Consider the following 207300-nt stretch of genomic DNA (forward strand, 5'->3'; position numbering starts at 1 on the left):
TCCCATGGCGACCCGGCCCCCATGGCGACCCGGCCCCCATGGCGACCCGGCCCCCATGGCGACCCGGCCCCCATGGCGACCCGGCCCCCATGGCGACCGGGCCTCCGGCCCCCATTGCGACCCTGTACCCTGAAACCACAAACACCCTCTGCCCACCGCTCATGCAATCCCTTCCCTGACTTCCACCTCCCCTGACCGACCCCTACCCCAACCCTTGCCCCGACCTCTGCCCCTGCCCCCATCCTCCACCTTCCCTCATCGCTGAACCCTCTCTTCTCCAACCACTGTCTATGCAGGAAGGAGCCAACATTAATAAGTCGCTGACCACGTTGGGGAAGGTCATCTCAGCCCTGGCCGAGGTGGTGAGGTTCCCTCTCTTCCTCTTTGCCCCTCTCCTCCTCGTTCCTTCTCCCCAGCTTCACCCCACCCCACCAACTCCCCCTCTATCCCCCCTCCCCCTCTATCCCCCCTCCCCCTCTATCCCCCCTCCCCTCTATCCCCCCTCCCCCTCTATCCCCCCTCCCCCTCTATCCCCCTCCCCCCTCTATCCCCCCTCCCCCTCTATCCCCCCTCCCCCTCTATCCCCCCTCCCCCTCTATCCCCCCTCCCCCTCTATCCCCCCTCCCCCTCTATCCCCCCTCCCCCTCTATCCCCCCTCCCCCTCTATCCCCCCTCCCCCTCTATCCCCCCTCCCCCTCTATCCCCCCTCCCCCTCTATCCCCCCTCCCCCTCTATCCCCCTCCCCCTCTATCCCCCTCCCCCTCTATCCCCCTCCCCCTCTATCCCCCTCCCCCTCTATCCCCCTCCCCCTCTATCCCCCCTCCCCCTCTATCCCCCCTCCCCCTCTATCCCCCCTCCCCCTCTATCCCCCCTCCCCCTCTATCCCCCCTCCCCCTCTATCCCCCCTCCCCCTCTATCCCCCCTCCCCCTCTATCCCCCCTCCCCCTCTATCCCCCCCTCCCCCACTATCCCCCCCTCCCCCTCTATCCCCCTCCCCCTCTATCCCCCCTCCCCCTCTATCCCCCCTCCCCCTCTATCCCCCCTCCCCCTCTATCCCCCCTCCCCCTCTATCCCCCCTCCCCCTCTATCCCCCCTCCCCCTCTATCCCCCTCCCCCTCTATCCCCCTCCCCTCTATCCCCCTCCCCCTCTATCCCCCCTCCCCCTCTATCCCCCCTCCCCCTCTATCCCCCCTCCCCCTCTATCCCCCCTCCCCCTCTATCCCCCCTCCCCCTCTATCCCCCCTCCCCCTCTATCCCCCTCCCCCTCTATCCCCCCTCCCCCTCTATCCCCCCTCCCCCTCTATCCCCCCCCCCTCTATTCCCCCCTCTATTCCCCCCTCTATCCCCCCTCTATCCCCCCCTCTATCCCCCTCCCCTTCTATCCCCCCTCCCCCTCCTCCCCTCCCCCCTCCTCCCCTCCCCCCTCCTCCCCTCCCCCTTTCTCCCCATCTACTGCTCCCCCTCTCCCCATCACACCCCCCACCTCATGCTCCCCCATCTCACTGCCATTTTCCCTTTGTTTGTCATAGGGCAAGAAGAAGAAATCTGACTTCATTCCATACCGGGACTCCGTGCTCACCTGGCTTCTGAGGAAAAACCTGGGTACAGCCCCCCACTACAGTTTCCCCGTCCCTGTCCCCTGCACCCCATCCACTGCCCATCTCTGTCCACCCGTCCGTCAACCCCCCACGCCCCCGTCCCCCACGCCCTCGTCCCCCCACGCCCTCGTCCCCCCGTCCCCCCCCGCCCCCGTCCCCCCCCGCCCCCGTCCGCCCCCGTCCCCCCCGCCCCCCGTCCGCCCCCGTCCCCCCCGCCCCCGTCCCCCCCCCGCCCCCGGGCTAGTACATCCTCCCCCCCGACCCCCCTGTTAACTCTCCCCGCCTCCTCTTCTCTCTCAGGCGGCAACTCGCGAACGGCTATGATCGCCGCCCTCAGTCCGGCTGATGTGAACTACGAGGAACGCTCAGCACCCTCAGGTTGAGGCAGAACTGGGCGTGGTGGATGGGTACCAGGCCAGGGGAGGGGCTGGGTCCCAGGATAGGAGAGGGGTCAGGGGCCCATCCCTGCTCTTGTGGATAATCCTGTGTTTTTGGAAGTTCCTTTGGTGGCAGACACTATGTTTGGGGACGGACCCCATGTTTAGGATGTGGACTCCATTTGGGGTGGGCATTGCGTTGGTGGGTGGTCCCCACGTTTGTGGACGAGCACTGCATTTGGGGGTGGGTCCTGTGTTTGGGGGCCATTCCAGTGTTTGGGGGAAGTTCTTGTGTTTGAGGTTGGACCTGCGTTTGGGGACAGACCTACATTTGGTTGGACCTGCGTTTGAGGTTGAACCTGTGTTTGGGGGCGAGCACTGTGTATGGAGGCAGGCCCAGAGTTTTTGGGTGGGTCAGATATTACGCAGGCACTGGTTCCCGCTGCAGGTATGCGGATCGAGCCAAGCAGATCCGGTGTAACGCGGTGGTGAACGAGGACCCGAACGCTCGGCTGATCCGCGAACTGAAGGAGGAGTGGCACGACTGAGGCAGCTGCTCAGCACCCAGGGGCTGGGACTCTGCGAGGGTGAGGCCAGGCTGGGGGGGGTGGGTGGGAGTCAGGGTCAGGGTGGGGGTTGGAGGGAGTGAGGATCAGGGTGAGGGTGTCCTGGACCACATGGAAGTGGCACAGGGGTCACCACTTGGCTATGGGTCTCACCAGCAACTTTCTCTCCACTACCCCCTCTTCTCCACCCTTCCCCCTTCCTCCTCCTCCCCCTCCCCGCTCTCCTCAGCAGGTACAGAGTTCATGAAGCCCGACTCCGTCCAGCCTGCAGGAGGGCTGGTCTTCAACGGGGCAGGGAGTGAGTACGTCCCCCTGACTGCCAGCGAAGTGGAGGCTCCTAGCCCATGGGCTGATGCCGATGGTGAGACCAGGCCCCAGGATGCAGGCCCTCAGGACACGACCCAGAGCTCAGCTGTGCCCAGGACAGAGCTGACCAGCCAGGAGGCCCTGGATCGTCTGCAGGTGAATTCATCTTGCCTGTCTGTTCCCTTCGACCGCCCAACCCCTCCCTCACCCCCCCAACCTCCTCTCCACCTCTCACCTTCCCCCCCTCTTATTCTCTTCTTCCAGCCTTTACCCTCTCTCCCCCAGCCTCTCCCCCAGCCTCTCCCCCAGCCTCTCCCCAGCCTCTCCCCAGCCTCTCCCCCAGCCTCTCCCCCAGCCTCTCCCCCAGCCTCTCCCCCAGCCTCTCCCCCAGCCTCTCCCCCAGCCTCTCCCCCAGCCTCTCCCCCAGCCTCCCCCAGCCTCTCCCCCAGCCTCTCCCCCAGCTCTCCCCCAGCCTCTCCCCAGGCCTCTCCCCCAGCCTCTCCCCCAGCCTCTCCCCCAGCCTCTCCCCCAGCCTCTCCCCAGCCTCTCCCCCAGCCTCTCCCCCAGCCTCTCCCCCCAGCCTCTCCCCCAGCCTCTCCCCCAGCCTCTCCCCAGCCTCTCCCCCAGCCTCTCCCCCAGCCTCTCCCCAGCCTCTCCCCCAGCCTCTCCCCCAGCCTCTCCCCCAGCCTCTCCCCCAGCCTCTCCCCCAGCCTCTCCCCCAGCCTCTCCCCCAGCCTCTCCCCCAGCCTCTCCCCCAGCCTCTCCCCCAGCCTCTCCCCCAGCCTCTCCCCCAGCCTCTCCCCCAGCCTCTCCCCCAGCCTCTCCCCAGCCTCTCCCCCAGCCTCTCCCCCAGCCTCTCCCCCAGCCTCTCCCCCAGCCTCTCCCCAGCCTCTCCCCCAGCCTCTCCCCCAGCCTCTCCCCCAGCCTCTCCCCCAGCCTCTCCCCAGCCTCTCCCCCAGCCTCTCCCCCAGCCTCTCCCCCAGCCTCTCCCCCAGCCTCTCCCCCAGCCTCTCCCCCAGCCTCTCCCCCAGCCTCTCCCCAGCCTCTCCCCCAGCCTCTCCCCCAGCCTCTCCCCCAGCCTCTCCCCCAGCCTCTCCCCCAGCCTCTCCCCCAGCCTCTCCCCCAGCCTCTCCCCCAGCCTCTCCCCCAGCCTCTCCCCCAGCCTCTCCCCCAGCCTCTCCCCCAGCCTCTCCCCAGCCTCTCCCCCAGCCTCTCCCCCAGCCTCTCCCCCAGCCTCTCCCCCAGCCTCTCCCCCAGCCTCTCCCCCAGCCTCTCCCCCAGCCTCTCCCCAGCCTCTCCCCCAGCCTCTCCCCCAGCCTCTCCCCCAGCCTCTCCCCCAGCCTCTCCCCCAGCCTCTCCCCCAGCCTCTCCCCCAGCCTCTCCCCCAGCCTCTCCCCCAGCCTCTCCCCCAGCCTCTCCCCCAGCCTCTCCCCCAGCCTCTCCCCCAGCCTCTCCCCCAGCCTCTCCCCCAGCCTCTCCCCCAGCCTCTCCCCCAGCCTCTCCCCCAGCCTCTCCCCCAGCCTCTCCCCCAGCCTCTCCCCCAGCCTCTCCCCAGCCTCTCCCCCAGCCTCTCCCCCAGCCTCTCCCCCAGCCTCTCCCCCAGCCTCTCCCCCAGCCTCTCCCCCAGCCTCTCCCCCAGCCTCTCCCCCAGCCTCTCCCCCAGCCTCTCCCCCAGCCTCTCCCCCAGCCTCTCCCCAGCCTCTCCCCAGCCTCTCCCCCAGCCTCTCCCCCAGCCTCTCCCCCAGCCTCTCCCCCAGCCTCTCCCCCAGCCTCTCCCCCAGCCTCTCCCCAGCCTCTCCCCAGCCTCTCCCCCAGCCTCTCCCCCAGCCTCTCCCCCAGCCTCTCCCCAGCCTCTCCCCCAGCCTCTCCCCCAGCCTCTCCCCCAGCCTCTCCCCCAGCCTCTCCCCAGCCTCTCCCCCAGCCTCTCCCCCAGCCTCTCCCCCAGCCTCTCCCCCAGCCTCTCCCCCAGCCTCTCCCCCAGCCTCTCCCCCAGCCTCTCCCCCAGCCTCTCCCCCAGCCTCTCCCCCCAGCCTCTCCCCCAGCCTCTCCCCCAGCCTCTCCCCCAGCCTCTCCCCCAGCCTCTCCCCCAGCCTCTCCCCCAGCCTCTCCCCCAGCCTCTCCCCAGCCTCTCCCCCAGCCTCTCCCCCAGCCTCTCCCCCAGCCTCTCCCCCAGCCTCTCCCCCAGCCTCTCCCCAGCCTCTCCCCAGCCTCTCCCCCAGCCTCTCCCCCAGCCTCTCCCCCAGCCTCTCCCCAGCCTCTCCCCCAGCCTCTCCCCCAGCCTCTCCCCCAGCCTCTCCCCCAGCCTCTCCCCCAGCCTCTCCCCAGCCTCTCCCCCAGCCTCTCCCCCAGCCTCTCCCCCAGCCTCTCCCCAGCCTCTCCCCCAGCCTCTCCCCCAGCCTCTCCCCCAGCCTCTCCCCCAGGCCTCTCCCCCAGCCTCTCCCCCAGCCTCTCCCCCAGCCTCTCCCCCAGCCTCTCCCCCAGCCTCTCCCCCAGCCTCTCCCCCAGCCTCTCCCCCAGCCTCTCCCCCAGCCTCTCCCCCCAGCCTCTCCCCCAGCCTCTCCCCCAGCCTCTCCCCCAGCCTCTCCCCCAGCCTCTCCCCCAGCCTCTCCCCCAGCCTCTCCCCCAGCCTCTCCCCCAGCCTCTCCCCCAGCCTCTCCCCCAGCCTCTCCCCCAGCCTCTCCCCCAGCCTCTCCCCCAGCCTCTCCCCCAGCCTCTCCCCCAGCCTCTCCCCAGCCTCTCCCCCAGCCTCTCCCCAGCCTCTCCCCCAGCCTCTCCCCCAGCCTCTCCCCCAGCCCTCTCCCCAGCCTCTCCCCAGCCTCTCCCCAGCCTCTCCCCCAGCCTCTCCCCAGCCTCTCCCCCAGCCTCTCCCCCAGCCTCTCCCCCAGCCTCTCCCCCAGCCTCTCCCCAGCCTCTCCCCAGCCTCTCCCCCAGCCTCTCCCCCAGCCTCTCCCCCAGCCTCTCCCCCAGCCTCTCCCCCAGCCTCTCCCCCAGCCTCTCCCCAGCCTCTCCCCCAGCTCTCCCCCAGCCTCTCCCCCAGCCTCTCCCCCAGCCTCTCCCCCAGCCTCTCCCCCAGCCTCTCCCCCAGCCTCTCCCCCAGCCTCTCCCCCAGCCTCTCCCCCAGCCTCTCCCCAGCCTCTCCCCCAGCCTCTCCCCCAGCCTCTCCCCAGCCTCTCCCCCAGCCTCTCCCCCAGCCTCTCCCCCAGCCTCTCCCCCAGCCTCTCCCCAGCCTCTCCCCCAGCCTCTCCCCCAGCCTCTCCCCCAGCCTCTCCCCCAGCCTCTCCCCCAGCCTCTCCCCCAGCCTCTCCCCCAGCCTCTCCCCCAGCCTCTCCCCAGCCTCTCCCCCAGCCTCTCCCCCAGCCTCTCCCCCAGCCTCTCCCCCAGCCTCTCCCCAGCCTCTCCCCCAAGCCTCTCCCCAGCCTCTCCCCCAGCCTCTCCCCCAGCCTCTCCCCCAGCCTCTCCCCCAGCCTCTCCCCCAGCCTCTCCCCCAGCCTCTCCCCCAGCCTTCTCCCCAGCCTCTCCCCCAGCCTCTCCCCCAGCCTCTCCCCCAGCCTCTCCCCCAGCCTCTCCCCCAGCCTCTCCCCCAGCCTCTCCCCAGCCTCTCCCCCAGCCTCTCCCCCAGCCTCTCCCCCCAGCCTCTCCCCCAGCCTCTCCCCCAGCCTCTCCCCCAGCCTCTCCCCAGCCTCTCCCCCAGCCTCTCCCCCAGCCTCTCCCCCAGCCTCTCCCCCAGCCTCTCCCCCAGCCTCTCCCCCAGCCTCTCCCCCAGCCTCTCCCCCAGCCTCTCCCCCAGCCTCTCCCCCAGCCTCTCCCCCAGCCTCTCCCCCAGCCTCTCCCCCAGCCTCTCCCCAGCCTCTCCCCCCCAGCCTCTCCCCCAGCCTCTCCCCCAGGCCTCTCCCCAGCCTCTCCCCCAGCCTCTCCCCCAGCCTCTCCCCCAGCCTCTCCCCCAGCCTCTCCCCCAGCCTCTCCCCCAGCCTCTCCCCCAGCCTCTCCCCCAGCCTCTCCCCCAGCCTCTCCCCCAGCCTCTCCCCAGCCTCTCCCCCAGCCTCTCCCCAGCCTCTCCCCCAGCCTCGCCTCTCCACCGCTCTGGTCTCCCCAGTCTTACCCTTTTCTCTCCACCTCTCCTCCCCCACGTCTCCCCTTCCATCCTCTCCCTACACATCTGCCTCTCCTGCCCCACAGCTTTCTCCCTCCCCTCCTGCCCTATCACCACACACCCTCCTCTATCTCTCACACCACCCGCTACCCCCATCTCCCTTTGTTGTGGATAGACAAGGGACTGACCTGACCTCCTCACACTCTGACCTCCCCTCCTCCTATTTCCCCACCGTCCTATTCTTCACCTTCTTTCCCCCACCCTCCCTCCTCTATCCCTCACCCTCCCTCTCTCCTCACCATTCCATTCTTCACCCTTTCTCACCCACCCTCCTTCTCTCCCCACTCTCTTTCCCCAAGCTATGGATGGAAACAGGATTGACTCCTGACCTCTACCCTCTCTCCCCCAATCCCCTATCTCTCCCCCCGAGATGTGGGTGGACTCGGGACTGACACCTGGCTTCTCGGTGTTACCAGGAGACGGAGAAGATCATCGAGGAGCTGAATGAGAGCTGGGAGGAGAAGTTGAGAAAAACTGAGCGAATCCGCATCGAGAGGTGGGAGACACGGGGTAGGGGGATGGGCGGAAACTCGAGGGGAGGGGAAGATGGGGTGGATAGAGGGACAGCAACTCGAGGGGAGGGGAGGGTGTGGGGGAATGGTCAGCAACTCTAGGGAAGGAGAGACGTTGTGGAGGCAGGGGAGGGGAGGGGGAGGTGGTGGGGGCAGGGGCGGCAACTCAAGGGGGCCAAAAGATTATGAGTAGAAAAAGCCCATTCAGGCCATCGAGTCTATCCTACCATTTAATCATGAGCTGATCCATTTCCCCACTCAGCCCCACTGCCTGGCCTCCCCCAAAACCTTTGATGCCCCTGGCATACAAGAAACTGTCGATCTCTGCCTTAAATACCCCCAATGACTGTGCCTCCACAACTATTGCTAATCCCACAGGTTCACCACCCTCTGGCTGAAGAAATCCCTCCATAGCCCTTCAATCCTGAAGTTGTGCCCTCTTGTCCCTGGACTCTCCCACCGTGGGGTCGGGAGGGGAGATGTGGATGGAGAGTGGGGATGGGGCTGATAGGATTGGGTGCCCGTTCCAGGGAGGCGCTCCTGGCCGAGATGGGGGTGGCGACCCGGGAAGATGGAGGAACTGTTGGCGTCTTCTCTCCTAAGAAGGTGAGTGGCAGCTGCAGCGCCCCCACCACCGCATCCCCAACCACCCACCCTCCTCTCCACCCATAGCCACTCCCCACACCCTCCCCACCCCCCTCTCTCCCCACCGACCCCCCTCTCTCCCCACCCACCCCCCTCTCTCCCCACCCCTACACCTATCCCAACCCTACCCCATTACCCCACACCTGTTCCCCCACAACCACCTCTGACCTGGTTTCTGATGCAGTCCCCACACCTGGTGAATCTGAACGAGGACCCACTGATGTCGGAGTGTCTGCTGTACTACATCAAGGATGGGGTCACCAGGTAGGTCCGTGGGTATGGGGACAGGGAATGAGGAGAAGGGGGCATGTGGTGATGGGTGGAGAGAAATGGAGAAGCTGGATGGGGGCATGGGTAGAGAAGGAGGAGAGGGGTGGGGGCGTGGGGAGAGGAGGAGGAGGAGGAGAGGGGTGGGGGTATGGGGAGAGGAGGAGGGGTGGGGGTGTGGAGAGAGGAGGAGAGGGGTGGGGGCTTGGGGAGAGGAGGAGGAGGAGGAGAAGAAGGGTGGGGCGAGGGGAGAGAAGAAAGAAGTGGTTGGGGGCATGGGGAGAGGGAGGAGAGGGGAGAGTGAGGGATGGCATCCTTATGGTGGAAGGGGAGTGAGTGCATCGTGGTACCATAGGTGAGGTTTGAGGAAGGGTCGGCGGGCATGGGCACTGATTACTCCACTTTGATCCCAGGGTGGGACAGGTGACGTGGACATTAAGCTGAGTGGCCATTTCATCAAGGATGTTCACTGTGTGTTCCGCAGCCAGACCGGGGACAGCGGTGATGGTGAGGGTGGAATCAGGGGTCTGAAATCGGGCAGGGGGATGGGTAATGGGACTCTCCGATATGGGATGGGCAATGGGGGTCTGATGAGGGTGTGGAGGGACAATGAGTGAACCAGGACAGGGAGATGGGCCTCATTGTTGCCCAGTCTGCCCTGTGCTAGCTGAAGGGGTGTCTGGCCCTCAGTCACTGAATTGTGTGTGCGTGAGTATAGGTGCATGTGTAGGAGTGTGTTTGTGTCTCTGGTGTGTGTGCGTGTATAAGTGTAGGTGTGTCTGTGTGTGTGTACATGTGGGTTTGTGTGAGACTGTGCATGCATGTTAAGGGAGGTTGTGGAAGGGAGGGAGGCCGATCCTGTGCCTGGAGCTGAGGTTGCTAGTGCCCAGGGCCAATCCCTGGGTGGGTCCGTCCCAGGATGGGGCTGTCTCTGGGTGGGTCCCAGTTTGGAGCTATCCCAGGGTGGGACTGCCCCAGGGTGGATCCCAGGGTGGGACTGCCCCAGGGTGGATCCCAGGGTGGGACTGCCCCAGGGTGGAGCCGTCTGGGTTGAGCGGTCCACAGGTAGGTCCCCGGGTGGGTCTGTCCCCAGGGACAGGGTGACTGTGTCCTCTCCCCACAGTGGTCGTGACCCTGGAGCCGTGCGAGGGGGCTGACACCTATGTCAATGGGAAGCAACTCACTGGGCCCATGGTTCTGCGCCAAGGTAGGTGAGCCTGGGTGGTAGGCACGCGGCAGGGAGGTAGGGGGAGGCCTCACCCCTTCCCACCCCATCCCCACCTGCAGGCCTCATCCTCTCCTCCATCTCCAACTGCAGGCCTCACCCTGTTCCCCAACCCCACCCCAACCTGTAGGCCTCACCCTCAGGGTGGTCGTGCTTCTCTCTGGTCACACCACCCCGGTCAATGGATGGGTCTGATTGCATCTGGGGCACTGTGGAGGGTGCTGGTGTCTGTAACGGCGGGGGGAGTGGGGTCTCTGATGGGGTGGTCTATGACACGGTGGGGGGGGGGTCTGTGATGGGTGTCTGATGTGTTGGGGAGGGTCTGTGATGGGGTGGGGGGGGGGCTGTGATGATGGGGTCTGGACGATTTGCCGAGGAAACAGTTTTGTGACATTCGGACGGCAGGGCAGTCGTGTAGTTGGGTAGGGGGGCCAGCATGGAGTTGGCTGAAGGGCCTGTCTGACACCAGCGTTTGTGCCAGGTAACCGTGTGGTGATGGGCAAGAGCCACGTGTTCCGCTTCAACCACCCCGAGCAGGCACGGCGCCAACGGCCTCCCAGCCTCGGACCCCCCGGCAGAGACAGCGGACTGGAGCTTCGCACAGAGGGAGCTGCTGGAGCAGGAGGGCATCGACATCCGGCTGGAGATGGAGCGCAGGTGGGGCAGAGGGTGGTGGGTAGGGGGTGGGGGAGTTCCGTGCGATGGAGTGGAGCTGCAGTGGGTTGGGGGGGAGGGGGCGACTGAGAGGGGAGAGAGAGGTTCCAGGTGAGATGGGACTGGTGGGGGAGGAGAGGGCCAGCAGGGAGAGAGGGGACCCGGGGAAGGGGGGGTCACCTGGTGGGGGTGTGAGGTGGAAGGAGGAAGATACGGAGTAGGGGAGGGGGGTGGATAGGCTACGCGGGGGAAGGGTGGTTGGCACTGCTCACTCTGATTGGCTGCTGCTCTGTGCCGGCAGGTTGCAGGACGTGGAGAACCAATATCGTCACGAGAAGGAGGAGGCGGACCTGCAACTGGAGCAGTCCCGGCTGGTACTGTCACCCCTGACGCTGACCCCATCATCTCTCAAACTCGGACAATATGCCCCTTCACCCCGACCGTCTGGCGCTGATGCTCCCACTTCCCTCCCTCCCCTCCCCCTCCCCTCCCCCCTCCCCCTCCCCTCCCCCTCCCCTCCCCCTCCCCTCCCCCTCCCCTCCCCCCCCCCCCTCCCCCTTCCCCTCCCCCCCCTCCCCTCCCCCTCCCCCCTCCCCCCTCCCCCCTCCCCTCCCTCCCCCCTCCCCCCTCTCCCCTCCCCCCCTCCCCCTCCCCCCCTCCCCCTCTCCCCCTCTCCCCCTCTCCCCTCCCCCCTCCCCCTCTCCCCCTCCCCCCTCTCCCCCTCCCCCTCTCCCCTCCCCCTCCCCCCTCCCCCCCTCCCCCCCCCTCCACCCTCCCCCCTCTCCCCCCCTCTCCCCCCTCTCCCCCCCTCTCCCCCCTCTCCCCCCCTCTCCCCCCCCTCTCCCCCCCCTCTCCCCCCTCTCCCCCCCCTCTCCCCCCCCCTCTCCCCCCCCTCTCCCCCCCCCCTCCCCCTCTCTCTCCCCCCCTCGGGCAGTCTGAACCCCCATACTGATGCTGCCCCTCCCCCCCCACAGTACGCAGACTCTGACAGCGGCGATGATTCAGACAAGCGTTTCGTGCGAAGAGAGCTGGCGCCTTATCACTTCACTGCGTGACCAGCTCCCAGCCAGCAAGGTGCAGAGCATCGTGCGGCGCTGCGGCCTGCCCAGCAGTGGCAAGAAGCGCGAGCCGCAGCAGGTCTACCAGATCCCGCAGCGCCGGCGCATCAGCAAGGATCCCAAATGGGTTACGCTGGCTGACCTCAAGATGCAGGCGGTCAAGGAGATCTGTTACGAGGTGGCGCTCAATGACTTCAAGCACTCGCGGCACGAGATGGAGGCGCTGGCGGCAGTGAAGATGAAGGAGCTGGGGCGTATGTACAGCAGGAAGGAGGCCAGTGAGAGGGAGGCGTGGCAGGCCGTGGCCCGTGACGTGTGGGACACGGTGGGGGCAGGCGAGGATGCAGAGCTCCGTGGTCCGGGCGATGTGGACGATCTGCGAGCCCACATCGACAAACTGACCGGCATCCTGCAGGAGGTGAAGCTCCAGAACAACATGAAGGATGAGGAGATCAGGGCACTGAGGGACCGGATGCTGAAGATGGAGCAGGTCGTACCTGCGGTCACCCAGGTAAAGCGGAAACAGGCCCACGGCCCCGGTAACACAACAACAAGCCCACAATCCCGATTACGCAGCAGCAGATCTACCAATGTGGTTACACAGCACTAGGCCCAGGGACCTAGTAACGTGGCAATAGACCCACTGGCCCGGTAACGTGACAACAGGCCCACGGCCCCGGTAATGCGACAACTGGCCCATGGCCCCGGTAATGCGACAACTGGCCCACGGCCCGGTAATGCGACAACTGGCCCACGGCCCCAGTAACGCGACAACAGGCCCATGGCCCCGGTAAAACAGCCACAGATCCACCAATGTGGTTCCACGGCAATAGGCTCACATACCCAGTAATGTGGCAACAGGCCCACAGCCCTGGTAACATGACAACAGGCCCACAGCCCCGGTAACATGACAACAGGCCCACAGCCCCAGTAACACGCCACATGCCAACCACCATGGTAATGCAGCAACAGGCCCACTGCCCCAGTAATGTAGCAACAAATCCATCAATGCAGTAACACGACAACAGGCCCACGGCCCCAGTAACAGGACAACAGGCCCACTGCCCCGGATATATCGGTGGGTCCTGGTGGGGCCCCAATTTAGTGCTGGATAGGTCCTGGTGGGGCCCCAGTTTCCCGGTCGGGTGCTGGTCTGATGCTGAATGTCTTGCAGGAGGATGGTGCTTCGGTGGATGGACCGGTGCAGTTGCCGGGTGCCGGTGGCGAGATGAGTAAAGCAGTGCGGATTGACCGTCTGATGGAAGAGGACCCGGCCTTCCGGCAGGGACGGCTACGGTGGCTGGCGCAGGAGCAGCAGCAGCTAGGTCGCCGTCTGCGTCGGCGCCCGGGAACCGGGCGGTTTGTGCCGCCGTTGGAGCGCAAGCTGCGCTTCCCCTTTAAAAGTAACCCTCAGCATAGGGGCTGCTGGAGCAGTGAGGTGGCAGGGCCGCCGGAGCAGGACGACGAGAGGCCGGTACGCCGCTCCCCGAGGCCCCGGCTCCCCTCCCCACCCACCGGCACCCAGCACGCCCGCCGCAACTCCTTCGATAATAGCACCGCGTCGTGCCAGCAGCCTCCGGAGGCTGGCAAGCACCGCGGGCCACGGTCAGATAAGCACAGTGGGACCCCAAATCTGGACACCAGCTCAGGGCAGGTGTCCGTGCCGCAGGCGTGGCAGTACCGGCGGCCGTATTCACCACCCCCACGTATGAGGCGCCAACACTCAGCCCCCAACCTCCAGGGCGGCGGGATGGAGGTGTAGGGGGTGTGGGATGGATGGGGGTGTAGGGAGGTGGGAAGGCAAGGGAAGGGAGGGGAGGGATGGATGGGGATGTAGGGTGTAGGAGGATGAGCAGAGGTAGGGGCGGAATGTACAGGGGGTATGGGTCGGGATGGACAGGGGTGTATGGTGGTGGGAGTGCGAGGGAAGGGAGGGGCGGAATGGATGGGGATGTAGGGGGTGGGAGAGCGATGGAAGGGGTTGGGAGAGAATGGAGACTGCAGAGCTGGAGGGTAGAGGGTCTGACCACACGATGTGCTGGGGCAGCCGGGCACTGTTGGGTGGGTCTGACTTCCCTTAGCTGCCCCGTCCGTGGAGCGTGTCTGGGAGACCCCATGTCCCTGCGACCCCCCCCATGACCCTGCGACCCCCCCATGACCCTGCGACCCCCCCATGACCCTGCAACCCCCCCATGACCCTGCAACCCCCCCATGACCCTGCAACCCCCCCATGACCCTGCAACCCCCCCATGACCCTGCAACCCCCCCATGACCCTGCAACCCCCCATGACCCTGCAACCCCCCCATGACCCTGCAACCCCCCCATGACCCTGCAACCCCCCCATGACCCTGCAACCCCCCCATGACCCTGCAACCCCCCCATGACCCTGCGACCCCCCCATGACCCTGCGACCCCCCCATGACCCTGCGACCCCCCCATGACCCTGCGACCCCCCCATGACCCTGCGACCCCCCCATGACCCTGCAACCCCCCATGACCCTGCGACCCCCCCATGACCCTGCGACCCCCCCATGACCCTGCGACCCCCCCATGACCCTGCGACCCCCCCATGACCCTGCGACCCCCCCATGACCCTGCGACCCCCCCATGACCCTGCGACCCCCACCCCCCCCCCCATGACCCCCCTGCGACCCCCCCATGACCCTGCGACCCCCCCATGACCCTGCGACCCCCCCATGACCCTGCGACCCCCCCATGACCCTGCGACCCCCCCATGACCCTGCGACCCCCCATGACCCTGCGACCCCCCCATGACCCTGCGACCCCCCCATGACCCTGCGACCCCCCCATGACCCTGCGACCCCCCATGACCCTGCGACCCCCCATGACCCTGCGACCCCCCATGACCTGCGACCCCCCATGACCCTGCGACCCCCCATGACCCTGCGACCCCCCCATGACCCTGCGACCCCCCCATGACCCTGCGACCCCCCCATGACCCTGCGACCCCCCCATGACCCTGCGACCCCCCCATGACCCTGCGACCCCCCATGACCCTGCGACCCCCCATGACCCTGCGACCCCCCATGACCCTGCGACCCCCCATGACCCTGCGACCCCCCATGACCCTGCGACCCCCCATGACCCTGCGACCCCCCATGACCCTGCGACCCCCCCATGACCCTGCGACCCCCCCATGACCCTGCGACCCCCCCATGACCCTGCGACCCCCCCATGACCCTGCGACCCCCCCATGACCCTGCGACCCCCCCATGACCCTGCGACCCCCCCATGACCCTGCGACCCCCCCATGACCCTGCGACCCCCCCATGACCCTGCGACCCCCCCATGACCCTGCGACCCCCCCATGACCCTGCGACCCCCCCATGACCCTGCGACCCCCCCATGACCCTGCGACCCCCCCATGACCCTGCGACCCCCCCATGACCCTGCGACCCCCCCATGACCCTGCGACCCCCCATGACCCTGCGACCCCTCCATGACCCTGCGACCCCTTGATCCCCACGAACCTTGAACCCGCAATCCCTCTATTCCCCTGCATCTTGGTGCCCCGTGACCCTGAACCCCCATTACCCGCTCTCCCCGTGACCCTCCCATGTCCCGCTCTCCCCGTGACCCTCCCATGTCCCGCTCTCCCCGTGACCCTCCCATGTCCCGCTGTCCCCGTGACCCTCCCATGTCCCGCTGTCCCCGTGACCCTCCCATGTCCCGCTGTCCCCGTGACCCTCCCATGTCCCGCTGTCCCCGTGACCCTCCCATGTCCCGCTGTCCCCGTGACCCTCCCATGTCCCGCTGTCCCCGTGACCCTCCCATGTCCCGCTGTCCCCGTGACCCTCCCATGTCCCGCTCTCTCCGTGACCCTTTACCCCCACGTCCCTGCTCCCTGTGACCCTCCAATATCTCGCCCTCCTCGTGTCCCCACTGACCCCGCGTTACAGTAGTGTTACACGAGACCGACAGCGTGCGGGGTTCCACAGCACCGACTGTCCTGCCAGGAGGGTGCAGGTTGTTCGGTGGGGCCCTGATCACTGCTCCGTGTTTTTTTAGTTGGGGAAGGGGGAGCGAGGGTCTTGGGTATCTGACGTGGGATGAGCCGAGGAGAGTCTGTGTTACCCGCGTCGAACTTGTGGAGGACACTGGCTGGTTTTAATGGACGGCACCTGGGTGGTCACAGTGTGGAGTCCTTTTTCCTGATCAGGCGCCTGAACTTCCAGGCATGACCGCTGCTGTGTCTGCAGGCACTGTCCGACCTCCCGAGTGTTGTGTTCTCATCACTGCCCCAAACCCAGTGCAAAGTGTTCTAGCCACTGTCAGGGTTCAACACTGAGGTTCCCTTGTCATGTCAGCCACGACGGCCAGGGATATTTGCACAGATTTACATTTTAGAGTTCATATATTTTAGATTTGTTTTCTTGTTTTAGTTTTGTGGAATGTTTTAAATTGACAGAATGCTGCTTTCAGCTCTGCACCCCTGTTCACAGACAACAGGCCTGTATGCCAGTGGGGGTTAGCGTTTGGGGTCCATCCCCCAGCGAGGGTCAGTGTGTGTGGGACCCGTCCCCCAGCGCGGGTCAGTGTGTGTGGGACCCGTCCCCCAGCGCGGGTCAGTGTGTGTGGGACCCGTCCCCCAGCGCAGGTCAGTGTGTGTGGGACCCGTCCCCCAGCGCGGGTCAGTGTGGGTGGGTCCCGTCACCTCAGTGGTCAGTGTGGGTGGGACCCGTCCACTAGTGAGAGTCCATGTGGGTGGGACCAGACCCCAGTGAAGGTCCATGTGTGTGAGACCTGTCCCCCAGTGAGGGTCAGTGTGTGGAGGAAAGAGGGGATGAGGGAGGGGAGACATGAGAGTGGAGGGTGGGGGTGAGGGAGGAGAAAAAGGGTGAGAGTGGAATGAGGGAGGAGAGGATGAAGGAGGGGGGTGAGGGTGGAAAGAGCAAGTGGAGGGAGGAGAGGGAGTGAAGGTGTAGAGAGGGGGCGAGGAAGGAGGGGGTGAGACCAGTGGCAGGGTCTGTCCCCACAGGGAGAGTAGTGGGTGTGGAGGGTCCATCCCCACAGGGAGTGTAGTGGGTGTGGAGGGTCCATCCCCACAGGGAGTGTAGTGGGTGTGGAGGGTCCATCCCCACAGGGAGTGTAGTGGGTGTGGAGGGTCCATCCCCACAGGGAGTGTAGTGGGTGTGGAGGGTCCATCCCCACAGGGAGTGTAGTGGGTGTGGAGGGTCCATCCCCACAGGGAGTGTAGTGGGTGTGGAGGGTCCATCCCCACAGGGAGTGTAGTGGGTGTGTAGGGTCCATCCCCCCCAGGGAGTGTAGTGGGTGTGCAGGGTCCATCCCCCCAGGGAGTGTAGTGGGTGTGGAGGGTCCATCCCCCCAGGGAGTGTAGTGGGTGTGGAGGGTCCATCCCCCCAGGGAGTGTAGTGGGTGTGGAGGGTCCATCCCCCCAGGGAGTGTAGTGGGTCTGGAGGGTCCATCCCCCCAGGGAGTGTAGTGGGTCTGGAGGGTCCATCCCCCCAGGGAGTGTAGTGGGTGTGGAGGGTCCATCCCCCCAGGGAGTGTAGTGGGTGTGGAGGGTCCATCCCCCCAGGGAGTGTAGTGGGTGTGGAGGGTCCATCCCCCCAGGGAGTGTAGTGGGTGTGCAGGGTCCATCCCCCCAGGGAGTGTAGTGGGTGTGGAGGGTCCGTCGCAGTGATGCTGGACTGCTCTATGTGTTGAATGTAGGGGCGAGTCGTGGGGTGGGGGTCAGGGCCTGAACCCTGCTCCCTCTGTGATGTGCATGAGGTTTAGTGAGGAAGGCAGGGTGTAGAGCCCTGGTGTGTGTGGGGACAAAGAGTTGCCCCCTGTGTGACTCAGTGCCTGGGTCAGTTTTCAGGTACAAGGGGGTGGGCTGCTGGAGGGAGGGGGTGTCAGGGACAGTCCCCAATAAAGATGATGTGAAGCACAGACCGTGTCTGGCTCTTCTTTCTCTAGTGTCCGGTTCCCCCTCCATCCTCACCCCCACCCCTCCTTACCTTCACCCCACGAACACCCAGTTGCTTCACCTGTGGACCCCCAGCAACTTCCTTTCAGACCTCTCAGAGCACTTTCACCCTGTGGACCCCAGCACCTTCCCCCGTGGATCCCCACCCACTCCTCACTGCTCCTCGGGCATCCCCCACCCTGCTCTCCCAGCTTTCTTGTCTCATTGCCCCCCACCTTTCCCAACCCCAACTCCACTCATCCTCATTGTCCCCTCCACCTCTTCCACCCACTCCCCATTCCACTAACCCCATCCCACCCTTCCTCCTCTCACGTAGACACCCTCTCCGCTCCTTCCCCAACCTTCCCACAGTGCCTTCTCCAGAGATCCTATATTGGACATCAGACTTGCCTCCACACCTGACTTGGGTCTGTGGCCCGAGGTGAGTCGAGAGGGTGGAATGGGGAAGATTCTAATCTATGTCCCCATGTAGAGGGAAGACCCCAGCCTGTGTCCCTGTGTAGGGGGAAGACCCCAGCCTGTGTCCCCATGTAGGGGGAAGACCCTAGACTGTGTTCCGGTGCAGGGTGTGGACCCCAGCCTGTATCCCTGTATAGGGGGAAGACCCCAGCCTGTGTCCCCATGTAGGGGGAAGACCCCAGCCTGTGTCCCCATGTAGGGGGAAGACCCCAGCCTGTGTTCCGGTGCAGGGTGTAGACCCCAGCCTGTGTTCCGATGCAGGGTGTAGACCCCAGCCTGTGTTCCGATGCAGGGTGTAGACCCCAGCCTGTGTTCCGATGCAGGGTGTAGACCCCAGCCTGTATCCCTGTATAGGGGGAAGACCCCAGCCTGTGTCCCCATGTAGGGGGAAGACCCCAGCCTGTGTTCCGGTGCAGGGTGTAGACCCCAGCCTGTGTTCCGATGCAGGGTGTAGACCCCAGCCTGTGTTCCGGTGCAGGGTGTAGACCCCAGCCTGTGTTCCGGTGCAGGGTGTAGACCCCAGCCTGTGTTCCGGTGCAGGGTGTAGACCCCAGCCTGTGTTCCGGTGCAGGGTGTAGACCCCAGCCTGTGTTCCGGTGCAGGGTGTAGACCCCAGCCTGTGTTCCGGTGCAGGGTGTAGACCCCAGCCTGTGTTCCGGTGCAGGGTGTCGACCCCAGCCTGTGTTCCGGTGCAGGGTGTCGACCCCAGCCTGTGTTCCGGTGCAGGGTGTAGACCCCAGCTTGTGTTCCTGTGTAGGGGCAAGACCCCAGCTTGTGTTCCGGTGCAGGGTGTAGACCCCAGCCTGTGTCCCTGTGTAGGGGGAAGATCCCAGCCTGTGTTCCGGTGCAGGGTGTAGCCCCCGGCCTGTGTCCCCGTGTAGGGGAAAGACCCTGGCCTGTGTCCACTTCCGTCCAATTTTGCACCCACTTCCTTCTGATGTCCAGCCTCATCCCTCTTCCCACCCAACAGCCTTTTTCTCCTGTCCACCTCCTGCTGGTTTGAGTTTTTTGTACCATTACCTGCCTGATTGTCCACACTGCTTTAACGAGGGGTTCGAGGACTGAAACACATCCTGCCTCCTCGGGAGACTGCCTGACCTGCTGTGTTTCTCCGGAACTGTTGTGTCGTCTCCTCACCTCTGCATCTGTTCACCTGATCAAACCAGATGTTCCCGCTGTGGTCTCTGTAGCGGGGAGACTGGACACAGACTGGGAGATCGCTCCACTCAGTACCTTGGCTCTGTCTGCCGCAATGGCGTGAACCTCCCTGTGGCCCCATCCCATCCCCTCGCTGAAGTGTCTGTCCATGCCCTCGTGCCCTGCCAGACCAAGACCACCTGCAAATTGGAGAAACAGCACCTAACTGGGCCCCTCTGACCAAATGGTAAAGACATCAACCTCTCTGGGTTTCCACCTCCCTCACCTCATCCCCAGCTGCTTCCTCCCAGTTTGGCCTTTCCTTTTCCTGTCACCTCACCCAGTCATGATCAATTCTCACCCCTCCCCCTTTTTGTTGGTCTGGGCCCCTCCCCCAGTCGGTAATGCCTCCACCCTGAGATTTCCTGCTTCTGGCGGATTCTGCTCATCTGACGGAGGGCTGTCCTGAAACGTTGGCAATTCATCTTTGTCTGCCATGGACTCTGCAAGACCAGCTGAGACATTTCCAGAACCAGCACAGAAAACAGGCCACTTGGCCCTTCTAATCTGTGCCAAAGCATCATTCCGTTTGTCCCACTGACCTGGTCCCATTTCATAACCCTCCAAGCCTCTCCCATCCAATTTATTCTTAACATCGATCCCGCATTCACCACGTTAGATGGCAGCTCATTCCACACTCCCAACACCTGTTAAGAACTTCCCCCTAAACCTTTCACCCTAAACCCATGTCCTCTCGTTTATATCTCTCCTAATCTCAGTGGAAAGAGCCGACTCACATCCACTCTCTTTCTACCTCTCATAATTTTGTAAACCACCATCAAATCTCCCCAAGGAATTTAATCTTTCCCTGTAACTCAACTCCTGATGACCTGGTAACATCCTAGTAAATCTTTGCCCTCTTTCAAACTTATTGGTATTCTTCCTGTAGTTTGGTGACCAGAAATGCACACAATATTCCAAATTTGGCCTCCCCAATGTCTTAAATAATCTCACCATAACATCCCAACTCCTGTACTCAATAATTTGATTTATGAAGGAGAAGATGCCAAAACCTCTCTGTACAACCCTGTCCACCTTTGACACCGTTTTCAGGGAGTTATGTATCTGTATGCCCAGATCCCTCTGTTCTACTGCACTCCTTAGTGCCCGACCATTCACTGTGTGTGCCCTTTCTTGGTTTGTCCTTCCAAACTGCAACACCTTACACTGGTCTGCATTAAATTCCATCTGCCACTTTCTGGCCTAGTTTTCTAGCTGGTCCAGATTCCTGTGCAAGCTTTGAAAACCTTCCTCGCTGTCCCCAACACCTCCAATCTTAGTGTCATCTGCAAACCTTTTAATCCAATTTCCCACATTATCATCCAGATCATTGATATAAACAACAAATGACAATGGTCTCAGCACCCATCCCTGAGGCCCACCACTAATCACAGGTCTCCAGTCTGAGAAGCAACCATCCACTACCACTCTGTCTTCTCCCACTCAACCAATTTCAAATCCAGTTTACGACCTCTTCATGGATACCCAGTGTCTGAAGCTCCTGAACTAACCTCCCGTGTGGGACCTTGTCAAAGGCCTGACTAAAGTCCATGTGGACAGCATCTACTTTCTTGGTAATTTTCTTGTTAAACAGCCTTCACACACAAAACTATGCTGACATTAACTCATCCCACTGATCTCTCCAGGAACAACTTTTAATTTCCAGCACTTTCCTCGGGGGGTGGGGGGCCTGTATCCCCTGCCAAAGGTCACGAAATTGGAAACATTGAGTCAGAGCAGAGCGAGGGGCCGTGCTGCAGGGGCTGAGATTCAATGAACAGAGCAGCTTGATAGTATTGAGCAGAGGGGTGAATTGGCCATTCTCATTCCTGGCTCATCGACAGGAAGCACTGACGGCAAATCCAAAGACTCTGGAGCTGCTCCCTTAGAATCTGGACGTGTTCCAGGCGTGAGGTTCACAGCAAGAATTGGAAATTCTTCAATCTCTTGTTTCTGCAAATAACTTCACAAAATGCAAGATTCCAGGCACAGAGTGAAGCTCCCTCCACATCGTGCCCTCACACACTCCCGGGGTCAGACACAGAGTGAAGCTCCCTCCTCACCGTCCCCTCACACACTCCCGGGGTCAGACACAGATTGAAGCTCCATCCACACCGTCCCATCATACATTCCCAGAGTCAGACACTGAAGCTCCCTCCGCACCGACCCCTCACACACTCCCGGGGTCAGACCCAGAGTGAAGCTCCCTCCACACTGTCCCATCACACATTCCTGGGGTCAGACACTGAAGCTCCCTCCCCACCATCCCATCACACATTCCCGTGTGTAGCTCCCTTGATGGAGTTTGTAGTCAGAGTTCTTCTCCAGAGCAGAGTGTTAAAGTGAGGGAGGGTGGAGTTTAAAGGAGGAAGTATTTTATGACCCAGAGTGGTCGATGCCCGGAATGGGAGGGGAGGGGGTGGGAAGTGGGTGAATGGTGGGTGTGGAAGGGATGGGTATGAAGGGGTTTAGTGAGGAGGATGGGGAGGTGTGGGGGATGGGTGAGGAGGACGGGGAGGAGTGGGGGTGGATGGGGTGAGGATGACGGGGAAAGGTGGGTGGGTGGATGGAGTGAGGAGGCTCATTGACTCTGTGCTGATGGTGATGGGACCACCGGCAGTGTGGGTGGGGGGGAGAGGGTAGGTTTCGACCCCTCCACCGACCCCTTTCATAGGGAGGCAATCAACTCTGTGGTGCCTGTAGTGTAATGTCGATTTTAATTAAAATTAAACAATCTCACAAGAAATCTGAGCAGAGTTAGGTGGGAGGAGGAGGATTGGGATGGAAGGGTGGGGATGGGGGGAGGGGGTGATGGGGTGGGGAGGGGTGAGGGTGGGACTCAGCACTGCCTCTTGGTGAGCTTGGTTAGCACGTGGTGCTGCTGCGGTTTGTAGACCAGGAAGAAGCTGGTGGGGAGGATGCGTCCACGGCCCTGGGCGTCCACCGAGCCCATCAGGGTGTATTGGGAGCCTGTTGGGAGAAGTGGGGGGGGTGGGTCAGTGACCCTTCTGAACCGTGTCTGTGGTTATGCTGACCGAGAGGATGGGGTCTGAAGGGACAATCTGAGGGTCAATATCTGAGGAGTTGGTCAGTGTCTGAGGGGACGGTCAGTGTCTGAGGGGATGGACAGTGTCTGAGGAGTCAGTCAGTGTCTGAGGCTGTTGGTCAGTGTTCAAGGGGTCGGTCAGTATCTGAGGGGTCATTCAATGTCTGAGGGGATGGTCAGTGTCCGAGGAATTGGTCAGTGTCCGAGGGGTCAGTCAGTGTCCAAGGGGAGGGTCAGTGTCTGAGGGATCAGTTAGTGTCCAAGGGGATGGTCAGTGTCTGAAGGGTCGGTCAGTGTCTGAGGGGATGGGGTCTGAGGGGACGGTCAATGTCAGAGGGGACGAGGTCTGAGGGGACAGTCAATGTCTGGTGGTTGGGTGCGTGCTTTCCTACCTTTCCGCAGATTGGGGCAGCGCCTGCAGAGAAGGAACATCCTGGCGACAGTCTCGCCTCGGATCTCCCGTGTGGCCAGTCTGCCCATCTTGTAGGTGTTGATGATGGAGATGGTGACCTGGAGGTTTTGGCCCTGGGGACTCAGCTTCAGCACCTTGCCTGTCACCACTGTGGCAGAGCACAAACACTGGAGTTAGCAATGGGAGGCATGGCCTCACTGGATCACCACTCACAGGCAGATAGGGCCCCATTGGATCACCACACAGGTAGGCAGGGTCCCACTGCATCTCCCCACACAGGCAGGCAGGGTCCCACTGGAACACCCCATACAGGCAGGCAGGCCCCCACTGCATCACCCCACACAGCAGGAAAGGCCCCATTGCATCATCCCACACTGGCAGGCAGGGCTCCACTGGATCACCATACACAGGCAGGGCCCCACTGGATCACTGGACAGGCTGAAAGGGCCCTACTGGATCACCGCATTGGCAGAAAGGGCCCCACTGAATCACCGCACAGGCAGACAAGGCCCCACTGGATCACTACACACACACACACACAACACAGGCAGGGCCCACTGGATCACTGCTCACAGGCAGACAGGGCCCCACTGGATCACCAAACACAGGCAGGGCCTCACTAGATCACCACGCACAGGCAGGGCCCCCAATGGATCACTGCTCACAGGAAGACAGGGCCTCACTGGATCACCACACACAGGCAGGGCCCCACTGGATCAATTCACATGGCCAGACACCTCCAATGGACCACCACACACTGGCACACATACCCCACTGAATCCCCACACCCAGGTAGGCAGATCCCGCACTGTATCACCACCCACTGGCAGCTGGAGTCCCACTGGAGCATCACACTGGCAGACAGAACCCACTCACCGAAGTCACTGGCACAGAAGTTGCTCTGCAGTGTTCCCTTACGGCGACACTTGGTCCTGCAGGCGGACAGGACAGGTCGGCCTGAGGGAAGAGGTCACAGCAGTTAGTTCCAGGGTTCACAGAGCAGAGGGTGTGGGGGAGAGTGGGCAGGGAAGAGAGGTGGGAGGGGGAGAGGGTGAAAGATGGGTGGGGAAGGAGATACGGGGAAGCAAGAGTGGGGGGGGGAAGTGTGGAGAGGGTACGCAGAAAGAGGGAGAGAGGGGGGAGGGGAGAGAGCAGGGAGAGGGAGAGGGGCAGGGTAATGAGGAGGTGGGAGAGGGAAGAGAGAGGAGGGTGGAGAGAGAGAGAGAAGAGGCAAAAATGGGTTTAGAGAGGTGGGGGAAGGGGAAGAGGATCGATGGGAGAGAGGCAGGGAGAGTGGAGAGCATCAGGGTGGAGAGGATGGAGGAGAGGGAAAGGAGAACGGGGGTGGGGGGAGAGAACAAGGAGGTGTGTGGGAGAGAGGGTAAGGGTGGGGTACGTGAGGTGGAGGGAGAAAGAGGTGAGTGACAGGGGGAGCAGTGGGGAGAGAGAGGTGGGTGACAGGGGCAGTGGGGGAGGGGGAAGAGAGGTGGTAAAAGGGGTGAGAGGGGTGGGATGAGATGAGGGAAGTGCGGAGGGGGGAGAGGAGCAAGGAGGGGAGAGGTCAGTTCTGGGACAACCACGTTGGGGAGTTCAGGGACACATGGAGAGTAAGGGTGTTGGGGTGTGCAGCGGGGAGTGGTGCAGGGTGAGGGTACCTGGCTTGCGGGGCCTGGTGGTGGTTGTGGTTGTGGTGGGGGAGACAGTTGTAGTCGTGACAGTTGGTTTTGTTTCAACAGGTGACCCATCCTTATTCTTCATGATGTATTTTGCCAAAAACCCATCAGTGGTAACACTCAGATCTGACACAAACTGCACCAGCAACTCGTTGCTCGATGACACGATGCGACTGTAATTGGAAACAGGCAACATCACACACGGATATGGTCACAGACATTCCCCGTCCACCCGGATATGGTCACAGACCCTCTCCGTCCACCCAGATACAGACATGCACCCTCCCTGTCCATCCAGACATGGACATGCAAACTCCTCATCCACCTAGATATGGACACACGGCCTCCCTGTCCACCCGGATATGGACACGCACCCTCCCTGCCCACCGAGATACAGACATACACACTCCCTGCCCACCCGGATATGGACACGCACCCTCCTCGTTCACCCGGATATGGACACGCACCCTCCTCGCCCACCTGGATAGACACAGACTCTCCCTGTCCACCCGGACATGGACACACACACTCCCCGTTCACTTGGATACAGTTATGCATCCTCCCCGTCCACCCGGATATGAAAGCGCGCCAACTCCGTCTACCTGGATACGGATGCGCGCCCTTCCCGTCCACCCAGATATGGATGCACAGCGTCCCCATCCACCCAGATACAGACACTCACCCTCTCCGTCCACCTGGATACGGAAGCATGCCCTCCCCGTCCACCCGGATATGGTCACACACCCTCCCTGTACACCTGGTTGCGGAAGGAGGAGTTTACCCAGGCAAGGAATCACCGCAGAATTTGCCGACTCGCTGCCCCTCATTTTTGCTGCTCCCATTGAAGATGGAAACGTAATCGTAACGGCAGTAGTTGTCTTTTTCAACGCTGAACTTCTCAAACTTCAACTCAATGTGCTGCAAGGGAAGGGCAGAGCTGAGTGGGGACCATGGAGTGGGGCCCGGTGGGGAGAGGAGGCGTTGGGGATGGTGGCGGGGAGGGTGACAGTTTGGGTCATGGTGGGGGAGACATTGAGGGTGTAGGTCACGATGGGGGGGAGAGGGTGGGTCACAGGGAGTGGATGGGTCATGGGGGAGTGAAGAGTGTGGGTGACAGTTGGGGGAGTGGGAGGGTGTGGGTCACAGTGGGTATGTGATTGGGAGAGGATGGGTCACAGGTGGGAGGGGGAGAGGGTGGGTCCTGGTGCGGGTGGAGGGAGAGGTGAGGAGATGAGAAGGGGTGACAGGGAGGGGGAAGGGGACAGGGATGGGGAGGAGAATGGGGGGGAGATGGATGGGGAAGGGGACTGGGGCAGGTTGGGGTGACAGGGAGGGGTCGGGGAGGGGAGTCAGATGGGGTGACAGGAACAGGGACGGGGATGAGAGATGGGAAGGGGAGCTGGGGAGGAGTGACAGAGGGGTGTTGGGGAGGGGTGGTGGGGACAGGGACAGGTAGGTGAGATGAGGAGTGGTGATGGGGAGGGGTGGCAGGCAGGGGAGTCTGGAAGGGGTGATGGGGAGGGGTGATGGGGTGGGGTGGCGGGGAGGGGTCTGGATGAACAGCAGCCACACTCACCTCGTGAGGCCGGCTGACAATGTGCCAGGTACAGCTGATGCCGGGTGGGTAGGCTTTCTCTGGCCAGTTGGGGGTTTTTATGGTGCCCTGGGGTTTGACGAGCTTCCCCCCACAGAACTGCTTCTCTGTGGAAATAAACCACCCTGTTACAGTCGTTGTCGAACTGTTCCCCCACCCCATCCACCATTGGTCTGATTGTTCCCCCACCCCATGATTCTGGGTTTTATATGAAGGGCGTTTGCTGGGTCTTGCCCTGTACAAGTTGGAATTTTAGAGAATGAGGGGGGATCTCATTGAAACATTTTGTTGAAAGGCATGGACAGAATTGATGTAGAAAGGTTGTTTCCCACGGTGGGAGAGTCCAGGACAAGAGGGTACATCTTCAGGATTGAAGGGTGTCCACTTAGAACAGAGATGCCGAGGAATTTCTTCAGCCAGAGGGTGATGAATCTATGGAATTTGTTGCCATAGGTGATTGTGGAGGCCGGATCACTGGGTGGATTTAAGGTTCTTGATTAACCAGGGCATCAAGGTTACGGGGAGAAGCCCGGGCAGTGGGGCTGTGGGGAAATGGATCAGATCGGGATTAAATGGCGGGGCAGATTTGATGGACCAAATGGCCTATTTCTGCCATTGTGTCTTCTGTTCTTATGATACACTCTGTTAGTCTGTCGCCCCCACCCCCATCCCCACCATCTCCTGTGCACTTTGTAGTCTGACTCCCACCCCATATGTCCAGTCGGAGTGGCCAGACCTGTTGCGGGTGGTAGACCAGCTGTATAAAGGGCGAGGAAGCCTTTCCCATTGGAATCGTCATCAGAGGCCATCTCGATGAACAGGGTGTTGCTGGTGGAGATGATGGCTCCAGGGCGGATGGTGCCACAGAACCGGCCAAGCCTTTCGGCCGATGGCGAGTCCCCATTGTAGACGCTGACGTGGTCGTACCGGCAGATGGGATCCGACTCCAGGTCCAGATGTCGGAACGATAAGATCACTACACGGCCACGTGATACCTGGAACAGGAAGGGAGAGGGTCACATCACCCATCTCCCGACACCCAGAAATCCAGCTCTCACTACTCCGACCCGTTCCCCACTGGGATACTCAACCCCCCGCCATGATCCCTCCCCATCCCCACACAGTCCCAACTCCCCACCCCGATCACTCCCCATCCCCACCCAGACCCAACCCCCATCCCGATCCCTCCCCGTCCCCACCCAGTCCCAACGCCCATCCCGATCCCTCCCCGTCCCCACCCAGACCCAACGCCCATCCCGATTCTTCCTCGTCCCCACCCAGACCCAACCCCCAGCCCGATCCCTCCCTGTCTCCACCCAGACCCAACCCCCACCCTGATCCCTCCCCGTTCCAACCCCAGGGGAGACTCTCCTGGTGGCCCGCTGTCGGTCCTCACTCTGATCCCACCACCTTGCTATCCCCCGACAGCCCGTCACCAGCCCCCACACTGATCCTATCACTCCACTACTTCCCGGGAGAGAGCGGGACAGCGGGACCAGTGCGGGGACCGACAGCGGCGTTTGTTTTTATAAAATGTTTTCTGCTATAGTTCAGCTGCTTTTATTCTCTCTCGTAAATTCCAGCAGTGTTTTCCTGTCATCCTCATTGCATGTTTTGTCCAAGTTTTTCTCTTTTATATCGTCGCTACGTATTTCACTAACATTAAACGCTTACCTATAAATGCACTAAGGAAAATGGGGGTCCTTATATACCATTAAATACGGTAATTCTTTCCGCAGGCTGAGATTTTCCTGTAATTGAGTAAATTATCCCAAAATGTTTATACGATGAATGTTTTTTAATTTATATCCATCTGTCAATATGATTAAATGTTAAATTTTTAAAAATTTAGACCTACAGCGCAGTAACAGGCCATTTCGGTCCACAAGTCTGTGCCGCCCAATTGACATTGACCTACACCCCCTGGTACATTTTGAACGGTGGGAGGACACTGTAGCACCACCCCCCAGCGGAAACCCACACAGACATGGGTAGAACGTACAAACTCCTTACAGACAGCACGAGATTTGAACCCCAGTCCAAACCGCTGGCACCGTAAAGGCATTGGGCTGACCATCCCGCCCCCCTCTGCTCCACCCAGTCACCTCTCTCCCTCCGTTCATCCAATCTTTCCCTGCCCACACTTGTCGTTAAGTAGATTTCGGATTTTTCCTTTGAGTCGAGGCCATCTCCTGCCTCCTCTCGAACCCCACCACCCCACCCCGGATCTTATCTTGATTTGCAAAACATTCCTCAGCCTTTCCAGGACCATGAACTGGGAGAGGTGGGGTGTATCTGAACCCCCCAATAGGGCCGGATGGCACGATTAGCGCCACGATGTCATTGTGTCAGCGACTGGGGTTTGAATCCCTGTAAGGCCTTGGTACGTTCTGCCCGGGGCTCTGTGGGTTTTCCCCGGGGGCCTCCAGTTTCCTTCCACCAAAATGCACCAGGGATGGGACAGAGTAGGTCAATGGCGCATAATGTGCTGGCATGGGCTCGTGGGCTGGAAGGGCCTGTGACAGAGCTGGGTGTCTAAATCACCGCTGTTCTTCACAATCATTTTGTTCCTGATCCAGGGCTCCCATATTTATTACCGTTACTCCCACCCCCACCCCCAGGACCTGAACTCGAACCCTCAAATCTGATTCACGCCCTCTAACCCAGCCATTCTCAACCCAATGCCCCCTCCCACCCTGAGGGCCAGATTAAAATACAGTAAAACCCTTGGTATCTGGAACCTATGGGGAATGGTAGATGCCAGATAAGTTAATTTTCCGGTTACCTGAGATTGCTTGTCACATTTCACCTCATGTAGGAAAAATGTTTTTAATGTCATTGTTAGTGGAGAAGGATGGCAGAAGCCAACTCGACTGCTTCACAGGGAAGGGGGCCTGTAATCTCTGAGCATTCCAAATGGAAAACCAGTTGAGAATGGCTGTGCTGACAGCAGCCCAACCATCCAATGGTGGTTATGCTTGATGTGGAAAAAGCCTTTGATAGAATTGAATGGGATTTTTTATTTAAAATATTGGAGGTTTAAATTTGGCCCTTTTTTATTGGTTGGGTTAAAGCTTTATATACGAACCCGATTGCTAGGGTGGTGACAAATGGTCAAGTTTCATCATTGTTTAAATTGACGCGTTCAACTCGACAAGGTTGTCCATTGTCACCAGCCCTGTTTGCATTGGCTATTGAACCACTAGCTCAAACAATAAGACAGAATGAACAGATAAGAGGGATGAGAGTTATGGATGAAGAGTATAAGATTAATTTATTTGCAGATGATTTTTTAATATATTTACCAAACCCAGAACAATCATTGCCACATTTGCGGGAATGTTTATTACAATATGGAACATTATCTGGATATGAAGTTAATTGGGACAAGAGTGAAATTTTGCCAGTCAGAGAAGGAGACTATTCAGAGTATAAAAACATTATAAAACTGAAATGGTCTGATAAAATTAAATATTTAGGAATAATTGTAAATACTGAGTATCAATCTTTATATAAGTTAAATTATGTCCCTTTATTAAAAAAGATTAAAGCAGATTTAATTAAGTGGAAATATCTTACGTTAACTTTAATTGGTTGAGTTAATTGTATTAAGATGAATATTTTTCCTCATATTCAAATTTATTTCAATCAATACTATGTTCTCTTTCAAAGGGATTTTTTCAGGATTTAAATAAAGTCAGGAGAGAATTTTTATGGAAAGGTAAATTATCATGGGTAGCATTATATAAACTTACTTGGAAGTATGCATTAGGTGGGCTTCAATTACCCCATTTTCAATATTATTATGAAGCAGCTCAGTTGAAATTTATTAGTAGACTGATGGATTTGGACCAATCTCCGAGTTGGGCTAAAGTTGAGATAGCTTGTATTTCTGAAGTTAAGGTGTATCAATTTATATTTCGATGGAATGTAAATTTGTTGAGGGAATATAAGATGTGATATTAAAACATCTATTAAAGCTGTAGACTAAAAAAAATAAGATTTTAGGATCAAAAGGTAAATTGTCAATTTTAACTCCACCATATAACAATCAGCTTATTTCTTTTTCAATGTTTAATAGTCATTTAAAGAGCTGTGATTCTAAGGGTATAAAAACATTACAGGATTGTTTTGTAGAAGGATAGTTTCTTTTAATCAATTGAAAGAGCATTTTGATATTGCTGAAAATTCTTTATTTGTTTATTATCATCTTCGAGCTTTGGTGAAAAATGTGTACGGTAGAGAAATGATTTTACCTGTATTGATGGAATTCGAGTCTTTGATTTCTTTTATACCAAAAAGGGGTTATATTTCTGTTATGTACCAAGTATTACAAGACAATATGGATAAACTGGAATAGGAGTTGTCTGAGCTGAAATGGGAAAATGATTTAGATTTTGTTTTTCCTGAAGACTACTGGGCAGATATGTGACATGATAGTGTTACTAAATTGATGAATGTGTGGTATGGAATGGTTAATTATAATTTTTTACATCAGTTGTATTTAACACCAGAGAAATTGAAAAAATATGGTTTTAGTAATTCGAAATCTTGTTTTAGATGTGGTGTATGTACTGGAACTTTTTTTATATGCTGTTTGATCTTGTGTGCATGTACAACCATTCTGGGAAGAAATTAAGTTAATTTTGGAAAAATTATATAACTTCAAGTTACCATTAGATCCATCTATTTTTTAATGGGTTATATGATTCCTTTAAAGGGATTAAGGTTGGATAAATTTCAAATTGCATTTGTGTATTTAGCATTGTCTGTAGCTCAAATATGTGTAGCAAATTCATGGAAAGATAATATAGTGATTAATATAATGCGATGGCAAAATGAATTGAAAGCTTGTATTGTTATGGAAAATATTACATATAATCTGCATGACAATTATTATATTTTTGTTAATAAGTGATCACCATATTTGGAATATACGCATTTAGATATATTTTGATTTATTATATATTCTTAGTTTCTGTTTATATATTTTTGGGTCTCCTTAAGAGAGCTGGCTGGGATGTAAGGGGTGGGAGGGTGGGTGGGGATTTGATTTAATTTTTTGTTTATTTTTATTATTTTTTTTCATTCTATTTTTTAAATTGTTTTTTCTATATATATATTCATATAAAAATTTATTTATGGAATGTATTCTGTATTACTACTAATGATCCTTCAAATAAATAAAGTTTTAAAAAAAAGAGAATGACTGTGCTAACCCTTGCACCCTGACACCACCTGAGCCACGACCTCACTGGACCCAGGTCCAGATTACTCACCCTGATTGTCCAAGAGCATTTTGTGTTGGGTAGGTAAGGTGCAGGGAATCCTTCACTTGCAACATGGCCCTGGTCAGCTGTTAACAGCCCCCCACAGGGGAAGTGTGGCCTGAAATGGAACAAAGAGCGCATGGTGTAATGGGGAACTGAACACCCCACAAAATGTCCAAACTCACCGTGATCCCTGTCCAAACTCACTGTGATCCCCATCCAAACTCACCATGATCCCTGTCCAAACTAACCATGATCCCCGTCCAAAGTCATCATGACTCCCATCCAAGTTCACTGTAATCCTGGACCAAACTCACTGTGACCCCATCCAAACTCATCATGACCCCATCCAAACTCACTGTGACCCCATCCAAAGTCATCGTGATCCCCGTCCAAACTCACCATAATCCCCAACCAAACTCACCATGATCCCAGTCCAAATTCACCGTGATCCTGGTTCAAACTCACCGTGATCCCTATCCAAACTGACAATGATCCCTGCCCAACCTCACAGTTACCCCATCCAACCTCACCATGATCCCCGTCCAAACTCATGATGATCTCCGTCCAAGCTCACCACTACCCCATCTGAACTCACCATGATCCCTGTCCAAACACACCGTGATCCTCTTCCAAACCCACCATGATCCCCATCCAAACTCACCGTGATCCCTGTCCAAACTCACCGTGCCTCTGTCCAAACTCACCGTGATCCCCATCCCAACTCACCATGACCCCATCCAAATTCACCGCGATCCCAATCCAAACTCATCGTGATGCCCATCCAAACTCATAGTGATCCCTGTCCAAATTCACCATGATCTCTGTCCAAAACCACCATTACCCCATCTTAAATCACCATGATCCCTGTCCAAACTCACCGTAACCCCATCCAAACTCACCGTGACCCTGTCCAAACTCACCGTGACCCCGTCCAAATTCTCCATGATCCCTGTACAAACTCACCGTGATCCCCATCCAAACTCACCGTGATCTCCATCTCAGTTCACCATGATCCCCATCCAAACTCACCATGACCCCATCCAAACTCACTGTGACACCATCGAAATTCACCGTGTCCAAATTCACCGTGATCCCTGTCCAACCTCACTGTGACTCTGTCCAAATTCAACGTGATCCCTGTCCAAACTCAACGTGAACCCATCCTAATTCACCATAATCTCCATCCAAATTCACTGTGATCCCCATCAAAACTCACTGTGATCCCCATCCAAACACCGTGACCCCATCCAAACATCATGACCCCGTCCAAACTCACCATGATCCCTGTCTCAACTCACCACGATCCCTGTCCAAACTCACCGTGATCCCTGTATGAACTCACCGTGATTCCTGTGCTAAATCTGCCCCAAACCTTGATTCAGCTTCTAGCCTCAGATTCCCTCCCCCATCCACCCCTCCTCCCATTTACAGAATCCTTCATCTCCTCTACCAACCCCCTCTTCCAACCTCAACCTTCCCCACCATCCATCCTCTTCTCGCACCATCCTCTCACTGCTCCTCCCCTCTATCCTCCTCTCCTCCTCTCCCCTTCTCCTACCCCTACCCCATTCCCCCTCTTACCCTCAATGCTCCCCTCCTCCTCTTCTCCTCCCTCCTCCCTGACCCCATTCTCCCCTACCTCTCCCCTCCTGCTATCCCCACACCCCCAGTCCTCCTCCTCCTACCCCATCCCCTGTTCCTACACTCTACCGTCTTGCTCCTCACCCCCATCCTCCCCTTCCCATTTTCTTACCCCCATTCTCCCCCTCCTCCTCTCCCCTACCTCATCCCTTTATCCCTCCCCTCCCCTCCTACCCCCATGAACCCCTCCTCCTGCCCTCCTGCTCCTCCTCCAGCTGCTCTCCTTCCCCCTCCCTTCACCCTACCCTCTCCACCTCCTTCAGCCCCCCCTCCCCCTCTCCACCTTCAGCTCCTCTGCCCTCTCCTGCCTCCCCCCCTCACCCCCGACTTGATCCATGGATCTGACCCCCCCACCTTGTGATGTTGACGGATGCCTGTCCGTAGGTGAGGGCCGGTAGGAGGACACAGAACAAGATCATTCTGACCGCCATGGCTCCGTGCTCCGACTGAGAGTGGGGGGTGGTCTCCGTCTGGACAGGTCCCAGCTCCCGCCTCCGCAGCCGGATAATTCTTACCAGATGTTGTGGTTTGCCTTGCTGCAGCGCAAGTTTGTCAGGAATGCTGGAATTTTTCCTGTGTATGCATGCAGACAGCAGTTCCAGCCTGTCGAACCTCGGGTGAATTTCCCCCTCTCTCACTATCAACAACAACCTTGCACTAAATGTCACCCAAACCAAGGAGCTGATTGTTGACTTCAGGAAAGGAAAGCTGGAGGGGTTCAATCCAGCGATCACTGGGGGATCAGAGGTGGAGAGGGGGAGAAAATTTAGGTTCTTGGGAGTCAGTATCTCAAAGGATCTTTCCTGGACCCAACACGCCACTGGCATCGTGAAGAAAGCACGTCAGCAGTTGGCGGAGGTTTGTTGTGGACACCAGAAACCCTAGCACATTTCTACAGAGGTGTGGGACAGGCTGCATCACGGTCTGGTCTGGGGAGACCAATAACCCTGGATGTAAAACCCTGCAAAAGGTAGTGGACACAGCCCCGGAGGCAAAACCCTCCCTACCATTGAGAACATCTACAGGGAGTGCTGCTGTCAGAGGGCAGCAGGGTCCCCCACCTCCTGGCACACGCTCTGTTCTCGCTGCTGCCATCAGGAAAGAGGTGTAGGTGCCACAAGACACATGGTGCCAGGTTCAGGAACAGCCTCTTACCCTCCACCCTCAGACTCCTCAACCACTCTCAATCAGGGTTCATTTAAGGAATCGCACTTTTGCACTTTGCTGATTTTTTCTTTCCGTTTACGTTTCTTTATTTGTTTACCTGTGTCCAACTTATTTTTTTGCATGGCCAATTAGTGGTAATTCTGCCTGGCCTACAGGGAAAAAGAATCTCAGGGTTTTATGTGATGTCATGTGTGGACTCCACCCGCGCGGCCCCCTCTGCCCTGACCATTCAGGTTATCGGCCTGCTTGACGGTGAGCATCGTCCTCCTCTCAGCGCCACTGCACCATCTTTGGCCCCTTCCACTGGAGGAGAGTGGAGCTGCTTGTCGACCGTGCCGAATCCTGGCCTCCTGACTAGGGACCGCAACCCAATCCCTCCCCCACCACCCATCACCTCCATCCAGGGCCTCAGACGCACCTTCCAGAGCTCTAACTGCATACTGCCCAACCTGATTGACACTGTGTTCAGCGCGCCTCATGTGGCCTCGACATCGGTGACAGCGAACGCAGATTTTGGCCCGCTTCTCCAAACACCTCCTCTCTGTGGCCTGACCTTCTCTTGCTCACTATTCCTCTCTCCCCCAGCCCCCTCCGTCTCTCTCCCTAAACCTATCCCTCTCTCCTCCAGCTCCCCTCCATCTATCCCTCTCTCCTCCAGCTCCCCCTCGTCTTTCTCTCTAACCCTATCCCTCTCTCCTTCCTCCAGCCCCCTCTGTCCCTCTCTCTAACCCTCCCTCTCTCCTTCCTCCAGCTCCCCATCGTCCCTCTCCCTCTAACCCTATCCATCTCTCCTTCCTCCAGCTCCCCCTCTGTCCTTCTCTCTAACCCTATCCCTCTCTTCTTCCTCCAGCCCCGTTCCTCTCTCTAACCCTATCCCCCTCTCCTTCCTCCAGCTCCCCCCTCCAACCCTCTTTCTAACCCTATCCCTCTCCATCCTCCAGCCCCTCCATCCCTCTCTCTAACCCTATCCCTCTCTCCTTCCTCCAGCTCCCCATCCGTCCCTCTCTCTCTCTATCCCTCTTTCCTCCAGCTCCCCCCTCCATCCCTCTCTCTCTAACCCTATCCCTCTCTCCTTCCTCCAGCTCCCCCCTCTGTCCCTCTCTCCTTCCTCCAGCTTCCTCCTCCATTCCTCTCTCTCTAACCCAATCCCTTTCCTTCCTCCAGCTCCCCCCTCCATCCCTCTCTTTCTAACCCTATCCCTCTCTCCTTCCTCCAGCCCCCTCCGTCCCTCTCTCTAACCCAATCCCTCTCTCCTTCCTCCAGCTCCACCCTCTGTCCCCCTCTCTCTAACCCTATCCCTCTCCCTCCAGCTCCCCATCTCTCTCTAACCCTATCCCTCTCCCTCCAGCTCCCCATCTCTCTCTAACCCTATCCCTCTCTCCTTCCTCCAGCTCCCCCTGTCCCCCTCTATCTAACCCTATCTCCTTCCTCCAGCCTCCTCCATCCCTCTCTCTAACCCTAGCCCACTCTCCTTCCTCCAGCAGCCCCCTCCATCCCTCTCTTTCTAACCCTATCCCTCTTGGGCTTAAGCCTGAGATGCCAGTTTTGTATCTTTCTCTTTGCTGTATAAAGTACACTGTTTGATCTGCTGGGTTTCTCCAACGTTGTATTTTTACTTCAGTCACGGTGTCTGTGGACGTTCATGTTTTCCTTGCAGATTGAGGAATGTGTTCAGGATACTTGACTTCACAAACCATGACATGGGGCGGGAGGATTTAAGGGTCCAGTACCAGTTTATTGTTGTGAGATGACCACCAGCCGACTGCAGGGGACGATCTCTGTACCTCCAGGAAGACCACCTCAGGTGCTGACTCCACCTGGCTGGCTGTCAATCAGCAGACCTGAATATAGACCTGTGCCGGCCCTCCTGAGCCAGTCGCACAGGTGCCACCGAAGCATGAACTGGTGTTCAGACTTTTAACTGAATAAAGCCTGTTGTATAGTCTTTCGAGTTTTGTGCTTGCTGCTACCTCAGTGCACCACATTTATAAAACATCAGTCAGGCCACAGTCACATCACTACCCTGCACCACCTTACCAGAGAGGGTGTTGCCTGAGGCAGGGTGTTCAGTTACAGGTGGAGACTGGAGAGGGTGGTACCTGGGGCAGAGTGTTCTATTGCAGGTGGAGACTGGAGAGGGTGTTGCCTGGGATGGGTTGTTCAGTTACAGGCAGAGACTGAAGAGGGTGGTACTTGGGGCAGGGTGTTTATTTACAGATGGAGACTGGAGAGGGTGTTGCCTGGGACGGGGTGTTCAGTTACAGGTGGAGACTGGAGAGGGTGGTACCTGGGGCAGGGTGTTCTATTGCAGGTGGAGACTGGAGAGAGTGTTGCCTGGGATGGGGTGTTCAGTCACAGGCGGAGACTGGAGAAGGTGGGCTTGTTTCTGTGGAGGGAAGTGGGTGAGATGAATTGTGGTGTAAAGAATTCTGTGGGGCATAGATGCGGAGATAATTGGAAACTGTTGTGGGGAGAAAGATGTCCAACGCCAGAGGCCATGGGTATCATGGAAAGGGATCTGAGGTGGTGGGGTGGAGGGTGTTGGGCCACCTTGTCTGAGAAGGTGGGGGAGGCTGAGACAAGCAGCCCTTTGTATGTGGATGAGGACACGAATGGTCAAACCGGGAAGGCTGCGGACCGAATGGCATCAGCGTCAAGGGTGGGTGGAAACCAGAGCCCCCCGGGCAAAACCCACGCAGATCACGGAGAGAACATACCAACGCCTTACGGGAATGGAACCCCATTCTTGACCGCTGGCATTCTAACAACGTTGTGCTAACTGCTTCGCCAACTGTGGCAATGCGCGTGCTCTGCTTGGAACACCTTCTCCCACGTGTTGGGTATCAGACATTAAAGGTCTTTATTGACGCTTCTCTGTACAAGGCAGTGATGTTGGGACGTTACTTCCTGCGGCGAAGGTTGCTCCGTCTCTTATCCCTCTTCCTGCGAGTCATGTCCAGGACGTCCACGGGGGGTGCGGCCAGGGGCACGACGGGTGGTGTCGGGGGGCAGGGAGGTTGTAGCCGACTTGTCACTGGGTTCACTTTGTAGACTAAGTGGAAGATATAGGAGTTGCAATACCTGCACCAGAGAGGGAGGTGGAGGAGAGGGATGAGAGAGGCCCTGACAGCAGATACAACCTTGGTGTAATCAGCCTCTAACCCAGGTGAGTAGGGTGTGCGATGGGACGGTGCGGAGGGAGCTTCACTCTGTGTCTGACCTCGGGAGTATATACTGTGCTGAAATGTTCTATAGAACATAGAACATAAAATACCACAGCACAGTACAGGCTCTTCGGCCTTTGATGTTGTGCTGGCCCATATATTCTTTCCTAAAAAAAGTACTAAACCCTCCCTACCTCATAACCCTCTATTTTACTTCCATTCATGTGCCTGTCTGAGAGTCTCTTAAATGCTCCTAGTGTTCCAGCCTCCACCCCCACCGCTGGCAAGGCATTCCCGGCACCCACAACTCTTACCCCTGACGTCTCCCCTAAACTTCTCTCCCTTCACTCTGTACAGACATCCCCTGGTGTTTGCTGATCATGCCCTGGGAAACAGGCGCTGGCCGTCCTCCCTATCTCTGCCTCTCAGAACCTTGTCAGCCTCCCTCATTCTTCTTTGCTCCAAAGAGAAAAGTCCCAGCCCTGTGAACCTTGCCTCACTAGAACTTGTTTCCCAATCCAGGCGATATCCTGGTGAATCTCCTCTGCCCCCTCTCCACAGCTTCCACATCCTTCCTGTAACATTGTTCTATCTTATTTTGAGGCCTTTTCTCCACTGTGCTGTTCTGATTCTTCCTTTGCCCTGCTCGCGACCCTGAACCTTTCCAGTCCCCCTCGCACCACCTTGGATCCCAACTCTCTGCCAGACTCTTTTCCAACCTCATGGCTTTAAGTCAAATTACACATGCACGCTACTGCAGGCCAACCACAGGTCTAACCTCTGGGGTCAAGGATGGGCGTACCTTGCCCCGACCTTCCCACTATGCCTGAGCTGCCCACTCCAGCTACCCAACCCCTCGGATCTGGCAGGAAGCAGAGAGTCAGAATACATTTGCTAGGGGTGTTCCACAGGGGCTAGTGAGGGGGCCGCTTCTTTTGACGCGGTCAGTTAATGATCTGGATGGGAAACGAAAGGCTTTGTGGCCAGGTTTGTGGACGATTCGAAGGTAGGTGGAGGAGCAGGTGGTGTAGAGGAAACAAGGAGGCCGCAGACGGACTTAGACCAGGAAAATGGGCAGGGAAGTGGCAAATGAAACACAAGGTTGGAAAGTGCACTTTGGCTGAAGGCCAACATGCAGGTTGAGTTGGGGGTGAAGAAGGTGAATGCGATGCTGGCGTTCAGTCAAGGGGAATAGGATCTAAGAGCAGGGATGGGATGTTGAGGCTTTATAACGAGGATTGTGAGTAGTTTTGGGCTTCTCCTTTAGGAAAGGATGTACTGACGTTGGAGAGGGTCCAGAGGGGGTTCATAAGGATGATTCCGGCAATGAAAGGGTTATCACATGAGGAGTGTTTGATGGGACTCACCAGGGGAGGTTGTTGTCAATGCTGATGATGCGGAAGGGAGAGCGGAAGGGGTTGAGGAGGGGCTTGCTGATGGAGCCTCCGGCCGCCGTGCTCATGGTCTGGTTGTCGATGAGACAGCTGTACTCACAGCACTCGGTGAAGTAGGCTGGCACTCTGAGGGACTGCAAGGGGAAAGGGGGGAAACATCATGTCAATTAGACTGCCCTTTGGCCCATCTCATCCATGCTGCCCAAGCTGGAGTCCCTCGGAACTTCTCTAAACCCTATGTCTGTCCACACAGAACAACAGAACAGAAAAACAGGCCCTTCGGCCCTTCAAGTTTGCACTGAACCCATTGACCTGCACCCGCCCCTCCCATCCATGTACCAGTCCAAATTCTTCTTAAATTTTAAAATTGAGCCTGCATTCACCCCTTCAGCTCATTCCACCCCCCCCCCACTGCATCAAAATGTTCCCCCAAAACCTTTCCCCTTTCACCCTTAACCTCTGGTTTGTATCTCACCCTCCCTACATCTACTCTGTCCAGGCCCCTCATAATTTTAAACACCTTGATCAAATCTCCCCTCATTCTTCTATGCTTTGGGGAATAAAGACCACACCTGGTTTTGAATAGCACCCACCCACCCCCCTCCACACCCATACCACCTCTTTCACAGAGGATAGGGGGCTCTGTGTCACCCAAGGGGGACAGAGTTCAGCGGGTATTGTGCTGCCCTACAGAGTATGGATCTCCTGTCTTAGTGAGGGTGGGTGAGGGGAGGTGAAGGGTGGGAGGGGGTGAGTGGAGGTGAAGGATGGGAAGGGGTGAGTGAGGGGAGAAGGGGTTGGAGGGGTGGGAGGGGTTGGGGGGGTGAGGGTCCATGATGAGTGAGAAGGGCTGAGGGGTGGGAAGGGGTGGGGGTGAAGGGAGGGGTAAGGAGTTGAGTGAAAGGAGGTGAAGGGTAGGAGGGGTTGAGGGCCAGGAGGGGGTGATGAGGTGAAGGGAGGGATGAGGGGTGGAGTGAAGGGAGGTGAAGGGTGGGAGGGGGTTAGGGGTGTGGGGAGGTGAGGGGTGAGTGAGGGTGGATGTTGGTGGGGGAGTCTAACCTGACCTGCAGCCGTGGCAGGGACCGTAGCCACGTCTCACTGAGGCCGAACCCAGCGTTGAAACCTGCAAAACAGAGACTGTGTTGGCTCCTGCCCAGTGGGGAGATGGTGGGTGCGGCAGGGAAAGGGGCAGGGGCTTTGGCATGGCTGGGTGAGGAGGGTGAGAGGAGGCAGGGCTGGGGGTGTTTCATCGAGGAGGTGGGAGGTTGGGTGAGAGTGCGGGTGTCAAGGGGAGAGAGGGTTGATAGAGGGGGGTGGTGGTGAGAGAGTGTTGTGTGTGGAGAAAATGTGGCCTCCCTGTCTGTCTGGAATGTGTGCATTGTAGGCAGTCACATGTCCTTCTCCATCTGAAACTTACTTAGAAGTCACATCACCCGCCAGTCAAGGTTGGACTCCATCCATCCATTAGTGCATACCTTGCCTTTGGCTAATTTAAATCACCTCAGGTCAATACTGGCTAGAAGCACAGATTAACACTGTATATAACACCAACACACAGCACATTCTCTCTCCCTGCCTCGTGGTCCAAGCCCCTGACATCGCTCGATGCCAGCTCACTACTGTGGATGTCACTGGAAGGGTCGCGGGTGAGGTGTACACCACACTGAAGCTGATCTGTGATACTGTGATAGATCAATACTTGCAGAGAGCAGCACCCCCGTTAGTCAGGGGACCGGGTGCAGGAGTCCTTGTTTGGATTGTGTGTGAGTGTGTTGAATGGAGGTTCACTATTGTTGGAGTCTATCCAAGGGCCGAGGTGAACGTCTGTATCATCACTTCTGTGAAATAGTGATCAAGAACCATTTCACGTTCTCCCCCGCTTGTTTCCCGTGTGTTCATAAAGTTACGTGTGATTGTGATATTTGTGTCTAGACTTGTCTCTGTGTGAACCCACTGAACCTGATACTCTTCTCAACACCACAGGGGAGTGAGGGGGTGGTGTGGGACTGCAGGTGTCGAGGGGCAGTGTGGGGGGGTGGGTGGTGAGGGGGTGGAGACAGGCATGGGGCATCGAGAGGCAGTATGGGGGGGCTGGTGTGGGACTGGGTGTCGAGGGGCAGTGTGGGGGGGATGAGGGAGTTGTGTGGAGGATGGGGGTGTTGAGAGGCAGTGTGGGGGGGTGAGGGGGTGGTGTGGGACTGTGGGTGTTGAGGGGCAGTGTGGGGACGGTGTTGGGGGTGAGGGGTCAGTGTGGGAGTGTGGGTATTGAGGGGTGGTGGGGTGAGGATGAGGGGGTGGTGAGGGTGTGCTGTGGGGGGCTGAGGAGGTGTTGGAGTACAGGTGTTGAGGGGTGGTGGGGTAGTGGGGGATGAGGGGGTGGTGTGGGGGGATGGTGGGAGTGCGGGTGTCGAGGGGGATTGAGGAGGGGTGGGGATGTTGCATGTGAGGGGGTGGGGAAGGGTTATGGGGGCATGTTGGTAGTCGGGGGTCAGAACAATGATCAGATTGTCCTTGGCTCACTGTGATATGGTGAGGGTTGAGGGAGAGGGGGGCTCAGGGGGGGGGGGATGGAATGAGGGGGATGTCTAGGTGTGCCAGGGGCTCAGGGCCCACTCACCGACGACCAGGTCAGCCTTGGCTCCCTGCTTCATGTGGTACGGTTTGGCACACACCTTGATGCGGATGTTGGGCCGAGCAATCTTCTCACCCCCGTAGGTGCGGGTCCCCACACTCACCTGGCTGGTCTGGGGAGGGGAGGGGGTGGGAGGGGATAGAAGGAAGGGGGTGGGGATGGGGGTGAGTAATGGGGAGGAAAAAGGAGAGGGAAGGTGGAGGGGAGAGGGGATAGGGAAGGGAGGGAGGGGAAGGGGATGTGAGGGAGGGGGTGGAGAGGGGAGGGGAGAGGGTGAGGAAGGTGATGGAAGGGAAGTGAGAGAGGGAGGAGGAGTGGAGGGAAGGAGGGGAGAGGGGAGAGGGAAAGTGGAGGGAGAGGGGATAAAGGGAGGTGAAGGATGGAGGGGAGGGGAAGGGAAGGGATGGGATGGGGATGGGGATCATGTGGGGAGGGGATGAGGGAAGAGGGGAGAGGGGAGGGAGTAGGGGAGGGGGGTGTGGAGAGGAGGGCAGGGCAGGAGTGGGGGATAGAGAAAAGCAGTGAGATCTGGCCACCCAGGCATGGGGAGGGTCGTGCTTCCATCAGTGACTCCCCTCCCCTCCCCCAAAATTAACCACTCCCACCTGCAATCACCTCCTCATCTGCATCCTGGAAGCCTGGCCACCCTGCCCTGCACACCCGCCCTTTCCTCTAATCCTCCCTGAACCCCCCCCCCCACCGTCCTGCTCCCTTCCCCCTCCACACCTTCTCCCCCATTTCTACCCCTCACCTGCCGAATCCCTACCCCCCTCCTTCCCGACCATCACCCCTCCCTCCTGACTCCCCTCACGCCCAGCTCCCAAGGACCGTCACCATGTGCCCACCACCTGCCCCAGCAGGGTTCCTGAGCCCAGCGCCCCTTAATCTCAGCCCCTCCTAGCTCGGGGCTTCTCGGAAGCTGTCCCCTCACCGCTAGCCTCCCACCTTCCACTGCAGGTTGAACTGCTGTTCATCGATTTCCAACGGCAGACCGTCTCCAACAAAGTGGATCTCGAAGGTGATGTGCGGGAGGAGGACAGCGAGCTCCTGTGGTGAAAATCCTGGCAATTAATTCAAGGCAGCATGTCCCCTCACCGACACACCAACTCACACTTGCCTGCCCACACCTCCATATGGAATCCAAACAGAAATTCTCTCCAGTCCAATTGGGTGGTGTGGAGGGAGCTTTACTCTGTGTCTGACCCCGGGAGTGTGTGATGGGATGGTGCAGAGGGAGCTTCACTCTGTGTCTGACCCCAGGAGTGTGTGATGGGTTGGTGTGGAGGGAGCTTCACTCTGTGTCTGACCCAGGCAGTGTGTCTGGAATCGTAGAAAGGGAGTTTTACTCTGTTTAACGTTGGGATGTGTGTTTATAGGATGATGTGGAGGAGATATGTCTGTGTCCGTTGGAGGGTGTATGATGGGGTGAAGTATAAAGCACTCAGTGACTCACCCAGAAAACCAGACGTAGATCAAATTGCTTCTTGGCTTCAAGGATGTGGATTTTCAGTGACTGTTTGTTGAGGATATTCAGTTCAGGAACTGTGGAGATTAAGATGTGAAGAAAATGCCCATCGATTTCTTAAAGATGGAGTGTCCGAATCAAAATCTAACCCCAACGTTACGGTGTTACACAGTGACAGACCCGGCCCCACCAGTACTGTACCCCGGTGTTATACAGAGACAGACCTGGCCCCACCAGTTCTGTACCCCAGTGTTATACAGAGACAGATCTGGCCCCACCAGTTCTGTACCCCAATGTTATATAGTGACAGACCCATCCCCACCAGTACTGTACCCCAGTGTTATACAGAGACAGACCTGGCCTCACCAGTTCTGTACCCCAGTGTTATACAGAGACAGACCTGGCCCCACCAGTTCTGTACCCCAGTGTTATACAGAGACAGACCTGGCCTCACCAGTAATACTTTATGTTGCAGTACAGGATTGGCATGGGCTCCCGATGTGGGAGGGAGGGTTACTTACAGTGCTGTGGCACCAGCCGGGTGATGATGTGGTAGATGGTGAGGGAGTAGGTGAGCAGCACTGCCACTGGGGAGTCGAGGCTGAGTCCACGCCACTTGTAGTACGACTTCCATGTCACTGGAAATGGAGAATTTATAGTGGTGTTGTTTCACAGAGAACCAGGTCACAGTGGGAATGGTGTCGAGGGAAGGGCTGTATACTCTGAGGGAGGGGGTTGTGCTGATTATGTGCAACACCACTAGGGGGCCCATGTCGGGGTGGTGTGATGCAGTGGGAGTGTCTATGGAGTGGGAGTGTCTGGGCCCAGGGAGTGTCGAGGGTGAGTGTGTGTCTGTGTGCAGGTTAGTGTGTATCTGTGTGTCGCTGAGTGTGTACTGGTGTGTCATTGAGTGTGCCCTGGTTTGTGGGTTTGGTGATATGCAATTACACCATTAGGCCACCAGGGGTCATCTCGGTGACCTTGTTTATAAAGCAGTCCAGAGCAACAGTCTAGCCTTCTAGGTTCGTCTTGCAGAGAGACAAGACCGCGAAATGTACATATTAGTTTATTAAAGCTGTCTTATACCCACATTGCTGGTGTGGTTATTATTAGTACAATGGGTGAGTGTGTCCTGGTGTGTGGGTGAGTGTATGGGTGAGTGTGTACTGGTGTGTAGGTGATTGTGCCCCGGTGTGTCAGTGGTGAATGTGCCCCAGTGTGTCAGTGAGTGTGTTCTGGTGTGTCAGTGAGTGTGCCCCGTAGTGTCGGTGAGTGTGTACCAGTGTGTGGGTGAGCGTGTACCGGTGTGTCAGTGAATGTGCCCCGGTTTGTCAGTGAGTGTGTTCCGGTGTGTTGGTGAGTGTGTCCCGGAGTGTCAGTGAGTGTGCCCTGATGTGTTAGTGAGTGTGCCCTGATGTGTGGGTGAGTGTGTACCGGTGTGTGGATGAGTGTGTATTGGTGTGTCAGTGAGTGTGCCCTGATGTGTGGGTGAGTGTGCCCTGATGTGTCGGTGAGTGTGTGGCCGTGGGTACTCACCGAACGGGTTCTTCATACTGCTCGGCTCAGCGGGCAGCTCCTGGACAAGGAGGGCTCCTTCCTTCAGCGGGTAGTAGGGGTTGGTCCCATCTATAACACAGGACAGTGTCAGCATTGGTGGCCAGGGGGCCAGAGATTCAGGTCTGATGGGGGTCTGTGGGGTGGGGGATCTGGGGGTTCGTGGGGGCGGGGGTCTTGAAGTCCAGGGGGACTTCAAGAAGCAGCAGTTTTGTGATGATTCATAGAGGCTGCCAGGCACTGAGGGTGACCAGGAGGCCAATGTGCAGGGTGTAACCGGGGATGGGTGTGAAGGAATGTGTGAGGGTCAGTGGGAGGGAGTGGTGGTTGGTGGGAGTGATTGGGGGCCTGGTGGGAGGGAGTGGGGATCCGGTGGGAGCGAGTGGGGGGGCCAGTGGGAAGGATTCGGGGCCAGTGCGGGGGGAAGTGGAGGGCTGGTTGGAGCGTGGGGATGCTGGTGGGAAGGATTGGGGGCTGGAGGAGCAAATGGGGGGCCGGTGGGAGGGATTCGGGGGCCGTTGGGAGCGAGTGGGGGGCCATTAGGAGGGAGTCGGGACCAGTGTGGGGGGGGAGTGGGACAGTGTGTGAGACCGCAGTGGATAGGGCGAGGACCTGTGGTCAGTTGTGCCGCTTCTACAGAGATGCAAGGGTCGAGGCCCTGAGGCCAGGGGAGATGCTCCTGGGCTGGTGAGCGGGCACATTGTGTGGCCGGTGGAGACAGTTGGTTAGGAAATCCCGTCAGCATAGTGCATCAACACGAGGCTCGCCCCGAAAGGAGAGGCCAGTCTCAGCTGAAGGTCAGGCAGGAAGGAGCGTACCTGTGAGGAAGGCGAGAACTCGGTCCACCACCCAGGTGTTTTGGCTGTACAGCCTGGATGCCGACATCAGCATGCTCTCACACAGCCAGTACACCGAGCAGAGGCGATTACGAATCAGGAATATCTCCCTGTCAAAGGTCGGGCTCGTCACCTCTAGCAGACGGAGAGTCAAAGTGAGTGTTGCTTATTGAAGGAGAGGGCAGGAGGCTGGGGGAGGAGAGAAACCCCCCCCCCCTTCACCCTTCACGGACCCTTGCCACAGCCCCCACCCTGCTCACACTGTATCCCCACTTCCCTGATCAACGACCCAATCACAGCTTTGACTGACCACGGCTCGGTCACCAACCGTGGGGGTCTCCCCAGGACTCGGGCACTGACTGTGGGGGTATCCCTGGGGCTTAGTCACTGACTGTGGGGGTCTACCCGGGGCTCAGGCACTGACTGTTGGGGTTCTAGCCAGAGTTTGGGACACTGACCACGGGGGTCTACCCAGGTCTTGGACATGAATAACGTGTTGATTCAGGCCGTTCATGGCTGACCACACAACTTCGTCCCATCCAGTCCTACCTGCTGTATAGGTGAAGGGGAAGTCAGCTAGCTGCTTCTCATGACTCATGATCTCCTTCAGTGTCGGGCACCAGTATCTGTGGCTGCTGTCCTCGGGGGTTTTCGACCAGTCCAGCCGCTGACAGGCCACAGAGCAGTACAGCACTGCCTGGCATTTGTCACTGTGGAGTGAATGGATGTGGTCAGTTCTGGATGGAGGGGTGAGGGACATGGTCTGTCCAGATAGAGGGGTGAGGGGGACGTGGTCAGTCCTGGATGGAGGTGTGGGGGGATGTGGTCAGTCCTGGAAGGAGGGGTGGGGGTGAATGTGGTCAGTCCCTGCCAGGACAAGTGGGGGGATGTGGTCGGTCCTGAATGAAGGGGTGGGGGGATTTGGTCAGCCCTGGATGGAGGAGTGGGGGACATGGTCAGTCCCAGATAGAGGGGTGAGGGGGACGTGGTCAGTCCTGGACAGAGGGGTGGGGGAATGTGGTCAGTCCTGGATGGAGGGGTGGAGGACATGGTCAGTCCCAGATAGAAGAGTGAGGGGGTCCATGGTCAGTCCTGGATGGAGGGGTGGGTGGGTGTGGTCAGTCCTGGAAGGAGGGGTGGATGTGGTCAGTCCCAGCCAGGACAAGTCTGGGGGGGGGACATGGTCAGTCCTTGATGGAGGTGTGCGGATGTGGTCAGTCCAGGATGGAGGGGTGGGGGAGAATGTGGTCAGTCCCTCTCAGGACAAGTGGGGGGATGTGGTCAGTCCTGAACGAAGGGGTGGGGGGATGTGGTCAGCCCTGGATGGAGGGGTAGGGGGACGTGGTCAGCCCTGGATGGAGGGGTAGGGGACGTGGTCAGCCCTGGATGGAGGGATGTGGTCAGCCCTGGATGGAGGGGTGGAGGGATGTGGTCAGCCCTGGATGGAGGGGTGGGGGGATATGGTCAGTCCCAGATAGAGGGGTGAGGGGGACGTGGTCAGTCCTGGACAGAGGGGTGGGGATGTGGTCAGTCCTGGATAGAGGGGTGGAGGACATGGTTAGTCCCTGATAGAGGAGTGAGGGGGACATGGTCAGTCATGGATGGAGGGGTGGATGGATGTGGTCAGTCCTGGAAGGAGGGTGTGGGGGAGAATTTGGTCAGTTCCTGCCAGGACTTTGGGGGGTGGTGTCGCCAGTCCTGGATGGAGGGGTGGGGGGATGTGATCAGTCCTGGATGGAGGGGGTGGGGGTGAATGTGGTCAGTCCCAGCCAGGACAAGTCTGGGGGGGGGGACGTGGTCAGTCCTTGATGGATGTGTGGGGGGATGTGGTCAGTCCTGGAAGGAGGGGTGGGGGGATGTGGTCAGTCCTAGATGGAGGGGTGGATGTGGGTCAGTCCCAGCCAGGACAAGTCTGGGGGGGGGGGGACATGGTCTGTCCTTGATGGAGGTGTGCAGATGTGGTCAGTCCTGGATGGATGGGTGGGGGAGAATGTGGTCAGTCCCTCTCAGGACAAGTGGGGGGATGTGGTCAGTCCTGAATGAAGGGGTGGGGGGATGTGGTCAGCCCTGGATGGAGGGGTAGGGGGACGTGGTCAGCCCTGGATGGAGGGGTGGGGGGATGTGGTCAGCCCTGGATGGAGGGGTGGAGGGATGTGGTCAGCCCTGGATGGAGGGGTGGGGGATATGGTCATGGTCAGTCCCAGATAGAGGTGTGAGGGGGACGTGGTCAGTCCTGGATAGAGGGGTGGAGGACATGGTTAGTCCCTGATAGAGGAGTGAGGGGGACAAGGTCAGTCATGGATGGAGGGGTGGATGGATGTGGTCAGTCCTGGAAGGAGGGGTGGGGGAGAATTTGGTCAGTTCCTGCCAGGACTTTGGGGGTGGTGTCGCCAGTCCTGGATGGAGGGGTGGGGGATGTGATCAGTCCTGGATGGAGGGGTGGGGGTGAATGTGGTCAGTCCCAGCCAGGACAAGTCTGGGGGGGAGGATGTGGTCAGTCCTGGATGGAGGGGTGGGGGTGAATGTGGTCAGTCCCTGCCAGGACAAATGGAGGGGATGTGGTCAGTCCTGGATGGAGGGGTGGGGCAATATGGAGCTGTTTGGGTTGGGGAGCTACAGACGTGGTCCGTTCCTGCAGCTGAGCGGGGTCTCATTGTAACTCTCGCAGAACCCCACACCCCTCCCTGGCCAGGCCATCCCCACTCCTCCAGTCATCTCCCTGCCCCAGTCCCGCGGCCTCACCATGCCCGGAGGGTTGTCTCAAAGCTATGCTTCTTGCAGACGTGACAAGCCTTGACCGTGATTGAGCGGAAAGCCACTTTGCTTGGATCTGGGCACTGAGAGCTCTCCACTCCACTTTTCACTCCCAGATTCAAAATCAGCGGTTCCACAATCCTGCCCAGAGAGAAAACAAATCAGAGAAAAACTGGTGCAGCTGTACCAGGCCCGTCTGTTTCTGACCACGGGAGTGTGTGATGGGACAGTGTAGAGGAGTTTCATTCTGTGTCTGTCCCCGGGAGTGTGTGATGGGACGGTATGGATGGAGCTTCACTCTGTGTCTGACTCTGGGTGTGTGTGATGGGACGGGAGGCATAGAGCGTCCCATCCTACCCTGTGAAGGGTGTGCGGGTGGCTTCTGACACCCACCTCTGCAAGGCCTCATCTCTGACGTGGAGGTACTGGGGTCTCTGTGCTTTGCAGCCGCACATGGGGAAGACGATGCTCTGCAGCAGCAGGTCATATGCCTTCATGGCCAGCTGGCTGGTGGTGAGGGACGGTCCGTGGCTCAGCGTGAAGTCCAGGCCTAGGGAGCAGCCCCCTGCATCGATGAGGAAGAGGAGGCAGTCCACGTGGATGAAGTGGTCCCGCTGGAGAGCTGCTGGGTGACAGGAGTCAGTCAGACGGCTCGCAGTGCAGGAACTGAGGACAGTGACGCCATCCGATCGGTGGCCACCGGGTGACGTTATCAGCTGCGGCCAATGAGACGGCGGGCCGTCTGATCACAGGTAGATTGGGCTGTTGTAAATTTTTAATTATTTTAATGATTTAGATCTAGTACATGGTAATGAGCCATTTGGTCCACCAGCCCAGTTGATCAGTGAGAAACACGAAACAGTTCCTTCAAAGTGAAACTGTGGAATCATCTCCAGTATCCAGTGGTCTCCTCTACATCAGGGAGACTGGACTGGGTGGTCTCCATCCACCGCAATAGCATGGATCCTCCAGCAGCCACCCATTCCCTCGCTGACATGTCCGTCCTTGGTTGCGTGCTCTGCCAGACTGAGTCCACCCGCCAAGTGAAGGAACAACAAGCGGCGGCATGATTATTCCAACGGCTTTACAGAACCAGCGATCGGGACCGGGATTCGAATCCCCACGCTGCCTTTAAGGAGTTGGTACGTTCTCCCTGTGTCTTTGTGGGTTTCCCAGGTGGGGGGCTCTGGTTTCCTACCACCATTCGAAACATACCTGGGGTGTAGGTTAATGGGTGTAAATTGGGCGGCATGGGCTCGTGGGCCAATAGGGCCAGCTACCATGCTGTGTCTATCTAAAAACCTTGTCTTCCATCTGGGCACCCTCCAATCGGACGGCATTAATACTGACTTCTCTGGCTTTCGTTAACCCCCAACTCCTTCCCCCCCCCCCCCCCCCCACCAGCTCGGCTCTTCCCTTCCTGTCACCTCACATAGACATGATCAATTCTCATCTCTCCCCTTATCATATCCAATGAGCCCCTTTTTGTTGGTCTGGGCCCCTCCCCCCCAGCTGGCGCTGCTGTTTCTACCCTAGATTTCCTGCTTCTGGCACATTCTGCTCATCCCCTGACAAAGGGCTCAGGCCCGAAACATCGACAATTCATCTTTGTCTACCGTGGAAGCCGTGAGACCGGCTGAGATCCTCCGGCATTTCAGCACGTTTTTGCAACCAATTGACCTACAATCTACATCGGAGAGACTGGATGCAGACTGGGAGATCGCTTTGTCTCAATGCTTGAAGGCAAAAAGAAGACACGAGGTTACTTTGGCAGACAGTGTTAAGGGTCAACCTGAAGGGTTTTGACAGCTATGTTAAGAGTAAAAGAATAGTAAAGGGACAGAATTGGTCCCCCAAGAGGATCAGTCTTAATCAGTTCTTTTGCATCAGGAAACTGACATAGTGTTATAAGGAAGGGAGGAAACCAAGCAGAAGAGGGCAGGAACATAGAGATTAAAGAAGAGTTTGCCTTACAGCAAATAAAGGTAGATAAATCCCCCGGGTCTCAGACCATGCTGGAGACGAGTGTAGAAATTGCAGGGGCCTTGGCAGAAATATTTAAAATGTCCTTAGTCACAGGTGAGGTGCCGGAGGATCAGAGGGTAGCTGACGTTGTTCTGTTGTTTAAAAAGGGCTCCAAAAGTAAACCAGGAAATTACAGGCCTGTGAGCCCAACATCAGTTATTGGAAATTATTGGAAGGTGTTCAAAGAGATCGGATATATAAGTATTTGGACAGTCAAGGGCTGATTAAGGACAGTCAGCATGGCTTGGTAGGTCGTGTTTAACCAATCTTAGTTTTTCGAGGAGGTTACCAAGAAGGTAGATGAAGGAAAGGCTGTGGATGTTGCTTACATGGACTTTAGTAAGGCCTTTGATAAGGTTCCACATGGTTCAGGAGGTTCAGACACTGGGTATCCATAGAGAGGTCGTAAACTATATTTGAAATTGGCTGGACAGGAGAAGCCAGAGTGTAATGGTGGATGGTTGCTTCTCAGACTAGAGGTCTGTGACTAGTGGTGGGCCTCAGGGATCGGTGCTGAGACCATTGTTATCTATATCAATAATCTGGATGATAACATGGGAAATTGGATCAGCAAGTTTGCTGGGGGCGTTGTGGACAATGAGGAAGATTTTCAAAGCTTACAGAGGGATGTGGACCAGCTGGAAAAATGGGGTGAAAATGGCCGATGGAATTTAATGCGGTGTTGCATTTTGGAAGGACAAACCAAGGTAGGACACGTACAGTAAATGGTCGGGCACTGAGGAGTGCGGAGGAACAAAGGGTTCTGGGAATTCAGATACATAATTCCCTGAAAATTGTGTCACAGGTGGATAGGGTTGTAAAGCTTTCAGCATCTTGGCTTCATAAATCAAAGTATTGAGTACAGGAGTTGGGATGTTATGGTGAGGTTGTATAAGACATTAATGAGGTCAAATTTGCTGTATTGTGTGCAGTTCTGGTCACCGAACTACAGGAAAGATATCAGAAAGACTGAAAGAGTGCAGAGAAGATTTACCAGGATGTTACCAGGTTGTCAGGAGTTGAGTGAAAGGGAAAGATTAAACAGGTTGGGACTTTATTCCTTGGAGTGAAGAAGAATGAGGGAAGAGTCGATGGAGGTTTACAAAATGATGAGGGGTAGAGACAGAGTTGATGAGAGGAGGCTCTTTCCACTTAGACTGGGAGAGATAAATACAAGAGGACGTGGGTTTAGGATGAAAGGGGAAAGATTTAGGGGGAACATTAGGGGAAAGTTCTTCACTCAGAAGGTGGTGGGAGTGTGGAACGAGCTGCCATCTGATGTGAATGTAGGCTCGCTCTTGAGTTTTAAGAATAAATTGGATAGATGGGAGGGGTCTTTGGGGGGACATTAAATGGGGCCAGGTCAGTGGGAGTAGCTGAATGATGTTTTGACACAGACTAGAAGGGCCAAATGTCCTATGGCTCTAATCCCCGGTACATGTTGATTGGTGGGAGGAAACCAGAGCCCCCGAAGGAAACCCACGCAGACATGGGGAGAACGTACAAACACCTTACAGGCAACACGGGATTCGAACCCCAGTCTCGATTGCTGGCGCCATAACAGTGTCATGACAACCGTGCTGGCCCAGAGGGAGCTTTTGGCATATACAGGAGTTGGGATGTTAAGGTGAAATTGTATAAGACATTGGTGAGGCCAAATTTGGAGCAGTGAGTGCAGTTCTGGTCACCAAACTACAGGAAGGATATCAATAAGATTGAAAGAGTGCAGAGATTTACTAAGATGTTACCAGGTCATCAGGAGTTGAGTTATAGGGAAAGATTAAACAGGTTGGGACTTTATTCATTGGAGCGAAGAAGAATGAGGGGAGATTCGATGGAGGTGTTTAAAATTATGAGGGAGAGAGACAGAGTGAATGTAGGTCGGCTTTTCCCATTGAGGGTATGTGAGATACAGACCAGAGGACATGGGTTAAGGTTGAAAGGGAAAAGGTTTAGGGGGAACGTCTTCACCCAGAGAGCGGTGGGGGTGGAACAAGGTGAATGCAGGCTCAATTTTAACTCTGAAGAAAAATTTGGACAGGTCCACGGATGGGAGGGGTGTGGGGCCTATGGACTGAGGGAGTAGGCAGAATGATAGTTCGGCACAGACTCGAAGGGCTGAAGGGCCTGTTTCTGTGCTGTGAGGTTCTGAGGTTTCTACATACCGAGTTCCTCCTCCTCCTCCAGGTTGATGAAGCTGACGTACTTGGCGAGATCGCCCGTTGACAGCGTGTCATCATTGTAGAAACGGTCGTGCATCTGCTGGGCGGGGTTCTCCACTGTCAGCGCAGTGCGCGTGTTCTGGATCACATGCAGGCTCCAGATGGAGGAGCTGGCCGGCTGGCTCTGGGCCGCAGCCTCCAGCCGCTGGCGCCATGCATCTGGCGCATCCCCGCTCTCGCCGCTGGCTGCCCGGTCCGTCACCATCTTCCGGTACCAGTGGAACAGCAGCTCAGAGAAGTCGATCAGCTGATCGCGGTACCCACTCACGAACTCCATCCACGCTGCTGGCAAGACGGGTGGGTTGAGGCGGTAGGATGTCAAGGTGCCACCAAGTTCCCGACACCCGGCTCCTACCCCCGTCCCCCTCTCTCAATTCCTCCCATCCACCCCAGGACACAACTCCACAATGGTGGGGGGGTGCGAGTAGGGGGAGCAGTGGTGAGGGAGCTCCTCACCCTGAGGAGGGTAGTGAGGGAGCTCCTCACTGTGGGGAAGATGATAGTGAGGGAGCTCCTCACCGTGCAAGGACTAATGAGGGAGTTCCTTACTGGGGGAATGGTAGTGAGGGAGCTCCTCACCATGGGTGGAGGTAGTGCAGGAACTCACCAAGGGGGTGGACAGTAGTGAGGGAGCTCCTTACTGGGGTGAATGGTAGTGAGGGAGCTCCTCACTTTGGGTTATGGGTAGTGAGGGAGCTTCTCACCATTGGACAGTAGTGAGGGAGCTCCTCACTGTGGGGGGAAGGTAGTGAGGGAGCTCCTCACCATTGGGGTATAGGTAGTGAGGGAGCTCCTCACTGTAGTTGGTGGCCTCAGCCCCACACACAGTTACTTTGCTCTGTTGCCTCAGGGTGCCGCAGATCGGCGAGCAAGGGGTCACCCTGACCCCTGGCCAATGAGCACAGGCAGTGGGAACAAGGAGCAGTGCAAACCTCACCTCTGCCCGATCCCCCTCGATCTGACTGCAACTTCAGAAATAAACACTTCCAAGTTCCACCACCACATTCCAAGCGGGTTCCAGAACCTTCCTCCCTGTTGAAAACTAATACTTTGATTTGGTTTTGGGACATTCCGATTCAACGAGGTCACAGTTGGATCTGGGAGCCATGTTCCAAAAATGGCAGTGGTCAGGATTAAGCCAGTCCACAGGACATAGGAGCAGAAATAGGCCATTCAGCTCATCGAGACTGCCCAACATTTCATCATGAGCTGAACCATTCCCCACTGAGCCCCACTGTCTGGCCTTCTCCCCATAACCTTTGACACCCTGGCTAATCAAGAACCTATCAATCTCTGCCTTAAATCCACCCAATGACCTGGCCTCCACAACCACCTGTGGCAACAAATTCCACAGATTCACTGCCCTCTGGCTGAAGAAATCCTCTGCATCTCTGTTCTAAGCAGACGCCCTCAATCCTGAAGTTGTGCCCTTTTGTCCGCCACTCTCCCATTGTTGGAAACAACCTTTTTACATCTACTCTGTCCACGCTTTTCAACATTCAAAATGTTTCAATGATATTCTCCTAAATTCCATTGAGTCCAGGCCAAGAGCTGTAAAAAGTTCCTCATATGATAACCCTTTCATTGCCGGAATCATTCTAGTATTTCAGACTTTCTCTGCACAGTTTAAAGTTAATTTTAAACCTAATCACTTAACTGTAGTGGGCACAGCCCAAGATGTCACAGGCAAAACCCTCCCCGCTATCGAGAACCTCTACAGGGAACGCAGCCATTGCAGGGCGGCAGCGATCGTCAGGATCCCACCTCACCCCAGCGCACACTCTGTTCTCGCTGTGGCCATCAGGAAAGAGGTCTCGGGGCCACAAGTTTCGCTCCCAACAGGTTCAGGAACAGCTGTTCCCCCTCCACCATCAGACTCAACGACAAACTCAATCTCGGACTTGTTTAAAGACTTGCACTTGAGCACTTTATTGTGTTTCTTTTTTCCTCTCTGTATTGCACAGTCAGTTCTTTATATTTGTTTATTTGTTTACATGTGTACAATTTTTTTTCCAATAAGTTATAATTCTAAGTAAATCAGGAACATCTGCAGACACCACAGTTGAATTAAAAACACATAACGCTGGAGAAACTCAGCAGATAAAGCAATGTCCTCTATACAGCAAAGGTAAAAATACAGAAACAACGTTTTGGGCTTGAGCCCTTCATCTAGGTGATGGAAAAATGTCAGTTCTGAGTAAAAGAGTAATTCTGCCTGGTCCGCAGGAAGAAAAGAATCTCGGGGTTGTATGTGATGTCATGCATGTACTCTGACAATAAATCTGAAAATAAAATCTGTTCCCCAGACCCCTTCATTCCCCGATTATTCCAAAAACATGGCGCATAAATACATTCAGACTCGCACTGCTTCCTTGAGCACACTCCCCTGAATCTTGAGGTCTTTGATCTCATCTCACCTGCAAGTGGAAATAGGCCCCCTATATCTATCTCACCGCAAAGAGGACCTGCCCTAGGCCACTCACTTTCTCCTCCATCACTTCCAGAATCAACCTAGCGACTCTTGTCTCCCCTGCCCTCCAACGTCACTGTATCCGTTCTCCAGTCAGGAGTTTGTGCGTCCTTCCCCGTGTCTGAGTGGGTTTCCTCTGGGCACTCCGGTTCCCTCCCACCCTTCAAAAATGGACGTGGGTTGAAGGGTTAATGGGGTAGCACAGGCTCGTGGGCCAGAAGGGCCTGTAACCGTGGGGTGTCTATCAAAATTTAACATCGCCTTCTTGGTTAGCTGAGGCACCTGCAAACTATCTTGTGACTCGTGCACTCCCGGGTCTCTCTGGATTACAGCACGCTGAGAAATTTCACTAAGATTTCAGTTATGAACTTTCCTTCCAAGCTGGGTGACCTACCAACTCCATCTGCTGGACACTTGGCCACTCAGCCCATCGGTATCTTAGTGCCATCAGAAAACTTGTCCCTTCATTATTGAGCATTGTGAACAGTTGCGGGCCCTGCGGGCACTTCACCCAACCAGAAGAATCCCCCTTTTGTCCCAACCAAGGCTATCTACGCTTATACATTATCCCTCAACTCCACGTACCTCATCTAAAGCAGGTCTTTTCAATTTACAGCTTGGAGTCTGTGCCGCCCAATTTACACCCCATTGACCTACAGACCTCAGTACGTTTTGTATAGTGGGAGGAAACCGGAGCTCCTCTGGGGAAAACCCACACAGACATGGGGGAAACCCACGCAGACACGGGGGAAACCCACGCAGACACGGGGGAGAATGTATCAACTCCCTACACCTACCCTGGTTCCGGTTGCTGGCATTGTAACGGCATTGCGCTGACCTGTGGCAGGTTTTGTGTGGCACATTCTCAAACGTCTTCTGAAAATCTAAGTACACCACATCCCCTTTTGGCCACGTTATAATCAGTAGATTAATTTTAAAATCAGTTCCGTGGGTATCTGTTTTGGAACCCCGGCTCTTAGCGATTTTTATAAGGGGCCTGACGAAGAAGTGGAAGGATGGTTCAATAAGTTTGCAGATGACATGAAGGTTGAAGGCCTCGTGGATAGTGTGGAAGGTTGTAACAGGATGCAGAGTTGGATGGAGAAGTGGCAGATGGAGTTCAATCTGGAGAAGTGTGAGGTGATGCACTTTGGAAGGTCAAACTTGAAGGTGGAGTACAGGGTTAATGGCAGGATTCTTAACCGTGCGGAAGAACAGAGGGACATTGGGGTCCAAATGCACAGATCCCTCAAGATCGCCGCATAGGTTGATAGGGTAGTTAAGAAGGCCCAGGGGACACTGGGCTTTGTTAGTTAGAGGATTGTGTTCAAGAGTCGAGAGGTCATGTTGCAACTCTGGTCAGACCACTCTGGGAATAGTGTGTTCAGTTCAGATCACCTCATTACCAGGAATGATGTGGAGAGGGCGCAGAGATTTACCAGGAAGTTGCCTGGATTGGAGAACATGTCTGATGAGGCCAGGTTAGCAGAGTTAGGGCTTTTCTGTTTGGAGTGAAGAAGGATGAGAGGAGACTTAATAGAGGTCCACAAGATTCTGAGAGGCGTAGATGGTCTGCACCTGTTTCCCAGGGCGGGAGTAGCAAACACCAGAGGACATGTGTCCAAAGTGAAGGGAGGGAAGTTTGGGGGAGAGGTCAGGGCTGGTTTGTTACACAGTGCACTGGGTGCCTGGGACACCTTGCCTGGGGCGGTGGTGGAGGCTGGAACAATGGGGCATTTAGACATGGATGCAAGCGAAATAGTGATGAGGTAGGGAGGGTTTACATTGTTGAGTAGGTTTTTCCAGATTGGCACAACATTGTGAGCTGAGGATCCTGTTCTGTGCAGGTAGGATCTATGCTTAAACATGACCTGTTTCTCCTGCATTCGTGTTCCGTCTCCCTGATCGAGGCAGCCCGGTTGGTGTAACGGTTGGCCTTTACAGTGCCAGTGACCGGGGTTTGAAAGCAGCGCGCCTTCTGTAAGGAGTTTGTATATATTCCCCGTGTCTGCGCGGGTTTTTCTCGGGGGCTCCAGTTTCCTATCACCATTCAAAAAAAAGTAGGCTGTAGGTTAATGGGGTGTAAATTGGATGGCATGGGCTCATGGGCCGAAATGGCCGGTTACCACGCTGCAGGTCTAAATTTAATTTAAAATTCGATGCCTATCATTCAACTCCCAGTGAGGGAGGGGGGAGAAAGTGGTACCATTCCAATTGAGGGTGAGGTCTGGGTGCTGACTGTGGGGAGGAGGGTGGTTACTGCCATGGCAGTCGGCTTGTTCAGAACGGAAGTGGGGGAGTCAGCCGTCACAGTCCGTATCAACCACACGCACGCTAACCGGAGACAAACCCAGTCACCTGATGTCCCTTTAATTCGTACATTTTATTGGCATTAAAAAACCCCACAAATTTAAAGTCCTGATTTGTCAGTAAAGATTCTACTTCTCCCCACGTTGGTGAGTGGCAGTGTTGCTGTGGACCCTGCCTTCTCCGCACCCCACCCACCCTCCAACCCCCAACCACCCTCCCCAGGGTGCAGGGTGACCGAGCACCATCCCCACTCCCTGCTAGGGTTGCTGACCCACCGTCGATCGCTGGAGGGTGCTGATGGCTTCCTGCAGGAAGTCCTTCTGGTAGCCGGCCAGCCCCAGCTGGCCCACAATGTCCTTCATCTTTTCCATCTGCTGGCCCAGGCTGCTGCAGTTCTCCAACTGGCTCAGGTAGCGGGCGCACATGCGTGAGCCTTCCACCTCCGACTCAGCTCCCTGGCTTCGCGCCTTGGTGCAGGGTAGCTCGCGGAACTCCAGCACCTCGCTGATGTCGTAGCAGGTCAGCATGTAGAGGCACTCGCGTGTAGAGCACAGCTTCTTGGTGCAGTGAGGGACCTGGGACGGGAAGAAAGTCAGGGAAAACCCATGGCCATCCTGCCCACCCATACCCACACCATGTGCCCACTCATACTCACACCATGTGCCCATCATTACCCACACCATATGTCCACCCATACCCACCCCATGTGCCCATCGATACCTTCCCCATGTGGCCATCAATACCCTCCCCATGTGCTCATTGATAGCCTCCCCGTGCCCATCAATACCCACCCTATATGCCCATCCATAACCATGCCATGTTCCCATTGATACCTACCCCAGGTACCCATCTCTACCCACCACTGTGCTCATCGATACCCACCCCATGTGCCCATCACCCACCCCATATGTCCATCCATAACCATCCCATGTACCCATTGATACCTACCCCAGGTACCCATCTCTACCCACCCTTGTATCCATTGATACCCACCCCATGTGCCCATCCATAACCATGTCATGTACCCCAGGTACCCATCTCTACCCACCCCTAAGCCTAACGATACCCACCCCATGCCACAGAACCATAGAACATTACAGCTCAGAAACAGGCCCTTCAGCACCCAGTCCACACCCCTCCATACCCCTCCCATCCACGTACCAGGCCTAATTCTTCTTCAGCGTTAAAACGGAGCCCACATTCAGTTGACAGCTCGTTTCACACTCCCACTGCTCTCTGTGCGAAGAGACTCCCCCTGGTGTTCCTTTTAGACATTGCGCCCTTCGCTGTTCACCCATGGCTGGTTTGCATCTTTCCTAAACTCCAGAAAAGGCCTACTAGCATTTACTGTCTCGATCAAATCATCCCCCATTCTTCCACATTCCAGGGAATAAAGTCTTCACCTGTTTAACCTTTCCCTGTAACACGGTCCCTGAAGACCCAGCAACATCCCAGTAAATCTTTGCACTCAGTTCAATCTTACAGACGTCCTTCCTGTAATTCGATGACCAAAACTGCAGACAACCCTCTCCATTTGGCTTTGCCAGTATCTTGTAAAACCTCCCAACTCCTGTACCCAATGCTTTGATTTATGAAGGCCAAGATGCCAAGAGCTCTCTTTATAACCCTATCCACCTATGACGCCAGTTTCAGAGAATTCTGCATCTGTGTTCCCAGATCGCTTTGTTCCACCGCACACCTCAGAGCCCGACTATTTACAGTGCATCATATCCTGCTCATACAGGTTGATGACCAGATCCCTCTTCAGGCTTGTTCCACAACCCCCTTTTTGCTGCCCATTCCCACACTCTGTGGAAAAGTTGCCCTCCGATCACTTTTAAACCCTTTCCTCTTGCTTTTCCACAGCCTGTCCTTGGGAAACAGACATGAACCATCTCTGTCTCAGCATTTGACATTCATTGAAGAAGTATCGCAGTCTCCGAGCTGCTGAATAACCCGACTCCCACACAGTTCTCGCATCGTCCCCCCCCTCACACCCCTCTCCTTCTCACCCTCTCCCTCACACCCCCTCCCTCTTAACACCCATTCACACCCCCTCGCACAACCCCTTCCCTCTCCCTCTCACATCCCCCTCAACCCTCTCCCTCTCACATCCCCTCTCTCTAACCCCATCCCTCACCCCTTCCCTCTCAACCTCCCTCAACTCCCTCCCTCTCTCTCAACCCCCTCCCTCACACATCCCATCCCTCTCAACACACTTCCTCTCAAACCTCCCCCTCTCAAACACCCCTCTCAAAACTTCTCCCCCTCATACACCCCCTCCCTCTCACACCCCTCCCTTTCACACACCCCACCCCCACACACAATCTCCTTTTCATATGTCCTTTGCCTTTCCTTACCACCCTTCCCACAGCATGGAGCTCCCTCACTGCCCCTCCCACAGTGCAGAGCTTCTTCACTGCCCCTCCCACAGTGCAGAGCTCCCTCAGTATATGCTTATAGTATCAAGGCCAGACTTTGAATCATATCCAGGGGGCTAAGCACAAAGTGATTATGGCCTTGTTCTGGTGTTATACAGGTTGTGAACCAGAGTGATTCAGGAATCAATGGGTCAATGATATAGGAAGGCAGGTTACTTTAAACCCAGGGTCATTCCTGCCTCCGGCACTTCCAAATATTCACCTCAATGACACTCCTTCCTCATTATCAGTTCCTCCATTCAATTTACCCTGAACTGTGGTCAACCCGAGGAAGGAAAACCACTTCCCCCATGTGCCTCTACCCTGGGAGACCTTCCTTAGCCAGGATCAGGCTGGTGCCCACCTGAACGTACAGCTTGACAAAGAAGGCGCTGCCTTTCGGGAATCCTGGCAAGCGACCTCCGGCCCCACATCCGCAGCCGTGAACTTCTTTGCTGAAATCAGCGGCCTGTGAGAGGACCAGGGAATGGTTCAGTCCACACCAGATATCCACTGGCTGCTTCAAGTACGACACCTGAACAGAGTCAGCAAGGTTAGAGGGACAAGGAACAGGTCTTTCACTGCTTGCTCTGACACCAACCACGCCCGGTGCAGCTCCCTCCGCAGTGTCCCACCACACCGCCCAGGGTCAGACATGGAGTGAAGCTCCCTCCGCAATGTCTCATCATATCCTCCCGGGGTCAGACACAGGGTGAAGCTCCCTCTACACCGTCCCGTCACACACTCCCGGGGTCAGACACAGGGTGAAGCTCCCTCCGCACTGTCTCATCGTATCCTCCCGGGGTCAGACACAGAGTGCAGCTCCCTCCACACCGTCACATCACACACTCCCGGGGTCAGACACAGAGTCAAACTCCCTCCACACTGTCTCATCACACCGCCCAGGGTCAGACATGAAGTGAAGCTCCCTCTGCACTGTCTCATCACACCCTCCCAGGGTCAGACACAGGGTGAAGCTCCCTCCACACCGTTCCATCACACACTCCCGGGGTCAGACCCAGAATGAAGCTCCCTCTGCACATTCCCGTCACACACACCCGGGGTCAGACCCAGAGTAAAGCTCCCTCCGCACATTCCCGTCACACACACCCGGGGTCAGACCCAGAGTGTAACTCCCTCCGCACCGTCTCGTCACACACACCCGGGGTCAGACCCAGAGTGAAGCTCCCTCCGCACCGTCCCGTCACACACACCCGGGGTCAGACCCAGAGTGAAGCTCCCTCCGCACCGTCCCGTCACACACACCCGGGGTCAGACCCAGAGTGAAGCTCCCTCCGCACCGTCCCGTCACACACACCCGGGGTCAGACCCAGAGTGAAGCTCCCTCCACACCTTCCCACCACACACACCTGGAGAAGATGTAATGTTATTGTACAGTTGGCTTACAGAGGGGTTGTGGGGTTAGAGAGAGTGTAACTATACCAGAGTCAGTTCTCCTCTGTCAATCTTGTCACCTGTTCCCAGCTGTCCATATCGATTGTTTCCTTGCATGAATATCCGTCCAAATTCATCGACCAATCCCAGATGGTTATACCCCAATGAACAACTGATGACCTGGAAGAACAGCACTGATTGGTGGAAGCGTAGTGCAGAGGGAAAGGTTATCAAGTTGCTTCAATGCAGACAGACAGAGCATGGGAGATCAGGCCTCAAGACGACCTTCCCCAGTGATGAGCTGCCTTTCTCCGTCATGGGATCAAGGAGGCCGCATAAATTGTGAATTTAAATTTAGAAATACAGCCTGGTAACAGGCCATTCTGGCCATCGAGACCATGCTGCCCAATTACATCCAAATGGTCTACAACCCCTGGTTCATTTTGAACGGTGGGAGGAAACCAGGGCCTCCAGAGGAAACCCAGGTAAACTCCTTACAGACTGCATGGGATTCGAACCCTGGTCCCGGTCATGGTGCTATAATAGCATTGCGCTAACCGCTACACCAACCGTCCCGCCACAGATGTCACCCGGCCCTCTAGGGAGTGGACCTGCCAGGTCCTCCCTCTGCCCTGGGTTAGGAATTGTTCTTTTTTGTTCGAATATATAGGTTGGCACAACATCGAGGGCTGAAGGGCCTGTATGAAATAAGAAGACTGACAGGTGGACCAGAGTGTTTACAGACTCTGCAGACACAGGGTGCAGGCACATGACAAGACAGGCTGGTTCCAGCACGATTTCCCTCAGGGAAAATCTCACTGGACAAACCTACTAGAATTCTTTGAGGAACTGACCAGCAGGTGGGATAAGGGAGAGGCCGTGGATGTTGTGATCTGGAGTTTCAAAAGTCCTTTGACAAGGAGCCACACACGAGGCTACTTAACGTGAACCAGGCATTTAACAGGAAACATACTCATGTGGGTGGAGCATTGGCTGGTTGGCAGGAAGCAGAGAGTGGGAATACAAGGGGTCACATTCTGGCTGGCTGCCAATTGCTAGGGGTGTTCCACAGGGGTCGGGTTTGGGGCCGTTTCTTTTTCTGTTGTATGTTAATAATTTAGATGATGAAATTAATGTCTTTGTGGCCAAGTTTGCAGATGATATGAAGGTGGGTGGAGGAGCAGGTCGTGTAGCAGAAACAGGGAGGCTGCAGAAGGACCAGGAAAATGGGTAGGGAAGTTGCAAATGAAATATAATGTTGGAAAGTGAACGGTCACCCACGTTGGCAGAAGGAATAAATGGGCTGACTATTTTCTAAATGGGAGATAATTCAAAATCCCCAGATGCAAAGGGACATGGGAATCCTCATGCAGGACGGCCTGAAGGGAAACTCGCAGGTTGAGTCGGGGGTGAAGAAGGCAAATGTGATGCTGGCGTTCAGTTCAAGGGGAATAGGATATAAGGACAGGGATGTGATGTTGAGTGTTTATAAGGTCTCACGTGGATGATTGTGAGCAGTTTTGGGCTCCTCATTGAAGAAAGGATGTGGTGACGTTAGAGAGGGTTCAGAGGAGATTCACAAGGATGATTCCGGGAATGAAAGGGTTATCATATGAAGAGTGTTTGACGGCTCTGGGCCTGGTCTCATCATAATTTAGGAGAATTGGGGGGGAGCGGGGGATCTCATTGAAATATATTGAATGTTGAAAGGCGTGGACAGAGTAGATGTAAAAAGGTTGTTTCTCACAGTGGGAGAGTCCAGGACAAGAGGGCACAACTTCAGGATTGAGGGCATCCGCTCGGAACAGAGGTGTGGAGGGAATTTCTTCAGCCAAAGGGCGGTGAATCTGTGGAATTTGTTGCCACGGGCAGTCATGGATTTAAGGCCAAGATTGACAGGTTTTTAATTAGCCAGGGCATCAAAGGTTCTGGGGAGAAGGCCGGGCAGTAGGGCTGAGTGAGAGAATGGATTAGCTCAGGACTGAATGGCTCAATAGGCTGAATGGCCTATTTCTGCCCCTATGTCTGATGGCCTTATGAACAGGCGATGCAGATGAGGACAGGTTGAAGCATTTTAAGGTGGAGTGGACAGTGGTTATGGTAGGGGTTGCCACAGAGGTGGTACCTTGCAATGCCTTTGCCAGCAGTGGTCTTAAAACCCACCAGGGACTGCAGCCCAAATCCAGGGGCTGCCATGACCCGTACCTTGGAGGAGAGTGCCAGGGCAAGCGGTATATGTTGGTCAAAGGGATCAAACGCATGCAGAGTTCCAAAGAGGTCTCGATAAACGCCAGCCGTGTGAAGCTCCAGATAGATCGCCCCCGAGTCTGCACTCAAACATCCAACACACAAGAGATCAGAGGAGCCAGGGGTGTGGGGTTGCACACTGCCTCTGACCCCAGCAGAGAATCCCCTGCACATCATCCAGGGCCAGGCCACAGCAAGACATACAGACCCCCAACTCCCCCCTCTGTCCTCTCCCCCCTCCACAACCCCCCATTCCCAGTGAGGGTATCGTTGGCCTCCGTCAGGTCTGAAATGCTGGTCAGTGGAAGGGGCAGAGCTGGCACTGGGGGCCATTACCAGGTACTGCAGGAAACTGCAGACCTCTCCGACTGATCCATCCCCTCTCCCTGCCATGATGTTGCCCTGCCTGCTGCTCAACATGGTCTCTCACATCCCCGATCCCCCTCTTTCCCTCTCCCACTTCCCAATCCCCCTCTCCCCTCTCCCACTCCCTGATCCCCTCTCCCCTCTCCCACTGCTCAATCCCCCTATCTCCCGCTTCACTCCCCGATCCCTCTCTCCCCTCTCCCAGATCCTCCTCTTTTCCTCCCCCCTGATCCCCCTCTCCCCTCCCCTACATTCCCAATCCCCCTGTCCCCTCTCCCACATCACCAATCCCTGATCCACTTTTCCCCCACTCCCTGATCCCCCTCCCACTCCACGATCCCCCTCTCCCCTCTTCCACTCCCCGATCCCACTTTCCGCTCTCCCACATCCCCGATCCCCCTCTCCCCCTCACTCATCCTTCTCTCCCCTCTCCCACATCAATTCCCAAATCCGCCTTTCTCCCACTCCGCGATCCCCCTTCTCTCCTCCCCTCCCTGATCTCTTCTCCCCTTCCTGATCCTCTGCCCCCCTCCCTGATCCCCTCTCCCCTCCCTTACTGCCTCCCTCTCCCACTCCCTCATCCCCATCCTCATTGCCTCCCTCTCCCTCATCCCCACCCTCAACCCTTCTTTCTGTCCTTCTCCCTTGCCCCCTCTCCCCCTCTCCCTTCCTTGCTGCCTCCCTCTCCCTTTCCATCACCCCCTCCCTCCTTCACTCTTCCCTCACCCATCTCTCCTTCTCCCCTCCCCTCTCCCCCTCCACCTCCCTCCTCTGTTCAGTTACCGGTGATGTAGAGAGCACTGCTCTGGTTTGAATGGATTTTGGCGATGGTGAGATGAGGCAGACACTTTGTGATCTTGCGTGTGGACAGTTGCACAGTGTAGGATCTCGGCTGGTCAAGCTGGGTCTCATTGATGGTCAAACTGTAGACCTTCCCATCATCTGGGGGGGTGGTGGGGGTGAGGGAGGACAAGAGAGTGAATGATCCATCCCAGACCAATCCCCCAAACGCCCGATCCATCAGTCCTGGCTGACCTCCCTCCATCCTAGAACCCAGCACTGAATATCACCTACAACCTGGTCTCCTGTTCCCTCTGGAGGCTGGGCTCTAATTGAGGGGCTTAAGATGTTTAGGAAAGGGACACTGTGTGCAAGTAGGGGCATGAAATCAGAGCTGAGCTTTCCAGGGGTAGTGAGAGAAGTCTTCCTCCTTTCACAGGGGGTGTTGGGAATGCTGGTATCTCCAGCATGGCTCCGGGAACACCGGAACAGTTGCTGCAGAGAGATGAATTGGAGGTCAATCCACAGGACTATATGAGTGGCAGAGAGGATCACTGGGGTCTCCCTCCCACCCCCCATCAATTTGATCTATCGGGATCATTGTCTCAAGAGGGCGTGTAAAATCATCAAGGATCCACATGGTAAACTGTGGATGATGATCTGAATTAAAAACTGGTCCTGTCAGGGAAGAGATCCAGGAGGATCAGAGCCAGCATCACCAGGCTGAGGAACAGCCTCTTCCCGTGGGCAGTGAGGATGCTAAATGACCAAAGCAACTGCTCACACTGACCCTCCATGACTATTATATGGCTGAAACAATATTTATTGATTTATTTGTGGAGATGAATACTTGTCCTGCACAAGTGTTATACCTGGCTGTGAGCCTATGTGTTTTACACCGAGGACCAGAGAACACTGTTTCGTTGGGATGTACTTGGACAATCAGATAACAATAAACATCTTCAATGGTTGAGGTGTCATTTCTGTCCAGGCTGTTGGGAGATGTAGAACTGAACCAGGAAGCTTTGAGATATGAATCAGGCAGTACCTTAAACCTGGGATAGATTCAAGGGGCTGAATAGCCTCGAGTTCTCTAACAGGGCCTTTTCATGTAGAAGTACAAGCCTCTACTCCTTCTCCAAGCTGTGGATGATGATCTGAATTAAAAACTGGACCAATTAATCCAAGTTGATCGCCTGAGCTCATCCCATTTGCCTGCGATGGAGCCCATAGCTGTCTCCACTGTTCCAGCCATTCCCCCCCCCCACCCCAGTCTGGTAGTGTTGTCCTAGTTCAGCTGCTTCCACACATCCGTCCCCCTGCCTCCCCTTTAAATCTCTCCCCTCTCTCCTTGATCCTCCAGCATCCTGGTATGAAGACTCGCTTTCACCTTTTATCTACGGCTGTCATGATTTTGCAAACGTCGACGAGGTCATCCCTCTGCCCTCCTTCACTCCAGTTCAGCATGGTTTACAGCGCCAGCAACCAGGACTGGGGTTCGAATCCCGCGCTGCCTGTAAGGAATTTGTACGTTCTCCCTGTGTCTGCATTGGCTTTCCCCCAGGGGGCTCCGGTTTCCTCTCACTGTTCAAAATCATACTGGGGGTTGTGGGTTAATGCATGTGTAATGATAGTGATCATGTTTGCATGGCAACTAGCAATGCCTTACTGTTTGATTAGACTTGGCTGCCAGCAGGGGCTAACACACAGTAAGCAGAGCTGTAATGGAGACATGCAGCCTCGCAGCTCGAGTGTGGTATGCCACCAGCACAACTCTTTATGGGAGTTACATAGGCTAAGATCAAACCTACCCATTCAGGAGTATCTCCTAAAAACAAAAGAGGGGGAGAAAGTGAGGAAGTTCAAAGAACAACAGAAAGAAAAGCAAAAGTATGACTTTGACAGAGGAACAAAAGACCTACCAGAACTCTACACTGGTGACCAAGTCAGGGTAAAAGACAAAACAAACTTATGGACTCAGAAGGGAACTGTCCTTAGTGAAATCTGACCAAGATCATACACCATTCAGATAGATGAAGGTACTTTTCTGAAAAGAAATCATCGAGATCTTCAAATAGGACCAGCCACAGTAGATGGATACTGTTGAACAACCTGAATACACATCTGAGAAGACATCATCTGAGGCAACAACTGAGATTCAAGGACAATCAATCAGGAGATCATCAAGACATGTGAATCCTCCTAAGAGACTCACTGAGCAAATTGAAAGACTCTTGTTCTAGAATGAAGCATTTTTTAATCTTATTCACTCTTCATGTTTTAGTGTATGTAAATGTGAACACACAAAACAAGTTTAAAAAATGTTAACAATGTTGATAATAATGAAAATGTAAGTTCCTGGTGTTAAAGTTAAAATTGCAGAGTTATACAAAGAAAACATGTTAGTTAAAAGTAAGCTACTTTTGTTTTAAGAAAGGGAGATGCACTGCCTTACTGTTTGATTAGACTTGGCTGCCAGCAGGAGCTGACACACAGTGTGCTGACCTGTAATGGAGACTTGCAGCCACATGGCCTGGGTCATGGTGCTGTTTACATCAACTTTAAAGTAAATAACCTTTTCCTTCATCCATGTGTTGCCTAAGAACTCACACACACGAATAAAAGGCGAAGCAGGGTGTAAATTGGGCGGCAGAGGCTTGTGGGGAAGAAATGGCCTGTTACCGTGCTGAAGGTCTAAATTTAAAAAAATTTAAAAAACCCCAGTCCCTATAAATCAAGCCCCCCCAGTCCTGCCAGCATTCCAGTAAATCTTTCCTGCACTCCCCTGTTTTTCCAAACTTAAACTCAAACAGTTATCAATTTTATCGATATGACTGTTGATTACAATTATCAACTCTATACAAGGTTTTCTGTAGTATTCAAGCTTTTTCTGTCCCCTTCTCTTCTCCCCACCCCTCCACATTTAACACTTTACCAACCACAGTTTCACATGACATTCAGGACGTTCACACCAAAGGTATGAAACATATGTCGGGTGGGGGGGGAGGGGGTTATAGGTTTGTCATGTCATGGCTGCCAATGCTCAGGCTGTTTACTTTCTCGACTTTTCCTGCTTGGAGTGGGATGGTCTCCATCCCCTCCTCCACACTCCCTCCCTACCAATTGAGGGGCAGATGGGGTGGCAGGGCGGCGAGGGATGACGGTCCACACTATAATCGTGCTCCTATGGAATTTAGGTACGGTGGCCAAATTTTCAAGGAAGTGTATTTTTTTCCCTCACGTTGTAAGTGATTTTCTCCAGGGGGACACAGCTTTGCGATCCATATTCCAGCGCGCAATGCTCAGGCAGGAGTCAGACTTCCTGGGAACTGCTATGCACTTCCTAGCCACTGCCAATGCGATCAATACGAATTGGGTTTGAAATTTGGACAGGTTCTTCGTAAGTCTTAAACCCATTATGTTTCCCAACAGGAGCAGCTCTGGGTCCTGTGGGAATTCTTTCCTGCACTCCCCTCTTGGTTAATTCCAGATTTATTGTTAGAGTACGTACATAACATCACATACAACCCTGAGATTCCCTTTTCCCCACAGTTGAGGCAGAATTACCACTTACTGGTAATGCAAAAACTGTACTCACTTGTAAACAAAGAAATGTATACAAACTGACTAAGATGAAAGGGGAGAGATTTAAGGAGGAAGTTTCAACCCTGAGGGGCTGAGTGTGTGGAAGCAGCCAAGGTGGGGAATAGGACAACACTTCTGGACAGGTGGATGCCAGGTACGTGGGGACGGTGCAATACAGAGAGAAATAAAATATTTAAAGTGCACAAGTGCAAGTCCTTAACTGAGTCCCTGATCGAGTTTGCTGTTGAGGAGTCTGATGGTGGAGGGGTAGCCACTGTTCCTGAACCTGGTGGTTGAGTTGTGTGGCACCTAGATCCAGGGGTGCAGTGCTAATTTTTTAAGTGCAGGGGCTCACCAAAAAAATGGCGACAAGGAGGTGCTGAAGACACTCCATGAGGTGCCTGGTGCAGCCCCCTGCCGATACCTCTTTCCTGACAGCAGCAGCGAGAAAAGAGTGTGTGCTGGGTGATGTGGATCCTTGATGATTGCTGCTGTTCTCCAATGGCAGCATCTCCCATAGATGTTCTCGAGGGTGGGGAGGGTCTTGCCTGTGATGTCCTGAGTTATGTCCACAAGGCTTTATGCTCAGGGGTGTTGATGTCCCCCATACCAGACAATGATGCAGCCGGTCAGTGTACTTCCCACCATACACCTGTAGAAACTTGGCAGGGTTTCTGATGTCGTACCAAACCTCTGCAAACTCCTGAGGAAGTAGAAGCGCTGACGTGCTTTCTTCACGATGTCATTGGTGTGTTGGGTCCACGTAAGATCTTCCGTGATAGTGACTCCTAAGAACTTAAATGTGTTCACCCTCTTCACTTCTGATCCCCCAGTGATCATCAGATTGAACACCTCTGACTTTCCCTTCCTGAAGTCAACAACCAGTGACAATGATTGCGAGGTTTTTGTTGGTGCACCATTTGGCCAAGTTTTCACCTCTCTCCTCTTCGCTGACTCATCGCCCCTTTTTATACAACCCACCACCGTGGTATCTTCAGCGAATTTGTAGATGGTGTTGCTGATGTACCAAGCCACAGTCATAAAGCAAGTAGAGCAGGGGGCTAGGAACACAGCCTCATGGTGCCCTGGTACTGATGGAAATTGTGGAGATGTTCTTACCAATCCTCACTGATAGTGGTCTGGAGTTGAGGAAATCCAAGCAAATGTTGGGACAGATTAAAGGGGCCGAACAGCCTTATGGTCTACTGTAGTGAGGCCTCCCCTTTCATCTTCAACCTCTGCCTTTTGCCTTTCAATTTAAATTTTAAATATTTCGACAGGCCCTTCCAGCCCAATTGCACCCAATTGACCTACAGTTCATGGTTCTATGATTTTAACCCCCATACATTTTGAAGGGTGGGAGGAAACCCCACACAGGCACTGGGAAAATGTACAAACTCCCTACAGACGGCGTCGGGTTCAAACCAGGGTCACGGTGCTGTAACAGCATTGCGCTAACCATGCACCCCTTTCTGAGACAAAGACTCTTTGTTCACCTCACGATTTTGTGAAACTCTACAAAGATGCCCCGCAGCCCTCCTTCATTCCAGGTCAACAGTTCCTGTAAATGAAGCCCTGTTGGTCCTGCCAGAATTCCTGTACTCTGCTCTCGGTTAATCTCATCCTTCCTGTGGTACCTGGACCAAAACGACCCTCGATATTCCAGGTGGAAACTCACCAATGTCTTGTGGAGTCATAGCCTTACAACTCCTGTACTTGTTGTCCCATCAGTGGAGGTACGCTCGCCAAACACCTCCTTCATCACCTTGTCTATCTGTGCTATTCTCTTTGGTGACCCATTTACCTGTACCCCTTGATCTCTTGATTTCGCGAGATTCTGCAGGGAGGATAACTTCTTCTGGGTGGGGAAGATCTACTGCCTCCGGTGCTCCCGTTGGGGTCTCCTCTACATCGAGGAGACTGGGCGCAGATGGGGAGATCACTTCGCTGAGCCCCTTCGCTCTGTCCACATCAGTGACAGGGGTCTCACAGTGGCCGGACTTTTCAATTCTGCGCCTCACTCCCATGCTGACACGTCTGTCTGTCGCCTCGTGCACTGACAAACTAACGCCCCCCGTAAACTGGTGGAGTAAAACCTAATATTCCATCTGGACGCTCTCCAATCAGATGACATTAACATCGGCTTCTCCGATTTCTGCGAGACCACTCCCCATTCTCTCCAAGCCCTCTGTCTCCTTTAATTTAAAAAAAAATTAATTTAATTTTTAAAAAATGTATTTGATCTACAGCACGGTAACAGGCCCTTTGGCCCAGGAATCCGTGCTGCCCGATTTACACTCAATTAACCAACAATGCCCGGTATATTTCGAATGGTGGAGGAAACTGGAGACCCCGGGGAATCCCCATGCAGACATGATCTGCCCTTCACAAAGCCATGCTGACTGTTCCTGAACAGACCATGATTCTTGAGATGCCCATCAATCCTTTCTCTAGAATCCTGTCCAATAGCTTGCCCACCACAGACGCAAGGCTCACTGGTCTATAATTACCTGGACTTTCCCTATTATCTTTTTTGAGCAAGGGGACAACATTTGCCACTCTTCCATCCTCCGGTACCATTCCCATGGATAACGAGGACACAAAGATCCCAGCCAGCATCTCCATAATCTCCTCCCTCGCCTTGTGGAACAGCCTGGGGAATATTTCGTCAGATTCCAGGGACTTATCCGTTCTAATTCATGTTAACTCCTCCAACACATTCTCTCTCAACATGGTCTAGAACATTAACCCCACCCATATTGTTCTCACCATCATCAAGACCCCTCTCCTTGGTGAATCCTGAAGTATTCATTGTCCTCAAGTGAGGACCTCACCCACTTCCACTACCTCCAGGCACATCTTCCCATCTTTATGTCTAACTGGTCTAACCTTCACTCCTTTCTTCCTTCTGTTCTTCACCTAAGTGAAGAATGCCTTGGGGATTTCCTTAACCTTGCACACCAAGGCCTTCTCATGTCCCCTTGCTCTCCTCAGCCCCCTCTTCCATCCTTTCTTGCTACCAGATATTTTGAAGGAGACCTATCTGATTCTTGCTGCCTAAACCTTGTATATTCATTCCTTCGCCTGACTAGATTTCCCACCTCTCTTGTCAACCGTGGGTCCTTCGCTCGACCATTCCTTCTCTGCCTCACTGTGACAAATCTCTGCAAGAGATCCCTGAACATCGACCACATTTCCCTGCATAAATATCATCCCAATTTATCGGGCAAGTTCTAGCCTCATAGTTGGCACTTCCCCACTTAAATATATTCCCATCCTCTCTGACTGTCTGTGTCCATGGCAATGTTAAAGGCCAGGGAAGGGTGGTCCCTGCCCTCCAAATGTTCACCGACTGAGAGATCTGTACTGGACCTGGTTCATTATCTAACACTAGATCTAATAGGGCATCCCCCCTGATCGGACTGTCAATATACAATGACAGGAATCCATCCTGGACAAACTCTGCCCTTTCTAAACCGCCAGTATGAAGCAGATGCCAGTCAATATTAGGGAAGTTGAAGTCACCCATGATAACAACCCTGATATTTTCGCACCTTTCCAAACTTCTTCCCATTTGCTGCTACCAGGGGGCCTACAGAATACTCCCAACAGAGTAATTGCTCCCTTCCTGTCCCTAACGTCCACCCGGACTGATTCAACAGAGGATCCTGCCTCATTACCCACTCTTTCTGCAGCTGTAATAGTTTCCCTGCCCAGTGATGCCACCCCCCCCACCACCCCCAACCCTTTTAAATGCAGGAGTATTCAGAATCCCTTCCTCACTTGGTGCCGGCGCAGTCTCTGTAATCGTTCCAGCTCTCAGTTCCTCACCCTTATTCCTGATGCATTCAAGTCCATGCCCTTTAGCCCATCAACCTGCTGTTTTTATGCCCTCTATTCTGCTTCTCCTTCCTCAAAACCTCTCGAAATGACAGATCTGGCTTTACTCCATGCACCTCTTCCACTGACCTATCGCTTTGGGTCCTAAACCGGCTGAAATCCTCCTGAACCCAGAGCAGCAAACCTGCCCTGCAAGAATATTATTCCCCCTCAAGTTCAGCCATCCCATCTGTACAGGTCCCACCTTCCCCAGAAGAGATCCCAATGATCCAAAGATCTAAAACCCTGACCCCTGCACCAACATCATCTGCCATCTCCTCCAATGCTTACCGTCATCATCACGTGGCGCTGGCAGCAGTCCTGAGAATGCTACCCTTGAGGTCCTGTTCTTCAACCTTCTGCCCAGATCTCGAAACCCACACTTCAGAACATCATCCCATCGACATGTGGAGATACAACCACTGGAATGCCAGTGACTGTCTGCACCTGTCCACACACCTGCATTGCCTTGGGGAAGGCCACAATGTCCACAGGCCTCGGGAAGGCCTCATCACCGCCAACCCTTTGAAGGCCATCCCACCATCGACCAGTCAAAGGCCGCCCACCATCAACCCGTTGAAGACCGTGGGGTCATCCCACAACTGACACCCTCTACTGCTTGCCTCCCCCCTGCTCAGCACCTTGTGCCGTGTATCGTGCATGATACCCAGGAAGAACATGTAGGATCTCCATGCCCCTCCAGGGTCCCAGTGCCCACCTCTGACAGAGAGAAGGCCCATTCCTAACCTGTGAGGAGTAGCAGAGACCTTTCTGTTTCCTGCCCCACCAACTTGATCTCCTTGAAACTCATGGAAGAGTGGAAGGTCATCTTGAACACCCGTTGGCCACTGGACTGCACATACACTTCCACACAGTCACAGGTGTGGCCAACGTCACTTAGATCTGGTGTTACCAAGGATGGAATATCCCTCATTCCCAGCACGTACAAATACTTCCGATAGATTGTGTCATTCCTCGGGTCAGTTGCAAACTAGGAAGGAATAAATAAGTCAACATTAAACTCTAGTCTCAATGAGACTGCACCCAGTAAAAAGACAAGTTATTTCTTTCAACTTTCAGACTGTGAAACAGACAAGTCAAACAGTGAAACTCCCTCCACAGCATCCTGTCACAAACTCCCGGGGTCAGACACAGAGTGAAGCACCCTAAACACTGTCCCATCACACACTCTGGGTGTCAGACACAGAGTGAAATTCCCTCTGCACCATCCCGTCACACATTTCCGGGGTCAGACAAGTGAAGCTCTCTCCGCACCGTCCCATCACACAATAACGGGGTCAGAAACAGAGAGAAGTTCCCTACGCACTATCCAATCACACACTCCCGGGGTCAGACTCAGAGTGAAGCTCCCTCCACACCGTCCCATCACACAAACCCGGGGTCAAACACAGAGTGAAGCTGCCTCCACACTGTCCCATCACACACACCCAGGGTAGACACAGACTGAAACTCCCTCCGCACTGTCCCATCACACAATCCCGGGGTCAGAAAGAGAGTTAAACACCCTAAGCACCCTTCCCATCACACACTCCCGGTGTCAGACACTGAGTGAAACTCCATCTGCACCGTCCCGTTACACACTCCCGGGGTCAGTAACAGAGTGACACCAATCTGCACCATCCCGTCACTCACTCCTGGGTCAGACACTGCGTGAAGCTCCTTCCGCACCGTCCCAACACACACCACCTGGGTCAGAGAGAGTGAAGCTCTCTCCAAACAATCCCATCTCAAACTCCCGGGGTCACCCTTCCCATCACACACTCCCAGTCTTAGACACTGAGTGAAACTCCTTTCGCACCATCCCGTTACACAATCTCGGGGTCAGAAACAGAGTGAATCTCCCTCCGTACCATCCTGTTACAAACTACTGGGGTCAGACACATATTGAAGCTCCCTCCGCACAGTCCCATCACAGACTCCCGGGTTCAGACACAAAGTGAAGCTAACTCCGCAACGTCCCATCACATACTCCCGGTGTCAGACACATAGTGAAGCTCCCTCAGCAACTTCCCATCACATACTCCCGTGGTCAGCCACAGAGTGAAGATCCCATCGCACCGTCCCATCATACACTGCCAGCATCAGACACAGTGTGAAGCTCCCAATGCACCGTCCCATCAAACATTCGCGGGGTCAGACACAGAGTGAAGCTGACTCCATACTGTTCCGTCACACACAACCAGGATCAGACACAGAGTGAAGCTCACTCCATACTGTCCCGTCACACACAACCAGTATCAGACACAGAGTGAATCTCCCTCCGCACCCGACCCATCACGCATTCCCGGGGTCTGACACAAAGTTATGTTCTTTCCGCACCGTCACGTCACACACTCCAGGTGTCAGACACACAGTGAAGCTCCCTCCGCACCCTTCCCATCACACGCTCCTGGTGTAATACAAGTAGTTAAGCTCCCTCCTTTGCATCATGTCACACACTTCCAGGGTCAGACATGAGTGAAACTCCTTCCGTACCGTCCTGTCACACACTCCTGGGGTCAGACACAGAGTGAAGCTCCCCCCACACTGTTCCATAACACACTCCCAGGGTCAGACACAGTGTGAGCTCCCTCTATAACGTCTCATCACACACTCCCGGGGTCAGGGACAGAGAAGCTCCCTATGCACAGTCCCATCACACACTCGTGGAGTCAGACACAGAGTGAATCTCACTCCGTACTGTCCCGTCACACACTCCAGGGGTCAGACACAGAGTGAAGACCATCTGCTTTGTCCTATCACACACTCCCTTGACAGACACTGAGTGAAGCTCCTTCCGCTCCGTCCCATCACACACTCCATGGTTCAGACACTGAATGATGCTCCCTCTGCACCGTCTCATCACACATTCCCGGGGTCAGACGCCGAATGAAACTCCATCCGCACCGTCCCATCACACAACACCTGGGTCAGACACAGAGTGAAGCTTTCTCCGAGCCATCCCATTTCACACTCCAGGGGTCAGACAGAGAGTTAAGCTCCCTCCGCACCCTTCCCATCACACACTCCTGGTGTAAGACATGGAGTTAAGCTCCATCCACCCCGTCCTGTCACACACACCCAGGGACAGACACACAGTAAAGCTCTCTCAGCACCTTCCCATCAGACACTCCCGGGATCAGGTGAAGCTCCCTCTGCCACGTCCTATCACACACTCCCAGGGTCAAACACAGAGTGAACCTCCCTCTGCATCGTGCCATCACAAACGCTTGGGGTCAGACACAGAATAAAGCTCCTTCCGCACCTTCCCATCAGACATTCCCAGGGCCAGACACAGTGTGAAGCTCCCTCTGCCACGTCCTATCACACACTCCCAGGGTCAGACACAGAGTGAAGCTCAATCCGCGTCTTCCAATTACACAATCCCAGGGTCAGAAACAGAGTGAATCTCCCTCGGTACCATCCTGTTACAAACTACCGGGGTCAGACACATAGTGAAGCTCCCCCCGCACAGTCCCATCACAGATTCCTGGTTTCAAACACAAAGTGAAGCTCCCTCCTCAACGTCCCATCACATACTGCCGGTGTCAGACACATAGTGAAGCTCCCTCCGCAACGTCCCATCACACAGTCCCGGGGTCAGCCACAGAGTGAAGCTCCCTATGCACCATCCTATCAAACACTCGCGGGGTCAGACACAGAGAGAAGCTCACTCCGTACTGTCCCGTCACACACAACCAGGATCAGACACAGAGTGAAGTGCCCTCCGCAGTGTATCATCACACAGCCAATGTTTCAGACGCTGAGTGACGCTCCCTCCGCACCAACCCATCACCCACTGCCGGATTTAGACACAGAGTGGAGCTCCCTCTGCACCATCCCATCACACACTCCTGGGCTTAGACACAGAGTGAAGCGCCTTGGCACCGTCCCGTCACACACTCCCGGTATCAGACACAGAGTGAAGCTTCCTCCGAACTGTCCCATCTCACACTCCCGGGGTCAGAGAGAGAGTTAAGCTCACTCCGTACTGTCCCGTCACACACTCCCAGGGTCAGACACAGGGTAAAGACAATCTGCACCGTCCTATCACACACTCCCGCGACAGACACTGAGTGAATCTCCTTCAGCTTCGTCCCATCATACACTCCCGGTGTCAGACACTGAGTGAAACTCCTTCCGCTCCGTCCCGCCACACACTCCCGGGGTCAGAGACAGAGTGACACCCATCTGCACCATCTTGTCACACATACATGGGGTCAGACACAAAGTGAATCCTCCTCCGCACCATCCCATCACCCATTGCTGGAGTTAGACACAGAGTGAAGCTATTTCCGCATCATCGCATCACACATCCCGGTGTCAGACACTGAGTGAAGCGCCTCGGCACCATCCCGTCACACACCATTGGTGTCAGACACTGAGTGAAACTCCTTCTGCACCGTCCCGTCACTCACTCCTGGGACAGACATTGAGTGAAGCTCCTTCCGCACTGTCCTATCACACACCACCGGGGTCAAACAGAGAGTTAAGATCCCTCTGCACACTTCCCATCACACACTCTCGGTGTCAGATACTGAGTGAAACTCCTTCTGCACCTTCCCGTTACACACTCCCGGGGTCACTAACAGAGTGATGCCCATCTGCACCGTCCTGTCACTCACTCCTGGGTCAGACATTGAGTGAAGCTCCTTCCGCAATGTACCATCACACACCACCTGGGTCAGACACAGAGTGAAGCTCCCTCCAAACCATCCCATCTCATACTCCCGGGGTCAGACAGACAGTTAAGCTCCCTCCGCACCCTTCCCATCACACACTACTGGTGTAAGACACAGAGTTAAGCTCCCTCCGCCCCGTCCTTTCACACATTTTCAGGGTCTGGCACAGAGTGAACATTCATTCACACTGTCCCATCACATACTCCCGGGGTCAGACACAGAGTGATGCTCCCTCCGCACCTTCCCATCAGACACTTCCGGGGTCAGACGCAGTGTGAAGCTTCCTCTGTCATGTCCTATCACACACTCCCAGGTTCAGACACCGAGTGAAGCCCATCTGCATCGTCCCGTCATTCACTCCCGGGTCAGACACTGAGTGAAGCACCCTCCGCACCGTTCCATCTCATATTCCAGGGTTCAGACACTGAATGATTCTCAATCTGCACCGTCATGTCAAACACACCCGGTGTCAGACAAAGAGGGAAGCTCCCTCAGCACCTTTCCATCACACACTCCCGGGGTCAGACACACAGTGAAACCCCCTCCGCACCTTCGCATCACACATTCCCGGAGCCAGACACAGAATGAAGAACCCACCGCATTTTCCCATCAAGGACTCCTGGAGTCCGAAACAGAGTGAAGCTCCTTCCGCACCATCCCGTCACATACTCCCGCTGTCAGACACAGAGTGAAGTTCCCACCGCACCTGACCCATCACACGATCCCGGGGTCTGACACAAAGTTACATCCCTTCCACCTCGTCCCATCACACACTCCCGCTGTCAGACACAGAGTGAAGTTCCCTCCGCACCAGACCCATCACACGATCCCGGGGTCTGACACAGTTACATCCCTTCCACCCCATCGCGTCACACACCCCTGGGGTCAGACACAGAGTGAAGATTCCTCCGCACCGTCACATCACACACCTCCGTGGTCAGTCACAGAGTGAAGCTCCCTTCGCACGGTTCCATCTCACACTCCCAGAGTCAAACACAGAGTGTAACTCCCTCCGCATCGTGCCACCACACACGCTTGTGGTCAGTAACAGAGTGAAGCTTCCTCTGCATCTTCCCATGACACACTACCGGGGTCAGACACGTAGTGAAGCTCCCGCCACCAAGTCCTATCACACACTCCCGGGGTCAGACATAGTGTGAAGCTCCCTCTATAACGTCACATCACACACTCCTGGGGTCAGAGACAGAGAGAAGCTCCCTATGCACCATCCCATCACACACTCATGGGGTCAGACACAGAGTGAAGCTCACTCCGTACTGTTCCGTCACACACTCCAGGGGTCAGACACAGAGTGAAGACCATCTGCTCCGTCCTATCACACACTCCCTCGACAGACACTGAGTGAAGCTCCTTCCGCTCCGTTTCATCACACAATCCAGGGGTTAGACACTGAATGAAGCACCCTCTGTACCATCTCATCACCCACTCCCGGATTCAGACACAGAGTGAAGCTCCCCACGCACTGTTCAATCACACATTCCCTGGGTCAGCAACAAAATGAAACCCCCTCCAGACCATCCCATCACCCACTGCCGGAGTTAGACACAGAGTGAAGCTCCCTCCGCATCGTCCCATCACACACTCCCGGGCTCAGACACAGAGTGAAGAACCTCGGCACCGTCCCGTCACTCAATCCCGGGGTCAGAAAGAGAGCTAAGCTCCTTAAGCACCCTTCCCATCACCCACTCCCGGGGTCAGACACAGAATGTCACCCATCTGCACCGTCCCATCACTCACTCCTTGGTCAGACATTGAGTGAAACTCCTTCCACACCGTCGTATCACACACTCCCGGGGTCAGAAAGAGAGTTAAGCCCCCTAAACACCCTTACCATCACACACTCCCGGTGTAAGACACAGTGTTAAGCTCCCTCCACCCCGTCCTATCACACACTCCCAGGGACAGACACACAGTAAAGCTCCCTCAGCACCTTCCCATCAGACACACCCGGGGTCAGACACTGCGTGAAGCTCCTTCCACACCGTCCCAACACACACCACCTGGGTCAGACACAGAGTGAAACTCTCTCCGAACAATCCCATCTCACATTCCCAGGGTCAGACAGAGAGTTAAGCTCCCTCCGCACCCTTCTCTTCACACACTCCTGGTCTTAGACACTGAGTGAAACTCCTTCTGCACCGTCCTGTTACACAATCCCAGGGTCAGAAACAGAGTGAATCTCCCTCCGTACAATCCCATTACAAACTACCGGGGTCAGACACATATTGAAGTTCCCTCCGCACAGTCCCATCACAGACTCCTGGGTTCAGACAAAAAGTGAAGATAACTCCGCAACGTCCCATCACATACTGCCGGTGTCAGACACATAGTGAAGCTACCTCCGCAAAGTCCCATCACGCACTCCTGTGGTCAGCCACAGAGTGAAGATCCCTCCGCACCATCCCATCACACACTCCCGGGCTCAGACACAGATTGAAGCGCTTCGGCATCGTCCCTTCACCCACTCCTGGTGTCAGACACTGAGTGACACCCAACTGCTCCGTCCCGTCACTCATTCCTGGGTCAGACATTGACTGAAGCTCCTTTCGCACTGTCGTATCACACACTCCCGGGGTCAGACAGAGAGTTAAGTTCCCTCTGCACCCTTCCCATCACACACTCCCGGGGACAGACACAGAGTGAAGCCCCTCGTCACCGTCCTGTCACACACCCGGAGTCAGAGACTGAGTGAAACTCCTTCCGCACCGTCCCGTCACACACTTCTGGGGTCAGACACAGAGTGACACCCATCTACACCATTCCGTCACTCACTCCTGCGTCAGACATTGAGTGAAGCTCCTTCCGCTCCGTACTATCACGCAGTTCCGGGGTCAGACAGAGAATTAAGCTCTCTCCGCACCCTTCCCATCACACACTCCTGGTGTAATACAAATAGTTAAGCTCCCTCCCTCCCATCCTGTAACACACTCCCAGGGTCAGACATGAGTGAAACTCCTTCCGCATCATCCCATCACACACTCCCAGGGTCAGACACAGAGTGAAGCTCCCTTCGTACAGTTCCATCTCACACTCCCGGAGTCAAACACAGAATGAAGCTCCTTCCGCTCCATCCCATCACTCACTGCAGGGGTCAGACACAGAGTGAAGCTCACACAGCAGTGTACCATCACACACTCCATGGTTCAGACACTAAATGAAGCTCTCCCCACACCATTCCATCACACACTCCCGGGGTCAGACACAAAGTGAAACCCCCTCCGCACCATCCCATCACCCACTGCCGGAGTTAGACACAGAGTGAAGCTCCCTCCACACCATCCCATCACACACTCCCGGGCTCAGACACAGAGTGAAGCGCCTCGGCACCGTCCCTTCACACACTCCCGGTGTCAGACACTGAGTGAAACTCCTTCCACACTGTCCCGTCACACACTCCCAGGGTCAGACACAGAGTGACACCCATCTGCTCCGTCCCGTCACTCATTCCTGGGTCAGACATTGACTGAAGCTCCTTTCGCACCGTCGTATCACACACTCCCGGGGTCAGACAAAGAGTTAAGCTCCCTCCGCACCCTTACCATCACACACTCCCGGGGTCAGACACTGAGTGAAACTCCTGCCTCTCCGTCCCGTTACACACTTTCAGGGTTAGTAATAGAGCGACGCCCATCTGCACCGTTCCGTCACTCACTCCTGGGTCAGACAATGAGTGAAACTCCTTTTGCACCATCCCAACACATACAACCTGGGTCAGACACAGAGTGAAGCTCTCTCCGAACAATGCTGTCTCAAACCTCCGGGGTCAGGACAGAGAGTTAAGCTCCCTCCGCACCCTTCCCGTCACACACACACGGGGTTAGACACAAAGTGAAACCCTCTCCGCACCATCCCATCACCCATTGCCGGAGTTAGACACAGAGTGAAGCTCCCTCTGCATCATCCCATCACATACTCCGGGCTCAGACACAGCATGAAGCACCTCGGCACCATCCCGTCACGTACTCCCGGTGTCAGACACTGAGTGAAGCGTATCAGCACCGTCCCTTCACACACTATCGGTGTCGGACTCCGAGTTAGACTCCTATCGCACTATCTCGTTACACTATTCCAGGGTCAGAAACAGAGTGAATCTCCCTCCGTACAATCCCGTTATAAACTACCAGGGTCAGACACATATTGAAGCTCCCCCCACACAGTCCCATCACAGACTCCCGGGTTCAGACACAAAGTGAAGCTAACTCCGCAACGTCCCATCACACACATCTCTGGTCAGCCACAGAGTGAAGATCCCTCCGCACCGTCCTATCGCACACTCCCGGGGTCAGACACAGAGTGAAGACCATCTGCACCGTCCTATTACACACTTCCGCGACAGACACTGAGTGAAGCTCCTTCCGCTCTGACCCGTCGCACACTCCAGGGGTCAGACAAAGAATGAAGTACACTCCGCAGTGTACCATCACACACTCCCTGGTTCAGACACTGAATGTAGCTCCCTCTGCACTGTCCCATCACACACTCCCGGGCTCAGACACAGAAGGAAGACCCTCGTCACTGTCCCGTCACACTCCCGGAGTCAGACACTGAGTGAAACTGCTTCCACACTGTCCCGTCACACACTTCCGGGGTCAGACACAGAGTGACACCCAACTGCACCGTTCCGTCACTCACTCCTTGGTCAGACATTGAGTGAAGGTCCTACCGCACAGTACTATCACACACTTCCGGTGTCAGACAGAGAGTTAAGCTCCCTTCGCACCATCCCATCAAACACTCCCGTGACAGACACAGAGTGAAGCTGCCTCCACACCGTGCCATCACACACTACAGTCCGGGTGCAAACACAGAATGAAGTTGCCTCTGCACCGTCTCATCACACACTCCCTGGGTCAGACACAGAGTGAATCTCCCTCCGCTCCGTCCCATCACACATTCCGGATTCAGACACAGGTTGAAGCTCTCACAGCACCGTCCCATGACACACTCCAAGCATCAGACACAGATTGAAGCTCTCTCTCCTCCGTCCCATCACATACTCGCGGTGTCAGACACAGAGTCAATCTCCCTCCGCACCGGAAACATCAGACATTCCCGGGGTCTGACACAAAGTTAAGTTCCTTCCACCCCATCGTGTCACACACTCTCGGTGTCTGGCACACAGTGAAGCTCCCTCCCCACACTTCCCATCACATACTCCCTATGTCAGACACTGAGTGAAACTCCTCCGCAGCGTCCCGTTACACACTCCTGGGGTCAGTAACAGAGTGACGCCCATCTGCACCGTCCCGTAACTCACTCCTGGGTCAGACAGTGAGTGAAGCTCCTTCTGCACCGTCCCATCACACACCAACTGGGTCAGACAGAGTTAAGCTCCCGCCGCACTCTTCCCATCACACACTCCAATGGTCAGACACAGAGTGAAACTCCCTCTGCACCGTCCCAACACAGGCTCCCGGGTCTGAGACAGAGAAAAGCTCCCACCGCACAGTCCCATCACACACTCCCGGGGACAGGATCAGAGGGAAGCTCCTTACGCAGCATGAAATCACACCCTCCTCAGGTCAGAAACAGAGCGAAGCTCCCTCCTCACCTTCCCCTCAAAACACTCTCGTGATCATACACAAAATGAAGCTCCCTCAGCACCATCCTATCGCACACTCCCGGGGCCAGACACAAAGTGAAGCCCATCTGCAACATCCAGTCACACACTCCCGTGACAGACACAGAGTGAAGCTGCCTCCACATCGTACCATCACTCACTCGCAGCCCGGTTGCAAACACAGAATGAAGTTCCCTCTGCATCGTCTTATCACACATTCCCTGGGTCAGACACAGAGTGAATCTCCCTCCGCTCCGTCCCATTACACATTCCGGGATCAAACACAGGTTGAAGCTCTCACTGCATCGTCCCATCACACACTCCCAGGGTCAGACACAGATTGAAGCTCTCGCTGCTCCGTCCGATCACATACTCCCGGTGTCAGACACGGAGTGAATCTCCCTCCGCGCCGGACATATCAGACATTCCCGGGGTCTGACACAAAGTTAAGTTCCTTCCACACCATCGTGTCACACAATCCCTGTGTCAGACACACAGTGAAGCTCCCTCCTCACACTTCCCATCACACACTCCCGTGGTCAGACACAGAGTGAAGCTCCCTTCGCACGGTTCCATTTCACACTCCTGGGATCAAACACAGAGTGATGCTCCCTCCGAATCGTGCCAGCACACATGCTTGAGGTGAGACACAGAGTGAAGCTCTTTGCACCTTCCCATCAGACACTCCTGGTGTCAGTCACAGAGTGAAACTCCATCCAAATCTTCCCATGATACACAATCAGGGTCAGAAACAGCGAATCTCCCTGTGCATCACCCCGTTAGACAATACCGGGGTTAGAAACATAGTAAAGATTCCTCCACCAGGTCTTATCACACACTCCCGGGGTCAGACATAGTGTGAAGCTTCCTCTGTAACGTCCCATCACACACTTGCAGGATCAGACACAGAGTTAAGCTCCCTTTGCACCCTTCCCATCACACAGTCCCGCTGTCAGACATTGAGTGAAACTCGTTCCGCAGCATCGCGTTACACAATCCCAGGGCCAGTAACAGAGTGATGCCCATCTGCACCGTTCCGTCACTCACTCATGGGTCAGACAGTGAGTGAAAATCCTTCCGCACCGTCCCATCACCCACTGCTGGAGACAGACACTGAGAAAAGTTCCCAACGCACTGCCCCATCGCACACGCCCGGGGACAGAGACGGAGAGAAGCTCCTTATGCAGCATCCAATCACACACTCCTCGGGTCAGAAGCTCACTCCGCAACTTCTCCTCAAAACACTCCCGTGATCAGACACAAAATGAAGCTCCCTCAGCACCGTCCTATCGCACACTCCCGGGGCCAGACACAGAGTGAATCCCATTTGCACCATCCCATCAAACACTCCCGCAACAGACACAGAGAGAAGCTGCCTCCACACCATACCATCACACACTCCAGCTCGGGTGCAAGCACAGAATGAAGTTCCCTCTGCACCATCTCATCACACACTCCCTGGGTCAGACACAGAGTGAATCTCCCTCCGCTCCGTCCCAACACACATTCCGGGATCAGACACAGTTTGAAGCTTTCACCGCAGCGTCCCATCACACACTCCCTGGGTCAGACACAGAGTGAATCTCCCTCCGCTCCGTCCCAACACACATTCCGGGATCAGACACAGTTTGAAGCTTTCACCGCAGCGTCCCATCACACACTCCCGGGGTCAAAGAGTGAAGCTCTCACTGCTCCATCCCATCACATACTCCCGGTGTCAGACACAGGGTTAATCTCCCTCCGCACCCCACCCATCACACATTCCCGGGGTCTGACACACAGTGAAGCTCCCTCTGCACCCTTCCCATCACACACTCCCGGGGTCAGAAACAGAGTGAAGCTCTCACTGTTCCATCTCATCTCATACTCCCGGTGTCAGAGACAGAGTGAATCTCCCTCCGCACCCGACCAATCACACATTCTCGGCATCTGAAACAATGTTAAGTTCCTTCCACCCCGTCGCGTCACACAATCCCTGTGTCAGACACACAGTGAAGCTCCCTCCGCACCCTTCCCATCACACATTCCCGAAGTCAGGACCAGAGTGCAGATTCTTCCGCACCGTCCCATCACCCACTCCTGGTCTCAGACAAAGCGTGAAGCCCCTCGTCACCGTCCCCTCACTCACTCCTGGGTCAGACATTGAGTGAATCTCCTTCCGCACCGTACTATCACACACTTCCAGGGTCAGACAGAGAGTTAAGCTCCCGCCGCACCTTTCCCACACACACTACCGGTGTCAGACACAGAATGAAGATTCTTCCGCACTGTCCCATCACACAGTCCTGGGGTCAAACACAGAATTAAACTCCCTCTGCGTCATACCATCACACACGCTTGAGGTCAGACACAGAGGGAAGCTCCCTCTGTACCTTCGCATCACACACTCCCGGGGTCAGACACAGAGTGAAGCTCCATTCAAATCTTCCCATGACACACAAACGGGGTCATAAACAGTGAATCTCCCTGCGCACCCTCCCGTTACACACTACCGGGGTCAGACACATAATAAAGATCCCTCCGTCAGGTCCAACCATACACTCCCGGGGTGAGACACAGTGTGAAGATCTCTCTGTAACGTCCCAACACACACTCGCGGATTTACAGACAGAGAGAAGCTCCCTATACACCATCTCATCACACACTCGCGGGGTCAGACATAGAGTGAAGCTAACTCTGTACTCTCCCATCACACACTCCCGGTGTCAGACACTGTGAAACTCCTTCCGCACTGTCCCATCACACACCACCTGGGTCAGACACAGAGTGAAGCTCACTCCGAACCATCCCATCTCATACTCCCGGGGTCAGACATAGAGTTAAGCTCCCTCAGCACCCTTCCCATTACACAGTCCCGCTGTCAGACACTGAGTGAAACTCCTTCCGCACCATTGCGTTACACAATCCCGGGGTCAGTAACAGAGTGACACAATGCTGCACTGTACCGTCACTTACTCCTGGGTCAGACACTGTGTGAAACTCCTTCCGCACTGTCGCATCACACACCACCTGCGTCAGACACATAGTGAAACATCCTCCGCACCGTCCCATCACCCACTCCTGGAGTCAGACACCGAGAAAAGCTCTCACCGCATTGTCCCTTCACACACTCCTGGGGACAGAGACAGAGTGATGCTCCCTCCACAGGATTCCATCTCACGCTCCTGGGGTCAGACACATAGAGAAACATCCTCCGCCCCTTCCCGTCACACACTCCCGGTGTCAGAAACTGAGTGAAGCTCCCTCCGCACTGTCCCATCACACACTCCAGGGTTCAGACACAGAATGCAGACTACCTGCTCCGTCCTATTACACACTTCCGTGACAGACACTGAATGAAGCTCCTTCCGCTGCCTTCCATCACACACTCCTGGTGCAGACACATAGTGAAACATCTTCCGCACCATCCCATCACGCACTCACGGGGACAGACACAGAGAAAAGCTCCCACCGCACTGTCCCATCACACACACCCCGGGACAGAGACAGAGAGAAGCTCCTTACGCCGCGTGCAATCACACACTCCTCGGGTTAGAAAGAGAGCGAAGCTCCCTCCGAAACTTCCCCTCAAACACTCCCGTGATCAGACACAAAATGAAGCTCCCTCAGTACCGTCCTATCACACACTTTTGGTGTCAGACACAGTGTGAAGCTCCCTCTGTAACGTCCCATCACACACTCGTGGTGTCACAGACAGAGAAAAACTCCCTATGCCCATCCCATCACACACTCGCGGGGTCAGACACAGAGTGAATCTCACTCTGTTCTGTCCCATCACACACTCCCGGGGTCAGACACAGAGTGAAGACCATCTGCACCGTCCTATTACACACTTCCGCAACAGACACTGAGTGAAGCTCCTTCCGCTGCCTTCCATCACACACTCCTGGTGCAGACACATAGTGAAACATCTTCCGCACCATCCCATCACGCACTCACGGGGACAGACACAGAGAAAAGCTCCCACCGCACTGTCCCATCACACACACCCCGGGACAGAGACAGAGAGAAGCTCCTTACGCCGCGTGCAATCACACACTCCTCGGGTTAGAAAGAGAGCGAAGCTCCCTCCGAAACTTCCCCTCAAACACTCCCGTGATCAGACACAAAATGAAGCTCCCTCAGTACCGTCCTATCACACACTTTTGGTGTCAGACACAGTGTGAAGCTCCCTCTGTAACGTCCCATCACACACTCGTGGTGTCACAGACAGAGAAAAACTCCCTATGCCCATCCCATCACACACTCGCGGGGTCAGACACAGAGTGAATCTCACTCTGTTCTGTCCCATCACACACTCCCGGGGTCAGACACAGAGTGAAGACCATCTGCACCGTCCTATTACACACTTCCGCAACAGACACTGAGTGAAGCTCCTTCCACTCGGATCCGTCACACACTCCAGGGGTCAGACACAGAATGAAGCACACTCCGCAGTGTACCATCACACACTCCCTGGTTCAGACATTGAATGTAGCTCCCTCTGCACCGTCCCATCACACACTCCTGGGCTCAGACACAGAAGGAAGACGCTCGTCACCGTCCCGTCACACTCCCGGTGTCAGACACTGAGTGAAACTCCTTCCACACCATCCCGTCACACACTTCCGGGGTCAGACACAGAATGACACCCAACTGCACCATTCCGTCACTCACTCCTGGGTCAGACATTGAGTGAAGGTCCTTCCGCACAGTACTATCACACACTTCCAGTGTCAGACAGAGAGTTAAGCTCCCTCTGCACCCTACCCATCACACACTCCCGGTCTCAGACGCTGAATGAAACTCCTTCCGCACCGTCCCGTTATAGACTCCCGGGGTCAGTAACAGGGTGACGCCCATCTGCACCGTCCCGTCACTTACTCCTGGGCCAGACACTGTGTGAAACTCTTTCCGCACTGTCCCATCACACACCACCTGCGTCAGACAAATAGTGAAACTCCTTCCGCACCGTCCCATCACCCACTCCTGGAGTCAGACACCGAGAAAAGCTCCCACCGCACTGTCCCATCACACACTCCCGGGGACAGAGACAGAGAGAAGCTTTACGCAGCGTCCAATCACACACTCCTCGGGTTAGAAACAGAATGAAGCTCCCTCCGCAACTTCCCCTCAAAACACTCCCGTGATCAGACACAAAATGAAGCTCCCTCAGCACCGTCCTATCACACACTCCCGGGGTCAGACACAGTGTGAAGCTCCCTCTGTAACATCCCATCACACACTCGTGGTGTCACAGACAGAGAGAAACTCCCTATGCGCATCCCAACACACACTCGCGGGGTCAGACTCAGAGTGAAGCTCGTTCTGTACAGTCCCGTCACACACTCCAGGGGACAGACAGAGTGAAGACCATCTGCACCGTCCTATTACACACTTCCACGACAGACACTGAGTGAAGCTCCTTCCACTCCGACACGTCACACATTGCAGGGATCAGACACAGAATGAAGTACACTCCGCAGTGTACCATCACACACTGCCTGGTTCAGACAATGAATGTACCTCCATCTACACCGTCCCATCACACACTCCTGGGCTCAGACACAGAAGGAAGACCCTCGTCACCGTCCTGTCACACAATCCCGGTGTCAGACACACAGTGAAGCTCTCTCCGCACCCTTCCCATCACACATTCCCGAGGTCAGGACCAGAGTGCAGCTACTTCCGCACCGTCCCGTCACACACTTCCGGGGTCAGACACAGAGTGACACCCATCTGCACCGTTTCGTCATTCACTCCTGGGTCAGATATTGAGTGAAGCTCCTTCCACACCGACCTATCACACATTTCCTGTGTCAGACAGAGAGTTAAGCTCCCTTCACACCCTTCCCATCACAAACTCCCGGTGTCAGATGCTGAGTGAAACTCCTACGACACCGTCCCGTCACACACATCTGGGCTCAGACACAGCGTGAAGCCCCTCGTCACCGTCCCGACACTCACTACTGGGTCAGACATTGAGTGAAGCTCCTTCCGCATAGAACTATCACACACTTCCGGTGTCAGACAGAGAATTAAGCTCCCTCTGCACCCTTTCCATCACACACTTGCGGTGTCAGACGCTGAGTGAAACTCCTCCCGCACCGTCCCGTAATAGACTCCCGGGGTGAGTAACTAGGTGACGCCCATCTGCACCGTCCCGTCACTTACTCCTGGGTCAGACACTGAGTGAAGCACCTTCCACTCCGACCCGTCACACACTCCAGGGGTCAGACACAGAGTGAAGCACACACTGCAGTGTACCATCACACACTCCCTGGTTCAGACACTGAATGAAGCTCCCTCTGCACCGTCTCACCACACACTACCGGATTCATTACCAGGGTGCAGCTATTTCCGCACCGTTCCATCACGAACTCCTGGGCACAGACACAGCGTGAAGCCCCTCGTAACCATCCCGTCACTCACTCCTGGGTCAGACATTGAGTGAAGCTCCTTCCGCACCGTACGATCACACACTTCTGGGGTCAGACAGAGAGGCAAGCTCCCTCCGCACCGTTCCATCACATACTCCATGGTTCAGACACCGAATGAAGCTCCCTCTGTACTGTCTTGTCACACATTCCCGGTGTCAGACCAAGAGTGAAGCTCCCCCTGCACCGTTCCATCATACACTCCCGGGGTCAGACACAAATTGAAACCTCCTCTGCACCATCCCATCACCCAATGCTGGAGTTAGACACAGAGTGAAGCTCCTTCTGCACCGTCCCATCACACACTCCCCGTGTCAGAAACAGAATGAAGCTCGCTCCGTACTGTCCCATCTCACACTCCAGGTGTCAGAGAGTTAAGCTCCCTCTGCACCCTTCCCAACACACACTCCTGGAGTAAGACACAAAGTTAAGCTCCCTCCGCTCTGTCCTTTCACACACTCCCATGGCCAGACGCAGAATGAAAATTCATTCACACTGTCCAATCACATACTCCCTGGGTTAGACACGGAGTGAAGTTCCCTTTGCTCCATCCCACACGCACTCCCGGGTCAGAGACAGAGAAAAGTTCCAACCGCACCGTCCCATTGCACACTCCGTGGACAGAGACAGAGGGAAGCTCCTTACGCTGCGTCCAATCACACCTTCCTCAGGTCAGAAACAGAGCGAAACTCCCTCCTCACCTTCCCCTCAAAAGAGTCCCATGATCATACACAAAATGAAGCTCCCTCAGCACCGTCCTATCGCACACTCCTGGGGCCAGACACAGAGTGAAGCCCATCTGCACCATTCCGTTACACGCTCCCGCGACAGACACAGAGTGAAGCTGACTCCATACCGTACCATCACACACTCCCAGCCCGGGTGCAGACATAGAATGAAGCTATCTCTGCACCGTTTCATCACACACTCCCTGAGTTAGACAAAGAGTGAATCTCCCTACGCTCCATCCCATCACACATTCCGGGATCAGACCAGGTTGAACTCTCATGGCACCATTCCATCACACACTCGCAGGGTCAGACACAGATTGAAGCTCTCGCTGCTCCGTCCCATCACATACTCCTGGTGTCAGACACAGAGTGAATCACCCTCTGCACCCGACCCATCAGACATTCCCGGGGTCTGACACAAAGTTAAGTTCCTTCCACCCTGCCGCGTCATACCCCCACGGTGTCAGATACACAGTGAAGCTCCCTCTGCACACTTCCCATCACACATTCCCGGGGTCAGATACAGAATGAAGCTCCCACTGCACCATCTCATCACATACTCCCTGCGTTAGACACAGAGTGAATCTCCCTCCGCTCCGTACCATCGCACATTCTGGTATCAGACACAGGTAGAAGATCTCACTGCACCGTCCCATCACACACACCCGGGGTCAGACACAGAGTGAAGTTCTCACCGAACCATCCCATCACATACTCCCAGTGTCAGACACAGAGTGAATCTCCCATCGCACCCGACACATCGCACATTCCCGAGGTCTGACACAAAGTTAAGTTCCTTCCACCCCGTCGCGTCACACATTCTCGGTGTCAGACACGCAGTGAAGCTCACTCTGCACACTTCCCATCACACATTCCCAGGGTCAGATACAGAATGAAGCTCCCACTGCACCATCTCATCACATACTCCCTGTGTTAGACACAGAGTGAATCTCAATCCGCTCCGTACCATCGCACATTCTGGTATCAGACACAGGTAGAAGCTCTTACTGCACCGTCCCATCACACACACTCGGGGTCAGACACAGAGTGAAGCTCTCAGCGAACCATCCCATCACATACTCCCAGTGTCAGACACAGAGTGAATCTCCCATCGCACCTGACCCATCGCACATTCCCGGGGTCTGACACAAAATTAGCCCCTACCGCACCGTATGTCACACAATCCCAGGGTCAGACCCAGAGTGAAGCTGCCTCCGCACTGTCCCATCAAACACTCCCGTGGTCAGACACAGAGTGAAATTCCCTCCGCATCGTGCCATCACACATGCTTGAGGTCAGCCACAGTGTGAAGCTCCCTCTGCACCTTCCCATCACACATTCCCGGGCTCTGACACAAAGTTAAGCCCCCACCGCACCGTATGTCACACAATCCCAGGGTCAGACCCAGAGTGAAGCTGCCTCCGCACCGTCCCATCACACACTCCCGTGGTCAGACACAGAGTGAAGCTCCCTTCGCACGGTTCCATTTCACAATCCTGGGGTCAAACACAGAGTGAAGCTCCCTCTGAATCGTGCCATCACACATGCTTGAGGTCAGACACAGAGTGAAGCTACTTTGCACCTTCCCATCCAACACTCCCGGGCTCAGACACAGAGTGAAGCACCTCGTCACCGTCCCGTCACACTCCCGGTGTCAGACACTGAGTGAAACTCCTTCTGCACCATCCCGTCACACACTTCCGGGGTCAGACACAGAGTGACACCCATCTGCACCGTTATGTCACTTAGTCCTGGCTCAGATATTGAGTGAAACTCCTTCCGCACCGTTCCGTCACCCACTCCCAGGGTCAGACACTGATTGATGAACCTCAGCACCTTCCCGTCACACACGCCCAGTGTCAGACACTGAGTGTATCTCCTTCTGCACCGTCCCATCACACACTCCCTTGATTAGACTCAGAGTGAAGCTGCCTCCACACCGTACCATCAAACACTCCCACCCCTGGTTCAGATACAGATTGAAGCACCTTCTGCACCGTCTCATGACACACTCCCTGTGTTGGACACAGAGTGAATCTCCCTCCGCACCCGACCCATCACACATTCCCGGGGTCTGACACAAAGTTAAGCCCCCACCGCACCGTATGTCACACAATCCCAGGGTCAGACCCAGAGTGAAGCTGCCTCCGCACCGTCCCATCACACACTCCCGTGGTCAGACACAGAGTGAAGGTTCCTTCGCACGGTTCCATTTCACATTGCTGGGGTCAAGCACAGAGTGAAGCTCCCTCTGAATCGTGCCATCACACATGCTTGAGGTCAGACACAGAGTGAAGCTCCTTTGCACCTTCCCATCCAACACTCCCGGGCTCAGACACAGAGTGAAGCACCTCGTCACCGTCCCGTCAAACTCCCAGTGACAGACACTGAGTGAAACTCCTTCTGCACCATCCCGTCACACACTTCCGGGGTCAGACACAGAGTGACACCCATCTGCACCGTTATGTCACTCAGTCCTGGGTCAGATATTGAGTGAAACTCCTTCCGCACAGTTCCGTCACCCACTTCCAGGGTCAGACACTGACTGATGAACCTCAGCACCTTCCCGTCACACACTCCCAGTGTCAGACACTGAGTGAATCTCCTTCTGCACCGTCCCATCACACACTCCCTTGATTAGACACAGAGTGAAGCTGCCTCCACACCGTGCCATCAAACACTCCCACCCCTGGTTCAGATACAGATTGAAGCACCTTCTGCACCGTCTCATCACACACTCCCTGTGTTAGACACAGAGAGAATCTCCCTCTGCTCCGTCCCACCACACATTCCGGTATCAGACACAGGTAGAAGGTCTCACTGCACCATCTCATCACACACTCACTGGTCCAGACACAGAGTGAAGGTCTTGCCGAACCGTCCCATCATATATTCCCAGTGTCAGACACAGAGTGAATCTCCCTCCGCACTCGACCCATCACACATTCCCGGGGTCTGACACAAAGTTAAGCCCCCACCGCACCGTATGTCACACACTCCCTTGATTAGACACAGAGTGAAGCTGCCTCCACACCGTGCCATCAAACACTCCCACCCCTGGTTCAGATACAGATTGAAGCACCTTCTGCACCGTCTCATCACACACTCCCTGTGTTAGACACAGAGAGAATCTCCCTCTGCTCCGTCCCACCACACATTCCGGTATCAGACACAGGTAGAAGGTCTCACTGCACCATCTCATCACACACTCACTGGTCCAGACACAGAGTGAAGGTCTTGCCGAACCGTCCCATCATATATTCCCAGTGTCAGACACAGAGTGAAGCTCCTTTGCACCTTCCCATCCAACACTCCCGGGCTCAGACACAGAGTGAAGCACCTCGTCACCGTCCCGTCACACTCCCAGTGACAGACACTGAGTGAAACTCCTTCTGCACCATCCCGTCACACACTTCCGGGGTCAGACACAGAGTGACACCCATCTGCACCGTTATGTCACTCAGTCCTGGGTCAGATATTGAGTGAAACTCCTTCCGCACAGTTCCGTCACCCACTTCCAGGGTCAGACACTGACTGATGAACCTCAGCACCTTCCCGTCACACACTCCCAGTGTCAGACACTGAGTGAATCTCCTTCTGCACCGTCCCATCACACACTCCCTTGATTAGACACAGAGTGAAGCTGCCTCCACACCGTGCCATCAAACACTCCCACCCCTGGTTCAGATACAGATTGAAGCACCTTCTGCACCGTCTCATCACACACTCCCTGTGTTAGACACAGAGAGAATCTCCCTCTGCTCCGTCCCACCACACATTCCGGTATCAGACACAGGTAGAAGGTCTCACTGCACCATCTCATCACACACTCACTGGTCCAGACACAGAGTGAAGGTCTTGCCGAAACGTCCCATCATATATTCCCAGTGTCAGACACAGAGTGAATCTCCCTCCGCACTCGACCCATCACACATTCCCGGGGTCTGACACAAAGTTAAGCCCCCACCGCACCGTATGTCACACAATCCCAGGGTCAGACCCAGAGTGAAGCTGCCTCCGCACCGTCCCATCACACACTCCCGTGGTCAGACACAGAATGAAACTTCATCCGCATCGTGCCAGCATACACGCTTGTGGTCAGCAACAGTGTGAAGCTCCCTATGCACCTTCCCATCACACACTTCCGGAGTCAGACAGAGAGTGAAGCTCCATCCGCATCGTCCCATGACACACAACCGTGGTCAGAAACATAGTGAAGCTCCCTCCGCTAGGTCATATCACACACTCCCAGGGTCAGACACAGCATGAAGCTCCATCTATACCATCCCATCACTCACTTGCGGGGTCAGACACAGAGTGTAGCTCACTCGATTCTGTCTCGTCACACACTCCAGGGTTAGACACAGAGTGAAGCTCCCTCCAAACCATTCGATCACACACTCCTGGGGCCAGACACAAAGTGAAACCCCCTCCGCAACATCCCATCACCCAATGCTGCAGTTAGACACAGAGTGAACCTCCCTCCGCACCGTCCCATCACACACTCCCAGAGTCAGAGACAAAGTGAAGCTCCCTCCGCACCGTTCCATCACATACTCCATGGTTCAGACACCGAATGAAGCTCCCTCTATACTGTCTTGTCACACATTCCCGGTGTCAGACCAAGAGTGAAGCTCCCCCTGCACCGTTCCATCATACACTCCCGGGGTCAGACACAAATTGAAACCTCCTCTGCACCATCCCATCACCCAATGCTGGAGTTAGACACAGAGTGAAGCTCCTTCCGCACCGTCCCATCACACACTCCCCGTGTCAGGCACAGAATGAAGCTCGCTCCATACTGTCCCATCTCACACTCCAGGTGTCAGAGAGTTAAGCTCCCTCCGCACCCTTCACAACACACACTCCTGGAGTAAGACACAAAGTTAAGCTCCCTCCGCTCTGTCCTTTCACACACTCCCGGGTCAGAGACAGAGAAAAGTTCCAACCGCACTGTGCCATCGCACACTCCGTGGACAGAGACAGAGGGAAGCTCCTTACGCTGCGTCCAATCACACCCTCCTCAGGTCAGAAACAGAGCGAAACTCCCTCCTCACCTTCCCCTCAAAAGACTCCCGTGATCATACACAAAATGAAGCTCCCTCAGCACCGTCCTATCGCACACTCCCGGGGCCAGAAACAGAGTGAACCCATCTGCACCATTCCGTTACACGCTCCCGCGACAGACACAGAGTGAAGCTGACTCCATACCGTACCATCACACACTCCCAGCCCGGGTGCAGACATAGAATGAAGCTATCTCTGCACCGATTCATCACACACTCCCTGAGTTAGACAAAGAGTGAATCTCCCTACGCTCCATCCCATCACACATTCCGGGATCAGACCAGGTTGAACTCTCATGGCACCATTCCATCACACACTCGCAGGGTCAGACACAGATTGAAGCTCTCGCTGCTCCGTCCCATCACATACTCCTGGTGTCAGACACAGAGTGAATCACCCTCTGCACCCGACCCATCAGACAATCCCGTGGTCTGACACAAAGTTAAGTTCTTTCCACCCCGTCGCGTCTCACACCCTCGGTGTCAGACACACAGTGAAGCTCCCTCTGCACACTTCCCATCACACATTCCCGGGGTCAGATACAGAATGAAGCTCCCACTGCACCATCTCATCACATACTCACTGTGTTAGACACAGAGTGAATCTCCCTCCGCTCCGTACCATCGCACATTCTGGTATCAGACACAGGTAGAAGCACTTACTACACCGTCCCATCACACACACCCGGGGTCAGACACAGAGTGAAGCTATCACCGAACCATCCCATCACATACTCCCAGTGTCAGACACAGAGTGAATCTCCCATCGCGCCCGACCCATTGCACATTCCCGGGGTCTGATACAAAATTAGCCCCCACCGCACCGTATGTCACACAATCCCAGGGTCAGACCCAGAGTGAAGCTGCCTGCGCACTGTCCCATCAAACACTCCCGTGGTCAGACACAGAGTGAAACTCCCTCCGCATCGTGCCATCACACATGCTTGAGGTCAGCCATAGTGTGAAGCTCCCTCTGCACCTTCCCATCACACATTCCCGGGTTCTGACACAAAGTTAAGCCCCCACCGCACCGTATGTCACACAATCCCAGGGTCAGACCCAGAGTGAAGCTGCCTCCGCACCGTCCCATCACACACTCCCGTGGACAGACACAGATTGAAGCTCCCTTCGCACAGTTCCATTTCACACTCCTGGGGTCAAACACAGAGTGAAGCTCCCTCTGAATCGTGCCATCACACATGCTTGAGGTCAGACACAGAGTGAAGCTCCTTTGCACCTTCCCATCCAACACTCCCGGGCTCAGACACAGAGTGAAGCACCTCGTCACCGTCCCGTCACACTCCCGGTGTCAGACACTGAGTGAAACTCCTTCTGCACCATCCCGTCACACACTTCCGGGGTCAGACACAGAGTGACACCCATCTGCACCGTTATGTCACTCAGTCCTGGGTCAGATATTGAGTGAAACTCCTTCCGCACAGTTCCGTCACCCACTTCCAGGGTCAGACACTGACTGATGAACCTCAGCACCTTCCCGTCACACACTCCCAGTGTCAGACACTGAGTGAATCTCCTTCTGCACCGTCCCATCACACACTCCCTTGATTAGACACAGAGTGAAGCTGCCTCCACACCGTGCCATCAAACACTCCCACCCCTGGTTCAGATACAGATTGAAGCACCTTCTGCACCGTCTCATCACACACTCCCTGTGTTAGACACAGAGAGAATCTCCCTCTGCTCCGTCCCACCACACATTCCGGTATCAGACACAGGTAGAAGGTCTCACTGCACCATCTCATCACACACTCACTGGTCCAGACACAGAGTGAAGGTCTTGCCGAACCGTCCCATCATATATTCCCAGTGTCAGACACAGAGTGAATCTCCCTCCGCACTCGACCCATCACACATTCCCGGGGTCTGACACAAAGTTAAGCCCCCACCGCACCGTATGTCACACACTCCCTTGATTAGACACAGAGTGAAGCTGCCTCCACACCGTGCCATCAAACACTCCCACCCCTGGTTCAGATACAGATTGAAGCACCTTCTGCACCGTCTCATCACACACTCCCTGTGTTAGACACAGAGAGAATCTCCCTCTGCTCCGTCCCACCACACATTCCGGTATCAGACACAGGTAGAAGGTCTCACTGCACCATCTCATCACACACTCACTGGTCCAGACACAGAGTGAAGGTCTTGCCGAACCGTCCCATCATATATTCCCAGTGTCAGACACAGAGTGAAGCTCCTTTGCACCTTCCCATCCAACACTCCCGGGCTCAGACACAGAGTGAAGCACCTCGTCACCGTCCCGTCACACTCCCAGTGACAGACACTGAGTGAAACTCCTTCTGCACCATCCCGTCACACACTTCCGGGGTCAGACACAGAGTGACACCCATCTGCACCGTTATGTCACTCAGTCCTGGGTCAGATATTGAGTGAAACTCCTTCCGCACAGTTCCGTCACCCACTTCCAGGGTCAGACACTGACTGATGAACCTCAGCACCTTCCCGTCACACACTCCCAGTGTCAGACACTGAGTGAATCTCCTTCTGCACCGTCCCATCACACACTCCCTTGATTAGACACAGAGTGAAGCTGCCTCCACACCGTGCCATCAAACACTCCCACCCCTGGTTCAGATACAGATTGAAGCACCTTCTGCACCGTCTCATCACACACTCCCTGTGTTAGACACAGAGAGAATCTCCCTCTGCTCCGTCCCACCACACATTCCGGTATCAGACACAGGTAGAAGGTCTCACTGCACCATCTCATCACACACTCACTGGTCCAGACACAGAGTGAAGGTCTTGCCGAAACGTCCCATCATATATTCCCAGTGTCAGACACAGAGTGAATCTCCCTCCGCACTCGACCCATCACACATTCCCGGGGTCTGACACAAAGTTAAGCCCCCACCGCACCGTATGTCACACAATCCCAGGGTCAGACCCAGAGTGAAGCTGCCTCCGCACCGTCCCATCACACACTCCCGTGGTCAGACACAGAATGAAACTTCATCCGCATCGTGCCAGCATACACGCTTGTGGTCAGCAACAGTGTGAAGCTCCCTATGCACCTTCCCATCACACACTTCCGGAGTCAGACAGAGAGTGAAGCTCCATCCGCATCGTCCCATGACACACAACCGTGGTCAGAAACATAGTGAAGCTCCCTCCGCTAGGTCATATCACACACTCCCAGGGTCAGACACAGCATGAAGCTCCATCTATACCATCCCATCACTCACTTGCGGGGTCAGACACAGAGTGTAGCTCACTCGATTCTGTCTCGTCACACACTCCAGGGTTAGACACAGAGTGAAGCTCCCTCCAAACCATTCGATCACACACTCCTGGGGCCAGACACAAAGTGAAACCCCCTCCGCAACATCCCATCACCCAATGCTGCAGTTAGACACAGAGTGAACCTCCCTCCGCACCGTCCCATCACACACTCCCAGAGTCAGAGACAAAGTGAAGCTCCCTCCGCACCGTTCCATCACATACTCCATGGTTCAGACACCGAATGAAGCTCCCTCTATACTGTCTTGTCACACATTCCCGGTGTCAGACCAAGAGTGAAGCTCCCCCTGCACCGTTCCATCATACACTCCCGGGGTCAGACACAAATTGAAACCTCCTCTGCACCATCCCATCACCCAATGCTGGAGTTAGACACAGAGTGAAGCTCCTTCCGCACCGTCCCATCACACACTCCCCGTGTCAGGCACAGAATGAAGCTCGCTCCATACTGTCCCATCTCACACTCCAGGTGTCAGAGAGTTAAGCTCCCTCCGCACCCTTCACAACACACACTCCTGGAGTAAGACACAAAGTTAAGCTCCCTCCGCTCTGTCCTTTCACACACTCCCGGGTCAGAGACAGAGAAAAGTTCCAACCGCACTGTGCCATCGCACACTCCGTGGACAGAGACAGAGGGAAGCTCCTTACGCTGCGTCCAATCACACCCTCCTCAGGTCAGAAACAGAGCGAAACTCCCTCCTCACCTTCCCCTCAAAAGACTCCCGTGATCATACACAAAATGAAGCTCCCTCAGCACCGTCCTATCGCACACTCCCGGGGCCAGAAACAGAGTGAACCCATCTGCACCATTCCGTTACACGCTCCCGCGACAGACACAGAGTGAAGCTGACTCCATACCGTACCATCACACACTCCCAGCCCGGGTGCAGACATAGAATGAAGCTATCTCTGCACCGATTCATCACACACTCCCTGAGTTAGACAAAGAGTGAATCTCCCTACGCTCCATCCCATCACACATTCCGGGATCAGACCAGGTTGAACTCTCATGGCACCATTCCATCACACACTCGCAGGGTCAGACACAGATTGAAGCTCTCGCTGCTCCGTCCCATCACATACTCCTGGTGTCAGACACAGAGTGAATCACCCTCTGCACCCGACCCATCAGACAATCCCGTGGTCTGACACAAAGTTAAGTTCTTTCCACCCCGTCGCGTCTCACACCCTCGGTGTCAGACACACAGTGAAGCTCCCTCTGCACACTTCCCATCACACATTCCCGGGGTCAGATACAGAATGAAGCTCCCACTGCACCATCTCATCACATACTCACTGTGTTAGACACAGAGTGAATCTCCCTCCGCTCCGTACCATCGCACATTCTGGTATCAGACACAGGTAGAAGCACTTACTACACCGTCCCATCACACACACCCGGGGTCAGACACAGAGTGAAGCTATCACCGAACCATCCCATCACATACTCCCAGTGTCAGACACAGAGTGAATCTCCCATCGCGCCCGACCCATTGCACATTCCCGGGGTCTGATACAAAATTAGCCCCCACCGCACCGTATGTCACACAATCCCAGGGTCAGACCCAGAGTGAAGCTGCCTGCGCACTGTCCCATCAAACACTCCCGTGGTCAGACACAGAGTGAAACTCCCTCCGCATCGTGCCATCACACATGCTTGAGGTCAGCCATAGTGTGAAGCTCCCTCTGCACCTTCCCATCACACATTCCCGGGTTCTGACACAAAGTTAAGCCCCCACCGCACCGTATGTCACACAATCCCAGGGTCAGACCCAGAGTGAAGCTGCCTCCGCACCGTCCCATCACACACTCCCGTGGACAGACACAGATTGAAGCTCCCTTCGCACAGTTCCATTTCACACTCCTGGGGTCAAACACAGAGTGAAGCTCCCTCTGAATCGTGCCATCACACATGCTTGAGGTCAGACACAGAGTGAAGCTCCTTTGCACCTTCCCATCCAACACTCCCGGGCTCAGACACAGAGTGAAGCACCTCGTCACCGTCCCGTCACACTCCCGGTGTCAGACACTGAGTGAAACTCCTTCTGCACCATCCCGTCACACACTTCCGGGGTCAGACACAGAGTGACACCCATCTGCACCGTTATGTCACTCAGTCCTGGGTCAGATATTGAGTGAAACTCCTTCCGCATCGTTCCGTCACCCACTTCCAGGGTCAGACACTGACTGATGAACCTCAGCACCTTCCCGTCACACACTCCCAGTGTCAGACACTGAGTGAATCTCCTTCTGCACCGTCCCATCACACACTCCCTTGATTAGACACAGAGTGAAGCTGCCTCCACACCGTACCATCAAACACTCCCACCCCTGGTTCAGATACAGATTGAAGCACCTTCTGCACCGTCTCATCACACACTCCTTGTGTTAGTCACAGAGTGAATCTCCCTCTGCTCCGTCCCATCGCACATTCCGGTATCAGACACAGGTAGAAGGTCTCACTGCACCGTCTCATCACACACTCACTGGTCCAGACACAGAGTGAAGGTCTTGCCGAACCGTCCCATCATATACTCCCAGTGTCAGACACACAGTGAATCTCCCTCCGCACCCGACCCATCACACATTCTCGGGGTCTGACACAAAGTTAAGCCCCCACCGCACCGTATGTCACACACTCCTGGGGCCAGACACAAAGTGAAACCCCCTCAGCACCATCCCATCACCCAATGCTGGAGTTAGACACCGAGTGAACCTCCCTCCGCACCGTCACATCACACACTCCCAGTGTCAGAGACAAAGTGAAGCTCAATCCGCACCGTTCCATCACATACTCCATGGTTCAGACACCGAATGAAGCTCCCTCTGTACTGTCTTGTCACACATTCCCGGTGTCAGACCAAGAGTGAAGCTACCCCTGCACCGTTCCATCATACACTCCCGGGGTCAGACACAAATTGAAACCTCCTCTGCACCATCCCATCACCCAATGCTGGAGTTAGACACAGAGTGAAGCTCCTTCCGCACCGTCGCATCACACAGTCCCCGTGTCAGACACAGAATGAAGCTCGCTCCGTACTGTCCCATCTCACACTCCAGCTGTCAGAGAGTTAAGCTCCCTCCGCACCCTTCCCAACACACACTCCTGGAGTAAGACACAAAGATAAGCTCCCTCCGCTCTGTCCTTTCACACAGTCCCATGGCCAGACGCAGAAAGAAAATTCATTCACACTGTCCCATCACAGACTCCCTGGGTCAGACACGGAGGAAGTTCCCTCCACTCCGTCCCACACGCACTCCCGGATCAGAGACAGAGAAAAGTTCCAACCGCACTGTCACATTGCACACTCCGTGGACAGAGACAGAGGGAAGCTCCTTACGCTGCGTCCAATCACACCTTCCTCAGGTCAGAAACAGAGCGAAACTCCCTCCTCACCTTCCCCTCAAAAGACTCCCGTGATCATACACAAAATGAAGCTCCCTCAGCACCGTCCTATCACACACTCCCGGGGCCAGACACAGAGTGAAGCCCATCAGCACCATTCCGTTACACGCTCCTGCGACAGACACAGAGTGAAGCTGACTCCATACCGTACCATCACACACTCCCAGCCCGGGTGCAGACATAGAACGAAGCTATCTCTGCACCGTTTCATCACACACTCCCTGAGTTAGACAAAGAGTGAATCTCCCTCCGCTCCATCCCATCACACATTCCGGGATCAGACCAGGTTGAACTCTCATGGCACCATTCCATCACACACTCGCAGGGTCAGACACAGATTGAAGCTCTCGCTGCTCCGTCCCAGCACATACTCCTGGTGTCAGACACGGAGTGAATCACCCTCTGCACCCGACCCATCAGACATTCCCGGGGTCTGACAGAAAGTTAAGTTCCTTCCACCCTGTCGCGTCACACCCACTCGGTGTCAGATACACAGTGAAGCTCCCTCTGCACACTTCCCATCACACATTCCCGGGGTCAGATACAGAATGTAGCTCCCACTGCACCATCTCATCACATAGTCCCTGTGTTAGACACGGAGTGAATCTCCCTCCGCTCCGTACCATCGCACATTCTGGTATCAGACACAGGTAGAAGCACTTACTGCACCGTCCCATCACACACACCCGGGGTCAGACACAGAGTGAAGCTCTCACCGAACCATCCCATCACATACTCCCAGTGTCAGACACAGAGTGAATCTCCCATCGCACCCCACCCATCGCACATTCTCGGGGTCTGACACAAAATTAGCCCACACCGCACCGTATGTCACACAATCCCAGGGTCAGACCTAGAGTGAAGCTGCCTCCATACTGTCCCATCAAACACTCCCGTGGTCAGACACAGAGTGAAACTCCCTCTGCATCGTGCCATCACACATGCTTGAGGTAAGCCACAGAGTGAATCTCCCTCCGCACCCGACCCATCACACATTCCCGGGGTCTGACACAACGTTAAGCCCCCACCGCACCGTATGTCACACAATCCCAGGGTCAGACCCAGAGTGAAGCTGCCTCCGCACCGTCCCATCACACACTCCCGTGGTCAGACATAGAGTGAAGCTCCCTTCGCACGGTTCCATTTCACACTCCTGGGGTCAAACACAGAGTGAAGCTCCCTCTGAATCGTGCCATCACACATGCTTGAGGTCAGACACAGAGTGAAGCTCCTTTGCAGCTTCCCATCCAACACTCCCGGGCTCAGACACAGAGTGAAGCACCTCGTCACCGTCCCGTCACACTCCCGGTGTCAGACACTGAGTGAAACTCCTTCTGCACCATCCCGTCACACACTTCCGGGGTCAGACACAGAGTGACACCCATCTGCACCGTTATGTCACTCAGTCCTGGGTCAGATATTGAGTGAAACTCCTTCCGCACAGTTCCATCACACACTCCCAGGGTCAGACACTGATTGATGAACCTCAGCACCTTCCCGTTACACACGCCCAGTGTCAGACACTGAGTGTATCTCCTTCTGCACCGTCCCATCACACACTCCCTTGATTAGACTCAGAGTGAAGCTGCCTCCACACCGTACCATCAAACACTCCCACCCCTGGTTCAGATACAGATTGAAGCACCTTCTGCACCGTCTCATGACACACTCCCTGTGTTGGACACAGAGTGAATCTCCCTCTGCTCCGTCCCATCACACAGTCCGGTATCAGACACAGGTAGAAGGTCTCACTGCACCGTCTCATCACACACTCACTGGTCCAGACACAGAGTGAAGGTCTTGCCGAACCGTCCCATCATATTCACCCAGTGTCAGACACAGAGTGAATCTCCCTCCGCACCCGACCGATCACACATTCCCGGGGTCTGACACAATGTTAAGCCTCCACCGTACCGTATGTCACACAATCCCAGGGTCAGACCCAGAGTGAAGCTGCCTCCGCACCGTCCCATCACACACTCCCGTGGTCAGACACAGAATAAAACTCCATCCGCATCGTGCCAGCATACACGCTTGTTGTCAGCAACGGTGTGAAGCTCCCTATGCACCTTCCCAAAACACACTTCCGGAGTCAGACCAAGAGTGAAGCTCCCCCTGCACCGTTCCATCATACACTCCCGGGGTCAGACACAAATTGAAACCTCCTCTGCACCATCCCATCACCCAATGCTGGAGTTAGACACAGAGTGAAGCTCCTTCCGCACCGTCCCATCACACACTCCCCGTGTCAGGCACAGAATGAAGCTCGCTCCATACTGTCCCATCTCACACTCCAGGTGTCAGAGAGTTAAGCTCCCTCCGCACCCTTCACAACACACACTCCTGGAGTAAGACACAAAGTTAAGCTCCCTCCGCTCTGTCCTTTCACACACTCCCGGGTCAGAGACAGAGAAAAGTTCCAACCGCACTGTGCCATCGCACACTCCGTGGACAGAGACAGAGGGAAGCTCCTTACGCTGCGTCCAATCACACCCTCCTCAGGTCAGAAACAGAGCGAAACTCCCTCCTCACCTTCCCCTCAAAAGACTCCCGTGATCATACACAAAATGAAGCTCCCTCAGCACCGTCCTATCGCACACTCCCGGGGCCAGAAACAGAGTGAACCCATCTGCACCATTCCGTTACACGCTCCCGCGACAGACACAGAGTGAAGCTGACTCCATACCGTACCATCACACACTCCCAGCCCGGGTGCAGACATAGAATGAAGCTATCTCTGCACCGATTCATCACACACTCCCTGAGTTAGACAAAGAGTGAATCTCCCTACGCTCCATCCCATCACACATTCCGGGATCAGACCAGGTTGAACTCTCATGGCACCATTCCATCACACACTCGCAGGGTCAGACACAGATTGAAGCTCTCGCTGCTCCGTCCCATCACATACTCCTGGTGTCAGACACAGAGTGAATCACCCTCTGCACCCGACCCATCAGACAATCCCGGGGTCTGACACAAAGTTAAGTTCTTTCCACCCCGTCGCGTCTCACACCCTCGGTGTCAGACACACAGTGAAGCTCCCTCTGCACACTTCCCATCACACATTCCCGGGGTCAGATACAGAATGAAGCTCCCACTGCACCATCTCATCACATACTCACTGTGTTAGACACAGAGTGAATCTCCCTCCGCTCCGTACCATCGCACATTCTGGTATCAGACACAGGTAGAAGCACTTACTACACCGTCCCATCACACACACCCGGGGTCAGACACAGAGTGAAGCTATCACCGAACCATCCCATCACATACTCCCAGTGTCAGACACAGAGTGAATCTCCCATCGCGCCCGACCCATTGCACATTCCCGGGGTCTGATACAAAATTAGCCCCCACCGCACCGTATGTCACACAATCCCAGGGTCAGACCCAGAGTGAAGCTGCCTGCCCACTGTCCCATCAAACACTCCCGTGGTCAGACACAGAGTGAAACTCCCTCCGCATCGTGCCATCACACATGCTTGAGGTCAGCCATAGTGTGAAGCTCCCTCTGCACCTTCCCATCACACATTCCCGCGCTCTGACACAAAGTTAAGCCCCCACCGCACCGTATGTCACACAATCCCAGGGTCAGACCCAGAGTGAAGCTGCCTCCGCACCGTCCCATCACACACTCCCGTGGACAGACACAGATTGAAGCTCCCTTCGCACAGTTCCATTTCACACTCCTGGGGTCAAACACAGAGTGAAGCTCCCTCTGAATCGTGCCATCACACATGCTTGAGGTCAGACACAGAGTGAAGCTCCTTTGCACCTTCCCATCCAACACTCCCGGGCTCAGACACAGAGTGAAGCACCTCGTCACCGTCCCGTCACACTCCCGGTGTCAGACACTGAGTGAAACTCCTTCTGCACCATCCCGTCACACACTTCCGGGGTCAGACACAGAGTGACACCCATCTGCACCGTTATGTCACTCAGTCCTGGGTCAGATATTGAGTGAAACTCCTTCCGCATCGTTCCGTCACCCACTTCCAGGGTCAGACACTGACTGATGAACCTCAGCACCTTCCCGTCACACACTCCCAGTGTCAGACACTGAGTGAATCTCCTTCTGCACCGTTCCATCACACACTCCCTTGATTAGACACAGAGTGAAGCTGCCTCCACACCGTACCATCAAACACTCCCACCCCTGGTTCAGATACAGATTGAAGCACCTTCTGCACCGTCTCATCACACACTCCTTGTGTTAGTCACAGAGTGAATCTCCCTCTGCTCCGTCCCATCGCACATTCCGGTATCAGACACAGGTAGAAGGTCTCACTGCACCGTCTCATCACACACTCACTGGTCCAGACACAGAGTGAAGGTCTTGCCGAACCGTCCCATCATATACTCCCAGTGTCAGACACACAGTGAATCTCCCTCCGCACCCGACCCATCACACATTCTCGGGGTCTGACACAAAGTTAAACCCCCACCGCACCGTATGTCACACACTCCTGGGGCCAGACACAAAGTGAAACCCCCTCCGCACCATCCCATCACCCAATGCTGGAGTTAGACACCGAGTGAACCTCCCTCCGCACCGTCACATCACACACTCCCAGTGTCAGAGACAAAGTGAAGCTCAATCCGCACCGTTCCATCACATACTCCATGGTTCAGACACCGAATGAAGCTCCCTCTGTACTGTCTTGTCACACATTCCCGGTGTCAGACCAAGAGTGAAGCTACCCCTGCACCGTTCCATCATACACTCCCGGGGTCAGACACAAATTGAAACCTCCTCTGCACCATCCCATCACCCAATGCTGGAGTTAGACACAGAGTGAAGCTCCTTCCGCACCGTCGCATCACACAGTCCCCGTGTCAGACACAGAATGAAGCTCGCTCCGTACTGTCCCATCTCACACTCCAGCTGTCAGAGAGTTAAGCTCCCTCCGCACCCTTCCCAACACACACTCCTGGAGTAAGACACAAAGATAAGCTCCCTCCGCTCTGTCCTTTCACACAGTCCCATGGCCAGACGCAGAAAGAAAATTCATTCACACTGTCCCATCACAGACTCCCTGGGTCAGACACGGAGGAAGTTCCCTCCACTCCGTCCCACACGCACTCCCGGATCAGAGACAGAGAAAAGTTCCAACCGCACTGTCACATTGCACACTCCGTGGACAGAGACAGAGGGAAGCTCCTTACGCTGCGTCCAATCACACCTTCCTCAGGTCAGAAACAGAGCGAAACTCCCTCCTCACCTTCCCCTCAAAAGACTCCCGTGATCATACACAAAATGAAGCTCCCTCAGCACCGTCCTATCACACACTCCCGGGGCCAGACACAGAGTGAAGCCCATCAGCACCATTCCGTTACACGCTCCTGCGACAGACACAGAGTGAAGCTGACTCCATACCGTACCATCACACACTCCCAGCCCGGGTGCAGACATAGAACGAAGCTATCTCTGCACCGTTTCATCACACACTCCCTGAGTTAGACAAAGAGTGAATCTCCCTCCGCTCCATCCCATCACACATTCCGGGATCAGACCAGGTTGAACTCTCATGGCACCATTCCATCACACACTCGCAGGGTCAGACACAGATTGAAGCTCTCGCTGCTCCGTCCCAGCACATACTCCTGGTGTCAGACACGGAGTGAATCACCCTCTGCACCCGACCCATCAGACATTCCCGGGGTCTGACAGAAAGTTAAGTTCCTTCCACCCTGTCGCGTCACACCCACTCGGTGTCAGATACACAGTGAAGCTCCCTCTGCACACTTCCCATCACACATTCCCGGGGTCAGATACAGAATGTAGCTCCCACTGCACCATCTCATCACATAGTCCCTGTGTTAGACACGGAGTGAATCTCCCTCCGCTCCGTACCATCGCACATTCTGGTATCAGACACAGGTAGAAGCACTTACTGCACCGTCCCATCACACACACCCGGGGTCAGACACAGAGTGAAGCTCTCACCGAACCATCCCATCACATACTCCCAGTGTCAGACACAGAGTGAATCTCCCATCGCACCCCACCCATCGCACATTCTCGGGGTCTGACACAAAATTAGCCCACACCGCACCGTATGTCACACAATCCCAGGGTCAGACCTAGAGTGAAGCTGCCTCCATACTGTCCCATCAAACACTCCCGTGGTCAGACACAGAGTGAAACTCCCTCTGCATCGTGCCATCACACATGCTTGAGGTAAGCCACAGAGTGAATCTCCCTCCGCACCCGACCCATCACACATTCCCGGGGTCTGACACAACGTTAAGCCCCCACCGCACCGTATGTCACACAATCCCAGGGTCAGACCCAGAGTGAAGCTGCCTCCGCACCGTCCCATCACACACTCCCGTGGTCAGACATAGAGTGAAGCTCCCTTCGCACGGTTCCATTTCACACTCCTGGGGTCAAACACAGAGTGAAGCTCCCTCTGAATCGTGCCATCACACATGCTTGAGGTCAGACACAGAGTGAAGCTCCTTTGCAGCTTCCCATCCAACACTCCCGGGCTCAGACACAGAGTGAAGCACCTCGTCACCGTCCCGTCACACTCCCGGTGTCAGACACTGAGTGAAACTCCTTCTGCACCATCCCGTCACACACTTCCGGGGTCAGACACAGAGTGACACCCATCTGCACCGTTATGTCACTCAGTCCTGGGTCAGATATTGAGTGAAACTCCTTCCGCACAGTTCCATCACACACTCCCAGGGTCAGACACTGATTGATGAACCTCAGCACCTTCCCGTCACACACGCCCAGTGTCAGACACTGAGTGTATCTCCTTCTGCACCGTCCCATCACACACTCCCTTGATTAGACTCAGAGTGAAGCTGCCTCCACACCGTACCATCAAACACTCCCACCCCTGGTTCAGATACAGATTGAAGCACCTTCTGCACCGTCTCATGACACACTCCCTGTGTTGGACACAGAGTGAATCTCCCTCTGCTCCGTCCCATCACGCATTCCGGTATCAGACACAGGTAGAAGGTCTCACTGCACCGTCTCATCACACACTCACTGGTCCAGACACAGAGTGAAGGTCTTGCCGAACCGTCCCATCATATTCTCCCAGTGTCAGACACAGAGTGAATCTCCCTCCGCACCCGACCCATCACACATTCCCGGGGTCTGACACAATGTTAAGCCTCCACCGTACCGTATGTCACACAATCCCAGGGTCAGACCCAGAGTGAAGCTGCCTCCGCACCGTCCCATCACACACTCCCGTGGTCAGACACAGAATAAAACTCCATCCGCATCGTGCCAGCATACACGCTTGTTGTCAGCAACGGTGTGAAGCTCCCTATGCACCTTCCCAAAACACACTTCCGGAGTCAGACAGAGAGTGAAGCTCCCTCCGCTAGGTCATATCACACACTCCCAGGGTCAGACACAGCATGAAGCTCCATCTATACCATCCCATCACTCACTTGCGTAGTCAGACACAGAGTGAAGTTCACTCGATTCTGTCTCGTCACACACTCCAGGGTTAGACACAGAGTGAAGCTCCCTCCAAACCATTCGATCACACACTCCTGGGGCCAGACACAAAGTGAAACCCCCTCCGCACCATCCCATCACCCAATGCTGGATTTAGACACAGAGTGAACCTCCCTCCGCACCGTCCCATCACACACTCCCAGAGTCAGAGACAAAGTGAAGCTCCCTCCGCACCGTTCCATCACATACTCCATGGTTCAGACACCGAATGAAGCTCCCTCTATACTGTCTTGTCACACATTCCCGGTGTCAGACCAAGAGTGAAGCTCCTCCTGCACCTTTCTATCATACACTCCCAGGGTCAGACACAAATTGAAACCTCCTCTGCATTATCCCATCACCCAATGCTGGAGTTAGACACAGAGTGAAGCTCCTTCCGCACCGTCCCATCACACACTCTCCGTGTCAGACACAGAATGAAGCTTGCTCCGTACTGTCCCATCTCACACTCCAGGTGTCAGAGAGTTAAGCTCCCTCCGCACCCTTCCCAACACACACTCCTGGAGTAAGACACAAAGATAAGCTCCCTCCGCTCTGTCCTTTCACACACTCCCATGGCCAGACGCAGAATGAAAATTCATTCACACTGTCCCATCACATACTCCCTGGGTCAGACACGGAGTGAAGTTCCCTCCGCTCCGTCCCACACACACTCCCGGTTCAGAGACAGAGAAAAGTTCCAACCGCACTGTGCCATCGCACACTCCGTGGACAGAGACAGAGGGAATCTCCTTACGCTGCGTCCAATCACACCCTCCTCAGGTCAGAAACAGAGCGAACTCCCTCCTCACCTTCCCCTCAAAAGACTCCCGTGATCATACACAAAATGAAGCTCCCTCATCAACGTCCTATCGCACACTCCCGGGGTCAGACACAGAGTGAAGCCCATCTGCACCATTCCGTTACACGCTCCCGCGACAGACACAGAGTGAAGCTGACTCCATACCGTACCATCACACACTCCCAGCCCGGGTGCAGACATAGAATGAAGCTATCTCTGCACCGTTTCATCACACACTCCCTGAGTTAGACAAAGAGTGAATCTCCCTCCGCTCCATCCACTCACACATTCCGGGATCAGACCAGGTTGAACTCTCATGGCACCATCCCATCACACACTCGCAGGGTCAGACACAGATTGAAGCTCTCGCTGCTCCGTCCCATCACATACTCCCGGTGTCAGACACAGAGTCAATCTCCCATCGCACCCGACCCATCGCACATTCCCGGGGTCTGACACAAAGTTAAGTTCCTTCCACCCCGTCGCGTCACACACTTTCGGTGTCAGAAGCTCCCTCTGCACACTTCCCATCACACATTTCCGGGGTCAGATACAGAATGAAGCTCCCACTGCACCATCTCATCACATACTCCCTATGTTAGACACAGAGTGAATCTCCCTCCGCTCCGTACCATCGCACATTCTGGTATCAGACACAGGTAGAATCTCTTACTGCACCGTCCCATCACACACACCCGGGGTCAGACACAGAGTGAAGCTCTCACCGAACCATCCCATCACATACTCGCAGTGTCAGACACAGAGTGAATCTCCCATCGCACCCCACCCATCGCACATTCCCGGGGTCTGACACAAAATTAGCCCACACCGCACCGTATGTCACACAATCCCAGGGTCAGACCCAGAGTGAAGCTGCCTCCATACTGTCCCATCAAACACTCCTGTGGTCAGACACAGAGTGAAACTCCCTCCGCATCGTGCCATCACACATGCTTGAGGTCAGCCACAGCGTGAAGCTCCCTCTGCACCTTCCCATCACACATTCCCGGGCTCTGACACAACGTTAAGCCCCCATCGCACCGTACGTCACACAATCCCAGGGTCAGACCCAGAGTGAAGCTGCCTCCGCACCGTCCCATCACACACTACCGTGGTCAGACACAGAGTGAAGCTCCCTTCGCACGGTTCTATTTCACACTCCTGGGGTCAAACACAGAGTGAAGCTCCCTCTGAATCGTGCCAGCACACATGCTTGAGGTCAGACACAGAGTGAAGCTCCTTTGCACCTTCCCATCCAACACTCCCGGGCTCAGACACTGAGTGAAGCACCTCGTCACCGCCCCGTCACACTCCCGGTGTCAGACACTGAGTGAAACTCCTTCTGCACCATCCCGTCACACATTTCCAGGGTCAGACACAGAGTGACACCCATCTGCACTGTTATGTCACTCAGTCCTGGGTCAGATATTGAGTGAAACCTATTCCGCACAGTTCTGTCACTCAGTCCCAGGGTCAGACACTGACTGATGAACCTCAGCACCTTCCGGTCCACACTCCCATTGTCAGACACTGAGTGAATCTCCTTCTGCACCGTCCCATCGCACACTCCCTTGATTAGACACAGAGTGAAGCTGCCTCCACACCGTACCATCAAAAAATCCCACCCCTGGTTCAGATACAGATTGAAGCACCTTCTGTACCGTCTCATCACACACTCCCTGTGTTAGACACAGAGTCAATCTCCCTCTGCTCCATCCCATCACACATTCCGGTATCAGACACAGGTAGAAGCTCTCACTGCACCATCTCAACACACACTCACTGGTCCAGACACAGAGTGAAGGTCTTGCCGAACCGTCCCATCATATATTCCCAGTGTCAGACACAGAGTGAATCTCCCTCCGCACCCGACCCATCACACATTCCCGGGGTCTGACACAAAGTTAAGCCCCCACCGCACCGTATGTCACACAATCCCAGGGTCAGACCCAGAGTGAAGCTGCCTCCGCACCGTCCCATAACACACTCCCGTGGTCAGACACAGAATGAAACTCCATCCTCATCGTGCCAGCATACACGCTTGTGGTCAGCAACAGTGTGAAGCTCCCTATGCACCTTCCCATCACACACTTCCAGAGTCAGACAGAGAGTGAAGCTCTATCCGCATCGTCCCATGACACACAACCGGGGTCAGAAACAGAGTGAATCTCTCTCCGCACCATCCCGGTACACACTACCGGGGTCAGACACATAGTGAAGCTCCCTCCACTAGGTGCTATCACACACTCCCTGGGTCAGACACGGCATGAAGCTCCATCTATACCATCCCATCACTCACTTGCGGGGTCAGACACAGAGTGTAGCTCACTCGACTCTGTCTCGTCACACACTCCAGGGTTAGACACAGAGTGAAGCTCCCTCCGAACCATTCGATTACATACTCCTGGGGCCAGACACAAAGTGAAACCCGCTCCGCACCATCCCATCACCCAATGCTGGAGTTAGACACAGAGTGAACCTCCCTCCGCACCGTCCCATCACGCACTCCCAGAGTCAGGGACAAAGTGAAGATCCCTCCGCACCGTTCCATCACATACTCCATGGTTCAGACACCGAATGAAGCTCCCTCTATACTGTCTTGTCACACATTCCCGGTGTCAGACCAAGAGTGAAGCTCCCCCTGCACCGTTCCATCATACACTCCAGGGGTCAGACACAAATTGAAACCTCCTCTGCACCATCCCATCACCCAATGCTGGAGTTAGACACAGAGTGAAGCTCCTTCTGCACCGTCCCATCACACACACCCGGGGTCAGACACAGAGTGAAGCTCTCACCGAACCATCCCATCACGTACTCCCAGTGTCAGACACAGAGTGAATCTCCCATCGCACCCGACCCATCGCACATTCCCGGGGTCTGACACAAAATTAGTCCCACACAATCCCAGGGTCAGACCCAGAGTGAAGCTGCCTCCATACTGTCCCATCAAACACTCCCGTGGTCAGACACAGAGTGAAACTCCCTCCGCATCGTGCCATCACACATGCTTGAGGTCAGCCACAGCGTGAAGCTCCCTCTGCACCTTCCCATCACACATTCCCGGGCTCTGACACAAAGTTAAGCCCCCACCGCACCGTATGTCACACAATCCCAGGGTCAGACCCAGAGTGAAGCTGCCTCCGCACCGTCCCATCACACACTCCCGTGGTCAGACACAGAGTGAAGCTCACTTCGCACGGTTCCATTTCACACTCCTGGGGTCAAACACAGAGTGAAGCTCCCTCTGAATCGTGCCATCACACATGCTTGAGGTCAGACACAGAGTGAAGCTCCTTTGCACCTTCCCATCCAACACTCCCGGGCTCAGACACAGAGTGAAGCACCTCGTCACCGTCCCGTCACACTCGCGGTGTCAGACACTGAGTGAAACTCCTTCTGCACCATCCCGTCACACACTTCCGGGGTCAGACACAGAGTGACACCCATCTGCACCGTTATGTCACTCAGTCCTGGGTCAGATATTGCGTGAAACTCCTTCCGCAAGTTCCGTCACTCACTCCCAGGGTCAGACACTGACTGATGAACCTCAGCACCTTCCCGTCACACACTCCCAGTGTCAGACACTGAGTGAATCTCCTTCTGCACCGTCCCATCGCACACACCCTTGATTAGACACAGAGTGAAGCTGCCTCCACACCGTACCATCAAAAAATCCCACCCCTGGTTCAGATACAGACTGAAGCACCTTCTGCACCGTCTCATCACATACTCCCTGTGTTAGACACAGAGTCAATCTCCCTCTGCTCCATCCCATCACACATTCCGGTATCAGACACATGTAGAAGCTCTCACTGCACCATCTCAACACACACTCACTGGTCCAGACACAGAGTGAAGGTCTTGCCGAACCGTCCCATCATATATTCCCAGTGTCAGACACAGAGTGAATCTCCCTCCGCACTCGACCCATCACACATTCCCGGGGTCTGACACAAAGTTAAGCCCCCACCGCACCGTATGTCACACAATCCCAGGGTCAGACCCAGAGTGAAGCTGCCTCCGCATCGTGCCATCACACATGCTTGAGGTCAGCCACAGCGTGAAGCTCCCTCTGCACCTTCCCATCACACACTCCCGTGGTCAGACACAGAATGAAACTCCATCCTCATCGTGCCAGCATACACGCTTGTGGTCAGCAACAGTGTGAAGCTCCGTATGCACCTTCCCATCACACACTTCCGGAGTCAGACAGAGAGTGAAGCTCCATCCGCATCGTCCCATGACACACAACCGGGGTCAGAAACAGAGTGAATCTCTCTCCGCACCATCCCGTTACACACTACCGTGGTCAGACACATAGTGAAGCTCCCTCCGCTAGGTGCTATCACACACTCCCTGGGTCAGACACGGCATGAAGCTCCATCTATACCATCCCATCACTCACTTGCGGGGTCAGACACAGAGTGAAGCTCACTCGATTCTGTCTCGTCACACACTCCAGGGTTAGACACAGAGTGAAGCTCCCTCCGAACCATTCGATCACACACTCCTGGGGCCAGACACAAAGTGAAACCCGCTCCGCACCATCCCATCACCCAATGCTGGAGTTAGACACAGAGTGAACCTCCCTCCGCACCGTCCCATCACACACTCCCAGAGTCAGGGACAAAGTGAAGCTCCCTCCGCACCGTTCCATCACATACTCCATGGTTCAGACACCGAATGAAGCTCCCTCTATATTGTCTTGTCACACATTCCCGGTGTCAGACCAAGAGTGAAGCTCCCCCTGCACCGTTCCATCATAACTCCCGGGGTCAGTCACAAATTGAAACCTCCTCTGCACCATCCCATCACCCAATGCTGGAGTTAGACACAGAGTGAAGCTCCTTCCGCACCGTCCCATCACACACTCCCCGTGTCAGAAACAGAATGAAGCTCGCTCCGTACTGTCCCATCTCACACTCCAGGTGTCAGAGAGTTAAGCTCCCTCCGCACCCTTCACAACACACACTCCTGGAGTAAGACACAAAGTTAAGCTCCCTCCGCCCTGTCCTTTCACACACTCCCATGGCCAGACGCAGAATGAAAATTCATTCACACTGTCCCATCACATACTCCCTGGGTCAGACACGGAGTGAAGTTCCCTCTGCTCCGTCCCGTACACACTCCCGGGTCACAGACAGAGAAAAGTTCCAACCGCACTGTGCCATCGCACACACCGTAGACAGAGACAGAGGGAAGCTCCTTACGCTGCGTCCAATCACACCCTCCTCAGGTCAGAAACAGAGCGAAACTCCCTCCTCACCTTCCCCTCAAAAGACTCCCGTGATCATAGACAAAATGAAGCTCCCTCAGCTCCGTCCTATCGCACACTCCCTGTGTCAGACACGGCATGAAGCTCCATCTATACCATCCCATCACTCACTTGCGGGGTCAGACACAGAGTGAAGCTCACTCGATTCTGTCTCGTCACACACTCCAGGGTTAGACACAGAGTGAAGCTCCCTCCGAACCATTCGATCACACACTCCTGGGGCCAGACACAAAGTGAAACCCGCTCCGCACCATCCCATCACCCAATGCTGGAGTTAGACACAGAGTGAACCTCCCTCCGCACCGTCCCATCACACACTCCCAGAGTCAGGGACAAAGTGAAGCTCCCTCCGCACCGTTCCATCACATACTCCATGGTTCAGACACCGAATGAAGCTCCCTCTATATTGTCTTGTCACACATTCCCGGTGTCAGACCAAGAGTGAAGCTCCCCCTGCACCGTTCCATCATAACTCCCGGGGTCAGTCACAAATTGAAACCTCCTCTGCACCATCCCATCACCCAATGCTGGAGTTAGACACAGAGTGAAGCTCCTTCCGCACCGTCCCATCACACACTCCCCGTGTCAGAAACAGAATGAAGCCCGCTCCGTACTGTCCCATCTCACTCTCCAGGTGTCAGAGAGTTAAGCTCCCTCTGCACCCTTCACAACACACACTCCTGGAGTAAGACACAAAGTAAGCTCCCTCCGCCCTGTCCTTTCACACACTCCCATGGCCAGACGCAGAATGAAAATTCATTCACACTGTCCCATCACATACTCCCTGGGTCAGACACGGAGTGAAGTTCCCTCTGCTCCGTCCCATACACACTCCCGGGTCACAGACAGAGAAAAGTTCCAACCGCACTGTGCCATCGCACACTCCGTGGACAGAGACAGAGAGAAGCTCCTTACGCTGCGTCCAATCACACCCTCCTCAGGTCAGAAACAGAGCGAAACTCCCTCCTCACCTTCCCCTCAAAAGACTCCCGTGATCATAGACAAAATGAAGCTCCCTCAGCACCGCCCTATCGCACACTCCCGGGGCCAGACACAGAGTGAAGCCCATCTGCACCAGTCCGTTACATGCTCCCGCGACAGACACAGAGTGAAGCTGACTCCATACCGTACCATCACACACTCCCAGCCCGGGTGCAGACATAGAATGAAGCTATCTCTGCACCGTTTCATCACACACTCCCTGAGTTAGACAAAGAGTGAATCTCCCTCCGCTCCATCCACTCACACATTCCGGGATCAGACCATGATCAACTCTCATGGCACCATCCCATCACACACTAGCAGGGTCAGTCACAGATTGAAGCTCTCGCTGCTCCGTCCCATCACATACTCCCGGTGTCATACACAGAGTGAATCTCCCATCGCACCCGACCCATCGCACATTCCCGGGGTCTGACACAAAGTTAAGTTCCTTCCACCCCGTCGCGTCACACACTCTCGGTGTGAGACACGCAGTGAAGCACCCTCTGCACACTTCCCATCACACATTCCCGGGGTCAGATACAGAATGAAACTCCCACTGCACCATCTCATCACATACTCCCTATGTTAGACACAGAGTGAATCTCCCTCCGCTCCGTACCATCGCACATTCTGGTATCAGACACAGGTAGAACCTCTTACTGCACCGTCCCATCACACACACCCGGGGTCAGACACAGAGTGAAGCTCTCACCGAACCATCCCATCACATACTCCCAGTGTCAGACACAGAGTGAATCTCCAATCGCACCCGACCCATCGCACATTCCCGGGGTCTGACACAAAATTAGCCCCACACAATCCCAGGGTCAGACCCAGAGTGAAGCTGCCTCCATACTGTCCCATCAAACACTCCCGTGGTCAGACACAGAGTGAAACTCCCTCCGCATCGTGCCATCACACATGCTTGAGGTCAGCCACAGCGTGAAGCTCCCTCTGCACCTTCCCATCACACATTCCCGGGCTCTGACACAAAGTTAAGCCCCCACCGCACCGTATGTCACACAATCCCAGGGTCAGACCCAGAGTGAAGCTGCCTCCGCACCGTCCCATCACACACTCCCGTGGACAGACACAGATTGAAGCTCCCTTCGCACAGTTCCATTTCACACTCCTGGGGTCAAACACAGAGTGAAGCTCCCTCTGAATCGTGCCATCACACATGCTTGAGGTCAGACACAGAGTGAAGCTCCTTTGCACCTTCCCATCCAACACTCCCGGGCTCAGACACAGAGTGAAGCACCTCATCACCGTCCCGTCACACTCGCGGTGTCAGACACTGAGTGAAACTCCTTCTGCACCATCCCGTCACACACTTCCGGGGTCAGACACAGAGTGACACCCATCTGCACCGTTATGTCACTCAGTCCTGGGTCAGATATTGAGTGAAACTCCTTCCGCAAGTTCCGTCACTCACTCCCAGGGTCAGACACTGACTGATGAACCTCAGCACCTTCCCGTCACACACTCCCAGTGTCAGACACTGAGTGAATCTCCTTCTGCACCGTCCCATCGCACACTCCCTTGATTAGACACAGAGTGAAGCTGCCTCCACACCGTACCATCGAAAAATCCCACCACTGGTTCAGATACTGACTGAAGCACCTTCTGCACCGTCTCATCACATACTCCCTGTGTTAGACACAGAGTCAATCTCCCTCTGCTCCATCCCATCACACATTCCGGTATCAGACACAGGTAGAAGCTCTCACTGCACCATCTCAACACACACTCACTGGTCCAGACACAGAGTGAAGGTCTTGCCGAACCGTCCCATCATATATTCCCAGTGTCAGACACAGAGTGAAGCTGCCTCCATACTGTCCCATCAAACACTCCCGTGGTCAGACACAGAGTGAAACTCCCTCCGCATCGTGCCATCACACATGCTTGAGGTCAGCCACAGCGTGAAGCTCCCTCTGCACCTTCCCATCACACATTCCCGGGCTCTGACACAAAGTTAAGCCCCCACCGCACCGTATGTCACACAATCCCAGGGTCAGACCCAGAGTGAAGCTGCCTCCGCACCGTCCCATCACACACTCCCGTGGTCAGACACAGAGTGAAGCTCACTTCGCACGGTTCCATTTCACACTCCTGGGGTCAAACACAGAGTGAAGCTCCCTCTGAATCGTGCCATCACACATGCTTGAGGTCAGACACAGAGTGAAGCTCCTTTGCACCTTCCCATCCAACACTCCCGGGCTCAGACACAGAGTGAAGCACCTCATCACCGTCCCGTCACACTCGCGGTGTCAGACACTGAGTGAAACCCCTTCTGCACCATCCCGTCACACACTTCCGGGGTCAGACACAGAGTGACACCCATCTGCACCGTTATGTCACTCAGTCCTGGGTCAGATATTGAGTGAAACTCCTTCCGCAAGTTCCGTCACTCACTCCCAGGGTCAGACACTGACTGATGAACCTCAGCACCTTCCCGTCACACACTCCCAGTGTCAGACACTGAGTGAATCTCCTTCTGCACCGTCCCATCGCACACTCCCTTGATTAGACACAGAGTGAAGCTGCCTCCACACCGTACCATCAAAAAATCCCACCACTGGTTCAGATACTGACTGAAGCACCTTCTGCACCGTCTCATCACATACTCCCTGTGTTAGACACAGAGTCAATCTCCCTCTGCTCCATCCCATCACACATTCCGGTATCAGACACAGGTAGAAGCTCTCACTGCACCATCTCAACACACACTCACTGGTCCAGACACAGAGTGAAGGTCTTGCCGAACCGTCCCATCATATATTCCCAGTGTCAGACACAGAGTGAATCTCCCTCCGCACCCGACCCATCACACATTCCCAGGGTCTGACACAAAGTTAAGCCCCCACCGCACCGTATGTCACACAATCCCAGGGTCAGACCCAGAGTGAAGCTGCCTCCGCACCGTCCCATCACACACTCCCGTGGTCAGACACAGAATGAAACTCCATCCTCATCGTGCCAGCATACACGCTTGTGGTCAGCAACAGTGTGAAGCTCCCTATGCACCTTCCCATCACACACTTCCGGAGTCAGACAGAGAGTGAAGCTCCATCCGCATCGTCCCATGACACACAACCGGGGTCAGAAACAGAGTGAATCTCTCTCCGCACCATCCCGTTACACACTACCGTGGTCAGACACATAGTGAAGCTCCCTCCGCTAGGTGCTATCACACACTCCCTGGGTCAGACACGGCATGAAGCTCCATCTATACCATCCCATCACTCACTTTCGGGGTCAGACACAGAGTGAAGCTCACTCGATTCTGTCTCGTCACACACTCCAGGGTTAGACACAGAGTGAAGCACCCTCCGAACCATTCGATCACACAATCCTGGGGCCAGACACAAAGTGAAACCTGCTCCGCACCATCCCATCACCCAATGCTGGAGTTAGACACAGAGTGAACCTCCCTCCGCACCGTCCCATCACACACTCCCAGAGTCAGGGACAAAGTGAAGCTCCCTCCGCACCGTTCCATCACATACTCCATGGTTCAGACACCGAATGAAGCTCCCTCTATATTGTCTTGTCACACATTCCCGGTGTCAGACCAAGAGTGAAGCTCCCCCTGCACCGTTCCATCATAACTCCCGGGGTCAGTCACAAATTGAAACCTCCTCTGCACCATCCCATCACTCAATGCTGGAGTTAGACACAGAGTGAAGCTCCTTCCGCACCGTCCCATCACACACTCCCCGTGTCAGAAACAGAATGAAGCTCGCTCCGTACTGTCCCATCTCACACTCCAGGTGTCAGAGAGTTAAGCTCCCTCCGCACCCTTCACAACACACACTCCTGGAGTAAGACACAAAGTTAAGCTCCCTCCGCCCTGTCCTTTCACACACTCCCATGGCCAGACGCAGAATGAAAATTCATTCACACTGTCCCATCACATACTCCCTGGGTCAGACACGGAGTGAAGTTCCCTCTGCTCCGTCCCATACACACGCCCGGGTCACAGACAGAGAAAAGTTCCAACCGCACTGTGCCATCGCACACTCCGTGGACAGAGACAGAGGGAAGCTCCTTACGCTGCGTCCAATCACACCCTCCTCAGGTCAGAAACAGAGCGAAACTCCCTCCTCACCTTCCCCTCAAAAGACTCCCGTGATCATAGACAAAATGAAGCTCCCTCAGCACCGCCCTATCGCACACTCCCGGGGCCAGACACAGAGTGAAGCCCATCTGCACGAGTCCGTTACATGCTCCCGCGACAGACACAGAGTGAAGCTGACTCCATACCGTACCATCACACACTCCCAGCCCGGGTGCAGACATAGAATGAAGCTATCTCTGCACCGTTTCATCACACACTCCCTGAGTTAGACAAAGAGTGAATCTCCCTCCGCTCCATCCACTCACACATTCCGGGATCAGACCATGATCAACTCTCATGGCACCATCCCATCACACACTAGCAGGGTCAGACACAGATTGAAGCTCTCGCTGCTCCGTCCCATCACATACTCCCGGTGTCAATCACAGAGTGAATCTCCCATCGCACCCGACCCATCGCACATTCCCGGGGTCTGACACAAAGTTAAGTTCCTTCCACCCCGTCGCGTCACACACTCTCGGTGTCAGACACGCAGTGAAGCTCCCTCTGCACACTTCCCATCACACATTCCCGGGGTCTGACACAAAGTTAAGCTCCCACCGCACCGTATGTCACACAATCCCAGGGTCAGACCCAGAGTGAATCTCCCTCCGCACCATTTCGTTACACACTACCGGGGTCAGACACATAGTGAAGCTCCCTCCGCCACGTCCTATCACACACTCCCAGGGTCAGACACAGCATGAAGCTCCATCTATACCATCCCATCACTCACTTGCGGGGTCAGACACAGAGTGAAGCTCACTCGATTCTGTCTCGTAACACACTCCAGGGTTAGACACAGAGTGAAGCTTCCTCCGAACCATTCGATCACACACTCCTGGGGCCAGACACAAAGTGAAACCCCCTCCGCACCATCCCATCACCCAATGCTGCAGTTAGACACAGAGTGAACCTCCCTCCGCACCGTGCCATCACACACTCCCAGAGTCAGGGACAAAGTGAAGCTCTCTCCGCAACGTTCCATCACATACTCCATGGTTCAGACACCGAACGAAGCTCCCTCTATACTGTCTTGTGACACATTCCCGGTGTCAGACCAAGAGAGAAGCTCTCCCTGCACCGTTCCATCATACACTCCCGGGGTCAGACACAAATTGAAACCTCCTCTGCACCATCCCATCACCCAAAGCTGGAGTTAGACACAGAGTGAAGCTCCTTCTGCACCGTCCCATCACACACTCCCCGTGTCAGAAACAGAATGAAGCTCGCTCCGTACTGTCCAATCTCACACTCCAGGAGTCAGAGAGTTAAGCTCCCTCCGCACCCTTCACAACGCACACTCCTGGAGTAAGACACAAAGTAAGCTCCCTCCGCCCTGTCCTTTCACACACTCCCATGGCCAGACGCAGAATGAAAATTCATTCACACTGTCCCATCACATACTCCCTGGGTCAGACACGGAGTGAAGTTCCCTCCGCTCCGTCCCACACACACTCCCGGGTCAGAGACAGAGAAAAGTTCCAACCGCACTGTGCCATCGCACACTCCGTGGACAGAGACAGAGGGAAGCTCCTTACGCTGCGTCCAATCACACCCTCCTCAGGTCAGAAACAGAGCGAAACTCCCTCCTCACCTTCCTCTCAAAAGACTCCCGTGATCATACAAAAAAGGAAGCTCCCTCAGCACCGTCCTATCGCACACTCCCGGGGCCAGACACAGAGTGAAGCCCATCTGCACCATTCCGTTACACGCTCCCGCGACAGACACAGAGTGAAGCTGACTCCATACCGTACCATCACACACTCCCAGCCAGGGTGCAGACATAGAATGAAGCTATCTCTGCACCGATTCATCACACACTCCCTGAGTTAGACAAAGAGTGAATCTCCATACGCTCCATCCAATCACACATTCCGGGATCAGACCAGGTTGAACTCTCATGGCACCATTCCATCACACACTCGCAGGGTCAGACACAGATTGAAGCTCTCGCTGCTCCGTCCCATCACATACTTCTGGTGTCAGACACAGATTGAATCACCCACTGCACCCGACCCATCAGTCATTCCCGGGGTCTGACACAAAGTTAAGTTCCTTCCACCCTGTCACGTCATACCCCCTCGGTGTCAGATACACAGTGAAACTCCCTCTGCACACTTCCCATTACACATTCCCGGGGTCAGATACAGAATGAAGCTCCCACTGCACCATCTCATCACATACTCCCTGTGTTAGACACAGAGTGAATCTCCCTCCGCTCCGTACCATCGCACATTCTGGTATCAGACACAGGTAGAAGATCTCACTGCACCGTCCCATCACACACACCCGGGGTCAGACACAGAGTGAAGTTCTCACCGAACCATCCCATCACATACTCCCAGTGTCAGACACAGAGTGAATCTCCCATCGCACCCGACCCATCGCACATTCCCGAGGTCTGACACAAAGTTAAGTTCCTTCCACCCCGTCGCGTCACACACTCTCGGTGTCAGACACGCAGTGAAGCTCCCTCTGCACACTTCCCATCATTCATTCCCGGGGTCAGATACAGAATGAAGCTCCCACTGCACCATCTCATCACATACTCCCTATGTTAGACACAGAGTGAATCTCCCTCCGCTCCGTACCATCGCACATTCTGGTATCAGACACATGTAGAAGCTCTTACTGCACCGTTCCATGACACACACCCGGGGTCAGACACAGAGTGAAGCTCTCACCGAACCATCCCATCACGTACTCCCAGTGTCAGACACAGAGTGAATCACCCATCGCACCCCACCCATCGCACATTCTCGTGGTCTGACACAAAATTAGCCCACACCGCACCGTATGTCACACAATCCCAGGGTCAGACCCAGAGTGAGCTGCCTCCATACTGGCCCATCAAACACTCCCGTGGTCAGACACAGAGTGAAACTCCCTCTGCATCGTGCCATCACACATGCTTGAGGTCAGCCACAGCGTGAAGCTCCCTCTGCACCTTCCCATCACACATTCCTGGGCTCTGACACAAAGTTAAGCCCCCACCGCACCGTATGTCACACAATCCCAGGGTCAGACCCAGAGTGAAGCTGCCTCCGCACCGTCCCATCACACACTCCCGTGGTCAGACACAGAGTGAAGCTCCCTTCGCACGGTTCCATTTCACACTCCTGGGGTCAAACACAGAGTGAAGCTCCCTCTGAATCGTGCCATCACACATGCTTGAGGTCAGACACAGAGTGAAGCTCCTTTGCACCTTCCCATCCAACACTCCCGGGCTCAGACACAGAGTGAAGCACCTCGTCACCGTCCCGTCACACTCCCGGTGTCAGACACTGAGTGAAACTCCTTCTGCACCATCCCGTCACACACTTCCGGGGTCAGACACAGAGTGACACCCATCTGCACCGTTATGTCACTCAGTCCTGGGTCAGATATTGAGTGAAACTCCTTCCGCACAGTTCCATCACCCACTCCCAGGGTCAGACACTGATTGATGAACCTCAGCACCTTCCCGTCACACACTCACAGTGTCAGACACTGAGTGTATCTCCTTCTGCACCGTCCCATCACACACTCCCTTGATTAGACACAGAGTGAAGCTGCCTCCACACCGTACCATCAAACACTCCCACCCCTGGTTCAGATAGAGATTGAAGCACTTTCTGCACCGTCTCATCACACACTCCCTGTGTTGGACACAGAGTGAATCTCCCTCTGCTCCGACCCATCACACATTCCGGTATCAGACACAGGTAGAAGCTCTCACTGCACCGTCTCATCACACACTCACTGGTCCAGACACAGAGTGAAGGTCTTGCCGAACCGTCCCATCATATTCTCCCAGTGTCAGACACAGAGTGAATCTCCCTCCGCACCCGACCCATCACACATTCCCGGGGTCTGACACAAAGTTAAGCCCCCACCGTACCGTATGTCACACACTCCCAGGGTCAGACCCAGAGTGAAGCTGCCTCCGCACCGTCCCATCACACACTCCCGTGGTCAGACACAGAGTGAAACTCCATCCGCATCGTGCCAGCATACACGCTTGTGGTCAGCAACGGTGTGAAACTCCCTATGCACCTTCCCATCACACACTTCTGGAGTCAGACAGAGAGTGAAGCTCCCTCCGCTAGGACATATCACACACTCCCAGGGACAGACACAGCATGAAGCTCCATCTATACCATCCCATCACTCACTTGCGGGGTCAGACACAGAGTGAAGCTCACTCGATTCTGTCTCGTAACTCACTCCAGGGTTAGACACAGAGTTAAGCTCCCTCCAAACCATTCGATCACACACTCCTGGGGCCAGACACAAAGTGAAACCCCCTCCGCACCATCCCATCACCCAATGCTGGAGTTAGACACAGAGTGAACCTCCCTCCGCATCGTCCCATCACACACTCCCAGAGTCAGAGACAAAGTGAAGCTCCCTCCGCACCGTTCCATCACATACTCCATGGTTCAGACATCGAATGAAGCTCCCTCTATACTGTCTTGTCACACATTCCCGGTGTCAGACCAAGAGTGAAGCTCCTCCTGCACCGTTCCATCATACACTCCCAGGGTCAGACACAAATTGAAACCTCCTCTGCATCATCCCATCACCAAATGCTGGAGTTAGACACAGAGTGAAGGTCCTTCCGCACCGTCCCATCACACACTCCCCGTGTCAGACACAGAATGAAGCTTGCTCCGTACTGTCCCATCTATAACTCCAGGTGTCAGAGAGTTAAACTCCCTCCGCACCCTTCCCAACACACACTCCTGGAGTAAGACACAAAGATAAGCTCCCTCCGCTCTGTCCTTTCACACACTCCCATGGCCAGACGCAGAATGAAAATTCATTCACACTGTCCCATCACATACTCCCTGGGTCAGACACGGAGTGAAGTTCCCTCCGCTCCGTCCCACACACACTCCCGGGTCAGCGACAGAGAAAAGTTCCAACCGCACTGTGCCATCGCACAATCCGTGGACAGAGACAGAGGGAAGCTCCTTACGCTGCGTCCAATCACACCCTCCTCAGGTCAGAAACAGAGCGAAACTCCCTCCTCACCTTCCCCTCAAAAGACTCCCGTGATCATACACAAAATGAAGCTCCCTCAGCACCGTCCTATCGCACACTCCCGGGGCCAGACACAGAGTGAAGCACATCTGCACCATTCCGTTACACGCTCCCGCGACAGACACAGAGTGAAGCTGACTCCATACCGTACCATCACACACTCCCAGCCCGGGTGCAGACATAGAATGAAGCTATCTCTGCACCGTTTCATCACACACTCCCTGAGTTAGACAAAGAGTGAATCTCCCTCCGCTCCATCCACTCACACATTCCGGGATCAGACCATGTTCAACTCTCATGGCACCATCCCATCACACACTCGCAGGGTCAGACACTGATTGAAGCTCTCGCTGCACCGTCCCATCACATACTCCCGGTGTCAGACACAGAGTGAATCACCCTCTGCACCTGACCCATCAGACATTCCCGGAGTCTAACACAATGTTAAGTTCCTTCCACCCCGTCGCGTCACACACCCTTGGTGTCAGATACACAGTGAAGCTCCCTCTGCACACTTCCCATCACACATTCCCGGGGTCAGATACAGAATGAAGCTCCCACTGCACCATCTCATCACATACTCCCTATGTTAGACACAGAGTGAATCTCCCTCCGCTCCGTACCATCGCACATTCTGGTATCAGACACAGATAGAAGCTCTTACTGCACCGTCCCATCACACACACCCGGGGTCAGACACAGAGTGAAGCTCTCACCGAACCATCCCATCACAGACTCCCAGTGTCAGACACAGAGTGAATCTCCCATCGCACCCCACCCATCGCACATTCCCGGGGTGTGACACAAAATTAGCCCCACACAATCCCAGGGTCAGACCCAGAGTGAAGCTGCCTCCATACTGTCCCATCAAACACTCCCGTGGTCAGACACAGAGTGAAACTCCCTCCGCATCGTGCCATCACACATGCTTGAGGTCAGCCACAGCGTGAAGCTCCCTCTGCACCTTCCCATCACACATTCCCGGGCTCTGACACAAAGTTAAGCCCCCACCGCACCGTATGTCACACAATCCCAGGGTCAGACCCAGAGTGAAGCTGCCTCCGCACCGTCCCATCACACACTCCCGTGGTCAGACACAGAGTGAAGCCCCCTTCGCACGGTTCCATTTCACATTCCTGGGGTCAAACACAGAGTGAAGCTCTGCCATCACACATGCTTGAGGTCAGACACAGAGTGAAGCTCCTTTGCACCTTCCCATCCAACACTCCCGGGCTCAGACACAGAGTGAAGCAGCTCGTCACCGTCCCGTCACCCTCCCGGTGTCAGACACTGAGTGAAACTCCTTCTGCACCATCCCGTCACACACTTCCAGGGTCAGACACAGAGTAACACCCATCTGCACAGTTCCATCACCCACTTCCAGGGTCAGACACTGATTGATGAACCTCAGCACCATCCCGTCACACACTCCCAGTGTCAGACACTGAGTGAATCTCCTTCTGCACCGTCCCATCATACACTCCCTTGATTAGACACAGAGTGAAGCTGCCTCCACACCGTAACATCAAACACTCCCACCTCTGGTTCAGATACAGATTGAAGCACCTTCTGCACCGTCTCATCACACACTCCCTGTGTTAGACACAGAGTGAATCTCCCTCTGCTCCGTCCCATCACACATTCCGGTATCAGACACAGGTAGAAGCTCTCACTGCACTGTCTCATCACACACTCACTGGTCCAGACACAGAGTGAAGGTCTTGCCGAACCGTCCCATCAAATACTCCCAGTGTCAGACACAGAGTGAATCTCCCTCCGCACCCGACCCATCACACATTCCCGGGGTCTGACACAAAGTTAAGCCCCCACCGCACCGTATGTCACACAATCCCAGGGTCAGACCCAGAGTGAAGCTGCCTCCGCACCGTCCCCTCACACACTCTCCTGGTCAGACACAGAATGAAACTCCATCCGCATCGTGCCAGCATACACGCTTGTGGTCAGCAACAGTGTGAAGCTCCCTATGCACCTTCCCATCACACACTTCCGGAGTTAGACGGAGTGAAGCTCCATCCGCATCGCCCCATGACACACAACCGGGGTCAGAAACAGAGTGAATCTCCCTCCGCACCATTTCGTTACACACTACCTGGGTCAGACACATAGTGAAGCTCCCTCTGCTAGGTCCTATCACACTCCCAGGGTCAGACACAGCATGAAGCTCCATCTATACCATCCCATCACTCACTTGCGGGGTCAGACACAGAGTGAAGCTCACTCGATTCTGTCTTGTCACACACTCCAGGATTAGATACAGAGTGAAGCTCCCTCCGAACCATTCGATCACACACTCCTGGGGCCAGAAACAAAGTGAAACCCCCTCCGCACCATCCCATCACCCAATGCTGGAGTTAGACACAGAGTGAACCTCCCTCCGCACCGTCCCATCACACACTCCCAGAGTCAGAGACAAAGTGAAGCTCCCGCCGCACCGTTCCATCACATACTCCATGGTTCAGACACCGAATGAAGCTCCCTCTATACTGTCTTGTCACACATTCCCGGTGTCAGACCAAGATTGAAGCTCCCCCTGCACCGTTCCATCATACACTCCTGGGGTCAGACACAAATTGAACCTCCTCTGCACCATCCCATCACCCAATGCTGGAGTTAGACACAGAGTGAAGCTCCTTCCGCACCGTCCCATCACACACTCTCCGTGTCAGACACAGAATGAAGCTCGCTCCGTACTGTCCCATCTCACAATCCAGGTGTCAAGTGAGTTAAGCTCCCTCGCAGCCTTCCCAACACACACTCCTGGAGTAAGACACAAAGTTAAGCTACCTCCGCCCTGTCTTTTCACACACTCCCATGGCCAGACGCAGAATGAAAATTCATTCACACTGTCCCATCAAATACTCCCTGGGTCAGACACGGAGTGAAGTCCCCTCCGCTCCGTCCCACACACACTCCCGGGTCAGAGACAGATAAAAGTTCCAACCGCACTGTGCCATCGCACACTCCGTGGACAGAGACAGAGGGAAGCTCCTTACGCTGCGTCCAATCACACCCTCCTCAGGTCAGAAACAGAGCGAAACTCCCTCCTCACCTTCCCCTCAAAAGACTCCCGTGATCATACACAAAATGAAACTCCCTCAGCACCGTCCTATCGCACACTCCCGGGGCCAGACACAGAATGAAGCCCATCTGCAACATTACGTTACACGCTCCCGCGACAGACACAGAGTGAAGCTGACTCCATACCGTATCAATACACACTCCCAGCCCGGGTGCAGACATGGAATGAAGCTATCTCTGCACCGTTCCATCACCCACTCCCAGGGTCAGACACTGATTGATGAACCTCAGCACCTTCCCGTCACACACTCCCAGTGTCAGACACTGAGTGAATCTCCTTCTGCACCGTCCCATCACACACTCCCTTGGTTAGACACAGAGTGAAGCTGCCTCCACACCGTAACATCAAACACTCCCACCCCTGGTTCAGTTACAAATTGAAGCACATTCTACACTGTCTCATCACACACTCCCTGTGTTAGACAGACAGTGAATCTCCCTCTGCTCCGTCCCATCACACATTCCGGTATCGACACAGGTAGAAGCTCTCACTGCACCGTCTCATCACACACTCACTGGTCCAGACACTGAGTGAAAGTCTTGCCGAACCGTCCCATCATATACTCCCAGTGTCAGACACAGAGTGAATCTCCCTCCGCACCCGACCCATCACACATTCCCGGGGTCTGACACAAAGTTAAGCCCCCACCGCTCCGAATGTCACACAATCCCAGGGTCAGACCCAGAGTGAAGCTGCCTCTGCACCGTCCCATCACACACTCCCGTGGTCAGACACAGAATGAAACTCCATCCGCATCGTGCCAGCATACACGCTTGTGGTCAGCAACAGTGTGAAGCTCCCTATGCACCTTCCCATCACACACTTCCGGAGTCAGACAGAGAGTGAAGCTCCATCCACATCGCCCCATGACACACAACCGGGGTCAGGAACAGAGTGAATCTCCCTCCGCACCATTTCGTTACACACTACCTGGGTCAGACACATAGTGAAGCTCCCTCCGCTAGGTCCTATCACACACTCCCAGGGTCAGACACAGCATGAAGCTCCATCTATACCATCCCATCACTCACTTGCGGGGTCAGACGCAGAGTAAAGCTCACTCGATTCTGTCTAGTCACACACTCCAGGTTTAGACACAGAGTGAAGCTCCCTCCGAACCATTCGATCACACACTCCTCGGGCCAGACACAAAGTGAAACCCCCTCCGCACCATCCCATCACCCAATGCTGGAGTTAAACACAGAGTGCACCTCCCTCCGCACCGTCCCATCACACACTCCATGGTTCAGACACCGAATGAAGCTCCCTCTATACTGTCTTGTTACACATTCCCGGTGTCAGACCAAGAGTGAAGCTCCCCCTGCACTGTTCCATCATACACTCCCGGGGTCAGACACAAATTGAACCTCCTCTGCACCATCCCATCACCCAATGCTGGAGTTAGACACAGAGTGAAGCTCCTTCTGCACCGTCCCATCACACACTCTCCGTGTCAGACACAGAATGAAGCTCGCTCCGTACTGTCCCATATCACATTCCAGGTGTCAAGTGAGTTAAGCTCCCTCGCAGCCTTACCAACAAACACTCCTGGAGTAAGACACAAAGTTAAGCTCTCTCCGCCCTGTCCTTTCACACACTCCCATGGCCAGACGCAGAATGAAAATTCATTCACACTGTCCCATCAAATACTCCCTGGGTCAGACACGGAGTGAAGTTTCCTCCGCTCCGTCCCACACACACTCCCGGGTCAGAGACAGAGGAAAGTTCCAACCGCACTGTGCCATCGCACACTCCGTGGACAGAGACAGAGGGAAGCTCCTTACGCTGCGTCCAATCACACCCTCCTCAGGTCAGAAACAGAGCGAAACTCCCTCCTCACCTTCCCCTCAAAAGACTCCCGTGATCATACACAAAATGAAGCTCCCTCAGCACCGTCCTATCGCACACTCCCGGGGCCAGACACAGAGTGAAGCCCATCTGCACCATTCCGTTACACGCTCCCGCGACAGACACAGAGTGAAGCTGACTCCATACCGTACCATCACACACTCCCAGCCCGGGTGCAGACATAGAATGAAGCTATCTCTGCACCGTTTCATCACACACTCCCTGAGTTAGACAAAGAGTGAATCTCCCTCCGCTCCCTCCCATCACACATTCTGGGATCAGACCAGGTTGAACTCTCATGGCACCATCCCATCACATACTCGCAGGGTCAGATACAGATTGAAGCTCTCGCTGCTCCGTCCCATCACATACTCCCGGTGTTGGACACAGAGTGAATCTCCCTCTGCTCCGACCCATCACACATTCCGGTATCAGACACAGGTAGAAGCTCTCACTGCACCGTCTCATCACACACTCACTGGTCCAGACACAGAGTGAAGGTCTTGCCGAACCGTCCCATCATATTCTCCCAGTGTCAGACACAGAGTGAATCTCCCTCCGCACCCGACCCATCACACATTCCCGGGGTCTGACACAAAGTTAAGCCCCCACCGTACCGTATGTCACACACTCCCAGGGTCAGACCCAGAGTGAAGCTGCCTCCGCACCGTCCCATCACACACTCCCGTGGTCAGACACAGAGTGAAACTCCATCCGCATCGTGCCAGCATACACGCTTGTGGTCAGCAACGGTGTGAAACTCCCTATGCACCTTCCCATCACACACTTCTGGAGTCAGACAGAGAGTGAAGCTCCCTCCGCTAGCACATATCACACACTCCCAGGGACAGACACAGCATGAAGCTCCATCTATACCATCCCATCACTCACTTGCGGGGTCAGACACAGAGTGAAGCTCACTCGATTCTGTCTCGTCACTCACTCCAGGGTTAGACACAGAGTTAAGCTCCCTCCAAACCATTCGATCACACACTCCTGGGGCCAGACACAAAGTGAAACCCCCTCCGCACCATCCCATCACCCAATGCTGGAGTTAGACACAGAGTGAACCTCCCTCCGCATCGTCCCATCACACACTCCCAGAGTCAGAGACAAAGTGAAGCTCCCTCCGCACCGTTCCATCACATACTCCATGGTTCAGACATCGAATGAAGCTCCCTCTATACTGTCTTGTCACACATTCCCGGTGTCAGACCAAGAGTGAAGCTCCTCCTGCACCGTTCCATCATACACTCCCAGGGTCAGACACAAATTGAAACCTCCTCTGCATCATCCCATCACCAAATGCTGGAGTTAGACACAGAGTGAAGGTCCTTCCGCACCGTCCCATCACACACTCCCCGTGTCAGACACAGAATGAAGCTTGCTCCGTACTGTCCCATCTAACACTCCAGGTGTCAGAGAGTTAAACTCCCTCCGCACCCTTCCCAACACACACTCCTGGAGTAAGACACAAAGATAAGCTCCCTCCGCTCTGTCCTTTCACACACTCCCATGGCCAGACGCAGAATGAAAATTCATTCACACTGTCCCATCACATACTCCCTGGGTCAGACACGGAGTGAAGTTCCCTCCGCTCCGTCCCACACACACTCCCGGGTCAGCGACAGAGAAAAGTTCCAACCGCACTGTGCCATCGCACAATCCGTGGACAGAGACAGAGGGAAGCTCCTTACGCTGCGTCCAATCACACCCTCCTCAGGTCAGAAACAGAGCGAAACTCCCTCCTCACCTTACCCTCAAAAGACTCCCGTGATCATACACAAAATGAAGCTCCCTCAGCACCGTCCTATCGCACACTCCCGGGGCCAGACACAGAGTGAAGCACATCTGCACCATTCCGTTACACGCTCCCGCGACAGACACAGAGTGAAGCTGACTCCATACCGTACCATCACACACTCCCAGCCCGGGTGCAGACATAGAATGAAGCTATCTCTGCACCGTTTCATCACACACTCCCTGAGTTAGACAAAGAGTGAATCTCCCTCCGCTCCATCCACTCACACATTCCGGGATCAGACCATGTTCAACTCTCATGGCACCATCCCATCACACACTCGCAGGGTCAGACACAGATTGAAGCTCTCGCTGCACCGTCCCATCACATACTCCCGGTGTCAGACACAGAGTGAATCACCCTCTGCACCTGACCCATCAGACATTCCCGGAGTCTAACACAATGTTAAGTTCCTTCCACCCCGTCGCGTCACACACCCTTGGTGTCAGATACACAGTGAAGCTCCCTCTGCACACTTCCCATCACACATTCCCGGGGTCAGATACAGAATGAAGCTCCCACTGCACCATCTCATCACATACTCCCTATGTTAGACACAGAGTGAATCTCCCTCCGCTCCGTACCATCGCACATTCTGGTATCAGACACAGATAGAAGCTCTTACTGCACCGTCCCATCACACACACCCGGGGTCAGACACAGAGTGAAGCTCTCACCGAACCATCCCATCACAGACTCCCAGTGTCAGACACAGAGTGAATCTCCCATCGCACCCCACCCATCGCACATTCCCGGGGTGTGACACAAAATTAGCCCCACACAATCCCAGGGTCAGACCCAGAGTGAAGCTGCCTCCATACTGTCCCATCAAACACTCCCGTGGTCAGACACAGAGTGAAACTCCCTCCGCATCGTGCCATCACACATGCTTGAGGTCAGCCACAGCGTGAAGCTCCCTCTGCACCTTCCCATCACACATTCCCGGGCTCTGACACAAAGTTAAGCCCCCACCGCACCGTATGTCACACAATCCCAGGGTCAGACCCAGAGTGAAGCTGCCTCCGCACCGTCCCATCACACACTCCCGTGGTCAGACACAGAGTGAAGCCCCCTTCGCACGGTTCCATTTCACATTCCTGGGGTCAAACACAGAGTGAAGCTCTGCCATCACACATGCTTGAGGTCAGACACAGAGTGAAGCTCCTTTGCACCTTCCCATCCAACACTCCCGGGCTCAGACACAGAGTGAAGCAGCTCGTCACCGTCCCGTCACCCTCCCGGTGTCAGACACTGAGTGAAACTCCTTCTGCACCATCCCGTCACACACTTCCAGGGTCAGACACAGAGTAACACCCATCTGCACAGTTCCATCACCCACTTCCAGGGTCAGACACTGATTGATGAACCTCAGCACCATCCCGTCACACACTCCCAGTGTCAGACACTGAGTGAATCTCCTTCTGCACCGTCCCATCATACACTCCCTTGATTAGACACAGAGTGAAGCTGCCTCCACACCGTAACATCAAACACTCCCACCTCTGGTTCAGATACAGATTGAAGCACCTTCTGCACCGTCTCATCACACACTCCCTGTGTTAGACACAGAGTGAATCTCCCTCTGCTCCGTCCCATCACACATTCCGGTATCAGACACAGGTAGAAGCTCTCACTGCACTGTCTCATCACACACTCACTGGTCCAGACACAGAGTGAAGGTCTTGCCGAACCGTCCCATCAAATACTCCCAGTGTCAGACACAGAGTGAATCTCCCTCCGCACCCGACCCATCACACATTCCCGGGGTCTGACACAAAGTTAAGCCCCCACCGCACCGTATGTCACACAATCCCAGGGTCAGACCCAGAGTGAAGCTGCCTCCGCACCGTCCCCTCACACACTCCCCTGGTCAGACACAGAATGAAACTCCATCCGCATCGTGCCAGCATACACGCTTGTGGTCAGCAACAGTGTGAAGCTCCCTATGCACCTTCCCATCACACACTTCCGGAGTTAGACGGAGTGAAGCTCCATCCGCATCGCCCCATGACACACAACCGGGGTCAGAAACAGAGTGAATCTCCCTCCGCACCATTTCGTTACACACTACCTGGGTCAGACACATAGTGAAGCTCCCTCTGCTAGGTCCTATCACACTCCCAGGGTCAGACACAGCATGAAGCTCCATCTATACCATCCCATCACTCACTTGCGGGGTCAGACACAGAGTGAAGCTCACTCGATTCTGTCTTGTCACACACTCCAGGATTAGATACAGAGTGAAGCTCCCTCCGAACCATTCGATCACACACTCCTGGGGCCAGAAACAAAGTGAAACCCCCTCCGCACCATCCCATCACCCAATGCTGGAGTTAGACACAGAGTGAACCTCCCTCCGCACCGTCCCATCACACACTCCCAGAGTCAGAGACAAAGTGAAGCTCCCGCCGCACCGTTCCATCACATACTCCATGGTTCAGACACCGAATGAAGCTCCCTCTATACTGTCTTGTCACACATTCCCGGTGTCAGACCAAGATTGAAGCTCCCCCTGCACCGTTCCATCATACACTCCTGGGGTCAGACACAAATTGAACCTCCTCTGCACCATCCCATCACCCAATGCTGGAGTTAGACACAGAGTGAAGCTCCTTCCGCACCGTCCCATCACACACTCTCCGTGTCAGACACAGAATGAAGCTCGCTCCGTACTGTCCCATCTCACAATCCAGGTGTCAAGTGAGTTAAGCTCCCTCGCAGCCTTCCCAACACACACTCCTGGAGTAAGACACAAAGTTAAGCTACCTCCGCCCTGTCTTTTCACACACTCCCATGGCCAGACGCAGAATGAAAATTCATTCACACTGTCCCATCAAATACTCCCTGGGTCAGACACGGAGTGAAGTCCCCTCCGCTCCGTCCCACACACACTCCCGGGTCAGAGACAGATAAAAGTTCCAACCGCACTGTGCCATCGCACACTCCGTGGACAGAGACAGAGGGAAGCTCCTTACGCTGCGTCCAATCACACCCTCCTCAGGTCAGAAACAGAGCGAAACTCCCTCCTCACCTTCCCCTCAAAAGACTCCCGTGATCATACACAAAATGAAACTCCCTCAGCACCGTCCTATCGCACACTCCCGGGGCCAGACACAGAATGAAGCCCATCTGCAACATTACGTTACACGCTCCCGCGACAGACACAGAGTGAAGCTGACTCCATACCGTATCAATACACACTCCCAGCCCGGGTGCAGACATGGAATGAAGCTATCTCTGCACCGTTCCATCACCCACTCCCAGGGTCAGACACTGATTGATGAACCTCAGCACCTTCCCGTCACACACTCCCAGTGTCAGACACTGAGTGAATCTCCTTCTGCACCGTCCCATCACACACTCCCTTGGTTAGACACAGAGTGAAGCTGCCTCCACACCGTAACATCAAACACTCCCACCCCTGGTTCAGTTACAAATTGAAGCACATTCTACACTGTCTCATCACACACTCCCTGTGTTAGACAGACAGTGAATCTCCCTCTGCTCCGTCCCATCACACATTCCGGTATCGACACAGGTAGAAGCTCTCACTGCACCGTCTCATCACACACTCACTGGTCCAGACACTGAGTGAAAGTCTTGCCGAACCGTCCCATCATATACTCCCAGTGTCAGACACAGAGTGAATCTCCCTCCGCACCCGACCCATCACACATTCCCGGGGTCTGACACAAAGTTAAGCCCCCACCGCTCCGAATGTCACACAATCCCAGGGTCAGACCCAGAGTGAAGCTGCCTCTGCACCGTCCCATCACACACTCCCGTGGTCAGACACAGAATGAAACTCCATCCGCATCGTGCCAGCATACACGCTTGTGGTCAGCAACAGTGTGAAGCTCCCTATGCACCTTCCCATCACACACTTCCGGAGTCAGACAGAGAGTGAAGCTCCATCCACATCGCCCCATGACACACAACCGGGGTCAGGAACAGAGTGAATCTCCCTCCGCACCATTTCGTTACACACTACCTGGGTCAGACACATAGTGAAGCTCCCTCCGCTAGGTCCTATCACACACTCCCAGGGTCAGACACAGCATGAAGCTCCATCTATACCATCCCATCACTCACTTGCGGGGTCAGACGCAGAGTAAAGCTCACTCGATTCTGTCTAGTCACACACTCCAGGTTTAGACACAGAGTGAAGCTCCCTCCGAACCATTCGATCACACACTCCTCGGGCCAGACACAAAGTGAAACCCCCTCCGCACCATCCCATCACCCAATGCTGGAGTTAAACACAGAGTGCACCTCCCTCCGCACCGTCCCATCACACACTCCATGGTTCAGACACCGAATGAAGCTCCCTCTATACTGTCTTGTTACACATTCCCGGTGTCAGACCAAGAGTGAAGCTCCCCCTGCACTGTTCCATCATACACTCCCGGGGTCAGACACAAATTGAACCTCCTCTGCACCATCCCATCACCCAATGCTGGAGTTAGACACAGAGTGAAGCTCCTTCTGCACCGTCCCATCACACACTCTCCGTGTCAGACACAGAATGAAGCTCGCTCCGTACTGTCCCATATCACATTCCAGGTGTCAAGTGAGTTAAGCTCCCTCGCAGCCTTACCAACAAACACTCCTGGAGTAAGACACAAAGTTAAGCTCTCTCCGCCCTGTCCTTTCACACACTCCCATGGCCAGACGCAGAATGAAAATTCATTCACACTGTCCCATCAAATACTCCCTGGGTCAGACACGGAGTGAAGTTTCCTCCGCTCCGTCCCACACACACTCCCGGGTCAGAGACAGAGGAAAGTTCCAACCGCACTGTGCCATCGCACACTCCGTGGACAGAGACAGAGGGAAGCTCCTTACGCTGCGTCCAATCACACCCTCCTCAGGTCAGAAACAGAGCGAAACTCCCTCCTCACCTTCCCCTCAAAAGACTCCCGTGATCATACACAAAATGAAGCTCCCTCAGCACCGTCCTATCGCACACTCCCGGGGCCAGACACAGAGTGAAGCCCATCTGCACCATTCCGTTACACGCTCCCGCGACAGACACAGAGTGAAGCTGACTCCATACCGTACCATCACACACTCCCAGCCCGGGTGCAGACATAGAATGAAGCTATCTCTGCACCGTTTCATCACACACTCCCTGAGTTAGACAAAGAGTGAATCTCCCTCCGCTCCCTCCCATCACACATTCTGGGATCAGACCAGGTTGAACTCTCATGGCACCATCCCATCACATACTCGCAGGGTCAGATACAGATTGAAGCTCTCGCTGCTCCGTCCCATCACATACTCCCGGTGTCAGACACAGAGTGAATTACCCTCTGCACCCGACCCATCAGACATTCCCGGGGTCTGACACAAAGTTAAGTTCCTTCCACCCCATCGCTTCACACACCCTCGGTGTCAGATACACAATGAAGCTCCCTCTGCACACTTCCCATCACACATTCCTGGGGTCAGATACAGAATGAAGCTCCCACTGCACCATCTCATCACATACTCCCTGTGGTAGACACAGAGTGAATCTCCCTCCGCTCCATACCATTGCACATTCTGGTATCAGACACAGGTAGAAGCTCTCACTGCACCGTCCCATCACACACTCGCAGGGTCAGACACAGATTGAAGCTCTCGCTGCACCGTCCCATCACATACTCTCGGTGTCAGACACAGAGTTAATCACCCTCTGCACTTGACCCATCAGACATTCCCGGAGTCTAACACAATGTTAAGTTCCTTCCACCCCGTCGCGTCACACACCCTCGGCGTCAAATACACAGTGAAGCTCCCTCTGCACACTTCCCATCACACATTCCTGGGGTCAGATACAGAATGAAGCTCCCACTGCACCATCTCATCACATACTCCCTGTGTTAGACACAGAGTGAATCTCCCTCCACTCCGTACCATCGCACATTCTGGTATCAGACACAGGTAGAAGTTCTCACTGCACCGTCCCATCACACACACCCGTGGTCAGACACAGAGTGAAGCTCTCACCGAACCATCCCATCACATACTCCCAGTGTCAGACACAGAATGAATCTCCCTCCGCATCGTGCCAGCACACATTCTTGAGGTCAGCCACAGTGTGAAGCTCCCTCTGCACCTTCCCATCACACATTCCCGGGCTCTGACACAAAGTTAAGCCCCCACCGCACCGTATGTCACACAATCCCAGGGTCAGACCCAGAGTGAAGCTGCCTCCGCACCGTCCCATCACACACTCCCGTGGTCAGACACAGAGTGAAGCTCCCTTCGCACGGTTCCATTTCACACTCCTGGGGTCAAACACAGAGTGAAGGTCCCTCTGAATCGTGCCATCACACATGCTTGAGGTCAGACACAGAGTGAAGCTCCTTTGCACCTTCCCATCCAACACTCCCGGGCTCAGACACAGAGTGAAGCACCTCGTCACCGTCCCGTCACACTCCCGGTGTCAGACACTGAGTGAAACTCCTTCTGCACCATCCCGTCACACACTTCTGGGGTCAGACACAGAGTGACACCCATCTGCTCCGTTATGTCACTCAGTGGTGGGTCAGATATTAAGTGAAACTCCTTCCGCACCGTTCCGTCACCCAGTCCCAGGGTCAGACATTGATTGATGAACCTCAGCACCTTCCCATCACACACTCCCAGTGTCAGACACTGAGTGAATCTCCTTCTGCACCGTCCCATCACACACTCCCTTGATTAGACACAGAGTGAAGCTGTCTCCACACCGTACCATCAAACACTCCCACCCGGGAGTCACGTGATGGAGTAGTGGCCGGATGGTGAACTCCAGCCCTCTCCAGAAAAGTCGGAAAAAACAAAGGAAAATACAAAGGCCAAAAATAAAAATTAAAGAAAAGTGAGTATTAAGGTGGAAAGAAGATGGCGATGAAAAAAGAAAAATCGAAATCAACGGTAAGAAGAGAGGAAGAGAAGACAACGGAAGAATAGGGAGAAGGCCTTACCTGTTCGAAGTGGCCCGCGGTGGAGAGAGAAACCCGCTCCCTCAGGTCGGTAGAAAGTGGACTACAAAAATGGCTCGCTGAGCCGAGTAAAAATGCGCAACCACGCATGCAAAAAAACACACCGACGGGAGGGGTGACCAGCCGGGGAGTCGATCTCCACAGCCGGCAATGACAGCTGCAGAACATCTGCAGCAAGAGGAGAACATAGAAGACGAAAACAAGAAAGAAGAGAAGAAAAGGGCAACAAAGAAACAACAGATGGCCAACCCAGAGGAAGAAGAAGAGGAAGAGGAAGAGTACAGTGAAATAGAAGAAGAAGGGAAAGGCAAGATAAAGGATATACTTTCTCTTATTAAAGAATACATGGAGTCATTTAAAGAATGGCAAGCGAAAGAATTTAATGATTTAAGAAGATGAATAAACAATACAGAAGAGAAAATGAATAAAATAGATATGACCTTAACAGGAATGGGAAAGAGAATGGACAAGATGGAAGAGCGGGAAGCAGCAGTAGAAATGGAGGTAGAGGACTTAAAAAAGAAATTAGAGGAATCTAATAAAAAAAATTATAGAGACACAAGAACTGTTAGCTCAGAAAACAGATATAATGGAAAATTATAACAGAAGAAATAACATAAAGATAGTGGGCCTTAAGGAAGATGAAGAAGGCAAGAATATGAGAGAGTTTATAAAAGATTGGATCCCCAGGATCCTAGGATGTCCAGAACTACAGCAAGAAATGGAAATAGAAAGGGCACATAGAGCAGTGGCCTTTAAACCACAACCACAACAAAAGCCAAGATCTATTTTAGTAAAATTCCAAGATATACTACAAGAGAAAAGGTACTGGAGAAGACAATGGAAAAAGTAAGAGAGGGCAACAAACCACTGGAGTACAAAGGGCAAAAAATCTTCATTTATCCAGATATAAGTTTTGAACTTCTGAAGAAGAGAAAGGAGTTCAATACAGCAAAGGCGATTTTATGGAAGAAAGGGAATAAATTTATACTAAAGCATCCAGCGGTATTGAAAATATTTATTCCAGGACAACAAAACAGACTATTCTCGGATCCAGAGGAAGCACGAAAATTTGCAGAACAATTACAAAATAGACTGAGGGATGAAGACGTGTAACGAGAGTACAAAAGACTGCGAACTAAAAAGACACATAGGTTTTGAACTCCTGAAGAAGAGAAAGGAGTTCAATACATCGAAAACGATCTTATGGAAAAAAAAAACTATTCTCGGATCCAGAGGAAGCAAGGAAATTTGCAGAACAACTACAAAACAACTAGAGAGATGAAGATATGTAATAAGAGTACAAATTGACCACGATTTATATGTATGTGGGTAAAGAGGTATATGTGTGTATATGTATAATGTGCATACATGAATGTATCCGTATTTAGAGGAAAATATAGATAGTATAGACAAGAATTAATAAGGGAAGGAAATGGAATAGAGCGAATAAGGAGGGAACTAAAAGAGTGACCTTTGTTACATATGAAAAGTGAAATCTTTTCTGGGGGGGGCTGGGTGGGGAGGAGTTGCGGTCACTGCAAAATCAGCTGACGCTTGCGAGTGAATTCGCAAATCCAAATGGAGAGGGGAGATGTGGTTGTCCGACAAGGGATAAAGGACAACTCAGGAGGGGAAGGGGAGATTGGGGCTAAAGAAGTTTTAAATAGGAGAATAAGGAAAATGTTTGATGTTTTAGGAATGTTGTCTTATAAAGGGTTCAAAACAAGAAAACAGAAATGGATAAGAAGGAAAGGTAATGATGGAGAAACGGAAAGGGAAGATAAACAAAGTATAAAATGGCTACGTTGAACTATATGACTTTAAATATTAATGGAATACATAACCAAATCAAAAGGAAGAAACTGCTAAATTTACTGAAAAAAGAAAAAATTGATATAGCATTTGTGCAAGAAACACATTTAACTGAATTGGAGCACAAGGAATTAAAGAGAGATTGGGTAGGACACGTAACAGCAGCATCGTATAATTCAAAAGCAAGAGGAGTAGCTATATTAATTAGTAAAAATGTGCCATTTAAAATAGAAGAGGAAATAATAGATCCAGCAGGGAGATATGTAATGATAAAATGTCAGATATATTCGGAGTTTTGGAATCTACTCAATGTATATTCACCTAACGAAGAAGATCAAAAGTTTATGCAAGATATCTTTTTGAAGGTAGCAGATACGCAAGGGAACATATTAATAGGAGGGGACTTCAACCTGAATTTTGATTCAAATATGGACAAAACTGGGAAAAAAATTAACAGAAAGAACAAAGTAACCAAATTTATAATTAAATCGATGGAAGAAATGCAACTTTTGGATATATGGAGGAAACAACACCCAAAGGAAAAGGAATATTCATATTACTCGGCTAGACATAAAACATACTCAAGAATAGACCTATTTTTGTTATCAGCTCGTATGCAAGATAGAGTAAGAAAAACAGAATATAAAGCTAGAATACTATCTGACCATTCACCCTTAATATTGACAGTAAAGTTAGAGGACATCCCTCCAAGAATGTAGAGATGAAGATTAAACCCCATGTTACTTAAAAGGCAGGATTTTAGAGAATTTATTGAAAAACAAATAAAAATGTATTTTGAAATAAATACGGAATCAGTGGAAGATAAGTTTATACTATGGGATGCAATGAAAGCATTCATTAGAGGGCAAATAATAAGTTATGTAACCAAGATGAAGAAGGACTATAATCAGGAAACAGAGCAGTTGGAAAGGGAAATAGTAAATATAGAAAAAGAATTAGTAATGAAGGAAGATACAACTAAAAGAAGAGAATTGGCGGATAAAAAAATAAAATATGAAACACTACAAACATATAAGGTGGAGAAAAATATAATGAAGACAAAACAGAAATATTATGAACAAGGTTCAGATACAGATTGAAGCACCTTCTGCACTGTCTCATCACACACTCCCTGTGTTAGACACAGAGTGAATCTCCCTCTGCTCCGTCCCATCACACATTCCGGTATCAGACACAGGTAGAAACTCTCACTGCACCGTCTCATCAAACACTCACTGGTCCAGACACAGAGTGAAGGTCTTGTCGAACCGTCCCATCATATACTCCCAGTGTCAGACACACAGTGAATCTCTCTCCGCACCCGACCCATCACACATTCCCGGGGTCTGAAACAAAGTTAAGCCCCCACCGCACCGTATGTCACACAATCCCAGGGTCAGAACCAGAGTGAAGCTGCCTCCGCACTGTCCCATCACACACTCCCGTGGTCAGACACAGAGTGAAGCTCCCTTCGCACGGTTCCATTTCACACTCCTGGGGTCAAACACAGAGTGAAGCTCCCTCTGAATCGTGCCATTACACATGCTTGAGGTCAGACACAGAGTGAAGCTGCTTTGCACCTTCCCATCCAACACTCTCGGGCTCAGACACAGAGTGAAGCACCTCGTCACCGTCCCGTCACACTCCCGGTGTCAGACACTGAGTGAAACTCCTTCTGCACCATCCCGTCACACACTTCCGGGGTCAGACACAGAGTGACACCCATCTGCACCGTTATGTCATTCAGTCCTGGGTTAGATATTGAGTGAAACTCCTTCCGCACCGTTCAGTCACCCACTCCCAGGGTCAGACACTGATTGATGAACCTCAGCACCTTCCCGTCACACACTCCCAGTGTCAGACACTGAGTGAATCTCCTTCTGCACCGTCCCATCACACACTCCCTTGATTAGACACAGAGTGAAGTTGCCTCCAAACCGTACCATCAAACACTCCCACCCGTGGTTCAGATACAGATTGAAGCACCTTCTGCACCGTCTCATCACACACTCCCTGTGTTAGACACAGAATGAATCTCCCTCTGCTCCGTCCCATCACACATTCCGGTATCAGACACAGGTAGAAGCTCTCACTGCACCAACTCATCACACACTCACTGGTCCAGACACAGAGTGAAGGTCTTGCCGAACCGTCCCATCATATAATCCCAGTGTCAGACACACAGTGAATCTCTCTCCGCACCCGACCCATCACACATTCCCGGGGCCTGACACAAAGTTAAGCCCCCACCGCACCGTATGTCACACAATCCCAGGGTCAGAACCAGAGTGAAGCTGCCTCCGCACTGTCCCATCACACACTCCCGTGGTCAGACACAGAATGAAACTCCATCCTCATCGTGCCAGCATACACTCTTGTGGTCAGCAACAGTGTGAAGCTCCATATGCACCTTCACATCACACACTTCCGGAGTCAGACAGAGAGTGAAGCTCCATCCACATCGTCCCATGATACACAACCGGGGTCAGAAACAGAGTGAATCTCCCTCCGCACCATCACGTTACACACTACCGGGGTCAGACACATAGTGAATCTCCCTCTGCTTGGTCCTATCACACATTCCCAGGGTCAGACACAGCATGAAGCTCCATCTATACCATCCCATCACTCACTTGCAGGGTCAGACACAGAGTGAACCTCACTCGATTCTGTCTCGTCACACACTCCAGGGTTAGAGACAGAGTGAAGCTCCCTCCGAACCATTCGATCACACACTCCTGGGGCCAGACACAAAGTGAAACCCGCTCCGCACCATCCCATCAACCAATGCTGGAGTTAGACACAGAGTGAACCTCCCTCCGCACTGTCCCATCACACACTCCCAGAGTCGGAGACAAAGTGAAGCTCCCTCCGCACCGTTCCATCACATACTCCATGGTTCAGACACCGAATGAAGCTCCCTTTGTACTGTCTTGTCACACACTCCCGGTGTCAGAACAAGAGTGAAGCTCCACCTGCACCGTTCCATCATACACTCCCGGGGTCAGACACAAATTTAAACCTCCTCTGCACCATCCCATCACCCAATGCTGGAGTTAGACACAGAGTGAAGCTCCTTCTGCACCGTCCCATCACACACTCCCCGTGTCAGATACAGAATGAAGCTCGCTCCGTACTCTCCCATCTCACAATCCAGGTGTCAGAGAGTTAAGCTCCCTCCGCACCCTTCCCAACACACACTCCTGGAGTAAGACACAAAGTTAAGCTCCCACCGCCCTGTCCTTTCACACACTCCCATGGCCAGACGCAGAATGAAAATTCATTCACACTGTCCCATCACATACTCCCTGGGTCAGACACGGAGTGAGGTTCACTCCGCTCCGTCCCACACACACTCCCGGGTCAGAGACAGAGAAAAGTTCCAACCGCACTGTGCCATCGCACACTCCGTGGACAGAGACAGAGGGAAGCTCGTTACGCTGCGTCCAATCACACCCTCCTCAGGTCAGAAACAGAGCGAAACTCCCTCCTCACCTTCCCCTCAAAAGGCTCCCGTGATCATACACGAAATGAAGCTCCCTCAGCACCGTCCTATCGCACACTCCCGGGGCCAGACACAGAGTGAAGCCCATCTGCACCATTCCGTTACACGCTCCCGCGACAGACACATACTGAAGCTGACTCCATACCGTACCAATACACAAGACAAGAATTAATAAGGGAAGGAAATGGAATAGAGGGAATAAGGAGGGAACTAAAAGAGTGACCTTTGTTACATATGAAAAGTGAAATCTTTTCTGGGGGGGGGGCTGGGTGGGGAGGAGTTGCGGACACTGCAAAATCAGCTGACGCTTGCGAGTGAATTCGCAAACCCAAATGGAGATGGGAGATGAGGTTGTCCGACAAGGGATAAAGGACATCTCAGGAGGGGAAGGGGAGATTGGGGCTAAAGAAGTTTTAAATAGGAGAATAAGGAAATTGTTTGATGTTTTAGGAATGTTGTCTTATAAAGGGTTTAAAATAAGAAAACAGAAATGGAAAAGGAGGAAAGGTAATGATGGAAAAACGGAAAGGGAAGATAAACAAAGTATAAAATGGCTACGTTGAACTATATGACTTTAAATATTAATGGAATACATAACCAAATTAAAAGGAAGAAACTGCTAAATTTACTGAAAAAAGAAAAAATTGATATAGCATTTGTGCAAGAAACACACTTAACTGAATTGGAGCACATGGAATTAAAGAGAGATTGGGTAGGACACGTAACAGCAGCATCGTATAATTCAAAAGCAAGAGGAGTGGCTATATTAATTAGTAAAAATGTGCCATTTAAAATAGAAGAGGAAATAATAGATCCAGCAGGGAGATATGTAATGATAAAATGTCAGATATATTCGGAGTTTTGGAATCTACTCAATGTACATTCACCTAACGAAGAAGATCAAAAGTTTATGCAAGATATCTTTTTGAAGGTAGCAAATACGCAAGGGAACATATTAATAGGAGGGGATTTCAACCTGAATTTGGATTCAAACATGGATAAAACTGGGAAAAAAATTAACAGAAAGAACAAAGTAACCCAATTTATAATTAAATCAATGGAAGAAATGCAACTTTTGGATATATGGAGGAAACAACATATTACTCGGCTAGACATAAAACATATTCAAGAATAGACCTATTTTTGTTATCAGCTAGTATGCAAGATAGAGTAAGAAAAACAGAATTCTAGAATACTATTGGACCATTCACCCTTAATATTGACAGTAAAGCTAGAGGACATCCCTCCAAGAATGTATAGATGGAGATTAAACCCCATGTTACTTAAAAGGCAGGATTTTAGAGAATTTATTGAAAAACAAATAAAAATGTATTTTGAAATAAATACGGAATCAGTGGAAGATAAGTTTATACTATGGGATGCAATGAAAGCATTCATTAGTGGGCAAATAATAAGTTATGTAACCAAGATGAAGAAGGACTATAATCAGGAAACAGAGCAGTTGGAAAGGGAAATAGTAAATATAGAAAAAGAATTAGCAATGAAGGAAGATACAACTAAAAGAAGAGAATTGGCGGATAAAAAAATAAAATATTAAACACTACAAACATATAAGGAGGAGAAGAACTTAATGAAGACAAAACAGAAATATTATGAACTGGGTGAAAAAATGCACAAAATCCTAGCATGGCAGCTTAAGACAGAACAAGCTAAGAAAATGGTATTGGCATCAAGGAAAAAAGACAAACAAATTACATATAATCCAAAAGAAATTAAGGAAAACTTTAGAGAATTCTATGAACAATTATACCGAACTGAAAATGAAGGGAAAGAAGGGAAAATAGATGAATTTCTGACTAAAATTGAACTACCAAAACTATAAATAGAGGAACAAAATAAATTAACAGAGCCATTTGGAATAGTAGAAATACAAGAGATAATAAAAAAATTACCAAATAATAAGACACCAGGAGAGGATGGATTCCCAATAGAATTCTACAAAACATTTAAAGACTTATTAATTCCGCCCCTCCTGGATGTAATCAACCAGATTGATGAAACACAAAGCTTACCAGATTCATGTAAAACAGCAATAATTACAGTAATACTAAAGCAAGGGAAAGATCCACTCTCACCAGCGTCATATAGACCAATATCTTTACTAAACACAGATTATAAGATAATAGCTAAACTATTAGCAAACAGATTAGCAGAGCATGTACCGAAAATGGTAAATTTAGACCAAACTGGATTTATCAAAAAAAGACGCATAACAGATAATATTTGTAAATTTATAAACTTAATTCATGCAGTAGAAGGAAATAAAGCACCTACAGTAGCAGTTGCTTTAGACGCAGAGAAGGCCTTTGACAGAGTAGAATGGAATTATTTGTTCAAAGTATTGCAGAAATTCATTTTACCGGAGAAGTATATTAATTGGATTAAAGCATTATATAAGGGACCGTTCGCGAAAGTGACAGTAAATGGACATGTATCAAAGCAATTTAACTTAAGCAGGTCAACGCGGCAGGGATGCCCACTCTCACCTTTATTGTTTTCGTTAGCTATAGAACCACTAGCAGAATTGATAAGAATAGATAATAATATAAAAGGAATAAAAATAAAAGACAAGGAATATAAAATCAGTCTATTTGCAGATGATGCTATAGTGTACTTAACAGAACCAGAACTATCAATAAAAGAATTATATAAGAAATTGAAGGAATATGGAGAAGTGTCGGGTTACAAGATAAACGTAAATAAAAGTGAAGCAATGCCTATGAATAATGCGGATTTCTCAAAATTTAAGAAGGAATCTCCATTTAGATGGCAAATGCAGGCAATAAGATACCTAGGTGTACAAATAAACAAAAATCTCGGCCAACTATATAAACTCAATTATTATCCACTAATGAAAAAATTACAGGACGATTTAGAGCATTGGAAAGATTTACCACTAACACTAATAGGAAGGATAAACTGTATTAAAATGAACATTTTTCCAAGGATATTATACTTATTTCAGGCATTGCCAATACAACTGACAGAAAAATTCTTCAAGGAGTTAAAGAAAATAATAAGGAAATTTTTATGGAGAGGGGGGAAACCGAGGATAGCACTAGATAAATTAACAGAATGGTATAAACAATGAGACTTACAACTGCCAAACTTTAAAAATTATTATAGAGCCGCACAATTAAGATACCTATCAGATTTTTATCAAACAAGGGAAAAACCAGACTGGATGAGATTAGAATTAGATAAAATAGGGGAAAAGATACCTGAACACATATTATATAAATGGGATGAAAAATTGGTACAACATAGAACTTCTCCAGTATTACATCATCTCCTCAATATTTGGAAGAAGATTCATGGAGAAAGAAATAAAACAAATTATCAATTACCAAAACTAATATTGACGCAAAACAAGTTACTCCCTTTTACAATAGATAACCTTTCCTTTAGAGAATGGGAAAAAAAGGGATTAAAAGATTAGAAAATTGTTTTTCAGGAAATAGATTCTTATCCTCTGAACAAATGAAAGATAAGTACAATATAACTCAAGATACAGTGCTGGCATATTACCAATTGAGATCCTACTTGAAGGATAAATTAGGAAGCAGTTTGAGTTTGCCAGAGGCAAGTAACCTTGAATATGTGATTACAGATACAATGATAATCAAAAGATTTATAACAAATATGTATATTAAACTGCAAGAAAAGGAGAATGAGGAAACAAATGGTAAAACTAAACAAAAATGGGAACAAGATTTAAATATAAAGATAAAAAAGGAAACATGGGAGAAATTATGTTCTGGAACGATGAGAAATACAATAAATACGAGGCTACGTATGATACAATATAACTGGATACACAGACTATACATTACACCTCAAAAGTTAAATAAATGGGACCCAACAGTATCTGATGGATGTTTTCGATGTAAAAAAGAAATGGGAACAACAATTCATGCAATCTGGACATGTGAGAAAGTAGAAAAATTTTGGAAGATCTCAATCAGAAATTAAATAAAATAACAGAAAACAATATACCAAAGAATCCAGAGATCTTTCTCCTAAGTAACATAAAAAACAAAGAATTTGGAATTGATTTGGAGGATGCACAAAAAAGATTTGTTAAGATAGCTTAAGCCGTAGCAAAAAAATGTATTATGTCAACCTGAAAATTGGAAGATAATTTGAAAATACATCAATGGTATATAGAAATGTATAAATGTATTCCATTAGAAAAAATAACATATAGTTTAAGAAATAATATTGAAATATTCGAACAAATATGGGAGCCTTACATTAAATACAATAGCGAAAACCTACCGGGGACAATCAATACCTAAGTTGATGGAAGGAGAAGGAAAGAAAAGAATGGACTCAGTAGAATTTCTGGTGTATTTTTGTTGAGTGACAACATGGTCTGACTGGTTTAATGTATCCTAGATTGTATACCTTAAATGGATGGGAGGGGGGGGGGTGGGGGTGGGTGGGTTGGGAGGAGGGATGGGGGAGGAGAAAATGTCACTGTATATGTGTGAAAAGGAAAAAGTGTGTATCATGGCTAATGTGATTTATGGTGTGAAAAATAAAAATATTAAAAAAAAGACTCCCGTGATCATACACAAAATGAAGCTCCCTCAGCACCGTCCTATCGCACACTCCTGGGGCCAGACACAGAGTGAAGCCCATCTGCACCATTCCGTTACACGCTCCCGCGACAGACACAGAGTGAAGCTGACTCCATACCGTACCATCACACACTCCCAGCCCGGGTGCAGACATAGAATGAAGCTATCTCTGCACCGTTTCATCACACACTCCCTGAGTTAGACAAAGAGTGAATCTCCCTCCGCTCCATCCCATCACACATTCCGGGATCAGACCAGGTTGAACTCTCATGGCACCATCCCATCACACACTCGCAGGGTCAGACACAGATTGAAGCTCTCGCTGCTCCATCCCATCACATACTCCCGGTGTCAGACACAGAGTGAATCACCCTCTGCACCCGACCCATCAGACATTCCCGGGGTCTGACACAAAGTTAAGTTCCTTCCACCCAGTCGCGTCACACACCCTCGGTGTCAGATACACAGAGAAGCTCCCTCTGCACACTTCCCATCACACATTCCAGGGGTCAGATACAGAATGAAGCTCCCACTGCACCATCTCATCACATACTCCCTGTGTTAGACACAGAGTGAATCTCCCTCCGCTCCGTACCATCGCACATTCTGGTATCAGACACAGGTAGAAGCTCTTACTGCACCGTCCCATCACACACACCCGGGGTCAGACACAGAGTGAAGCAGTCACCGAACCATCCCATCACATACTCCCAGTGTCAGACACAGAGTAAATCTCCCATCGCACCCGACCCATCGCACATTCCCGGGGTCTGACACAAAATTAGCCCCCACCGCACCGTATGTCACACAATCCCAGGTTCAGACCCAGAGTGAAGCTCCCTTCGCACGGTTCCATTTCACACTCCTGGGGTCAAACACAGAGTGAAGCTCCCTCTGAATCGTGCCATCACACATGCTTGAGGTCAGCCACAGTGTGAAGCTCCCTCTGCACCTTCCCATCACACATTCCCGGGGTCTGACACAAAGTTAAGCCCCCACCGCACCGTATGTCACACAATGCCACGGTCAGACCCAGAGTGAAGCTGCCTCCGCACCGTCCCATCACACACTCCCGTGGTCAGACACAGAGTGAAGCTCCCTTCGCACGGTTCCATTTCACACTCCTGGGGTCAAACACAGAGTGAAGCTCCCTCTGAATCGTGCCATTAGACATGCTTGAGGTCAGACACAGAGTGAAGCTGCTTTGCACCTTCCCATCCAACACTCTCGGGCTCAGACACAGAGTGAAGCACCTCGTCACCGTCCCGTCACACTCTCGGTGTCAGACACTGAGTGAAACTCCTTCTGCACCATCCCGTCACACACTTCCGGGGTCAGACACAGAGTGACACCCATCTGCACCGTTATGTCACTCAGTCCTGGGTCAGATATTGAGTGAAACTCCTTCTGCACCGTTCCGTCACCCACTCCCAGGGTCAGACACTGATTGGTGAACCTCAGCACCATCCCGTCACACACTCCCAGTGTCAGACACTGAGTGAATCTCCTTCTGCACCGTCCCATCACACACTCCCTGGATTAGACACCGAGTGAAGCTGCCTCCACACCGTACCATCAAACACTCCCACCCCTGGTTCAGATACAGATTGAAGCACCTTCTGCACCGTCTCATCACAAACTCCCTGTGTTAGACACAGAGTGAATCTCCCTCTGCTCCGTCCCATCACACATTCCGGTATCAGACACAGGTAGAAGCTCTCACTGCACCGTCTCATCACACACTCACTGGTCTAGACACAGAGTGAAGGTCTTGCCGAACCGTCCCATCATATACTCCCAGTGTCAGACACAGAGTGAATCTCTCTCCGCACCCGACCCATCACACATTCCCGGGGTCTGACACAAAGTTAAGCCCCCACCGCACGTATGTCACACAATCCCAGGGTCAGACCCAGAGTGAAGCTGACTCCGCACCGTCCCATCACACACTCCCGTGGTCAGACACAGAGTAAAACTCCATCTGCATCGTGCCAGCATACACGTTTGTGGTCAGCAACAGTGTGAAGCTCCCTATGCACCTTCCCATCACACACTTTCGGGGTCAGACAGAGAGTGAAGCTCCATCCGCATCATCCCATGTCACACAACCGGGGTCAGAAACAGAGTGAATCTCCCTCCTCACCATCCCGTTACACACTACCGGGGTCAGACACATAGTGAAGCTCCCTCCGCTAGGTCCTATCACACACTCCCAGGGTCAGACACAGCATTAAGCTCCATCTATACCACCCCATCACTCACTTGCGGGGTCAGACACAGAGTGAAGCTCACTCGATTCTGTCTCGTCACACACTCCAGGGTTAGACACAGAGTGAAGCTCCCTCCTCACCGTTCCATCAATACTCCATGGTTCAGACACCGAATGAAGTTCCCTCTGTACAGTCTTGTCACACACTCCCGGTGTCAGACCAAGAGTGAAGCTCCCCCTGCACCGTTCCATCATACACTCCCGGGGTCAGACACAAATTGATACCCCCTCTGCACCATCCCATCACCCAATGCTGGAGTTAGACACAGAGTGAAGCTCCTTCCGCACCGTCCCATCACACACTCCCCGTGTCAGACACAGAATGAAGCTCGCTCCGTACTGTCCCATCTCACACTCCAGGTGTCAGAGAGTTAAGCTCCCTCCGCACCCTTCCCAACACACACTCCTGCAGTAAGACACAAAGTTAAGCTCCCTCCGCCCTGTCCTTTCACACACTCCCATGGCCAGACGCAGAATGAAAATTCATTCACACTGTCCCATCACATACTCCCTGGGTCAGACACGGAGTGAAGTTACCCCCGCTCCGTCCCACACACACTCCCGGGTCAGAGACAGAGAAAAGTTCCAACCGCACTGTGCCATCGCACACTCCGTGGACAGAGACAGATGGAATCTCCTTACGCTGCGTCCAATCACACCCTCCTCAGGTCAGAAACAGAGCGAAACTCCCTCCTCACCTTCCCCTCAAAAGGCTCCCGTGATCATACACAAAATGAAGCTCCCTCAGCACTGCCCTATCGCACACTCCCGGGGCCAGACACAGAGTGAAGCCCATCTGCACCATTCCGTTACACGCTCCCGCGACAGACACAGAGTGAAGCTGACTCCATACCGTACCATCACACACTCCCAGCCCGGGTGCAGACATAGAATGAAGCTATCTCTGCACCGTTTCATCACGCACTCCCTGAGTTAGACAAAGAGTGAATTCCATCCGCTCCGTCCCATCACACATTCCGGGATCAGACCAGGTTGAACTCTCATGGCACCATCCCATCACACACTCGCAGGGTCAGACACAGTTTGAAGCTCTCGCTGCTCCGTCCCATCACATACTCCCGGTGTCAGACACAGAGTGAATCACCCTCTGCACCCGACCCATCAGACATTCTCGGGGTATGACACAAAGTTAAGTTCCTTCCACCCCGTCGCGTCACACACCCTCGGTGTCAGACACACAGTGAAGCACCCTCTGCACACTTCCCATCACACATTCCCGGGGTCAGATACAAAATGAAGCTCCCACTGCACCATCTCATCACATACTCCCTGTGATAGACACAGAGTGAATCTCCCTCCGCTCCGTACCATCGCACATTCTGGTATCAGACACAGGTAGAAGCTCTCACTGCACCGTCCCATCACACACACCCGGGGTCCGACACAGAGTGAATCTCCCATCGCACCCGACCCATCGCACATTCCCGGCGTCTGACACAAGGTTAGCCCCCACCGCACCGTATGTCACACAATCCCAGGGTCAGACCCAGAGTGAAGCTGCCTCCGTACTGTCCCATCAAACACTCCCGTGGTCAGACACAGAGTGAAACTCTCTCCGCATCTTGCCATCACACATGCTTGAGGTTAGCCACAGTGTGAAGTTCCCTCTGCACCTTCCCATCACACATTCCCGGGGTCTGACACAAAGTTAAGCCCCCACCGCACCGTATGTCACACAATCCCAGGGTCAGACCCAGAGTGAAGCTGCCTCCGCACCGTCCCATCACACACTCCCGTGGTCAGACACAGAGTGAAGCTCCCTTCGCATGGTTCCATTTCACACTCCTGGGGACAAACAGAGTGAAGCTACCTCTGAATCGTGCCATCACACATGCTTGAGGTCAGACACAGAGTGAAGCTGCTTTGCACCTTCCCATCCAACACTCCCGGGCTCAGACAGAGAGTGAAGCACCTCGTCACCGTCCCGTCACACTCCCGGTGTCAGACACTGAGTGAAACTCCTTCTGCACCATCCCGTCACACACTTCCGGGGTCAGACACAGAGTGACACCCATCTGCACCGTTATGTCACTCAGTCCTGGGTCAGATATTGAGTTTAACTCCTTCCGCACCGTTCCGTCACCCACTCCCAGGGTCAGACACTGATTGATGAATCTCAGCACCTTCCCGTCACACACTCCCAGTGTCAGACACTGAGTGAATCTCCTTCTGCACCGTCCCATCACACACTCCCTTGATTAGACACAGAGTGAAGCTGCCTCCACACCGTACCATCAAACACTCCCACCCCTGGTTCAGATATAGATTGAAGCACCTTCTGCACCGTCTCATCACACACTCGCTGTGTTAGACACAGAGTGAATCTCCCTCTGCTCCGTCCCATCACACATTCCGGTATCAGACACAGGTAGAAGCTCTCACTGCACCGTCTCATCACACACTCACTGGTCCAGACACAGAGTGAAGGTCTTGTCGAACCGTCCCATCATATACTCCCAGAGTCAGACACAGAGTGAATCTCCCTCCGCACCCGACCCATCACACATTTCCGGGGTCTGACACAAAGTTAAGCCCCCACCGAACCGTATGTCACACAATCCCAGGATCAGACCCAGAGTGAAGCTGCCTCCGCACCGTCCCATCACACACGCCCGTGGTCAGACACAGAGTGAAGCTCCATCCGCGTCGTCCCATGACACACTACCGGGGTCAGGAACAGAGTGAATCGCCCTCCGCACCATTTCGTTACACACTACCGGGGTCAGACACATAGTGAAGCTCCCTCCGCTAGGTCCTAACACACTCTCCCAGGGTCAGACACAGCATGAATCTCCATCTATACCATCCCATCACTCACTTGCGGGGTCAGACACAGAGTGAAGCTCACTCGATTCTGTCTCCACACACTCCAGGGTTAGACACAGAGTGAAGCTCCCTCCAAACCATTCGATCACACACTCCTGGGGCCAGAAATAAAGTGAAACCCCCTCAGCACAATCCCATCACCCAATGCTGGAGTTAGACACAGAGTGAACCTCCCTCCGCACCGTCCCATCACACACTCCCAGAGTCAGAGACAAAGTGAAGCTCCCTCCGCACCGTTCCATCACATATCCATGGTTCAGACACCGAATGAAGCTCCCTCTGTACAGTCTTGTCACACACTCCCGGTGTCAGACCAAGAGTGAAGCTCCCCCTGCACCGTTCCATCATACACTCCCGAGGTCAGACACAAATTGAAACCCCCTCTGCACCATCCTATCACTCAATGCTGGAGTTAGACACAGAGAGAAGCTCCTTCCGCACCGTCCCATCACACACTCCCCGTGTAAGACACAGAATGAAGCTTGCTCCGTACTGTCCCATCTCACACTCCAGGTGTCAGAGAGTTAAGCTCCCTCCGCACCCATCCCAACACACACTCCTGGAGTAAGACACAAAGTTAAGCTCCCTCCGCCCTGTCCTTTCACACACTCCCATGGCCAGACGCAGAATGAAAATTCATTCACACTGTCCCATCACATACTCCCTGGGTCAGACATGGAGTGAAGTTCCCTCCGCTCCGTCCCACACACACTCCCGGGTCATAGACAGAGAAAACTTCCAACCGCACTGTCCCATCGCACACTCCGTGGACAGAGACAGAAGGAAGCTCCTTACGCTGCGTCCAATCACACCCTCCTCAGGTCAGGAACAGAGCGAAACTCCCTCCTCACCTTCCCCTCAAAAGTCTCCTGTGATCATACACAAAATGAAGCTCCCTTAGCACCGTCCTATCGCACACTCCCGGGGCCAGACACAGAGTGAAGCCCATCTGCACCATTCCATTACACGCTCCCGCGACAGACAAAGAGTGAAGCTGACTCCATACCGTACTATCACACACTCCCAGCCCGGGTGCAGACATAGAATGAAGCTATCTCTGCACCGTTTCATCACACACTCCCTGAGTTAGACAAAGAGTGAATCTCCCTCCGCTTCGTCCCATCACACATTCCGGGATCAGACCAGGTTGAACTCTCATAACACCATCCCATCACACACTCGCAGGGTCAGACACAGATTGAAGCTCTCGCTGCTCCGTCCCATCACATACTCCCGGTGTCAGACACAGAGTGAATCACCCTCTGCACCCGACCCATCAGACATCCCCGGGGTCTGACACAAAGTTAAGTTCATTCCACCCCGTCGCGTCACACACTCTCGGTGTCAGACACACAGTGAAGCTCCCTCTGCACACTTCCCATCACACATTCCCAGGGTCAGATACAGAATGAAGCTCCCACTGCACCATCTCATCACATACTCCCTGTGTTAGACACAGAGTGAATCTCCCTCCTCTCCGTACCATCGCACATTCTGGTATCAGACACAGGTCGAAGCTCTCACTGCACCGTCCCATCACACGCTCTCGGTGTCAGACACAGAATGAAGCTCCTTCCGCACCGACCCGTCACACACTGCCGGGGCAAGACATAGAGTTAAGCTCCCTCCACACTGTACTATCACACACTCCCAGTTTCACACACTGAATGAAGCTCCCTCTGCACTGTCTCGTCACACTCTGCCTGGGTCAGACACAGAGTGAACTTCCCTCCGCACCGTCCCATAACACACTCCCGGGGACAGACGCAGAGTGAAGCTCTCTCCGTACCATTCCATCATACGCTCCTGGGGTGAGACACAAATTTATGCTCCCTCTGCACCGTCCCATCTCACACTCCCCGGGTCAGGCACAGAGAGACGCTCCCTCTGCACCATACCATAACACACTCCCCAGGTCAGTCACAGAATGAAACTCCCTCCGCTCCCATCCCATTACACACTCTCGGGTTCAGACATAACGTTAATCTCCCTCTGCCCTGTCCCGTCACACACTCCTGGGGTCAGACTCTGAGTGAATCTCCCTACACACCAACCCATCGCACACTCCCCGGGTCAGGCACAAAGTGAAGCTCCCTCCGCACCGTCCCATCACACACTTCCGGTGTCAGACACAGAGTTAACTTCCGTCTGCACTGTCCCATCACACACTCCCGGGGTCAGTCACAGAATGAAGCTCCTTCCGCACCGACCCGTCACACACTACCGGGGCCAGACACAGAGTTAAGTTACCTCCATACTGTACCATCACACACTCCCAGGGTTCACACAGTGAATGAAGCTCCCACTGCACCATCACGTCACACACCTCCTGGGTCAGACACGGAGTGAAGCTCCCTCCGCACCATCCCATCTCACACTCTCTAGTTCAGACACAGAGTGCACCTCCTCCCAGTGCCCACACTGATAACAGTGAGCGGACGCCCAGTTCTCCGGATTGAGGCAGTAGCAGGAATTTACACTCACATCCTTCACGTTGCGGCAGAGCACGTTGTAGCGACAAGCTCGCTTCCACTGGATCTGGCCCAGGCTGGACGAGACAAGGGCATTTTTCAGGAAGAACAGCGTGCCGTTGTAGTCCAGGATGAAAACGTTGTCCTTGGTGGGGATGAACTTGCGGTATCCGTGTGACAGGTGAGGGGCCACTGCTCGACTCACACTCTTCCTTCGACCCCCAAATGTCTGGAAATACAGCCCTTTGGTATCTGAGTGGAGGGGAGATGCATAAGATGAGCCAGCAGAATCAGGTCTAGATGGACCACTTTCTTGGGGAACAGGATCGGGGGTGGAGGCAGACCCCCTTCCCTCCCCCAGGGTTGAGGAGCAGGGGAGAGTCCTTCCCATTCCCATCCCCTTCACCCCTCCCCTCCATTCCCCTCCTCTAACCTTGGGATCAGGCAGCAGTGGCCAGACCCCTACCCATTCCCTTCCCCACAGCCCTCCCACCTCCTCCCAGGGATCGGGGGAAGGATATGGACTCCATCCCCTACCCTTCCCCCCACCCCTCCCCACCCCATCCTTTTCCCCAATGGATCGGGTGCAGAGGACAGACCTATCCCCTCCCCTCCCATCAGGGAACAGGGGGCTGAACATGACCCAACCCTTTCCCTCCCTGGGGGATCAGAGGGCTGGGCATGGAGTCCCTCCCCTACTCCAAGGTCTACAGGGAATCTCTCCCCTTCCCTAACCTCTTGGATCAAGGGGCAGGACAAGGTCTCCTCCCTTCCCCTCCCCTCCCCTCCCCTCCCCTCCCCTTGGGGATTGAGGACTGGACATAGCCACCACTCCCCTCCCACAGGGCTGGTCATGGACTCCTTTCCTCCCCTACCCTCCCTCATGGATCAGGGACAGGAGCCCCTCCCCTCTCCCCGAAGGCTGGTCACAGGACTCTCCCTTCCCTTCCTCTCCCCTCCCCCTTCATTGATTGGGGACCACCCTCCCCTTCCCCAGGGCTGGACACTGAACTCCTCCCCTACCCCCAGGGACTTGAGGGAGCCCCTCCTCTATCCTTGAGGATCAAGGGGCAGTTAAATAACCCCTCCCCTCCTCCTGAAGGCTGGTTACAGACCCTTCCCTATCCCTCCCTTCAGGGATTGGGGCCTGGACATGGACCCCATCCACTCCCCCAGGATCGGTCATGGACTCCTCCCCTACCTAGTGGGGGAGGTTCAGAGACCAGGATGGAAGAATGGTGGGGGGGGGGGTAGGCGATCAACTGTGGATGGGGTTAGGAGCTCACAGTTGATGACGGAGGCCCATTTCCAGAAGCGGTCCTTGGCTGTGCTCCCGGCGCTGAGCCTCGGCGCCAGCTGCCGGCCGATGCGTTTCCAGACCGACTCGTTGCTGCAGAGGTGGTTCAAGTATCGGCAAGTCTGTCCCAACATCACCACGTCCTTCACCGACAGAGCCGCGATGATCTGGTCCAGCTGGGAGGTGAGAGAAAGACAGTGGCTGAAGACCCCCTTCCACACCTACCAACCTGCTCCCCCTCAGAGCCACCTCAAACCTGTACCAGGCCCTCCTCACCCAGAGCCTGTTGCCGTGCTGTACATCCAAATTTTAATCCAAAATTCAACACAATACAGAATAGGGTGAAACACAACAGGTTGTGGTTGTAGTAAACACACCAAAATGCTGGAGGAACTCAGGTGGTCTTTTCACCATCATTCTCCATTCCATTCCCTTGCCAATGTGTCTGTCCATGGTCTCGTGCAATACCAGATTGAGATCACCTGTACAATGGAGAAGCAACACCTCATCTTCCGTCTGGATCACATTAATATCAACTTCTCTGGCTTTTGTTAAAACCATTCCCCCCACTCCCTCCCCCCACCATCATCTCTCCATTCCCTATCTCCTTTCACACAGACATGAAAAATTCTCACTCCTCCCTTTATCACATCCCATTAATACCTTTTGTTGTTCTGGATTCCTCCTTCCTCCCACCCCACCTCTGTTGTTTGAATTCGGAGACTTTCTGATACATCCTGCTTCTGCCTTTCCAGATTTTCCCCTGAAGATGGGCTCAGGTCCGAAACTTCGGCAATATATCTTCAACCCCTTTTAAATTGCAGCCCCTGGGTCGCCCTCCTGGGACTTGGGTGCAATTAATGGGGTAAAGATGCTGGAAAGGACCTTTCAAATTGCGGGAGGATCGACCCATTAAATCGCCAACCTGGAGATTTAAGAGGGATCCTGCCCTGGCGATGATGCACCACGCACTCACTGGAAGAACTGCTGAACTTTCAGAAGCTGGCTGCCCGATGACGTGCGCAGCCAGCGCTGATGTCACTGAAATAAATAAGTGGGACGGCCATTTTCCTGTTCAAGTCATGTTGAGGTAGGTCGATGACCCGATTGGGTTCCGACGGGGTTGACTAGGTTGGACCCTTTCTAACTGCCGTGCAACTGGGGCACTAACCGGGCAAATTCTCATTTTACGCGGCAGTTGGAAAGGGCCTGTTGTCACCTCCAGGATTTGGGAGGTGTGTTTACTACAATGCAGAATAGACCCAGATGTCAATAGAGTGAGCACAGTCACAGGAAGTTGCTCTAATGAATGGGATTATAATTGTGTCTTAGAAGGCCAAGATGCTTGTAGAATGTTTTTGCACCTGGTTTAGATGAAGGTGATCCTCCTGAATGAACTACACTGGATACTCACTAACTCAGGAGGGATGGACAGGATGGTGAACGGACCTGTTCTGTCCTTTTTGGTAGCACTTCCTTCGAGATCTAACCCATCCATCCGGGAGAAAGACACTCGCCTTCTCTTCACCTGATGAGAAAGGATCAAACCTTTTGTAATACTTCTTGTCGTGAATCCACGCCCATGAAGGATCGTCACCTCAGGAATAACCCCCCCACCATCAATGAACCCCACACCCCATCCCATTGACGCCCAAATCCATCCACACTTTTCCCAGCTAATAACCCCCAAGACCACCCTCGCTGCCCCACCCAATGAACCTGATTCCTTCCAGCCCTGAGCCAAAGATCCCAAACCCCATCCACACACCCCCACCCCAGATCCTGGCTCCCCAGATCCTATACAAGGGGCATAGACAGAGTAAGCGTAGGGAGGCTTTTTCCACTGAGGGTGGGTGAGATACCAACTGAGGTCACGGGTTAAGGGTGAAGGGGGAAAGGCTTAAAGGGAACATGAGGGGGAACTTCTTCACACAGGGAGCGGTGGGAGGGCGGAACGAGCTGCTGGTTGAGGTGGTGAATGCGGGGTCGAATTTTAAATTTAAGAAACTTTTAAGCTACGGTTCACGTAGCAGTTGACACATCACCATTACAGTACCAGTGACACGGGTTCAAATCCCATGCTGTCTGTAAGGAGTTTGTACGTTCTCACTGTGTCTGCGTGGATTTTCCCCCGGGTTCTCCAGTTTCCTCCCACCCTTCAAAACATGGGCAATCAGAAGCAATTGGGCGGCATGGGCTCGTGGGCTTGTCATCGTGCTGTATGTCTAAATTTAAAATTCAGATAGGTATTTGGATGGGAGATGTATGGAAGGTGCAGGCCAGTGGGACTAGGCAGAATAATAGTTTGGCATAGACTAGAAGGGCCAAAGGGGCTGCTTCTGGGCTGCAGTGTTTGTTCTATGGATCTAACCACTCTGTGTGCATTGATCTCGTTCCAATTGTGAAGAGTCTCCTCTACAATAGTCCACCTGGGGAATCCTCTCCCTTAACATCACTATCATGGGACCTTCTCCATAACCCAATCCATCCCTTATAGAACATAGAACACTACAGCACAGTACAGGCCCTTGGGCCCTTGATGTGGTCCTGACCCATATATTCCTTTAAAAAAAATACTAAACCCTCCCTACCCCATAACTCTCTATTTTCCTTTCATCCATGTGCCTATCTAAGAGTCTCTCAAATGCCCCTAATGTTCCAGCATCCACCACCACCTCCAGTGAGGCTTTCCAGCCCTCCACAACTCTCTGTGTAAAAAATCCTATCCCTGATGTCTCCCCTCAACTTCCATCCCTTCACTTTGTGCACACATCCTCTGGTGTTTGCTGATCCTGTCCTGGGAAACAGGCGCTGGTCGTCTACCCTGTCTAATAATCTTGTTTACTTCTATCAAGTCTCCTCTCATTCTTCTGTGCTCCAAAGTGAAAAGTCCCAGCTCTGCGAACCTTGCCACATAAGACGTTTTCCAACCAGGCAACATCCTGGTGAATCTACTCTGCCCCCTCTCCACGGCTTCCACATCCTTCCTGTAATGAGGTGACTAGAACTGAACACAATACTCTACATGTGGTCTTACCAGAGATTTGTAGAGTTGTAACATGACCTCTCAACTCCTGAACTCAGTCCCCTGACTAACGAGGCCCAACGGCCCATAGGCCTTCTTAACTATCTTATCAACCTGTGTGGCGACCTTGAGGAGTGTATGGATTTGAACCCCAAGGTCTCTCTGTTCATCCACACTGTGAAGTAAACCGACCTTTTACCCTGTGCTCAGCCTTCTGGTTTGTCCTTCCAAAATGCATCGCCTCACACGTATCTGGATAGAACGGCATCTGCCTCCTTTCTGGCCACCTCTGCATCCTGTCTATATCCTCTTGTAATCTTCCACAACCTTCAGCTCCATCTCCGACTCCTCCAACCTTCGTGTCCCAGCAGTGTTGGTTCAGATTTAAATGCACGTGCTGCTAATCTTCCATTTCTGATCTCCCTGCCGCATTCACCTGCCAGGGAAGTCCATGCTGACCTCAGCTAACACCCCTCATTGTAACCTTGCTGTCCCCACTGATAATTATGGTTTCTTTATGTGGAGTTTGTGCTACAACAGATACACTGCTGTGTAAACTAAACAGTTTAATCTCAAAGGTGGAAGCTCAAGCAGGAAATATCAATAAACACTGATGGAAGATTAGATTAAGTACCATTAATCATCGCATACAATAAGATATGTGGACAGACTTGGTGCCTGAGTATGCTCAGAATGTGGCAAGATCTGCACCATTGGTGTTCAGACCATTTATTTGTTTTAAAAACATTTTAAAAACATACAGCACAGTAACCACCCCTTTCCGGTTCATGAGACCATGCCGCCCAATTACTCCCAATTGACCTACTTTTCCCCCCCCACCCCACCGTATGTTTTTGGAAGGTGGGAGGAAACCAGAGCACCCGGAGGAAACCCACGCAGACACGAGGAGAGCCTCCAGACAGCGCCAGGTGCGAACCCAGGTCGTTGACGCTGTTACCATGCAGTTGTTACACAATGAGAAGAAAGTCCTGCTGGCAGCCACAGAAGTAACTGGCCCATTCCTGTTTGGGATTTGGAGGGGGAGAAAGGAATCAAGAGAGCTCCCTTTTGTTTTTTTTTAAAAAGAAAAGGCCAGGTGATTTATTAGAAGAGCTGCACAAATGCTTGTTGGGCGCTACCAGTTGCCCCTTGATTACAAGGACAAAGACTGAGGGGAATGATAGGCTTTATTATACAAGAGACTGCTGGCCTGGGTCCAGGCTAGGGAAAATGAGGAGAGGGAGAGGGGACGACCTTTATGGCCTGGGTCACATGGGGGGAGACCAGGGAGGAGTCAAGGAGAGGATGTCATCAGGAGGGCGGGCCAGCCTGTACACACAACCATATCACTACAATGCTCAGTTCTAGGCTGGAGTGGTACAGGATGTGGGTGAGGGGCCGAATGTTCTTCCTCACCTAATTCACCCAAGGATCCCACTGTACTTCAGTTTAAGATGTGGGGCAGTGGGTTGCAACTCAGACCGTGCTCCCAGACCAGCCATTCTCAACCTTTCTTCGGCTATGTCTCCCCTGCCTCACCCCTCACACCCATGACTTTGCTCAAAGTTTATGGGCCCCTTCCCTGTGTTCACTTTCTTCCAAACTTCTCCCCTCCCGACAACATAAAAACCGGAAAGAATATTCATGTTTTAAATGTAAGTTTAGACATACATACAACATGGTAACAGACCATTCCACCTTCAAGCCCATGCCGCCCAATTACACCAATTGACCAAAACCCCCCCCCTCCCCCCACTGGTACATTCTGAAGGGTGGGAGGAAATGGAGCTTCCAGGGAAAACCCACACGGCACGGGGAGAACGTAGAAACCCCTTACAGATACGTGGGATTCGAACCCCAGTCCCGAATGTGGGTGCTGTAACAGCATTGTGCTAACCGCTGTGCTAAACATGGCGTCCATTACATGAGGTGAAAGGAAAATGAGGCTGTGACCCCCCCACAGGGGAGGGCATGTCCATAAGACCTAGTATCAGAAAGAGGTCATTCAGCCCATCAAGTCTGCCCCACCATTTAATCAAGAGCTGATCCATTTTCCCACTCAGCCCCACTGCCCGCCCTTCTCCCCATAACCTTTGATGCCCTGGCTAATCAAGAACCTATCAATCTCTGCTTTAAATGACCTGGCCTCCACGACCAACTGTGGCAACAAATTCCACAGAAACACCGCCCTCTGGCTGAATCCTCCGCAAGTGGACGCCCTCAATCCTGAATTTGTGTCCTCTCAAACAAGACTCTCCCACCGTGGGAAAAAACCTTTCCACATCTACTCTGTCCACACCTTTCAACGTTACAAATATTTCCATGAGACTTGCCCTTCATTCTCCTAAATTACAATGGGTACAGGCCCAGAGCTGTCAAATGCTCCTCATGTAATAACGATTTCCTTTCCGGAATCATCCTTGAGAACTTCCTCCGAACCCTCTCCAAAGTCACCGTATCCCTTCTGAAATGAGGAGCCCAAAACTGCTCATAATTCTCCATGTGAGGTCTTCCCAGGTCCTTATAAAGCCTCAACCTGCCCTTGTATCCTATTCCGCTTGAACTGAATGCCAGCATCGCATTCGCCTTCTTCACCCCCAATTCAACCTGTGAGTTTCCCTTCAGCCCATCCAGCACGAGGACTCCCTGCTCTCTTTGCATCTGGGAATTTTCAATTTTCTCCCCATTTAAAAATATAGTCTGCCCATTTATTTTCCAAAGTACACTTTCCAATATGGTATTTCATTTGTCACCTCTCTGCTCATTCTCCTAATCTGTCCAAGTCCTTCTGCAGCCTTTCTGTTTCCTCAACACCTCCTGCTCCTCCAACTACCTTCGTATCATCTGCAAACCTGGCCACAAAGTCACTCAATCCATAATCCAAATCATTACCATACAACATCAAAAGAAGCGGCCCCAACCCCGACCCCTGTAGAACACCCCTAGCACCTGGCAGCCGACCAGAATATGATCCCTGTCTTCTCTTTGCTTCCTGCGATTCAGCCAGGGCTTTACCCACAGTTATACCACGAGCTCAATGCACAAGCTAGTCTTACTCTGCTGGAAACCCCAGCAGATCCAGGAGATCGGAGGCATTCAGATATGTTCTGGGTAGTGATGGTGTGTGCCTGATACTTACACTAGGTGGGCCCTGATTTCTACTTAATCTGGAATATTTCTGAAGTTTGCCTCTGTCTGCTCTGCTGGACATTATCCTCTCTCTCTCTCTCTCTCTCTCTCTCTCTCTCTCTCTCTCTCTCTCTCTGCCTGCTGTTATTTTTGTTCAAGTTGCCCTGCTCAGGACTGATTGTGATCTGCGTTTTGCCCGGGGTAACCGAGCACATGTCATTATTTCAGCTGTTTGTGTTGTAAAGTGCCTGCAGTCAGCTCCCCCCCCATTAATTTCCCCTGAGCGTGACGTCACCTTCAACGGTTGTCGCAGAGATGTCAGAGGTGATTGTGACTCAATAGTTGGGATTTTGACATCACTGCCGGGGTCGCTGGCTGCCTGCCTGGGCCCAGGGACAGAGGTTGGTTCAGAAGAGACAGAGGGGAGGAATTGTCCAAGAGCAGAATGGGGAGGGTTGGCTGCAGAGTGGATGGAGATATGGGGGGGGGGGGGGAATGGTGTCAATGAGATGGGGCTGGAAGGCTCGAAGAATGAGAAATGATGATTATTCCAGGGAAAGATAACAGCGGACAATGAAGATTTTGCTTCCTTAACACTTTTAGGTGCATTTTATGGAGTTTGGGCTGCTGATCATGGAAATCACCTGTAAAATTTTCCTTTCATGTACCCTTTTTTTAGACTAACCTATTTTTGTGATTTCCTGTCCCATTTTAAGTCTACTATTATATTGCCCATAAAGCAAGCTGCTTTGTCCAGTCCAAGCATGCCTGGGCATGTGCTCAGTGTGATGTTTCTTTTATTACAATAAAGAAATGTGGGTTCTTTTTAAAACAACTAGATTTCTTAATTAAAGCCAACAATCCTAAGAACAGAACCTAAACACGCCAGACCTCGTGGAGGCATCCATCTTGATGCAACATTCCCCAGATGCTACACACTCCGTCTCTGACTCCTCCTGGTGGTAGCGCTCCATCACTACACAGTGCAGATGCTATGCAAATGTTGCCTTGGGCCTGGGCCTGCTTTGGAGGCATTTAAAGATGGCAAAGAGAATTTTCTTGGTATCCTCAGACTGCCAGACTATATCTAGCTGGTTCAAGCGGACAAAGCCACGAAGTGCAACATGTCATTGAAAATTCATTTTCTGCATTCACCCTTGGCCGTCTTCCCCGCTGATCTTGGTGCGGTCAGTGATGAACACGGTGAAAGGTTTCACCAGGGACATTGAGACCATGGAAAAGTGGTAGCAGGGGCAACTGGGATCCATGTGCCTATCTAAGAGTCTCTCAAATGCCCCTAATGTTCCAGCATCCACCACCACCCAACTGATGATTGTTTGGGACTGACACATGAGGCATCAGATGCTGAGTACAAACGAAAATCAGCGGCAAAACATTTTTAGGTCAGTTGAACTGATGCAATGTGTCAGCATCATTATACAATTAAACAGACTAAATTCAATAAAAGTTAATTTAATGTTTCTCCAACTTCCTACGTGAAACAGCAAATCTAAAATTATCTTTGTGTTCAGCTTGAAGTTATCTATCATAATCCCCAATTTTCTTTTGGGAAGCAAACCTTTAGAAAAAAAAAATGTTGGCCGGTGTGTTAAGGGCCCAGAGGACCCCAAAACCCAGCAGCAATAGAAAATCACCAAGACAAATGGTTACTTAAACAAAAGTTGCTTTTAATTATCTTTAAATATGAAAACAGGATCAAACTTTAACTTTTTACTACTGACTTAACCCCCTTCTAATTCTAAGCGCACATGTATGAAATGTGTGTGTAAGTTCAGAAAAGTTCTTTAATTCACAGTCCAATCTCACTTCTCACTCCTTCAAGTTCACTGGTTCCAGATGATCACTTCTTTCTTTCAGGTCACCACAGAGTTCCTTTTTGTTTCCCTTATTTCAAGTGATATATTATACAGCCAGCCATCTCCTCTTGTATGGACCACAAAGACTTTGACCAGGCTGAACTAAGTACTCACGACCCTTCTTCCAAATGGGGCTTTTCCACAAGTTTGCCAGCTTGTCCTGTTCCAGTCACAGCTGCTGATACTGAATTTTAGAACTGAATTTCTCTCTTTCTCTCTCTCCCCCTCTCAGAGAAAACTTCATGACCTTCAGAACAGCCGACTGTGGCTCTGGACCTAATTTTCCGAGTCTGGTCATCTGTTGGTTTCCAAAACAATAATCCATTACCCCACAGCATGTCCAATTATCACCTATTTGTGAAGTCTCCATAGACATTTTTCAAAGTTTTTGCAAAGACACTTGGAGCCCAGACTGTCTGGCTTGAGCAGAGCTCTGGCATTTTAAACGAGATCTGTGTTGTGAAGTGTTTGTGTGTGACCTACATTAAAAACCTGCTACAATTTATCTCCTTTAAAATATATCTATATACAATATATAATCTGACACAAGTGTAGTTAGGGAAGAGTTTGACAAGATTGTTGTCGAGGCATTTCCATGGAGGGAGAATGAACTTGAGAGTCGTTACAAGTCAGATAGTTCCTGATAAATCCATGAAAACTCTTGGTTTCCCAAAGAGTTGAGGAGATGTGGACAGGTTTAAGGAAAAGCAAGATAATCCATGAGAACCCACCTCCATTCCACACTCATGCCAATGTTTTCTCTGGTTCAAACCACTCCGTCTGGGTCAGCGCTCAGTAGGGGAGGACCCTAGTACAGGCTACCAGTCATTATCGACCGCCACAGCCCACCCCACCCCCACAACCCTCAAAGGAATTGGGGGGGGGGGGTGCATGGATGAGATGGCAGAGATGAAGAGGAATGCACTGGTGATGGAGCAGTTTGGCCCATTTTAAAATGTAGATTTTTAAAGTCAGACATTCAGCACAGTTACAGGCTCTTCTGGCCCAGGAGTGAATACCCCCCAAGTACACCAATCTGCTACAAACCCCATACATTTTTTGAAGGGTGGGAGGAAATCAGAGAACCTGGAGGAAACCCACGCAGTCGCGGGGATAATTTGAACCCGGGCTACTTGTGCTGTAATAGCTTTAGGCTAACCATGCCACCTCAGGTTAAGGGATCGATGTATATCAGAGGATATGAATATATGGGAATTGATTCAGTGCAGGAAACCCAGCGTGGCGGAGACAGGAGGAACGGGGACAGGAAACGGAGTGGCAGAATTGGAATGGGCTGGGGAAGGCCAGCTACACAGACCAGGGATCAGGTGTGTTTGTGGGCAGGGTGATGCCAATGGTGGGTCGAGGACAGGGCAGAGTTGAGTTGTGATAGGCAGGGCTGGATGTGATCAGGCTGTGCCAGGTACACCACTTCAAGAAAAAGCTGGTGCCGCCACCTTCCTGAATTCACTTCCGAACTTGAATGGGCTTGTAGGACACACGGGTTATTGGCCAGGCATCCATATCTGCACCAGGGCTATACCTCATCACGTCCTGCCCTCAGCTGGTAATGGCCCGTGTTTCTGGTAGGACAACAAACCTTGATGGAAAGGTAGAACTGCTCCCCTTTCCCATCTGACTCCACACTCTGGAGAGCAAGACTAAACCAGGCCACATTGGATCTTGCGTTGCTATTTCACCCAGGTCAGCTTCCCACTCCATTGTCAATATCGTCCATCTTTGTATCACTGCCATTCTCTCCCCATTCCCTCCCTGTTATATAGTGAAGATAATGTGAACTATTTTGTGACCGCATAAGAATACACCCTTCTCACTGTAATAATTGTAGTGCACCACTATGGGGCATATGTATATGTATTTGCAAGTGTGTGAACAGTTTCCTGAGATGGTGGAAGGCATAGGTAAGTAAAGTCTCTTTTGTTATTTGAATCTTGCATCTCTAAGTAATTTAAGAAGCCTCCCAAGTAACTCTCTCATTTCATCAGCACAGGAAACCCTAAGTCATTCCCCCAACTGGTTACTCCCTCCGGTTCTCCAATGCTCAGATCCTTTCTCATTCCAGCCTCCAGTGAACCCTGTGAGAATCCACCTCCGTTCCTCACACCATCCTTGTCCAGTTCAAATCACTTCGACCCATTGGGAAATTTGGGTGAGTGCTCAGTGGGGGGGTTACCCTAGTTTAGGCCACTTATCATTACACTCCCCCAAAATCTACCCCCACTCATCATTCCCTATCCCCACAATCCATCCCTCACTCCCCATCCTTCATTTCCCCCACCTCCTCACTCCCTCCTTATTTCCCACCCCCTCTCTCCCCCACCTCCCCACTCCTTCTTAGTCAGGAAGGTTCAGACGCTTGGTATTCATAGTAAAGTAGTGAACTGGATTTAACAATGGCTGGACGGGAGAAGCCAGAGAGTGGAGGTGGATGATGCTTCTCAGACTGGAGACCTGTGACTATTGATGTACCTCAGGGGTCGACGCTGGGCCCATTGCTGCTTGTCATCACTATCAATAATCTGGATGATAATGTGGTCAATTGGATCAATAGGTTTGCAGATGACACTAAGATTGGAGGCATTGTGGACAGCAAGGAAGGCTGTCAAAGCTTGCACAGGGATCTGGACCAGCTGGAAAAATGGGGTGAAAATGGCAGATGGAACTTAATGCAGACAAGGGTGAGGTGTTGCATTTTGGAAGGACAAACCAAGAAAGGACGTACATGGTGAACGGTCGGGCACTGAGGAGGGTGGAAGAACAGACGGATCTGGGAATACAGATACATAATTCCCTGAAAGTGGGGTCACTGCTGGATAGGGTTGTAAAGAGAGCTTTTCGCCTATTGGCCATAAATCAAAGTATTGAGTACAGGAGTTGGGATGTTATGGTAAAGTTGTACAAGACATTGGTAAGGACAAATTTTGAGTAGTTTGTGCAGTTTTGGCCACTGAACTACAGGAAAGATATCAATAAGATAGAAAGAGTGCAGAGATGATTTACCAGTATGTTGCCCGGACTTCAGAAACTGAGTTACAGGGAAAGGTTAAACAGGTTTGGACTTTATTATCTGGAGAGTAGAAGAATGAGGGGAGATTTGATAGAGGCATTTAGAATTATGAGGGAGAATAGACAGAGTGAATGAAAGTCGGCTATTTCTACTGAGGGTAGGTGAGATATAAACGAGAGGACATGAGTTAAGGGTGAAAGGGGAAAAAACTCAGGGGGAACATGGGGGCAACTTCTTCACATAGAGAGTAGTTGGATTGTGGAACAAACTGAAGTGGTGAATGCGGGCTCGATTTTAACGTCTTAGAAAACTATGGACAGGTTCATGGATTGGAGGAGTATGGAGGGCAATGGACTGGGTTGCAGGTCAGTGGGACCAGGCAAAATATAGTAAAAGTCTGCAGACACCATGGTTGTAGTAAAAGCACAATGCTGGAGAAAGTTAGCAGGTCAAACAGTGTCCTTTATAAAGATACAGAACCAACATTTTGGGCTTGAGCCCTTCATCAAGGCATGGAAAAATGTCAGCAGGAATAGGGGCAGTCGCTCGGACCAAAAGAAGGTAGAAGGTGGATAAGAGATAGAGGGCACACCAGCAAACAGGTGGTGGGGCGGATAACTAGGTGAACAGAGAGGGAAGGTGGTGGAGAACTGAGGGAAAGAAGGCTGGGGGAATGAGAGGGAGAAAGGAGAGCAGGCTGGCAGAGAGCAGAGAAGTCAATGTTAAGGCCATCTGGCTGGATAGTGCCCAGACTGAAAATCAGGTGTTGTTCCTTCAATTTATGGGTGGTCTTTAGGCCCCTGTAACGTTTCCCCCATGGTAGCAGAGAGAAGGGAGCATCATGGAGGTGGTGGAGGTCCTTGAGTATAGAGGATGCTTTCTCAAGACATGTTGTCAATGCCCTCAAGGAGCAAAGACTGCTGCCCTTAATGTGGCAGGCCAAGTTAACAACCCTCTGGTGATTTTTCCTGCCCTGAGCATTGGCAGTTCCATACCAGGCAGTGATGCAACCAGCCAGAATGCTCTCCATAGTAGAGAGTCTTCGGGGACACACCGAATCTCCTCACAAAGTACAGCGCTGGTGACCTTCTTTGTAATTGTGTCAACATGAAGGCTCCAGGACAGATCCTCAGAGATGTTGACACCCATAAATTTCAAGTTCTTGACCTCCTGCCTTTGGGCCCACGGTTCTCCCCCACCCCTCCCACCCTTACCTTTTTCTTCAGACTCCTTCTGACATACCTTGATGGAGATGAAGCCCAAAACGTCGATTATGTATCTTTGCTATATAAAGTAGACAGTTTGACCTAAAAATACATGGAAATGCTGGAGGAACTCAGCCGGTCATTTCAGCATCCAAAGGAGACAAAGTAGTCCCCCCTTGTCCATGAGGGATATGTTCCAAACCCCCAGAGGATACCTGAAACCGCGGATAGTACTGAACCTCATATATACTAAACTTTTTCCATGCATACTGTTACGAGCCCAGAGGACCCCAAAACCCAGCAGCAATAGATATTCACCAAGACAAATGGTTATTTAAACAAAAGCTGCTTTTAATTATCTTTAAACGTGAAAATAGAAACAAACTTTAACTTATCACTATTGACGTAACTAACCTAACTAAACTCCTAATTCTAAGCTCACGTGTGTGTAATGTGTGTTTAAGTTCAGAAAATTTCTTTGGTCACAGTCCAATCTCACTTCTCATTCCTCCAAGTTCACTGGTTGCAGGAAATTCTTATACCGTGCACAGAATTTAACATTTATAAAGTTCACCAGGCTTTGGTGCTTGAAAGGTAAATTGTTACTGTCATGATAATGAATATGTATGAGATGTACCGGAAGTCACGTGGTATGAGAGAGAGATAAGAGCACAAGCAAGAGAACAAAGGAAACGGGAGAATAAAGACCCAGAGAAGTTTACCTGATAAACTTGTGTTTAATGTTTTATTAACTTCACATTTCGGGCCACAAATGTGACATTGGCGACGAGGATGAAATAAGCTTGAAGAAAATTAAAGACTAAACAAGATTACAGAGGATTACAGACAACTTCAAGGTGATAAGAATTTTCTCTGTGACTCAGTACTTTTGGGGCTGGAATATTTCCTCATGGCTGGTGCAGACGGTAACTTTCTAACACATATTGGAATTGTTCATTTTGACCCAACGGGTGATGCAAGCACTGTAAGTGTGAAGTGGAAGGCATGGCTGGAAGAATTTGAATCCTACGCCGACAGTCGTGGCCTATTTCTAGATACCGGTACAGTTGAACAAAGAGCGCAGAGAAGGGCGTTACTTCTTTTCACTGCAGGACCCTCAGTTCGGGAAACATTTAAGACACTTTTGAATACTGGAAGAAAGGATGAGTACCAGAAAGCGGTAGATGCATTAAATGCACACTATGTAGTGACACCGAATGCTACATTTCAACGCCATTTGTTTCGGAGAACGAGACAAGAAGATGGCCAGACAATTGCTCAGTACGTGACGAGACTACACCAGCTAGCTGTTGGATGCAATTACATGCCAGCTGATTTGGACAACCAGTTATTGGATCAAGTCGTACAGCACTGTAGATCAGATAAACTCAGAAGGCGTCTACTGGAAAGAGGGAGTGAGTTGGAACTCACCAATGCTTTAGCTATTGCTGCTGCATTAGAGGCTGTTGAAGGGCAATTTCATACCATGACCCTGAAAGACAACTCAAGCCAGCAAATTAAGAGGCTCTCACATCGCCATAATCGGCCAAAATATACGTCGACACAGGACGTGGAGTGTTATCGATGTGGAAACCGAGGTCACTTTGGAAAAGACCCATATTGCCCGGCCAAAGGCAAAGTTTGCAGAAAGTGTGGAGGTAAGGACCATTTTGCAAAGAAGTGCAAAAGCAAGTCCAATGCAGACCAGAAGAGGAAGAGTACAACTTCCAAAGGCAAAGCCTGGGGGAAAGGAAAGTATCTTGGAAAGAAAGATACCATTCGCCAGATAGATGGTGACGATGATGATACCCAGGAGGAACAGAGTTGTTACCAATTTACGTTGAATGAAGTACGTCATGAGAAGGTCCCAGTGATCATTGGTGGAGTGACAGTACAGGTCATTGAAGACTCAGGCAGTGACAGTAATGTGATTGATCGATATTTATGGGAGAAGTTGAAAAGGAAAAAGATCATCTGTACCTCAAAGAAGTGTTCCAAGAAACTGTATCCATACACAGCAACCAAGCCATTGCAGACCATTGGATGTTTTACTGCAACTGTTGAAGCTGGAGATAAGTACACCGAAGCAGAGTTTATGGTCATAGAAGAGAGGGGAGAACCATTGTTGAGTAGAAGCACAGCGCAAGACCTGGCAATACTTCATATTGGAGCTTGTGTCAATTCAATTCAGTCATACGAGGATATGAAGCAAGAATTCCCCACAGTCTTCCAAGGAGTAGGAAAGCTGAAAGGTCGACAATTGAAGCTAGCGGTAGATGAAATGGTCAAACCCAAGGCACAACCAATGCGCCGAACTCCGTTTGGACTTCGTGGGAAAGTCGAAGCCAAAATTAAAGAATTGATCGAACAAGACATTATTGAACCTGTGGAACATTCGACACAATGGGTCAGTGGAGGTCCACAATCCAAGTCAGAATTGGGAACAGAAACAGAGAGCTTTGTACGCTTCGTAGCTATTCAGTCGACACCGAAAGCTGTGACTACGAAGGAAGTCGAGAGAGAATCCGAACGTGATCCAGAACTCATGGAAGTAAAAGAATGCATACAGAGTGGACAATGGGACAAGTGTACTCACAAGGCTTACATTTCCATTAGAGACGAACTTTGTTGCATCGGACAGTGTGTATTAAGAGGTTGCAGATTGGTGATACTGCAAAGATTGAGACCGAAGATCGTATCCTTAGCGCATGAAGGACACCTAGGCATTGTTGGTACCAAGCAAAACCTCAGAACCAAGGTATGGTGGCCAAGTTGTGATAAAGACGCCGAGAAATTTGTTAAAACTTGTCACGGATGTCAAATCACAAGTAGGAGTAATCCGCCAGAACCGATCCGGAGTACGCAACTTCCAACAGGACCATGGATCGACGTAGCTGTTGATTTTCTTGGACCTTTACTGACGGGTGAATCAATTATGGTAGTGATAGATTACTACAGCAGATACTATGAGTATGTGGTGTTGAAGTCCACAACTACTGAAAAAACAATACAAGCGTTAGCAGAGATATTCGCAAGATATGGATTACCTGTTACATTATACTCTGACAATGGTCCACAATTCATTTCAGAGACATTTACAGAATACATGAGGACCACAGGTATCCACCATCATAAAGTAACTCCAAAATGACCGCAAGCCAACAGAGAAGTAGAGAGACAAAATCAGTCCATTGAAAAACGATTGAGGATTGCACACGCAGAAGGACAAAATTGGCGAGAAGCATTGCTATCTTATGTGGCTGTCTATCGAGCAATACCTCATGCAACCACTGGAAAAAGTCCTGCAGAAGCATTTTTTTGGGAGAAAAATCCGCACAAAAATGCCAGAAATAAAGGAAATCCGGGACGACCAGGAGATGAGGGACCACGATGCTGAAAAGAAAGGTGCAGCAAAGCTGTACACAGATTCGAAACGTGGAGCCAAGTACTCAGACATCATGCCAGGAGATAATGTTCTAGTGAGGCATGAAACTGGTGGTAAGCTAGATACACCTTATTACCATCAACCCTATACTGTTGTATCCAGAAGTGGCAGTATGGTGACAGTCAAGTCTCCGACTGGAGTCCTGTATAAGAGAAATGTATCAGGTGTAAAAAGGTACCAGTCCAGAGATACATCGAGCGAAGAGGTGGAAAGGCCATTACGAGATGCTGAAACTGAGAGACCTGATGATGTTCCAGAGGCAGTTACCAGCACTCCTGATGAAGTGACTAGAGCGCCAGAAACATGCGAAGCCGTGGCGAGCAGTATTTCCGACGCCGAGAGTGAACCACCGAGAAGGGACGACAATATTGCAGGCAGGCCGAAACGAAACCGGAAAGTGCCCACACGATACGAAGACTTTGTGCCATAGTTTTAATAAGAACTTTGGGACAGTATTTAATCTTATATCATAAAGTGCATGTATGAGTGCTGTAGGAAGTAAATTTTATGTAGTTGAGTTATAGTATTACCATTAGTTACGATGTTTGTAAGTTTCCGAGAGATATTGGTAAGTGAAGGTAAAGTTTATTTCTGATTAAAGGAGGGATGTCATGATAATGAATATGTATGAGATGTACCGGAAGTCACGTGGTATGAGAGAGAGATAAGAGCACAAGCAAGAGAACAAAGGAAACGGGAGAATAAAGACCCAGAGAAGTTTACCTGATAAACTTGTGTTTAATGTTTTATTAACTTCACATTTCGGGCCACAAATGTGACAGTTACCACTCTGGAAAGTTCTTGTCAGTTTCAGACAGACATTTGTTGTTCATCCACAACTGATGAACTTCCATCAGCCACTCCAGAGTCTTGCTGACAAAACCTGCCTCTTCAGGGTTCTCCAGATGATAACCTCTTTCTTCAGGTCACCACAGAGTTCCTTTTTGTTTCACTTATTCCAAGTGAAACAATAGACAGCCAGTCCTCTCCTCTTGCATGAGCCACAAGGACTTTGACCAGGCTGTCTTCCAAAATGGGACATTCTACAAGCTTGCCAGCTTGTCTTGTTCCAGTCCCAGCTGCATCTGCTGGCTGTAAGACTGTACAAGTGATCTCTGTGTGTCTCTCTTTTTCTGAGAGAAAGCCTGTTTGACTCTCTCTGCTTGTAAAACCACATGACCCTCTTAGAACAATAAGGTCTCTTCCAGACAATCTGTGGCTCCAACAAGATCTTTCATCTGTTGCCTTTTTGTAAACAATCCACTCTTCAAAGCACTTGTAAAAGCTGTGGAGCCGATAAGTCTAGCATGGGGAAGAGCTCCAGTATTTTAAATAAGATATGTTTTAAAGAGTTTGTATGTGACCTACTCTAACAAACTTTCACAATTTATCTCCCAAAAACATATCTATATGCTCTGTCACAATACATACCTATGATAAAGTTTAATTTATAAATTAGGCACAATAAGAGATTAATAACAATGACTAATAATAGAACAATTACAGGCACTCCCGCTTTACAAGACTAGAGCATTCCGAGGTAACCTTCAGTCAGCCGAAATGCCATAAAGCTAAGACATAGTCCCTACTATTCGAGGCTATTTTTGGAAAAGCGAAAACCCATTCAAATCCTTCTGCAAAAGCGAACACAGGTTTCTTTGTAAAAGCAAATTTTCGTGATATGAGTATTTGTAAAGAGGGGTATACCTGTACCACAATATTAAAAAAGATTTCTTGAACACACATAACTGTGATACCGTGGCAGTCGGGTAGTGTATAGAGCGTGGATATGCTGGACAAAGGCTTGATTCGCGTCCCAGGCAGGACGGCGCAAGATTCCATCATTTGACTCAGAACTGCACGCTATTTGGAAGTTATGGATTTCCCACTTCTGGAATTTTCCATTTAATATTTTTGGACAGCGGTTTACCGCTGTAAATGAAACCGCGGATAAAGGGTGGGGGGGGCCAGGGTGGGGGGGGGCCAGGGTGGGGGGGGCCCTCCAACATTTCCGGGTGTTTTTTCTACCATCTCCATACTGTTTGACCTCCATCACTATTGCTAGGCAGAATAGTATGTAGACTCAGACTAGAAGGGCCGAAGGGCCTGTTTTACGTGTTGGGAAAGTGCTGATAGATCCTGCAGGCCGAGCAGCCCCCATGGAGACGGGAGACTCACCCAGTTCTGGTTTCAGCCAATTGGTCGGCTCCATTGTGCTCATTGGGCTAAATCCCTGTCATTCATTGCTTGTTGTCTTAGCCAATTGGTCAGCGTCTGTGTGCTCATTGGCCACAAACTCTGTCAATCATTGCCTGCTGTCTCAGCCAATTGGTCGGCTCCTGTATGCTTTCTGGTCGAAATCCCTGTCAATCATTGCTCGGAGACGATGCGGTCGCACCTGACTGTTTTAGGCGAGCTTTTCCATTGGCCAACCCACTTGTTCCGCCTTCGCGGAGCGTGCAGGCTGTGATTGGGCGAGTGTGCGAGAGTGGGCTGCGGTGATTGGCGGAGGTGGATGCCAGTCACGGCTGGCGGCGAAGACTACGGGGAATTGGAGTGCGTCTCCGTGGAGAGAGTTGTGTCCCGGGGATGGCGCTGGGCGACGAGGATCCACCGCTGCTGGCGCCCCCGCCGACTACCGACGGCAGCGGGGCTAACCTGAGCCGCAGCGTGGAGAAGGCGCTGGACGAGGCAGCGGCCACCGGCATCCTGAACCTGAGCAACAGGAAGCTGCGGGACTTTCCCCGGGCTGCCGGCAACCATGACCTGTCCGACGTGACCCGAGCGGGTGAGTGGGCCCGGGGGAGGGGGAACGTCGCACGTCCCTGGGGTCGATGGGGAGGGGGCAGAGTGGGGGGCACGGCCCTGGGGTCGAGAGGGGTCAGGGTGGGGGGCACGACCCTGGGGTGGAGGGGGGAGGGGCACGACCCTGGGGGGGAGGGTGGAGGACGCACCCCTGGGGTTGAAGGGGAGGGGGTGGCCCTGGGTCAGTGAGGAGTGACCCTAGAGCCAAGAGGGCGTGAGGGTGGAAGTAACCCTGGGATCAAAAGGGAGGGAACAGGGTTGAGGTGTGACCCTGGGGTTGAGGGAGGGCATAGCCCTGGGGTCGAGGGGGAGGGTGGGGAGTGACCATGGGCCATACTCCCCAATGTGGGGTTGAAGGGAATGAGGGTAAGGGGAGTGACCCTGGGGAGGTGAGGAATATCCTTGTGGTTGAGGGGAGGGAGGGAGTGAAGATAGAGACTGGCAGATGGCATGAGCTGAGTGGGAGGGGGTAGAGAGTGTGGGGGTAAGCCAGGGGTAAGAGGGGACCAACGTAGGGTGAGGGAAGGAGATGGAAGTGGATAGTCCAGTAGAGGGCATGACCTGAGGTAGTTGGAGAGGGAGTGTGATGGTTGGGAAGTGGGGGGTGGATGAACAGGGAAGAGGGTGTGACCATGAGGGAGGGAAGCTTGTGAACCATTAGGGGGGAGTGGGGATGACCCTGCAGGATGGGGGAGGAGGGGAGAACAGGTGGTCAGGATGGAGGAAATGATGCTGGGGTTGGTGTGGAGAGTGGATGGTCAGGGAAGAGGATATGACCTTGAGGGATAGTGGGAAGGATAAGCTGACAGTCAGGGGGAGGGCACAACCCTGGGGGAGGGAGTGGAGAGGGGATGACCCTGGGGTAAGGAGGGGGAAACGGACAGTCAAGAGGGAGAGGAAGGCACAACCCTGGAGGAGGACAGGTGGTAGGGGATGACGATGGGGGAAGGGAGTGGAAAGCGGATGGTCTGGGAAGAGGGTGAGTATATTGAGAGAGGCAATGGATCAGCTCCTTACTGAATGGTAAGGCAGATGTGATGGACCAAGTGGCCTCTCTGCTCCTCTATCTTGAGAAGAGATGAGTAAAATATGAAAGTCTATCGACCCTGCTGCGATTGAAGTAAAAACAATGCTGGAGAAATTCAGCAAGTCAAACTATGTAGCAAAGGTAAACCCCACTTTACGAAAATTCGCTTTTACGAAGAAACCCATGTTTGTTTTAATGAAGAAATTATAATGAGTTTTGAGTTTTTGCTTTTACGAAAATTGCCTCCAATAATAGACAATGGGCCTTCGTTTTACGAATCTTCAGTTTACGAACGGTTTCTCAGGAATGCTCTACCTTTGCAAAGCGATGTACACCTTTGCGTAACCACTCGAGCCTGCTGATGAAGGGCTCAAGTCTGAAACATCGGTTATGTATCTATATTTTCTATATAAAGTACACTGTTTTAAATTTAAAATTTAGACATACAGCACGCATAACAGGCCCTTCAGGCCCATGAGCCCATGCCGTCCAATTAAACCCAATTAACCTGCAACCTTCCCTCCCCCTGTGCATTTGGAGGCTGGGAGGAAACCCACGCAGACACGGAGAATGTACAAACTCCTTACAGACAACACGGGTCGCTGGCACTGGAATAGCATCGCCACCCTGACCTGGTTTGACCTGCTGACTTGCTCTTGCATTCTGTTTGTGCTCTGCTCCTGTGTTTCCTCAGGTTGGACTGGGAGAAGTCCACTTGGGCTAGGGTTACAGAATTTGTCCCCTAAAGTCGGGTGGGGGGGGGGTTGAAATTTATATCTGGGTGGTTGACCCCTTCCCTATCTCCCCATTGACGCTGATTGAACATTTGACTCCCTGGTCCTTGATCAGCCCCTGAGTTAGCTCCCAGACTGATCCTGGGCTGGGTTGCAGTACCAAGCGAGGGAAGATCTGATGGGTTTTGGCCCACGCTCGTTGGAGGGTTCGAAAGGGTCTTGTGTTCATCTATGAAATTCTGGCAGGATGAGACTTGGGGAGGAGGGGGAGGGAAGAAAGAACAGTTCTGTTGGCCAGGAAGCCCAGAGCTGGGGTCCCAGCCTGTGAAGAGAAATCTCTACCTAAAAGATGCTGATCCAATGGAATTCTCCCCTTGAAGATAGTGGCCCAGTCTTTTGAGTATGTTTAGGAAAATGATATGCATGTCCTAATATTCAAGGCATCAAGGGGGGGAGGGTGGGATGTGTGGATCAGTTGTAATTTTGTTCAATGGCCAGATCCTGACTGACTTCCACCGTCCACCCGTTCATTACCTCATGACCAGCATCGTCTGCTGGTGAAGCAATTCCTACACTTAAATATTCTGTTCTTGCATTCACATTTCTCCATGGCCTTGCCTCCCCGTCCCCTTCCTTCAGAGCTTGGCCTGCCTCACTCCATACATCTACCACTGGAAGTTCCTTGGTCTGGCATGAAATGTAATCCACCAAGCTGTTGGCCCAGACATCTGGTCATGTCAGTGATGCATCTGTAAAATAGTGGGAGCAGGAAAGCTGTGTCACAACTGCTGTTTGTCGTTGTCATGTGGAGATATTCCATGGTGAATTGGTTCACGGGCCTGCCCCTCACTGCTGTTGCTTAACGTTGTCTTGGCTCTGTTCCCTCTTCCATCTCCCTTGCCCGGTTCCTGTGAATGGGTGAGGGGTCTCTCTCTGAGGTTTCAAGGGGTTTGAGGTCAATGTGAAAGTTTGCTGCACTTCGGAGCTGGAGCACCTTGCTGGTGGGGGGGGTTAGGGGGCAGAGCTGGCGTCACTGAGGGGGTGGAGCTGGGGGAGTGAGGGGGTTATAGCTGTGGGGTCGCAGCTGAGGGGGGAGTGAAGGGGCAGAGCTCGGTGGGTAGGAGGACTGTGCTCGAGGCCTTGCTGCCATCACTTCTCCACTATGCTCTGGGCCCTGCTGAGCTGGAGAAAGGTCCCTGGGATACAACTGCTGTTCCTGCCATCCACACGACGGACTGCATAAGAACCGCTTTGGGGTGCTGCAGGGCAGACAGTTCCCTGGCTCAGGTGGTCAAGTCCAGGGCAAGGACTCTGCCATTCTGGAGGGAATCCAGGGGCAGTGAACCTTTAGAAATATCTGCCCCTGAGGACTTTGAAGACTGTCATTTGAAACTGAGACTGGGGGGGGGGGGAAAGGTTAAAGGAATCTAAGGGATTTGGTTTGCAGAAATGGTGCTGGTTCTGTTGAATGTCAGCAGAAGCTTGAGAGGCTAAAAGGACTTTCTCTGTCTTCTGAAGGCCAGGGGAGTTTCACTGAAGATGTGTCTCATATTAATGCCACTGGAACTGCCTGTCACCAGTAGATGTAGAGATGGTGTTCACTTGTTGGCAGCACCTGTACCTTGTGGTTGGAGACCTTAACCAGGACAAAATGGTCTTGAATCATAACTAGTTCATCTCTCCAGAGAACATTACAGTAGAGAAAACAGGTCCTTCTACCCTGTGCCAAACTAGTCCCACTCTCCTGTGCCCAGACCATAGCTGTCCCATCCATGTTCCTGTTCAAACTTTTCTTAAATGTTCAAATTGAGCCTGCATTCACCACTTCACCTGGCAGCTTGTTCCACGCTCCCACCGCTCTGTATGTGACACCTCAACCTCCCCTTTCACCCTTAACCTATGTCCTCTGGTTTATAACTAGCCTAACCTCAATGGAAAGGCTACTTGCATTTATTCTGTCTATGCCCCTCCTGGCCTTCAAGTATGGAATAGTTCTTGTACTCAGTGGAGCAGTTCTGACAGGAGAAGGGGCAAAGGCGGGGCACTGGCACTTTGAAACCAATTGCTCCGGGCAGATGGGGCTGGTTAACCACTGATGGTAACTCATCTAGGAGAGAGAAAACTCCGATTTCAAGCCCCCACTGCCTTGTGGCTCTACCTGCTCACAGGAAATAAACCCCAAGGGGAAAAGTCTGGAGTTGGAATCCCGAAGGTGGCTGACTGCCTGTACTCAGCCCTGGAATGTGGCAACTCCTGCGATGTTGCTGGCATCAAACTTTATTGACTTTTGTTGTTCCTTTGGACCTTCCATTAGCATGGAGAGAAGGGTGACCCACTGCATGGGCTCCATATTGACTCTTCCCTGGCTTGGGTCCTAGATAGACCACTCCAGCTACCACCAGAGGCACCCTACCCATGGTCGACCATACCCATGGTCGACCATGACCAACGGAAGCCACACGCACCCCACATGATTTTGTTTACCTCTATCAAATCTCTGCTGACTGGAATTCTGACCCAACCCTTGTTCGAAGAGCACACCCTGTTCTCTGAGGATGAGCGTTCAGACTAAGTGATGGTTTGACATTTTCATTACACTTTGATCTTTTGCACCCAGTAGTTTAGACCAATTATCCAGGGGATGTGGGCTTTGCTGGTGGGGATGTCTTGTGTGGTTCATCTCCGGTCTGCTAGGCTGCCTGGCTCCTCCGCCTGTGCCTTGAGAGACCTGCATCTGCCCAGCCAACTTGTACATTCCTAAATGGGATGTGCCTGGTGTTTGAATACATTCCACAATTTTGTCTTCACTTGCTGAGATCAGAGCTTTGTTTTGGATTTTTCAAACTAAATTCCAGCTGTTAATCTTCAATACTTTTACAGCGCCAGCGACCTGGGTTAGAATCAGCTGCTGTCCGTGAGGAGTTTGTATGCTTTCCCTGTGGCTGCGTGGGCTTCCCTCCAGGAGCTCTGGTTTCCTCCTGCCCTTCAAATGTACCAGGGTTGCAGGTTAATTGGTGTAATTGGGTGGCACAGGCTCGTAGGCTGGAAGTTCCTGTTTCCATGCTATGTGTCTAAATTTAAATTTTTTTTTTAAACCGGATTTATCTTGTTCGTGCTCTCCCTCTCTGAGAGGGGGGCTTTCTCTGACAGAGTTTGTGCTCCCACACGCCAGGCTAAGTCATGAGGGACTATGAACTGTCATTGGGAGGAACAGGGTAGTGATTCCAGAACATGGTGTCTCTGTGACAGAGGGGCCAGTTTTAAGTTTGTTCTCTTTCATTTACTTTGCTGATGTTGCTACAGAGAAGCTCCTTGTGGTCATTGGCACCGCCCCGCCCCCACCCCCCACTGGCTGGGCATGAGTAATGGGAGCCCACTCTGCACCATGAGCCATGTCACTGATTTCATTTCTAGATTCAGAAGTAGTGGAGGGAGAATGTTAACATAAAACTTAAAATGTTCCCATTTGTGTTGGAACAAGAATTGAAAGAGTTTTGATTTGGGGCTGTGTTCTTGAGCTGAGGATTGAGTGTGAAGTGGTAGAGTGAAAGAGCGTATTGGGATCAAAGATCGGGGTTTTATCTGCAATTGCCTTGAGATCGGGAGCACTTTCAAGGACGCACCGAGGAAATCTTGTTGTTGCTTGGAAACATGAAGCAGTCATGTCCCTTGGGTGTTAAATCTGGAAATTCTCCAGTGTTAGAATAAATTCTTGCCCCCCACCACTGCCTAGTGACTCCAGGGTTAGCAAGAGGGTTATTCAGCCAGTGTTTCTGCTCCCCATCACTGCCTCGTGACACTGGGGTTAGAGGGAGAGGGAATCGGTTTGTGTTATTGCTTCTCACCGCTGCTGTCACTCCCGGGTTAGAAAGTGGGAGGAAGGATCAGCCAGGGCCCCTGCTCCCAGTCATTGTCCAGTGACCTCAGGGTTAGAGATGGGGAGGGGGAATCAACAGGGTTGCTGTTCCCAGTGACCCCAGGATGAGGGAAAGAGACTCTGCCAGGGTCCCTGCTGCCCACCACTGCATAGTAACCTTGTGCTTACGGGATCAGCCAAGGTTCTATTCTTTGTAACTGCCCAGTGATCCTGGGGTTAGAGAGGGGGAATGAGCCAGGGTTCCTGCTCCCTGGCACTGCCCAGTAACCACGAGTTGGGGGGGGGGCAGATTCAACCACGAGTCCTGCTCCCCACTACTTTCTGCTCTAACACCACCTACACCCTCCACCACCCTACCCGAGCTGCCCTGCCCACAGGGTTTTGGTCTCCTTTGTCAGGTGCAGGAAGTCTGAGCTCCAAAGAAACCACATCCTATGTGAAGCAGCTGTGGAAGGTTTGAATGCTGAGATCAAGCCACAGTTTGCACACACGTGTGGGGTTGAACACTGCTCACTGTTGCACGCCATCAGGCGGAGATTGCTGGAGTGCGGAAAGAGAGTGTGGTGGGAAGTGGGTGGGAGAGTAAGGTGAGCTGGACTGAATGGTCTCTTCTCTTCCCCCCCCCCCCCCCCCCCTTCCCCAATTATGTGATTGTCAAGGCTTTTGATTCAGGCACCCAGTCTTCCACCTGATCGGAGAGCAGACTGACCCCAGTAAGGGAGGCCCACTGTTTCTGGCATGCTGAAGCCCCAGGGTATCCTTCCTTTGGCGGGGGGGTGGTTGGGCGGGATGGGGATGGAGGGGAGTGCATGTGGCCAACCTGCCCCAGAACAGGGTGAGTGCAGGGAGCCCAATCCTGGTGCATGGCGGGGTTGGTTTTGTGCCAAGTGGAGAGGGTGAAGGGAGTTTGGAGTGGGGAGGTGCTCCACCTCCTCAGAGGGGACTAGGGAGGAGGTGCCAGGGCAGAGACAGTACTTCCTGCTTGTGGCTAAGACCGCGAGTTGCATTATCTTGCTTCCTGTTTAGAACAGAATATTGAACATCTCAGCACAGTACAGGCCCTTTGGCCCTCGATATTGTGCCAACTTACCTATTCCTGCCCAAAAAAAAAATGAAACCCTCCCTACCCTGTAACCCTCTATTTTTCTTTCATCCATGGACCTGTGTCTCTAAATGCTCCTAATGTTCCAGCCTCCACTGCCACCCCTAGCCACCCATAACTCTTGGGGGAGGAGGGTGAACACTTACCCCTGATGTCACCCCTAAATTTCCCTCCCTTCACTTTGTATGTCCTCTGGTGTTTGCTATTCCCGCTCTGGGATTAAGGCACTGTCTCTCCACCTTATCTATGCCTCTCAGCATCTTGTAGACCTCGATTAAACCACCTTTTCTCTAAAGGGAAAAGCCCAAGTTTTGTTAACCTTGCCTCACAGCATGTGTTCCAATCCAGGCAAATCTCTGCACCCTCTCCATTAGCTTCCACATCCTTCCTGTAATGAGGTGACCAGAACTGAACACAATATTCCAAGTGTTGACACACCGGAGACTTGAATGTGAGGTCTCAACAATTTGTTGAATTTCAACATTACATCTTGACTCTTGAACTTCCCCACCACCTCCGACTACTGAAGCCTAGCATCCCATAATTTCTGTTCAAGGGTCTGTCAGGTAGTCCCCCAGCACTGTGGTCATCCTGAGCCATTGACAGGAAGTGGGGCAGAGGGTAACTCGTGAACAGACTTGCTGTCCCTGGGCAAGGGTGGCATTGGCACTCGAGGAGAGGGGACCTTCCTGAGCAAGCTTCTGCTCCCAGACTTTCTGCACTCCTGAATGTCAATGCCAAACCAAACGCTTCATTTTCCTTCCCTGTCCGATTCACCCTGCATGCTGGAGCTCACATCACATCACATTTCTGTGTGGGTTTCCTCTGGGGGCTCCAGTTTCCACCCACTGTTCGAAATGTTGTTCCTTTTGGAGGGCTGTAGGTTAATTGGGTGTAAATGGGCAGCATGGGCTTGTGGGGCGATGGGGCTACTTTTCTAAATTAAAAAAAAATTAAATTTGTATGTCTAAATTTAAAAGTTCTTGCTTTCTGGATGGGTTCTTCGCAGTTCCATGGCCCTCTGTTCACCTCTGCCAAGTGACGGGTGAGGGGTGTATGCCTATGTGGGTGATTGTGCGTGGCCACACAAAGCTGATGATGTCATTCATACCCTCAGGTTCTGGGCGGTTTCCTGATCCACAAGTCACTTCAATAACCACTCCCCCGCACCCCCCCCACGCCAGTGCGATCTCATTCCAAAGCCATTGCCCTTTTATCATGGCGTCTTGTTACCACGGCATCCTGCCTCCAGCCTGCCCAGCCCTCGGCCAAGGAAACAAATAAAGGCTTGCAAGCTGCCTTGGTAACTGCTGTGGCTTTTCAGTAACAAAGCAAGCAGGATTAATTTACTAGTGTAAATATTATCTGTGTGTGCCACAAAGGATTCGCTGCCTGTGGAGGCCTGTTGCTAGGGTTACAGTTGGAAGCCAGGCCTAGAGCCTTTTCTCCTGTGCCCACACATCCCAGGAGAATTCCTCACTTAACAAGCAGGAAGAAATGGGAGAAAAAAATGCCCCCTCGAGGATCCCCCGTCTCACTTCCCCCCCAAGGGCAGCTCTCACATCGATTGTGCCAAGAGCATTGTGGCCAGATTTGGGGGTCTGAAATGTGTATCCCACAGAGAGAGGGCAGGGGAGTGTGGGCTTGAGCAGGGAGCGCTGGAGGAGTCTGGGAATGCATTCAAGTGAAATTCCAAAGACGAACTGGCTGACAAAGGGGGTTGTGGTTGTGTATGAGGGGTTTCTACAGTGTAGATGGGTTGAAATGTGAGGTGTTGCATTTTGGAAGAGCAAACCAAGGTAGGACATAGTAAATGGTCGGGCACGAAGAAATGTGGAGGAGCAGAGAGATCTGGGAATACAGAAACATTGTTCCCAGAAGGTGGTGTCGCATGTGGACAGGGTTGGAAAGTAAGCTTTGGCATCTTAGCCTTTATAAATCACAGTACTGAGTATAGGGGTTGGGATGTTATGATGAGGTGGTTTAAGGCATTGGTGAGGCCAAATTTGGAATATTGTATGTAATTCTGGTTGCCTGACTACAAGAAGGATATCAATAAGATTGAAAGAGTGCAGAGATTTATTAGGATGTTGCCAGGTCTTCAGGAGTTGATTTACAGGGAATGAATAAACGGGTTAGGACTGTATTGGAGCGAAGGAGAATGAGGGGCGATTTGATGGTTTACATGATTGAGGGGTAGAGACAGTGGATGCAAGGAGGCTTTTTCCACTTGGAGGGTTATGGAATGGGAGCAGGTCAATGGGACTAGTGGAATAATGGCCAGCACAGACTAGAAGGGCTGAATGGCCTGTTTTTTGCACTATAGGGTTCTATGGTTCCATGCTATGTGGGGGGTGGGGAGAGGGGTGGTGAAAAATCAATAAAGTACAAAAGTAAGAATACTTAAATGAGTTCCTAGTTGAGTTTGTTGTTGAGTCTGATGGTGGAGGGGTAGCAGCTGTTCCTGAACCTGGTGGGTGTGAGCCTTTTGGCACCACCGACACCTCTTTCCTGATGGCAGCAGCGAGAACAGAGCATGTGCTGGGTGGTGTGGGGTCCTTTATGATCGCTGCTGCTCTCCCACGGCAGTGTTCCGGGGAAGGTGATGATCTGGGCTGTGACCTCTCCCTTTTGCAGTTCTTTACGTTCAGACTGTGATGTAGCCGGTCAGCATGCTTTCCACCACACACTGTAGAAATTTGCCGGGATTTCCAATGTCATGCAAACTCAAACAGATTGGGTGGGTGGGGAGAAATTCCAAAGCCCAGGCTCAATCTGCATAGATGGCACAGTGGTTAGGGTGATGCGATGACATTGCTGGTGACCTTGGTTCGAATCTGGTGCTGTCTGTCAGTGAAACACAGAATTCTGCAGAGACTGTGACTGCACCTTGGGGCAGGGCTCAGGCCTGAAATGTTTTTTTTTTGGAAAATTTTATTTAATTTCACATATGCATGAAAAACCCGTGCATAAATTTCTCCCTCCCACACTCTTTTTTCCCCCCCCCCCCCATAACCCAATAGAAAAGAAAGAAAACATCTAGATGCGTGGGGAGAGGGAGGGGAGAATTTCCTGACTGCTGTCACCAGTAGAACAATGGGAGGAGATGGTAGAGGAAGCAATTCAGTGGCATTTTGGGATAGTTCAGGAAATGAGCTGCTTGTACATGTAATTGTCATTTCCTTGATGGGTCTGAGGGATCAGTGCAACTCTGCCACGTCCCATTCCCGTCCACAAGGTGTTATTCCCCTTCTCTTCCCCCACCAGAAGTCCCACTGATGTTGCTTTCTGTGGGTGGGGGGGGGCAGTTTCCCCACTAGTGTTATCTCTCCCCTGGGGAGTGTCCCACTGGTGCTATCTCACCCTGCGGGGAAGGTGGATCCCACTGGTCTACCTTCACCGAAAGGAATAGAAATGTCCCCATGAATGTTATCTCCGCCCGGAGAAGGGGTGGTCACTGCTTCAGACAGGGAAAATATGTCCCTCTCCCTGACACAGCATCTTGGTAGGAGATGTGACTTCTCCCGGACACGGGACTCCTGTGGGAAGTATCGCTTCTCCCTGATACGAGACAACATTGGAAGGTGTGACTGTCCTCACCCCCCCCAACGCGGAACCCCTGAGGGAGGTGTTTTCCCCTCCCTGACGTGGGTGCTTGGTGGCAGGTGTTCACCCCCTGACACAGGACCCCTGGCGAGATGTGTGACCCCCCCCACCCTCCCCAACTCTGGACCCCGCGGGAGGTTCTCCATCCCTCCACTTCTCCATGATGTTGGGCTGCAGCCACACAGTGGGAACACGGAGATGGGGAGCTTTGCCTGTGAATTCCCGGCCCCTCAACAACACAGGCAGCAGCAGCTGTTGGTGTATTTTTGAACTGTGACTCTTCTGTGGTCTTGGAGCCTGGACATGTGGATGCTCCCAACCAACTTTACTGGTACCTCACGGGCTGAGTTTGTCGAGCTGGGGTGTCTCTGACCTCAGAATCAGAATTTATTGTCATGCAATTTGTTGTTTTGTGGCAGCATCATATAGAAAACATTCTTATAAATCAACTTACAAAAATAAATAAAAATAGTGCACAAAAAGAGTGAGGCAGTGCCTTGGTTCATTGATCATTCAGGAATCTGAGGGCAGCGGGGAAGAAGCCGTCCTTGTGCTGCTGAGTGCTCGTCTTCAGGTTCCTGTACCTTTTTCCTGATGGTAGCAGAATGAAGAGGTTGTGGTCTGGGAGATGGGGGTCCTCAAGGATAGAGGCTGTTTTCTGAAGGCACCACTTCTTGTAGATGTCCTCGATGGAGTGAAGTCATAGGCTGCGTTAACGACCCTTTGGCGTTGGTCCTGTTGCCTGCATTTAGCCCATGTCCCTCTGAACATTTCTCATCCACAGACCTGTCCAAATGTTATTATCCCCGCCCCTTCCACTTGCTCTGGCAGCTTGTTCCACACTCCCACCTCCTTTTGGTTGGAGATCTTTTCCCCCACTGAGATTTTTCTCTCTGGTCCGACTCTTCTCTTCCCCGGGTGAGTGAGTGTAGCTATTCACTTTATAGGCCATGATTCTATAAATCTCTGCCTCCTGCACTCCAGGAGTAACAGTCCAGGTGTATCCAGCCTCTCCTTGCTGCTTGACCCCTCTGGTCTTGACAGTGTCCCTGTGAGTTCTCAGCTTGTTTGTTCTTTTGCAATATCGTGATCAGAACTACACGCAATATTTTGGTAGTGGTCTCTCCAAAGTCTTTACCGCTTGTGTCCCCTGTCTGTACTTAAAAATGAGTTTATTGCACAAGTGTACATCAGCACTGAAATTCTTGCTTACTGAAGCTGAACAGGTATTTTGATTTAAAAAAAAAACCCAACATAAATGTTTAAACAGCCACAATAACATAATTAATTGAAATAAAAATGGACAATAATAATTTATTGATGAGCTTTTGGCACATTTGCCTTCATAGTTGCCATTGCCTTACTTGTTGTTCATCCATGACTGTGGCCAGGCTCAATTCCAGTGCCATCTACAAGTCTGCCGTCAACACTGCAGTTGCCGGCAGAATCACTGACTGCAATGAAGAGGTGTGCAGGAGGGAGATGGATCAGCTTGTTGAATGGTGCCACGACAACAACCTTGCGCTCAACGTCAGCAAAAGCAAGGAGGTGATTGTGGACTTCAGGACGGGGTCGGGGGAACAGTATTAGAGAGGGCCAAGATCTTTAAATTTTGAGTGTCAACATCTCCAAGGATCTGTCCTGGAGCATCCATGTTGATGCAATCACAAAGAAGTCTCGCCAGCGGCTGTACTTTGAGGTGTCTGAGGAGATTCGATATGTCACTGAAGACTATTGCAAACCTCTACAGGTGGAAGGAATTCTGATTGATTGCATCACTGTCCGGTATGGAGGTGCCAACTCTCGGGGCAGAATAAAGTCCAGATGGTTGTTAACTTGGACTGCGACATCATGGGCACCAGACCACTCCATCAATGATATCTGCATGAGACAGTGTATTAATAAAGCAGCCTCTATCCTCAAGGACCCCCATCACCCAGGCCATGCCCTCTTCACTCTGCTATCATTGGGGAAAAAGGTACAGGAGCCTAAAGGTGAGCACTCAACGGCACAAGGACGGCTTCTTCCCTGCTGCCATCAGATTCCTGAATAATCAATGAACCAAAGACACTGCCTTACTTTTTGTGCAAATTTATTTTTATAGTAATGTTTTAAGATGGTTATAATATGAATGTTTTGTACTATGATGTTGCCACAAACACTGAATTTCATGACTTGTTCATGACAAATTCTGATAAATCCAAGTATTGAGCAGAAATTTCAGATTATTTGTCAGAGTACTTGCAAGATATCACATACAACCCTGAGATTCCTTTTCCTGCAGACGCCGCAGAATTCCCACTTTAGGCCGTGCAAAAAATCTTTGTACAACGTCCACATTTAAAACAAATAAAGAAATGTAAACAAACTGCAATACAGAGAGGAAAAAAAAATCAGTAAAATGCAAAAGTAAGAGACCTTAAACGAGTTTCTGATACTGCTATTGAGTCTGATGGTGGAGGGGGTAGCAGCTGTTCCTGAACCTGATGGTGCGAGACTTGTGGCACCAGTACCTCTTTCCTGATGGTAGCAGTGAGAACAGAGTGTGTGGTGGGGATCTTTGATGATTGCTGCCGCTCTCCGATGGCAGGGGTTCCCTGTTGGTGTTCTTGATGGTGGGGGAGGGGGGTGGTTTGCCTGTGATGCCCTGGGCTGTGTCCACTACCTTTTACCGGGTTTTGTGCTCGGGGGTATTGGTATCAGGATGTGATGTAGCCGATCTGCACACTTTCCACCACACATCTGTAGAAATTTGCCAGACTTTCAGATGTTGGGATGTTATGGTAAAGTTTTCTAAGATGTTGGTGAGGCCAAATTTGGAGTTTTGTGTGCAGTGTGCAGTGGGGAGTGGGGTGGGGGGTGGGGGGGGGTGGGGTGTGTTTGGGGGGGGGGGGGGTGGAGAGTGTGCACTGAACTACAGGAAAGATGAGTAAAATTGAGAGATTTACTAGGTGGTTGTCAGGATTTGAGGAACTGAGTTGTAGGGAAAGGTTAGGACTTTATTCCCTGGACCGTAGAAGGATGAGGGGAGATTTGCTAGAGGCCTACAAAATTATAAGGGGTATAGACAGAGTAAATGCAAGTAGGCTCTTTCGACTGAGGTTAGATTAGATACAAATTAGAAGATATTGGTTAAGAGTGAATGGGGGGAGAGTTTTGGTGGAACATTTGGGGGAAATGTCAGGCAGAAAGTAGTGGACGTGTGGAATGAGCTGCCAGCTGAATTGAAATCGTATGGGAAGGAATGGATATGACCAGGGCAGAATATTTGTTCAGCACAGACTAGAAGGGCTGAGGGGCCTGTTTCTGTACTGAAATATTCTGTGATTCAATGAAGGCAAATGATCTGTTTTTTTTTCACTACCCTGTCTAACTGATGGCAACATTTGGGGAACTGAGTAACTGTCTCAAGGTCTCTGTTCCACAGCCCTCCAGGGCCTCTACCATTTGCATTGCAAGTCCTACCTTGGTTTAACTTCCCTAAATGCTCAACTTTTCACTTGTCTGAATTAAATTCCACTTATTGGTCCACTTACCCAATTCATTGCCATTGTGCCATAGCCTCAGTCTCTTCCCATGTACCACACCACCAATGTTGGTTTTGTGCCAGCTGCAGGAACATCTCACTGACTCCTACCATTGAACCACTGTAACAATGGGAAGAACCCCCTGGATCTCGTGTTTCTGACCTTATGGGTGAGCATCCCACATGGGACCTTGTCAAAGGACTTGCCAAAGTTTGTAGACCACACCAACTGTCCTGTCCTGGTCTCTTCTTCAAAAACCCAATGAAGTACGCGACACCTGATTTTCCATGTGGAAAAGCTGTCTTGAGTTCTGCGCTGATTTAAGACCAGCTCTCCCACCTGTCTGCCAAGATGAATCACAATGGAACAATGCGAACCAAGGAGCGGCTGTTGTCAAAGCAGAATAATCCGCTCCTTTGTCAGGAACTGGTTCCAGCAGGAGTCTGATCTGATGGGGGCTTAGTGTGGAAGGAGTGCTGTGCTGTCAGTTGGGGTGGGAAGGGAGCGCTGTCGCTGGGGATGACGGGGTGGGAGTGTGGTTGGGGATGGGGGGTGACGGGGAGGGAGAGCTGTGCTGTTGGTGGTGGGGGGGAGCTGTGCTGTCGCTGGGGGTGACGGGGAGGGGGTGCTGCGCTGTCGGCGGGGGGTGGCGGGGAGCTGCGCGGTCGGCGGGGGGTGGCGGGGAGCTGCGCGGTCGGCGGGGGTGGCGGGGGAGCTGCGCGGTCGGCGGGGGTGGCGGGGAGCTGCGCGGTCGGCGGGGGTGGCGGGGAGCTGCGCGGTCGGCGGGGGGTGGCGGGGAGCTGCGCGGTCGGCGGGGGTGGCGGGGAGCTGCTGCGGTCGGCGGGGGTGGCGGGGGAGCTGCGCGGTCGGCGGGGGGTGGCGGGGAGCTGCGCGGTCGGCGGGGGTGGCGGGGAGCTGCGCGGTCGGCGGGGGTGGCGGGGAGCTGCGCGGTCGGCGGGGGTGGCGGGGAGCTGCGCGGTCGGCGGGGGGTGGCGGGGAGCTGCGCGGTCGGCGGGGGTGGCGGGGAGCTGCGCGGTCGGCGGGGGTGGCGGGGAGCTGCGCGGTCGGCGGGGGTGGCGGGGAGCTGCGCGGTCGGCGGGGGGTGGCGGGGAGCTGCGCGGTCGGCGGGGGGTGGCGGGGAGCTGCGGGGTCGGCGGGGAGCTGCGCGGTCGGCGGGGGTGGCGGGGAGCTGCGCGGTCGGCGGGGGTGGCGGGGAGCTGCGCGGTCGGCGGGGGGTGGCGGGGAGCTGCGCGGTCGGCGGGGGTGGCGGGGAGCTGCGCGGTCGGCGGGGGGTGGCGGGGAGCTGCGCGGTCGGCGGGGGGTGGCGGGGAGCTGCGCGGTCGGCGGGGGTGGCGGGGAGCTGCGCGGTCGGCGGGGGTGGCGGGGAGCTGCGCGGTCGGCGGGGGTGGCGGGGAGCTGCGCGGTCGGCGGGGGTGGCGGGGAGCTGCGCGGTCGGCGGGGGTGGCGGGGAGCTGCGCGGTCGGCGGGGGGTGGCGGGGAGCTGCGCGGTCGGCGGGGGGTGGCGGGGAGCTGCGCGGGTCGGCGGGGGTGGCGGGGGAGCTGCGCGGTCGGCGGGGGGTGGCGGGGAGCTGCGCGGTCGGCGGGGGTGGCGGGGAGCTGCGCGGTCGGCGGGGGTGGGATGGATGAGCTGGTGTTTGTGACTGGGATCTTGCTCAGCAGAGATGGCTGCCATATCTGGCAAAAGACCTTGGTTGGTTGTGAGGTGGCAGGGATCTCCCAAGCTGGGGGAAAGGGCTGGGATGGTCGCAATGCAGGTTAGAGCAGAGCCAATTGGTTCAGCGTGGGTCTGCAAGTGGTTCCAACATCAAAAGGAATCATTGTGTTTACTCAGAAACAAAGGCAGCTCTATGTCAATGTATCAATGCCCAGAGCACGAGAGAGAGGGAGAACTGAGACTGCCTTCTCTGGAATGTGAAAATGAGTTGTGTACCCTCTGACTGCACTCCCTGACCTTGTTCATGTGGGTAATCTGCCAATGTCCACTTAGTTGACCTTACAGCCCTGATCCGATGGCAAAGGCTTAATGAGACGTGTGACCCTCTTCACAGCAGTGTGTAGGTAGTGGGCAAAGCTGTCTCAATGAGGAGAGTCGTGTTCAAAGCAGCAATGTTTCAGAGTTGATCAATCTTGAGACAACTTCCCCATAATATTGCAGGTTTTCGCGCAGCGACATTCTGGGAGGAAGCGAAACCACTGCAATCACACTTGGTGGTGAAGCTCCTCCCAGGCCCCGTCCCGTCCCCAGCAAGAGACAGAGATTGAAGCTCCCTCTGCATGTCCCATCACACTCTCTCAGAGAATGCCTCGGGCAAAGCATCTGTCTCATCAAGAGAGTATGTCTCGGAGAGGGGGGGATTGGGTATCAGGAGTAGGGCTCCTCGGGTGAGGGGCTCCTGGGGAAGCGGTTGTTGCCTGTGGTTTGGTGACATTATCTGGAAGAAAATGACTGCTCCAATAATTGTACCCCTTCCCACTGCAGATCTGTCAAAGAACAGACTCTCGGAGGTTCCAGATGAGGTTTGCCAGTTCATCTCGCTTGAGGTTCTCAACCTCTATCACAACTGTGTGCGGACCATTCCAGCATCTATCGGCAACCTACAGTCGCTCACCTACCTCAATGTCAGGTAAACTTTAGCTTCCCTGGACCCCTGCTCTCCCCCTGACCTCAAGCCCTGCTCTCCCCCTGACCTCAAGCCCTGCTCTCCCCCTGACCTCAAGCCCTGCTCTCCCCCTGACCTCAAGCCCTGCTCTCCCCCTGACCTCAAGCCCTGCTCTCCCCCTGACCTCAAGCCCTGCTCTCCCCCTGACCTCAAGCCCTGCTCTCCCCCTGACCTCAAGCCCTGCTCTCCCCCTGACCTCAAGCCCTGCTCTCCCCCTGACCTCAAGCCCTGCTCTCCCCCTGACCTCAAGCCCTGCTCTCCCCCTGACCTCAAGCCCTGCTCTCCCCCTGACCTCAAGCCCTGCTCTCCCCCTGACCTCAAGCCCTGCTCTCCCCCTGACCTCAAGCCCTGCTCTCCCCCTGACCTCAAGCCCTGCTCTCCCCCTGACCTCAAGCCCTGCTCTCCCCCTGACCTCAAGCCTGCTCTCCCCCTGACCTCAAGCCCTGCTCTCCCCCTGACCTCAAGCCCTGCTCTCCCCCTGACCTCAAGCCCTGCTCTCCCCCTGACCTCAAGCCCTGCTCTCCCCCTGACCTCAAGCCCTGCTCTCCCCCTGACCTCAAGCCCTGCTCTCCCCCTGACCTCAAGCCCTGCTCTCCCCCCTGACCTCAAGCCCTGCTCTCCCCCTGACCTCAAGCCCTGCTCTCCCCCTGACCTCAAGCCCTGCTCTCCCCCTGACCTCAAGCCCTGCTCTCCCCCTGACCTCAAGCCCTGCTCTCCCCCTGACCTCAAGCCCTGCTCTCCCCCTGACCTCAAGCCCTGCTCTCCCCCTGACCTCAAGCCCTGCTCTCCCCTGACCTCAAGCCCTGCTCTCCCCCTGACCTCAAGCCCTGCTCTCCCCCTGACCTCAAGCCCTGCTCTCCCCCTGACCTCAAGCCCTGCTCTCCCCCTGACCTCAAGCCCTGCTCTCCCCCTGACCTCAAGCCCTGCTCTCCCCCTGACCTCAAGCCCTGCTCTCCCCCTGACCTCAAGCCCTGCTCTCCCCCTGACCTCAAGCCCTGCTCTCCCCCTGACCTCAAGCCCTGCTCTCCCCCTGACCTCAAGCCCTGCTCTCCCCCTGACCTCAAGCCCTGCTCTCCCCCTGACCTCAAGCCCTGCTCTCCCCCTGACCTCAAGCCCTGCTCTCCCCCTGACCTCAAGCCCTGCTCTCCCCCTGACCTCAAGCCCTGCTCTCCCCCTGACCTCAAGCCCTGCTCTCCCCCTGACCTCAAGCCCTGCTCTCCCCCTGACCTCAAGCCCTGCTCTCCCCCTGACCTCAAGCCCTGCTCTCCCCCTGACCTCAAGCCCTGCTCTCCCCCTGACCTCAAGCCCTGCTCTCCCCCTGACCTCAAGCCCTGCTCTCCCCCTGACCTCAAGCCCTGCTCTCCCCCTGACCTCAAGCCCTGCTCTCCCCCTGACCTCAAGCCCTGCTCTCCCCCTGACCTCAAGCCCTGCTCTCCCCCTGACCTCAAGCCCTGCTCTCCCCCTGACCTCAAGCCCTGCTCTCCCCCTGACCTCAAGCCCTGCTCTCCCCCTGACCTCAAGCCCTGCTCTCCCCCTGACCTCAAGCCCTGCTCTCCCCCTGACCTCAAGCCCTGCTCTCCCCCTGACCTCAAGCCCTGCTCTCCCCCTGACCTCAAGCCCTGCTCTCCCCCTGACCTCAAGCCCTGCTCTCCCCCTGACCTCAAGCCCTGCTCTCCCCCTGACCTCAAGCCCTGCTCTCCCCCTGACCTCAAGCCCTGCTCTCCCCCTGACCTCAAGCCCTGCTCTCCCCCTGACCTCAAGCCCTGCTCTCCCCCTGACCTCAAGCCCTGCTCTCCCCCTGACCTCAAGCCCTGCTCTCCCCCTGACCTCAAGCCCTGCTCTCCCCCTGACCTCAAGCCCTGCTCTCCCCCTGACCTCAAGCCCTGCTCTCCCCCTGACCTCAAGCCCTGCTCTCCCCCTGACCTCAAGCCCTGCTCTCCCCCTGACCTCAAGCCCTGCTCTCCCCCTGACCTCAAGCCCTGCTCTCCCCCTGACCTCAAGCCCTGCTCTCCCCCTGACCTCAAGCCCTGCTCTCCCCCTGACCTCAAGCCCTGCTCTCCCCCCTGACCTCAAGCCCTGCTCTCCCCCTGACCTCAAGCCCTGCTCTCCCCCTGACCTCAAGCCCTGCTCTCCCCCTGACCTCAAGCCCTGCTCTCCCCCTGACCTCAAGCCCTGCTCTCCCCCTGACCTCAAGCCCTGCTCTCCCCCTGACCTCAAGCCCTGCTCTCCCCCTGACCTCAAGCCCTGCTCTCCCCCTGACCTCAAGCCCTGCTCTCCCCCCTGACCTCAAGCCCTGCTCTCCCCCTGACCTCAAGCCCTGCTCTCCCCCTGACCTCAAGCCCTGCTCTCCCCCTGACCTCAAGCCCTGCTCTCCCCCTGACCTCAAGCCCTGCTCTCCCCCTGACCTCAAGCCCTGCTCTCCCCCTGACCTCAAGCCCTGCTCTCCCCCTGACCTCAAGCCCTGCTCTCCCCCTGACCTCAAGCCCTGCTCTCCCCCTGACCTCAAGCCCTGCTCTCCCCCTGACCTCAAGCCCTGCTCTCCCCCTGACCTCAAGCCCTGCTCTCCCCCTGACCTCAAGCCCTGCTCTCCCCCCTGACCTCAAGCCCTGCTCTCCCCCTGACCTCAAGCCCTGCTCTCCCCCTGACCTCAAGCCCTGCTCTCCCCCTGACCTCAAGCCCTGCTCTCCCCCTGACCTCAAGCCCTGCTCTCCCCCTGACCTCAAGCCCTGCTCTCCCCCTGACCTCAAGCCCTGCTCTCCCCCTGACCTCAAGCCCTGCTCTCCCCCTGACCTCAAGCCCTGCTCTCCCCCTGACCTCAAGCCCTGCTCTCCCCCTGACCTCAAGCCCTGCTCTCCCCCTGACCTCAAGCCCTGCTCTCCCCCTGACCTCAAGCCCTGCTCTCCCCCTGACCTCAAGCCCTGCTCTCCCCCTGACCTCAAGCCCTGCTCTCCCCCTGACCTCAAGCCCTGCTCTCCCCCTGACCTCAAGCCCTGCTCTCCCCCTGACCTCAAGCCCTGCTCTCCCCCTGACCTCAAGCCCTGCTCTCCCCCTGACCTCAAGCCCTGCTCTCCCCCCTGACCTCAAGCCCTGCTCTCCCCCTGACCTCAAGCCCTGCTCTCCCCCTGACCTCAAGCCCTGCTCTCCCCCTGACCTCAAGCCCTGCTCTCCCCCTGACCTCAAGCCCTGCTCTCCCCCTGACCTCAAGCCCTGCTCTCCCCCTGACCTCAAGCCCTGCTCTCCCCCTGACCTCAAGCCCTGCTCTCCCCCTGACCTCAAGCCCTGCTCTCCCCCTGACCTCAAGCCCTGCTCTCCCCCTGACCTCAAGCCCTGCTCTCCCCCTGACCTCAAGCCCTGCTCTCCCCCTGACCTCAAGCCCTGCTCTCCCCCTGACCTCAAGCCCTGCTCTCCCCCTGACCTCAAGCCCTGCTCTCCCCCTGACCTCAAGCCCTGCTCTCCCCCTGACCTCAAGCCCTGCTCTCCCCCTGACCTCAAGCCCTGCTCTCCCCCTGACCTCAAGCCCTGCTCTCCCCCTGACCTCAAGCCCTGCTCTCCCCCTGACCTCAAGCCCTGCTCTCCCCCTGACCTCAAGCCCTGCTCTCCCCCCTGACCTCAAGCCCTGCTCTCCCCCTGACCTCAAGCCCTGCTCTCCCCCTGACCTCAAGCCCTGCTCTCCCCCTGACCTCAAGCCCTGCTCTCCCCCTGACCTCAAGCCCTGCTCTCCCCCTGACCTCAAGCCCTGCTCTCCCCCTGACCTCAAGCCCTGCTCTCCCCCTGACCTCAAGCCCTGCTCTCCCCCTGACCTCAAGCCCTGCTCTCCCCCCTGACCTCAAGCCCTGCTCTCCCCCTGACCTCAAGCCCTGCTCTCCCCCTGACCTCAAGCCCTGCTCTCCCCCTGACCTCAAGCCCTGCTCTCCCCCTGACCTCAAGCCCTGCTCTCCCCCTGACCTCAAGCCCTGCTCTCCCCCTGACCTCAAGCCCTGCTCTCCCCCCTGACCTCAAGCCCTGCTCTCCCCCTGACCTCAAGCCCTGCTCTCCCCCTGACCTCAAGCCCTGCTCTCCCCCTGACCTCAAGCCCTGCTCTCCCCCTGACCTCAAGCCCTGCTCTCCCCCTGACCTCAAGCCCTGCTCTCCCCCTGACCTCAAGCCCTGCTCTCCCCCTGACCTCAAGCCCTGCTCTCCCCCTGACCTCAAGCCCTGCTCTCCCCCTGACCTCAAGCCCTGCTCTCCCCCTGACCTCAAGCCCTGCTCTCCCCCTGACCTCAAGCCCTGCTCTCCCCCTGACCTCAAGCCCTGCTCTCCCCCTGACCTCAAGCCCTGCTCTCCCCCTGACCTCAAGCCCTGCTCTCCCCCTGACCTCAAGCCCTGCTCTCCCCCTGACCTCAAGCCCTGCTCTCCCCCTGACCTCAAGCCCTGCTCTCCCCCTGACCTCAAGCCCTGCTCTCCCCCTGACCTCAAGCCCTGCTCTCCCCCTGACCTCAAGCCTGCTCTCCCCCTGACCTCAAGCCCTGCTCTCCCCCTGACCTCAAGCCCTGCTCTCCCCCTGACCTCAAGCCCTGCTCTCCCCCTGACCTCAAGCCCTGCTCTCCCCCTGACCTCAAGCCCTGCTCTCCCCCTGACCTCAAGCCCTGCTCTCTCCCCCTGACCTCAAGCCCTGCTCTCCCCCTGACCTCAAGCCCTGCTCTCCCCCTGACCTCAAGCCCCTGCTCTCCCCCTGACCTCAAGCCCTGCTCTCCCCCTGACCTCAAGCCCTGCTCTCCCCCTGACCTCAAGCCCTGCTCTCCCCCCTGACCTCAAGCCCTGCTCTCCCCCTGACCTCAAGCCCTGCTCTCCCCCTGACCTCAAGCCCTGCTCTCCCCCTGACCTCAAGCCCTGCTCTCCCCCTGACCTCAAGCCCTGCTCTCCCCCCTGACCTCAAGCCCTGCTCTCCCCCTGACCTCAAGCCCTGCTCTCCCCCTGACCTCAAGCCCTGCTCTCCCCCTGACCTCAAGCCCTGCTCTCCCCCTGACCTCAAGCCCTGCTCTCCCCCTGACCTCAAGCCCTGCTCTCCCCCTGACCTCAAGCCCTGCTCTCCCCCTGACCTCAAGCCCTGCTCTCCCCCTGACCTCAAGCCCTGCTCTCCCCCTGACCTCAAGCCCTGCTCTCCCCCTGACCTCAAGCCCTGCTCTCCCCCTGACCTCAAGCCCTGCTCTCCCCCCTGACCTCAAGCCCTGCTCTCCCCCTGACCTCAAGCCCTGCTCTCCCCCTGACCTCAAGCCCTGCTCTCCCCCTGACCTCAACTCCGTCACCCCGCACCCCTTCTTCAATTATTGGAAGAGGTCAGATATACAATTATTTGGATTGCCAGAAACTGATTTGGGATCGTCCACATGATGTTGCATGTGGTAGATCATGTTTAACCATAGAGTTCTTCGAGGAGGTTACCAGAGAGTTGACTAAAGAAAGGCTGTGGATGTTTGTGTGGACTTTAGTAAGGCCTTTGACAAGGCCCCACGTAGGAGGTTAATCAGGAAGGTTCAGATGTGAGGGATTCGTGGTGAAGTAATGAACTGGATTCGACAGGTGCTTCTCAGACATAATTTTTCGAAGATATGATGGTTTGAATCTGTATTGTACCTTGAATTTTGGCTAGGCTATGATGATCAGTATCTCCTGACGGAGCTGAATCACTCTCCACACTGATCCCAGTGCCCTGCTTTCTCACAAAAACCCCGTGTCACTCCCCAGACTACTCTCATGACAGCTCCGTGACTGTCCCCACACTGATCCCATTGCCCTGTTCTCACGACAGCCCCGTGTCACTCCCCACACTACTGCCCTGCTCTTTCATGACAGCTCCGTGACTGTCCCCACACTGATCCCATTGCCCTACTCTCTCCCGACAGCCCCGTGTTGGTTCCCACACTGATCCCACTGCCCTGTTCTCACGACAGCCCCGTGTCACTCCCCACACTACTGCCCTGCTCTTTCATGACAGCTCCGTGACTGTCCCCACACTGATCCCATTGCCCTACTCTCTCCTGACAGCGCCGTGTTGGTTCCCACACTGATCCCACTGCCCTGCTCTCACGACAGCCCCGTGACGGTCCCCCACACTGATCCCATTGCCCTACTCTCTCCCGACAGCCCTTTGTCAGTACCCACACTGATCCCACTGCCTCACTCTCTCACAGCAGCCCCGTGTCGGTCCCCACACTCATCCTACTGCCTTGCTCTCTCAAGACAGCCCCGTGTCTGTCCCCACACTCATCCTACTGCCTTGCTCTCTCACGACAGCCCTGTGTCAGTTCCCACACTGATCCCACTGCCCCACTCTCTCACGACAGCCCCGTGTCTGTCCCCACACTCATCCTACTGCCCTACTTTCTCATGACAGCCCCGTGTCTGTCCCCACTCTGATCCTACTGCCTTTTGTCAACTCACAATTTTTTAGACTTCTGATTGGTGTCCTGGAACGTGACCCCATAGTAAGTTGAGGATGACCTGTATTTGTATGTATTTATTTTGATGATTGTGATCTCCATTTACCATTTAATGTGCATTTTAGTGCATGGAGAGGCATTGTTTCAATGGGTTGTGTATGTACAATCAACGATAATGAACTTGATTATTGATTCCTGCTCCCTGACACTGCTCAATGACCCTGGTGTTTGGAGGGGGGGGGGGGGGGGGGGGCTGGTTAATCAGGCAGGGATCCTGCTCCCTGTCACTGCCCAGTGACCCCAGGGTTGGGGTGGGGGGAAATCAGCCAGGGTTACTGCTGCCTGTCATTGCCCAGTAACCCTGGGGTTAGAGAGAATGGTGGGGGGGGTGGGGGGGGAAGGGGAAGAATCACCCAGGGTCCCTGCTCCTGAGTGGAAGAGTGAGGGTGCAGTACCTTGGTCAAGTTCTGTGGGGGGGAGATGGGTTGTGGTTCTGGGGAGTGGCGGGTTGGTCCACTTGACTGCAGCCTGTGTTCCCCCTCCCCAGCCGAAGCCATTTGTGTGCCTTGCCTGCCTACCTGTGCTGCCTGCCTCTCAAAGTGCTCATTGTCAGTAACAACAAGCTCACCGCGCTACCCAAAGATATCGGCTGCTTCCCACAGCTCCGCGAGCTGGTAAGTTCAACTTGCAGACGTTTTCACCTAGACAGGGTGTATCCTCTCGAGTGGCCCCTTCCTCCTCTGGAGCTCTTCGCTCGGGTCTCCCACTGCGACCCCCTGGTTCTCACTCTGTGACACTCGGTTCTCTCCAAAACCCCACACCCCATCTTCCTGGCACCCTCCCCTGCTCTTGCCTCCCCCCATCCATGGTTCCCTCTCCCCTGGCCCTCCACTCCCCCAATTTTCCACAGACCTGCCCCTTTCACGCCCACTGTTGCGTCCCCACCACCTCCTCAATGCTCTCTTAATGCCCTTGGTTCTCTCGCCTCCCAACTCCGTGCAAGCCCCTCCCCTTGTGATCCTGTGCGGACAGACAGTGCAAAACACTGTAAACCAGGGCATCTGCTGGTGAACCTGAACTGTCCTCCAAGGTGCTGAGTGATGCTGCACCAATGGAGAGTGGTCAGTAGTCGTGTTTCAGTTTCTGGACCCTGCCTCATGAGTGAAGAAGACCGGACGGGTGTGTGGGAATGGGGTGGGGGAATGGGGTGGGGGGGGGGGGCGGGGGGAGAAGTACAGGCCTGCAGATGGTGGGTGGATACAGGTGGGGGGCGGTGAGGAGGTAGGGAAGGGGGGTGAGGAGCTGATAGGTGTGACAGTGATAGAGGAAAGGGAAGGAATGGTGTTGTTTGTGCCTCTGTTGCCTCAGGACGTCAGCTGCAACGAGATCCAGCGTCTCCCTCCGCAGATTGGAAACCTGGAGTCACTGCGGGAGTTGAACGTGCGCCGGAACCAGCTTGACTGTCTCCCAGAGGGGTAAGCGTATAGGCGGGCGTAGCAGTTTTCCAGTCCTGTTCCGACAGTGGATGAAGATGTTCGCTGGTCCCGGCAGCGATACCATCGCTAGCTTCCCTAATGTCCACGCCAGTGAGTGTCATATCCTTGAGCACCGCCCCTTGGCGGGGATTGACTGAACCAGCCATGCCCAAAGCTCTGTATTGTGAGGGGATCTGACAACCCATGCCTTGGCCTCCAGGGGTCCCTGGCAGTCCATTGGCATTCGTTGATCAATCTGCAGCACCTCATGCAGAATTGGTCCAAATGCCCTTGGTGGAGGAGTGTGTAGAGACGTGTGCAGCAACGCTAAGGCTCACCAGCCTAGGGGCACGGAAGGAAATTTCCCTCCCCCTCCAACTCTCCTCCACCTCTCCCCTCAATCAAGTGACCAGCCTGAGAACCCGCCTTCCTTCCTCGGAAAGTTCAGGACCAGCAATTTTGTGGTGCACGAACCCTCGCTGCGCTGACCTTTGCTGTGTTAATCACTACCTCCATCATTGCTGGTAAGGCCATCTGCAGTGCCCACCCACTGACAGCAAGACCTGTTGCCTGAGGCTAGGGCTGGTTGTAGATCCTTGCATCACCATCCTGGAGGCAGGGCCCTATGTAACATTTTCTCTCTCTCTCTCTCCACATCCAGAAATCTCTGAGCTGCCCCTCGTTCGACTTGATTTCTCCTGCAACAAAATCACTCGCATTCCTGTATGTTACAGACACCTTCGCCATCTGCAGAACATCTTGCTAGATAATAACCCATTACAGTCCCCACCTGCACAGGTAAACACAGCCCTCAATTCCAGTCCCAAGCCAGGAGTGTGATAGGAGGATGTAGATGGAGACCCACTCTGGGACTGGCGCTGGGAGTTTACGATGGGACAGTGTAAAGGGAGCTTTACTCTGTGTCTGAATGGGAGTATGTGTATGACCCGGGAGTGTGTGATGGGGCAGTGTGGAAGGAGCTTCATTCTGTGACTGACCCCGGGAGTGTGTGATGGGACGGTGCGGAGGGAGCTTCACTCTGTGTCTCTCCCCGGCAGTGTGTGATGGAACAGTGTGGAGGGAGCTTCACTCTGTGGCTGACCTCGGGAGTATGTGATGGGATGGTGTGGAGGGAGCTTCACTCTTTGGCTGACCTCGGGAGTGTGTGATGGGACGGTGTGGAGGGAGCTTCACTCTTTGGCTGACCTCGGGAGTGTGTGATGGGACAGTGCGGGTGGAACTTCACTCTGTGGCTGACCTCAGGAGTGTGTGATGGGACGGTGTGGAGGGAGCTTCACTCTTTGGCTGACTCCAGAAGTGTGTGATGAGGGGTGTGTGTGTAGCATTCTGCTTTAATTTTTTCAGGTCTGCACAAAAGGGAAGATCCATATATTTAAATATTTGAACATTGAAGCATGTCGAGCCGTGCCAGACCTCACAGACTTTCATCAAGTTATCCACCCTCAGGGTTTCAGCTCCTGGTGAGTATTGGTCTCTGCTGACAATCTGATGGACAGACACTTCTGTGCTTCCTCTTGAACCCAGAAGGTGTGGCAAAGTTGCCAGCATTTGACAAGCATGTTAAGTCACGAGATCCTTTGGGATCCTGGAGGGGGAGGGAGGGAGAGAAGGATGGTTTATAAAAACATGGAAGGCCAAGGCCAGGAACAAAATGACAATGGTAGAGGACAAGGAAAAGTCTCCATGCATGTTATCAGGGAGGGAGGAGTTGGAGGTTGTGGGCCAGTTACTTTCATGTGTTCACAGGGAAAGCTGAAATGTGCACTCGGAAAGCAAAACACAACCCCCACCCAATCTAACTCTGGTCTCTAAGCAGTAATGGAGGAGCAAGACCCCTAGTTGATTCCCCCCCTTTGTCCAACCGTGGTCAGTGGACAGTGAGGGGAAGTAGGAGCCCTCGCTGATTTCCCCCTCTGCCCCCCTTTCCCCCTCTAGAAGGAGTTGCGCCCACCCTTGATGCCAGCTCTTCTCCCTCCAGCTTCTCCAGTGATTCCTGTCCCAGCCGCGGACTCAACGGTTTGGACTCTGGATTTAACAGTGTGGACAGTGGCAGCAAGAGGTGGTCCGGGAATGAGGTGAGTCTCTTGGTGGGTGGAGGCGGGGAATTTAAGGGAGAGGATCCTGGCCATCAGCAGACAGGGTGCATTGGAACCAACCTCAGGTTGGGGGCACGGTGAAAGGACGAGGGTGGGGTTCATTTGGATGGGGGGTGTTGTATCCCACCTGACTACGGACTGTATAACAGCAAAAGATAAAAGATGCATTACCAACGGTTCGAACTTGAACCCTTCAGCAAGGTAGTCAGGAGCTGGAATAAAGTGGGGGAAGGTTGGGGTGTGGTTAGGAACTCAGGCCCACAGGCAGGAGGTAATGGGTGGATAAGGCAGGGAGGGCACACCTGCAAACGGGGAGAGGGGATGGCTCTGTGAATGGAGAACTGGAGGAAAGAAGACAGGAAAAGTGAGGAAGAATGGGGAGAAGGCTAGCAGAAACCAGGGAAATCGATGTTATTGCCATCCAGCTGGAAAGTGCCCAGACAGAAAACTGGGTGTTGCTCTTCCAATTTAAGGGTAGTCTTGGTTTGACAGTACACGAGACAGTAGAGCGGTGCAGAATTGAAGTGGTTGACCACTGGTTTGAATTGGATGGAGTGAAGGTTTGGTCATTGATTTGGATGGAGTGAAGGTGCTCAGCAAAGCCATATTCCAGTCTCTCTGATGCAGAGAAGGCCACCTTGGGAGCACCGACCGGATAACCCCCACGGGTACACAAGTGTTTCGTCACCCAGCAGGACCGTTGGGGGCCCCGACCATTGGTGATGGAGGAGGTGTGGATGCAAGTGGGCACCTTCTGCGGCTGCAGGGGGAAGGTGCCAAGGGGGGTGATTAATAGGAAGGGATGAGTGTTGGTGCTGCACAATTGCTCAGTAAAACTAGGTATGAGATGCTCCTTCTGTCTGATAGCAGACAGGTCACCCTTGGGCGAGTTGTAGCCTCCCAATCAGGGTCACATAAATATTGGAGAAACTCAGCAGGTCAAACAGTGCCTTTATGTAGCAAAGGCACCAACGTTTCGGGCTTGAGTGTGAGGGAACATGAGAGATATCCGAACAAAAGGGGGGAGGGGGTTGGTGAGGGTGGGAGATGATAGGTGTGGTGGGGGGGGGAGGAGTCTAGGCTAGGTGGAGAGAGAAAGGTAGTAGGAACTGGAATAACTAGTTAAAGGGGGGAGGGCGAAAGGTAAGCTTATTAGTGGAATACAGGGAACTCAATGTTCATGCCCTGGGGTTGGAGGGTGCCCAGATGAAAAATGAGGTGCTGTAACATCTTTGAAGTGTGAAAGGACATGGATGACTCAGAATTGAAATGGTTGGCTACGGGGAGGTCACTTATATGATCATAATTCTGTTAGTTTTAGGGTAGTTCTAGGGAAGAGCAAGGAGAGGCCTAAAGTTGAGGTTCTGGATTGGAAAAGAGCAAATTTCAAAGGAATAAGAAGGGATTTGGGGAGTATTGAGTGGGACAGGATATTGGAGGTACAGGGATTGATAGGGAGTAATCAGCATGGTTTTGTCAGGGGTAGATCATGCTTGACAAACCTGATTGAGTTTTTCGAGGGGGATTACAAAAAAGGTTGATGAAGGGAAAGCTGTGGATGTTGTCTATTTAGACTTTAGTAAAGCTTTTGACAAAGTTCCCCACAGGAGGTTAGGAAAAAAGGTGGAGGCATTAGGTATAAATAAAGAGGTAGTGAAATGGATTTAGCAGTGGTTGGATGGGAGGTGTCAGAGAGTAGTGGTAGAAAATTGTTTGTCCATTTGGAGGCCGGTGACAAATGGAGTTCCTCAGGGTTCGGTGCTGGGTCCACTATTATTTGTTATATATATTAACGATCTGGATGTAGGGGTGGAGAATTGGATAAGCAAGTTTGCGGATGACACAAAGATTGGTGGTGTTGTGGACAGTGAGGTAGATTACCGTAGATTAAAAGGTGATTTGGGAAGGCTGGAGGTGTGGGCTGAGAAATGGCTGATGGAATTTAATACAGATAAATGTGAGGTGCTACAATTTGGAAAGGCAAATTTAAATAGGTCATATACATTGAATGGTAGACAATTGAGCAGTGCAGAGCAACAAAGGGATTTAGGAGTTATGGTAAATAGTACCCTCAAGGCTGATACTCAGGTAGATGGTGTGGTGAAGAAGGCATTTGGAATGTTGGCCTTCATAAATCAGAGTATTGAATTCAAGAGTAGGGAGGTTATGATGAAATTGTACAAGGCATTGGTGAGGCCAAATTTGGAGTAATGTGTACAGTTTTGGTCACCAAATTATAGGAAAGATATAAACAAAATAGAGAGTGCAGAGAAGGTTCACGAGAATGTTGACAGGATTTCAGGGTCTGAGTTACAGGGAAAGGTTGTGCAGACTGGGGCTTTTTTCTCTGGAGCGTAGAAGATTGAGAGGGGACTTGATAGAGGTGTTTAAGATTTTAAAAGGGACAGACAGAGTAAATGTGGATAGGCTTTTTCGATTAAGAAAGGGGGAGATTCAAACTAGAGGACATGGTTTAAGATTGAAGGGGGGAAAATTATAAGGGGAACATGAGGGGAAATTTCTTTACGCAAAGGGTGGTGGGGATGTGGAATGAGCTTCCGGCAGACGTAGTCGAGGCGGGATCATTGGTTACATTTAAGGAAAGGCTGGATTGTTACATGGATAGGAGGGGGACTAGAGAGCTATGGGACCGGGTGCTGGTCAGTGGGACTAGGAGGGTGGGGATTTGCTACGGCATGGACTAGTAGGGCCGAACTGGCCTGTTCTGTGCTGTAAGTGGTTATATGGTTATGTTGCGGACGGAGAGGAGGTGCTGGGCGAAGTGAACTCCTAATCGGCGACTGGTCTCTCTGATGTAGAGAAGGCCACAGAGGGTGCACTGGATGCAGTAAATGAGTTCTTTGGAGGTACAGGTGAAGTATTGCTTCACCTGAAAGGTCTGTTGGGACCTTGGACCGTGGTGAGGGAGGAGGTGTGGGTGCAGGCATTAATACGGTGGAAGGTTCCGAGTGGGCGATGGGTGAGGAGGGAATGGTCTCGATGGAAGGCTGAGAGGGGAGAAGGAAAAATGTGTCTGGTAGTGGGGTCCTGTAGTAAGGGCCGGAAATTCTGGTGGATAATTGTGTTGGATGCGGAGGCTGGAGAGGTGGTAGGTGAGGATGAGGGGGATTCTGTTTATTGTTTCTGGGGGGGGCTAGGGCAGATGAGCGGGGAATGGAGGAGATGAGGGTGAGGGCCGAGTTAATGGTGGTGGAGGGGAAGCCACGTTTTGTGGAAGAAGGCAGACATTTTAGAGGCTCTGGACTGGAAGACCTTATCGTGGGAGCATATGCGGCAGAGACGGAGAAATTGAGAGAAGGGGATGGAGTCCTTGCAGGCAACAGAGTGTGAGGACAAGTAGTCCAGGTCGTTGTTTTACTGGTCATATGAATCTGCCCATCAGTGGTCAGAGTTACCAGTCCAGAATGGACACTGAAGCTGAAGAAGGCAACGGGAAACCACTTCAATATTTTTCAACATCGATGATGGTCTCAGCTCAAAGATGGAGCCTTCACCAAAGGAGGATAGGGGGAAGAAACAACTACAATTTGGAGGGTGAGAGAACGTGACGGATGGAGAGATGTGATCAGCCACACTGATGAGGAAGTCACGGAGGGAGCGGTCCGATGGAAGGCAGAGATGGGAGGAGAGAGGAAGATGTATCCGGTGGGAGGATTGTGTTGTAGTTCAGGATTTGCTGGATGCGGAGGCTGGTAGGGTGATAGGTAAGGATGAGAGGAATCCTGTCCTTGATGAAGGGCTCAAGCCTGAAACATTGGTTATGTATTTTTATCTACAGAGTGCACTGACCAGCAGAGTTTCTCCAGCATTGTGTTTTTCCTTCAACCATAGACTTTAGGCTTTTATTTTTGTGGAAGGATGGGCTGGGGGTGGTGTTGGTGATGCCTGGGAGGGGAGGGAGTGGGAGGTGGGGAAATCCAGCACCTCTCGCACAACCCTGTCTGTCCACAGTCAGCAGACGAGTTCACGGACCTGTCGCTGCGGATGATGGAGCTATCCCAGGAGCAGAGGCAACTGCGGGACAGCCAGCAACCTAGACGGACAGAGAATGGAGGAACAGGTGAGCTGGCCTGGGCCACTGGACACAAGAGACTGGGGTTTCATCTGACCACACAGCATCGACATCCAGCCCCCCTCTCTCCCTCCCTGTACCCTTCCTGATCCCTGGAGCTTGTGTACCCCCTCCACCTACCACCCTGGGCTGGGGATTCCCCCCCCCATCACCTCTCCCACCCCCCCCACCCCCCCAGCTGAGGTCCCTTTCCCCCATCCCCTCACTTGGGCTGGGTTCCCCATCCATCTAACCCTCCCTGTCCCACTACCCCCATGGGATGGCTCCCCTTCCCTTCCCTCAGATGGGATCCCCATCCACCTGTCTCTCACCCTACCTCATTGGATGAGCTTCTAGTGCTGAGACCCCTTGTCGTTACAGGGGAGGCTGACTTTGAGCAGATTGATTTCATCGACAGCAGTGTGAATGAAGATAATGAGGTGGCGGCTCCAGAGCCCCCAGGATCCCGGCATCACCACAACCCACCACAGGTGAGGCTGCGCATAGAATGATGCCACAGAAAGCAACATGATCTCCAGCTCACATCGAGGCTGGTAAGGTGTTTCTCCCTCCGCCCCCCTCCTCTCCCTCCGCTGCACTATGCCCACCCATCTCAGTACTGTCTTTCCTTCTGTTCCAGGATCAAAGAAGGGAGCGGAGTAGTAGCAGCCCTGACAAGGGGTAGGTGTCAAGGTGGCGGCTGTTGGGTGTGAAGCAGATGGCCAGTTGGGGGCATCGAGGGGCAAGTCGGGGTGGTGAGGTGGGCCATCATGGCTGAATTTGGGAAGTGTTTGGGGTGGGGGGGGGGAGTTGAAATGGGTGAGGTCAGGATTTGGAGGTAGGAGTTAGGGGGTCGCAAAGGTAGGCGGAGGTATTCGGGTGAATGTGGCCACCTGGAAGGTGAAGGATCTCTTGTCTTGGAACCCGCTTCCATTCAGAATCCACCCCGCGTGGAGCAGACCCTGCCCCATCTGTCTGGGAGGGCGGGCATTTCACACCCCTCCAAACATGCTACAAACACCTGTCGCTATGTTGCTGCCTCTGGTCTGTGCAAGACCTTTTGAACCTGTGCTTCCTCTAAGGAGATGCCCCTCAAGCCAGAGGTTGAGACTGTGGGGGGAGTGGATAGAGATCAGTCTCTGTTTGGGGGAGTGTGGAAGGGGGCTTGCTGTGGGGTGGAAGGTCTCTGAGGTGGGGAAATGGTGTGGAGAATTTTTTGGAGGGGGAAGGGAATGTAGGGGGACACGAAGAAAAGGGGATAGGGCATTTCGGCTTGGAGGAGATGGAGTCTCGGAGGGAAGGGATTGCAAAGGGGATGAAGGTGAGGGAGGGTATGCATCCGACCTTGTGTTTGTGTGCCGATGGCAGGGGGCTGCTCCGTGATGGGGAGGGGAAGAGGAGACCGGACACTCTGCAGATCTGGCAAGAGCGTGAGAGGCAGAGTCAGAACCAGGCAGGGGAGCGGCGGGAGAGGTGAGTGGGGAGGGGGCCTCACCCTA

The 207300-nt window shown here is 53.5% G+C and overlaps 5 protein-coding genes across 11 annotated transcripts in view; 2 read left to right on the top strand and 3 right to left on the bottom strand.

Annotated features, from left to right (window-relative positions):
• Nucleotides 1–13145, top strand: part of LOC138753041 (kinesin-like protein KIF1C) — a 33440-nt gene extending 20295 nt beyond the window's left edge. The window contains 18 exon segments of the mRNA XM_069915634.1: nt 297–362; nt 1530–1602; nt 1899–1976; nt 2276–2423; nt 2465–2562; nt 2771–3003; nt 7414–7493; nt 8040–8115; nt 8339–8418; nt 8711–8721; nt 8845–8928; nt 9545–9628; nt 10128–10206; nt 10208–10303; nt 10602–10674; nt 11275–11313; nt 11315–11869; nt 12533–13145. Coding sequence (XP_069771735.1) covers nt 297–362; nt 1530–1602; nt 1899–1976; nt 2276–2423; nt 2465–2562; nt 2771–3003; nt 7414–7493; nt 8040–8115; nt 8339–8418; nt 8711–8721; nt 8845–8928; nt 9545–9628; nt 10128–10206; nt 10208–10303; nt 10602–10674; nt 11275–11313; nt 11315–11869; nt 12533–13120 — 2541 coding nt within the window. The 3' untranslated portion in view covers nt 13121–13145.
• Nucleotides 13146–21662: 8517 nt separating this feature from the next.
• LOC138752561 (procollagen C-endopeptidase enhancer 2-like) lies at nt 21663–33378 on the bottom strand. The gene is made up of 9 exons (XM_069915355.1): nt 32962–33378; nt 30973–31081; nt 26430–26688; nt 25676–25800; nt 24881–25017; nt 24082–24272; nt 23303–23383; nt 22407–22574; nt 21663–21938 (listed from the first exon to the last, which is right to left on the bottom strand). The coding sequence occupies exons 1-9, from the start codon at nt 33036–33038 to the stop codon at nt 21808–21810; spliced, it is 1278 nt and encodes a 425-aa protein (XP_069771456.1). The 5' UTR covers nt 33039–33378; the 3' UTR covers nt 21663–21807.
• Nucleotides 33379–36610: 3232 nt separating this feature from the next.
• Nucleotides 36611–52811, bottom strand: LOC138754867 (zinc finger MYND domain-containing protein 15-like). 7 transcript variants are annotated; one of them, XM_069919783.1, is made up of 14 exons: nt 52758–52811; nt 51764–52102; nt 47967–48198; nt 47562–47714; nt 45369–45529; nt 44802–44954; nt 43966–44055; nt 42951–43067; nt 42418–42506; nt 41910–42011; nt 40950–41076; nt 39397–39455; nt 38306–38466; nt 36611–36855 (listed from the first exon to the last, which is right to left on the bottom strand). In XM_069919783.1, the coding sequence occupies exons 2-14, from the start codon at nt 52095–52097 to the stop codon at nt 36675–36677; spliced, it is 1959 nt and encodes a 652-aa protein (XP_069775884.1). In that variant the 5' UTR covers nt 52098–52102; nt 52758–52811; the 3' UTR covers nt 36611–36674. The 7 variants fall into 7 exon arrangements, with proteins under 7 accessions (XP_069775884.1, XP_069775885.1, XP_069775886.1 ...); XM_069919784.1 differs by having other exon boundaries at nt 51764–52105; nt 52758–52779; XM_069919785.1 differs by lacking the exon at nt 52758–52811 and having other exon boundaries at nt 47967–48195; nt 51764–52751.
• A 3991-nt stretch (nt 52812–56802) lies between these two features.
• LOC138754868 (F-box only protein 24-like) lies at nt 56803–162987 on the bottom strand. The gene is made up of 10 exons (XM_069919791.1): nt 162815–162987; nt 158065–158178; nt 156640–156826; nt 155367–155605; nt 72020–72263; nt 63812–63970; nt 62621–62742; nt 60464–60595; nt 59385–59555; nt 56803–57175 (listed from the first exon to the last, which is right to left on the bottom strand). Exons 1-10 carry the CDS (start codon nt 162884–162886, stop codon nt 56858–56860), a joined length of 1758 nt encoding a protein of 585 aa, XP_069775892.1. The 5' UTR covers nt 162887–162987; the 3' UTR covers nt 56803–56857.
• Nucleotides 162988–174705: 11718 nt separating this feature from the next.
• On the top strand, nt 174706–207278 carry LOC138753043 (DISP complex protein LRCH3-like). Its single transcript, XM_069915635.1, has 11 exons — nt 174706–175147; nt 191538–191682; nt 198685–198811; nt 199506–199610; nt 200273–200410; nt 200978–201093; nt 201612–201708; nt 205702–205810; nt 206183–206292; nt 206442–206482; nt 207170–207278. Exons 1-11 carry the CDS (start codon nt 174949–174951, stop codon nt 207276–207278), a joined length of 1296 nt encoding a protein of 431 aa, XP_069771736.1. The 5' UTR covers nt 174706–174948.
• The last annotated feature ends 22 nt before the right edge of the window (nt 207279–207300 follow it).

This window comes from Narcine bancroftii, chromosome 2 (genome assembly GCF_036971445.1).
Source record: "Narcine bancroftii isolate sNarBan1 chromosome 2, sNarBan1.hap1, whole genome shotgun sequence".
NCBI lineage: Eukaryota > Metazoa > Chordata > Chondrichthyes > Torpediniformes > Narcinidae > Narcine > Narcine bancroftii.

Bases quoted from the DNA above. Each gene is read 5' to 3' on its own strand.
- LOC138752561 (XM_069915355.1), bottom strand. From the start codon at position 33,038: ATGGCGGTCAGAATGATCTTGTTCTGTGTCCTCCTACCGGCCCTCACC. The intron at 25,801-26,429 runs GTCTGGCCACTC...TTATTTCCACAG, and splicing joins TGGTCTACCACCCGCAACAG to AGAAGCAGTTCTGTGGGGGG. The intron at 23,384-24,081 runs GTACCCTCACCC...CTCTTCCCTCAG, and splicing joins CACCAGGCCCCGCAAGCCAG to GCCGACCTGTCCTGTCCGCC.
- LOC138754867 (XM_069919783.1), bottom strand. From the start codon at position 52,097: ATGGAGTTCGTGAGTGGGTACCGCGATCAGCTGATCGACTTCTCTGAG. The intron at 48,199-51,763 runs GTATGTAGAAAC...CCTGTCACCCAG, and splicing joins GGAGGAGGAGGAGGAACTCG to CAGCTCTCCAGCGGGACCAC. The intron at 42,507-42,950 runs GTAAGTAACCCT...TAATCTCCACAG, and splicing joins CCGGCTGGTGCCACAGCACT to TTCCTGAACTGAATATCCTC.
- LOC138754868 (XM_069919791.1), bottom strand. From the start codon at position 162,886: ATGTCCAGCAGAGCAGACAGAGGCAAACTTCAGAAATATTCCAGATTA. The intron at 156,827-158,064 runs GTGAGTATCCAG...CTCACCTCCCAG, and splicing joins TGTCCATCCCTCCTGAGTTA to CTGGACCAGATCATCGCGGC. The intron at 63,971-72,019 runs GTTAGGAATGGG...CCACCCCCCCAG, and splicing joins GTCTCTGCTACTCCTCACAG to ATGATGGGAAGGTCTACAGT.
- LOC138753043 (XM_069915635.1), top strand. From the start codon at position 174,949: ATGGCGCTGGGCGACGAGGATCCACCGCTGCTGGCGCCCCCGCCGACT. The intron at 175,148-191,537 runs GTGAGTGGGCCC...TTCCCACTGCAG, and splicing joins GTCCGACGTGACCCGAGCGG to ATCTGTCAAAGAACAGACTC. The intron at 201,709-205,701 runs GTGAGTCTCTTG...GTCTGTCCACAG, and splicing joins AGAGGTGGTCCGGGAATGAG to TCAGCAGACGAGTTCACGGA.